This window comes from Electrona antarctica, assembly GCF_951216825.1.
Source record: "Electrona antarctica genome assembly, chromosome: 11".
Classification (NCBI taxonomy): Eukaryota; Metazoa; Chordata; class Actinopteri; order Myctophiformes; family Myctophidae; genus Electrona; species Electrona antarctica.
The window spans coordinates 9,659,600-9,947,957 of NC_136792.1; the positions used below are offsets into that span (position 1 = coordinate 9,659,600).

General features: G+C 41.9%; 14 protein-coding genes and 1 long non-coding RNA gene across 21 annotated transcripts in view; 11 read left to right on the forward strand and 4 right to left on the reverse strand.

Annotated features, from left to right (window-relative positions):
* Positions 1-2,191: 2,191 nt before the first annotated feature.
* LOC306931971 (caspase a-like) lies at positions 2,192-7,336 on the reverse strand (the record flags this gene model as incomplete). Its single annotated transcript, XM_079513676.1, has 7 exons — positions 7,224-7,336; positions 5,197-5,484; positions 4,375-4,526; positions 4,052-4,228; positions 3,096-3,330; positions 2,525-2,659; positions 2,192-2,373 (listed from the first exon to the last, which is right to left on the reverse strand). Exons 1-7 carry the CDS (start codon positions 7,228-7,230, stop codon positions 2,192-2,194), a joined length of 1,176 nt encoding a protein of 391 aa, XP_079369802.1. The 5' UTR covers positions 7,231-7,336.
* Positions 7,337-15,908: 8,572 nt separating this feature from the next.
* Positions 15,909-73,729, forward strand: dgkd (diacylglycerol kinase delta). 2 transcript variants are annotated; one of them, XM_079514511.1, is made up of 31 exons: positions 15,909-16,055; positions 23,870-23,980; positions 24,797-24,877; positions 36,531-36,635; positions 40,190-40,322; positions 40,529-40,635; positions 42,803-42,928; positions 43,485-43,587; positions 44,259-44,421; positions 44,846-44,954; positions 46,979-47,118; positions 48,485-48,569; positions 49,793-49,887; positions 50,182-50,281; positions 51,257-51,632; positions 52,537-52,707; positions 54,588-54,716; positions 59,284-59,380; positions 59,485-59,595; positions 59,995-60,091; positions 60,502-60,609; positions 64,576-64,689; positions 65,427-65,561; positions 67,012-67,166; positions 67,398-67,509; positions 68,021-68,113; positions 68,847-68,966; positions 69,437-69,548; positions 70,990-71,120; positions 72,357-72,444; positions 73,196-73,338. In XM_079514511.1, the coding sequence occupies exons 1-30, from the start codon at positions 15,921-15,923 to the stop codon at positions 72,438-72,440; spliced, it is 3,738 nt and encodes a 1,245-aa protein (XP_079370637.1). In that variant the 5' UTR covers positions 15,909-15,920; the 3' UTR covers positions 72,441-72,444; positions 73,196-73,338. The 2 variants fall into 2 exon arrangements, with proteins under 2 accessions (XP_079370637.1, XP_079370636.1); XM_079514510.1 differs by lacking the exon at positions 70,990-71,120 and having other exon boundaries at positions 73,196-73,729.
* Positions 73,730-76,779: 3,050 nt separating this feature from the next.
* Positions 76,780-89,179, forward strand: LOC306931972 (coagulation factor IX; the record flags this gene model as incomplete). The annotated part of the gene is made up of 13 exons (XM_079513677.1): positions 76,780-76,789; positions 80,283-80,360; positions 81,414-81,583; positions 81,856-81,880; positions 82,582-82,695; positions 82,810-82,947; positions 84,239-84,319; positions 84,901-85,160; positions 85,287-85,370; positions 85,697-85,811; positions 87,414-87,610; positions 88,339-88,464; positions 88,886-89,179. The coding sequence occupies 13 exons, from the start codon at positions 76,780-76,782 to the stop codon at positions 89,177-89,179; spliced, it is 1,692 nt and encodes a 563-aa protein (XP_079369803.1).
* Positions 89,180-90,687: 1,508 nt separating this feature from the next.
* On the reverse strand, positions 90,688-112,643 carry masp1 (MBL associated serine protease 1). The gene is made up of 13 exons (XM_079513678.1): positions 112,593-112,643; positions 108,704-108,932; positions 105,850-105,924; positions 105,368-105,473; positions 104,120-104,251; positions 101,892-102,088; positions 101,072-101,219; positions 100,537-100,655; positions 100,231-100,309; positions 95,739-95,873; positions 94,949-95,202; positions 93,793-93,981; positions 90,688-91,207 (listed from the first exon to the last, which is right to left on the reverse strand). The coding sequence occupies exons 1-13, from the start codon at positions 112,595-112,597 to the stop codon at positions 90,737-90,739; spliced, it is 2,139 nt and encodes a 712-aa protein (XP_079369804.1). The 5' UTR covers positions 112,598-112,643; the 3' UTR covers positions 90,688-90,736.
* A 547-nt stretch (positions 112,644-113,190) lies between these two features.
* rnf168 (ring finger protein 168) lies at positions 113,191-125,533 on the forward strand. The gene is made up of 9 exons (XM_079514534.1): positions 113,191-113,471; positions 114,985-115,187; positions 115,563-115,758; positions 116,715-116,788; positions 117,608-117,784; positions 118,370-118,467; positions 120,297-120,369; positions 121,056-121,224; positions 122,844-125,533. The coding sequence occupies exons 2-9, from the start codon at positions 115,026-115,028 to the stop codon at positions 123,374-123,376; spliced, it is 1,482 nt and encodes a 493-aa protein (XP_079370660.1). The 5' UTR covers positions 113,191-113,471; positions 114,985-115,025; the 3' UTR covers positions 123,377-125,533.
* A 3,566-nt stretch (positions 125,534-129,099) lies between these two features.
* LOC306932663 (transmembrane 4 L6 family member 1) lies at positions 129,100-139,775 on the forward strand. 4 transcript variants are annotated; one of them, XM_079514557.1, is made up of 8 exons: positions 129,100-129,266; positions 130,855-130,880; positions 131,931-131,975; positions 134,844-135,037; positions 135,249-135,317; positions 135,967-136,121; positions 137,593-137,785; positions 138,214-139,775. In XM_079514557.1, the coding sequence occupies exons 1-8, from the start codon at positions 129,115-129,117 to the stop codon at positions 138,226-138,228; spliced, it is 849 nt and encodes a 282-aa protein (XP_079370683.1). In that variant the 5' UTR covers positions 129,100-129,114; the 3' UTR covers positions 138,229-139,775. The 4 variants fall into 4 exon arrangements, with proteins under 4 accessions (XP_079370683.1, XP_079370684.1, XP_079370685.1 ...); XM_079514558.1 differs by having other exon boundaries at positions 134,847-135,037; XM_079514559.1 differs by lacking the exon at positions 131,931-131,975 and having other exon boundaries at positions 134,847-135,037.
* Positions 139,776-141,383: 1,608 nt separating this feature from the next.
* LOC306932657 (P2Y purinoceptor 14) lies at positions 141,384-145,953 on the forward strand. Its single transcript, XM_079514549.1, is given in 3 exon segments — positions 141,384-141,518; positions 144,328-145,346; positions 145,349-145,953. Coding segments are annotated over 2 exon segments (1,095 nt in total). The 5' UTR covers positions 141,384-141,518; positions 144,328-144,329; the 3' UTR covers positions 145,427-145,953.
* Positions 145,954-150,601: 4,648 nt separating this feature from the next.
* On the forward strand, positions 150,602-155,322 carry LOC306931974 (P2Y purinoceptor 14-like; the record flags this gene model as incomplete). Its single annotated transcript, XM_079513679.1, has 4 exons — positions 150,602-150,751; positions 152,847-153,112; positions 153,414-153,638; positions 154,170-155,322. The coding sequence occupies 4 exons, from the start codon at positions 150,602-150,604 to the stop codon at positions 154,687-154,689; spliced, it is 1,161 nt and encodes a 386-aa protein (XP_079369805.1). The 3' UTR covers positions 154,690-155,322.
* A 1,010-nt stretch (positions 155,323-156,332) lies between these two features.
* gpr171 (G protein-coupled receptor 171) lies at positions 156,333-162,927 on the forward strand. Of its 2 annotated transcripts, XM_079514551.1 has the most exons (6): positions 156,333-156,489; positions 158,599-158,735; positions 159,581-159,714; positions 160,412-160,618; positions 162,009-162,134; positions 162,328-162,927. In XM_079514551.1, the coding sequence occupies exons 3-6, from the start codon at positions 159,613-159,615 to the stop codon at positions 162,823-162,825; spliced, it is 933 nt and encodes a 310-aa protein (XP_079370677.1). In that variant the 5' UTR covers positions 156,333-156,489; positions 158,599-158,735; positions 159,581-159,612; the 3' UTR covers positions 162,826-162,927. The 2 variants fall into 2 exon arrangements, with proteins under 2 accessions (XP_079370677.1, XP_079370676.1); XM_079514550.1 differs by lacking the exons at positions 156,333-156,489; positions 158,599-158,735 and having other exon boundaries at positions 159,525-159,714.
* A 25,981-nt stretch (positions 162,928-188,908) lies between these two features.
* LOC306932674 lies at positions 188,909-191,257 on the forward strand. Its single transcript, XR_013791141.1, has 2 exons — positions 188,909-189,662; positions 190,080-191,257. It is a non-coding gene; the product is annotated as an uncharacterized lncRNA (long non-coding RNA).
* Positions 191,258-191,837: 580 nt separating this feature from the next.
* Positions 191,838-211,413, reverse strand: shkbp1 (SH3KBP1 binding protein 1). The gene is made up of 17 exons (XM_079514518.1): positions 211,236-211,413; positions 209,599-209,652; positions 209,452-209,497; positions 209,223-209,355; positions 208,323-208,403; positions 207,378-207,542; positions 206,738-206,828; positions 205,041-205,231; positions 201,852-201,967; positions 201,288-201,375; positions 200,733-200,849; positions 200,194-200,364; positions 197,681-197,836; positions 196,138-196,234; positions 195,681-195,865; positions 194,217-194,319; positions 191,838-193,861 (listed from the first exon to the last, which is right to left on the reverse strand). The coding sequence occupies exons 1-17, from the start codon at positions 211,292-211,294 to the stop codon at positions 193,087-193,089; spliced, it is 2,628 nt and encodes an 875-aa protein (XP_079370644.1). The 5' UTR covers positions 211,295-211,413; the 3' UTR covers positions 191,838-193,086.
* Positions 211,414-230,345: 18,932 nt separating this feature from the next.
* LOC306931975 (stonustoxin subunit alpha-like) lies at positions 230,346-236,104 on the forward strand (the record flags this gene model as incomplete). The annotated part of the gene is made up of 3 exons (XM_079513680.1): positions 230,346-230,445; positions 234,748-235,990; positions 236,092-236,104. 3 exons carry the CDS (start codon positions 230,346-230,348, stop codon positions 236,102-236,104), a joined length of 1,356 nt encoding a protein of 451 aa, XP_079369806.1.
* Positions 236,105-236,312: 208 nt separating this feature from the next.
* Positions 236,313-241,424, forward strand: LOC306931977 (up-regulator of cell proliferation-like; the record flags this gene model as incomplete). The annotated part of the gene is made up of 1 exon (XM_079513682.1): positions 236,313-241,424. The coding sequence occupies exon 1, from the start codon at positions 236,439-236,441 to the stop codon at positions 241,422-241,424; it is 4,986 nt and encodes a 1,661-aa protein (XP_079369808.1). The 5' UTR covers positions 236,313-236,438.
* Positions 241,425-243,530: 2,106 nt separating this feature from the next.
* On the reverse strand, positions 243,531-276,010 carry LOC306932653 (SH3KBP1-binding protein 1-like). Of its 2 annotated transcripts, XM_079514543.1 has the most exons (14): positions 275,844-276,010; positions 259,827-259,880; positions 259,662-259,707; positions 259,429-259,561; positions 258,458-258,538; positions 257,365-257,529; positions 256,793-256,883; positions 255,617-255,807; positions 253,898-254,013; positions 253,331-253,418; positions 252,707-252,823; positions 252,164-252,334; positions 250,403-250,463; positions 249,684-249,757 (listed from the first exon to the last, which is right to left on the reverse strand). In XM_079514543.1, the coding sequence occupies exons 1-13, from the start codon at positions 275,900-275,902 to the stop codon at positions 250,459-250,461; spliced, it is 1,317 nt and encodes a 438-aa protein (XP_079370669.1). In that variant the 5' UTR covers positions 275,903-276,010; the 3' UTR covers positions 249,684-249,757; positions 250,403-250,458. The 2 variants fall into 2 exon arrangements, with proteins under 2 accessions (XP_079370670.1, XP_079370669.1); XM_079514544.1 differs by lacking the exons at positions 252,707-252,823; positions 253,331-253,418; positions 253,898-254,013; ... (6 more) ...; positions 259,827-259,880; positions 275,844-276,010 and adding exons at positions 243,531-245,898; positions 246,476-246,527; positions 246,728-246,828; ... (1 more) ...; positions 247,960-248,116; positions 248,705-248,839 and having other exon boundaries at positions 249,611-249,757; positions 252,164-252,303.
* Positions 276,011-286,559: 10,549 nt separating this feature from the next.
* Positions 286,560-288,358, forward strand: part of LOC306931978 (stonustoxin subunit alpha-like) — a gene marked incomplete at its 3' end in the record, with an annotated part of 15,977 nt that continues 14,178 nt past the window's right edge. The window contains exon 1 of the mRNA XM_079513683.1: positions 286,560-286,603. The remainder of the gene's footprint in view (positions 286,604-288,358) is intronic.

The window sequence follows — 288,358 nt, forward strand, 5'->3', positions numbered from 1 at the left end:
TTGAAATATCATGCTCATCATGTAACAGTATAGTAATTCTTTGTATGAGTGGTATAGATATTTAATGGAAGATCTGGCTTTGAATCCAAGTGCACTCAGATAAAATCTTAATTTGTTCAGTTTAGAACCCAAATTTGAGAAACTTACTACAGTATCACGTACTATTCACTACCAAATACTAATTGTCTTATAGACTGACTGCTCAATCCCTTACTATGAAGGTTACAAAATACAAGACGTTGTAGATTTGATGTGAGCACTTGTAGAATACAACTTGAAATTTTCATGTGTAGAACATTTTCATATTTTTGAGGGGCGAGGTTTAATGTTGGTTTTTAGTTCAATGTTTGTTTTAAAAACACCATTGACAATGAAGGGAAAATTTACATCATCTTGTCCCTAACACAAACATTAAATGCCATTAACAATAACGAGAATGTAATGTTTGTTTTGACACCGTTTGTTTTACATCATCATTACATCACCTAATCAACATGAGTTAGACTTTAATATTAGCAGCCCTCACTTCACACGGGTGTGATTTTTTTTAAATTAAATGTATTCTAATTACAAACGATTCAACTGTACAAATACAGAGGAACATTAATTCTTTATTAGTATTCAAGTTCAAAAGATTAGTTTTATTTACATAGAACACCATCACATATTCAAAATAAAAAACTTTTGAAGATAACCCGAACCAAAGCAAATCGAAACCAACTCTTTCACCCTTAGGATTACTCAACAGGCAACAGGGTGCCCGCTAGCCAAGTGGTCCAGGCGCATGCCACATATAGGCTCTGGCCTGACAGTGCATTGCGTGTTCGAGTCCCGTTCAAGGTGACCTTTGCTGCATAAATGTCTCTCCCCTTCTCTCTTTCCTGTCAGTCTTCACTTGAAACTACCAATAAAGGCAGAAAAGCCACAAAATTAATCTTAGGGCTGACTCGAAATTTTAAAAATGTCTTCAAAATCCTGACAGTTTTCTGAAAAACCTTGTTTCTGTATCAGTGGTGCTCAATATTTCATGTAAAGGACCCCAAAAACTATATGTAATTGGCCTCCACCCCCATCTGAAAATATGTTGTTCCAGGGACCCCCCAGAAGGAATGATTTGAGTTAAAAATGTTCACTCTGTTATAATATATATTCAAAGATTTGAGGCACATTTTCACGATTTCTCAAAAATAGCAGACCACAAGTTCATATGAGCTTGTAGATCTGCTATTTGTCAATAGCTAAAGTATAACATAATGCTTTAAAACAAGAAAAGGGGTTCCCGTCCAAAATGGGTTAAAGAAAAAAAAAAGGATTACTCAACAAGGGAGTAATTATACAGAAGCAAACTGCATATATTTATACATTCTGGTATATAGGTTCTAATAAATGCTAAACTCTCTGAACTAAAAGCTCTCTGGCCTAAAAGCAGTATAATTCAAAATGCTGCCTTTACTTTTATATAATATAAATATAATGCATAAATACATGATTTTCCTGTTTTTCCATCATAATCATACTTCCCGAAATCCCCATACATTTGTTGGAATTCAATTTCTTAGAATATTTTGTACAGTTTTCAAAAATCTAAAACTAAATCTAAAACTATACTTTCTAAAACTAAAACTAAATCTAAAACTATACTTTCTCCCCCTCACTATAAACTGGGAAAAAGTACAGTGTGGGTTATATAATGTATAGCTACTGTAGCCTCTTCAATCGTTGAACACGTATTTTACAAATCTATATCTAAATCAGTGTGATATTCCACTTCAAAGCTTTCTGTTTAAACAGTGGTGTCTCAGTAGCCTGGGAAGAGGTAGAAGTGTTTTGTCAAAGTGCATCTGTCTTTGGTGGGCATCTGTCTTATGCTTTCATACGGCATGGATTCAAAGCTTCTCATGACCTGTGGTGGGGTTAAAATAGTATTATTACAGTACGGTACAGTAGACCTAGTTAGGCAATAGAGCAGATCATACAGTACATGCATTTGCATGTGCATTTATTTGTCTGGTGAATTGAAAATGGAGGACCCTTATGTAAACAAGTCTTAGTGCTTTTTCTGGGTTTATCCTCTTAGCAGATTTTGTATTGACCTGTACTTTCATTGAACTGTACCCAATACCCATTCTACAAACTGTTAATACAATTTTCAATCAATCAATCAATCAATCAATCAATCAATACACTCAAATTATTGTTCATCCTTGCTGTTAGGTAGATCACAATGCAACGCAGTGAAATTGTAGTCAATTGCAACACTTGCCTGCATGAACATTTCCTCAATGTGTTCCTCATGGGCTGACTTGTGGAATATCTCATAAATGTACTTGATTAGAAAGGATCCTGTCACTTGATGTCTGTATGAAACAGTATCTACAGGATAGAAATAATAGAATGGATGTGACATACAGTACATGTTTTTAAAGTAGTTGAGTACCATCTAGGATTTAATTTACAGAGCTCTTTTAATTAAAACATATTTCCCCCCTCCCATATTAACTATTAAATGTTGAGGCACACTCACGTGGGGTGCTTGAAAGGAGGGAGATGAAGTCCTTTTCTTTGTGTGCCAGAAAGGCATCAGCCTCTATGCCTTCTGTGTCAAGGTATGCATCAGTGCCAATGTCACCATCATGCACAATTGCGGATCCACCCACCACTGAAACAAGAACGTCTTATTTTTAATTTCACTCACTGAAAGCGAACAAGCCTGAATTAAGTTACACAGAAAATAACACCAGGACAATAGGCAGGAAAACATTGAAGGCAGCGCAACTTCACGGACATTCCTATTGTAAGCGGCAGTGTTGATTTCGTCGACTAAAACTAAGACGCTGCGACGCGTCTTGTAAAAACAGTCATCACGACGGCATCAAGGCCCGACTAAATACATTTTAGTCGACTAAATCAACTGTAGATTTAGTCGACTAAAATCTTATGACATTTAGTCGACTAAAACTAGACTAAACACTAAAGCATTCCAGGTGACTAAAATATGACAATATGAAACAAAATGAAAACTATTGAAGAGTCTTATGACTAACACTGAAATCTAAATTTGCTGCCGGAAACAACACTGGTAAGCAGAACATCACCTCCTCTGCAGGCCTGGATGATGATAACTTTGGGTTTGTCCAGCAGAGCCGGGCAGTTCTGGTTGTTCAAGTGCGTGTAGAGATTATCAATTGGGAAAAAGTCATTATTGTCCGGTGTCCAGTGGACGCCCTTGATGACTCCCAAATTCCCATGAGACATGATGACGACAAAAACGCTGTCTGTGTCAGGGAGACGCGGATCTTGCGAAAACCTCTTAACAGCCCCGTCCATCTCCTGTGACAAAACATCGAATCAATCAATTAATCACTAAATTGCAATACTAGTCAGGACTCCGCTCACTTCATCACTCAGTTAAAGGACAACTTTAGTTTTTTTCAACCAAGGTTCATGTTTTAGGTTGTTATTAGAGAAAGTAAAAGGTGATTTTAGCAGTTTTTGGCAGCATTCGAGCATGGGGCTAAATATGTATTTTTTTACAAAATGTTATGGCGATTTATTTTTTTATTATTTACTATAGTCCTACTAGACCCCAAGAAATTACATCTGGTCACAAAAGATCACGAGATCTACTGAATGTGACAAACTGAGATATTGAGCCTATGACACACAGTGTGGCTTCCCCCCAGTAGGCCTCCTTCACATTCAGTAGATCCTGTGATCTTCTGTGGCCAGATGTAATTTCCTGGGGTTTATTAGGACTATAGTAAATAATAAAAAAAATAAATCACCATAACATTTTGTAAAGCAATACATATTTAGCCCCATGCTCGAATGCCCCCGCCCCCCTGTCAAAAAGAGCTAAAATCCCTAAAACGAAAGAAAGCAGCAAATGAAAAAAAATTAACACTCACCTTTTACTTTCTCTAATAACAACCTAAAACATGAACCTTGGTTGAAAATAACTAAAGTTGTCCTTTAAGTATGAGAATCCTTCAACTGGAGAAATGACTTGTTAAGCATACAGTAACAATGACTTGTTAAGCCTATACAGTACCATGCCACTGAGATTTCTGTGTTTCTCCACATTGTATCCCAAATCATTGAGCAACATCAACATGTTCTCCTCATCTTTCTCAGCACCATTCCTCTTCATCTGAGCTAAATCAAAGTCCATATTGGTGATTAATAAGGCCAGGCGCTTCCTAGAGGACTTCTCACGCACAGGGTAAATCTGTGAAGAAAACATTATTATTATTATTATTATTGTACAACAGAGTAGAATATTTAGAATTAATACAGCTTATACATCTCTTAATTGTGTTATTTCAAAAACATGTGACCTTCAATTTTGTATTGTTAGAATGACATAATAATTACGTTTGGATTGTTTAGTTTCTCCTTCTTGAACACATCAGTGCTAGGGAGGAGTTTGAGGGGCATCTCACAGGCAGCCACCACATCCGTGGACGGCTCAGAGATCGCCGGGGCCGTTTCACTACCCAATCCATCCTGGGACACTTGTTGCACAGCTGGAAATCACACACGTTTAGCATCAGTGGCTATACCAGTGGTGGAAAAAAGTACTCCATTGTTTTACTTAAGTAAAAGTACCAATACGGCAATTTACAACTACTTCGTTACAAGTAAAAGTACGGAATTGAAAATGTACTTGAGTAAAAGTACAAAAGTATCGGCATCAAAATGTACTTAAAGTACTAAAAGTAAAAGTACTCTTATTGCAGAATGTCCCATTTAACAAGTTCAAAATGTGTACAAAATCTATTGAAAATAGCAGATCTACAAGCTCACAATGCGTCGCAACGTGACGCATTGTGCATCTGCTATTTTCAAATGGCCGAAATGTATATGGTTGAAGTGGTTAATGTATGTTTTCTAATCAAAATTAAAATCGCCAAAGTAACTATAGTAAAGTTTTCAAATGATTGTAGTGAAGTAAAAGTACACATTTTGGCTCTGAGACGTAGTGGAGTAGAAGTAAAAGTACTGGAAATTGGAAATACTCAAGTAAAGTACAAATACCTCAAAATTGTACTTAAGTACAGTACTTATATAGTAAGTAAAAGTACTTAGTTAATTTCCACCACTGGTGGCTGAAAGATATACAATGCTATAGTATAACACACATAACCTGAAAAGCATACATCTTTTATTGGTTAAAAAACAGAGACCTGAACTGACCTTTCTGAGCTGGTTGCTCTGCTGCTGAGGACAGACCCAGTTCTGAGAACAGTTCAGGGTCTCTCTCCTCAAGATGAGTGATGAGTGAGTTAGAAGCCCTGTTTCCTTTCTTCTTAAGAACGTCAACGAGACAACGTGCCCTGTCCGTTCTGGAAGAGTTTTCCTCAAGTATTGAGTCTTTCTCGCTATCGGTCAAGCACTTATCTTCCAAGAGGTCATCCAGGAGCTGCTTGAGGTTTGCAAGTGATATTTTATCTACAAATTTACTCCGGATCTTCATTAGCTTATCTAGGAGAGAGAGAGAGAGAGAGAGAGAGAGAGAGAAATACAACAGGTAAATAAGACATAAATCAATCCATAAAACATTTACACCCTGTTGAGTCTAATTAATAAACTTCAGCTTAAAATGTGAAAAATAGCTAAGCATTTTGTGTATTTTTTCTGTCAAGCTTATAATGTAAGCATTTACATCATGGAGAATGAAATGCTCTGAGCTACCTGTAGCCTGTAGGCTGTGACCAGTCATGTGAAACTTTGCACGCACACTCAGTAAGCCTAGGAAGTACTGCCACTGTGCCACACCCCAGATATTTCAAATCAGTTGTTGGCAGCCTATTATAACAGCTCGCTTCAGGTTTTGAACTGATAGCTTGTAGGCCTATACAATCACTTAGTTTTGCTATACTTGTATACTTGTACAAAACATTTAAATTAGTAGCCTATATTTCTGTGGTCAAGATGTAGGCTACCTTTTTCAGATTCCATTCCCATCGCGCTTTCATTATAAAACTGTGCTACTATTGAACACCCCCCCCCCACACACACACACACACACCGGCACACGCCACACATGCACGTCCTGAGTCACAACATAGGGGATGATAGAGGGTATATATATATATATATATATATATATATACCTACCTTAAAAGGTAGTGTAAGTGATTTTTATTCATAAAATAAGTGTTAAAAAGCTACATATTGTGATAGTACTCATTGCTGTATAGTGTTTGTTGCAGAAACATGAGTCTGTGTCTCTCCATTAAACAAAATGCATTTTCAGAAACTGAAACCAATTTTTATCTAATCAGGACCAGGATACAGATCAAAGTTTGTTTGCTCATTTCTTTATGGCATCTCTTACAATTCCACTTTGTTTAATGATTAAACAAGTGGAATTGTAAGAGATCATAGAGCCATAAAGAAATGACAAACAGATACAAAAATAAGCTCATAAATATAGCTAATCTCTCCTGATTGGCTGACATTTTGTCACCTATACCTGAAACTGTATTTTCTGTTTATTACATTTACTTTCAGAATGTAGTGATTTAACCTTTTAGCAAAAATCTTTTTGTTTTAACCAAAAATATATCACTTTAGGCTACACTACCTTTAAGGTGACCTGATTGATTGACATAAAAAAAGCAAACCCAAAATGCAACACTTTGTTTTCAAGAGTGGCATTACAAAGTTTACCTACAAAATATATAATCCCCCCCCCCCCTCTTTTTCCTATTTGCCAACACTGCTATTTTCAGCAATCAATCAATTTCAATTATTATGTATTAATTGACAAATAATGTACACATAATAACAAATAAACTACATTTATTTAAATGTGGTATAGGCTACATAACTATCCTTCTTTCTTGTTCCTTTATTTTACTCAGACATGACAAGACATCAGTGAGTTCTTCTTTCTTGTTCCTTTATTTTTACTCAGGCATTACTCAGACATGACAAGACATCAGTGAGTTGGACATATTATTAAAGTGAAAGTAAAACCAAACCAGATTAAACATACATTTGTTTCGATTATTTGGCAATAACGATAGCTGTGCAAAACATATATAGCTATAGTAAGTTTCTAGCACGAATTTGATGTAAGTAAGTAGCCTTGCCGAGCCATGAGGCCCATAGGCCTTGATGAATTTGATGTAGCCTAATGTTAACATAATAGGCATGAACCTGTGGTCTTTACCTAATTGCCAAAATTGAATCTAATAATAAAACGATCGTCTTACCTGCCATTTTCCTGGGTCAAGTGAAGGATATTATTCAAATCTAAGGTAAAACTTCTCAGACGTTTAGGCAAAAAGGTCACGACACAAACGTTGAAACAACTTTTTGTGCCCACTGCCTAGCAAAGGGGTTGTATTTAACTATCTAGAAAGTTGCCTCCAGCTCTGCTGAAACCCTATTGGCTGTCTGGCTAACAACCTGTACAACTTGAGCGCTGGTATTCCTGACTTGCAGTTGCAGGTCTGCATTCTGAGACAGTTTTTGGATTAGGCCTATATTTCTGTGTACTATCACTGTAATGTCTACAAGAACTGGTTTTCAATCTTTTTTTTTTCTAATAACGTTTAATGAAAGTTTCAATGCATTATGGCATTCGAATCCTCCGCTATACGTTTCTTAAAACCACATTTGTGTGAAGCCTGACATCTAAAGGTGGGAAATAGGTACTGCAGTCTGATTCGCATTGGGGGACCAATACAAGTCATTACAGCCCTGTTTACACAAACAATGATGTAGGCCTACTCTAGTCTAAAGTAGAGTGATTTCACTGTTACAAGTCAACAATGTACTGTTTTGTTATTTCTTTACTCATTTGGCCTACACTTCTTAGATCAAGTTTGTAACTTTTATTTAAACTTTATTTAACCAGTAAAAAACACATTGAGACTGTCTCTTACAAGTGGGAACTGGCCAAGACTCAGAGGTAGGATTAAAATGACACTTCAAAGCTACATCGTAGGCCTACATGTCAAATTACACAACAGCCAATAATACATCCATGACATATACCTCAAGAAACCTATACAATTAACTAACTAAGGTAAGGCTGGTTCTGTTCTGGATGTAAAATAAACCTCAGAAAATATTTGTCTCTCCAAGGACCACCACCATAATAACGGATGTTAAAATACAGGAGCGTAGTACACCTGCCCTTTTTGTTCCATTCCTAAGGCAATAATGCTGCTGCTCTGACAGAACTCTGTCTAATCACTATAATCAGCACAACGGATGATATTTCTAATGTGATTAATCCGTTCTCAAATCTTCTATTAACAGCTAGGTGTGATGTCATGCTCTTTTCAGCATGGCTGGATAGCCTATTTCAACCAATTGCTTTGTCAGAAGAACTACGTATAGTAGGCTAATATAAATATTTCATTCCACTTTTGTCTTGTTTCTCCTTTTTTAGGGCGACTCCTCTGTGTACACAGTACACAGTACCTACACTGGTAAACACAATACGCCTACTTGTGCATGGCTGAAATTTAAATTGAATTTCCTTGTGATAAGCCTATCTCACAGAATTTCCCCACCCCCTTAATACGCCCCCTTTCGGGGTTAGTGGTGATAGCGTGACGTCACTCCATAGACGCTACATGTTAACAGAGGTAATTTAAGAAGTCTACAACTTTTGTTTTCTCAAGGTAAGGTTTGTTCTATCTGTTCGAGCTGATTTAACATCTTGTTTGCTTCATAATAATATTGGTCTGTCACATTTTTACATTAGAAAATGTACTTAGATTCTCCAGAGAAAAGAACGTGTAAATGCTAATGTTAAATGACACCACTATTTACCGGAAGTGGGCGTGGAAAGCGGGCTGTGAGATAGGCCTATTATGGTATGATTTTTTTTTTAATCAGGGAAGACCACAGCTCTCTTTTGCCAGGACGCCCTGAGTGAGTACAATATGATGACAACGTACAAAAAAACCAACAACACAATTTTACATAAGGTGAAATATAGTGAGCAATATAAAACAAATCACCATAATGCTAATACACAGGGGTTACAAAACAAACAAGGTACAGGAACAGTCAGGTACATGCAGTCGCTATGTGCGGCATCCTCAAGTAGTGTCTTAAATGACTCTATAGAGACCAGTTTGTCCAGTTTCTGTCCTGGATGATGAATAGCACTTGTCACTAATGTTAATGTCAAGTTATGTACCTCCTCACCCATCAATATTTGAATCACTCAACACAATACTGTAGTGTAGTAGTGGTTTGAAATTTGAATAGAAGTAATTTGATTGCAAACAGAATGCAGATATAGACTATAGGCCTAGAGTACACAGATGTATGCAACTTCCATATGCCTTTGCGGCTGCCGCCTAGCTCCAGGCTCTGGAACGACCTGCCTATGCCCATGCAGTCCATTGAGGTTTTCAAATCCTTTTTAAGAACCCACCTATTCTCCTTGGCTTTCAATTACACTTGATCCTATATCTAATGTGTTTTTAAGTAACTCTGTATATATTTGTCTGCCGTTGGGTGCCCGTTGATGCTTTTTTGTTTCAACCCCGTGAAACAACATCGTGGAAATGGGTTAAATGTGCTCTATACAGTAAATAAAGATTAGATTTTTACATTTTTTGCAAAGATCCACATCAAGGTGGTGGTCTGCAGACGTGAGCATGCATGACCCATGACCCATGACCCATGCATGACCCATGCATGACCCAAGTCATGCAGTCCTATAGCCACTCCTTCCTGCAATGTCTGGGGTGATACCTCGCAGGTCTGACCTGATCTTTGACGGGTTGGACATGCTCAAAACGTTTGAGCTTGTAGATCGGCTATTTTTGCTATATTTGAATTGAAATCCTGAAATAAAATTAGCAATTTTCTTTTTATCGGAATCCTGAAAAATAACCTTTTTATTTAATTTCAAATGAATTTAGTTATAGTTATGTTAACTTTATGAACTAAATCCAAACACATTGGATATAGAAAAGCGGGTCATATTTGCATGTTTGGAATTGTAGCAGCTGAAATCAATAATATGTCAGTATTCTGATATTAACCTTAGGGCTGCATTAATGGAGCCTATTAAAGTCTAGTACAGCCTAGTACACCCTATTCTAGCCTATTCCAGCCTGTTCCAGCCTAGTACAGCCATCTAAATACCCCCCCCCCCCATCCCTCCTAGTCTATTCTCCCACTAGGCTAGACTGGGCTGGATGTGGGTGTACATGGCTGTACTAGACTCTACTGGGCTCTAATAGGTGGTTTTTGGCTCTAGTAGACTGTGCTAGGCTGTACTAGGGTCTATTAGGCTTTACAAGGCAGTAAAGCCTAGAAATGTTCCATGTACAACTATTGGCCGTGCACACAAACTCATATATAAATATTGCCTGTGTACGCAGTGCTTAACCTCAAGTGTGTGGAACTACAGGGCTGACAAGAGCCTGTTACAGCCTAATAGGGCCTATTAGAGTCCAGTACAGCCCACTGCATTCTAGCCTATTCCAGCCTGATCCAGCCTAGTATAGCCTAGTACAGCCACCACAATACCCCCCGGGCCCCCTCTCCATGTCTATTCTCCCCCTAGGCTGGACTAGGCTAGACGTGGGTGTACATGGCTGTCCTAGACTCTACTGGGCTATAATAGGCTGTTTTCGGCTCTAGTAGACTGTGCTAGGCTGTACTAGGGTCTATTAGGCTGTACGAGGCAGTGGAGTACTATATCCTAGAAATGTTCATGTAAAACTATTTATCATTCACACACACTCCTGTAAAAACTATTGCCCGTGTACGCAGTGGTTATTCCCAAGTGCGAGGAACTTCAGGGCTGACAAGAGCCGTACAGCCTAGTACACCCTATTCTAGCCTATTCCAGCCCAATCCAGCCTAGTATAGCCTAGTACAGCCACAAATCCCCCCCTAGAGGGCTGACAAGAGCCTAGTACAGCCTATTAGATTCCAGTACAGCGTAGTACACCCTATTCTAGCCTTCCCCAGCCAGATCCAGCCTAGTATAGCCTAGTGCGTGCGTGCGTGCGTGCGTGCGTGCGTGCGTGCGTGCGAAGGCTAGAATAGGGTCTGTCTGTCTGTGTGTCTGTCTGTGTCACACACAAAACACACACACACACACACACACACACACACACACTAAAAACTTAACTTAAAAAAAACTTAACTTAAATAAACCTTTAAAAAGTACGTAATTTATTCTAATTGTTGTTATTGCAATTTACAAGCTGTGTTCGCTTCCCGCGTTTGCGTGTCTTACTTGTGTAAAAACTATCTATCTATCTATCTATCTATCTATCTATCTATCTATCACTTCCTGCTTCTCAAGACAGATAGCCTACCAATAAAATAAAATAAAATAAAGTGGTCAATGTTGGATTTAACTTTGACTACCAAATACAGTTCTGACTCTTCAAATGAACATACTTTTTCAATTAATTTAAGTTCTATGACACGGTTTTTCTCCCTGATCCACAGACCTCCTCCTCAGCTCTGATCAAAGTTGGGCACCCTAATCAAACTACTATTGTGACACTAAAGTAAAGTAGCCTTGCCGAGCCATCGAGGCACATAGCGCAGGAGCCTATCTCCTGTTTCTGTAGCGTGAGGCAGCTTGATGTACAAGTACACCCCCTGGACATGACGCTAGTATGTCGCAGGGACTTACCCCCAATCCAACCCTTGATGCTGAGTGCCAAGCAGGGAGGCACTGGGTCCCGTTTTTTAGAGTCTTTGGTATGACCAGACTGGGGATTGAACCCCAGCCTCCCAGTCCCAGGGCGGACACTCAACCACAAGGCCACTGATCTGGTGGCACTGCATTCCTTTAAATCCTGACATGGCCTTCATGAATCACTCATCATGCACTTAATTATCTATTTGAATCTCAGGTATGTATCCATTGCATTGTTTTTCATCAACACCAACTATTTAAGCTATGTTGACAAACACAAAACTAGTTTAGCTTGTAGAACTTCCTGTCTCCTCATGTCCCCAAGTAACACTGTCCTCTGAAATGCCATCTGCAATAACCTAATATGAAGTATACTGCACACCCATTCACCTTTGCAGCTAAGTGTCCCTTTCTCGGACTGCAACTGTACTTACTGTATAAGACCAATTTATTGAAATCCCAAACATGGAATATACTTGGACCATGCATTAGCCTATGCCACATATAATGCCTGTCTCAGGACGGCCACCTGCCAGTATACAGTGGATAACTTCCCAGTCTTGCTGGGTAAGTTAATTGGGTAACTATATAGCTAACTACTTTAACCCTGACATCCTGATTATGGGCATGTCAATATAGGCTAAGAAGAAAGGACAATTGCTGATCTACAAGGTCACAACATGCCGTAATGTGTTGTGAGCTTGTAGATCGGCTTTTCCCCAAAAATAAGTTTTGATAAGTGACTTATTTTAAAATGTGTAGCGCAGTGGAATAGAGTAGACAATATATGACACGTCAAGAGTCTATTAGTACTGTAGGCTATACATTTGTGTTCTGGTAATATCATTGATCACTTGTTTTGCATGTCCGTGGCAAAAATAAAACATTAATGGTGATGGTGGGGGCCGCATGTGGCCCCCGGGCTGCAGTTGCCCATGTATGGTGTAGAATCTATTTCTGATGTTATATTTTCAATTGGCTCTTCACTGACAGGTGAGTCAGTGAGATACAACACAGAAATGTGAATTAATTGGCATAACGACTAAATTGGGGAGAAAAAGGGTGAAAATATAAATGGCTACTCTAATCTAACTTTATAGGAACAGAATTAAACACATGATGAAGTACTTCTTCCTTGCTAGCCATGTAAAATACGCTTGGGGCTATATCTTGCGCCACCCCTTAACCCTTATATCCCTAAACTAATTTGCCATTTTTTACTATTTAAAAAAACCTTTTAAAATAGTTCAAATAGCCGATCTACAAGCTCACAATATCTCAATGTAGATCAGCTATAGTTGAACTATGTTGGAGTATCTGGAGCAGAATGCTACAGATATCAAGCGTATTTTAGAGGCTAAAGGCCTAATCATAGTCCAGTTTTTGGTGAAGAGGTGACCACCAAAACAGAGACATATGTTGTGTGAGCGGTGACCACCGCAGTGTGACGTCATGTTGTTGTAGTTTCACCGAAAACTGGACTATGAATAGGCCTTAAGCCAGACCTTGTCTGTTGACACAATGGTGGAGTGAAGTGCCTATGCTCACCAGTTTGGAGAACAGACATAAAGATCAGAAATGATGCTATCATGTTCATAATACTGTGTGCTGAGCTTGTGTGTGAGTGGACTGAGTGACACCTTCCCCAAAATGTGCAGAAACAGTAGAGGGGGAGTTGAAGCACTGGTGTGTCTTGGTCGTAAGATTTGGGTGTATCCTCACACACTTGACTCAACAATCCCATCATTGGCTAAACTCTGTTGTGAATAGTAATGTACGTCCTTTACCCAACTGAGATGTCATCCTGAAGAGCAAGAACATTAAGCTGAAGCTGGTGAGCATGTTGTACATGTACACCTTTAGTGTTGAACTTGATGGTGGATACTACATTTGGTCATGACGAGGCAGACATCATCATGATTTCCTATGTCCCCTGTGGCAACCATCTCTGGAAAGGGTGTGATAAACATGCTCAGTGATTGAACAGATGGTCATGTGCTTTTTACATGGTGTCTATTCTTCCCTTGTTGAGATGGCCAGGAGGTTATTGTTTTATTTAATTATTATTCTTGCTAAGTCTTTGTATAACTTTCTTTTTTATTCCCCCCCCCCCCCCCCCAATAATGTTGTATGAGCTGTTTTCTTTACTCGTATGTTTTTATGTTTTTGTTGTGTGCGTATGTGTGTAATGTGTTGATTATCTTTGTTAAAATCAATAAATATACTTAGTAAAAAAATATATTTTTTATTTATTTATATATATGATGTGCTTGTTCTGTTGACGTATTGGGGTGTATCGGGTGGACCTACAGTGTAAAGTACAGATGGAGCATTGTGATGGGACAGTCCTTATGTGCAATCTCCTATGTCCGATTGCAGTGCAAGGTGCACGGCTAAGCCAGGACTTCAAAAAGTGGCGGAAGACAAATAAGTAGAGAAAAAAGGGACTGGGCCCTTTGGGCTTGGTCCCTTAAAGAAATGTCAATATTTTAAAATATACTTGAAGATATATCCTGGAACAATGTGTATACACAAAATAAATGCAGTGCATACCAAGCCTTTATTCGTTCTTTTAATGGTGGTTGTGTTTTCCACTAACTACTGTAAAATATTCCAAAAGGCAGGATTCTTGCAAGACATGGTTTACCCCTGGATTGCAAAAGTCCTCCAGAAAGAAAAACAGATTCTATAGCATGTTTATAACAAGTAAGACACGCGAACGCGGGAAGCGAACGCAGCTCGTAAAGTGCAATAACAACAATTAGAATAAATCACTTTTTTCTTCTTCTTTATTTTTAAAATGTCTTTCTTTTTTTTTAAGTTTTCTACTGTGTGTGTGTGTGCGTGTGTTTTTTTGTGTGTGTGATACAGCTGCGCCCTCTGGTGGCAGGTGGGTGGTGTCTGGGTTACATAGTAATGGCTCACTAAAATCGCAATCACTACATTCTTAACAAATGCCACCCCAGAGAACCAAACCGAATACAAACAATACAGAAACAAATGTAATCACCTACTCAGAGCGGTAAAAAATGACAGTGACAAATTTCAAGGCATTGTCCAATAATAAAGTAAACCTGGACAATTATAAACCAGTTACTCCACCGAAAGATACCTAGATCCCAATTCTCATCTCATTTCTATGATGGAGGGACAACCATCACGGATTCTCATGAAATATCCAGCAAATTTAACAATGTTTTGGTAAATGTTGGTGCCTCTCTTAGTAGGAAAATCTTAAAGGACAACTTCAGCCATTTTCTACCTATGTCCATTTTATCATGCTCATGATAAAATGGTAAAAAAAAAATCAACTCAGTCTGTCTCATAGAGAGCTGTGGACACTTTAGAAACAGCTATTTAAGTTAAAAGGTCGACAATGCCAGAATTATTAGCTGAATCAGATTGTGAAAATATTCTAAGCATATATGAAGCTGGCCAGCAACTCTACATCTGACCTCAAACCCTTAGATCTCTATATATGGAGCTGACCTGTTCTGACATTCCTGTTGATCCTTCCCCATCCGTCCGGTCCTTCCTCTTCGATGTCTCTTTTGACTGATACCTATGTCCATTCAAACTCTAGACGGGCCCGCCCCAATTATTAGTGCAGTTGCGCCAGGCCGATAACAGGCCCCAAAAATAAAGGCCCGGCACTACCTGGGCCCTCATCAAACCCTGTACACTCAAGACACTGCCCCCGCTGCCACCCTTAGATTTCCATATATGGAGCTGACCTGCTGTGACATTCCATATGTTGATCTGACCTCATCAAACTCTGTACTCAAGACACGCTCCAGTCCATATATGGCCACTTGGCCAGACCTCATTAAACCCTGTACACTAAAGATATTTCCCCCGCTGCCACCCTTAGATCTCCATATATGGAGCTGACCTGTTCTGACATTCCATATGTTGATCTGACCTCATCTCGCCCCCTAGTGGCGAAAAATAAAACTTCTGGGAACTGGGATTAGACCTCATCAATTAATTAATTCCATATGGTGATCTGACCCCTAATGCCAAAGCGCCAGCGCTCGCCCAGCAGTCTGCTGTCACCCAGGTGGATGCGTGCATATTTTCAAAATATTTGGAATTTTGGATAGGCCTTGCTCCGTTTGGAACAGATTCCTTTTGACCTGAACTGTCTGACTGACTGAGCTTCTTCTCACTTGTTGCCCCCCGCTCCACCGCTAGGGGGCGTTGCCGTGCCTGCCGTTCTGTCCCCTTCCACCGGCTGAAACTCTACAAATATTGCCCGGGTCTGAGTGTCAGGATGGCGGATTCAGGAGGAGCAGAAATCCCGGTCAGATGTCTGGAGGAGTCGTCAGATAGCGAACCCGACCAGGAGCACGGCTCCCCGCAGAAACTCATCCGAAAGGTCTCCACATCCGGACAGATAAGGAGCAAGGTAACAGTTTAATGATTAATGTGGCTTTTTAATCAGATTAAAAATAGTACACACGGGTGCTGGTTTGACTGTGTGTGTGTGTGTGTGTGTGTTCCTCTAGTTTCATTCAAGCAGCAGCCAACCATATATGGACGAAAAATTGACAAAAGTTGAAAAAATATTAAGCAAAAACACGAAAGAACACCAGGCTGTGTTTATATGCATAGTCTGACTCCTGTTGTTTTCTTGCCTTGCTTCTTTGAACACTTTGTATTATGTTCAATCGTTAAACCGTTATTGCAGGCTGGCGAAATGCAAACATAACATTCCGAATTCGTAGTTGAGCTCGATTTTGGCGTGCAGTTTACTTTTAATCTTGTAGGCTACTAAAATAAAGGTTGTCTTTGTCCGAAGCTGTTGCATATGTAACCAAAGCTGATTTTTAAAAACAGAACTGACCGGAAACGGCGGTCAAATCGAATTGGACCGCAAATTATAATTACTGTTGTTGCAAACATGAGCGTCCAGTGTTGCTGTGCTTATTTACAGTGATCTAACATGAAACCCCCCATTTGTCTCATATCCGCTAGCCGACTGGGCTAATATGCTAACGACCACTAATGTAATGTGATGGAGGTGTTACAGCGAAATAGGTGCCATGTCGAATTGTGACTCCCCTTTCCTCTATCTATACCGTTATCTGACGCTGCATACATTTTATATTTGGAACACTTTTACGATTACAAACAAAAGTATGATAACAGTTTAACATGACATGTTAATAAACATGCTTAGTTAATGAATTAATGAATTAATTAAAGCTTAAACTTCCCAAGGTTTTTTTGATTGATTGAAATATGTATTAACAGTTTGCAGAATTACAGTACATTTCAAGCACAAACTCATGAGATCAATCTTACCCTATTTGGAATGGCCACTGTTTGGTAGATGAGTGTGACGAGATTTTGTTTTCATGGAAGAATGTCATAATAATGATGAATAAAGATATTTGCCAAAGTATTATTTGAACAGCCCTTGGCATGATCTGTATTTTAATTAGCTAGTTATTACAGTGAGATAATTAAGCCACATGCAGTGATGCTAATAACCTGCATCGGTGCAGCCTTAGACGCACTAAATTGAGAAAGGACACAATCGTGCCACTAGAGATGCCCCGATGCCATTTTTTCAGACCGAGTACGAGTACAAGTACTCGCCGATACCGACTACCGATGCGAGTACTTTTTATTTTTGTTGAGTAACCACTTATTTTACCCCCATTTTCTCCTATTTAATTTCATTGTCATGCCTTGTACTTCTAATGATACTGTAATGTTGAATTACCACAATAATGAAAAAAATATCAAATTCCAAAATGTTATTTATTTTTCTTAATAAAACATTAAACATTTTGTTCTATTCAAACACACTAGTATTATCATCGTTTTGAAAGAAAAATGTTGACCTTGTATAGGTGCCTTTCTTTCATTATGCTCGAGGCAAAAAAAATGTGTTCTCTCTGCAGTAAATAAATAATAATCTGTCCGTATGCGATCTGACCATTTTGATTACACTGTCATGCTCGTTTGAGGACAGGGTGAGAGCAGACCATACATGTGTTTGGGAATGTTGCTGAAGGTTATGATATTTTGTCAGCTGACACCCAAATCAAAGAAACCATACAGCGTGTATCTCCGACAGTCAACGCACTGCAAGGCGTATATAAAGCATATTTCTGACGGCCCGCGGTGGAATGGACAAGTTAGGGTATAAACTAACTGTTGTGGATCAAGGTTATGTTATTTTGTCATCTGACACCCAAACCATACAGTGTTTATTTAATTATTTCATATCTATAATGGTATATGTCTCCACAGTGAGGCAGGGAAATGTCAACCAGAATAACCCGTTCTGAGTGAAACTCCTCCCTATGCACTGGCACTATACGGATTTTAAGGATGTTGTGCTTATAACTACAAGAAGATTCCCTATCTGTAGCCTATACAGTCATGGATTACTTTGTTGGAACTCGTCTGATGGAAATAACTTTGAATGACCTGTGGCTGTGTCGAGACGAGTGGAGAGAACGTCACAACGTAGGTTAATTAAGGCTCATTTATTAATCTAATAATAAGTCCTTTTTTTGGACCTGGTGGTCTGATATAAATGAAATAAATACTTTTAATGTGCTCCTGCTACGAGTAGAAATGATAACTATCAAAATGTTCATTTATTCATCTGATAGTGTTGCTCGCCGAATATATAAATAATATATACCGATCTACACTTGTCAATTGTCATTTATGCTTGTAGATCAGCTGTTTTGGGCACTTTGCTCATTTTGCTGCCGTGTTGGGTCAGACTTGCTGCCGTTGCATTGATCGTTCAGCCTAGTGTCAATTCAATGTTTTAGTACTCGTATCGGGCCCATTTCCGATACCGAGTACGAGTACTTTAGGGTGGTATCGGCCCGAGTACCCGATATCGGTGTCAGCACAACTCTACATGCCACCCTCCAGGGGTCCTGGGATGCAATACTGTACTGTACTCTAACGTCTTGAAGTGGTACTCATAAAATGTCCCATCTAAATTCTAAAAGACCACCCCTGGGTCGCGGGACCCATTAAATTGAAAACCTATTTACATCACTGGCACTGCACATTTTTATTTGCCCTTCCTTTGTTTAAGTATCGCCTGTAAAGGTGGTTGCACACTGGACACGTTTTTTCGGAAAACCGATGGAGAAACGCCGCTAAAAATCTGAAAAACGTGTCCAGTGTGCAGGGTCCTTTATTCCTGTTCTATTTGTGCATCATGTAGCCAATGTGTCATGCTTCATCGTTTTAGTGAACATACTGTAACACACTATATGTTCTGTTTGTACTCCATACCTTGTGATCATGGTTTTCAGTCACATAAAAATGTAAGAAAGGTTGACGTACACCTAAAAGTGGGTGACAGGTGCATATTGCATATAGGACAAAATGGGAGTCCAAATCCAAAATGAGAAAGATCCTGACCTGATTCCTGCACCTTTTTTAGAACTTGCAAAATGTTTTATTTTAAAACGGTGTTTGGGTCCTTTTTGGTCCATTTTTGGGATTTTGGCCTGATGCTGAGAAGGTCTCCTAAAGATTATATGGTCTTATCTCCTATTCAGTTGGCTCATCATGACATTAGCTTCTGTTGCCACTCGCTCAGTCCGTCCACGTCAGCAGTGGTGAAAAAAAGTACTCAATTGTTTTACTTAAGTAAACAGTACCAATATTGCAATTTAGAACTACTTCGTTACAAGTAAAAGTACAAAATTGTACTTAAAGTATTAAAAGTAAAATTACTCATTGTGCAGAATGTGCCATTTCACAAGTTCAAAATGTGTACAAAATCTATTGAAAATAGCAGATCTACAAGCTCACAATGCGTCGCGTTGCGAAGCATTGTGAGCTTATAGATCGGCTATTTTCAAATGGCCGAAATGAGTAGGGTTGAAGTGGTTAATGTATGTTTTCTAATCAAAATTAAAATCTCCAAAGTAACTAAAGTTTTCAAATAATTGTAGTGGAGTAAAAGTAAAAATGTTGGCTCTGAAATGTAGTGGAGTAGAAGTAAAAGTATTGGAAATGTACAAATACCTCAATTGTACTTAAGTACAGTACTTAGTAAAAATACTTTCCACCACTGCACGTCACTGCTGTTAACCCCTTACAGTACACAACAGCAGCCAATATACGTTGCAGCGTTCAGAGTATGGGTATGAGTGCCCCCCATTACTGTTGATTCTAAGACCATATCGGACCAGAGGGGTCAGTCAAATAAAGTTTATTTATTTGAAGGTCTAAGGACTGAAACATTGTTTTTGCAGGATCAAAAACTTAAATCATATAGCTACAATTTTATTTACATGGAAAAAAAGGTTTTAATTTCTGCACAGAAGTTGGTGCTGACCAGCCCACCTGCCAGAGCGCTAGCTCTGGTCCATAGCTCTAATGCCATTGCATTTAGAGCTATGTTACTGTCGACTTCCGGGGCTCGCATAAAATGCAGACCAGCCTCTCTTCTGTATAGCGAAAATAAAAAATGTTTTACCTACTCACCAATACAAAGACGGGTTGTGTAATTAGAAAGTTTAATTTACTTAGTGGACGCACTTTGATCCCCCCCACCACACGTATAAACGCACTTTTTGGCCAGATTTTTTTCACCCACAAATCTTCTCCATGAGGGTTTTCTCTTGGCAATATCGGTAGAGGCGCAGTGGAGTAACTAAAACTATATATTTTTTCCGGCGAAAACAAAATCCCTTTCTGGCCAAAAAGTGCATTTATACGTGTGGTGGGGGGCTCAAAGTGCGTCCACTAAGGAAAGTACTGGATTTCTAATTACACAACCCGTCTTTGTATATGGTCAGTTCCATAGTAGCCTATTAATGCAATGGCAGCAAGAGCAGTAAGGCTATGGACCAGAAATAGCAGAGCCAGAGCGCATACTATAAAGACTAAGGGCTCAGTCCTTGAGCTGGTCTGGGTTCGAATCCGACCAGGCACTTTGGTGCATGTAATTCCCATGTAATTCCTGCCTTCCTTCTTCCCTTTTCTGTCACTGTCACTGCATTCTCTCTCAAAATGTGCAAATCGGCGACCTCTGGGGTAACGTAATTCGTTAGGCTACTAGTTTCGTTGTAACACAGGGTCTCAATCCCCGGTCTTTCCCGCTGTCCAGCGGGGATCGAGTCATCGAGAGGTGGCGTAGAACCGGGGTTGGGGTCCGGCGTGTTTATCCCGATGGCTGTCAGAATAATCCGATTTCTGTGCTTTAAGTTTCTGCAGTAGATATCATCCTGTTGTCATCACTTCACATAACGGTTCTCTCTCTCGTTCTTGCGTCAATCCCGAGTAGGTTTATTATTTTAGCCTACATGCCTGACAAGTATTACCATAATATGTAATTGTGCTGAAGTGAATTATTATGGTCACTAAATGTTCTGTAATCCATGCAACATTGCCGCCTGTTCATGGAATATTGATTGATTGTTTCAGGGTTGGTTCTTTTCGTGCGTGTTTTTTTTTTTTTTTTACAACTTAACTGGCTCTTCTACGTTCTAATAATAGTACGTGGATGTTAAGGCAGGGACACAGGAAGTGGTACAGTAGGCCTACTTGGATGAACGCCACATGCATGTCTATAAAAACTGCAATTTGATAAAAGTTGTTTGTGGTGAGGTTCAAACAACATGGAATGGAAGACTATCGCACAGCAGAAACAAAGTTTCTTTGTGTTTGTATATTGAGAAAATAAGCTGAAGTAATAGTCTTTTTAAAGGACAACTTTAGTTTTTTTCAACCACGGTTCATGTTTTAGATTGTTATTAGAGAAGTAAAAGACGAGTGTTCATTTTTTTTCCATTTGCTTCTTTCTTTTGTTTTAGGGATTTTAGCTGTTTTTGACAGGGGGGGCGGGGGTATTCGAGCATGGGGCTAAATATGTATTTTTTTTACCAAATTTTATAGCGATTTCTTTTTTTATTATTTACTATAGTCTAGCCTATATGTGAAGGTACGCTCAAGGTAGCCTACTGGGGAGAAGCCACAATAAGTCAGTTTGACAGATCCCGTGATCTTTTGTGGCCAGATGTAAATTCTTGGGGTCTAGAAGTACTATAGTAAATAATACAAAAATAAATCGCTATAAAATTTGGTAAAAAAATACATATTTAGCCCCATGCTCGAATGCCCCCGCCCCCCCTGTCAACACTCATCTTTTACTTTCTCTAATAACAACCTAAAACATGAACCTTGGTTGAAAAAAAACTAAAGTTGTCCTTTAAAGCAGTGGAGTTTTCTTTTCTTCTGTTGACTCAATTTCAGTTTAAAATTTGAAAATATAAAAATGAGTTCAAGCTGACCTTTACTGTTACACCAATTACATACATAGGGCCTTTTGGCCTACCTGCCTTTATACCTGAAGGTCTTGGTTTGCATTTTTCATTTTCTGCACTATGCAGCAGCCGAGGTGGACGGGTGGGACATTTGGTATATAGTCTTTTTTTATTGGCCTAAAATATTGTCTATATACATATATTCATGAATCCACTTGCTGACCTGCTGTCGGTATTGGGCAATTTTTTTTATAGGGGTTTCTTGTGACCCTACCATTAACATCCTATGGCAGGCAAAAATAGCCACTTGCCCAAATGTGCTGACCTCATCACATTTGTCATGACGTCTATGACCGGTTTTAGCCCAAGGAGTGTATTTTGTGCAAAACTAATGCTTGGAATGGATTCAGAGTCATGAAGTAGTAGTTTGACATGTCACATGCTACTTAAAGCATAAGGAACGTTTGAAATTTTTGACAATTTTGCCTGCCATAGGATGTTAATGGTAGGGTCACAAGAAAATAAAAAAAGATTGCCCAATAGTGACGGCCGGTCAGCAAGTGGATTCATGAATATATGTATATAGATAATATTTTAGGCCAATACAAAAGACTATATACCAAACCGTTGGCTGCCGGTCTAAGAGTAAAAGCTCAGATTCAAAGGGAGCTAGGTCATCCAATGAATTTGGTTGCCTGTGCATGTGTTAAAATATTGATTGATTGATTCAGTACATACAGGACTCATAGACTCCAATGGAATGTTAACCATGGCTGTTCCAGCTGATCTTTATTGGGGTTGCTGTGGGGAGGTTGACTATTAATTGGGGGTCCTACATTCATGAATATAAGTCAGTATTTATTGCTTAATCTTAGAAAAGCCTACACGTGTCAATCACGGCCAAGAGCTTGAGCTGGATTTGAACTTGTGACTCCAGAGTTTCATACTTATGACGGGCTTCAGTCCAGGCGAGAGATGACAACTATGTCCTACACAAAGATAAACAGTCTAATTATTTCCTGTACGTTTTCTAAAGGTCACAGGTCACAAGACGGGTCACAAGGTTTAGAGAGGACCCATTTAGGGACAGAATGACAGCGTCATCATCACAATAGTTTCACAATTTATGGCGATTTGCGGCGTTGTGTTGAAACGGAGATAGAGACTCTAGTCAGAGACTCTTACTCGAGTTGCATTTGTGTTGACGCCAGACATACTCGACTCGGACTCGCCCCTCAAAGACTCGAGACTTGACTCGCACTCAAGCTCAAAGACTCATGAACAACCTTTATTTTATGTTTTATTTGATGCATTTAATGAATGACAACTTGACAAGCCCAACAAATGTTGTCCTTTCCTCGTCTTTCCTTTTCTCTGGTGCACGCTGCACGCGACCTCGGTCTCGGCAATGTAACGAGGCGAGCACAACAGCTGCTGCGCGATGGAGCCTTTCATCATAACGTTTAAATATTAAAATGGCGAAGGAAAAACAAATATGTTTGTCTCAGCATCGGCTATATATCGTCCGTTAACTTGGCATGTTGGTGTTTTCTGTGCGGTGCTGTCAACTTGTGTTTGTGGCAGCTGGTTCGCGTCTGTTGTGTCTCACACAGAATGAGTCCTGGTACTAGTGATTCATCATGAGGAGATGACGTGCATGGAATCATGGCCATGGACTGCAGCATTTCCTCCTGCAATGTGATATATTGAATGCGCTGCACTGACTGCAGTGAAACACGCACGCACACACACACATTATACGTATATTCAATTTCTTCAAAGTCACCTACCACCACCACTCTTGAGTCTGAACCCAGGGGACTTGTTTAGTTTAGCATTTGACCCAAAGAGTATTGACTGTTTTGCCAAGATGAGGGAACAACTAACTCACAACTTATTGTCTGATGACCAGCTGCTGATTTCCTAAACCTATACCCGTGTGTTTCTGTGTGTTTTACAGACCATTCTGAAGGAGGGGAAGTTGCTGAAACAAACCAGTTCATTTCAGCGCTGGAAGAGACGTTATTTTAAACTGAGAGGGAGAACACTGTACTATGCACAGACTGCCAAGGTACTAACCTACAACAGTATCAGTGTGTGTCTGTGTCTGTCACACAGTATGTCTGCGTGTTGTTATGGTTATGGGGTATAGGGGGGATTGTTCCACTATGTACCTGTGCAGGGCACAGGTGGCACACTGGAGAGTACTGTTGCCTCACAGCAAGGTTGGAACCCTGGAAAGAGGCCTTCCTGTGTGACATTTGCGTGTGTCTCTCCGTGTTTGCGTGGGTTTCCTCGCATGCATGTTAACCCATTCTGGACGGGAACCCCTTAAGCATTATGTTATACTTTAGCTATTGAAAAATAGCAGATCTACAAGCTTGTAGGTCTGCTATTTTTGAAAAATCGTGATGTGGCACAAATCTTTGAATATATTCTTTCAGAGCGAACGTTTTTAACTCAAATCTTTGCTTCTGGAAGATCCCTGGAACAACATATTTCCAGATGGGGGTCGGCGACCAAATACATTCTTTTTTGGGGGGTCCTTGACACAGAAACATTGTTTTCTTCAGAAAACTGTCATGATTTAGATTAGAAGACATTTGTAGAATCGTTCCCAGGTCAAAATGGGTTTTAACACTGCATTGACTGCTCACTGCTCCTTTTAGGATGGGTAAAATGAAGAGGACGCATGTCTAAAATATACCTTACTTTGGCTCACAGTATGTCTATTGTCTGTATATATCCACGTGCATACCGGTATGTATGTATGTATGTATAATGGGCTGGGTAGCAAGTCTTGTCGGTCTACTCTACACAATTACCCCCGATCATTTTCTAACCTGCTAATGGTTCCCTCTCTCTCGTTTTGTCTCTCTCTCTCCAGTCTATCATATTTGATGAGGTTGATCTAACTGATGCCAGTGTTGCTGAGTCCAGCACAAAGAACGTCAATAACAGCTTCACCGTGAGTACTTGCCTCTCCTTTTGTGAAATAAGTTGATTTTTTTTAAAAAGTTTGGTTCCATAGCTGTTAGTTGGAGTGAAATGTTGAATTGGATAACTGAAAATGTAATGTTTACTGTTGGTATAGTGGCGTATGTTTCATGTAAAAAATGTCTACTTTGTGAATGCTTTTCTTGTTCTATATTATACCTGTTTTTTTCCCGACTTTGTATTGTGATTGGCTAACGGGTATTCTTTTTGTAACTCATTATTTATTAATCCATTTTCCAAATTTAAGAACAAAACAATATAAATACCTAATGACTATAGAGAGGCAGTGCTTACTTCCAGCTGTGAAATGCTCCTTTGGCACTGGTAGCCTATGGTGCTTGCATATTATTGCTTCATTATAATAATATGATGAAAAGTTGTGTTGTCCTATTCTCTGTCTCTTCCTATTTTCTATCTTCACTAATAATAATATTATATAATATAAAAAAAATATTATTTATTTGTAACCAAATCTAAAAGTGCTACAGTACATTGTATACATACAAGAACTGTCTCCTTCTCAGCTGTCCTACTGTCTGTCTCTTCTACACTGTCTCCTTCTCAGCCGTCCTTCTTTATGTCTCCTATGTCCCCTACACTGTCTTCCTCTCAGCTGTCCTACTGTCTGTCTCTTCTACACTGTCTCCCTCTCAGCTGTCCTACTGTCTGTCTCTTCTACACTGTCTCCCTCTCAGCTGTCCTACTGTCTGTCTCTTCTACACTGTCTGTCTCTCAGCTGTCCTGTCTGTCTCTTCTACACTGTCTCCTTCTCAGCTGTCCTTCTTTATGTCTCCTACAGTATGTCTCTTACACTGCCTCCCTCTCAGCTGTCCTACTGTCTGTCTCTTCTACACTGTCTCCCTCTCAGCTGTCCTACTGTCTGTCTCTTCTACACTGTCTCCCTCTCAGCTGTCCTACTGTCTGTCTCTTCTACACTGTCTCCCTCTCAGCTGTCCTACTGTCTGTCTCTTCTACACTGTCTCCCTCGCAGCTGTCCTACTGTCTGTCTCTTCTACACTGTCTCCCTCTCAGCTGTCCTACTGTCTGTCTCTTCTACACTGTCTCCCTCTCAGCTGTCCTACTGTCTGTCTCTTCTACACTGCCTCCCTCTCAGCTGTCCTGTCTGTCTAGCATGCAATGACCGTCTCTCAGGTTCCTTTTCAGTAAATGTGTAACTGTCTTTTTTTTAAAAATATAACCATACATGGTGATGGGCTGTCTTGGCTTTGATGTTTAATTAGAGACCCAGTTATAGTGTGTGCGTGTGCACATCTGGGAGGTACCGCCTGTGGGTATTTATGTTCTGGGTTCAGTTTAGGGGTGTGTGCGTGTGTGTGCGTGTGCAACTGTGCGTGCGTGCATGCACGTGCACGCACATTTTTAGAAGGCCTCAAGGTTTGCCTTCCATCTATCTGCTTGTCCTGCTATCAAAACGGTTGAACACACACTCGTTTGGATGTAAAGAATTTCTTTGGGCCCTGTGTAGACACATCCCCTGGTGGGGTCGGCCTGACAACAGACAGGACGTAGGTTTGAGTCATAAGGGAGGATGTGGGCGGGGCCAAACATTCAGCCGGCGAATGGCAGACGGACAGAGATGACAGAAAGGGAGATTAGAACAAAGCTGTAGCAGTGTTCTGTAAATGAGGGAGAGAGAGACGAGAGACACAAGAGAAATGGGAGAGATAAAATACAGAAAACAGGAGGGGAAATCAACCACTCGGCACCAACAGTAAGACTTACTGACTGTTTAAATAACTGACTGACAGTTAAATTGGCTGATTGACTAGCTGAATGACTGATTAATTGACTGACTGACTTTAATTGACTGACTGACTGTTTCATTAATTGACTGATTGTTTAATTGACTGACTTTAATTGACTGACTGACTGTTTCGTTAATTGACTGACTGTTTAATTGACTGACTGACTGTTTAATTAATTGACTGACTGTTTAATTAATTGACTGACTGTTTAATTGACTGACTGTTTAATTAATTGACTGACTGTTTAATCGACTGACTGTTTCATTCATTGACTGACTGTTTCATTCATTGACTGACTGACTGATGGTTAAATTAACTGATTGACTAGCTGAATGACTGTTGATTAACTGATTGACTTACGTTTTTAGTTAACTGAGTATAGTAGCTGACTTACTCAATCTGGCGTGCGTGTGTGTGTGTGTGCGTGCGTGCGTGCGCGCGGTTTAGCAGTCCAACTGCTGACTGGTGTGTCGTCATACTGATGCTGTTTATGCTTGGCTCTAGTCACTGGTGACGTGTGTGTGTGTGTGTGTGTGTGTGTGTGTGTGTGTGTGTGTGTGTGTGTGTGTGTGTGTGTGTGTGTGTGTGTGTGTGTGTGTGTGTGTGTGTGTGTGTGTGTGTGTGTGTGTGTGTGTGTGTGTGTGTGTGTGTGTGTGTGTGTGTGTGTGTGTGTGTGTGTGTGTGTGTGTGTGTGTGTGTGTGTGTGTGTGTGTGTGTGTGTGTGTGTGTGTGTGTGTGTGTGTGTGTGTGTGTGTGTGTGTGTGTGTGTGTGTGTGTGTGTGTGTGTGTGTGCGTGCAACTGTGCATGCATAAAAGTCGGCTGTGTTTGCAGCAAAGTTGAAATATCTTTCACCTCAAAAGGGTTTACTGTACTGTATATATTCAACAGTTTTTCTACCATATTGATGAACTATCCACTTCTGTACAACCATACTTTTGTCGGAACAGCAGACCATGTTGCTTGGCTCTGGGCTGACTGATGATATTTGTCTCTGTGGGAGTCTAGAGACAGTGACTTTGTTGGACATTTATAGCTCTTTTCAACTGCAAGAAGGGGAACCGTGCCGTGCCATTTAAGCCATTCCACAGGCTCTGCGTGTGTGCTACGGCTTTGGTTTCAGATAAGATCTTCAGAACTTAATTTGGGCCCTGATCGGGACTCGGAGGTACTACTAACTCTTGAGTCCAGAATGCAGAATGTAACTTTCACAAAAGAATAGCTGATACACAAGCTCACAGTGTGACCTGTTGTGAGATTGTACATGGGGTCATTCCTATGTTCCCCGGGTTCTATGTTCTCCACTTACCTTAGGGGTTAGGGTTAGAGTTTAGGATTAGGGTTTGGAGTTGGGTTTAGGTTCATTGTTGTAAGCGGGGAACAAAATAACCTTTTTTTGCTGGGTGGGGAACATAGGTACAGTCCCTTGGACATCACGCACCTCTCCCGCTTCAGGGATGGTTCTGGTTTTAATAGAAATGTAAACCAAGAAAACTCTTCACTGCAATTCACCCTTTGTCAAGTCCCGCCCGTGGTTGTGCCCCTCTTCACACCCATTGGTTGCCGTTCGTGGTTGGACAAAAATCCTCTCTCTCCATCCACTACCATTGAAATAACATGTTTTTCAGTTGCTTCGTATTGATATTCTGTGCATTCAATTCTTATTTTAAACGTGGTGTCCGTAAAAAGGAACATCACGTGCAGCACGGTGACTGCAGCCTGCAGTCAGCAGGGCATATCATGTTTGTTCTTTTTCCAAAAATGATGTTTTATCAAATTCAACATAAACAAGGCGGAACAAGGGCGGGACAAGGCAGAAAGAGCCTGCTGGTTGGTCAGTCAGGGACCAATCAGAAGGCTGACAAAGGGTGAATTCACGGGTTCTGGAAGGTTTCATAGTCTGGCAGCCGTTGGGTGGGAAATTTCAGCGGCTTCGACTGTTATCTCTGCATTGGAACGGCGAAATCATCCGTTATCAGCACGTTTGAATGGTGCCAAAATGTCCATACTGGCATCCTCACCACATAGCCTGGTCAAGGTTTCCCCCTGGTGGATTCCCCCTGGTGGACGTGTCATTTCCAACTATTGTCGGTGCATGGCACTAGGAGCTACTAATATATACTATTCTCTGCCTATCAGGACGTAACTCGGACGGCGCTGAGTCGGGTCTGGTGACATACTGAACAGTGAGGATGCCAGTATGGACATTTTGGCACCATTCAAACGTGCTGCTGATAACGGATGATTTCGCCGATTCAATACATGATACCAGTCGAATGGGGTGGAAATTTGGTATATACTGTAGTTTATTTTTATTGGCCTAATATATTGTCTATATACATACATTCATGAATCCACTTGCTGACCGGCTGTCGGTATTGAGCAATGTCTTTTTATATGTGACCATACCATTGACGTCCTATATAAGGAAAAAAATGTCAATTTATATTATGCTTTAAGTATGTGACATGTCAAACTAGGGGGTTTTCATGATTCTGAATACATTCCAAGCATTAGTTTTGAACAAAAAACACTCCTTGGGCTAAAAACGGCCATTGCAACCATCACAAATGTGATGAGGTCAGCACATCTTGGGGAATTTGGGCAAGTGGCTATGGCTGTTTTTAGCCACAAGGAGTGTTTTTTTGTGTGCGAAACTAATGCTTGGAATGGATTCAGAATCATGAAAACCCCCTAGTTTGACATGTCACATGCTACATAAAGCATAATGAAAATCTTGCCTTGTAGGCTATAGGATGTTATAATGGTATGGTCACATATAATATAAACATATAATATAAACCCCTATTAAAATTGCTGATCTACAAGCTCAAAGCGTGCCACTCGGTGGCGCGCTTTGAGCTTGTAGATCAGCTATTTTTGAAAAATAGTTAAAATGTGCCTTTTCTTTCCGAAAATTGTCATGATTTAGAAAACTTTTTTTTTTTAATTTCGACGTCAGGTCTGAATGGGTTAAACAAAAGAAGCCTGTCGGCTGCCGGACTATGAGGTTATGGACAGGTCTTGAGTTACCCTTTTGTAGTGGAAAACAGACATTAGTTGGCTCTGTGGGACAGTTACAGTAGTTGTCTATGGCAGGGGTTCTCAACCCGTGGGTCGCGACCCCTCGGGGGGTCGCCAAATTATTTTGGGGGGTCCCCAAAATATTTAAAACATAAATAAAAAATAAAATATTTTCACGATTTTTCAAAAATAGCAGATCTACAAGTTCATAGCGCGCCACTCGGTGGCGCGCTATGAGGTTGTAGATCTGCTATTTTTCAATAGCTAAATTATAACAATGCTTAAAACACCAAAAGGGGTTCCCGCCCAAAATGGTTTAAGGTTATTGTAGCAGTCAATTTATATTGGGGGTCGGGAGGGGGCGGGGCGGGGGTCCCGAGACATTGCCAAAGCATTTCCGGGGGTCCCCGGCCAAAAACGTTGAGAACCCCTGGTCTATGGGACAAACAATACCGTCTTTAGTGTCGTTTGTCTATGTGGGGCTAGTCTCGCGTTACCAGACTGTTGCCTCCGCGATTTCCAAACGCTTCATCATACAGTCTGGGCCAACGGATGAGTATGCGATAAAGCGGAAGTGGAGCCTCCTCGCCACTTCCGTTTCGCCTTTACAGTCGCGCACATTTATACTAATATAAATGGAAATGATCTAAGCATATATAGCTCGTTGCTTAGCAGAAAAGGAAATACAAAATATATTTTCGTGAACGGAAATGGCAGCTTCCGTTACTCAGCTCATGGGGGCTATAGTCCCAGACTCTATATAGCATTTGGAGATTGTGGAATAGTTGTCTGGCTACGTGAGACACAGCTAGTTGTCTGTGTAGGATGGACACTTTGGTCTCAAACATCCTGTTTTGTTGGTTTGTCCCTGACCACGGCACTGGTCTTTAACCTTGAAGCCAAACACACACACGGGGCTTGCGTGTGACGTTGTCACTGACGTGCTGCTCACATACCCAGCGATGGAATAGGAACAGGTGATAGCTTCTGTACTGATTGATTAGCTGCCTGATCTTCCCAAAATTGCTATACGGTAGCTGACCAATCATTGCAGCTAAAAGGTCCACCACACTGAAATTGACCTATAGCTAAGCCCCTCCCCAAACTGCTATGGTCCAATCACAGCTAAGCATGACATGGGTTAGACAAACGCCTCCACCAATAGTTTTCCTATATGATAAAACATTGTTTTAAAAAATAAATGTCACACACATATTTTTCCAGTGCAAATGGCAGGCCTTGTTGATGGATTCGGAAGAGATTGGAAGAGATTTTTAAGGTCTGGTTCCAAAAAAATAACCAGTATTTTAATGTGTAAAATCCATGATATTTACATTGGAATGAACGAGCCCGGCTGGAAAGTGGGAGTGTCTAAGTGGTAGAGGGCGGGGCTTTGCTAAAGGTGAATTACGCTGTGACCGATCTCACAGCTTAACCACTTAAACCCCATTGACCCCCCCGGGGGGACCCTAAAATGTTCACATTCCCAGAAAAGGGACGCTAGGAGTCTAGGACACATGTAGTTAAGGAAGTGCCCATGGACGAAAGTCGGCTGCTAGACACGGTCGCTTTGTTTAGGTTCCAGATAAACCTCCTCACTCAGCCGTGAATTTGACCCAACTATCCAGAGTGGAAAATGGTTGACCTTCAACGGTTCACAGAATGGCTGCGTACAAACAAAAGTGACACCTTTCATGTTCTGTTCTGCCAGATCTCTCTCCCCACGCCGTTGGGGAATCACAGCGGGACTTAATATGCCAACGTTTTTCATTTCATGGTCCCCCAGTTTGGTATGCAGTAGGCCAGTGGTTCCCAAACCTTTTCATGTGAAGGACCCCTGAAATTGACACTAATTAGCCTCGCGGAGCCCCATTTGGATTTGGTTCCATTTGTACACTTTCAGAGTTACAGACCCATAAGGGTCCATTTTGGTTCCAAACTATCATTTAGCTGGGGACCCCCTGGAACTCCCTCAAGGACCCCTGGGGGTCCCCGGATCCCACTTTGGGAACCACTGCATTAGGCCATGTAATGTATCTCCATAACACTGAGTGTACAAATGGAACCAAATGGACCCATAATAACGTTCCATTGGTTCATTCTAGGGATGTGTAAATGTGTCAAAAATGAAAGCCCCCCCCCCCCCCCCCCCCCCCCCCCCAAAAAAAAATATATATATTTTCTTTTTAAAGAAAAAAAAAAAGATCACCATAGCAACCCCAGCCTAGGCCTGATTAGGTAAATTCCCAACACCTGCTAAATCCTCCAAACATGTATCTTGATTGGAATCAATCTCCACTCACACTCAATGACTCACACTCCTCATGCAGCTACAGAGACACATCCCAGGCACACTTTGGTAGGCCTATAGCCCTGTCCTGTTTGGATGACAGTATTGCATTTCCAACAGATTTTCATTAAAAAAAAAAAAAAAAAACATTATCGATTATTAATTTTCATAATCGATTTCGGGTCCCGTTAACGATAATCGATTTGTCGACAAATCGGACCCATCCCTAGTTCATTCGCAGAGTTAACTACCCGTAAGGGTCCATTTGACTATTATTAATTTGCCGGGACCCCATGGAATGCCCTTGAGGGCCCCTGGGGGCTCCCGGACCACACTTTGAAAACCCCTGGACTACAGTATATCATGAGTTTCTCATTAATGTAATGCTAGTAATGCTAATCTATTAACTTAAAGTGATCTATTAACTTATCAGATGATGGTAGTTTATCTCATTGTCTATGTGAATATAAATGGCTGTGGGTGTGCTAGTATGAACTGGTTGTCTTGCATTGGCATTTGTTGTTGCCCGATCTTGTCCCACTGAGGGAAGACGTGTAAGCAGTATGTATGTATTTTTTTGGGGGGGGGGGGGGGGGATTCAAGAAAGAATCTAAAATGATACAGATGCTTTCCCGGTTTAAGCAGGAGAGACAGACTGGCTATCCATCCATCCATCCATCCATCCATCTATCTGCTGCTCCTATAAGTCAGAACGTGGCGCCAGTGCCAAATAAATCCGCACTATGACCTTACAAGACGGGTCACTGAATAGACCAATTATTTGTTTACAAACATTGAGACTGCATGGTCACACGGGTGACTGTTTCATGTAATCAATTCCCAACAGATCTCCAAACCTGTTGTTTTTGGGGAGCGCTGGTTTCAGTTCAGTTGTGTGTTGGCTAGTTATACTTCATTGTGAGAGAACGGCTGATATACAAGCTCACATCGCGTCGCGAATGCCACTGTTGTGAGCGTAGAGGTCTGCGTGCGCGACACCATCGCGGGACGAAGCATAAATTACACTTGATGGGCTGCAGGTGCACGGGCTCTGCTGCCGTGATCATGAGCGCACCTCCCGTTCTTATGACAGCGACTGGAGGTGTGGTTTTGAGGACAACTGCTTTGAATTGCTGCTATTGTTCACACACAACAGAAACCAATGGATTATATATTTCAAGAGTGAGAGAATACAATAAAAATCCTAATCATTCTTCCTCCACACTGGGATAAAAACAGCATCTGAAAGTTTGATGGGGCATTTTTTACACGAGTGCAGTTAGAACTTTTCCATTGCATCTTATGAGAGGTGGTGTTCTTGTGCTGCCGGCCTGTGCGTGCATGCTGTTGCTTATCAGTGTGACGTTGTCTGTTAAGGCGTCTATGGTTTCACTTTCTTAGCGCGGTTAAGGTCTCAAAGATCAGTTTGTCTCATTTTGAGGAGAAAAAGGACTATTAAGCGTACACGTCGGATCCGTGTGGAGGCTGTCTAACATGTGAGTAAAAATAATATGTATTTTTAATTTCTCGATTAAATGAAATTAACCCATTTCAGGCCGAAAAAAAAGACTTATAAATTAACAGTTTTCTGAAAAACCCATGTTTCTATGTCAGTGGTTCTCAAACTTTTCCATGTCAAGGACCCCCAGAATTATCTGTATTTGGCCGCAGACCCCCATCTGAAAATATGTTGTTCCAGGTACCCCCCAGAAGCAAAGATTTGAGTTAAAAACGCTCTGAAAGAATATATATTCAAAGATTTCCGCCACATTTTCACGATTTCTCAAAAATAGCAGACCTATAAGCTCGTAACGTTTTTTAGAGATGTGAATTTAAATGCACAATACAGAACCAATTTGTTCAAGCTCAAAACACGTCGCAGCAGCTATTTTTGCTATATTTGAATTGAAATCCTAAATTATTATTTTCTATATTTTGGAATTGGAATCCTGAAAAACTTAATTTCAAATGCCTTTCCAATGCCTTTAATTCTTAGTTATAGTTATGTTAACTTCATGAACTAAATACAAATTCATTGGACAAGACCATAACATTTTAATACTACTCATTAAGCCACTATTTTAGACTGAAGTAATTAAAGCGGGTCATGTTTGTGTGATTTGGAATTGTAACGGCTGAAATCAATAATGTATCGGTATTCAAATATTAACCTGAGGGCCACAGTAAGTGAAGGTGGGAGCTGCGTGTGGCCCCGGGGCCGCCTGCAGTTTCCCATGTATGCACTAGCTGAACTGAGAACATATCTGTTGCTATACTATGCCTGGCTACCCATAATCTTTGTGAAAGAGCAGGTTAGCCAGGCATAGCAGAGCAAATGATATGTTCTCAGTTTACGTTGTAAAGGCACATACTACGGTACGTTGCATTTACAGGGCATGTGAGCTGCCCTCACTGCAAGCGAAGGGTCACAGTTTGGGCTTCTGTTGCCGAGCAACTGTCTTAAAAAGCAAAAGGTGTGGATTATTCACTTTGATGACTGCTCTTTCTCACTGCTTCTAGACTCCTGTTTAATGCCAAGTCGTGTATAACAAGTTACATGACATCACACACACACACACACACACACACACACACACACACACACACACACACACACACACACACACACTGTATTTATACACCATAAGCATAGTCATAATAATTACAGAAATGTATGAAGCACAGACACACACGTACATGGTAACCTTTAAGTGTTTGTTTAGAGAGTGTAGATGCGTTAATCATATGACTGAGTCTAGTGCCAACTCCGGTTCAAAGATGTGTGTTCGCTAATTCCTCTGTATTCAAATAACGTTAACAGGGTTTTAACTACGTTGTTTTGTTAACTTGTATAAACTTATGTACGGCTACATTTGTGTGTGTGACTGACCGACTGCGTGTGGCTGCGTGTGCGCGCGTGTGGCTGCATGCATGAGTGTGTGTGTGGCTGCGTGCGTGCGTGCCTGCGTGTGTGAGTGTGTCTATTTATATCATCATGGGAACAGGGGTCTCTTTGTAAAACAGCTGGAGAGGAAATGGGAGTTCTACGGCTGTTTGACTGGAAACGACACACACACACACACACACACACACACACACACACACACACACACACACACACACACACACACACACACACACACACACACACAGAGAGAGAGAGAGCAGAAACTTCACCTCCGTGTTAAAGCTCTCTCGATCCATCCAACACATGTTTCAGACTCGGAATGTATTTTGTACAGTTTTATATAGACTGTTAAAGCTGCATTGTGCGATATATATATATATACAGACACACTGTACATGCCTACAGATAACAAGGATAACTGTTTACTCTTGGGGCCTAGTTGGATGCTTTACCGATTGATCAACACTATCTACGAGTCTCAAAAGTATGCAAGACAGAGTAAAAAAAAGTTCCAGGCCCACAGGAACGCACCCAGGGTGCCGGCCCGATTCCGGCGAGCCGCCCCACGTCCGAAGCGGTTGAAAAATGACAGTTACCATGTGGGTGTCCCTCTACTGTACCCTCTACTGTACTGTACTGTCACTGTACTGTACTGGTACACCTGAAATCATCACATATACAGTTAATGTGTGTGTGTGTGTGTGTGTGTGTGTGTGTGTGTGTGTGTGTGTTTTAGGTTGCGCACAGGTGGTGAAAAACAGCCATGCTGTTTTCGTGCTCATACGCAGCCAGCCACCCAGCCAGCCACCCACACACACAGCTCCGTAAGGGAGTGGTTGCACCACTCAAAAAAAACAATGGCCGGGCCTTCCCTGTATGGATGGTACTTTCACTAGGTGTGCAGTTCGACGAATCGGACCCTTCCTCACCTAGGAGTCAGCCCAGCTCCTTATCCAGACATCAGTCATGTCAAAACTTGACTATTGTAACTCCCTCCTTACTGGTCTACCGGCATGCACACTTAACATCTTTTGTGCCCAAGACCTCTGTGGACGTCTTTGGTATTACCGCACGGGCAGAGCCCAAGACGTCTGTGGACGTCTTGGAAAAAGAATAAATAATAATATATATATATATATATATATATATATATATATTATTATTTTTTTAATCAAAAAAATCAAAACAAAGATGTTTTTTATTTTTTTTAATACATGGTGTCAAAGTTTGTTTTCGCCATTGAGAATGCATTTGGTGTTTAAATTAAATAACTCAAACTATAAAACATTTCAAAGTAAAAAGTTCCAGCATGTGTCTCCACAGTCAGCTGAATTATAAAAAAATGTGAATGGATTTTCTAGGTGAAAGTGATTTTTGGGCAGTTTTGCGTGGGCTCTCAAAGTGTTAAGCCTCTCCAATTGATCCAAAATGCCGCAGCTCGCTTGGTCTTCAACCAGCCAAAAGTCGGTCTACCTTAAATAGCTACCAAAGATATAAACAACACTGGTGTGGTATATAAATACATATAAACGGCAGACTATAATTAGACACATGCACTCCGAGATTATACGTCGTCTGTCTGTCTGTCTCTTCCCCCTGCAGATAATCACTCTGTCTGTCTGTCTCTTCCCCCTGCAGATAATCACTCCCTGCCGACGTTTGATCCTGTGCGCAGATAACAGGAAGGACATGGAGGAATGGATGGCAGCGCTACGCAGTGTTCAGAACAGGCAACACTTTGAGGTCTGTCTGTCTGTGTGTGTCTACAAGTCTCTGCCTGTCTGTGTCTACAAGTCTCTGTCTGTCTGTGTCTACAAGTCTCTGTCTGTCTGTGTGTGTCTACAAGTCTCTGTCTGTCTGTCTGTGTCTACAAGTCTCTGTCTGTGTCTACAAGTCTCTGTCTGTCTGTGTCTACAAGTCTCTGTCTGTGTGTGTCTACAAGTCTCTGTCTGTGTCTACAAGTCTCTGTCTGTGTGTGTCTACAAGTCTCTGTCTGTCTGTGTCTACAAGTCTCTGTCTGTGTGTGTCTACAAGTCTCTGTCTGTGTCTACAAGTCTCTGTCTGTCTGTGTCTACAAGTCTCTGTCTGTCTGTGTCTACAAGTATCTGTCTGTCTGTGTCTACAAGTCTCTGTCTGTGTCTACAAGTCTCTGTCTGTCTGTGTCTACAAGTCTCTGTCTGTCTGTGTCTACAAGTCTCTGTCTGTCTGTGTCTACAAGTCTATGTCTGTCTGTGTCTACAAGTCTCTGTCTGTCTGTGTCTACAAGTCTCTGTCTGTCTGTGTCTACAAGTCTCTGTCTGTCTGTGTGTGTCTACAAGTCTCTGTCTGTGTCTACAAGTCTCTGTCTGTCTGTGTCTACAAGTCTCTGTCTGTGTGTCTACAAGTCTGTCTGTCTGTGTCTACAAGTCTATATCTGTGTGTGTCTACAAGTCTCTGTCTGTCTGTGTCTACAAGTCTCTGTCTGTCTGTGTCTACAAGTCTCTGTCTGTCTGTGTCTACAAGTCTCTGTCTGTCTGTGTCTACAAGTCTCTGTCTGTGTCTACAAGGCTCTGTCTGTCTGTGTCTACAAGTCTCTGTCTGTCTGTGTCTACAAGTCTCTGTCTGTCTGTGTCTACAAGTCTCTGTCTGTCTGTGTCTACAAGTCTCTGTCTGTCTGTGTCTACAAGTCTCTGTCTGTCTGTGTCTACAAGTCTCTGTCTGTGTGTCTACAAGTCTGTCTGTCTGTGTCTACAAGTCTCTGTCTGTGTCTACAAGTCTCTGTCTGTCTGTGTCTACAAGTCTCTGTCTGTCTGTGTCTACAAGTCTCTGTCTGTGTGTGTCTACAAGTCTCTGTCTGTGTGTGTCTACAAGTCTCTGTCTGTCTGTGTCTACAAGTCTCTGTCTGTCTGTGTCTACAAGTCTCTGTCTGTCTGTGTCTACAAGTATCTGTCTAGACACACATTAACCACTTCAACCCTATACATTTCGGCCATTTGAAAATAGCCGATCTACAAGCTCACAATGCGTCGCGACGCATTGTGAGCTTGTAGATCTGCTATTTTCAATAGATTTTGAACTTGTGAAATGGCACATTCTGCACAATGAGTACTTTTAGCACTTTTAAGTACATTTTGATGCCGATACTTTTGTACTTTTACTCAAGTACATTTTCAATTCCGTACTTTTACTTGTAACAAAGTAGTTCTACATTGCAGTATTGGTACTTTTACTTAAGTAAAACAATTGAGTACTTTTCCCCCCACTGGTAGTTGGGTGCTCAGTCACAGTGTTGTTAGGCTGAGCTCACACCTTTCATGCAATTCTCTGTGCTCGTTGGGTGTTGTGTGAGGGGGAGGGGCGCATTCAACTGCGCCTCTCCCCCTCATACAACACAATGTTGTGTCAAACCATGTGACCTCCATTGGAAATACATTGGGCGGCCATGACACAACACAACATGCATCCAACAAGCACGAGAATTGCATTAAAGGTGTGAGCTCAGCCTTAGTCACATAGTTAGAAAGTTTAAGTTAGTAACAGCTAGTTCTAGTCACATATAGTTGGTTGGGTAGGTACTTAAATCGCTGTGAGGCAGTGTGTCACATACTGTATTTTTAGTAACATACTAACTTACTTATATAGTCAGTTAGTCGCATAATTAGTTAGTGACGGTGATTCGCATCATCAGTTAGTCACATACTGTAAGTAAGGCACATAGTTCCAGAGATAGAAGTCCACCAACCGAGAATAGTGTTTATAGCTATCTAGCTATATATCTCGTGTTGTGTTTATAGCAGACTCCTCACTCAAATGTGCACTTGCAGTTTGGGCAACTCCAAAGCAAACTCCACATGCCCCCAACATTTCATTTACCTGCCATAGTGTCAACCCCTTACCCCTGTGTCGGCTCTGTGCTTAGACTGGCATATTCACAGATACCGATATGACCAAATAAGGGCCGATCCGATACTTTTCCGATACCGATACAGTATCGGGACATCTCTAATTTCTGTTCCAATCACTTTAATCATAGAGCACATTTTAAAACAACTGTGTTGTGAACCCTAGTGCTGTCCACTGTGGTTCAACCCTAGTGCTGTCCACTGTGGTTCAACCCTAGTGCTGTCCACTGTGGTTCAACCCTAGTGCTGTCCACTGTGGTTCAACCCTGGCTGTCCACTGTGGTTCAACCCTAGTGCTGTCCACTGTGGTTCAACCCTGGCTGTCCACTGTGGTTCAACCCTAGTGCTGTCCACTGTGGTTCAACCCTGGCTGTCCACTGTGGTTCAACCCTAGTGCTGTCCACTGTGGTTCAACCCTAGTGCTGTCCACTGTGGTTCAACCCTAGTGCTGTCCACTGTGGTTCAACCCTAGTGCTGTCCACTGTGGTTCAACCCTGGCTGTCCACTGTGGTTCAACCCTAGTGCTGTCCACTGTGGTTCAACCCTAGTGCTGTCCACTGTGGTTCAACCCTAGTGCTGTCCACTGTGGTTCAACCCTAGTGCTGTCCACTGTGGTTCAACCCTAGTGCTGTCCACTGTGGTTCAACCCTAGTGCTGTCCACTGTGGTTCAACCCTAGTGCTGTCCACTGTGGTTCAACCCTAGTGCTGTCCACTGTGGTTCAAACCTAGTGCTGTCCACTGTGGTTCAACCCTAGTGCTGTCCACTGTGGTTCAACCCTAGTGCTGTCCACTGTGGTTCAACCCTAGTGCTGTCCACTGTGGTTCAACCCTAGTGCTGTCCACTGTGGTTCAACCCTAGTGCTGTCCACTGTGGTTCAACCCTGGCTGTCCACTGTGGTTCAACCCTAGTGCTGTCCACTGTGGTTCAACCCTAGTGCTGTCCACTGTGGTTCAACCCTGGCTGTCCACTGTGGTTCAACCCTAGTGCTGTCCACTGTGGTTCAACCCTAGTGCTGTCCACTGTGGTTCAACCCTAGTGCTGTCCACTGTGGTTCAACCCTGGCTGTCCACTGTGGTTCAACCCTAGTGCTGTCCACTGTGGTTCAACCCTAGTGCTGTCCACTGTGGTTCAACCCTAGTGCTGTCCACTGTGGTTCAACCCTGGCTGTCCACTGTGGTTCAACCCTAGTGCTGTCCACTGTGGTTCAACCCTAGTGCTGTCCACTGTGGTTCAACCCTAGTGCTGTCCACTGTGGTTCAACCCTAGTGCTGTCCACTGTGGTTCAACCCTAGTGCTGTCCACTGTGGTTCAACCCTAGTGCTGTCCACTGTGGTTCAACCCTGGCTGTCCACTGTGGTTCAACCCTAGTGCTGTCCACTGTGGTTCAACCCTGGCTGTCCCTCTTGCCTTCCAGTCTACCCAGTACAGCATGGACCATTTCAGTGGGATGCATAACTGGTATGCATGTTCTCACGCCAGACCGACATACTGTAACGTCTGTAGAGAGGCTCTGTCTGGAGTCACATCACATGGATTGTCCTGTGAAGGTAGGCACACGCACGCACGCACGCACGCACGCACGCACGCACGCACGCACGCACGCACGCACGCACGCGCGCACGCACACGCGCACACGCGCCACACACACACACACACACACACACACACACAGCCAACAAGATGCTACCACTTAAATTGTGTGTGTGTGTGCATTTGTGTGCGTGCGTGCGTGCGTGTGCGCGTGTGTTTCTAGTGTGCAAGTTCAAGGCTCATAAGCGCTGTGCTGTTCGTGCGACCAACAACTGTAAATGGACCACACTGGCTTCCATAGGCAAAGACATAATTGAAGATGAGGAGGGGGTGAGTGAAGACACACACACACACACGCACACATTTTACAATGTAGGCATTTAGCAGATGATCTTATCCAGAGGACTTAATGCATGATCAGAGCAAATTACATGAACGTATGAGTCAAACAATCGGCACTGTAAATACGAGTTCCAAGAAAAATAATATAGTGCCACAAAGTACCTATAGGATATAGATGAACCTAGTATACAAAGTACCTATAGGATATAGATGAACCTAGTATACAAAGTACCTATAGGATATAGATGAACCTAGTATACAAAGTACCTATAGGATACAGATTAACCTAGTATACAAAGTACCTATAGGATATAGATGAACCTAGTATACAAAGTACCTATAGGATATAGATGAACCTAGTATACAAAGTACCTATAGGATATAGATGAACCTAGTATACAAAGTACCTATAGGATATAGATGAACCTAGTATACAAAGTACCTATAGGATATAGATAAACCTAGTATACAAAGTACCTATAGGATATAGATGAACCTAGTATACAAAGTACTAAATAACGTCCTTAGCATTTGTGGTCTAGCGCAGTTTGTCTACAAACTGCCAACCTTCATCTGCATAGTATAACATCGCTGTCGGGCAGCAGAAACCTTGTATCTCCATATTATATTTCAACGTTTCATCTTTTCTTTTTTTTTTTAAGGTTTTTCGTTAAACAAATGCCCTTAAACCCTTCTTTATGGTACAAGTATGCCATGCAAACGTAGCCAAAATAGCAGATCAGCAAGATAGTGTTGTTTTTGGCAGCAAATTTTGATTTTAGTCTCTTGAATAGTTATCATTCAGTTTGGGGTGCATACTTAGTTTAGACTAGTCATTGGTTAGACATGGGTTAAGGTTAGGTTTAGGTGTGCTGCCCCGTGGGAGGTTTTAATCACCTGGAATGTCTTAGTGTGACCAAATATCATAGGATTTTAGTCGACTAAATCTACAGTTGATTTAGTCGATTTTAAAATGTATTTTGGCGGGCCTTGATGGCGTCTTAACAGTTTGACGGCCGCTAATTGTTTGATCCAGTGTTGCGCCGCTGCGTAATACGACATCCCCGCTATTTGTTTTATGTGTCTAAATCGCATCGCATTAATAATAACAAAAAAAGTCCGCCTCTGCCGCGCAGCAGGGAGAGAGCTTCATGTTATGACGACGAAACCGTAAATCGATACTTATGCTGGGCTGCTAGGGCTTCTGGGAAATTGAGTCCAATGCAAGCGGACGGTGGTTTTGTCTCACTACAACAGCCTCCCAGCCCCCTCCTTTCTGCTTGGCAAGATGGCGGGTGGTGCGATCGTTCAAAAACAAACTGAGGAACGGATCTGGACCGGATTTTCACGGATCAAACGCCAAAATACTTCAGCGTATGATCTAAAGGTAATAAAACAATCCAGGCAGCGTAGGATATTTAATTAAAAGGCAGGTTCCGCGTGATGTGGCGTCAAACTGTTAATGACACTTGCTGAAAATATTTTAATATATATTTAGTCTCAGTTTTAGTCATCATAGCTTAGTTTTCATTTAGTTTCCATTTAGTTTTCGTCAGTGGAAAAAGGAAGTCGGCGAACATTTTTCGTTTTAGTCGACGGTAATGTTGTAATCTAAGTACTGGACCCTCGTCTGGTTCTGACAGACAGGTAGTGTGTGCAGGCTGAGTGGTGTGTGACAATCCAGGTGAAGTATTCCTTTGGTACGGCGAATGCGGCGGCGGGTACCCGGGAGAACAAATTAACGAGACACGAGACAGTATCACGCTAAGGTTCACAAAGTTTATTACACAAACAGGAAACGTATATAGTGCTGGATCATAATGACGTGACAATAAGATATGAGACAGAAGAACGTGCCTACTGCAGCAAGGCTGACCTTGCTGCCGCCGAGATGGCTCTCGTAGCATATCTATAAAGTATGCTACAGTACCGGCAGTACACAATACATATCAAGTACACTGTATCTCAAGTTCAAGTACATAGACTAAGATGTACTGTGCATGGGCTTGTATCATAACAGGTAACAACACTGCAGCAAGATCAACTAGCGCACAACGCATCGCTATGCTGTTGATTATTGAATCAACCAGGGACAAGCGGAGACACACCTGATAAGGACATGAATTGTAACCTCCTCTCCTCTCCTCTCCTCCAGATCTCCATGCCTCACCAGTGGCTAGAAGGGAACCTGCCTGTCAGTGCTAAATGCACCATCTGTGATAAAACATGTGGGAGCGTCCTCAGACTGCAGGACTGGAGATGTCTGTGGTGTAAAGCTATGGTGAGGATGGAGACAGACATGGAGAGAGTGAGAAGGATGGGTGGATGAATGGCTGCGGATTGATGGATGGATGGATAAAAGATGGATATCGATTGATTGACGGATGGATATTGATGGTAGATGGATGTATATAGCTACAGCGATAGATATAGTTAAAGACTTTCTTACCTTTATGTGTAGTTGTTACGTCCCCACCAAAGAGGTACAGGTGTTATTTTGTGCAAAAGCCCATTCTTGGCTATTTCCTCTACCATGAGCCGTCAATGGGGGTTGGGTTTTAGTGCTAATTTGCTTATTTCCATCGAAATAAGTAGCAAAGTGTGCCGCTTGGGATACTATTTACATTATGAAGAGAGGATATATATATACAAAAATGTATTATTTTCAATTGATTTTTGAGCGATGGAAATAAGCAAATTAGCAGTACAATTCAATTGAATTCAATGAGGGCTTATGGTAGGGGGACACAGTAGATGGAATTTATATATTGTTGGCTTGATTATACCTAGACATGAATTGATCGATGTAGAAATGACGTGTCCCTCTTGTCCTGCAGGTACACAGTGGCTGTAAGGAGCAGCTGTCGTCCAAGTGTCCTCTGGGACAGTGTAAAGTCTCGGTCATCCCCCCGACTGCACTCAACAGCATTGACTCCGACGGTCAGCAGACGTCTTACTTACTTCAGCACTACTACTACTAATTTCTAGCCCGACCAGTGAGAGTGTTAACCCATTTTAGACCTGAGAAAAGATTCTACAAATGCCTTCTAAATCACCACGGTTTTCTGAAATACCCATGTTTCTATGTCGTTCTCAAACATTTTCATGTCGGGGATCCCCAAAAATATATGTAATTGGCCGCAGACCCCCATCTGAAAATACGTTGTTCCAGGGACCCTCCCAGAAGCACAGATTTGAGTTAAAAACGTTCGCTCTGAAAGAATATATATTTAAAGATTTGCGCCACATTTTTGCGATTTTTCAAAAATAGCAGACCTACAAGCTCGTAGCGCGGCACTCGGTGCCGCGCTATGAGCTTGTATATCTGCTATTTTTCAATAGCTAAAGTATAACACAATGCTTAAAACACCAAAAAGAGGTTCCCGCCCCAAAATGGGTTTATCGTATAAACTAGATTGATGATACCGTTTTCTGGATATCAACACACATGGAATGCCTCTTGGCTCCCCTGTCCAATCAAATTACTGACTAACCAAATGCTTATAATAATGTAGTGTCTATAACCTTAAGGTTTTCCTCTCTATCCTGTATGGGTTTTGCTGTCACAGGGTTGAACTGTATTTAGTTAATATTTCATTTGTATTTCCCAGGTTTCTGGAAGGCGTCCTGTCCTCCATCGTGTACCAGTCCTCTGCTGGTGTTTGTCAACTCTAAGAGTGGAGACAACCAGGGGGTGAAGTTCCTCAGGCGTTTCAAACAGCTGCTGAACCCCGCTCAGGTGTTCGACCTGATGAACGGAGGACCACACCTAGGGTGTGTGTGTGTGTGTGTGTGTGTGTGTGTGTGTGTGTGCTAGGGCATTCACTTCTAGTCATTTTTACTAGTTGCCTAGTTTACTAGTACTAGTCGACTAGTAATTTTTTTTTTGGGAAATAAATATTTGTACATTTAAAAACTGTGTACATTGGTGACTATAACTATAATCTACCTGATCTTGAGGCCTACAAAATCGGAGATTTTATTTTTTATTTTTTATTTTTTATCAACTAGTACCAACAAGGTCGACTAGTGGATGAGTAGTTGCTTAATGCCCTAGTGTGTGCGCGTGTCCGTGTGTCACAAATTATAAATGTGTTAATAGATGGACAATCATGGTGTCAACTTGACGGAACTTATTTCTCTCTCTCTCTCTCTCTCTCTCTGTGTTCTCTCCCTCTCTCTCTCTCTCTCTCCATAGTCTGCGTTTGTTTCAGAAGTTTGATACATTTCGTATCTTGGTGTGTGGTGGTGACGGCAGTGTGGGTTGGGTGCTCTCCGAGATAGACACACTAACACTGCACAAACAGGTGCGCACACACACACGCACTCACACACAGAGGTACACAGGACATTTTAAAATCTAATTCCAGTAACCTGACACCCAGCAATCCACTGCACCCTATTGCAGAGGAATGGAACTACAGTTCATTATTGCAACTATTGTGGACTGTACAAACTCACTCGTTTTTTGGGCGGTTTATTTTCCCCGCTCGATTCTGTTGTTCTATTGGCACAGTCTCTAAAGTGTAACGTCAACTTGATCTGTTGTTCTATTGGCACTGTCTAAACAAGTGTAACGTCAACTATCCTGTTTCTGGGATGGGCGTTGCCATTTGCCAAAGTTGCAGTCTTCGGCGATTCATTCACACACCAACCAATCGAAATAGTAACAAAGCAGATGATGTCGTTGTCAATGTGGCTAATCCGATTTACTAACCAAACAAACACGGTCAACGAGCACTACTGGCATGTAAACAAACCCGGTCAAATATACAGTATGTCGGATGATGCTGTTTCTGTAAAGAAACTATTTATCATAGGGCGATTTTAATAGCCAGATTGATACAGTTGCAAGTTACCGCAGTCAGTGGGGGCAGACATGTTGTTGACGTTTGGTCCGACGCTGCTGTTTGGCGTCATGGAGTTGAAACGGAGCTGATTGGTCGTAACCACGGTATCAGATCTTCAACCGAGTCTTACCCTGCCATAGGCCGAGTTACCAGATCCTCAGTCTTACCCTGCCATTGGCCGAGTCACCAGATCCTCAGTCTTACCCTGCCATAGGCCCAGTTACCAGATCCTCAGTCTTACCCTGCCATAGGCCCAGTTACCAGATCCTCAGTCTTACCCTGCCATAGGCCGAGTCACCAGATCCTCAGTCTTACCCTGCCATAGGCCGAGTCACCAGATCCTCAGTCTTACCCTGCCATCGGCCGAGTCACCAGATCCTCAGTCTTACCCTGCCATAGGCCGAGTCACCAGATCCTCAGTCTTACCCTGCCATAGGCCGAGTCACCAGATCCTCAGTCTTACCCTGCCATAGGCCGAGTTACCAGATCCTCAGTCTTACCCTGCCATAGGCCGAGTCACCAGATCCTCAGTCTTACCCTGCCATAGGCCGAGTTACCAGATCCTCAGTCTTACCCTGCCATAGGCCGAGTCACCAGATCCTCAGTCTTACCCTGCCATAGGCCGAGTCACCAGATCCTCAGTCTTACCCTGCCATAGGCCGAGTTACCAGATCCTCAGTCTTACCCTGCCATAGGCCGAGTCACCAGATCCTCAGTCTTACCCTGCCATAGGCCGAGTCACCAGATCCTCAGTCTTACCCTGCCATAGGCCGAGTCACCAGATCCTCAGTCTTACCCTGCCATAGGCCGAGTCACCAGATCCTCAGTCGCAAGGAACACATTTTTAGCCCCTCCTCCTATGCACAGCTTTCTGTGTTTGTACCACGGAATGTGATGATTTGATTGGCTGATGTATGAAGAGTGCCCCTCACTTCACATGAGTGTGATTTTTTTTTAACACCCCGAACGCCCGTGGTTATTTAATGTTTGTGTTGGCACCGTTTTCCTTTACATCACCATTACATCACCTAATCAACATGAGTTAGACTTTAATATATTAGCGCCCCTCACTTTACACAGGTGTGATTTTTGTATTAATTAATCACATCTCATTGTCTATTATAGCATTTCTGATTTGTTTTTTTCAAAATGTGCGCGGTATCGTTAAGCAGCATGTTTAGAGGTCAGAGTACTGACCTATAAACATGTCGACATCATGTTCATCAACTTCTTTCGAATCTTTCTTAGCAAGTTCAAATTGCTAGGAATAAGCTTCCGTTTATTTTTTATTTATTTTTATTTAGTATTATACTTTGCAAGTGTGTGTTTCACACAGTTTATTTTTTATTAAGCGTTTATTAAAAGTGAAACATTCAGCATAATGGTTGGTCTTCTAATGATGTTTATTGGTGTTCTCCAGTGCCAGCTGGGTGTGTTGCCACTGGGAACGGGGACTAACAGTGTTTATTGGTGTTCTCCAGTGCCAGCTGGGTGTGTTGCCACTGGGAACGGGGAATGACCTGGCCAGGGTTCTGGGATGGGGTTCGGCCTGCGATGACGACACACAGCTACCTCAGATACTGGAGAAACTCGAGAGAGCCAGCACCAAGATGTTAGACAGGTGAGAGCAGGGACGTGCACACATGGACATCTTTTACCCGTCTGTTAAACAACTGCCCTTTCCAGACCAAACGAATGCAGATTTTACTGTGGTTAAAGAAATGCAAATGCCACTCCTTTCCATGCCATGCCGGAAAGGCCGCATTCAGGAGAATTGCTTTGTTTTCCTCCAAAGTTTCCTGAATTTGGAACGCAGCATTTTGTGTTGAACAAATTTGTTTGGTAATCCATGTCGTTACACATCGCATCTCCACTAGCTAAAGACTGCTGGGTTGCGCCCCGAAAATAGCTGATCTACAAGCTCTCAACGCGTTGCAGCGTGACGCGTTGTGAGCTTGTAGATCTGCTATTTGTTGTCCAAAAGTGCCCTCTTAATGGATTTCAGCCCCTGCCTCTCTAACACTCTCTGCACGTGCCTGGGTGAGAGCTTGGCGAGAGCCAGCACCAAGATGTTAGACAGGTGAATGACTAGACAGTATGAGAGTTCATATGAGACGGGTGAGGTGTTAAAGGGGAGATTCGCACAAGCTGTTTTCTTACCGTATATGAAGACGCGTATCCATTCGTAATTGAAAAAAAAAACAAAAAAAACATGCCGAGCGTTTCATAAGGAATTAGCGGATTTACCGTCCATGTGGGTCAAACGCTAGAACTCCTATTCAATCGCGCAATTGGTTTTAGTTTTTTGTTTACATCTGATCTAGATGATGTGACAGGTTAGTCCATGAAGTGTTGTTGCTGCACTCTTCCTGGTCTACGCCTAGGGTCTATGTGTGCTGACGTTAGACCCCTCCTACGCTTTTCTTAAAGGACCAGCGCCCTATATCTTTATTTGTATTTATTTATTTATTTTGGGTCAATATACATATTATCCACTTACTTTTGTAAAAAAAGGGTTAGTAAGAAATTCCCCTTTAAGGGGTCGTCCACACCACTTTGTTGGAATAGTTAATCAATGTATAGTTAATTACTATAGTAACTAACTTACTATTAGTAATCGGTATTTAGACATAAATTATACTATAGATTATATAGGCGTGGCACTCATTCACACTACTAGAGTTTGTGAGTTTGTGTTTGTCCGAAATGTCCGAAAGTGGGTTATTTCTTTATATATTTCTTTGTTTGTTTATTTATTTATTTATTCGTTTGTTTGTTTATTTATTTAGTGGTTTTAGATTGTTCGCAATTCACACAACATGAGATATTTGGGACAAGCTTTAGCACAAGCGTCCATTACCGTCACCGGTTGGTTCGTACTACATTGTGGTCACCTTTTTAGACGAGATGAGATGCTATAGACAGACGAGTTACTCGCTGACATGTCTTCAATAACTTGTTTCCTGTTTCCTTTCTTTCTGCTGTAGGTGGAGTGTTATGGTCTACGAGACCAAGTTTCCACGGCAACACTCATCCTCTACGGCTACCGAGGACTGCAGCGACGACTCAGAGGTATACAGCAGGAAGTGACATCACTTCCCCCCCCCCCATTCCCATAGCTACCGTGTGATTAGTTTGTTTGTGAATCTGTAGTGTAGATAGATAAATGGTAAATGGTGCATTTATATACCCACGCTTTACAGAGATTGTGCATTACATTCACACATTCACACACACATTCATACACCGATTGCGGCGGAAGCCATGCAAGGTACCAACCAGCACATCGGGAGCAATTTGGGGTTCAGTGTCTGCCCAAGGACACTTCGACATTCGAACCGCCGACCCATGGATCATTGGACGACCTGCTCTACCTCTTGAGCCACAGCCGCCCGAACAAAGGGAGATGAACAAAGGGAGCTATTTTGAATAGAGCATTTATTTTAGGCATGTACAGCAGTGGTTCCCAAACTTTTTCATGCCAAGGACCCCCGAATTGACACTCATTAGCCTGTGGACCCCTATTAGAAAATATACACTACGGACCCCCATAAGAGAAGATTTGTACGTCTCTAGCAGTGATTCTCAACCATTTTAATTTCAAGGACCCCTAGTTTGATATGCATATTAGTCTACCTACCCCCATTTAATGGCATTTCTATCTCTGGGACCGCAATTTAACTCTGAGAGTTAAATGGACCCTAACGGGTCCATTTGGTTCCATTTGTACACTCTCTGAGTTACAGACCCATAAGGATCCATTTGGTTCCAAACTATCATTTAGTTTGGAACCAAACTAAATGACCCCATATAAATTACCCCATATAAATGACCCCAGGGGTCCCCGGACCCCACTTTGGGAACCACTGTTCTACAGTATGCTCCTGTTCATATTGACAACATACGCGTCTCCAGTACATAATAGTAGGCTACACAGTCACCACCAGTACATCGATGTGTTTCCTCCAACTGCGCCTTGGTCTGCCCCGGGGTCTCCTCCCAGTGGGACGTGTGTCGAGGACCTCCCTATAGGGAGACGCCCGAGAGGCGCCCGAACCGCCTAAGCTGGCTCCTTTCCAGGCGAAGGAGCAGTGGTTCTACTCTGAGTCTCTCTCGTGTTACTGAACTTCTCACCCTATCTCTAAGGGAGATGTCAGCCACCCGTCGAAGAAAACTAATTTCGGGCCGCTTGTATTCGCGACCTTATTCAGTACATGTTCCAGTTCAAATTGACAACATGACATAACATAATAGTGCCCCAGTACATTATTCCCGGTCTGATTGTTTTGCTCCAGGTTCAACACATTCTGACCTATGAGGATTCAGTAGCAGCTCATCTGTCCAAAATCCTGACCTCAGATCAGCACTCTGTGGTGATCTCCTCTGCCAAGTGCGTATTTCTCTCTGTCTCAATTCCTGTCTCACTGTAATGAATTGATCGATTGTTGACTATTCTATACTGTTGTGTGTGTGTGTGTGTGTGTGTGTGTGTGTGTGTGTGTGTGTGTGTGTGTGTGTGTGTGTGTGTGTGTGTGTGTGTGTGTGTGTGTGTGTGTGTGTGTGTGTGTGTGTGTGTGTGTGTGTGTGTGTGTGTGTGTGTGTGTGTGTGTGTGTGTGTGTGTGTGTGTGTGTGTGTGTGTGTGTGTGTGTGTGTGTGTGTGTGTGTGTGTGTGTGTGTTCTCAGGGTGCTGTGTGAGACAGTGAAGGATTTTGTAGCACGCGTTGGGAAGGCGTACGAGAAGAACACGGAGAGCTCGGATGAATGTGACCTCATGGCCAAAAAGGTAACGAAACATCTCCATACAACACGATAAAAACACAGTTAACACATTAAAACGCAGTTAAAATAAACACAATATTAAAGCACAGTTAAAACCGAAGTACACAGGTGGTGGTGGTGGTGGTGGCAAGATTATGAAAATGTTCAAAACATCAAAACAATAAATGTTATTTGCATATTTTTTCAGGATGTTAACAGTGATGATAGTCTCTTGGCTTGTTAACTGTTGTACCATTGGGTCAGGGGATGCAGTGGCTTAGCTGTAGAGAGGCTCACCATGCACCCCAATATCATGGTGCTGTGAAAAGGTACTGTAGCGTGTTATGAGGTCGGCTGAGGAGAAACTAAATAAATCAATAATAAATAAATACAACCAACCATATTACACATAAATACATGTTGGTCTATCTATAGAGCGTCGCAGTCCCGCCCCCTTTCATGACGACGCCAGGCCCAGGAAATGATTCCCAATGCATTTTCCCCATCGACATTTCAAAAAGTATTTATTTAAAGACCTTTTTAAGCGTCGTACAAAGCCAACTCGAGTTGTGACAAATCATGACAACAAACACAATATTTTGGACCAAGCAAATAATCACAAAGTGATCTAATTATTTATTCGGCCCAAAACATTGTGTGTATTGCCATGATTTGTCACAACTCCAGTTGGCTTTGTCCACGGCGTAAACGTCTTTAAATATATAATTTTTTTAAAGTCTGAGGAAAATGAACGGCTCCGGGTCTCTCGAGGGGGGGGGGGGAGGACTGCGACGCTCTATACAGTAACACCTCTAATCAGTAGAAGGAGATGCTTGCCAAAAAACAGGAAGAAAAATGGCACAACAATAATAATAAAATACATAATGGCTAATATGTGAGATTAGTAAATCATTCACGTCAACGCGACATGCCTCTGTATCTGTTCAGGCGTATAAACGCGAGGAGGTATACATGTCTCTGCGTCTCCTCCTCTCTGCAGTGTGTCGTCCTGAAGGAGAAACTGGACTCCCTCCTGAAGACACTGAGCGAGGAGGCGCAGGCCTCCTCCGCTGTCCTCCTCCCTGCACCACCACCTCCTCCTCCTCCTCCTCCGCCCCCACCGCTGCCCATGGCCCCTGCACCTCCTCCCCCCACCATTGTGGAGGAGCCAGAGGTGGAGAGTAGTGTCCCTCTTCTGTCTTGTCCTCCTCCGCACTGCCCCACGCCGCCCCCTCGCGCACCTCCCTGCACTACTTCTTCTTCTTCTGCGGCGGCAGCGGCGGCGGCGGCCATGTTTAAACCCAGAGAACAGCTGATGTTGAGAGCAAACAGCCTGAAGAAGGCCATCAGGCAAATTATTGAGCACACAGAGAAAGGTGAGTCGGACAGACATGATTTTTTTTATGTTAAGTTAACACAATTTGCTAGGGCATTGGTTCCCAAAGTGGGGTCTGGGGACCCATAGGGGTACTTGAGGGAGTTCCAGGGGGTACCTAGCTCAATTAGAGATAGTTAGGAACCAAATGGACCCTTATGGATCTGTAACTCGGAGTTAAATTTACAGCGGTTTTAAAATATAAATTGGGGGTCCCAGAGATAGAAATGCTATTAAATCGGGGGTCCGTCGCATAATGCGTGTGAAACTGGTGGGTCCTTGAAATTAATATGTTTCGGAATCACTGCTAGAGCTGTACAAATCCTCCCTTATCGGGGTCACTGCATATGTTTTCAAATGGGGGGTCCGTGGCCTAATAAATGTTGATTTGGGGGTCCTTGACACGAACAAGTTTGGGAACCACTGTGCTAGGGCAGGGGTTCTCAACCCGTGGGTCGCGACCCCTCGGGGGGTCGCCAAATTATTTTGGGGGGTCCCCAAATTATTTTCAAAAAAATAAATAAAAAGGGTTTTTTTTGTTTGTTTTTGCAACTGAATGTCTGGAAAGTGGAAATGAAGAGTTTACATATAGTACACATAGTACATGCATACACCTTCCCTAATGATTATATCTGGTTTCAGTATTTATTTATGGTGTATTGTCTCTATTATTAAGGTTATTGTAGCAGTCAATTTATATTGGGGGTCGGGAGGGGGCGGGCGGGGGTCCCGAGACATTGCCAAAGTATTTCTGGGGGTCCCCGGCCAAAAACGTTGAGAACCCCTGTGCTAGGGGACCCCGATGGAGCCTTCTGAAGGCTCTGCCACTTTGAGAACCAGCATTGCTTCTCAAAGTGTATACAGTCTACTACTGTCTGATTGTTCCCTGTCTCTCTCTCTCTCAGCGGTGGACGAGCAGAATGCTCAGACCCAGGATGTGTTCTCGTTGGCCGTGGGAGGTCCGCTGCAGCAGGACGAGGTGGTGGAGGACGAGGACGAGGAGGAGGAAGTGGACAAAGTGTCTGTTCGCTCGTCCTACAGTGGCTCCACACGGGGCCACGCCACGGCACGCAGAGGTCAGTCAAACCGAAACCAGCGAGGCACTCACTCTCACACTCTGCCCATGGGTGTTTTTTTAGTCACTTGAATAGTTTACATTTAGTTTTAGTCACATGTATGTATGTATGTATTAGTGTTAGTCTAGTTTTAGTCGACTAAATGTCATAAGATTTTAGTCGACAAAATCTACAGGTGATTTAGTCGACTAAAATGTGTTTTGGCGGGCCTTGATGCCGTCGTAATGGCTGATTTTATACTTGCTGAAAATATCCGCGCTGCGACGCGTTGTGAGCTTGTAGATCAGACCATCTTCAGCATGCAACCGAATGTAAAATGACGTATACTGGATCTCTTGTCCACTAGTCCCTTCCTAACATTTTACTCTAGTTTTTATCTGTTGATGAAATTGTCAACATATCTAGTCTTAGTTTTAGTCATCATAGCTTCGTTTTAATTTAGTTTCCATGTAGTTTTCGTCAGTGGAAAAAGGTAGTCGACGAACATTTTTCGTCTTGGTTTTAGTTGACGAAAACAACACTGGTTGGTGGTTCTGGTGAAAGTGCCAGCATTGAACAATGACGCAAGATATAGGACAACAGCAATTTACAGGGCCAAATGCCAATATCAACATTCAAAATATTTCAGTATGCGTAATTAAAAATTGGCATGAATCAGTATTCTGCCTTGGACTCTTCAACTCATTTACCGCCAACACCCCCCATCTGGTGTCTGAATTGTGTACTCCAGGACCACCAGCCAGTCATTTTATATGCAGTATTTTAGCCGTGACGTAAGCGCCCCCCTCCGGATATACTTCCGGGTCCTACTGTTTGTGTCGCTGTTGTGTCCCCATAGAGTTATACTGTGTCCCCATAGAGTTATACTGTGTCCCCATAGAGTTATACTGTGTCCCCATAGCGTTATACTGTGTCCCCAAAGCGTAAAACAGATTCACGCGTTCAGATATTGCTATTGACAATGACAAGCGGACGGGCGCCGGTGCCTCTCAAGGCCCCCAGTGAGGCTCTCCCAACGTCGAAGCACTACTCGGCCCTGCTGGTCAGAGAGGGGACTGCAGGCGGACCCGTGGAGTTATGACGAAGGAAACCCCGTGCAGCTGGGGCTTTAACATTGAGCGCTCGGAAGTAGACCGTTCTTCCGGGTGCTTGTTTTTTATTCTAGTTTATTTTGCTAGCTTTAGTTATAATAATCATTTCTTCTTCTGTTTTCTACATGAATACAACCACATTATAACCATATAAAATGAAATGGGAGTTAAATGCCCATTAAGTCTCACACCAGTAGGGCCGAGTGCTTCAAGTTAAATGCTGCAATTTGTAAAAATGGCAAAATATGACTCCTAACGTTGTTGAAGTGGGACTCATAAAATGTCCCTGGGACTCATCTAAAAGACTTGCAAGACCCTGCATCCCGGGACTCATTACATTGAAAACCTATTTGGGGGGTGGGAGAACACAACGGAGACAGCGCAGACAGCGCACGCAAACGGCCGCGAAGCGCAAGGTTGTGACACACAAACATACACGTTACTACAATAATCATTCTAATATGGAGGGGAGAACAGAACACAACGGAGACATCGATTCTTTCACCTGACCATTATATCACTATGTGATTAATTCTTGTTTATTCCATCGCAACCGAACCGCAGTGTTATGAGCACGTGGAGAACACAAGTTGTGAACTGTAAATAAATTGATATTAAAATAGGCGTCAAAAGGCGAGGAGGGTGTTTGGACCAGCAGGCGATCTCGGCGGTAAAAGAGTTGGAGTTTGCTAGAATTATCTGCCTAGATACTGTCTCCACAAAGGAAACCAACCTAAAATCTGTTGTCTGTCTGTCTGTCTGTCTGTCTGTCTGTCTGTCTGTCTGTAGTCAATAAGTCACCCTGTGAGAAGCTCATCAGCAAGGGAAGCCTGTCCCTGGGCAGCTCTGCATCCCTTCCTGCCCAGACAGGAAGTAGGGAAAATATGCCGATGCTCAACACCAAGATCCTCTATCCCAGTAAGACCTCCTTCCCCTTCTCTATCCCAGTAAGACCTCCTTCCCCTTCTCTATCCCAGTAAGACCTCCTTCTCCTTCTCTATCCCAGTAAGACCTCCTTCTCCTTCTCTATCCCATTAAGACCTCCTTCTCCTTCTCTATCCCAGTAAGACCTCCTTCCCCTTCTCTATCCCAGTAAGACCTCCTTCTCCTTCTCTATCCCAGTAAGACCTCCTTCTCCTTCTCTATCCCAGTAAGACCTCCTTCTCCTTCTCTATCCCATTAAGACCTCCTTCTCCTTCTCTGTCCCAGTAAGACCTCCTTCTCTATCCCAGTAAGACCTCCTTCTCCTTCTCTATCCCAGTAAGACCTCCTTCTCTATCCCAGTAAGACCTCCTTCTCTATCCCAGTAAGACCTCCTTCTCCTTCTCTATCCCAGTAAGACCTCCTTCTCTATCCCAGTAAGACCTCCTTCTCTATCCCAGTAAGACCTCCTTCTCTATCCCAGTAAGACCTCCTTCTCTATCCCAGTAAGACCTCCTTCTCTATCCCAGTAAGACCTCCTTCTCCTTCTCTATCCCAGTAAGACCTCCTTCTCTATCCCAGTAAGACCTCCTTCTCTATCCCAGTAAGACCTCCTTCTCCTTCTCTATCCCATTAAGAAATAATTTTATTCTCCTTTTGTATTTTTGTTTTATTTAGACCAGTGTTCAGACTTGCTCTATTGGATTCTGACAGTGGGTACGTTTACATGAGGTCTTTCAACCCCTCTTAATTCCGAATAGAAGTTAAATCCTATTAAACGTTGTCATGTAAACACCTACAAAAACTTAAATCCGAATGAAAATGCTCGATGCGATTTAAAAACCATTCCGATGTCACTGGCCGGATTATTCCGATGTTCAATGCGATTGAAAGAAAATTGGACTCATGTATACACTGCTTCGGATGTAAATTCATTCTGGTCTTTCTGAGCATGCTCATTTCCAAGGCGCTCCAACTCCAAGGCGCTCATATCCAAGGCGCGCCGAGGAGTTTGCACATAGAGCGCGTTATTTCGTGCATTTTGCAGATCCGAAATCCACACAAAAAAAACGTGGAGCAGCAGCAGCAGTGGTGATGATCCCCCTGATCTGTGAGTGTTCAAAGATCCAACCGTCCCGAGTTGGGTATCACTCTGATAATTTTCAAACATGTTTGAAAGGCCTATAGGTTATATAGCCAGCCTATATGTATCTGGATGCTTCATGCTACTGTAGGCTAAGTGCATCGGGGGACTCACAGAAAGACGGAGGAGAGAGAGGACGAAATCCCGTCAGTCCGCTGTTCAGTAATCTCTCTCTCACACACACACGCACACACACAGTCCCAAGAATACGCTATTATCGCGCTATCCTATGTCCATCCTATCCCTTTAAACTTTTATAACTTGCCTATTCCAAGTTGCAACCAAAACGTCATGAAACATAACGGCTTTGCAGTTTAATTGTATTGATGACCAGCTGCCTGCAATCAATCTAGTATTAAACACCCAATTGGTAGCCTACTTTATGCCATAATGATGCGGCGATGGTGTATCGTGCAGATAAGCTATGCATTATATGCTTTATGCGATGTACAGATGGGACACGTTGTCAGCCTGTAGATCAGCGCTTACAACGCTTGGCGTGTGTTGTAGGGAGAGGGCACATATGGGGCTAGGCGTGTGTGTGTGTGTGTGTGTTCAACAGTCTCTCTCTCTCTCTCTCTCTCTCTCTCTCTCTCTCTCTCTCTCTCTTCACGTGAATTAACATGTATCATGTCTTATATCACATCTCCTTGTAAACGCTCATTCAGAATGACCATTTCCCATGTAAACACGCAGCAAAAAACATTACTTCGGATGCATTTTATTCGGAAGTATTTATTCGGAATGATCAGCCTGCATGTAACCGCGGCCATTGTTCAGAGTTTCATTCTAATTCAACAGTACTCCAGCTGTAGTTTCACTGATTAACACCAGCTGTAGTTTCACTGATTATCACCAGCTGATTTCACTGATTATCACCAGCTGATTTCACTGATTATCACCAGCTCGTTTCACTGATATCACGCAGCTCATTTCATCGATTAAGATCAGCTGAATTACATTGATTACACCATTTGATTTCAGTGATTAAAACCAGCTGATTCCACTGATTAAAACCAGCCGATTTCACTTATTAAAACCAGCTGATTTCACTGATTTAAAACAAGCTGATTTCACTGATTAAAACAAGCGGATTTCACTGATTAAAACAAGCGGATTTCACAGAATAAAACAAGCGGATTTCACAGAATAAAACCAGCCGATTTAACTGAATTACACCAGCTGACTCCAGTGATTAACACCAGATTGTTTGTACTTCTCTATCCCAGTAAGACCTCCTTCTCCTTCTCTATCCCAGTAAGACCTCCTTCTCCTTCTCTATCCCAGTAAGACCTCCTTCTCTATCCCAGTAAGACCTCCTTCTCTATCCCAGTAAGACCTCCTTCTCTATCCCAGTAAGACCTCCTTCTCCTTCTCTATCCCAGTAAGACCTCCTTCTCTATCCCAGTAAGACCTCCTTCTCTATCCCAGTAAGACCTCCTTCTCTATCCCAGTAAGACCTCCTTCTCCTTCTCTATCCCAGTAAGACCTCCTTCTCTATCCCAGTAAGACCTCCTTCTCTATCCCAGTAAGACCTCCTTCTCCTTCTCTATCCCAGTAAGACCTCCTTCTCCTTCTCTATCCCAATAAGACCTCCTTCTCTATCCCAGTAAGACCTCCTTCTCTATCCCAGTAAGACCTCCTTCTCTATCCCAGTAAGACCTCCTTCTCTATCCCAGTAAGACCTCCTTCTCCTTCTCTATCCCAGTAAGACCTCCTTCTCCTTCTCTATCCCAGTAAGACCTCCTTCTCCTTCTCTATCCCAGTAAGACCTCCTTCTCTATCCCAGTAAGACCTCCATCTCCTTCTCTATCCCAGTAAGACCTCCTTCTCTATCCCAGTAAGACCTCCTTCTCTATCCCAGTAAGACCTCCTTCTCTATCCCAGTAAGACCTCCTTCTCTATCCCAGGAAGACCTCCTTCTCTATCCCAGGAAGACCTCCTTATCCTTCTCTATCCCAGTAAGACCTCCTTCTCCTTCTCTATCCCAGTAAGACCTCCTTCTCTATCCCAGTAAGACCTCCTCTATCCCAGTAAGACCTCCTTCTCCTTCTCTATCCCAGTAAGACCTCCTTCTCTATCCCAGTAAGACCTCCTTCTCTATCCCAGTAAGACCTCCTTCTCCTTCTCTATCCCAGTAAGACCTCCTTCTCTATCCCAGTAAGACCTCCTTCTCTATCCCAGTAAGACCTCCTTCTCCTTCTCTATCCCAGTAAGACCTCATTCTCCTTCTATATCCCAGTAAGACCTCCTTCTCCTTCTCTATCCCAGTAAGACCTCCATCTCCTTCTCTATCCCAGTAAGACCTCCTTCTCCTTCTCTATCCCAGTAAGACCTCCTTCTCTATCCCAGTAAGACCTCCTTCTCTATCCCAGTAAGACCTCCTTCTCTATCCCAGTAAGACCTCCTTCTCCTTCTCTATCCCATTAAGAACTAATTTTATTCTCCTTTTGTATTTTTGTTTTATTTAGACCAGTGTTCAGACTTGCTCTATTGGATTATGACAGTGTTCAGAGTTTCATTCTAATTCAACAGTACTCCAGCTGTAGTTTCACTGATTAACACCAGCTGTAGTTTCACTGATTATCACCAGCTGATTTCACTGATTATCACCAGCTGATTTCACTGATTATCACCAGCTCGTTTCACTGATATCACGCAGCTCATTTAATCGATTAAGATCAGCTGAATTACATTGATTACACCATTTGATTTCAGTGATTAAAACCAGCTGATTTCACTGATTAAAACCAGCCGATTTCACTGATTTAAACGAGCTGATTTCACTGATTTAAACGAGCCGATTTCACTGATTAAAACTAGCCGATTTCACTGATTTAAACGAGCTGATTTCACTGATTTTAAACGAGCTGATTTCACTGATTTAAACGAGCTGATTTCACTGATTTAAACGAGCTGATTTCACTGCTTTAAACCAGCTGATTTCACTGATTTAAACCAGCTGATTTCACTGATTAAAACCAGCCGATTTCACTGATTTAAACTAGCTGATTTCACTGATTTAAACGAGCGGATTTCACTGATTAAAACCAGCCGATTTCACTGATTTAAACGAGCTGATTTCACTGATTTAAACGAGCTGATTTCACTGATTAAAACCAGACGATTTCACTGATTTAAACGAGCTGATTTCACTGATTTAAACGAGCTGATTTCACTGATTTAAACGAGCTGATTTCACTGATTAAAACGAGCTGATTTCACTGATTAAAACCAGCTGATTTCACTGATTAAAACCAGCTGATTTCACTGATGAAAACAAGCTTATTTCACTGATTAAAACAAGCTGATTTCACTGATTAAAATAATCGGATTTCACAGAATAAAACCAGCCGATTTAACTGAATTACACCAGCTGACTCCAGTGCTTAACACCAGATTGTTTGTACATGTGCGCAGGTCTCAGGGCAGGTATATCAGGTTCTCTGTCCAGTAGTTCCTTCATCAGCCGACTGTTGGTCAACGCAGACCCTTTCAACTATGACCCTGACAACATGTAAGTCCATCACGCTTTTATCACAGGCCTTTACATCATTTGCACATTCTATTTCTGTTGTGCTGTTCATGTATTCTACTGTAATTTACTCTGTTCCATTGCAGAGACTGCTATACAGAAAAGTGCGTGATGAATAACTACTTTGGCATTGGTCTGGATGCAAAAATCTCTCTGGATTTCAACAACAAGAGAGATGAACACCCAGAGAAATGCAGGTAATGATAATGTTGTATATTTATATTTTTAGGGATTATTACATAGGACCACAATGTAACCAAGTTCCCAGGAGGTTTTTTTTGTGTTATGCTTTAGCTTTAATGTCTTACTGTACCTTGTGCTGTTCACATTTCTGACTAATAAAGTAGTCAATCAATCATGTCTTGGATAAATGCAGTGTATGAATCAGCCTTATGGGTGTAATGTCCCTTTCTCTTTGGGTGCCAAGTACGAGATATTCTGGAGTGCCAGATCAACATACAGTGTATGGAATGAATTCTGTATTGGCCATATATGGAGCAAGTGTCTTGAGTGTACAGGGTTCGATCATATGGCACTTGTGTGTGTGTGTGTGTGTGTGTGTGTGTGTGTGTGTGTGTGTGTGTGTGTGCGTTCAGGAGTCGCACTAAGAACATGATGTGGTATGGTGTTCTGGGTACCAGGGAGCTGCTACACAGAACCTACAAGAACCTGGAACAGAGGGTTCTACTCGAGGTAAGGAGACAACGGGTGTTTAACACATTTAGGCCTGACGTCGAAATTAAAAAAATGTCTTCAAAATCCTGACAGTTTTCTGAAAAAACCTTATGTTTCTGTATCAGTGGTCAATATGGTCAGTATCAGTGGTCAGTATCAGTGCTCAATATTTCATGTCAAGGACCCCAGAAATTATATGTAATATGCCTCCTCCCCCCCATCTGAAAATATGTTGTTCCAGGGACCTCCCCAGAAGCAAAGATTCAAGTTAAAATGTTCACTCTGTAATAATATATATTCAAAGACATGAGGCACATTTTCACGATTTTTCAAAAATAGCAGATCTACAAGTTAAAGAAAACAGCTTGTGCGAAACTCCCCTTTAACATGTACAATAACTGTGTGTGTGTGTGCGTGTGTGCATGCAGTGTGATGGTCGTCCCATTCCGTTGCCCAGTCTACAGGGCATTGCTGTGTTGAACATTCCCAGCTATGCAGGAGGGACCAACTTCTGGGGAGGAACGAAGGAGGATGATGTAAGTTACTGTCTACACTAGGGATGTGCCGATGAGACAATTTGGCCGATATCGATATCCGATATAATTAATTGCAATTATGGCCGATAACCGATATAACCGATGTCGATATGATCTCATTCTGTATTTAAAAATATATATAAAAAAAAAAAGGCTGAATTTGAAAAAAGCAATGCCTCTGTTCCAAAACTAGGGATGCACCGTTATTGAAATGTTTGCTCACATCCCAACATCAACAGCTTGAATGTAGTATTATTTTTATTTTTATGTTCCAACTATTGACTCTTTCGAAAGCTTCCCCAGAAAACACTGGTATAATGTGCAGCCTTCATCATCGCAAAAGGCTATTTTCAGGCTTTTTTTAATTTACTTTTCAACAGAATTATAATAAAATTAAATATCTGCTAAATCCGATATTATTTTACCGATTAATTGGTTCAAGGCCAATATCTGCCGATACCGATGTGTTTGCCCATTAATCTCCCATCAATAACTACAGTATGTACTAGGGCATTAAGCAACTAGTCGACTAGTTTACTAGTCTAGTGTCGACTAGTTTACTAGTCGACTAGTAAATCCACTAGTCGACCTTGTTGGTACTAGTTGATAAGAAAAAAAATATTTATAAAAAAAATAATAATAATAGGTAGTTAAACAACTAGTCGATTAGTAAACTAGGCAACTAGTCAACTAGTAAAAATGACTAGAAGTGAATGCCCTAGTATGTACTGTACCTCTCTGGGTCAAAGGAGAAGAGAAGTATATTCTCTGCCAGTGTTGTTTTTGGCAGCAAATTTCCATTTTAGTTTTTAGTTAGTTTTAGTCATAGTCTCTTGAATAGTTTTCATTTAGTTTTAGTCACATTTTAGTCACCTGGAATGTTTTAGTGTTATTCTAGTTTTAGTCGACTAAATATCATACTATTTTAGTCGACTAAATCTACAGTTGATTTAGTCGACTAAAATGTATTTTGGCGGGCCTTGATGCCATTGTAATGAGTGTTTTTAGACTTGCTGAAAATAGCCGATCTACAAGCTCACAGCGCGTCGCAGTGCGACGTGCTGTGAGCTTGTAGATCAGCTATTTGCAGCATGCAGACCAAGTGTAAAATGACTTTTACTGGATCTCTTGTCCTCTAGTCCCTTTCTAACATTTTAGTCTAGTTTTTGTTTGTCGACAAAATTGTCAGTATATTTAGTCTTGGTTTTAGTCATCGTAGCTTAGTTTTTATTTAGTTTCCATTTAGTTTTTGTCAGTGAAAAAAGGTAGTCGACGAGCATTTTTCTTAGTTTTAGTCGACAAAAACAACACTGACTCTCTTATTGTGCATAATGCACCAACAAAACCCTCATATCAAATGATGTGGGGACAGCTGACATAAGCTACAAAAAAACAAGAGAACTAAATCTTTACGGGTCACCTTGTATGTGTCTGTTTATTTCTCTCTCTATGATTGGCATACATGGAACTAATGTTCTACATTGTAGAACATTAGTTCCATGTATGCCAATCAGAAGCATGTAAACACCTGTGTTGGTCAACCGACATGGCAGGTGTAGAGACTACATCTGAGACTCATGGCAGGTGTAGAGACTACATCTGAGACTCATGGCAGGTGTGGTGACTACATCTGAGACTCATGGCAGGTGTGGTGACTACATCTGAGACTCATGGCAGGTGTGGTGACTACATCTGAGACTCATGGCAGGTGTAGAGACTACATCTGAGACTCATGGCAGGTGTAGAGACTACATCTGAGACTCATGGCAGGTGTAGAGACTATATCTGAGACTCATGGCAGGTGTGGTGACTACATCTGAGACTCATGGCAGGTGTGGTGACTACATCTGAGACTCATGGCAGGTGTAGAGACTACATCTGAGACTCATGGCAGGTGTAGAGACTACATCTGAGACATGGCAGGTGTAGTGACTACATCTGAGACTCATGGCAGGTGTAGAGACTACATCTGAGACTCATGGCAGGTGTGGTGACTACATCTGAGACTCATGCACAGACTTGGCTGGCAATGGATTCACGTCATGAGTTGCTCTAAACCAATAACGTATAATAGACTTGGTTCAAAAGCACCTCAAATGTCTCTCAATCTTCCTCTTTATACTATCTCCCCACTCGCTCTCTCTCTCGTCCCTCTAGTCTACGGGGAAATGGGGGTGGGGTGGTGTGCGTGCGTGCGTAAAGGGGGGGATGGTAGCCGTACGTGAACATAGAATAGCCGCTGCCATTCATTGGAGCGACCTCATTGGCCACTGCAGTTAACAGCGCGCTCAAATACGGAGCATGTCAAACAAAGCACTGTGCACACACACAGTGGCCTCTCCAATATGGCACAGTGTATGTATCATCTATATGGCAAAGCGCTGATTATCAAAACATAAAACTATAATAGTAAATACTAAACGGTGTGTGCGTCGCACACTGGTACACAGACCAGAATAGAGAACACAACAGGAGAGGGGGCATCATTGGCACACAGCGCCAGCAGCAGCGCGCAGCACAGCGGCCCGGGAACACAATACAAAATATAACATTAACACTGGCAGTCTATATATTATCATCACAGCAGCCAGCAGCAGTTTGGCACATCATCAGAATACAATCTGCATTACCTTCCACGTGAACCTTCTCCTCCTCCTCCAACTCGATAACGTTCTCATGTTAGTTTGTTACTTATTTTCTGAGCCATGCAAATAAACAACAACCCGCACTGACCGGAGACGGAGAGGTTCATATGATGTGCCCCGCGCGTAAAGCTAAACCAGAAATTCATGCGTCACCACGGATGTAGCCTCGGAAAGCCAGACGTTTTATTTCCAGCACGGAGGTGAGGGGGATATCGTTTGGGGATAAAGTTTCCGCGCTTCTATCTGTTACTTCTCTGACACAGCACAGTTCAAAAATTCAAATTCAGCCAGTCAATAGTGGGACACCGCGCGCTGAGAGCCACAGCTGCAGTTGTTTTTTAATTAAGGGCGCGTTCTGAATGCAATGCAAACTAATAGGCGAGTGCGCTCCGGTGCATATGCAAAGGGAAATAATGACTCATGTCCGTGACAATAATCAATGCTACAGTTTGAATTCTGTACACACGCACACATAGAGCAAACAATATGATATGGGGAAAACTTTTTTTTTTTTCAACTTTCGACTTCTCCTAATCTGAATCGACTTGTGTTAATGAAATCGATAAATCGATTTTTTTTTAGTGAATGCCCTAGTAGGTACTAGGTAGGTAGCTTTTGCATACTTTGAGCTGCAGTTGATAAGATTAATAATACTAGTCCTTACCTGTTTAGAAGATGGATCATAGCCTATTATTGATGCATGCATTTTGAGGCAGGCGGTCTGTTCAAACACCCAAAAACATGAGGTTTGTTTAATGCCGGGATAGCTGAGGGGACAACACACTACTAAAACTGAATGGCAAGCTTTGTCCTGATGGCATGAGGTTGAAAAAGCGATACAGGGTATGATCAGTGTCACGTGACGTGCTATATAATATTGAAAGTGCTAGCCGTGTGATGGCCCGACGGAGCATGTGTCAGATCGATTGCCCCCCCCCCCCCCCCCCCCCCACCCTCCCCAGAATAAGAATGCTGGGGTTCAAGTGGTTAATATCAACCCCTGTTCTGTCTGTCTCTCTCTGTCTCTCTGTCTCTCTCTCTCACTCTCTCTCTCTCTCTCTCTCTCTCTCTCTCTCTACGTCTGTCTCTGTCTCTCTCTCTGTCTCTCTCTCTCTCTCTGTCTCTGTCTCTCTCTCTCTGTCTGTCTCTGTCTCTCTCTGTCTCTCTCTGTCTCTCTCTGTCTCTCTCTCTCTCTCTCTCTGTCTGTCTCTGTCTCTCTCTCTCTCTCTCTGTCTCTCTCTGTCTCTCTCTGTCTCTCTCTGTCTCTCTCTCTCTCTCTCTCTCTCTCTCTCTCTCTCTCTCTCTCTCTCCATCTGTCCAGATGTTCACTGCTCCATCGTTTGATGATAAAGTGTTGGAGGTGGTTGCTGTGTTTGGCAGCATGCAGATGGCCGTGTCGAGAGTTATCAACCTACAACATCATCGCATCGCGCAGGTCTGTCTGTCTGTCTGTCTGTCTGTCTGTCTGTGTCTGTCTGTCTGTCTAGGTATGTACAGTATACTATAGGTATGTATCTGGTAGGGCATTAAGCAACTAGTCGACTATTACACTAGTCAACTAGTAAATCAACTAGTCGACCTTGTTGGTACTAGTTGACTAAGTTTTTTTTTCATTTCTTTTTTGTAGGCCTCAAGATCAGGTAGATTATAGTTATAGTCACCAATGTACACAGTTTTTAAATGTACAAATATTTATTTCCCAAAAAAAAATGACCAGAAGTGTCTCTCTACTAAACGGTCCTCTCTACCTGTCTGTTCCTGTGTGTAGTGTCTCTCTACCTGTCTGTTCCTGTGTGTAGTGTCTCTCTACTAAACGGTCCTCTACCTGTCTGTTCCTGTGTGTAGTGTCTCTACTAAACGGTCCTCTACCTGTCTGTTCCTGTGTGTAGTGTCTCTACTAAACGGTCCTCTCTACCTGTCTGTTCTGTGTGTAGTGTCTCTACTAAACGGTCCTCTCTACCTGTCTGTTCCTGTGTGTAGTGTCTCTACTAAACTGTCTCTCTACCTGTCTGTTCCTGTGTGTAGTGTCTCTACTAAACGGTCCTCTCTACCTGTCTCTTCCTGTGTGTCTCTCTACTAAACGGTCCTTTCTACCTGTCTGTTCCTGTGTGTAGTGTCTAGAAGTGTCTCTCTACTAAACGGTCCTCTCTACCTGTCTGTTCCTGTGTGCAGTGTCGTACGGTCAAGATCACTATCCTGGGCGATGAAGGCGTTCCTGTGCAGGTGGACGGGGAGGCATGGCTTCAACCTCCAGGATTCATTAAGATCGTCCACAAGAACCGCACTCAGACCCTCACCAGAGACCGAGTCAGTACCCGCCAGACCACTGTTGTTCGTTTTAATTTGAGTTTTAGTTAGTTTTATCATGAGTGCATAACTAGTTTTAGGAATTGACTAGTTATAGTTTTCTTTTTATTTAGATTTTGTCTTAGTTTGTCAGGTATTAGGAGGAAAGCCTTGATTTATAGGAGTTAAAAGGGTAGGATATAATAATGCATGACATCAGAACTGATTTACAAAACATGTTATTTAATTAAAGGTCCCATTTTGAGAAAAGCCAGTCAGAAAATGTAGAAAATCTAGTTTTTTGTTGTTTTTCTAACTAATAATTTTAATCCCACCATTTTGCAACCCATTTTTTCACCCAGTGTCAAATTATGTAATGAAATCCTGGGCGCTCCTGAGGTGGACTGACCTCATGCTTCCTTCTATGCATGAGGAGTCCAAGCTGCTTCTTTTCACCTGACAGGGGGGGGGGGGGGGGGATTTCCCCGGCCAGACGTAGCGCATGGAAGGAACATTTTATTCTGAACAGTTCCTTTCCCCTCCATCAGGCGCCCCGGCTGGCCATGGGGAGGCAGTTTAGAGATCAGGATTACTGCATGTTTTTTTTGTGAGGGTACCTACCCTAGGGCAGGGGTTCTCAACCCCTCGGGGGGTCGCCGAATTATTTTGGGGGGGTCCCCAAATTATTTAAAAATGTTCTTTTTTGCAACTGAATGGCTGGAAAAATGGAAATGAAGAGTTTACATATAGTACACATAGTACATGCATACACCTTCCCTAATGATTATATCTGGTTTCAGTATTTATTTATGGTGTATTGTCTCTATTATTAAGGTTATTGTAGCAGTCAATTTATATTGGGGGTCTGGAGGGGGCGGGGCGGGGGTCCCGAGACATTGCCAAAGTATTTCCGGGGGTCCCCGGCCAAAAACGTTGAGAACCCCTGCTCTAGGCGACACGGGGAGAACATAGTGGTAACTAGTTTTTGATCGCAAATGAGTTGAGCTTGCCCTCTAGTGGCCTGTTTGCATAGCTCCCGGCAGCCATCGTGGACGCCATCTTGTAAATGATGCCTTTCCAGTACCAGTACTAGTACACATCTTTGTATGTTATTTAGCATACCAAACATACAACAGAATCCTGACCTATACTATACTGACCTATCTAATAATGCATTCATTGCAAACGGACGGACCACTAGGGGGCAAGCCCAACTCGTTTGCGATGTTTTTTTTAAAACCTTATGCCCATACCTAACCATCATGCCAAAACATCTAAAAGTAGTCAACAAGTGCAGGATTTTTATGTTTTATTTTTTATTTTTTTACATAATATACCTTCCCAGCTATTGAGGTTGTGATATATTGTATTATACCAATGCCATGGCTCTGTGGCATATTGAGGTTGTGATATATTGTATTATACCAATGCGTGGCGTTTGAGTTACTCTGCTTCATGTGGGTGTTTACAGGCGTTTGAGAGCACTCTTAAGTCCTGGGAAGACAAACAGAGATGTGAGTTCCCCCGCCCACAAGCATCCCTCCAATCCCAGCCTGAGATTGTGTCAGAGGAAGAAGCCAATCAGATTGCTCTGTTCGGACAGGCTGCTGGAGCACTTATACACAGGTAAAAGTGTGTGTGTGTGTGTGTGTGTGCGTGTGCGCGCGGTGTTATTGATTTTTATATTTTTTCCATTATAATTTCCCAGCCCTAACAGTTGGCTTTAAATGTCATGATCGACCATTAGTTAGGAAGAAAATATGAAGCCTGTGGTTATGATGTGTGAGATGACATTGTATTAAAACAACTTTATATTGTGTGTGTGTGACTGTGTGTGTGTGTGTGTGTGTGTGTTAGTATCCGTGAGGTGGCCCAGTCTCATCCCGCTCTGGAACAGGAGTTGGCCCACGCTGTCAACGCTAGCTCTAAAGCTATGGACGTGGTTTATGCTAGCTCCAAGAACTCTGGGGTACGAAGCGTCTCATCACAGCTGCATGGAACATACAAACAAATGTCTTTAATAGCAACAAAATGATTTCTAGTCGTCAAAAACTATAATTGGCAATTTGTCATTAGTCGAACTCGAAATGTGTTATATTGTCCATATGTTTGAGTTAAAGCTGCTATAAGCAATAATACAGTGTCAACATTTTAATGACCTTTTATTTATTTTATTTTTTTGGTATTCAGACACTCAGCAATTGGCCGATTTGCCTTCCTTCCTTTGCTTCCTGATTGGTTAGTCATTGCGACTGGTTTTTTTTTCGACCAATGTTTAGAAATCCATGTCGTAAAACCCGTATCTCCTCTAGCTAAAGAGTGCTGGGTTACGCCTCAAAAATAGCTGATCTACAAGCTCTCAACGCGTCGCAGTGCGACGTGTTGTGAGCTTGTAGATCTGCTATTTTTGTCCAAAAGTGCCCTCCTTAGGGGATTTCACCCCCTGCCTCTCTAACCCTCCCTGCTGTCTGTGTCTCCAGGTGCTCAGCTGCAGTGTGGTGGTCCAGATGGTCAGTAATGTCAAAGCTCTCCACAGTGAAACAGGACTGCTGCTGTCAGGGAAAATGTCTATGGTACGTCGTTTGTCTTCGCTTGTTTTTACGGATGACTTAAGTTTACATTCCTCTCATATTATTGCACATTATATAAAATGGTTGCTCCTTGGATGTTGATTGGACTCTGTTCTACAGTGACATTTTGACATATTCCTGCCTTATTTTAATAATATAAAGACAATTAAAAAAATCACACCCATGTGAACTGAGTGGTGCAACTCTGTGTGGGGTCCCCGGGGGGGTCCCCGGAACTTCCAGATCAACAGGAACGCGCCCAGGGTGCCGGCCAGTGCAACACTATCTCTCTCTCTGTTTCTAGCACAACAGTGCCACTTTTGCCCCTACTGGTACCCTAGACATAGGGACGGACATAGGGATGGACATAGGGACATAGGGAGGGACAGACATTGCTGTTCCTTGGAGTGGTTGCACCACTCAAAAATTTAACCTTGATATTCGTGTTCTATACCACAGATTCTCATGACATTGATTTAACCTCTTTAAAATCATGTCAAATTAAATGTGCAAGCTCACAACACACCACATTGTGGAGCGAGATGTGAGCTTGTAGATCTGCCTTTTCTTTTTTTTTTACTTTTTGGAAAATGTTTGACAATAATGTTCAATTGCACAATCCCAAAAATGGAGACGCCACTCTGAGAACGTGTCTCTCCAAGTAAAAACTTCAAATGTAGTACTTTTTTTCCCCTCTCTCTTGTTCATTCTCTTATTTGTGCGTCTGCCTGTATAGCAGCTGGACGCCCCCCAACAGGACCAGTTGAGTTCAGCTCTGTCCCCAGTGGGACAGCACCTCCGCAGACTGGCTGACGTTCCCTGGTTATACCATCTGATAGAACCAGGAGACAATGAGGTAAAACGCTAGAACTCTGTGCCACATGGCGGAAAGCCTTGTTGTTCTCATTCTGAACGGACTAGTGTGATCGAGCCTTGGTCTAGGCTGCATACGCATGGGGAATTCGTCCCCCCAGATGAATGCTGAAACGAACACCAAGGCTGCGTTCGAATTCATAGGGTTGTTCCCTACTCCCTACTCCCCATACGGGGATCCAGACTCGGTGGACTCTAATAGTGATGATTTCGGACAATACTCCCTGTATGGGGAGCACCGAGTCTGACTCTGACGTCAATATCGGTAGAGGACGCTATAGGTACTATTAGTACAACTAGCAAAAGAAGTACTAGTAGTATTACTATGAGTAAAGAAGTAGACAATAGTAACTGCCGCATGCTACAAGTAGTACTAGTATTGCTAGTAGAAGTAGTTTGTATTCATACTGTGTCTGTTCATCTCTCTTTCTACTCCCTTGTCCCGTCCTACAGTGCCCTCTGGCAGATAAAAGTCGCCGTAGTGGAAAGTTCCGTCTCGTTCCGAAATTCAAGAAAGACAAAAACAACAAAAACAAAGAGACATGCTCCTCTCTCACTCTTCCAGGTAACATTATGCTTGCACAGCCTTTGTCTCTTGTCTCTTTCTCTGTCTCTCTCTCTCCATCACCTTTCTTGAATGTCCTGCACTGTGATCAGATTTCTTCTAGTGATATAGCTGGGTATCACATTCATCACTGATGGGGGGGGACATTGTGGTGATTCTTTTTCTGTCTGAGTCAAAAACCTGTAAGACATTAATCTAGGATAGTCGTGTACACTAGTAATGATCACCAACGGGCAGTGATGAATGCCCTGATGGTGATCTTTTGTTTATCACATACCCATAATTATCCACAGGGATAGGTGATGAGAAAAGAGCATTTTAACAGGGCTTATTGCTTAAAGACATGGGGGAAATGAAAAATACGTTTTTCACACTTTTAGAGCAGATCATCATAATCTATGCCAAAACAATGGGACATTTTTTATGTTTCTTTCTATCAAAAGTCCATAAAATTCCGTTGAGCAAAAACGTGCTGCGTGATGACGTGTCGAGTCCCGCATGAATACAAATGAATCTTGATTTCATTCACCTGGGTTATTCTAATTGCTGCGCGTTCCTCCATACACAGCTGATACGTTTTTAAATCTCATTCAAGATGACATCCAGACGGGAGTATTACTCGTTTTCAACATAATCAGCACCGCTAACATATGTATCTGAAAACATTATAGGTCGGAAATCAGCCACGGTGCTTTGCTGCCCGTCTCTCTGTGACAAACAAAGGCGTCGCACATGTAATGGAGCTACGTCCCATAGCCTGAAGGGAAAAACATGTAATGGAGCTACGTCCCATAGCCTGAAGGGAAGCGACGCTCTTGATCGGTTAAAAAAACACAGCTTTCCGTTTTAAATGTGAACATTTTTGAAAAGCCTTGAAAGAAGTGATTTGTAGAATCGTCCTCGCGTCTTGAATGGGTTAAATAACTTAAGTAACGTTAATGTAAGCATGCATTTCCTACTTACTAAATAGTATAATTAGAACATGAATTAACATAGTTTTTTTAACGTTAGTCCTCATCACTGCAATGAAATATCATACTGTTACAATGTAACAGTTGCATAATAAACTGTACTGTACATACTGTACTTCTGTGGCTTCCTCTCGTTGCTGGACCCTCTTCTGCCATGCTCCATTGATCTGCTGCTGTGATTGGTCAGCAGCCATATCCTCCCTAGGGGTCATAAGGCAGCTGGAAAATCAATCAACACAGTCTTATTACCTTTTAAAGGCTGGGTGTGTGATAAATATAAATTTATATTTATATATATATATTTTGAAACGTATAACCCAATTATTGGTGTTATTTAAGTTAAATAAAAATGTTTTTATGTCCAAGATGAGGTTTTTGTCTCGGGCTTGTGGTGGTTGTTATTTTCTTTCTCTTTTGGTTCTGGGGTGCACCTTTCTGTCTATTGTCTGAATCACTTCCTGTGGTCACAGTTACCCAATGGGGAACGGAGGAGGTGGGGGCGTGGCTAGAGCTCATCTGTCTCCAGGAGTATAAAGACATCTTCATTGGTCACGACGTCCGGGGGGCGGAGCTAATTCAGCTGGAGAGGCGGGACCTGAAGGTATAGACGGACATCTTTGACCTGAAGCGATTTCTGCATGTCCTCCGTGCTGCTAATACAGTGGCTGCTTAGACCCGACGGGTCCTACAGAGACAAATAATCAGTGGTGGAAAAAGTACTCGATTGTTTTACTTAAGTAAAAGTACCAATACTACTTCGTTACAAGTATTGATTGATTGATTGAAGAATGTATTAACAGTTTGCAGAATTACAGTACATTTCAAGCACAAACTCAATACAAAGGCTGTTAACTGTGAGTGGACGACCCAATTAAGCATTACACTTGTTTCCAATAGGGTCCACCATGTTCAAATCATCAAAACATTTAGAGACGTACAAATAGACACTTCTATAGACAGAACAGGAATTCATCATAAAGGAGGTAAAAAGGGAAAAGAAATATATACAGTGAGGAGAAAAAAGGGGGGGGCGGGGGGGGGGGATTCAGATTTTACGGGGGCCAGTTTCGAATTGCAGCCATCCGTAGGTGCCCTTTGAGAGCGGTTTTGAAGGAGTCAAGGGATTCGCATGTCTTAATGACAGTTGGTAGGGCGTTCCACATTTTGGTGGCAAGTATGGAATTGAAAAAGTACAAAAGTATCGGCATCAAAATGTACTTAAAGTACTGAAAGTAAAAGTTCAAAATGTGTACAAAATCTATTGAAAATAGCAGATCTACAAGCTCACAATGCGTCGCAGCGTTGTGAGCTTGTAGATCTGCTATTTTCAGAGCACAATACCCGAGCAGAACCAATCGGTTAAGTTTTTTTAGTTCTACTGAATCTCTCCAACCTAGTCTCTCGAGACTATTTTTTCCTTTGTGTTGCCATCGGGTACCCGGATTGCTCATGCCCTAACATTTCTGTCTAGTTTATATTTGTTGACGAAATTGTCAATATATATTTAGTCTTAGTCTTAGTAATCATAGCTTGCTTGCTTATTAATTTATTTAATTTAAAAAAAAATGTGTAAGTGTAAGTTGACAAACATTTGTTTCGGCATAGTCACCTAAATCAACACTGGCTGTTAAATAGTGGTGTAAGGTGTTTGTCTTGTTTCCATGTGTATACTCTGAGTTACAGAACCAGCAAGGGTCCATTTGGAACCCCCTCAAGGTACCCAGAGACTTGGTTCTGGACTTGGTTTCCATTTTGAGAACCGCTGGTGTAGATAATATTATGTATTGGCTGTCGTCACAATGTTTCCTAACTGCTCTAACTTGTATTGTGTTTGTAGGACCTGGGGGTGACCAAGGTCGGTCATATGAAGAGAATCCTTCAGGGAATCCGAGAATTGAACAGGAACAGCAGCGACGCCTAATAAGGTAACTGAACTAATGTAGAATCTACTCTCTGAAATAGACGTTTTCTAATGCAGTGGTTCCCCAAGGTGGGGTCCGGGGACCCCCAGGGGTCCTTGAGGGAGTTCCAGGGGGTCCCCAGCTAAATGATAGTTTGGAACCAAATGGACCCTTATCGGTCTGTAACTCTGAGAGTGTACAAATGGAACGATTTGTACACTCTCAGAGTTAAATTAACAGTGATTTTACAAAATAAATTGGGGTCCCAGAGATTAGAAATGCCATTAAATGGGGGTCCGTAGACTAATGCATGTCAAACTGGGGGTCCTTGAAATTCAAATGGTGGACAAAAATACTTTGGCCATATTGAGAACTGTCACGCTCTGAAAGGATATATATTCGAAATTTGCGACACATTTTCACGATTTTTCAAAAATGGCAGAACTACAAGCTCGTAGCGCGGCACTCGGTGCAGCGCTATGAGCTTGTAGATCTGCTGTTTTTCAATAGCTAAAGTATAACATAATTCTTAAAACACCAAAAAGGGGTTCCCGCCCAGAATTCACGGCAGAGTTCACGGCATGAACATATTTCTCAACGTTGTCGCTGCAACTTGGCACCCTCTTGTGCCAGGCCGGCAGGATATGGGACCTCACTGTACGAGTAGTACTGTGAAATCCTAAAAAGAAAATCATAAACCCTAAAATGATATTTTAATATTTCAGACATCTTTTTTTATTTTGGATTTAAAATGATGATACTATTCTGATTACAGCTCTCTGCAGTCTGCCTTCCTCTGCTGCTGCTGCTGCCGCCACAGGCCACCGTGGTCACCATCTGACCAGTCTGACCTCCTCACATGTGAGCTCTTGACCTCCCAGAGTCCACAGGAGCGTCATCATCACAGCTCCCCCGCCCCCAGCCTGTGACTGTATTATTGGCATCAAGGTCAAGAAATGAACAGTCACAAAAAAAACAATGGGTTTTATTCACACTAGTACTGTGGATGTTTTGGTGACATCAGAGTGTTGCTAAACTGTTTTTCAGACCCACAACAACAACAACAACACAGTGAGGAGAAGCAAACGCTTCTTGAGTGCAGGAATCAAACTCTTTATCATGTGCTTTGTCCCACATCTGCTGAGATTGATAGTCAAACAAGAACCACATTGACAGATCAGGGAATGGTCCAATCAGATCCACTATAGTGCCTTTGAAATCCCGCCTACTACTACCTAATCAGCATCTGGGGAGAGAGAGAGAGAGGGAGATAACCAGTAACCTGACTCCGCCAGATGGGGCAGCAGAGAGTACATTGGGTTCCCCCCTCCTGCTCCCATCTGGGAACTCTCAGGCAGACTTGATGCCCGGCCACAAAACGGCCTGGCCAATCAGCAGCAGCTTCTAGCAACTTCTAGCAGCAGCTTCTAGCTGCTGCTGATTGGCCAGGCCGTTTTGTGGCCGGGCATCAAGTCTGCCTGAGAGTTCCCAGATGGGAGCAGGAGGGGGGAACACAGTGTACTCTCTGCTGCCCCATCTGGCGGAGTCAGGTTAGATAACCAGAACCAAAGCATTTTTATCTCCAGTACCTGTCAGAGAGAACAGAGACGCATGCAGAGTCCTGTAGGTTATTGAGCTGTAAATGTGTAACAGTGTCCCGCCATAATAGCATCACCATAGTGATCACCATGGTGACATGGGCTACTTTGTAAACATCAGCTTGCATAGAATCACTTGGTTACTCAGCAACGGCCATGGAGCAAGACCGCGTGCCTAACATGGCTGCTAGTAACAACTGTGATGGCCAAATTTATGCTGTCTGTAGATATTTGTGCTATTGTTGGAGACTATAGCGTCGAGTGTCGTTTTTTTTGTACTTGGGTCAACAACGTTTTCTTCAGTTGAAAATGCTTAATTCAAACACCCATCGGTCTCTCACAATACACCAGTCACTTTTCGTGGCAGGACACCACTTTAACCCATTTTGGGCGGGAATCCTTTTTGGTGTTTATAGCATTATGTTATACTTTAGCTATTGAACAATAGCAGATCTACAAGCTCCCGCGCTACGAGCTTGTAGGTCTGCTATTTTTGACAAAATTGTTTGAGCACCACTGACATAGAAACATAGGGTTTTGCAGAAAACGGTCATGATTTAGAATACATTTTTAGAATCGTTTTTCAGGTCTAAAATGGATTAGAGCGCTGCTGTTCCACTCATGGACCATAGAGGGCGCAGTGACTATGTACTGTAAGCCTTCACTCCAACCAACCCAAACCATTCCAAGTTATTCCACTAAATTGGGTCCCTTCTATCTGGTTAATGTTGTGGTCATTTTGTGAAATGAGCTGGCATCGTGTCTAATTAGAACGGTCACTTTGGGATATTCTGTATGTATAGAGGATAGACCCCATGTTATTTCAGGAGGATTGTTGTCTTTATGGTCCAGATTCTTGCTGGTAGGTTTGGCTACCAGCCAAAATGGCTTCCTTAGAGAGGGGAGTGAAACGGATGCTTTACTCGCTTATGCTTCTTCCTCTCCTTTCCTATACTGACTGGATCAGGGAAATGGAGCCCAGATGACTCAAGGACTCGAAAGAGTTTTGTACTGAAATGCATATTTATTTCTATTATTAGCATTGTAGTTTATGTGTTCGGTGTGTGGATGCAGGAAGTGATTAAATGGACATGCGACACCAGGACAGATATACTGCTGACACATGGGCTCCATTTTCGTCACTGCTAAACCCCTTATCCCTAAACTTCTTTGCCTTTTTTCTTCTTTTTTTTTTAAAACATTTTTGAATAGTTCAACTAACTTGTGTCAATGTAGACTGGCCATTTTAACTATTCAAAAATGTTTTGCAAAATAGGAAAAAAAAGGCAAATAAGTTTAGGGATAAGGGGTTTAGCGGTGACAAATGGAGCCCTAGGTCTGAGGAAGGTTTGCACGACAATCGCATCACTTCTATCAAACCAAACTGTCAGCCTCCTCTGTGTGTTTTGGTTGAATTCTCTGTACGTCTACTTTGTAGCTAGTAGTTTCCTCCTTCCTCCTGTTTAATGAAGATGGAAACCGCAGCATTTTGCTAGCTATAGCTGGATCCCAGCCTTTAACTGTGAGCATCGTGCCGAAATTCTGTTTTCTCTGTTACCTTTTGAAAACGGGTGTGGTAACGCAACTCTGCACAGATGTCTTTATCGTGGGAAGGGTGTGTGTGTGGGCTGCAGTCTGGGCTCTTTAATAACGTTCATATTCAAGAACTGGCCCCTTGTTCATACTTTGACTGTCCCAGTACGTTACATGTCGTCAGTGTGGCTTTTGTTGTACTGTAGCATTGTGTGTGTGTGTGTGTTTTTGTCTTAGCGGTATGTAGCAGTGTAGAACCTGCCAAGCTAAAGGACAACGATGCCTTAAATCTCCTATACAGTTCAATGTATCAGCCAGTCAGACCTCATGGTTGCAGAGCTGGAGACCTTCAGAGATGCACCCTCTTTTTGATACCTAGTATCTACCAAGTATATTCTGTCTACTTGTCTTTTGTCTACCTGTCAATTTCCCCCCATTTTTCTCCCAATACCAGCTACCTGATTTTGTGTGTGCGTGTGTGCGTGCGTGCGTGCGTGTGTGTGTGTGTTCCTAAGGATGGTATTGAAAACGACATGCCTCCTCTGATACACATGGACTTAATACCTGCTGTTTCTTTTCACCTGCCAGTGAAGGAGCCAGTAAGGGTGAAATCCATTTGACCCGACCGCCCGGTCGGTAAGTCCGACGGTCGGTCGTTAGTTACCGACCGCCGCGTCGGACTACCGACGCGGCGGTCCCTCGAAGGAGCTTCACCAGTCTGGGAGGAGCTTCACCAGTCTGGGAGGAGCTTCACCAGTCTGGGAGGAGCTTCACCAGTCTGGGAGGAGCTTCACCAGTCTGGGAGGATGTAATACGAGGAGAGGAACAGCATATTCCTCCTAGTTAAACATCCCGTGTCGACGGGTGCCATTGACCAATCGGTAGGAAGGAACCAGTGTCTGGCTTCCCACCCACCGCTAGGGCTGCACAATATGGACCAAATTGAATATCTCGGTATTTATGCCAAATGTTGTGATATCGCCACGATATTACCGTTAAAATGTCATATTCTATCATTTTAAGTGTTGCAACATTGAAAACTAAACATTATTCAAAAAAAGTGCGTTGGCGAGTTCGCTAATGCACTGGACCAGGGCTAACGACAATGCAACGGAGTGGTGGTTTATTTTTCTGAGGAGCACAGGCTAAAACAGTGGGGCTTTAGCAGTGGACGACATATTGTGCAAACGTAACCCGTTGTGTTCGTTAGAACACCTGGCCAAGCCGGATGCACCACGGTGAGTTAGAAACCTCTAGTCATTGTGGTGGGAAGGAATTTTACCTCTGCATTACCTCTGAGTCAGTTCAGTGTTGATAAAGTTCTTAACCCTTTTCAGGACGGGAACTCCTTTTGGTGTTTTAAGCATAATGTTATACTTTAGCTATTGTTTTGGGGGGGGGGAGGGTGGGGGCTCACCTGGAACAACATATTTTTGACAGTTGAGAAACACTGACATAGAAACAGGGGTTTTTCAGAAAACTCATGATTTAGAAGACATTTTGTAGAATCGTCCTTGGGTCTAAATGTGATGTCCTGGCAAGCAACCCGGTGGACAACCCCCAGCACAAGTAAGAGACTGTGACCCCATTTTGTTTTCCAATGCATTCTCTTCACTTAGCTGCTTCTCCGGTTCCACCCTGCCTGTGTTCCACCCTATCTGGTGGTGTGTTTGTCACTTGAAGGGCTGTGTAAAGTTTTGGTAAAAAGGTCCAAACATTTCATTATAAATCCCCTTTTATGTAGGATTAGCTGATTGTTTCGCAAGAAGGAATGTCTACACTGCCATCTACGGGTGCATTTGAGCACTTTCTATGAACACATGAGGGATTTATTTATAGACATGGCTTGAGGGGGAGAGAGAGATCGAGCTCAACCTGCTGGGGCAGTTGGAGTATCAAGTGCCTTGCTCAAAGGCACTTCGAGGGAACAACATCTGTCTCTCACCTAGATTTCCACAGATCAGGAAAAAGAAAAAAAAAACCTTTTTGTTCCTTTTTTCAGAAGTCATCAGTGAGGCGTTATCCAAAAGGTTTAGCTGCCAGGCCTCACTGTGTATTTATTAGATAATTTATACATTAGAAGTGATATTGTATTCGTTATACCTCTCTTATATGTACAGAAGCCCACTGTGGGGCTGTAAATACATAGTCCTGTACATGCAGACAGCAACACACTGTAATAAAGTTTATGTCTGGACTGTTAACGACATCTGTTCACTGTCTTTCATGTGTTAAAGCGTCATTTTGTGAAACGTATTGTTTGTTTTTGCCTTTTTATTGATATAGTGAACAGTATACAGACCGGAAAGGGGGAGAGAGATGGGGAATGACACGCGGCAAAGGGCTCGGGAGTCAAACCTGCGGCATGCCGTCAGGCTGGCTTGGCAGCCTATAGGGCCTCATTCACAAGACACACTTGTGTCTTATGTGTGGCATGGCCGCCTCAATGCATTCCCAATGGGAGTCACATGGTTTGATGACAACCTTGTTGCATGTGGGTGGGGGGGGGCATGCAACAAGGTTGTGTCATGAAACCATGTGACTCCCATTGGAAATGCATTGAGGCGGCCATGACAAGTGTGTCTTAGGTCTGACTCACACCTTCGCATCTAGCATACAACATTGATGCATGCTAGATGTAAACAAAGGGTAAGTGTCATGGCTGCCCCAATGCATTTCCAATGGAAGTCACATGGGTTGACAACATTTTTTTTGGTACGGCTTTCGGCTGTGTTTCGACTGCCCCCCTCCCCCTCATACAACAAAAATGTTGTGTCAAACCATGTGACTCCCATTGGAAATGAATTGTGAGCTTGCATCAGTAAACAAGTCTCATGCATCAGCTGTACATCAATCTGTTGTGAAGGTGTGAGTCAGGCCTTAGGTGTGAATGAGGCCTAGGTGCCCAGACGGTTGAGCTAACCGTCCAGGTGAAGGTGAAACATCATATTGTTTCGTAAACCGCAGAAAAGCATTATGGAAAAGACAGTCCAACTTACAACATGTTAACATGATACCTGGCTACTATACGGTTATCACACATCATTTGACTGGTGTCTTACACCTAAAACACAAGTATTTCAGATGGGCGGTGTTTACTGACTGTATCAAGACGATTCAGATTTGACACGTATGTTTTTGTAAACTATATATATATGCACGCTTTGTCCTTGCACTCTAAATTGATCCCTAACATCTGAAGCTTGCTTTGTGTTTGTGCTGTCAGATAAATTACGAGACATAATGTACACCTGTGATCTGTCATCTAAAATGTTTTGACAATTCTGTTTAGGCGGTTGTAAAGTCTGTTGAATTCAAGGACAGATTATTTTGTTATATTAAATTGAGACTCTGTTGTTTTGAATGGAGATGTTACTCTTTTTATTTATTTTTTTACCCTTTCCAACCCTCTGCCACAGCTATTCTGTCAATATTTAATTAACGATCAATAGTGAAGTCCAACTTTATTTGTACAGCACATTGCCTTCAGCTCACATCAACAGGAATACGCAGAACACGACACATCTTACCTATATGTTTCTGTTCAAACGTCATACTGTATAACGATTCAAATCTAGGAGGTCAGTACGTGGGACTGCAATAATAGGGACCCAGGAGAGGTCCGGGGTTTGGAGTTAAGATCACAGCTAGACGTCGGACCTCCGTTTAAACATCGAGACAGTCGGCGAACAGAGGCTGACTGAACAGGTATACATTATCTGTTTTTAAGCGTATTTGTAATTGTTATGAATGTGATACAGGTCTATATTTAACCCATTTTGGGCCGGGAACCCCTTTTGGTGTTCGCATTATGTTATGCTTTAGCTATTGAAAAATAGCAGATCTACAAGCTCATAGCGTGCCACCGAGTGGCGCGCTATGAACTTGTAGGTCTGCTATTTTTGAAAAATCAAAGAACGACTGACAGAAACATAGCTTTTTCAGAACACTCAGGATGTAGAAGACATTTTTTGAATCTGATCTCAGGTCAAAATGGGTTAAACTGTTACTATACACACGTCTTAACACCTGTTAATAGCTCTTTCACCATGTCAATTACCAGGCAGTCCAGGCGCTGAGGGACAAGCGAGATCTGTAGTATACATCTCCTGGTTTCTGGTACTCTGGTACAAAGGAAAAGACAAGGGGGAAAAAAACAGACAATACAAAAAGGAAAAAACAAGAGACAAAAAAGAAAAGAAAAAAGGCTGTATTGTTTCATATTACAGGATACATTCATGAATTCCTCATACATTATCGATAGGCTGGAAGAAGAGATCCCACTTTTTTATAGAATTTATCCTCTTGTAGTCGAAGTATGAATGTTTTTCCATGACATACAATTCCTCAGTAATGTCCATCCAATGTTCTTTCGTTGGTGGGTCCTGTTGGTATCAGCGTTGTGTGATTGCTTTCTTATACTTGTTGATAAATATTTAATCAAGGTCCTCTTAGCATGTATTAGAAACTCTTCAGGGATATTTCCCAACAATAAAAAACTAAAAATGATACAGAAATAAGGGCATGCCTGGTCTTCTCCAATCATTTATGCTGCAGGGTCAAAAGTGCTCCTATATAGACACTCAATATGCTACACTGCCACCCATGCCAACTGAATTATTTCCCCCGCGGGATCTCTTAACGATCTATCAATCGGATCGATCATTCGATTCTGTCTTATCATGAATTGTTCCATGTGGGACGCTGGTGTTGAATGTGTTTTGTGTGTAGGGATGATGAGGATCCGAGCGGTTGTCCTGCTGCTTTCTGGCCTGCTGCTGTTCACCTCCACCGTGCTGGAATGTACAGGTGAGACATGTTCACTCACTGCAAAGATGTAGGTCGGGAGTGGCTTATTTAGTTGGGTCGTATCTGATACTTCCGTCACCGTGGAGAGCAAAGGTCAGTTTCTTCTGGATTTATCATCTATGAAGGTTAAAAAACATATTGAACCCCCATGTACCTCGCAAAAATGCGGGGAAAATTCATGAGAGCCCCAAATCCATATGGCCACCATCAACAACCTGTTCTAGCACAATAAGGCAACATTACCTAAAATGTATTCTGCTTTAAGTAGCATGTGACATGTCAAACTAGGGGGTTTTCATGATTCTGAATCCATTCCAAGTTTTGCACAAAAAACACTCCTTGGGCTAAAAACGGCTATAGCCACCCCAAATGTGCCCAATTGTGCTCAAATGTGCTGACCTCATCACATTTGAGATGATGGCTTTGGCCGTTTCTAGCCCAAGGAGTGTTTTTTGTGCAAAACGTTGTGCAAAACTTCCTGATGTTGGAGCCATGACTCAACTTTAGCCCAGCTCTTTGCTGTTTTGATGACTTGCAGGAACCCCTTTTTGGTGTTTTAAGCACTATGTTATACTTTAGCTATTGAAAAATAGCAGATCTACAAGCTCATAGCGCGGCACTTGTGCCGTGCTACGAGCTTGGATATTAAACCTACTTCTACCATTTATACTACTACTACTACTGATTGATATAGAGTTTTTTTAGATTTAGATTTTTGTGACATGCACCAAAGGTGCTCAGCCCTCATGGACTTATAGGACACAACATATAAATCATTGCATACATTTGTTGTACAATATAGAAACACTCTACTCTACAATACTACTACTACTACTACTACTACCACTACTACTACTACTACTTACTACTAATATACAATTAGTACCACAAGTACTGCTACTGCTTCACTACCACTACCTACGAGCTTGGATATTAAACCCAGTCTCTTGAGATGGATTGGGGAACACTGGTATTATTAATCCTATAATTGCAGCACATATAGTTTTGTTTTGAGTTCATATTATCCTACAAAGTATACTTTCTCCTCCTCAGTTTTCCTTGCCGGAACGTCGGCGGCGCAGCTCCTCTCCTCCTCCCAGAGGAAGCGCAGGGCTAACTACTTCCTGGAGGAGATGTTGCCAGGCAATCTGGAGAGGGAGTGTTATGAGGAGGCGTGTTCCCAGGAGGAGGCAGCGGAGATCTTCCAGAGCCGGGAGAAAACGGTACAGTTTGAGGACTGCAACTAGTTGATCCAACTAATGGATTTAATCGATTATATAAAAGAATAATCGATAATTTAATAATTATCTAATTGTCTAATTAATTACTATTTTGGGCATGTTATCATAGGTGAACATTAAAAAAAATAGACTATCTACAAGCTGAAAACGCATCATGATGCATCTATTTTCAATATGTTTGCATGACACTGTAGTGCAATGGAGCATAAAATAACGCTTTCGTTTTTTTGATGTTTTATTGTCTTCCTGTCTAGCTGGAGTTTTGGTACAGATATACAAGTACGTATAGCTGACTGTCACCGCAAGAACAATACAAGTTAATGATCCCAACTACAGTAAAATAATCCAACTATAGTTTTTTTTAAATTATTTGTAGTATTAGCTGTAGTAGTAATAATTGTAGTCCATGGGCAAGGGCTCTCTCAGGCTCCCTCCACAGGGCTCCCTTGGAAAAAAAGAGTCTTAATACTCCTGGTTAAATATAGGTAAAAAAAGGAAAATAAATGAAGTTACCTCTACTGTTATTACTCCTAACATTACTCCTACTTCTACCATTTATACTACTACTACTACTACTACTACTACTACTACTGATTGATATAGAGGTTTTTTTAGATTTAGATTTTTGTGACATGCACCAAAGGTGCTCAGCCCTCATGGACTTATAGGACACAACATATAAATCATTGCATACATTTGTTGTACAATATAGAAACACTCTACTCTACAATACTACTACTACTACTACTACTACTACTTACTACTAATATACAATTAGTACCACAAGTACTGCTACTGCTTCACTACCACTGTTCCTTACATTAATACTACTATGACTACTATACAGCTGCTGCTATATCTGTGAGTGTTAATGTGGGATGTAGAGTATGTCAGTGGTGGTAATGTACAGTATTGGTGATGTATGTCAGTTGTAATGACGTGTGCATGGGTTTTAACTTGTCTTTGTGTCTGTGGTGTAGATTTGAACCCCTGCCTGTACAACCCATGTCTAAATGGAGGTTTATGCACTGTAGAACGAGACGCTTTCCTCTGTCTGTGTCCTCCGCAGTATGACGGCAAGACCTGTGAAATAGGTAGGAACCTGTCTTGTCTGTCTGCCTCTCTACCTGTCTGTCTGTCTCTCTACCTGTTTGTCTGTCTCTCTATAATATTGTCTTTACCGTGCGTGTGTGCGTGTGTGTGCGCAGAGGTAGCAGAGTGTCACTACAGGAATGGAGGCTGTCTGCAGTACTGTACAGAGCAGACAGGGGGCAGCAGAGGAGTTCAGTGTAGCTGTGCAGATGGATACCGGCTGGACCCTGATGGATACGGCTGTACTAAAACAAGTACCATTATATTATTGTCCTACAAACAACAGTACCACCATGTATATAACACTACTACATAACTACAACTTCACTACTACTGCATATACTGTACTAGGCCTACTACCACTACTGCTATTATAAGTACTGTAGGCCTATACTGCTGCTATTTTAATAATGCAAGCTATAATATCACTATGTGGTTTTCAACCAGTGGTCCTTGGACCACCAGTAGTCCTTGAGAGCGTTCCAGGTGGTCCCCAGTTAAATTATGGAAAGTTGATAAACAAATATTTTAGATTTTTAACTCTTGAGAGTGTAAAATGAAACCAAATGGACTCGTAAAAATTGACTCTTATGGGGTCCATTTGGTTTCATTTTACACTCTCAAGAGTTACATTATTGTTGTTATTAAACATCTGCATTACTCTTAATTTACAAGAAGTCTACAGAATGTAGAAGAATTGTTATTTTGATCAACGTTTGCCTATGCTGTCTCTCCTAATGGCACCAACATCAATACAGCATGGAATTGTGGACAGAATTTTATACAACAATAACAAAATATTGAGGCTAAATTGAGGCAACATTTCATACAATGGAGGTCCGTGGCTCAAGTGCCAAATAAATTATAATGAGCCTTGATATGAAAAGGGTTGAAAACCACTGCACTATATATAGTATTACAACAACAACTGCTGCTGCTAGTAGAGATGCTCCGATAACCGGCCAGCGATCGGTGATCGGCCATATCGGCCGATATTCACTCTGATCGGTAATCGGCATTTACCCTATCTGTGATCGGCAATTTACCCTATCTGGAGAAACTGATCTTTTACACCATTTAAGTGGTATGAATGTCAATCAGATAATATATAGTATAACATCATTTTGAATTTTTGTGACAGGCCTAAACATTCTCCACTTCCTCCCCACACACAGGAACAGTTTTGACGTGGGTTTTGAAATATTAAAATTTGCAACATTTCACAAGATCAGTATCGGTATCGGCCGATCATGAGAAAAAAAAATTGGTGATCGGTATCGGTCCCAAAAAACCTGATCGGAGCATCCCTAGCTGCTAGTGCTACTACTGCAGTGTACTATTTCTACAGCACTACTACTTTTATTTTCCACATAATAAAAGTCACTTCCATCTTCTTATCTTACTACTGCTGCCAACAACTACTACAGTACTACGACTTCTAGTACTACTATAATACTAATATAATACTACTAGTACTATGCTATTATTGATGCTAACAACAGTATTAGTGGAAAGGAAAACCTTCTCCTCTCTGCTTGGTTCTAGTGGAGTTTCCCTGTGGGAGGAAGCTGAACGAGGCCTTCTACCGCATAGACCTATCCCTGCTGGACTATTCTGAAACAGAAGGTTATTATTATACTTTTCAATTTCAGTTTCATTAGCTTTTATAGCGGGTTTGGTTTTGTGGAAAAGCTTGGTTTCAGTAACTTAATTTGTATTCGTTTTTTGTAGTTTTTTTTTTGTGCTATGGATCAGTCTCGGGGGCAAGATTCAACAAGGTTAGGAAAATATAAAAAAATTACTCATTTTCAAGGTCACATCGCAACACATTGTGTGCTTGTTATTTTTCCAATCTTTGAAGATTTTTGGCAAAGACTAAAACTAAGTACATTTTTTCTCTGTGATTTTTTTTTTTACTGTAGTTTTTAGTTAGTTTTAGTCAGAGCCATCAGATTAAGACAGAGTTACGACATGGAGGGGGCAGAAAACAGCCCGGTCACGTGGTTCATGTAACTCGTTACTGTCACTGTAAAAGCCTACAGGCTCCAATGCATTCCGTAAACTTCCGGTTCAGGCCTTTCTTTGTCCCTATTCCGAGCCGCCATTGGACTGGCCCCCATGAAGTGAATGGAGTTGTCGTAACTGTGTCTTACTCTATGGCTCTGGTCTTAGTTAACTATAATAGCCCTGTGATCTGGACCAATCAGAGTCTGCCAACGTCAGCGTGTCACTGATGGTGGACAACGCCACCATGGTGGACCCTAGTTCCAACATGGTGGACAACACCACCATGTTGGACCCTAGTTCCAACATGGTGGACAACACCACCATGTTGGACCCTAGTTCCGACATGGTGGACCCTAGTTCCAACATGGTGGACCCTAGTTCCAACAACACCAGCTGGTCCAACGCCACAGGAGAAGAGATGAACAGCAGCTCTTCCTTCCCTGGTTGGAGAGGAGAGGAGGTGGGAGGAGGAGGAGGAGGAGGAGGAGGTGGAGGAGGAGGAGGAGGAGGAGGAGGAGGAGGAGGAGGAGGAGGAGCAGGAGCAGGAGGAGGAGGAGGAGGAGGAGAAGGAGGAGGTGGAGGAGGAGGAGGAGGAGGAGGAGGTGATGATGACTTAACTCCTCGTATCATTGGAGGCTCACTGGAGAAACTAGGAGGGAGTCCCTGGCAGGTATAAGGGGAATTTTAAAGTTAGTTTTATGAAGTGTGTGTGTGTGTGTGTGTGTGTGTGTGTGTGTGTGTGTGTGTGTGTGTGTGTGTGTGTGTGTGTGTGTGTGTGTGTGTGTGTGTGTGTGTGTGTGTGTGTGTGTGTGTGTGTGTGTGTGTGTGTGTGTGTGTGTGTGTGTGTGTGTGTGTGTGTGTGTGTGTGTCTGCAGCTAATCTCTCAAACTTTAGCATATTATAAACTTATGATATGAATGATATATCTCTTGTGTATTGTTGTATACATGCTAGTCTCATGTCACGAACCGTATGTGCGCGTGTGTGTGTGTGCAGGTTCTACTCCACAGGTCAGATGGTCATGGGTTCTGTGGAGGGACGTTGGTTTCTGACCGTTGGATCGTTTCGGCCGCTCACTGCTTTGAGGAGACGCCGGACCATGTGACCATTGGTCAGAATGCTGTGTGTGTGTGTGTGTGTGTGTGTGTGTGTGTGTGTGTGTGTGTGTGGATTTCGTCGACTAAAACTAAGACAAAAGATGTTCGTCGACTACCTTTTTTCACTGAGGAAAACTAAATGGAAACTACATAGCTATGATGACTAAAACTAAGACTAAATATACTGACAATTTCGTCAACAAATAAAAACTAAAATGTTAGGAAGGGACTAGTGGACAAGAGATCCAGTGTCATTTTACAATGAGTTGCATGCTGAAAATAGCTCACAACGCGTCGCAGCACGACGCGTTGTGTAGATCGGCTATTTTCAGCAAGTGAAAAAAAACAGTCATTACGACGGCATCAAGGCCCACCAAAACACATTTTGTTCGACTAAATCAACTGTAGATTTAGTCGATTAAAATCTTATGATATTTAGTCGACTAAAACTAGACACTAAAACACAAACAGTCCAGGTGACTAAAATGTAACTAAAACTAAATGAAAACTATTCAAGAGAAACTAAAACTAAAATCTAAATTTGCTGCCAAAAACAACACTGGTGTGTGTGTGTTGTTCAGTAGATGGATGGATGGATGGATGGATGGATCCTTCCTTCATTGATCCTGATGGAAATTCATGTGCTGCATGTCGCTCAGTCTGTCTAACCCAGTGGTTCCCAAAGTGGGGTCCGGGACCCCCAGGGGTCCTTGAGGGAGTTCCAGGGGGTCCCCCCAGCTAAATGATAGTTTGTACACTCTCAGAGTTAAATTAACATTGATTTTTCAATATAAATTTGGGTCCCAGAGATAGAAATGCCATTCAAATGGGGGGGGGGGGGGGGGGGAGGGGGACACCTGTCTTGTGTCTGTCTGTGTAAATTTGGCGGTCCTTGACAGACATGGAAAAAGTTTGAGAACCACTGTGGCCTTAGCCTGGCTAATAAGCAAGACCGAATCAGCCGTTGGCAAAAAAAAATTACGGTCTGGAGAGGCTCAATTGTACGCCCATTTCCTACACCAGAGAACTGGTGTGGCCAATCGGGACACGGTATGCAATATGGGCGGGCTTTGGTACAGTGACGTTCAATGCTTGAGACCTTTGACTGACAGTAGCTCTGACCAATTGCGTCAAAGAGAAAATGACAGTGTGATTTGAGTCTGGCTTATTAGCCAGGCTACTGTGGCCTGACCTCTCGGTCTCCTTGCAGGGGACTATGACAAGCGTGGTCCTGACCCCGGGGAGCAGGTCTAACCTCTTCGTCTCCTTGCAGGGGACTATGACAAGCGTGGTCCTGACCCCGGGGAGCAGGTCTAACCTCTCCGTCTCCTTGCAGGGGAATATGACAAGCGTGGTCCTGACCCCGGGGAGCAGCAAGCGTGGTCCTGACCCCGGGGAGCAGGTCTAACCTCTCGGTCTCCTTGCAGGGGACTATGACAAGCGTGGTCCCGACCCCGGGGAGCAGGTCTAACCTCTCGGTCTCCTTGCAGGGGACTATGACAAGCGTGGTCCTGACCCCGGGGAGCAGGTCTAACCTCTCGGTCTCCTTGCAGGGGACTATGACAAGCGTGGTCCCGACCCCGGGGAGCAGGTCTAACCTCTCGGTCTCCTTGCAGGGGACTATGACAAGCGCCGTGCTGACCCCGGGGAGCAGAAGATAAAGGTGAAGAGCGTGGTCGTTCATCCTCACTTCCACCGCTTCACCTTCGACAGCGACGTCGCTCTGGTGTTCCTGAGTCACGCTGTCGTCCGCAGCCCCACGGCGCTGCCCGCCTGTCTACCAAACACACAGCTGGCCAAATACCTCATCAAGGTAATATAATAGTTATTATAATTAGGGACGTCCCGAGCGTTTTCTTTTCTTTCTTCTTTTGCTCCCGATCCGATTCTGACTTAGGGGTGCAAGATTATGAAATTATGACCGATATCCGATCTCCAATTATTTGCACTTTGCAGGGTCATATCTGCCGGCCCCACCTCTCTCCCATTGTTTACATTGTGTTTTAGTTTCCAAGATGGCCGCAGCACCAGGAGGGGGTGGCCTTACTTGGCTGCGTTCACATATAAAAGACACCTGTCTGTGTATAATGGCCGCTCCAATGCATTTCCAATGGAAGCCCATATGGTTTGACCAAACATTTTATTTGATTGGGGGGAGGGGGGCAGAACACATCTATCAGAGCTGTGTTCAGACACAAGTCAGGTGTCAGACACAAGGCAAGTGTCTTGAATGCAGCCCAGTAAGGGTATATGTCGACCTCGCCCGCTCCCCTCCGCACCTCCCCCTCCTGGTGCTGCGGCCATCATGGAAACTAAACACAATATAAACAATGTGAGAGGGGTGGAGCCGAGAAAGGCCCTCATTAAAAAGTTTGGGAACCACTGGTCTATGACATGTCTACACACTCCCTTCTCTGTCTGTCTGTCCCGTCTGTCTGTCTGTCTGTCTGTCTCTCTCCCACCTGTCTGTCTGTCTGTCTGTCTGTCTGTCTGTCTGTCTGTCTGTCTGTCTGTCTGTCTGTCTGTCTGTCTACTGTCTAGGACGACACCACTGGACTGGTGACCGGTTGGGGAGTGATGCAGTACCTCGGTCGCTCGTCTCGTTTCCTTAGGAGGGTGGCGCTCCCAGTGGTCAGTCAGAAGAGCTGCGTCCAGTCCACAGAACAGGTCAGTTGTTAAGCCCATCTAGACCTGACGTCGAAATTAAAAAAAATCTTCTAAATTCTGTCAGTTTTCTGAAAAACCTCATGTTTCTGTATCAGTGGTGCTCAATATTTCATGTCAAGGACCTCCAAAAATGATATGTAATTGGCCACCGACCCTCATCTGAAAATATTTTTGAGGTTTTTTGATATTTGCATACATCTTGACTATATGAAGTTACAACGCCAACTTTGATGAGGCTGTATTGCTTTGTTTTAAAAACATAAGGTTTTCTTAATTTCCTGAAAAGAATATTTTTCATTTCCCTGAAAAATGAACATCAGAGATATTTAACATTGTACCAACAATAATACTTTTCATACATTCTTTTCCTTCTTTCCGTCTTTTTTTTTTTTTTTTTTTTTTTTTTATCATGCGTGTATAGGTGATAACGGACAACATGTTCTGCGCCGGCTACCTGCAGACGGAAAGGGACGCGTGCAGCGGGGACAGTGGGGGCCCGTTCGTAGTTCACTACAGAGGGACGTGGTTCCTCACCGGGGTGGTGAGCTGGGGGGAGAGGTGTGCCGCCAAGGGCAAGTACGGCGTCTACACCCGGCTCGGAAACTTCCTGGGCTGGATCCGAGACACCATGGAGAGAGAGGAGGAGAAAGAGCGACTGGAGAAGGAGAAGGAGGAGGAAGCTAAGCGGACAGGACGGGCGACCGACAGCAGCTGAAGGAGACGAGGACAGGCTGTGGACAGACATATTAATATGGGGACATATTCATTCATTCTGGGCGGGAACCCCTTTTGGTGTTTTAAGCATTCTGTTCTGCTTTAGCTGTTGAAAAATAGCAGATCTACAAGCTCGTAGCGCGGCACCGAGTGCCGCGCTACAAGCTTGTAGATCTGCTATTTTTGAAAAATGTGGCGCAAATCTTTGAATATATATTCTTTCAACGTTTTGAACTCAAATCTTTGAGGGGGCTCCCTGGAACAAAATATTTTCAGATGGGGGTCGGCGGGCAAATACATATATTTTTGGGGGTCCTTGACATGAAGATGTTTGAGAACCACTGATACAGAAACATAGGCTTTTTCAGATAACTGTCAGGATTTAGAAGACATTTTTTAAATTTCGATGTCAGGCCTAAATGGGTTAATATGGGGACATATTAATTCATTGTATTCATCAAGTTTATTGTATAGAAGAGCATTCAGAACTATATCTACTGGGATCAGTTCCTGTGCCATTCGGGGCCTTCTCTCTCTCTCTCTCTTCTACGCTGTCTCCCTCTCAGCCGCCCCTACATTGTCTCCTTGTATCGACAGGGAGACACAGAAGAGAGGGCTGGTGGAATCTGAGGATCTGAGTGTGTTTTTTACTCTGTAGAACTGACTTCCATCTATCTATGTATGTGTGGACAAAAGACAAAAGACAGAAATTTCTTTCCAGAAAATGTTTATTTGATACATGTATATTATGTATAGAGTGAAAAAATATACAATTGTGATAAAAAATACTATTTTTTTTCCATTGAGGTCTGACTCTTTATAAAAATGCTACACAGAAAATGAATCCATTGTCATTAAACAAAGGCTAGTAGTGACTAAAGACGCAATACCATAAACATAATGTTTAAATAGTGTATAGGAAAGAAACCAGTGATATAAAATCCTTGTGTTTTCTGTGTGTGTGTGTGTGTGTGTGTGTGTGTGTGTGTGTGTGTGTGTGTGTGTGTGTGTGTGTGTGTGTGTGTGTGTGTGTGTGTGTGTGTGTGTGTGTGTGTGTGTGTGTGTGTGTGTGTGTGTGTGTGTGTGTGTGTGTGTGTGTGTGTGTGTGTGTGTGTGTGTGTGTGTGTGTGTGTGTGTGTGTGTGTGTGTGTGTGTGTGTGTGTGTGTGTGTGTGTGTGTGTGTGTGTGTGTGTGTGTGTGTGTGTGTGTGTGTGTGTGTGTGTGTGTGCGCCCCGTATGGGGGGTATGGCTGTCTGCTTCCTGATTGGTTAGTCATTTCGACCGGGTTTTTTTCGACCAATGACAAAGCTTCTAGGAACATCTTTGAATGCAGATTGCGGCCCCTAGATGTGTCACAGAGACTACATTTTTCTTGGGAGCGTTCTACCCATTGCTGGCTGTCTGAATACCAAAAAAATAAAAAGGTCATAAAAATGTTGACATATTATTGCTTATAGCAGCTTTAACCAAAGGGCCACATTAAGTGAAGGTGGGGGGCCGCATGTGGCCCATGTGTGACCTATAGCATTATCTGCTGCTGCACACCAGTCTCACACCACTAGGGGTCAGCGTTCAGGTGACTCTGTATCCACGCCACATAGTTGGCCACCCTGGTGTAAACCCCGTACACTCTTTGGCTGCCGCACTCCTCCGGCCCTCCCCACGACACCAGCCCGTGCACGGCCCACCGCCGGCTGGCCTCGTCCTGGACCACGAAGGCGCCGCCGCTGTCCCCGAGACACGTGTCCCGCCCGCCCTCGTAGAAGCCGGCGCAGAACATGTTGCCGGTGATGTTGTAGGACGCGGAGCGCGACCTGTAGCTGGCCTCGCACTCGGCCTGGGAGACCACGGGCAGCCGCACGTACTGCAGGAGGTCAGAGGTCAGACCCAGGTCGGAGGGCATGAAGGGGTCGGCGGGCGACGGTGAGGAGGCGGAAGCAGAGGAGTTGTTGTTGTTGGGGTGGGACTGGGAGATGCCCCAGCCTGCCACCAGGCCCAGGGAGTTGGGGAAGGGTGTCGGGGGACCCTCCTGTTGGTTGGGGAAGCAAAGAGGTGGAGGTTCAATTAAATTCCCCCAATCACAGTGGTTTTCAACCCTTTTCATATCCAAGGTCCATTTTATTTATTCTGCATTTGAGCCACGGACCACCGTTTGATGACATTTAGCCTCTCAGACGCAAAGCTATAGAAGAAGGTTTTGTCCACTATCCATGCTGATGTGGTAGCATTAGGACTTAGGAGAGATAACAGGAAAACGATCAAAATGACAATTATTCTACATTCTCTATTGTGTAGAGACTATCTTGTAAATTAAGTCATGCCGATGTTTAACAATAATGTAACTCTTCGGAGTGTAAAATGGAACCAAATGGGCCCGTAAGGGTCGATTTGGTTTCATTTTACGCTCTCAAGAGTTGTCCATTTGGTTACCAACTCTCCATCATTTAGCTGGGGACCACCTGGAAAACCCTCAAGGACCACTGGTGGTCCCCGGACACTGGTTGAAAACCACTGCCCTATGAAGTTGATCCTATGACGTTGGTGAGCTGAACACTTGTCAAAAGTGTGGGGCAGCGGTGGCTCTAAGGGTTAGACAGAGCGCTCTTGTTGCCGAAAGGTTGCCGCTTTGATTCCCCGGACGAAGTGCGGGAAAAATCTGGGTGATTGGTCATCACTCACCCAACACTGCTGAAGTGCCCTTGAGCAAGGCACTGAACCCCCAACTGCTCCAGTGGAGCTGCTTAGTGGCCAACAGTATAAGACTGTGGTTGTACTGGTCATCTCACAGGTTTTAATGCGTGTCTGTCTGTGTGTTTCTATGTGTGCAGGGTGTTGCTGGAAATGAGCACTTGTGCTCAGCTACTACCCTGGGTAAATAAAGGGGGAAAACAGAGCTACTGTGGCTCAGCATGTAGTGAACAGTGGTCCACTGATGAACAATCTGTAAGGGATAATGTATGGCCGAGTGGTCGTTGTTGATAGATAAATCACCGACAGGGTGATTTATCTATCAACAATGACCACTCGGCCATACATTATTTACATGGCTACTTAAAACACAAATTAATAAATTGACCCAAAAGTGACAACAACAAAACAAATACTTCCTTGCTTACGGTAATGAAAGTATTCCAAAGTTGGAGAGCACGAGTCGCCTTGGAAACATGGAAGTGAGTGGTGATCAAATGGAATAAGATTTTGCCTACTGTCAGCTGTCCAGCAGTCCAAATATTATTAAATTAAATTTCAAAATGGTAGACCTGAGGCCTGAGGCCTACCATACCAGGCCTCAGGCCTGAGGCCTACCATTGCGTGGCACATCTATGCACGAAATGTCTATGTTCACAGGCTTCTGTGTGTGGCCTAGAGGGCATCTGAGCATGTGCAGCACTACAAGTCTTACACCATATGCGTTTGGGAAACCCAGCCATTGTGTGTCAGTTTACAAGGCTGTCATGTTAATGGGGACAGCATTAAATCCAAGCAGTGCAAGCGGCTTCAGCCAGGTGCTCAGAGCATTTGATTAGAGTAAGACATTGGTCTGTTATAGAGCGGAGCGGTCATTTATATCAAGAAATAACACACCGCTGAATTCGGCGATTGACCAATCAGAACCAAGCATTCAACCAAGCCGTGTAATAAATGAGTGTAAGAGATGAGAGTAAATGGCATGAACCCTACTCAACAAATAACAGGGTAAATGGACATGTAGAAACACTTTTATTGTAGAGGGCACTAGCCCTCCTATGCCCAGCTTTGTGCTTTGTGTGTCCCCCTTAGCGATGAGTTGATTGGCTGAGAACAGAATAGCCGTTTTCCGCTGTCTGCCGGCAGACAGCGGAAAACGGCCGCGCCTGTCTGGTAAGGTCTGGAAACACTGAATGTGAGGATAAAAAGTCAGGACAGAAGTGCAGGATGCCAAAAGTGATTGGCCCAGAATGTGATGATAATGATGATAAGAGCGCCACCTCACTTCACACAAGTAGTGATTTCTTTTTTTTTTATTATAAGAAACTAGGACACCAAACCTGACATCTGTCTAAACGCCATCTAAATACTATTCATAGCATTTCAGTGGTTTGCAGAATTGGTCAGTGGTTGCAGGATAATTGTCTACTTCAGTCAGTCAGTCAGTCACTGTGTGGTACAGCTTCTGTCTTTAGCATTGCCCGGGATGGGCCGCCACGTGGAGGCTTTCTGCTTGCAGCCCAGCATTTGTGGTAAAAGTAAAATGAATAAATAATCTGCGAACCCGTATAGCCAACGCATTTTGCATAGTAGGCTATAACTAGCACATAATATCACAAAAGGTGAAAAGAAGGGTTGAGGAGCTCCTCAGCCCTATTCTAGCATAGGGTGAGGTCAGGTGTTTTTGGCTTTATTGATAGTTATTAGTGAATATAGACAGGAAAGTGGGAGAGATAGAAGGGGAGAGACATGCAGCAAAGGTCGTCATGAACAGGACTCGAACACGCGACGCGCTGTCAGGCCAGAGCCTATATGTGGCATGCGCCTTGACCATTAGGCCAGCAGGCGCCCCAGTGAGGTTGATGTTGCATTGCTCATCTGCAAAGTGCGTGCGTGCGTGTGCGTGTGCGTGCGACGTGCGTATACCTTGCTCTGAGGGGGCGGCAGGCAGACTGGCTGAATCGTCTCACTAAGTTCCACCGCCTCGCTCAGCTTCACCATGGCGATGTCATTGTCATAGTTGCTGGGTTGGAAGTGCGGGTGCAGCACGATGGTTTCCACGGTGCGGTTGGTGGCCAGACGCTTGTCTCTGGTGTCGTGCAGACCCAGGCTCACCTCAACACAACACAAAAACAACACAGATTATGGTCATCGGCATCGCTTGAGATTTATCCGACCCACGGCCAACATTAAATGCAGAATATAGCTGCAAGCAGCGATACGACGGGGCCAATTAAGCAATAAGAAAGATCACACCCGTGTGAACTGAGCGGTGCAGGCTGCTCAACAACACCGCTGGCTGGCTGCAGTTATAGCCTAAAAGGGCCATTCAGACTGAGCTACTATAAAGGTGTGATTTTTCTTATTGCTTGTTATAAAACAATAAATAAAAAAATAATGAACCACAATAACGCAATTTGAAAATTTTTGAAAAATTAGCTACTACAAACGTTATGCAAAGCTCGGCCAATCACAGCGGAGGTTAGGTAGGGTACTCCGGAAGAATAATAAAGTGTGACAATAACTCTAGTCTGGTGGTTGCCCTTTGGGCAACCACACTAATAAAATGTCTCCCTCGCTGCTTCCAGGTGTGCATTCTTCTGATACAGAGCAGTGTTGTTTTTGGCAGCAGATTTTAGTTTTAGTCATAGTCTCTTGAATAGTTTTCATTTAGTTTTAGTCACCTGGAATGATTTATTGTTAGTCTAGTTTTAGTCGACTAAATATCATAAGATTTTAGTCGACTACATCTACAGTTGATTTAGTCGAACAAAATTTGCCTTCAGCAAATTTCACAGCACGGCGCGTTGTGAGCTTGTAGATTGGCTATTTTCAGCATGCAACCAAGTGTAAAATGACTTATACTGGATCTCTTGTCCACTATAGTCCCTTCCTAACATTTTAGTATAGTTTTTATTTATTGACGAAATTGTCAGTATATTTAGTCTTAGTGTCATAGCTTAGTTTTCATGAAGTTTCCATGTAGTTTTCATATAGTGGAAAAAGGTAGTCGACGAACATTTGTTGTCTTAGTTTTAGTCGACGAAAAACAACACTGATACCAGCGGACATGGCTGTATACCTGGACATGCTGGGCGTCCAGGGGGACAACGCTGGTGTCCCTCCGCATGGACCTCAGGACGTGAGCGGCCGTGAGGACCCAGCGCTCCGACAGCAGGGCCCCGGAACCGAAGCCGCGGTACTGGGGCACGCGGGACGCGTCCTCCACGCTCAGCAGCACCTGCCAGGGGAACAGGCCGGCCGAGTCTGCGCTCAATCCACCCACTATACGCTTCCGCCGCACACTGGGCAGAGAGCGCCGCGGCTGACCACACCCTGAGGGAGACAGACCAATAGTGTGTCTGTTCAGTTTCACCTGTATCCAGCTGTATATCGGTGAGTGTATTATTTTATGTCATTACAGTATATCATATGTCTTTATATGTCTTGATGAATTGAATATACATGAGGGCCACAACTGTTAATAAAGTAATCAATCAATCAATCAATCAATCAAAAAGAGAGTCTCACCAGGTAGGCAGTTTGGAAGTTTTGTTCCCACATCTGAGTTGGTCCATTCTCCTCTCTCCCCACAGACATAGGTACCTGGAAAACACACACACACGCACACACACACGCACACACACACACACACACACACACACACACACACACACACACACACACACACACACACACACACACACACACACACACACACACACACACACACACACACACATTTTTCGGGGGGAAAAACGCTGCTAAAAATCAGAAAAACGCAGCAATGTGCATGCAGGGACCTTAACAATTGCATGAATGTGTAGCTGAAAGAAGCTGTTTGTGTGGTATAACAATGAAAGGAGTCCTACTGTTGACATGTGCCTGTAGAGGAGACGCCTCCTTACAGATGTAGCGCATCGTAGCGCCAAAATGTGTGCTGTTGTCATGACTACCAAACACCACTTCGGCCATGGCAACCTCCCTTGGGTTCCCACAGTCCACCACTGTAGAGAGAAAGAGACAGGAAGAACTTTTCTTGGGCCAAAGTCTTTTAACACGGGGACCATCTATCTATAAATGCACCAAGTCTGTACGTGTGTGTGTATGTGCGTATGTGTCTGTAATCCATGTAACTCGAGAACCGTTTGCCGCACCGACTTAACATTTGACACACACGTTCCAGACCCCCACAGGGAGTACAGTGCCCGGTGTGGAGTCCGTCGGATAGGAGTTTGTCCAGAACCAGCACAAAAGCCTCTGCAAAGGCTCTGGACAGGGCCCAAATGAGTCAATTGATCACACCTGATCACCACTAGATCTCCATATATGGAGCTGGCCAGTTCTGACATCTCGTACTCGTAATGCAGTTCACAAGTTCAAAATGTGTACAAAATCTATTGAAAATATATTTTCAAATGGCCGAAATGTATGGGGTTGAAGTAGTTAATGTATATGTTTTCTAATCAAAATTAAAGTCGCCAAAGTAACTAAAGTTTTCAAATAATTGTAGTGGAGTAAAATGTACAAATTTTGGCTCTGAGATGTAGTGTAGTAGAAGTAAAAGTACTGAAAATTGGAAATACTCAAGTAAAGTACAAATACCTCAAAATTGTACTTAAGTACAGTACTTAAGTAAAAGTACTTAGTTACTTTCCAACACTGTTAAATACTATGATGTACTGTGGGAAGCATGTTTGATGTGATACACACCCACAGGCATGTTTGTGCATAAGCACAGAAGCTGGGAAAAATATTCATATGCATGTTTCTATACTCATATGCTCCAAAAGGTTTATTTATTGAAGACGTTTCCTGTCTATCTGGTCAAACTGAAACTGAGTTTGACCAGATGAAGAGCCTTGGCTCGTTTTGGAGCATATAGAGTGTGCGGGTTCCCTTCTCTTTTCCTATGTCACCTTTTTGAACCCAGCACCTCCACGAAGTGATGTGCGTATTTTACTATAGTTTCTATACCAGCAAAAACATGTTTGACTTGAATGCACTGTATGTATGGTGATGATTGAGCATGGTCGGACATGTTCAAATATGGTCATTGTTGTTTGTTTTGTAGTGTCCTACAGAGCAGTCCTTTACCTTGTATTGATCCAGGAACAGTTGACAGGCTTCCCAGTGCAACCACATGTCTTCTACTGTTTGTTACTAGTGGGAACTGCCCAGTAGTGCAGTAAATGGAAACTAAATGAAAACTAAGCTATGCTGACTAAAACTAAGACTTAAATGTATTGACAATTTCGTCAACAGATAAAAACTAGACTAACATGTTAGTAAGGGACTAGTTAACAAGAGATCCAGTATAAGTCATTTTACACTTGGTTGCATGCTGAAAATAGCAGATCTACAAGCACAACTACAAGCTTGTAGATCGGCTATTTACAGCAAGTGTAAAAACAGTCATTACGACGGCATCAATGGCCGCCAAAATACATTTTAGTCGACTAAAAACAACTGTAGATTTAGTGGACTAAAATCTTATGAAATTGAGTCTACTAAAACTAGACTAAAACACTAAAACATTCCAGGTGACTACAAAGAGACTATGACTAAAACTAAAATCAAAATTTGCTGCCAAAAACAACACTAATCACTGTCTTCAACTTAGCTCTTCCTTGAACCTACCAGTGGATTATACCAGGGACATGCAGGGACTTGAACCTATACCAGTGGATTATACCAGGGACATGCAGGGACTTGACCCTTCCATTGCTCTACCTCTTCGGACCTTTGAGGATTATATGTCAGACTTTTTTTTTATGTTGATTCCGTGGTTGACACGCACTGACATTTTTAACATTGATTCCGTGGTTGACACGCACTGACATTTTTAACATTAATCGCATGTACAGCGCACTGACTTTTGTCTTTTGTGTGTTCACTCTTTTTTTTCCAGCACCTTGACTAACGTCCTTAAAGGGGCATTCCACTAATTTTCAACATTTTACTATGTCATTAATATACCTTAGAGCTGTTGTGTGGAAATAATAAAAAAGTCCCCCTATTCTGTGTTTCCTAGAACTAGAGGTCTGAAAAAAAATCATTAACATGGTGAAACACATCTTGATGATGTCATCAAGATGTGTTTCACCATGTTAATGATTTTTTTTCATAATTACAGTTCTAGGAAACACAGAATGGGGGGACTTTTTTATTATTTCCACACAACTGCTCTAAGGTATATTAATGACATAGTAAAATGTTGAAAATGGGTGGTTTTCCCCTTTAAGTAACCTATATTAGTGCACAGTATATGTCTGCTGCCATGCGTTATGCCTTATCTCAGGTTTAGGTGTAAAATGTAAATATGTAGATTTTTGACATTTACCCCCCCCCCCCCCCCCCCCCACAAAAGCTACATGAAGGGAACTATGCACAAGAAAACTAATCTGAATTTCACCCATGTGACACAAAGCTGCATTCTGATTCTGCTGTTGGCCATTAGGGGGTGGCCCAACACAACACAACCACACAGTCTGCTACTGTTGACTGCTACTGAGCAGGTCCAATAACATCCGGATGTCCTTTTGCTCAAAGGAACTTCGATGGGAGGGTCCGAGGGAGGGAGAATGCTTCTTATTCAACCAGATTTTCCCTGCCTGTGACCTGAATGTCACTAGCTGGATTCTATAAAACTGTGTCCCCAAGATTTATATAATCCCAAAAAAGCAGACCTTAGAAATAACATCTATGTATAACAGGTCACTGGGGATCAGAATAGAGACACAAAATGAACATTCAGATTTGTGTAAAAAAGGATTTAGATTTTATTGCTAATGATGCAAGTTCTGGTCATATTGTTTAAAAAAAACTGATATGAAAAATCTGGGTTTGGAAAATAAATATTTAGAGTTTTATAAAAAACAATACACTGTATCAACAACAGGGGAATATCTTTTTGTATACATAATGACTATATAGTCCAATTATGGTACATTGTGAAGAATTAATAAAAAAAATATGATTTTGAAACGCACGTTTTGCAGGTCATTGGTTCATAATGCAACATTTAATTAAGAGATAACGACTCTTGTTTCATTTGCTGGTAATAAGCTTCGTAGGTAGGTCGGATATTTAGAGAAGATGGCTGCTTAGGGCTGTCTCATTACAGTAGGATGCATAGGATACATCCTAGTTCCTTGATTTAGTAAACAAAACTAGTTAGTAGACAAAACTAAATCAATACAAAATAAAATAAAACATTGGCAAGCCTATTGGCATACAATATTTCCAATTATTGGCAAATGCAAACCTTGTATGTTTGGTAGAAAACATGTGCCTAAGAAATGTTCCTTCAGTGTCTATAGACTTTACCAAGGTGTTGGAAAGTATTATCCTTCTCATTGAGACAGAGCCTACATGTATTGGACAACTACCATCAACGACAACCATGTTTCACCCTCGGTCTTCATCCAGTGACTGTACATACTGTACATACAGTCACTGGATGTACAATGTGGATTTGTTGCTTTGTGGGTTCTGCTCGTGGCGCGCAGTTCAGTGAGGAGAGCCTTATTGGTCCTAAGCTGCTGTCAATCAGTCTTATCTAGGACACGATTCGTTAACATGCTGTGCAGAGACCGCTGGCTCCTCCCCGATTCTGTTTCTGGAGGGGCAGGAAAAAGAGGAGAGGAGAGGAAAGGATGGCCGGGTAGAGAGAAATAGATGAGAAATAGATGAGAAATAGATGAGGAAGGGAGAGGCAAAAATAGTGACACATGGGGATGGAAGGAGGAAAGAAAATGGATGAATAGAGGAGGCGACAGCCGACAGGGAGGGTTACAATTTAGGAATGAAGACAGGAGAGGAAAAGAGGAAAGGGAAGTACAGGAGAGAAGAAAGAGAAGAGAAGTAGAGTTGTAAAAGTCAAACATGCAACTTCCCCCCCACCCCAAAGCAAACATCCTGAAACCAGACTGTCATCTACTACTGTACAGTATGTCAACAGGCTCTGCATCGTATGACTCTGAACTCTGAACTCATCTAAATTACATTTATTTACGAACAACGATGCAATACAATCTTAAATCAAAATGATTGGATGAAAACTTCATAATAATAATAATAATAATAATAATAATACATTAATAATAATAATAATATACCTGAGGTAAGGAAAGTCCTCTACTATGATGCTAAGACAAGTACAGTGAGAGATACCGTAGACGAAAGTAGAGACACAATAGATACAGTATGGAGACCATAATAAACTGGGTAGAGACAGTACAGAGACAGTAGAGACAGTACAGAGACAGACCATAATAAACTGGGTAGAGACAGTACAGAGACAGTAGACAGTGTAGAGACGGTATAGCGATACAGTAGAGAGAGGGGATAAGTTGTCCTTACTTTGACACACGGGGACGGCATCGCTCCACAAACCGTCTCTCTGACAATCTAACTGATAGTGATCCATGTACTCCTCATCCTGAGCCACAGACAAACAGGAGAGCGAGAGCAATACACACAGCTTCCATTATTTGTTTTAATTATGTTTTGAATCTCTTAAAAGGGTCACTTTTTACCAAATTTAACAGATCTCATTAGATAAAACGCATGAGTTCAATAGAGGGATTGACGAAAAATGTACTGGACGACTCTGCTAAATTGTAGAACTTGCGTGCGTGCGTGCGTGCGTGCGTGCGTGTGCGTCACCTTCATTAGTCTGTATCCAGGTAGACAGGTGACCAGGATGTGGTCTCTAAAGGTGTATTCTGATTGGACAGGGTTCAACACACCATTGGCTGGTGCTTCTGGAACGGGACACTGACTTCCTGTTATACAAGTTTAGTGTTATTAACCCATTTAGACCTGAAGACGATTCTACAAAATGTCTTCTAAATCATGACCGTTTTCTGAAAACCCCATGTTTCTATGTCAGTGGTTCTCAAACTGTTTCATGTCAAGGACCCCCAAAAAGTATATGTATTTGGCCTCCGACCCCCATCTGAAAATGTATATGTATGAGTTAAAAACTCATACATATAACGTTCATAGTGCCGCGCTACGAGTTTGTAGATGTGCTATTTTTCAACAGCTAAAGTACAACATAATTCTTAAAACACCAAAAGGGGTTCCCACCCCAAAATAGGTTAATAATATACATTTATCTTTTTATTCAGTCGTCATGTATAGTTGTACAGTAGTGTGCGTGTGCGCTTGTGGTGCGAGAGTGAGACTGTATACTGACCCTGGGCTGTGTATGTGAGCCTCCATCCCAGGTTCTCCCCAGAATTATCCGAATGGAACACGACCACCACCTGATGACTTCCAGTGTGGATCTGTCCCGGAGAGCTGCCGCCACAGAATGGGCCAAACTCTGAACTTCCGGTCTCGATCTGAAAACACAACGCTTAGTTTTATCATTGTTATTATTACTACTAGACCTGTACATGCCCGTCGGCCACCAGGCCTACTTTCTTTTCACTTCACTTTCAATGTTTTATTTTGGTCTTCAGTTCATGCACAGAATGAAACGGTATATAAATAAAGATACATTGTTTTGACCAAAAAAGGTGTAGGCTGAAGCTAATTAGCTTATTATGCCTACCCTTACCAACTACAAATAATATACATGACAAACATGTATATTATTTGTAGTTGCGGACAGCCTACACCTTTTTTGGTCAAAACAATGTATCTTTAATATATATACTTGAAAACGATGCAACTTGGGAACCTAATAATAACCATTGTCAACTTTCATAGCACCCGTTTTAACTATCCCTATGGTGGTTTGGAACGCGTGTGTCAAATTTGAAATTATTTATTTTTTTAATGATCCTCGTCAGTCATTTCTTTTTTTATTTCAGTCTGCCTTGTGTGACTTTTGTTTACACCCAAACAGATCTGTATTTTTTTTGTTACTTTACAAAGTTCAACCGAAATTATTTGCATGAAGTATCGTGTATCAAGTAAAATGTCATGATCATTGCCTGTGCGTGCGTGTGTGCGTGTGTGTGTCTACGTGCGTGCGTGTGTGTGTCTACGTGCGTGCGTGTGTGTGAGACCTTGACGTAGTCATAGGGACATGTGACATCAGGATGATCTTCCACGTCGAAGGTGTCATCGAAGGTCAGGCTGACGTTGAATCCCTCGTCCAGCTCGATGCGATAGACGCACTCTGAACTCTTGGGGTACGGCCTGGGAAAGTCTGCACTGCTGAAGGCCCCCACACGCTCCACATACACACCGTCACTGCACTCCACTGCACCACGCACGCACACACGCACACACAGGAATAGACAGAGGTATAGTGTTGGTAACCCAGAAGAATTCTGGGATGCGCTGGCAGACTACAGCTAAGTGTGCGTTCGTGCGTGCGTGCGTGCGTGCGTGCGTGCGTGCGTGCGTGCGTGCGTGCGTGCGTGCGTGCGTGCGTGCGTGCGTGCGTGCGTGCGTGCGTGCGTGTGCGTGTGTGTGTGTGCGTGGGTGCGGGCATATCAGTCTGTACATTCCTGCAGAGTCTGAAGCATTTTTATTGTAAATATTTACTATGATGAACATCCATTATCTCACACATACTCGAGTGCGCACACATGCACATGTCGCACACACACACACACACACACACACACACACACACACACACACACACACACACACACACACACACACACACACACACACACTAATCAGTCAGTTGTCAGAGATGTGACCACTGACATGAAACAGAATAAGATAACAGACACACACGCACATACACATTCACATACACATACACATACACACACACGTTGCATAGACTTACAGAATAACACCCACAGGCCTACATGTAACCCGTGTGGAGTGTACACATAGCACGCACGCACGGGACAGTATTGACGTAGGACACAGTACATATAGTCCCCTGACCCCATTCACAACAAAAGTATTGTCAGACCAGTGTCTGACAATACAGCCCCCCCATACAAATAAGCTACGTGTGTGGGCTATACACACACACACACACACACACACACACACACACACACACAGCATTACACATTCCAGTGGTCTTATCCTAATTAACTACACTAACTCTGCTTCTTCAAGTCAACAAAATAAGTAAAAAAGTGGAATGTCTGCACACGATATAATTCTGCTCCCCGTCCTTTTTATTTCAACCTATATACAACAACAACGGTCTCGCCCCTCTGGCCTTTCTCAAGTTATTTTCTCTCTTTCTTTAACCCATTTAGGCCTGACGTCGAAAAGTCCTCTGAAAGAATATATATTCAAAGATTTGTGCCGCATTTTCACGATTTTTCAAAAATAGCAGACCTACAAGCTTGTAGATCTGCTATTTTTCAATAGCTAAAGTATAACATAATGCTTAAAACACCAAAAGGGGTTCTTCTTCAAGTGAAAAAGGCATATTTCCTATACGCAATAATCGCACTTCTCCAAGAACAGCTGACCAGTCTCTGTAACCAGTGGTGGGATTTTTTTAGTATAAAAATGTTACAAGTAAAAGTCAGAAATTCAAAATTGTAAAAGTACAAAAGCATTGGTATCAAACTGTATTTAAAGTACCAAATTTGTCTGCATACTATAAGTTTTCAAATTCATAAAATGTATATATATAGGGCTGAAGTGGTTGTTAATGTTTGTTTTGTAATAATAATCTAAATCTACAAAGTACGTTTTCAAATAATTGTAGTGGAGTAAAAGTACAATAGCCTCTGGGTTTGTAGTGGAGTAGAAGTATCAAGCGGGTTTAGGATCAAATCCCACTGTCTTGTCTCATATATATAGGCCAATATAACGGCATAAAACCGCCCCAAAACGGCCCAAAACAGCAAAAAAGATTTACGTGTGCATGTGAAGGGGGGCCCTCAGAGGTGTTAATCCGGCCCTGTCTGTGAGCCTGTGACATTAAAGTTACACTTTAGTTTCAGAATGGTTTTAATCTCATTGTGACCATATGACCAAAACGGAGTTAAAGAAGAAAGGGAGTCTATACCACCGCGTCTCAAGCCTGGAACGGCTGCTCCGGTGCATCACAGGAACAAGGACACAAGGACGCAAAGTTAAGAAGCTTGGCGCTATTGATCCAAGAAAAGTCAACTGAGCTCAAACAGTCACTGAGAGTTTATACACACACACACACACACACACACACACACACCCGCCCCCATCAAGTCATTACACTGGCCCGGGGGCTCAGTCCGCACAAAGAGAAAAGAGAGAGACACGCCAGAGACATGTAGGCTACTGTACATGCACACATGCACACGCACACACACGCATGTGGTACCTCGGCAGGTGCGGTTGTCGGAGTGCAGCAGGTATCCAAAGCGACAGGAACAGTAGTAACCGCCGATGTAGTTGTGACAGAAGTGGTCACACACATCATCTTCATCAATCTTCTCGCCACACTCATCCTCATCTATAAGCCAATCAAACATATGATTAGTCCATCCATTTGTGACCAGATTTGACTGAGAGCCTGCCATCGCGCAAGCTCCAGCTTTTCACCAGAGGAGAAAAACTTAATAGCACAGGCAGACTAGAGCATGTCTGAAATAAGTGTAAATATGAAATAAATGCTTGAACATGTAGCTAGGTGTAATGTTAGAGACCACAGAAGTGAACCTTTCAAGCCCGTTTTCCCAACTCGCTGTTTTCTACAAGACATTACTCTATAAGCCATATCTCCAAAACTGGTGGGTCATTTCAAACTGAACAAAATAATGTAAATTTGAAGTTATTATTCCCTGCTTTCATATGCCATGAAAAAAACGAAAATTCAAAAAAGAAATCCAATGGCAGTCCCTCAGTCAAATTTGGTCACATTTGTCTGTCTGTCCATCCATCCATTGAGAAGGAATTTAGGCCTGATACAGTAGCTATTGTTTTTCTACACTACAGCCTGTCTTGTTATGTATGGTTCAGCGTCTCCTTGTAGCGGCTAGTATAGCTGTGCTTGGTAACCGTATACACCACCCACACTGTGTCAAAACTGTGTGTCTAACGTACTTCCCCCCCCCATGTACATTAAACCCATTTAGACCTGAGGACGATTCTACAAATGCCTTCTAAATCGTGACTGAAGTTTTCTGAAATACCCATGTTTCTATATAATATCGGTGGTGCTCAATATTTCATGTCAAGGACTCCCAAGAAATTCTATGTGATTGGCCGCCAACCCCCATCTGAAAATATGTTGTTCCAGGGACCCTCCCAGAAGCTAATATTTGAGTTCAAATCGTTCGCTCAGAAAGAATATACAGTATTTTTCAAAAACAGCAGACCTACAAGCTCGTAGCGCGGCACTCTGTGCCGCGCTACGAGCTTGTAGGTCTGCTATTTTTCAATAGCTAAAGTATAACATAATGCTTATAGTTAAAACACCAAAAGGGGTTCCCGCCCAGAATGAGTTAAGGCATAACCATCACTACCCAAGAATATTTGTCTCCGACTCCTCTTGCCTCATCAATTACTGATTGATCCAATATTCCACGACACCATGCATCCATCCATCCATCCATCCATCCATCCTTACCCACAGCCGAGTAGTGAGCCAGGAAGCCGGTGAATCTCTCCTCATTGGAGAAGTCAGAGGAGAAGAGGACCGACAGAGAGGTGCGCGGGGAGGTGATCACGTCTCCCTGCATGGACGTTGACATTTGATTTAATTTGTCACACAATACAAATACATTTGAGTAAAGGTGTCAATGTTTTTTTTGTATTGAACATTAGAATGTTACCATTTGTATTTCTGTGTTTGGCCTTTTAGGCATTCACAAATTGTGCATGCAGGGCAAATAACTTGAATATACAAAGAAATCACTGACACGTTTAATATATATATTTGTTTTAAATTTGTTTCTTTCCAAAAAAAAAGGGGAAAGAAAAACAGAAATAGTTTCTCTACATTACAAGCTTACAACATGCTATGAAGTGATGTGTTGTAAGCTTGTAGATCTGCTATTATGCAAAAATATGTAATAATTGTAATTAGTAATAACTGTGACAGGCCTATACCTGCACGGGAACCTGCTCTGTGTCCGTCTGCTCCCGGCCACAGAACACAGCTAACACCTCCCCGTCTGCCTCCACCTGAACCACCAGGGAAAGAAATCAAACGCACCTCAACATACAAAACACTGACACCGATATCCCTCCCTGTCTGTCTGTCTGTCTGTCTGACTCTCACACAAACACACTGTCTTATCAGCGTGTGTGGGGGTGTGCGTGCGTGCGTGCGTGCGTGCGTGCGTGCGTGCGTGCGTGCGTGCGTGCGTGCGTGCTCGCGTGTGTGTGCACGTAGGGTTGAGTAACTTACCATTCATTGACATTCACAATTTAAACAAACTGTCAGGGAACTTCAGATAAGAAACACACACACACACACACACACACACACACACACACACACACACACACACACACTACTCTAGTATAGTATGTGCTAAAACAGCGGTTTTCAAATATTTTCATGTGAGGGACCCCCAAATTGATACTTTTGTGCCACAGGCCCCCATAAGAAAAGATTTCTGATTTCTGAAAAGAATTCTACAATTGTGGGGGGGAAAAAAGTCACACTCATGTGAAGTGAGGGGCACTCTTATCATCATACACGTAATATCATATATCGTTATACATCATCATACATCACATTCCGTGCTCAGCCAATCAAATCATCGTTATTTGGTACAAACAAACACACAAATCTAGGCTTAGGAGTGGCTAGCGCCCCTCAAAAAAAGAGGACAGAATGATCTGTATAGTCATTCTTATAGTATATTTTCTCATTGGCCTCACTTCTAAAAAATAGCTACTTTTTTTCTCAGTTGCTATCAATAATCCATGACCTTTAATGGCCAAAGGCCATCACTAGGGTTTGTATTTCATATCAACAATCATTCAGATGTTACCAAATAAATAGATTCTAGTTTGGAAACAAACTACCGTAATTTCCGGACTATAAGCCTCTACTTTTTTCCCATGCTTTGAACCCTGCGGCCTATACAACGGTGCGGCTAATCTATGGATTTGTACAGCTAACGGCCACTAGGGGACCTTCTAAATCTATGGCCTCTATGCGGTTTATAGTCCAGTGCGGCTTGTATATGTACACCAGAGGCGTATCTACAATAAGGCGAGGGTAGGCGTCCGCCTGTCCAAATCCATTTCTGGCCTGGCCAAAATCCATACAATGAGAAAAAAAGACGACAAAAACAAGACCTGAGAACTATTAATGGACAGCTGATTGGCCGTTGCGGTAGAGGGCGACCCTCAATCACCCATTGGAATGTAAATGCATGCCTTTCAGCCTTTGTATCCTACTCGTCTGGCAGGTATATCTCTTTGAAAACCTTTAGTGCTACGATTGTGCGCGGGGAGACGACAATTAACACTTATCTTGCCTGCCCAAAACGTAATTCCTGGATACGCCACTGATGTACACATTCGTTTTTTTCCCTAAATTTAGCTGGTGCGGCTTATATTCAGGTGCGCTTTATAGTCCGGAAATTACGGTAGTTTTATGCCCCGAGGTGGGAGGGACATTCGCCCGATAGTTTTAGACCCTTCTCAAGCAATCTTGAGCCACGAAAGACTCCACCGAACGAGCTAAAGCGAACGAGTTGGCGTCTCAAACGTTGTGAACAGAATATAAATCCTTGTCCCCCTACAATGAACACAGCAGAGCTTTCCCTCCCTACCCCACTGACAGCCAGTCTCACCCAATCACAAGCCAGGAAGCTCCATCCAGCCCCTCCCATCCCAAGGGCAGAAAACAGGGTCGCGTTTTGGAAAGAACTTGGGCCCCTTCCCTTAGTTCCTTACTTCCTTCACAGGTGTTACAGATGATACTAATTAAGGCTCTGTTCCAACAGAGTCAGGGTGCTGCTATTGAGCATGTGGTCTCACTGGAAACACTCAGCTACACAGGGGTCTCAAAGTATGTCCTTGATTGGGTCCCAAATGGCTCTTACGTACGGGACCGGGTCCATTTGGTTCCATTTCTACACTCTCAGAGTTATGGGGGACCTTGAAATTTGAGTTCAATTGAGAATTAATTACGCACGCACGCACGCACGCACGCACGCACGCACGCACGCACGCACGCACGCACGCAGGGAGACGGGGCGAAAGCAGTGCATTGTAGGGAAACGGCTGGCCTGTTCCTCTTTAGTATCCGACAGCTGCTGTGGTCCTGTTGCCGGGGGTGCATTACAGTGTGACGTTGCCGTGGCGCCCAGCGAAAGTCATTTGCATTTAAATGTGAAGCATGAGGCGTGATGCTAACTGGAATACATCTCATTAAAGGACCAAAAAGATATCCGAAAAAAGAAGGGTGGCCTGATCCAGAACAGAAGACACACCCATTCTATCAATTCTATCTCTGTGCTACTAACTGCCAGTACTAACTTATACTGAGCAACCGGTCCTGTGGTTGCACCTTTGCAGTTCATAGTCAGGGACATCAATGTAAAAAAAAGGGTGGAAAATTAGTTATTTGAACTGTTCTGGACTGGTCATTAGCATTCATTATAATACGGTATTCACTAACTTACTCTTATCTGGAAAATATATTCTTTTTTTTGTATTGATTTATTGAATAATTTATTCACGTTAAAGTTGCAAAGATAACTCAAATTTCACAAAAAGAGGGCTTTCTTTCCATTGTAGTCGTATGTATTCAATTCATCAAGTGGTTTTACTAGTTTAGTGTCTTACATTTTGATTAAGTACACATGAGATGTGGATGAGGATTAAATCAGCGATTGTTGCACATGCACACGCACGCATGCAGGCACTGATGCACGCACGCACACGCACACACGCACGCACCCACGCACGCACGCACACACAGAGGCTTTAGTAGTCTTACCTTGACATAATCGTATTCACAGAGGTATGACGGTTCGAGGTCAAAGTGGCTGAAGTAGAGTCTTATATGATAACCTTCCGGTACGCTGATGTTCCAGCGCACCTCTGTCTCTCTGGGGTAAGGCTCTGGGAAGTTTGGCGACTGCAGGCTCCCGTATATGTCTGAGAGAGACACCACAGTCTGGGCACCGGAGGCCACCGCGCCGCACAACATCCCAAACAGAAACAGTCTGGAAGAAAACAGAAGCAAATGTACATGAATATTTCACTACTCTGAGATGATTTGTTGTGAATGTACAAATGTATCGTGTCTGACTGAGTGGGGGGTAAATGGTAAATGGTAAATGGTGCATTTATATAGCGCCTTTATCCAAGGCGCTTTACATAGATTGTGCATTACATTCACCCATTCACACACACATTCATACACCGATTGCAGCGGAAGACATGCAAGGCACCAACCAGCACATCGGGAGCAATTTGGGGTTCAGTGTCTTGCCCAAGGACACTTCGACATGTAGACAGGAGGAGCCGGGATTCGAACCGCCGACCCATGGATCATTGGACGACCTGCTCTACCTCTTGAGCCACAGTCGCCCCTGTTCAACAGACTGTGGTTGTGCTGAAACAATTCCTAGGACGGAGGAGTATACAGTAGCAGGGACATGATAGTCCATCCCTCCATGGGACAAGGGAAGACTTGATTGGATCAGTGTTGCCAAGTGACTTTGGGATTCTTTCTAAAAGTGTAGTGCTTATTTGGGCGTGCTTCCACATTTGTTTTATTTTTTTATTTAAACTAGTGGTTCTCAAATATTTGCCCACATTAATATGCATTATTAATTTGTCCCTAATCCCCATCTGAAAATGTATTATGCCATGGAGTACCGTATCAGATTTATGTTGTTAGAATGTTTCAAGAAATCTTTGTGAAGATTGAATTGGATGTGTGCTACAACCATTTACTTGGGATAAAGAAATATGAGAATTTCTCCTGTCATATGGTCATAAAAAAAACACTGAAATTCACTTATAGAATCATGAGGGGTAGGCAACTTTTAGGCACGTGTGCCAGCATTGGCACAGGGGAGGGTGATCACTGGCACACTGGCACAGGGGAGGGTGATCACTGGCACAGGGGAGGGTGATCACTGGCACATTGGCACAGGGGAGGGTGATCACTGGCACAGGGGAGGGTGATCACTGGCACATTGGCACAGGGGAGGGTGATCACTGGCACATTGGCACAGGGGAGGGTGATCACTGGCACAGGGGAGGGTGATCACTGGCACATTGGCACAGGGGAGGGTGATCACTGGCACAGGGGAGGGTGATCACTGGCACACTGGCATGTGTGAGAGAGAGATGTTTCTTTTCTCTCTTTTTTAAATTAAGTATTTAAAAAAGGTTTAGTCATTAAAATAAAGTCCCCACACATCTCCACACAAATTGCATCCTGCACATAATTCTACATGCATTCCAACTACTAACTCTGACTGAATTAAAATTAGTTGTACATATTTAATTTGGATTTGGTGTCATAGTTAAACTTAATGTTGATATGGCACACTGACTATCAATACAATTAAAATATGACACTTGATTTTTGAGTTTTTTATGTCATAAAACGCCAACAGCGATTACTGGATTGAAGCTTCATGACTTATTTTAACTTTATTATTGAATTTTAGAATGTGCAAGACAAGACATAAAAGACACACAAGGCATACAATAAAACAAAATCAACAGAAAGACACAGCCCAGGCTATTCACTCCATATCCGCCCCCCAGCTAAATACTCTATCCATTTCTCCCATCTTCTTTCACCCAGCTCTTTTTGCAGTCTTAAAGAAAAGGTCATCTGTTCTATAGGAGAGTTGTTTCACAATGTTGATAAATAGGTCCGCAGTAAAACAATTATTTTGTAACCAGTTTCTTGTAATAGCTTTTTTGCTTGCTTACAAGTAAAATCTTATAAGTAAGTAGGAGTCATCCTGATTTAGCCCATCTGGGAGTTGTCCTATAGGTACAAAGATGTGAATGTATCATCTATTCCAAAACCCATAATGTTTGACAATAATAGTCAAAAAATAGTGACAATAATAGTGTTGTCACTTCCTTCCAAAATGGTTGAATTACAGGACAAGACCAAAAGACATGTGCATGATCAACCACTGTATCTCCACATTCTCTCCAACAGTCCATATGGTTGCCAGTCTGTTTGGACTTCTGTTTTGGAGTAATAAAGAAGCGAATCTGTTTTTTCCAACAAAAAAGTCAAGAAGCTTCATGACTTTTGACATTGAAAACATAAACAAACTTCCTCAAACTTCTGGTGATATAGAATGTGGGGGGGGGGGGGGTCATGAGAAGAAACAAATCACTTGCATTTGAAGTGTTCATTTCTAATCATGACTCATGAGTCATGCGAGCACAATTCCGCCTATGTGGACTCCTATAGACCACCTGACCAGCATGGGTTCTATGATATACTGGAGGGGTGCTTAGCTGGGGAGGAATGTGTAGAGAAAATCCTGATTGGCGATTATAATACAGACATGCAACGTAAGGAAGCACCTGTGTTCAAGTCATTCAGTATAGGTTCTGTGATCTGCATAGATAGTGTCAGTGAAACTGTCATTGAACCCACCTCACCCCTGCCCACTTTGACAGGCTGGAATGGCTTAGGGTTGACGGCAGAGTACAGCATCTTGCAATGGGTCTGCTCCACAAGATTCGCTACACCACCAAGACACCCATATACCTGTCTAAATACTTCCTTAATGTCAATGAAGTCCACACCCACAACACCAGAGCGAGTTCAACAAACCATGTTCAACCCAGATTCGGCACAAACCAGGGACTAAATTATTTTCGCTCCTATGCCACCAAAATGTGGAACGCCCTACCAACAGCCATTAAGACATGCAAATCCCTTGACTCCTTCAAAACTGGCCCCCGTAAAATCTGAATCCCCCCTCCCCCTTTCCCCCTTATGTTTTCTTTCCATTTTTACCTCATTACATGATTTCCTGTTTTTGAGGGGCACTAGCCCCTCCTATATACAGGTTTGTTTTTAGTTCAATGTTTGTTTTAAAAACGCCATTGACAATGAAGGGAAAATGTACGTCCTCTTGTCCCTAACACAAACATGAAATCCCATTAACAACACAGATAATTTAATGTTTGTTTTTAGTTCAATGTTTGTTTTAAAAACGCCATTGACAATGAAGGGAACATTTACATCATCTTGTCCGTAACAAACATTATAAATGCCATTAACAATACAGAAAATGTAATGTTTGTTTTGTCACCGTTTGTTTTACATCACCTGATCAACATGATCAGACTTTAATGGCCGAACGGATTGCGGAGCGGTCTTGATACCGGAAGGTCGCCAGTTCGAATCAGCGGTCCGACACGTTAAAATGACCACCGCTGAAGTGCCCTTGAACAAGGCATTGAACCACTACGATGAAATGTTCTATTAGCAGGGCCTGGCTGGAAACAAGTTATTGAGCTTAGCCCAGATACCCTGGGTAAATATAGTAATCATTTAATTTAATTTCAGCGCCCCTCACTTCACACGGGTGTGATTTTTTATATAGAAGTGTAAATGTTCGTCTCTAAATGTTGTGATGAATGAAAATTCAAGTGTAACAACAGGGTCCACACCCTGTTGTTACACTTGTAAACAAGTGTAATGCTTTATCAGTGTGTCGTCCACAGTAACAGTCTTTGTATTGAGTTGTGCTTCCTTGTGAAATGACTACTGTACGCATTCTGCAAACTGTTAATAAATACTTCAATCAATCAGATCTTATTCACATTTTGCATCACATTCAAGCGCTTAATAGGAATCGTAATAAATAATAAACAGCTATACTCACCTCATACTGTAAAAAAAAAAGTAATATCCAGACAGTCAGCTGAGAGACCTCTCACGTTTCTATCCCACATCCCTCAATCTCAAGTCCGTTGAGAGAGCTCTCTCTCTCTCTCTCTCTCTCTCTCTCTCTCTCTCTTTCTCTCTCTCTCTCTCTCGCTCTCTCTATCCCCCCCGGGCCCCCCCTTTCATTTCATCAGTGTACATAAACAGAGCTCGGTCCAAAGTTTGGCTGCCCCCCCGCCCTCCCCAAACAAAAAACAATATTCTGCGCAAAATAATTCGTTGAAATTTGAAGGCATCATAATAACCATTATAATCATAAAAAAAGTTAAATACTATTTAAAAAACAAAACAAATAACAAAACAAATAATATTGCAATATATATTAATCTTGCGCGCGCGCGTGTGTGTGCGCGTGTGTGTGCGCGCGCGCGCGCGCGCGTGTGTGTGTGTGTGTGTGTGTGTGTGTGTGTGTGTGTGTGCGTGCGTGCTTGTTTTGTTGTTGTGTGCGTTGTGGGGCCTGGCAACTGCGCATGCGTTGTTCAGAGCAAGTTGAAAGGGCGCCAGCCGCCATTGGGGGTGGCCAATGTGATTTTGGTTCCGCCCTCAGTTTCTCTAATATGTCCCAACTTGTCCCACCATGCTCCATGTTTATAAGCAGCTATACATTGGTACAATATCGCTTTATATACAATTGGTTTGATTTAATTTTTCCCGACATTTGTGTGTTGTGTAATAGCAACACGATTTGTGTTCAATAATAATACGTCGTGGTTGTTTATAGTACTTTACTCACAGTGAGAGACAGAGCTTTAGCTCTGTTTCGTTAGCCTGTTGGCTAGCACGGATTTGTTTTTGTTTACATCTATCTAATGTCCGGGTGAGTATAGCCTCTATTTTTATTATCAGTACCCTCCCTGTTTGTTTTAAATGGACTCAAATAGATGAATAGTTTGAGCTGTCACACTAATTCATGCTTACGTTAACTGTTTAATTGTCGTCCAACTATAGCACAGCTTCGGCACAAACAAGGGACCACATTCTTTTCGCTCCCATGCCACCAAAATGTGGAACGCCCTACCAACAGTCATTAAGACATGTGAATCCCTTGACTCCTTCAAAACCGCCCTCAAAGGGCACCTACTACGGACGGCTGCAATTCGAAATTGGCCCCCGTAAAATCTGAATCCCTCACCCACCCCAGTTTCTTTTACCTCCTATGATGATTTCCTGTTTTTGGCTATATACTGTAGAAGTGTATATTTGTACGTCTCTAAATGTTATGATGAATTGAACATGGTGGACCCTATTGTAAACAAGTGTAAACACTGGTTTACTGTCGTTAACAGTTTTGTATTGAGTTGTGCTTGAATTGTACTCTAAGATCTACTTCAATCAATCAATCAAAGTTCAAACCCACCACATGATTGATTGATTGAAATATTTATTAACAGTTTGCAGAATTACAGTACATTTCGAGCACGACTCAATACAAAGACTCAATTAACTGTGAGTGGACGACCCAATAAAGCATTACACTTGTTTACAAGAGGGTCCACCTCGTTCAATTCATCAAAACATTTAGAGACATACAAATAGACACTTCCATATAGCCAAAGAACAGAACAGGAATTCATCAAAACATCAGTCAGTCGAACATGCAGTAACCAGTGTCAAGTTTTTTCATACGATATTTCACCATGCATGATATCTTTCTCTTGCATATTAATATTTGGCTTCATATTTCATAATAAACACGTGTGTGAAGAACTAAAGTACCAGTGGAGTCAAAAGTTTGTGTACAAAATCAAATATCGCAAAAAAACAAATTTAGATTATCATATTTAACCAGCCAGCCAGCCAGGCATACACGGGTATGCACTAAACAGGCATCCACTGGTTTAGTATTTGCACTTTATAGTATTTGTTATGATTGATTGAATACTTTATTAGCAGGTAGTACAGTCAAAGTATTGATAAAAGGGTTCACCGAAATTACGAAATAATAATTCTTGTATTTATTCCATATTATGAATTTGTTTTATTGCTGGTTACGGACACATTATATTAAGATCCAGATAATCTAATCACACAGAATTTAATATTTCTTTGGGAACAAATAATAGATTGATTGAATATGCATCCCATTCTGGACGGGAACCCCTTTTGGTGTTTTAACTAAGCATTATGTTATACTTTAGCTATTGGAAAATAGCAGATCTACAAGCTCATAGCGCGCCACCGAGTGGCGCGCTACGAGCTTGTAGGTCTGCTATTTTTGAAAAATCGTAAAAATGCGGCACAAATATTTGAATATATATTCTTTCAGAGCGAACGTTTTTTTTTATTTCGACGTCAGGCCTAAATGGGTTAACTTGTGACTTTTCCTTCAGCTCTCGCAGGACTGCAGTGAAGTGTGTTGAGAGGTGGAGCGATGCCACCGGTGTCCCAGGTTGAGGTGTCTACCTTGTCCACGGAGGGGGGAGCAGGGGACGGTGGAGGAAGGGGTTTGTCCCGGGAAGACTGTCTCTGTCCCATCTGTCTGGACATCTTTCTGGAACCAGTGACTCTTCCTTGTGAACACACCTTTTGCAAGGTTCACTTTTAACGTTTTCTCCCTGTATACTATATGTCTGTCTGTCTGTCTGTCTGTCTGTCTGTCACTCACTCACTCACTCACTCACTCACTCACTCACTCACTCACTCACTCACTCACTCACTCACTCACTAACATCACTGTTGGGTGTTTGTATCATAAATCATTTTGCATTTCTTGGCTCCAGTGCTGTTGAGGTATATTAGCTCTGTATCACAAAGATATACACACCCTCCCATGTTATCATTTGAGATGATTTTGTATCTCGGTTTAAACGACTAAAACATTTCCTAAAGGGTTCTATTTTATGTTGTTTAGCGTTTAAATGTTTAGAAGTCACGCCCCTACATTGCTGTTTTCCTGTCTTTTTGTCAGGCGTGTTTCCTGGAGTCAGCGGACAAGGCGTCAATGTGCTGTCCTCTGTGCAGGAAGAGAGTGGCTACATGGTCTCGTCTACACAGCCGGAAAAACACTCTGGTGAACACGGCGTTGTGGACACGGATCCAGGCCGCCTTCCCTCTGCAATGTCAGAGACGCATCAGAGGACAGGAAGGAGGAGACGAAAGCCAAGGTAGGGAGGGACAGACCAGTGTTGTTTTCGTCGACTAAAACTATGACGAAAAATGTTCGTCGACTACCTTTTTTCACTGACGAAAATTTCGTCAAGAAATAAAAACTAGACTAAAATGTTATAGGAAGGGACTAGTGGACAAGAGATCTACTATAAGTCATTTTACACTTGGTTGCATGCTGTGAGCTTGTAGAACGGCTATTTTCAGCAAGTGTAAAATCATCCATTACGACGGCGTCACGGCCCACCAAAATACATTTTAGTCGACTAAATCACCTGTAGATTTAGTCGACTAAAATCTTACGATATTTAGTCGACTAAAACTAAACTAACACTAAAACATTCCAGGTGACTAAAATGTGACTAAAACTAAATGAAAACTATTCAAGAGACTATGACTAAAACTAAAATCAAAATTTGCTGCCAAAAACAACACTGGGACAGACAGACGAGTATGGTGATATGTTATGATAAAATGGGACCAGTTCTTAACTTCTAAAACAGTCGGAAGAATCCGAATTTATTGACACATCAAAGGTTTACAGAAGTGGGTTAAATGTTTTGTTTGTACAGGCTGTATCATTTTGTGGTTTTCTTTTCAGGACTTCTCTTGTTACTACAGTCAATTCGTATCTGTGATACTTACATTTCCTTGTTTTTGTACTACTATTGTAATAATAAGTCTTCAGACATAGAGGTGGTCAGAATACTTGTGGACTGCTAAAGCAACATGATACATTTACATTTTCTTAACTAGTTATCTTCCTATACTTCTTTTACATAAACTAAAATTACAGTTCCTTTAAAATATCAGTCTTTTCGTTCAGTCATGATTCTGTCTTAATTGTTGAGATAGTGTTTCACGGCGTGTTTACTGAGGGTGTTGACGTGCGTGTGCGTGTGCGTGTGCGTGTGCGTGTGCGTGTGTGTGTGTGTGTGTGTGTGTGTGTGTGCAGTATGTCTCTCCAGACCCCCCAGGGTCAGTGAGCCAGGAGAGGTGAGGAGGGAGTATGAAGATCAGATCAGTAAGGTAACTTTGATCACCAGCCAGTATCTTCAGTATAAAACCATACAATGGATATGTATTGTTATATGAACACACTTCATATAATGGATATAACAGTGTTTATCAATCAACTGCATAAATACACCTCATATAATTGATATTGAACTCCATGAACAATGTAATACATATATTTCGTGAACAATGTGAAAACACTTTCCATAATGGATTCATTTGAAAGTTGACTTTACTTTCTTCCACTCTCTCTCTCATCCCCCACTTTCATCTCCTCCTCTCCCTTCTCACCTCCTTTGCTCCAGTGTTGTTTTTGGCAGCAAATTAGTTTAATTATTTAATTATTATTTATTATTTAATTGTTTAGTTTTAGTCATAGTCTCTTGGAATAGTTTTCATTTAGTTTTAGTCACATTTTAGTCACCTGGAATGTTTTAGTGTTAGTCTAGTTTTAGTCGACTAAATATCATAAGATTTTAGTCGACTAAATCTACAGTTGATTTAGTCGACTAAAATGTATTTTGGTGGGCCTTGATGCTGTCGTAATGACTGTTTTTACATTTGCTGAAAAATTTCAACATGCAACCAAGTATAAAATGACTTATACTGGATCTCTTGTCCACTAGTCCCTTCCTAACATTTTAGTCTAGTTTTTATTTGTTGACGAAATTGTCAATATATTTAGTCTTAGTTTTAGTCATCATAGCTTAGTTTTCATTTAGTTTCCATTTAGTTTCCGTCAGTGGAAAAAGGTAGTCGACGAACATTTTTCGTCTTAGTTTTAGTCGACGAAATCAACACTGCTTTGCTCATCTCTTCCTCTCCTCTTAGCTGGCCGAGGAGAAACGTGCCGTGGAGGACGCCGAGCGGTCAGCCAGTGAGGAGTACATCAAATCGCTCCTGGCTGAAGAGGAGCAGAGGCTGGCAGAGGAGAGGAGGAGACAGGAGGGGAGAGAGAGACAACTTGAGGACGATGAGAGACTGGCCAAGCTGCTCAGCCTCGAACTGGTGTGTGTGTGTGTGTGTGTGTGTGTGTGTGTGTGTGTGTGTGTGTGTGTGTGTGTGTGTGTGTGTGTGTGTGTGTGTGTGTGTGTGTGTGTGTGTGTGTGTGTGTGTGTGTGTGTGTGTGTGTGTGTGTGTGTGTGTGTGTGTGTGTGTGTGTGTGTGTGTGTGTGTGTGTGTGTGTGTGTGTGTGTGTGTGTGTGTGTGTGTGTGTGTGTGTGTGTGTGTGTGTGTGTGTGTGTGTGTGTAAGAGAGAGCGAGACGGAAAGACACAAATACATTTGAATGACCAACCAAGCAGAATAGAGTTCAGCCATTGTCGATTTGATCATCATTACTTTACTGGCTGTTTTAAATGGAATGTTAAAGGAGAATTCCATGCTAGAAGGCCTTTATTTGTAGTTGTTACGTCCCCACCAAAGAGGTCCAGGTGTTATTTTGTGTACGGTATATCATTTATATACACTTATACTGTAGTTAGTGTAGTATGTGTGTGTAAAATGTAATATCTCTCTCTCCTGTAGAACACCAGTCCCATCTCAGAGTCTCAGATCAACGTTGTGTAAAATGTAATATCTCTCTCTCCTGTAGAACACCAGTCCCATCTCAGAGTCTCAGATCAACGCTCGAACCAACATCGGATCAGCGGCCAAGAAGAAACACAAAACCTCTGTTGGAGACATACAGAAGTACCTTAACTAATACTATTAGCACATTTAGCGAACACTACAAGCATCTTAAAGGGATAGTTCAGATTTTTTGAACTTAAGTTGTATGAAATACTTGCCATTAATATAGTGGTTGCAACTGTATTAATTGATTGCCCGAGTCCTGTGGTGGGAGTTCTGCTCTGGTTTTGGTGAAATATCAAGTAGTTCCGGTCATTTTGTGGGGGGCACTGGGGGCCACGCAGTAAAAGTAAATTAATCCACAAAACTAACGTAATTTGTATTGTTGACCTATTTCTAAAATATTAGTGCAATTCCGTTCTTTTTTTTACCCCTCTATCACACAGAACTATGTTTTTTCTGTCCATATCACTACGCCCAAAAAATAGTTCCATGTGATAGAGGGGTCAAAATGACAAAATGACCGGAACTACTTAATATTGAACAAAACCAGAGCAGAACTCCCACCATGGGACTCGGGCAATCAATTAATACAGTTGCAACCACTATATTAATGGCAAGTATTTCATACAACTTAAGTTAAAAAAATCTGAACTATCCCTTTAAATATTACTCAGGAAGAGATATCTTGTTGCACATGCTGTACAGTATGTGTCGTCATTTGATGTAGATCCTAAATAGTTCATATGTTATAGTGTTGTTGTATTGAATAGGCTTGCGTAGCCAGATGATCAGGGACCTCTCCATCGGATACATCTGCTGACAATAGAGCACCGTATCCACTAGAGGGCACTATCGCCCTGCGTCACAGGCACTTTATTTTTGGTCTAGGAATCCCCAAAGGCAAATCTTAGATTTTAAGAACTGTGTTCCAGAATTAAGTAAACAAACCACCCCGTCGATTTGTGGAATCCCTAAAGGCAAATCTTAGATTTTATAAGAACTGTGTTCAGAAATAAACAAACCACTCCAGCGATTTGGACATGAAGCATCAACTGACAGTGTAAAAGCACTAATTTATCCAAAGATATATATATAAATCATCAAATGTAACTCAATATCAAAACGACACAGAGTCATATAGCTGGCAAAATCCCTGGGGTGATTTGTTTTATTTATTTTTTTATTTGGGGACGACACACACCGTTCCAACACAAACGATAACGCGGTGACCCAGGGGTAGTGGGAGTGAGGTCAGCACTTCACTCAGGACTACTCTATTTGGTTCTATAATATAATGTCTTTGTATTTGAACCATTTCCAAATCATTTCGACCCACTATTAGCCCATACATTGTATTTACTAGATGTACAGTACCCAGACAAATCAGTCGGCGGAGATTTCTAACCACAATATTATTACAACTGATGTTCAAGTCAGGTATTCTGCTTGTAATTGAATACAAGGTAAATTACAAGCAGGTTTTCTGAACAACTTGCACATCATGGGTTGTTTTTTTGTACATTGCAGCTTAACGCTCCTGTTAACCCATTCAGGCCTGAAATAAAAATAAAAAGTCTTCTGAAAGGATATATATTCAAAGATTTGTGCCGCATTTTCACGATTTTTCAATAGCTAAATAATGCTTAGTTAAAACACCAAATTGGTTCCCGTCCAGAATGGGTTAAATTCAACCCTAGCGTTCCTATTCTAGGCTTGTCATAAAATGGGTGAACATTTAGCAAAAATAGTAGATCTAGTGGCGACATGTTGCAACACGAGAGATGCACAGTAGATCGGCTATCACTGTTGGTGTGTAAAGCCCATACCTCTGGTTTTCTTTATTTTTTTACCTTTAATGTGTGTGTGTGTGTGTGTGTGTGTGTGTGTGTGGGTGATGTGCGCGTGTGTGTGTGTGATGTGCGCGTGTGTGTGTGCTATGTGTGCAGGTTCTTTTCTCCAGTTAGGGTCTCCACCAGTTCATCGGACTCCAGTCCAACATCCTCCTTCATGGCTAACAAGGTGAGCTGACCAAGAGATTTTGCAAATTGAACAATGCCTTGTTCAAAAGGCATGGGGCTGTATGTATAGGAGGGATTGTCTCAGACCTCTAACCCCCCCTCGCATCTTGGCTGTCCTATTTACGGTCTCCCTTTTCGAGGGAGAAAGGGTAGGAGAGACACAGACGGTAGGAAAGCTGAGATGAAGTTATCTGTCCTACTGTCTGTTGTCTCTCCATCACTGTCTCCCTCTCAGTTGTCCTATGTCTCTCCTGCACTGTGTCTCTCCTAGAGTCTAGTTGGATCTCCGGTTTTAACCCATTTTGGGGCAGGAACCCCTTTTGGTGTTTTAAGCATTGTGTTATACTTTAGCTATTGGAAAATAGCAGATCTACAAGCTCATAGCGCGGCACCGAGTGCTGCGCTACGAGCTTGTAGGTCTGCTATTTTTGAAAAATCGTGAAAATGTGGCGCAAATCTTTGAATATATTCTTTCTAATCTCTGCTTCTGGGGGGTCCCTGGAACAAAATATTTTCAGATGGGGGGGTCGACGGCCAAATACAGATAATTGTGGGGGTCCTTGACATGAAATAGGTTGAGAACCACTGACATAGAAACACGAGGGTTTTCAGAAAACTGTCATGATTTAGAAGACTTCTGTCTGTTCTCAGGTCTAAAATGGGTTAAAATGTTGTTTTCACCTCCAGGAGAACATCATCCACTCCCAGAGCTCGACTTCGCTGTCCAGGGACCCGTCTGAGTGTCCCACCATGCCCCGGTTGGACTACTATGGTCAGGAGACGGATCATTCAAGCACTCCACCTGGGCCTACAGCAGCCTCGTTGGAACCAGCACTACCATATAAACACCAATCGGGTATGGAAACACTTCAAACCTCCCATCAGTAATATAACAAGATTAGACGGGCCTAGTTCAGCACAAGTAAGACGCGCGAACGCGGGAAGCGAACGCAGCTCGTAAATTGCAACAACAATTAGAACAAATTTAAATTTAAATTTAAATTTAAATTTAAAAAAAGTTTTCTAGTGTGTGTGTGTGTGTGTGTGTGTGTGCATGTTTTTTTGTGTGTGTGATACAGCTGCACCCTCTGGTGGCGGGTGGGTGGTGTCACAGACAGGTGACACACAGACAGACAGACAGACAGTTTTGCCTAGCTTCCATAGTAAGCTGCTCATTGCATTCGCAATGAGCACGGATTCAGATTCTCTTCTATTTGTGTTCTGTTCTGTTCTGGTGGCAGGATGACTGTGCAACAAGGCACAGTAAAGCAGTACAAAAATACAATAAACTAGAACTATACATTATGTTATTTTATCGCAAAATGTGTTCTAAACAAAGCCCTGTTTTCACTAACCTTTGAAAAATGATAGAATATTGTTTGAAAGACGCAGTAGAGTACAATTTACAATTTAGGCATTTAGCAGACGCTCTTAATCCAGAGTGATTTACAGTATGCAAGAAAAACAACAACATGTATATACTAGTCATCATGAATCATACGTGAGCTAAGAACCAGTGGAATGTCTATATAATGAAACTATGCGTATATATAGTACTATAGAGTGCTATGTCTACATAAAATGCTATCTAAGTTACATAATTATTAGATTTACTAAAAGTAATCCAACTGAAATTAAGTCAGTAATTAGATTAGTAAACCGTATAACGTCAATGTGTACACAGCAGGTCAGTGTACATGTCAGATGTTGCTCAGTAGTTGCTGAAGTACCGCTCAGAGGGTTGGAGTGTTTGCTCAGACTGATGAAAAATTAGAGGGAGCATTGACTGCTGTCCAGTGTTGTTTTTGGCAGCAAATTTAGATCAGTCATAGTCTCTTGAATAGTTTTCACTTCGTTTTTTAGTCACATTTTAGTCACCTGGAATGTTTTAGTGTTAGTCTAGTTTTAGTCGACTAAATATCGTAGGATTTTAGTCGACTAAATCTACAGTTGATTTAGTCGAACAAAATGTACCTTGGCGGGCCTTGATGACGTCGTTTTTTCACTTGCTGAAAATAGCTGATCCTGGACTCATCTATTGGATCTCTACTGGATCTCTTGTCCACTAGTCCCTTCCTAACATTTTAGTCTAGTTTTTATTTGTTGACGAAATTGTCAGTATATTTAGTCTTTAGTTTAGTCATCATAGCTTAGTTTTTATTTCGTTTCCATTTAGTTTTCCTCAGTGAAAAAAGGTAGTCGACGAAAATTTTTCGTCTTAGTTTTAGTCGACAACAACAACACTGCTGCTGTCAGTCTTCAGCAGGGAGAGGGAGTGATTGCTACACATGTGATCTTTAACAATGAAGCCAGTCAGTCACTGACATTGACTATAATGGGTACAGTGTTGTTCAAACAACAACCATTTATGCTGTTTTCCTTGAAAACAGGACACGATGGTCTGAAGCATGATTTTAACAGCGTATGGCAAAACGACCCTCACTTTTTCTCCTCTCCTCTCTCGCCATCCACCAGCTGATGTGGGGTCTGTCCAGAATCACTCAGACAGAGATGGAGCGATGGCCTCTTCTGGAAAGAGAAAGGGTTCTGAAATGGATCTGGAGAGGTGTACCAAGCGACCATGCTCATCCCCTTCCTCCTCCTCTTCATCTCTCTCCTCCTCGCTGCACCTCCACGAGTTGCTCCAGCAGCAGCTCGAGGAGGAGTTGGCACAGCGCAGGCATCAGGAGGAAGAGGACAGGAGGATGGCGCTTCTCCTTCAGAAGACCTTGGACAGAGAAGAGAAGCGCAGAGCCACAGACCGCAGCAAGGGTTCCAAAAATGCCTACGGCCTTCGAGAAAGCCCCAACGAAGACCGTCCCAAAAGGCGCATTGAGATCAGTCCCGATGCCAGCGTGACCTCTGGATCCTCGGATACGGTTGAACCAAACGTGTCCAGAACGAAGACCGGGGTCACAGCTGGCACCAATAGAAGTAACAATCAATCAGAGAAGCCCAAGAAATTGACGACGCTCAAGGAGATGTTCGACAGGCGGGGAAAACACTGAGAATAGAATATGTTTATGAGGCAGTGTGAGGTGTTCTGTATTTGAAATGCTGCAGGAGGTTCAAACCCTGAACAGCTCCAGAGTTATTAAAACATATTTAGCAGTTAAAGACATTTTTACTTTTTGGTTATTGGAAACTTGTTTATGAACTTTAACCTTTTAGAAAGTCAAAGAACAATGTTTCTGCGGTTTGGTGTCCAGCATGGGCGCCTCCCACCGGTCCTGTCACTTGGGACTGGAATCACAATAATTCCCTTAGAACAATTTAAACGGGACTAAAAAAACAACAACCTGTAAGCCATGGTATTGGACTCTTCTTTGGACATGTGCTCCTTCCACAAGTAGCACAGTGAGAGGACACAGTGAGTCTGCCTTATTCCATGAAAGTTCTAACATTTGATTCCCCGGTGCTTGCAGCCCTGTAGCCGCGGCCGCGTTCTGCCGCTGGACATTTCTGAAGTAGATGCTGCATCTGTAGCAATGCTGCTTGCTGTGATTTGCTTCCTATACATTTATAGCTTTATTTAAGCATTTATTTTCTTTGGTAATTTGGTCCCCACTGATAAATATCATCTGAACTTACCCTTCCTGACTATTAGGAGCCATTTATACAGAGCCCGGCGAGCAACTGGGAGATAAGTGTCTTACTCGGGGGACACCGTGGGGCGAACTTGGAACCTCCTATTTCCCAGATGGCCTCTACCCATTCAGCTATGGCAGCTGAGTCTGCAAATCTTGTATAATAATCTTATTGTCTCCACCAGGCTGAAGGCATGGGGAGAGAGTATGTTTTGCACTCCGTCCGTCCGTCCGTGTGTCCGTCCGTCCTTCCGTCTGTGAACAGCTAATCTCCGGCACCGTTAACCCGGTCGATGCCAAATTTTGCACACACACACCCTGGATGCCAACGATGAACCTCTGCCCCAAAATTTCCAGAACGGCCTGTTATAGCGCCACCAGGAGGCCGCTTTGTGCAAAACAAGTTTTTGGACAGTACACCTACAGATTTTGTCCAAACATCACACAAATTAGTACACAGTCTCTCTAGAGCCATTCAACGAAACGGGTCTTTCAGATTTCTCAGACCTGATTGGCTAAGATTGGCTTCCAAAGTTCGCAGGAGTGCTCAGTTTCAAACAAAATGCTGCAAATCATGAACACATCGTGTGATTTCCGTGAAATTGTGCACGCACATTCCCACTAGGCCAAGAAATGCCACGTGAACATTTTCAACTCAGCCTCATGGTGGCGCTATAACTGGCCGAAAAGTGTTTTTACCTCTAACTGCACGGATCTGTGGATAACTTTGTATGCCAAATCCCTAGAGGCCAAGGAAAAACCTTTGCCTGGAATTTTTCACATCTGCTCTTTATAGCGCCACCAGGAGGCCGACATATGTAAAACACATTTTCTAATATTACTCCTTCAGATTCAATCCAAATTTCACGCAAATCGGTACACACGCTCTCCATAGTCATGTGATCAAGACGGGTTTGTTTGATTTCTCATGATCCACCCTCATTGGCTACAATTGGCTTCTAAACTTTTCAGGAGTAGCCCGCTTTGTACCCGTTTTGTACAAATCGCCACAACTACTCAACGCAGCGTCCGATTGTGGTGAAACTGTGCATGCATATTCCCACTAGGCTTTGGAAGAAATGCCTCTTGACAGTTTTCAAATCATTCTCATGGTGGCGCTACAACAGGCCAAGCCGCGTCTCTCTCACACACACACACACACACACACACACACACACACACACACACACACACTGGTGGAGACCTGTGCCCAGAAGGGAACTTTTTCTAGTTTAGCACTGTTTTTATAACTTTTTAAAGTTATGTACAAAGTGCTTGTAAGTTGTAATTGTATACTACAGTTACTGTAAGTGATATCAGACAACAGAGCAACGGGCAATGAAACTAATAACACAATGAACATACATAAGTTGGTATTGGATGCACTTGTGCTGCCTTGGGGGATAAAAGGCTTTTTTGTAAAAAAAAATGTGAGTTTTAAAACTGGTTGGTGAGACCAACCTGAGGCCTCTGACACAACAAACCTTTTTAAGGTAGATTGAACTTAATGCAAAGAGATGTAAAACTCTTAAAGGGGCATTCCACTCATTTTCAACATTTTACTATGTCATTAATATACCTTAGAGCTGTTGTGTGGAAATAATAAAAAGTCCCCCCATTCTGTGTTTCCTAGAACTAGAGGTCTGAAAAAAATCATTAACATGGTGATGACATCTTGATGATGTCATCAAGATGTGTTTCACCATGTTAATGCTTTTTTCATAATTACAGTTCTAAGAAACACAGAATGGGGGAGACTTTTTTATTATTTCCACACAACAGCTCTAAGGTATATTAATGACATAGTAAAATGTTGAAAATGCGTGGTTTTCCCCTTTAATGATAAATCTAAAGTTGGGGGCGGTAAGTTGTTTGTGTGCATGCTCAGCGGAATTTAAGGCAAGAGGGGAAGACACTGAAATATGTCTTATCACACATTGCACTCTCCCTGGCAGTGATATTGTTTTATTAGAGGGGCAAAGCTAGCTTCATAAAGGGAGTATAGTAGTATAAGTAATCTTGATACCTAATACAGGAGGTTACTGAAAGACAAGTGAAGGGCGTGTGGTTGTTGGATTTGCAGAGCTATTGATAGGAAAACATGTATTTCTTTTGGAACCAGAAATAACTAAAATCTTCAGTGATGGGGATTTAGGTCTTTGGATTGTGTTGAGTAGGAGGTTTTCTGTGTTTAAACAAATTCTATTTATACCAGTGGTTCCCAAACCTTTTTAGCCCGTGACCCAAAAGAGAAATGTGATGTCTCCCTGGGACCCACACTAGTGAAAATAGCAGATCTACAAGCTCAACAACGCGTCACTTCACGCCACGTTGTGAACTTGTAGATTGGCTATTTATTTTCACTACTTCTTAAACATTTTGTTTTCTAATTTATGGACTTTCTTTGATTTTTTCGTTTTCTTCATGATATTACTGAACTCATTGAATTTGGTTTTAAGTCATGAAAAATTATGCCTTTTTTGGGGGGGAACGTTTTTTTGAAAATGTTTTGAAATTATAATTAAAAACAAAACACAAAGGGACCCACAAAGCAGATCTACAAGCTCATATCGCGGCACCAAGTGCCGCGCTACGAGCTTGTAGGTCTGCTATTTTTGAGAAATCGTGAAAATGTGTCGCAAATATATAATATATTCTTTCAGAGCGAACGTTTTTAACTCAAATCTTTGCTTCTGGGGAGGTCCCTGGAACGACATATTTTCAGATGGGGGGGTCGGCGGCCAATTACATATATTTTTGGGGGTCCTTGACATGAAAATGTTTGAGAAACAGGTTTTTCAGAAAACTGTCAGGACATTTGTAGAATCGTCCTCAAAACCAATCCATGAATAGAGGTTTATGATCTAGACTAGGTTGGCGTAAAAAAAATATATATATATAAAAAATAAAAATATATAAATATATATTTTTATTTTTATCCTCTATTCATGGATGTGTGTGTGTATATATATATATATATATATATATATATATATATATATATATATATAGTACCTTATTGGAAGGATACACCCCTTGAGATGCCTCAGCTCATTTTCATTTATTCCCCTGCCAATGTTTTTCTTTCTTTTCTTTCACATTCGATTATTCGTGTCCTTATTTGGTCATATAACGTGATTTCACAGAGTCATCTTTTAAAGGGCCATTGATTCCCACGGACGGGGCCGTGTGTGGACGTGAGTAATCCAACAACCAGCCTACATCAGCGTTAATCAGCTGACTTTCATTGGAAGTGAGTTTTCTCTTTAGATTTGACTAATGTCTGGATGACTAACCAAAACCATTAGCTGCCGTCTAATCATTGGTTGGTCTAATTATTAGATTATTAGACTCTAATAATCTATAATATATAAATTAACCCATTCTGGGCGGGAACCCCTTTTGGTGTTTTAACTAAGCATTTTGTTATACTTTAGCTATTGAAAAATAGCAGCTCTACAAGCTCATAGCGCGCCACCGAGTGGCGCGCTACGAGCTTGTAGGGCTGCTATTTTTGAAAAATAAATGGGTTAATTGAAATGTACACAAGTTTGTTCATGTGATGCTGAGGACGTGAGAAGTCTTGTTGATTTGACAGTCAGCATAGAAGCTCCTACTGTCCACCAGGGACGTGCACACATATAGACATCAAAGGGGGCTTCAGGCCCTTTAAAAAAAAAATAGAACAAATCTATTTTAGCCTGTGCTGAACTATTGCTGCTGCCATTTAGCTATGTATGAGTTAATGGCATTTATATCTCTGGGACCCCAATTTATATCGCCAAATCAATGTGTACAAATGGACCCGTTAGGTTACAGATCCATAAGGGTCCATTTGGTTCCTAACTATCATTTAGGTGAGGATCTCCCCGGAACCCCCTCAAGGACGACTGGGGACTGTTAAGGGGCCTTTGGGCAAGGCAGCTAACTCTTCAGTTTCTATTGGCCCAGAAGAATAGATTCACTTTGGATGAAGTTATGAATGTTATTCCCCAAATGTACTGCTCTGGTGAGAATAAGGTCGCAAATACAAGCGCAGACCAAGGCACAGATGGAGGGATTACATCGACTCACTGGCCTTGGAACCTCTCGGGATCCCCCAGGAGGAAGTCACTAATGTTGCTCTGGAGAGGGAAGTCTGGAGCTCTCTGGTGGAGCTGTTGCCCCCACGACCCGACTACAGATAAGCGGTTGAAGATGGATGGATGGATGGATGGTGAGAATGACGTGATGTCTGTCTGACCATCTAACCATGGTACTTCCTTGTAGTGGAGAAGTGAGGTAGGTGTTATTGTGCTCGAGATGTTGTGGTTTGAGTACAACTTGTGACTTTTCTGCATGTCACCCCCCCAACACCACCACACTCATCCTTGTTTCTTTTGATTGATGACCAGTTTCTGCTAACTTCAAATACTATGGGACAAAAGTCCTTAAAGCGTGTTCCATTGTCAGTGGATTAAGTAACGGAAACTTGCAGTCTCTCAGTCAGCAGGTAACTGTTCTTAATTTCATAATGACCTTGTGAGTGCAGACTGTTTCTTAAGACAGTTTCTAATACGCCGTATAATAACACATGGATGTGTTTCACACTGCAGGGCTACTCTGCTCTACAGTAGAGCCCCACTATATACTGGATACTGGAACTAGCATTACATTGGGGAAACTACATAATACTAAATACTAGACTGAAAGTAGGTTTCCTATACAAAGGCAGTTCAAAGTGTCTCTCTCTCTCTGTGTTTGGTTGAGTGGCCGGTAGATAGGCCAGCTGGCAACCGTGAGGTTCCCTGTTCGATCCCGGGCTCCTCCATTTTTAATGTTGAAGTGTCCTTGAGCAAGACAGACTGAACCCTTAATTGCTCCCAATGTGCAGGTTGGTGGTTGTAACTTGTAAGGAAACCTTACGTGGTTTCCTCTGCCATCGGTGTGGAATGGGTGAATGTAATGCACAATCTATGTCAAGTGCTTTGGTTAAAAGCGCTATATACATGCACCGTTTACCATTCGCTCAGTCTGAAGTCAATTGAGGAGATTCTGGCCTGTGACAGACCACAAGTAGTAGGCCTAAGGGAAAGTAACTCTTCACTCCTATCTACTGCTGAGGTGCCCTTTAGCAAGCAATCAGTGGGACACTGATTGACGCATGATCCAGAAGGATCATGCGTCCAGTAAACTCGCCCTGGATGAAGTTTAGGATGTTCCCTAACTGCACTGCACAGGAAGTTCCATGTCGGTCTGCTGTCCATCTAACCACAGTGCCCAGAGACACACTCATGGACAGAGAAGTAAGGAATGTGCCGTTGTGCTCGAGGTGAGTGTCTGGGTACAACTTGTGAGCTTATAGCTGCATGTCACACCAAACCACACAAGCATGCAGTTCTCATTGTGACTGCTTTCTCTCGTTTATGATGTGTTTGTTCTCTAATGCACTGGTTCTCAAACATTTTTGTCTCGGGTCACCCCTAAAATACGCTTTTTCATCAACGTGCAACTTTATGTCAAATATGTAATTCTTAACCCCCCTGAGATACAATGTCACGAGGAAGAATATCTGTTTCCATTAACCCATTTTGGGCGGGAACCCCTTTTGGTGTTTGTTATACTTTAGCTATTGAAAAATAGCAGATCTACAAGCTCATAGCGCGGCACCGAGTGCCTCGCTACGAGCTTGTAGGTCTGCTATTTTTGAAAAATCGTGAAAATGTGGCGCAAATCTTTGAATATATTCTTTCAGAGCGAACGTTTTTAACTCAAATCTTTGCTTCTGGGTGGTCCCTGGAACAACATATTTTCAGATGGGGGCCAATTACATATATTTTTGGGAGTCCTTGACATGAAATAGTTTGAGAACCACTGACATAGAAACAGGTTTTTCAAGAAAACTGTCGTTTAGAATCGCCGTCAGGTCTAAATGGTTAAGACATATTAAAAGTAACTTATTTTGGCGTAACCACTTAGCATCGCTACACTGAGGGGAACATTCACTAGAAATGGCAAGTTTATACACAGATGCAATTCAAGGTTTTTAAAAATAAATATGGCATTCAGTGACGTATCTGAAAACATATCTAAAATATAATATAATGAATTTTGGGGCAGAGCATTTTACATTTTTAGAGCACATTTCTAATCCCTCATGAACAATGACTACAAGAAATTACAAGAAAACCTAAATAGACAGACAGGATTTGCACAATTTCTTAGTTAAAAGTACATATAGAAAAGAAAATGTGCTTGATGTCATGTTATATGTTTATTTATATGCAAGTTTAGATATAGTGTGTATAATATTGTGTCCAGTGAAATGTTTAATGTATTTCTACTGCGTACTGCCCAATATACGTATAGTAAGTAGAATACTGAGTACAATATAATAGTTAAAAAAAAGTATCAGTTCTAGTAGTAATTTGTATATTAACTTATACGTTATAGGTTGACACAAAGAGGACAGGATTCTACAACTTCTTGTAATTTGTGACTGTTCCCAGTTGTATTGTTGAGGTATATCCATTTAGCTTGCTTAAGATTCCTATGATGATGATGAGAGTCAGCTGTGCGTGCGTGCGTGCGTGCGTGCGTGCGTGCGTGCGTGCGTGCGCGCGCACACACACACACACACACACACACACACACACACACACACACACACACACACATTATTCCTATGGGTAAAAGTCCCTATTCAAGTTGCTCAGATAGTTCTAATGAGGTCAGTGGGGAGCACGGTCTTGCTCATGGACACAGTGCAGGGCCGGGAATCAAACTTGGGACCTTCTCCCCCCCCCCTTGCCACTTCTTAACCCATTCGGTTATGGCCGCCCCACAGATGTGGTGGATTATTTTGCTGGTTCATTCTGTATAGGACAGTCAAATTAATTATGACCTGATTTTCCCTGCAGGCCTCGCGGGTCTGGGTTTTACCATGGTGAGTCAGAACACCCACTGCCTGCACTGCACTGTTTTTAGATCTGACTTGTCCCAAAATAGAACCAAAACATGGAAGTGGACATTCAACAACATGGTTCTCTTACAGCAGTGGTTCCCAAACTTTTTCATGACAAGGACCCCCAAATTGACACTAATTAGCCCCGCGGACCCCTCATTTGAAAAGGTATGCCAGGGACATCTCCATAAGAGAAGATTTTTACGGCTGTAGTAGTGATTCTCAACCCGTTTCATTTCAAGGGCCCCCAGTTTGACATGCATTAGTCTACCGACCCCCATTTGATGACATTTCTATCTCTGGGACCCCAAATTATATTGTAAAATCAATGTTAATTTAACTGAGAGTGTACAAATGGAACTGACGGGTCCATTTCGTTCCATTTGTACACTCAGAGTTACAGACACACAAGGGTACATTTGGTTCCATTTGTACACTCAGAGTTACAGACCCATAAGGGTCCATTTGGTTCCATTTGTACACTCTCAGAGTTACAGACCCATAAGGATCAATTTGGTTCCATTTGTACACTCTCAGAGTTACAGACCCATAAGGGTCCATTTGGTTCCATTTGTACACTCAGAGTTACAGACCCATAAGGATCAATTTGGTTCCATTTGTACACTCTCAGAGTTACAGACCCATAAGGGTCCATTTGGTTCCTAATCATCATTTAGCTGATGCCAGGCGGGTTCCCAGGTGGTCCCCATCTAAATTAGTTATAGCATAAACATCAGTTTAACCCTTTATTTTATAGGCTATACTTCAGCTATTTTTGAAAGACTTTTAATTAATTAAAAAAGGCTATTAGGGAGTTTTTTCATTATAACTTATTCTTATTTTTTTTTATGACATTGTCGGAAATGGACTTCCATAGAAAGGTTTAGAACATAAGTGTATTTCCTGTTTCCATACACACTAAGACTGTGTGTGTGCGTGTGCATGTGTGTGTGTGTGTGCGTGCGTGTGTGTGCGTAGGGGTTGGCATTCTGGACCAGATATATATCTCAACCTATTCTCTTCCCTTCTTAGTTCTGCTCCTTAACCAGACTGTCCACATCACTGCCGTCTATCAGCGTAAGTATCAAACCCACAACTAGACGCTGCACTTTCTGTTCACTTTTTCTGCTTCATGTCTGATTCTCCGCAATCGCAGGAATACCATCCACTTTGACTCTGGATACTCTTTTACTATATTGATTTATTGTAATGTTGCTGATTTTGGATCTGGTCCTTGTATACTCCTTATATGTTTGTGATCCTCTTCTTAACACTGGTTTGAAAAGGGTGGTTTGAAAAAGGTTCCATTAGTTATTCGGCACTTTATAGCCGCACGGACCACAATTTGATTACATTTAGCCTCTCGGACCCAAAAACGTATAATATTTTGTTATCGTTGGATAAGATTTTGTCCACAGTTGGTACCGTTAGGAGAGATAACAGGCAAACGATCAAAAACAACAATTATTCTATCTATACATTCTCTAAGTGTGTAGACTTCTTGAAATGTAATTTTACTCTTTCAAGAGTTAAAGATAAGGATCCATTTGGTTATTAACTCTCCATCATTTAGCTGAGGAGTTAATGGGGACCACCTGGAACCCCCTCATCAAGGACCACAGGATGAAAGCTCTTAGGCTTCATTCACACGTACCAAACACCAATCAAGCAATGTTTGGTCGTTTTTTTGGGCCACCACAATGCTTTTCCAATGGGAGTCACATGGTTTGATCAAACATTTGTGTTTGATGGCTGATTGCTGATTGCTCCCCCCTCATCAAACAAAAATGTTTGGTCAAACCATGTGACTCCCATTGAAAATGAATTGGAGCAGCAATCAAAAAGCAATCAGGCATCACACACGGACCGAACATTTGTTGTGTAGGTGTGAACTAGGCCTTACTCACTGGTGGTTGATTGCAGTGTTGCTGATGTAGGATCCATGATCCACTCCTTATGGTTGGTTGTGTTGTTGCTGATGTAGGATCCATGATCCACTCCTTATGGTTGATTGTGTTGTTGCTGATGTAGGATCCATGATCCACTCCTTATGGTTGATTGTGTTGTTGCTGATGTAGGATCCATGATCCACTCCTTATGGTTGATTGTGTTGTTGCTGATGTAGGATCCATGATCCACTCCTTATGGTTGATTGTGTTGTTGCTGATGTAGGATCCATGATCCACTCCTTATGGTTGATTGTGTTGTTGCTGGTCTAGGATCGGATCCTTTTTCAATAAGAACTTACTGGAATGTGTACTGTAGACTCAGGAACCCCTTTTGGTGTTTAAAGCATTATGTTATACTTTAGCTATTGAAAAATCTACAGATCTATAAGCTCGTAGCGCGCCACCGAGTGCCGCGCTACTAGCTTAAGTTGTAGATCTGCTATTTTTGAAAGATCGTGAAAATGTGGCGCAAATCTTTGAATATATATATATATTCTTTCAGAGCGAACATTTTTAACTCAAATCTTTGCTTCTGGAAGGTCCCTGGAACAACATATTTTCAGATAGGGGTCGGCAGCCAATTACATATGATATTGGGGGTCCTTGAAATGAAATAGTTTGAGCACTACTGACAGAAACATAGGTTTTTCAGAAAAACTGTCATGTTTTAGAAGACATTTGTAGAATCTAACTTAGGTCTAAATGGGTTATGAACTGGACTATGCACTGGGCAGCCAATACCAACTGGTATACGGTATACTATGTAGACTACTTTATTACTTTAACAAACACAATAATTGGTCAGCTACTAAATAGAAGGTTTAAGCTACAATAATACAATAATAATGCAACAAATGAATTGTGGAATGTGCAGTGGTGGAAAGTAACTAAGTACTTTTACTTAAGTACTGTACTTAAGTACAATTTTGAGGTATTTGTGCTTTATTTGAGTATTTCCAATTTCCAATACTTTTACTTCTACTCTACTACATCACAGAGCTAAAATTTGTACTTTTACTTCACTACAATTATTTGAAAACTTTAGTTACTAGTTACTTTAGAGATTTAAATTTTTATTAGAATACATACATTAACCACTTCAACCCTATACATTTCGGCCATTTGAAAAAAGCCGATCTACAAGCTCTCAATGCGACGCATTGAGAGCTTGTAGATCGGCTTTTTTCATATTTAATATAGATCAGCTATTTTCAATAGATTTTCTACACATTTTGAACTTGTGAAATGGGACATTCTGCAATATGAATACCAAATGGACCCTTATTGGTCTGTAACTCTGAGATTGTATAAATGGAATTTGGTTCCATTTGTACACTCTCAGAGTTAAATTAACATTGATTTTACAATATAAATTGGGGGTCCCAGAGATAGAAATGTCATTAAATGGGGGGGTCCATAGACTAACGGATGTCAAACTGGGGGTCCTTGAAATTAAACGGGTTGAGAATCACTGCTAGAGCCGTAAAAATCTTCTATTATGGGGGTCCCTGGTATATCATTTCAAATGGGGGTCCGCGGACTAATAAATGTCAATTTAGGGGTCCTTGACATGAAAAGGTTTGGGAACCCCTGCACTAACTATAACACATATCTACATTTCTTTTCTTTTTTCTTTATCATTTTTATCCCACGATTTTGTAACTCATTTTTCACCCCTGTGTCAATTATCTAATGTGATCCTGGGCTCTACACACCCTCCGCCAACCTGGGGAGAGCAACGGACTTGAACTCATGCTTCCTTCATGCATGAGTGTCCAAGTTGCTCCTTTGCACCTGACAGGGGGGAGTTTCCCTGGTTGGACGTAGCGCGTGGAAGGAACACGTTATTCCAACCAGTTCCTTTCCCCTCCATCAGGCGCCCCGGCTGGCCAGGGGGGGCAGTTTAGAGACCAGGATTACTGCATGTTTTTTGTGAGGGTATACTATACCGACCCTATCTTATCAAATCTACATTTCCATTGCATTGTGTTCTAAGCAGTCCTGTGGTGGAGGATGTGTGTGTCTGGCTGTGCTCGCTGCGTGGGTCTCACTCTGGTGCCGCTGTCGCTCATCTGCATGCTGGCCAACGTCCTCCTCCTACTTCCTGCTCTGGACAGCCACTTCCTGTTGGAGGGTCACGTGACCAGGGAGGCCACCTGGTCCACGGGGATCTGGGCATCTGGATTCCTGGTGTGTAATAATTGTGTGTGTGACTGTGTGTGTGTGTGTGTGTGTGTGTGTGCGCGCGTGTGCGTGTGAGAGAATGAGTCACTTAAAGAACACAATGCATATTTGGTGTGTGAATGCATCATCTCAGAATGTTGCAATGTGTGACATACGTGTGATGCATGCCGGCCACTCATGAAGTGTGTGTGTGTGCTTGCGTGTGTTTGTTAATCAGGTGCTGGTCGGGTCCAGAGCGATTGTCTCCAGCAGCACAACGAGAGGCTGCTGTGCTTTTAGAACTGAGGTCAGTAACGTCAATTCTAATTACACCTAATGACTAACAGCTGCTGCAACTACATGCAGTCACTATGACTAGACTAAGGCACACCTGCTGTACAATGGAGGGTATGCGAATGCATAAAGTGAATGGCAAAAATCGAGTGGCAAAGTGAGTTTAACGTCGTTTAATGCAATCATATTGGACTTCTCTGTGTGGATGTATGGGCTGTCAAGGCCAGAAAGTCGTTTTTTGGCACTCAGTAGGCGCATAACTTCCTGGTTTGATGATGATGTCACGTGCATACGCTCTATAACAGCATCAACTTCTCACACGTCACATCTTACGCTCACAAACGCTTGCATTGCAACATTCTGAGATGATGCATTCACACACCAAATGTGCTTTTTTAAAGTGACTCATTCTCTCTCTTTCGCACTCTCGCACGCACGCACGTACACAACTACACACACACGCACGCATACGCACGCACGCACGCACACACGCACACACACACAGGCAGACAGAATTGTCAGTAACGACAATTAATGACTACAGCTGCTGTCTAATGACTACTAATGCATGTCAAACTGGGGGTCCTTGAAATTAAACGGGTTGAGAATCACCGTATCTTTTCAAATGCGGGTTAATAAGTGTTGTGTTGTGTTGTGTGTAGATGTTGTGTGTGGTGTGTTACTCGTGCGTGTGTATGGCAGCGGCAGGGCTGTGTTGTGTAGTGAGCGGTACAGGTCTGGTCCAGGGACCGCTCTGTCTCTACAACTCCTCGTCCACCCTCACCTGGGGAACCCCACTCTCACCGACACCCGATGGGTAAGAACACACACACACACACACACAAATACGCAGTGGTGTAAAACAGTGGTTCCCAAAGTGGGGTCCGTGGGACCCCCAGGGGTCCTTGAGAGAGTTCCAGGGGGTCCCCCAGCAAAATGATAGTTAGGAACCAAATGGACCCTTATGGGTCTGTAACTCTCAGAGTGTACAAATGGAACCAAATGTACACTGGAATCAAAAAGTTTGGGAACCGCTGGTGTAAAAACATACTCAATTTATTTAGTCCAAGAATCAATACCGCAGTGGAAGAAATACTGTTGTTACAAATGTAAAGTCCTGTATTCAACATTAATTTTACTTGAGTAAAAGTACTCATTGCGTAGAATGTAAGCCGGAACCAGTTTCACAAAATGTATTTTTGTAAATTGCAGATCGTACAAGCTCAGGTCAGCCTGTGAGCTTGTACATCGGCTATTTCCAAACAGCCACTTAAGTGGTTTATTGCGACCGTAGGTCGCAGTTTACTGTGACAACCTGCATCTCCCGTCAGTCAGTCAGTCACGCCTCGTGACACGCTCCATATATGGCCAATTTAGAATTCATTACATATGTTGATCTGATCTCATCAAACCATTACATCTCCATATATGGAGCTGACCGGTCTGACATTCCATATGTTGATCTGACCTCATCAAACCCTGTACACTCAAGACACGCTTGTGGCCACCTCTCGGACACCAGATGAATAGTTTAACTCCTGCTTCTTAAATGTGCCGTATTAAGAAGCTCTGTTGTTTCAGTGTGACCTCGCAGGTCGCTTCCTGCCCTCAGGGCATCTTACTGGTAATCTAACTCTATACATTCTCTTGAGTGTACAGGGATTGATGAGGGCCCAGGTAGGGCCGGGGCCTTAATTTCCGGGCCTGTTGAGAACTCGCCGGCTGCCGGGTGCTTGGCTGCACTAATAACTTTGGGGCAGGCCCGTCTAGAGTTTGAATTTGACAGGTATAAGTCAAAAGGGAGACATCGAAGAGGAATGATGGATGGGGGAGGATCAACATATGGAATGAACAGGTTCTGACATATATCCATATATGGAGATCCCCATGTGGCCGCTGCCAGGGGCCAACCAGTGTTGACTTCGTCGACTAAAACTAAGACAAAAAATGTCAACTACCTTTTTTCACTGAGTAAAACTAAATGGAAACTAAATGAAAACTAAGCTATGGTGACTAAGACTAAATAGACTGACAATTTCGTCAACAAATAAAAACTAGACTAAAACGTTAGGGACTATAGTGGACACTGGACAAGAGATCCAGTATAAGTAATTTTACAATTAGTTGCATGCTGAAAATAGCTGATCAACAAGCCACAACACGTCGCAGCGCAAGGTTAGAAGTTAGAAGACTTTGGTAGAATCAGTTCTCATGTCTAAATGGGTTAAATCTCTCTGTGTCTCTCTCTCTCTGTCTCTCTCTCTCTCTCTCTGTGTGTGTGTGTGTAGAAACCCAGGTTATTTGTATAACCGTGCGCTGTGGTCCAGTGTGTGTGTGGAGCCCAGGGCGGTGGTTGAGTGGAACGTGCTGCTGTTCGGCGTGACACTGCTGTGCAGTGGCCTGCAGACGGCACTGTGTGCTGTCAGCCTCCTCAACAGCCTGCTGGGGGCACTGGTGGGACCGTGCTGCTGTAACAACAAGGTAGGAGCTTGTGTGTGTGTGTGTGTGTGTGTGTGTGTGTGTGTGTGTGTGTGTACACGTGTTTGGCCAAACATCCTCACAAGTATAGTAATAGTCCCCAAAGTAATGTGTCTGTGTGTTAGTGTGCGTGCATGCATGCGAGCATGCATGTGCACGTGTGCGACTGTGCGTGCAGGCGTTTTGGGGCGGTTGCGTTGGTTTTTTGGGGGTTTTATTAGATATTTATGGGACTTTTTCTTTTTAAGTGAACATCACCATCTAATGATGTGTGTGTGTGTGTGTGTGTGTGTGTGTGTGTGTGTGTGTGTGTGTGTGTGTGTGTGTGTGTGTGTGTGTGTGTGTGTGTGTGTGTGTGTGTGTGTGTGTGTGTGTGTGTGTGTGTGTGTGTGTGTGTGTGTGTGTGTGTGTGTGTGTGTTTTGTGATGCAGGTCAGTCCATCATGAGCCTGAACGACATTCCCGCCATGTACGGCTAACCAGCACTGGAAGATTATTTAACGTTGTTACTTGTTAATTTATCTATTTCCTTCAGAAAGCACGCAGGCACTTTAAACACACTGGTCTGTAGGCATATACAACTGTTCTCAGGTCTGCTTTTGTCTTCATGTAGGCCTATTTATGATTATATCCATTGTTTGAATTGCTGTTAGATCTTAATTCTGATCATGAATAATAATTTTTCACACACAGTGAAGTTTTTCCGTCCGTCCGTCCTCCTAACACCTCTGCTATCTCTCTCTTTCCAGAGGCTCTTTCTCACCCCCTTCTCTCTCTCTCCATCTGTCTCTGTCAGGCTTTGACATGTCTTGTTTACATCATCTCTCATCCTCTGCTTCCTGTCTCCCGTGGTCGTGTGAGACCAGAATAGTCCCGTCGGTATTTAGAATAGTTCTGTTTGAACAGGTGTTTGTTACGCCTGCATTGGTGATCCATCACATTCTGTTTGAGTGTTGTTGCTGTTGCAGAAATGTGATAGAAGCTATAGGCGAGAGAGATTTCAAGAGAGACGGAGACAGAGCCAATAAATGGAAAAGACATTGGTGTTCCAAGTGTGTGTGTGTGTGTGTGTGTGTGTGTGTGTGTGTGTGTGTGTGTGTGTGTGTGTGTGTGTGTGTGTGTGTGTGTGTGTGTGTGTGTGTGTGTGTGTGTGTGTGTGTGTGTGTGTGTGTGTGTGTGTGTGTGTGTGTGTGTGTGTGTGTGTGTGTGTGTGTGTGTGTGTGTCATTTGTCATCTTGTTGCCTCTCTCAGACCAACAGCTTCAAACAAGACATTTCCGTTGTTTACACAACAGCCACTTAGTTAATATAGAATAGAGTAGAGAGAGAGAGAGAGAGAGAGAGAGAGAGAGAAAGGGATTTCATATCAAATAACTTCTCCTTTCCTCTCATGCTGAGATCCACTTCCTGTCAGGCGCTGGAGGAAGACTCACGCAGAGAGACAGAGACGAGAGAGAGAGAGAGAGAGAGAGAGAGAGAGAGCGATAGATGGAGAGCGACAGATGAAGAGAGGGACAAAGAATAGACAATACAATAGACAAATAGACAGAAATACATTTTATTTTAATTTTCATTCTGTGTGTTTTTGTTCTAGATTTGTTTGGTGCTTAGACTAAAATTAGCTCAGACTAAAATTGGCCTTGAAAGTTCCTTCAGAGTTTCAAAAGGATCATCTTAAATGCACAGTCCAACACCTGCACATGTTGCATATAGGCCCAGATATTTATTTTTTCCTGCTTTAAAATGTACATTGTGTATTTGCTCTGTGCACAACTTCTTGCGCCCGGTCATTGTTAGTGTACCAATGGCCGGGTGTGTTGTATACTTTGTATAGGTTTCTTGAGGTATGTCATGGATGTATTATTTGGCTGTTGTGTAAATTTGACATGTACGGATGTAGCTTTGAAGTGTAATTTTGTTTCTGCCTCTTGGCCAGTTCACACTTGCAAAAGAGACTCAGTCTCAATGTATTTTTACTGGTTAAATAAAGGTTTAAAAAAAATGTCTTGACGTGCAACTTCCTTTCTTGCTTGTTATGTTGTTGTTGTTGTCTTTTGTGGCATGTCAGTGGACTGGGTGTGCTGCAAAATGAATTGCGAGAGAGAGAGACATCTATACTCCAATATCCATATCAGCCCTCCCCTAATGGCGTTTTAAATCATGATCAGAGAGAAGTGCTGATCCTGGAGATTATTTGCTCATTCAACCTGTAGTGTATATCTACTATATAATGCGCCACGTCTCTGTGTGCGTGTGTGCGTGTACGGTGTAAATTACGACTTAATTGAATGAATGACTCTTCCACTTCACCACTTTTCAACCTACCTTCATATAATTGGTCCTGCCTAATGTTCATGATAAAATGCCACAATTGTTTTCTACCTGGTCTGTCGTCTGTGTCTCATAGGAGGGCTGTGGGCTGTGGGCAGTTCAGAATCCCGTCCACCAGTGACAACATCGATTGGGAAATCCAAGCTAATAGTAACTGCAGGCTTTCTAGTCCTGAAAAGTTGCAATGCGATAATGGAAGCTATCGTTCTCACGATAATACAAATCTAATGTCACTGGTGGACGGGTTTCTGTCTGAACTGCCAACAGACCTATCAGAAACAGATGCCTTTATTTGCCATACATGTAAACATGTTAGGAATTTGTTTTCGGTAGAGACACAGGGCTCCATTTTCGTCACCGATAAACCCCTTATCCCTAAACTTCTTTGCCTTTTTTGCCTATTTTGAAAAACATTTTTGAATAGTTCAACTAGCCAATCTACATTGACACGTTGTGAGCTTGTAGACTGGCCATTTTATCTATTCAAAAATGTTTTGCAAAATAGTAAAAAAAAGGCAAAGAAGTTTAGGGGTAAAGGGTTTAGCGGTGACGAAAATGGAGCCCACAGACTGAGTAGAAAGAAATTGTGGAATTTTATCATGAACATTATAGTGAGGACCAATGCAATTTATATGAAGATAAATTGAAAAGTGGTGAAGTGGTCCCAATCCACCTTAGACTTGCACCCTCTCTTGACATTTTTAAAACACAGCTTAAGACCAACTTTTTTACTCCATTTTAATGCCTTTTCTTGCCTCTGTGTTTTGCTTTCCACTGACCTAAAAACATCAATGTTGTTTGATGTTTTTAGCACTTTGTGTAATTTGAATGTATTTTGACTGTCCCTTGATTTTTTTACGTGCCTTGATTTCTATGTTGTCTGATGTGCTTAGTTTTTTTTGTATTTTTTTCCTGTACAGCACGTTGTGCTGCACTCGTGTCATGAAAGGTGCTCTATAAATAAAGTTTATTATTATTATTATTGTTATTATTGTAGAGGGTATGTGCGTGACATCATCATACCTGGAAGTTATGCGGGAACGCCCACTGAGTGGCAAAAAACGACTTTCTAGCCTTGACAGCCCATTCATCCAAACAGAAACCTCCTCAGCGTTTCTCAGAAACTGCAATTGAATTGAGCTGAGAAAAAAGGAGAAGTCCCGGCCGAGAGTTATAGTCCCTAGAGTTAGATCCCCCTAGAGAGGGATGGAGAGGGATTGCATGACACTATGGTCACATTTAAAATCATCATCTCTTTACTGAGAGAGAGAGAAAAGGAGAGAGGAGGGACATGAAAAAAGAGAGTGAGAGAGAGAGAGACTCCTCCTCTTGTCTCCTTCAGTCTGTTTGTCCAGCAGCTCAACCCAGTATAGCCTTGAGCGATGACAACCTGACACACATCACATGGTGAGTACACTACACCATTATTATTTAAGTGTGTGTGTGTGTGTGTGTGTGTGTGTGTGTGTGTGTGTGTGTGTGTGTGTGTGTGTGTGTGTGTGTGTGTGGCTGCGCGCGCGCTGCGTTGATACATTTACAATGAAAGAAAAATCACTTACTTGATCGATTAGATGGAAGTTATACTATTAGTTCTTCAGAGAACCTCAGAGGACACATAATTGCTTCGGGCAGATCAACCTCATATCTCCATATTTCAACTTAAAAAAAACAAATATTCTACTTCTATACTTCTAAGTAGTGTTTGCGCAAAAGTAGTGACATTTGCAGATCTACAAGCTCACAACATGTCACAATGTGACACATTGTGAACTTGTTAGGTCTGCTATTTATTTTTCTTATAATATAAAACAACGGTTTTGGACATACAACGTTTCCACCCGACATTGACAATATAGACTGGAGTCATATACTGTGGAAACTAATATGTATTAACATGTAGAATTCAGATGAGTCATATGGAGTCAATACAGTAGTCATGCAGACACAGAGTCCAGAGAAATATTTATTTTTTGTTGCATTGTGATGAAACAACAACCAAAGCTAAAAGTCACATGCCAAGTATAAAAAGCTAAAGTGAAAACCAGTAAGATATTTAAATGGACTCCTAGATAGTTTGCTCACTTTGCTGTGCAGGACTCCCCTAAAAACACCTGTGTTTATGATCTCATGCTGCCTGTAAACAACAGTACATCACAGCCTGGAATGTCTGGGTTTATTCTACGCAGTCTGGTCTCCAACAGTTCCATTTGGAGCTCAGAAGAACAACATTTTATGAGAGAGAGAGAGAGAGAGAGAGAGAGAGAACCCTTTTATCAGCTTCAATTTGGAGGTATTTCAGTTCCAGCTCACTTATTTGTGTTCTCAAATAAAGTAGCCTGGCTAATAAGCCAGACTAATATCACACAACACTGTCGCGGTATATCAGTCTGGGCTGGCTCCACTTGGATTTCATTTCCCGGGGAACATTTTCTCTTTGACGCAATTGGTCAGAGCTACTGTCAGTCAAAAGTCTCAAGCATTGAACGTCACTGTACCAAAGCCCGCCCATATTGCATACCGTGTCCCGATTGGTCCGACCTGTTCTCGATTGTAGGAAAGAGGCGTGCTACTGAGCCTCGCCAGACCGAAATCCGCTGGTAGGCAACTTTTTTTTGCCAACGGCTGATTCGGTCTGGTTTATTAACCAGGCTACAAATAAAGAGCTAAAGAGCTGGAGAGACAGGCAGCCGCACATTATTCTGTAACAAATGAATGCTGTCAGATGTAAAAAAGGAAAAAAAAGCACTTAATGCACCTTTAAGACCCCAACCTTTACAGCATTTCTATCACATCCAGTTTTGTGTTACTTTATTTATATATTTTTATATAAAATATTTACGATAAGTAAATAAGTATATTAATATAATTATATTAGTTGCCTATTTTATTGTTATGTTAGCACAGTTGTGCAAACGGGTCCCACCAACATTTTGATGCTTGCACTTGTATGAGTAATTGACAATGTTTAAGTTCAAGTTTATGAGATGTTTTAGTGCAGCAGGAGATCTTGAGCAGAGATAGGACACCACACGGTTGATTCCAATCCTGTGCGTGCGTGCGTGCGTGCGTGCGTGCGTGCGTGCGTGCGTGCGTGCGTGCGTGCGCTTACATCCGTGTACATGCATGCTGGTGTAAAGATGGTGTGTGATAGATAGATAGATAGATAGATAGAAACATTTGATAATGTATAGAGCAGTGCTACTCAACCCACGGCCCGTGGGCTGCATGCGGCCCCTGCATAATCTATCTGCGGCCCGCCATGGTCATACCAATAAAAGTACAATTAGTTATTTTCATTGTTTTGAACATTGTAGGTCCAAGACAAAGTGATATGGCCTGATGTCAGCCGAGTATTGTTATTCACTTGAACCTATTTATTCACCTGTGATAATAATCTGTTCATTATATATCTCTTCACGTGTTGTGAATGAAGCCTCATTTTGTAACTTCATCATTGACATTAATCACAATGTTTTTGTTCATTGAGGTTCGGCCTTATGGATGGAAATGTGGCTTTTTACTCTGTTTCCTTAATTTGTAGTCTAGTTGTGTAGTCTGTTACAAAATAAAATTGTAAACGTTTCAAAATAATACTGACATTTTTAGCTTGCGGCCCTATGGAATTTTGCTGAGTGACCCCGAAGCCATCTTAAGTTGAGTAGTCAGAGCATCAACCCACTTTGCTGTCTCAAATGAATTTCTGCACAGAGGGGTATTAAACATAAACATATGGCTGGTGTTTTATGAATGTACCGGTATACGTTTATTTGGGAGGGACAGCGCATGTTAATGAACACCAATACAATGTCGGATTTAGCAAGATTGCTATAGTTTCCATCTGTAGTCTTTCACCAGACAGTGGCCTTGTGGTTAGAGTGTCCGCCCTGAAACTGGGAGGTCGGAGGTTCGATCCCTGGCCGAGTCATACCAAAGACTGTAAAAATGGGACCCAATGCCTCCCCGCTTGGCGCTCAGCATCAAGGGTTGGATTGGGGGTCAAATCAACTAATGATTCCCGAGCGTGGCGCACGCTGCGACTCACCACTCCAAGAGATGGATCAAATGCGGAGAACAAATTTCACTGCGGTAACGTGTGTGACTAATCGTACGACGTTGACTTTGACTTTCTCCGTACAGAAAACAAGCAACAAAAAGAGCACATATGTGTTCAACGTGAGCGTAAAACTGCTGTATTTTATGTTCTCTCTTCCCATAGGCATGGATCGGCTAAACAACACCCACTTCCCGACTCCAACTAACCAATCGGACTTCAGCAGCGTGTTCACTCGCCAGGTCCTGCCCGCTCTCTACGTGGTGATCTGCGTGCTGGGTGCGTCTCTGAATGGCGTGGCCGCGTGGATCTTCTTCCGCGTTCCCGGCGACTCTGGCCTGGTCGTGTACCTGAAGAACATGGTGGTGGCCGACCTCCTCATGCTCTCCACCTACCCCTTCCGGGTGGCCAGCGACTTGGACGCGGGCGCCGAGAGCTGGCGCCTCCGTGTGGTGGTGTGTCGCTACACGGCCGTGCTCTTCTACTCCTCCATGTACGTGGGCATCGTCTTCATGGGCCTCATTGGCCTGGAGCGCTACGTCAAGATCGTGCGACACTCGGCCTCCTCCTCGCTGCGCCTGCTGCAGAGCGTGGGCGCGGCCAAGGTCCTGTCGCTCCTCACCTGGTCCCTGCTGCTGCTGTGCGTTCTGCCCAACGTGGTGCTGACCAGCGAGCCGGCGGACCGCGAGACGTCCAGGCACTGCGTGAAGCTCAAGACCCCGCTGGGGGTGCAGTGGCACCGCGTGTCCACGCTGTTCAGCGTGGCCCTGTTCTGGGCCACCCTGCTGCTCCTGGGGTTCTGCTACGCCTCCATCGCGCGCCGCGTGTACCGCTCATGCCGCCGGCGCGTCGTCCGGAGGGACGGGGTCGTCGTCGTCGACGCCTGCCGCAAGTCCAGCCGCAGCATCTTCAGCCTCCTGGCCGTGTTCTTCGTCTGCTTCGTGCCGTACCACGCCTGCCGCGTGCCGTACACGCTCAGCCAGATGCCCGGCGCCGGCTTCAGCCCCACGAGCCGCTTCCTGTTGTTTCAGCTGAAGGAGGGCACGCTCTTCCTGTCGGCGCTCAACGTGTGCCTGGACCCCGTCGTCTACTTCCTGATGTGTCGCACCTTCAGGGAGTCTCTGCTCAGGAAGCTGTCTGGCAGAGTGAGGAGAGGACACTCGCTCACCACGGCACAGAGTCTCAGTCACATGTAGAAGAGAAGAGAAGAGAAGAGAAGAGAAGAGAAGAGAAGAGAAGAGAAGAGAGGAAAGGAAAGAACTAAGAAGAAAGGGATATGGGAAGGATGAAAGAGGAGATCAAATGAGTAGAGGAGGACATTGTTTCAGTTCTGTTCTGACAGATGGCAGGATTTTCACTTCTCTTTCGCTTATTCAGACATTTCTGCTTTATTATCAGAACAGGAAGGGGGGGGGGGGCGTTAGAGGTTACTGACATTGTAATTTCTGAAGAATACATGTGCACTCTGGAACCAGAACTGGAAAGTGTGAAAGGGATTGTATGGGGCAGTATCTCTCTCACAGGCAAGACAGAACATGTCATGATTGAAGGCACTGTCAATGCAGTGAGATATCGGGATGAAATTCTGGAGCAAGCGGCAATCCCATATCTTCAGAATCAATAGGACCTAACACCATCCTCCAGTCCAGACCTCAACCCAATTGAACACTTGTGGGATCAGCTTAGGCAAGCTGTAGCCTACATGCTAAAGTGACCAACAGAACCACTGACTTGCAACAAATCCTGGTTGAGGAATGGGATGCCATCCCAAAGAAAAATGTGGCTAGGTTGTGCCAAGCTGTTGTGGTTGTGTATGGATCTTCCACACGCTACTGAGTTCCCTAACACCTAGTGTAAAATGAATAAAGTGTAAAAATGGCCAATATGTGTTGTATTTTTTGATTATTACTGTGTGAGAGTCAGAGTTCAATCATCCAATCCGCTAAGCAACTCAAAACAAGGGTGAATACCAACCATTTACCATTTTGGCAACTTTTTTGGAGGTGCTACCCACACTGTTGCTCATTCAAGGAATGCCCAATCCTTTTAATACAATTAAGCTATAGTCTACCTCGTTGTAAAGGTGACTAATTGACGATAAACGATATAAAATACAATACCAATTGGTATTACTTAAGGGAGAGAAATAACTGATCAAAGTTAAGTTTCAGAACTTTTTGTGCTGAGTTATATAGGGCTGAAGTGAAGTGTTGGGCAGATTAAGCTACATGAAGCTGAGCTACATAGCATAATTAGCTTCTTTTTTGTTTTGCTGTAATTGCGGTAGCCAGAGCTACATTAATATTAGTGTACCTCGTCAAGTAGCAAAGCTACTTTTGGGCCTTCTTTTTTATTTTTAGCTTAGCTACTCAATAGGCCAAAACCCAAACCCTAAACCCAGAGTAATCTAGATTACTCTGCCTAAACCTAACCTCACAGGAAGCCACAGGTTAGTTTTAATGTGCCACGCATGTTGGGAGTCATGGGTTAGTTTTAACCTGCCAGTGTTGCCACGCACATCGGGAGCCACGGGTATTAGTTGTAACCGGCTACGGGTTAGTTGTAACCGGCCACTCAGGGGCGACTGTGGCTCAAGAGGTAGAGCAGGTCGTCCAATGATCCATGGGTCGGCGGTTCGAATCCCGGCTCCTCCTGTCTACATGTCGAAGTGTCCTTGGGCAAGACACTGAACCCCAAATTGCTCCCGATGTGCTGGTTGGTACCTTGCATGGCTTCCGCCGCAATCGGTGTATGAATGTGTGTGTGAATGGGTGAATGTAATGCACAATCTATGTAAAGCGCCTTGGATAAAGGCGCTATATAAATGCACCATTTACCATTTATCACTCATGGCGGAAGCGACGATGTTGTCTGACTAATTAATGCCTGTCGGACTGTTAGTATGTCTAACCAACGGCTTTACAAGCTATAGAGACTGAGCGTAGGGAGAAGTCACGCTCCGAACGAGTTATTCTGGTCGCCATTTTCCTGCCTACTGAACCTACCAGTAGGCTAGTAGGCTGCTAGGCTACATTTTCCAGCCTCACTGTGGAGACGTATATATACCATTGTAGATATAAAATAATGAAATAAACACTGTATGATTTGGATGTCAGATGACAAAATATTAATAACATAACCTTCAACAACATTCAATTTCACTTCACGCCCCCACACTAAATGGTGGTCAGTCACATCCAATTTCACAGTATAACACCCTTGATTTAAGCAGCTAGATAGGGGACGAGTGTTGCCTACAGTACCTGCTGCTGAAAAATAATAACATAAAATTGTGTGTGTGTGTGTGTGTGTGTGCGCGCGCGTGCGTGCGTGCGTGGGGCCAAGGGGAGGCAGTTTTAGAGACCAGCATTACTGCATGTTTTTTTTTGTGAGGGTACCCTGGGCTAGGGACACGGGGAGAACATGCAAACTCCACACAGAAAGGTCCTTTTGCCAACCCCACCCAGGGTATGGGCACTGACTATGCAGAGGAGAGAACAAACTTTCAACATAAACCTGATTATGAAATTGATATAGCTTTTGTAACATACTTCTCTCTTTTTTTATATCGTCTTATCTTTAAAGTCACAGTATGTGTTTACCTTCATAAAACACAGCCCTGTCATCAGTGATGCTATTATAGAGGGAACTGATGGGTAGAAAGTAGGGGTGTAACGATACATTTACCTTCATAAAACACAGCCCTGTCATCGGTGATGCTATTATAGAGGGAACTGATGGGTAGAAAGTAGGGGTGTAAGTTAACGATACATTTTAACAGCGATACGATATTTATCACGATACATGGTTGACGATACGATACATGGACGATATTGGTTCATTATGGCGATCCGATACGACTCAATGATTTGAAATCGATACAGTAACTATTTAAAATACATTGACATTATTTTAAACTGAGTAATTAAACCCCTCTTTTTCTTTTATCTTCTATAAATTGCTAAATGCCACGTACAAAAATGTAGTATTTATACAATAGCAAAACGATTCGATACCGATTATTTGAATTGTAAAACGACACGATACGGTACATAATCAATGTTGCTGTTTTCATTTTTCAATATACTTCGATTCATGAAATTAAAACCGATGTTTCGATGCAGTTAATATATCGTTAGACACCCCTATAGTAGAAAGTGTATTTATTGTTAGTTTTGTTAACACGGAAAAGTTACATACTATAATGCCTTTGAATTATATAACTAGTTTTTGGTTTGTGTAATGTGCCGTGTGTAGTTTCTGCAGTAATGAAAGTGCATACATACACGTCACGTATACAGTAGCCTGTATACGTGTATGTGGTTTGTTCTGTTGCTTTACCACAGTATAGCAGGGGGGAAGTTGTGGACAGACAGACATAGAGAACAGAAGGGTATTTGCATGCGTAGACACATAAACCTACTAAGGGACAGGGTTCACTTCACAAGGAAAACCTGCTTCATCTAGACGGGAGATACACACACACATCATTGACTGACTGACAGGTGAGTTGTTACTATCATATTGTCACATAATGCAACCAGTATACGTTTTAGAACACCATCATATTATCGTTTCCATATTAACTCAAATTGTTATTTATTTTCTGAATAGACACAGGATATTTTCAATGTGTTTATATGGAACCATCTGCCTTAACTGAAATTGAAAATAATTGATCAGGAGTGAGCTGGTTATATTTCTAACTGTGTAATTGCGATATTTCTATGTGTTCCATGGTGGAAGCTGGTACTGTACAACATTTCAGACATGAGTGTAAAAAAACCCTTTCTGCAATAGAGCCCATCAGTGTGCGAGCTAGTTTCTATTTATTTTTTTGTCTTTGTAGTATTTCTCCTCGGCCAGTACCTGCTCAATTCTGGGATGTGCATATCTTACATTTTAACCCATTTAGGCCTGACGTCAAAAGAATTCTGAAAAACCTTGTGGTGCTCAATATTTCATGTCATGGATCCCAAAAAATGTAATTGGCCTCCGCCCCCATCTGAAAATGTGTTGTTCCAGGGACATCCCCAGAAGCAAAGATTTGAGTTAAAATGTTCACTCTGTAATAATATAATTCAAAGATTTATTCACGATTTTTCAAAAATAGCAGACCTACAAGTTCATAGCGCGGCACTCGGTGCCGCGCTATGAGCTTGTAGATCTGCTATGAGCTTGTAGCTTGTAGAGCTCTACCGACTGAGCTACTCGAATAACTAAGGATTTCCTAAAAAGAAAAGAACAATGAATGGACTCGTACAAAAACGTACCCTCTCCATTAAAACCCATTTTGGGCGGGAACCCCTTTTGGTGTTAGCGTTTGTTGTAATATATCTCTAAGTACTGCAGGACCCTCGTCTGGTATTGACCGACAGGTAGTGTGTGCAGGCTGGGTGGTGTGTGACAATCCAGTTGAAGTATTCCTTTGGTACGGCGACTGCGGCGGCGAGTACTCGGGAGAACAAATTAACGAGACACGAGACAGTATCACGCTAAGGTTCACAAAGTTTATTACACAAACAGGAAACATATATAGTGCTGGATCATAATGACGTAACAATAAGATATGAGACAGAAGAACGTGCCTACTGCAGCAAGGCTGACCTTGCTGTCGCCTAGATGTCTCTCGTAGCCTATATGCTACAGTACCGGCAGTACACAATACATCAAGTACACTGTATCAAGTTCAAGTACATAGACTAAGATGTACTGTGCATGGGCTTGTATCATAACAGCGTTATGTTATGCTTTAGCTATAGAAAAATAGCAGATCTACAAGCTCATAGCGCGCCACCGAGTGGCGCGCTACGAGCTTGTAGGTCTGCTATTTTTGAAAAATCGAAGAACGACTGACATAGAAACATAGCTTTTTCAGAAAACTGTCAGGATGTAGAAGACATTTTTAGAATCTGATCTCAGGTCAAAATGGTTTAATCACTTATGACACCACTATAAGTGTGATGTATCTGCAGAGACCATGCCCTCTGCCTGCATTTTTTTATTTTAATTAGAACATTTCTGCGTGTCTATCTTTGGTCAGTTAGTTAGGTATTGGTATTGTTGAGTCAGGAGGAGGAACTGCAACCAACAAATTCTGCTCTGGCTACTCATTGTAACTAAAATTAATGTACTGTAGTTCTGTTAAATGTTTGGATGGCCATCCCTGCTACTAAATAAAACGTACACTGTCTACATTGTGTTTTGATTCTTGCGATATATCTAAAAAAATTCAGATTTTTGCTTATCCCACATTTTTTAGGGGGAAAACAATCTATATATAGGCCCTAGTCGAAAATGCAAGAAATAATTCTGGCATATAAAGTCAGAATTGTGAGATAAAATCTCATAGTTATGACAATGATATATTGAACACTTCAACACACATAAATATGCCTACTGTATATTGCTAGTTGCTACATTAGGTCAATCCAGAATCATGGCCCACCTTGTGGGAGTGGGAGGAGCCAACATGACCAACTTCCTGTCTTTTAACCAATCACTGGACACAAACCAGACAGCCTCCTGTGCTGTGATTGACACCTCAGCCCATCCATTCTTCATGTTGGTGTGTGGTCTGGTGTTCCTGGTGAGTAGTGTTGTTTTTGGCACCACATTTAGGTTTTAGTTATAGTCTCTTGAATAGTCTTCATTTTGTTTTAGTCACCTGGAATGTCTAGTTTTAGTCGACTAAATATACGATTTTAGTCGACTAAATATACAATTTTAGTCGACTAAATATACGATTTTAGTCGACTAAATCTACAGTTGATTTAGTCGACTGAAATGTATTTTGGTGGGCCTTGATGCTGTCGTAATGACTGTTTTTACACTTGCTGAAAAAGGCCGATCTACAGGCTCACAATGCGTCAACCAAGTGTAAAATCACTTGTTTCTTTTACTTATAAAGGATCTCTTGTCCACTAGTCCCTTCCTAACATTTTAGTCTAGTTTTTATTTGTTATTTGTTTATTTTGTTGTCAATATATTTAGTCTTAGTTTTAGTCATCATAGCTTAGTTTTCATTGTGTTGCCATTTAGTTTTCGTCAGTGGAAAAAGGTAGTCGAGGGTAGCTACTGGGACGTAAGTCGGGACTTGATCACCCTGGCTGGGTCACCCGAGTGAGGGGTATGATGTTCGCGAGACCCGAAACCCGGATGACCTTGGGATACATCACTGAGGATACATCCCAGTTGCATCCATGCAATTTATTTTTGTTCTGAAGTATTCTATTTATAGTGACTCATAGGAATAGACTATGTGACAACCATTTATAGTCTGGTGACCACCGGAGAGACGGGTGACAGCCGGAATGTAGACGGCACCCCGGGAGCAGTATGGGTAAGCGTCCCAGCCTGCATCCTCCGTGAGGCGGAAGCCCAAAAACCTTCGTGATGCCTTTAGGAGGGCCATTCGAGTCGCAAGTGGAGCCTGCAGTACTACCATTGCTCAGCGGTGGAGCCTGCAGAACCATTGCGGTTCAAGAATCCACCACTCCTGAATGAAGTGTCTGGTGCAACGCACATGTCCTATACTCCTGGTGAGAGCAGGAGTGGACCTGGTGAGACGTAGGAGGGGCCCGGACAGGAGTCAACCCACAGAGCCTAGTCCCTCCACATGCCAGAATAGTACCTCTCAGTCCCGGCATTCCGGAGTGGTTCCAACGGATTGTGTGGCCCTGGTCTTTCCCTGGTGGGTCTGATCGAGGGTAGCTACTGGGACGTAAGTCGGGACTTGATCACCCCGGCTGGGTCACCCGAGTGAGGGGTATGATGTTCGTGAGACCCGAAACTCCGATGATTGGGATACATCACTGAGGATACGTCCCAGTTGCATCCATGCGATGTATTTTCGTTCTCAGTCGACGAAATCAACACTGCTGGTGAGTTTATTCAGAATCACTTTTTTTTACCTCATTATTATGTTTGTTTTTTTCCTTTCGCCTTTATTTATATATTATATATATATATATATATATATATATATTATTTTTTTTTGTATGGAGGGATAGACAGTAGGCTGACAGGAAGGGGGAGAGAGAGATGGGGGGGGGGGGGGGTGACATGCAGTACAGGCCATCTGGATCGGGAGTCGAACCCGCGGCACACTGCCAGACTGGATTACCAGCCAAGGTGCCTGGACCGCTGAGCCACGGGCCCAGGCCTCATTATTATGTTTTTAAATAGTGTTTTCCACATCAAGGGATCTGTTCAGTCAGTACACGTGTTGGGAACCATTTAGAATGATTGTGAATCTATTGATCTCGTACCCTGAAGAAGGCATATTGTCTGCCGAAACGTTGGTCTTTCAATAGAAAAAAGGTTTTTTGCATCGCGACTATGAGCTGTGTCTATGAGGTGACAGTATACTTCATTAGACACCCTGGAGTCGTTTTTATATGCAATGGTGTATTAACTTTGTATTTAGGGTTTCTTCCTGGAGGCTGAACCTTTGACAGTCAAACGGGCCAATGAAATAAACAGTAATATAGTGACATCACACTATCAGCCCCTCCCCTAACCCCTCCCCCTTTATCATACAACTACAGCTGTGGGTGTGGCTTCAGTTCAGGTGGATCACCACCCATCACCACCCACCAGGCAAACCAGGCATACTTAATGAACTGGTGGGCCTCCTTATATTATAATAATACATTTTCTGTATCTGTCTATTGCCATTATAGGTTGGCTTGGCCCTGAATGGATTTATTCTGAAGGTATATTTCTGTCACGCTGAACGCCAGGCGTCCTCCAGCAGTGTGATGGTCTATCTGAAGAACCTTACGATCGCAGACTTCCTCCTCTGTCTGTGTCTGCCACTCCGCATCTCCAACTACGCCTACAGCCACAACGTCACCGTTAGAATGGTCTACTGCACCATCGGAGCCTCCACCTTCTACCTCAACATGTACATCAGCATCCTGTTCATGGGATACATCGCTGCCAACAGGTATATCTGTCTGTCTGGATGCTGTGTTGATGTCCGTCAACCAGGCATTAAAAGCTATAATATGACACAGATGCGTCCTCAGGTCTAAATGGGTTAATGAACTGGTGGGCGTGCCCACATAAAAACAACATTTTAACAATTTATATTGTACACTTTTTTGAAAATAACATAACAATAAGACCTGATGATCATGTTTTAGGGTGGAAAAAAATCACGGCACTCCATCTTTAAGCAAAGATTTAAACGTTATGATGGACTGTAATAACATGTGATAACCCACTGGGCTCATTCCGACCACCAGATATCTGAAGATTGTGCAGCCATCGGCATCTAATCCCCTGCAGAAGGTCCGCGTTGCACGTGTCATCTCCCTGGTCACCTGGTGTTCTCTCCTGGCCCCGATGGGAGCCTACGTCGCCATGTTCCTCCTGACATCCCTGCCCATGAGGACCCACTTACCGGGAGCTGTGAGCTGTGATGCTCTTCACGGCCCTCAGATGAGCCTGCTGTACAAAATCATCCACATGTAGGTACATTAGGTTAGAACTTGTCTTAGAACATACTGTATACAGTTCTCCACTCTGGTCCTGCATGGGAACCTAGAAACCTGCAGTCTTTTAAACCTATAAACTCAGCCTTGGTGTCCCAGGTCTGAATGATGTTTTCACAGGTGTTTTTTTTTTTTTTTAATTCACTAGAGGATACTCCCTTGAGTTGCAGCAACTTGTTTTCAAGGGGGTCCTCAGGGCACAACATACAACGTACAACAAAACAATACAGCAACAAACAATAATGACATACACAAAGGCTCTTCGACCATCACAAAACCCACCACAAACCCACTACATCAGTATACTCGTAAACCCAGAGTTTCATTTAAAAAATGAAATAAATAAAATATACAACAATAATGCTAGAAATTAGTCATTCAATGCAATAAACAAGTATGACGCCAATAGGATAGTCTCAGACAACACAAAAGAGCAATCAAAAACAAGAACAGCTAGATATAAGATGAACTAATCATCAATTCCATTCTGCTCCGTTCTGTTTACAGTTTCTCAGCGGTCATCTTCGTCTCTGTCCTGGTCTCTCTCATCTACTTCTACCATGGCACGGTGAAGAGACTGACGTTGGCCCAGAGAAGTCAGCCAGGGGGTGGAGGAGCAGAAGGTGTTGGCGGAGTGTTGTCCCCTGGAGCGTTAAGGCGCTGTAAAAAGTTGTCCCGGTGTCGGAGGAACATGCTGTTCCTGGTGGCCGTGTTCTGCGTGTGCTTTGTTCCGTACCACCTCGTGCGCCTCCCCTATGCCTTCCTGTCTCATAGGCGTAGCTTGTGTCAGAGTTTCTACTACCTGAAGGAGTTCAGCCTCATGTTGTCGATTCTGAACATCTGCCTGGATCCGCTCATCTATTTCATCTTCTGCAAGGCCTTCCGTGCCCGGCTGAACCTCAGCAAGAAGAAGAGGGCGTCCCAGGACTCGCAGCTGGACACAAGCCGAGTGCTCACTGGGGAGAGGACAAGCATGATGATGACCATGACAAAAGTGGAGAGGAAGTCTGACCATGAGGAAGGTTGAGAGTAAGATTTTTGGGGCCAGTCATTAGTCCTACAACTCAAACCCTCGCCTAAACCTAACCTGTCACGGGGCAGCACACCTAAACCTAACCTTAACCCATGTCTAACCAATGACTAGTCTAAACTAAGTATGCACCCCAGATTTTTGCCCTGAAACTAAGATAAGCCAGTGTCCACTCCTTATAGCCTCTGATAGAAGGACCACACATGTTAAACTATGTCAGTCAAACTGACATAGAGCAAAATGTCTTACCTGAGCATATTTGTTCATAGAACATATAAAGTGCTCCACATTTCCCTCATACTTATTTGTTCCGTTTATATGATGTGAGACTATCCATGTTAGTCTCAACTGATATCAGTAGAATATAATGCAGCTGTTAACATGCAGTGGTGGAAAGTACTTTTACTTAGGTACTGTACTTAAGTACAATTTTGAGGTATTTGTACTTTACTTGAGTATTTCCAATTTCCTTGGCTGATTAATTTTCAGATTAACAGTTAACGTTCTTAATGGCGATTCATCGATTTTAGATTAACATCCCTAAACTGGATGAATGTTTATTCTGTAAATAGTCCGAAGCTTTTAAAGTTGTATTACTTTATTAATCTTTTGTATGTATTTTTTCACAGACAATATTTTTTCATTGCAAAATAAAATGAAAAATATGCCTGTTTTGTACTGATGACATGACAACCAGAGAACAGAACTGAAGCCTCAAATAATGGACAAACAAAAAAGTACAGACAACCATAGGAGGAACTTAAGCTATCTTGATCTTCTCTCTAACTTCCACACATTGTAGTTGCAGCATTTCCATCCACAGCACAAAGTATATAACATTACTCTGAAAGAAGTAACTTAATTGTCAGTTGTCACACCAGTGTTCATTTAGTTGTCTATGGTTTTTCAGAAGACTAAGACAAAATGTTGACAAAATTAACATTGCATTAAGACTAAGACTAAAAGACTAGACTAAGGCTTTTCAGAAGATTACATATAGGACTAAGAGTCTAAGACTAAATGCTGTGTTATTTAAAAGACTAAGACTAAATCAAAATATTCTGAAAATATTAATACTGTGTCACACTGAGTAGGCTACACTGCCCAGTGATTTGGAAATACACAAATTGCAAACGGCTCAAAACAAACAAATCTACAAGATTAGCTCTTCAGTGCTCCAAGCGCACGTTATAGAAATGCACAGAAATCTGTCAGGTTCACCTCCTGGCTGGTACGTAATTCCTTTTCGCACCTCTGCCCTCAGCTTCCTGTATCTACCTAAAATGTTGTTTTCAGGAAATTAAAAATATACATTTTTCAGGAAATTAAGAAAACCTTATATATCGTGGTGGAGTTAGCTGCTCTATCAGAAAATGTGAGGGTCCAATGGAGTTAAGACTTTTTTTCCAACACGCTTTTTACAACTTTTCATTGGTTCAATATTTTTTTTAAACCTTTAAACCTAAAAAAAAAAATCTAGTTTTAGGTGGTTTCCTCCAGACAGCAATGTAAATATAGAAAGAAGAGCACCTGTCTATCGGCAGGGAGGAGGAGGCAGGGCTTTTGGTGGGTTTGACTCATTGCATGGCAGCAGAAGGTTGAGGTTTGATTGACGACAGCAACACACTGTGAACCAGGAAGTGAACCAGGAAGTTGGTGGAAGGTAATTGTTAGTGTGATTACAATAAGTCTCACCACCATGAACCCCAAGCACCAGCAATGAAATGAACGGTTCGAGTGGACTCATGTGGGTTCATGAAATACTTCCACAGAGGGACAACAACCACATATTATGAGGTAGGACGATGTCTTTGTCTAAGATCACAAACTGTTTCTCCTTTATTTAATATAACGTCTCGGTATAGGGTGGAAACCTCATACATGTATGTCCAAAACTGTTGCTTTTTTGATACACGTTTTGAGCTTGCAGATCTGTTTTGATACGTTTTTGTGACGCTGTAGTATAATCAAGTAGGGCTTTAATTTAGGTTTAAGTCATATGGAGATACTGTAAGACAATGGTTCCCAAACGTTTTCATGTCAAGGAGCCCCAAATTGACACTAATTAGCCCGTGGACCCCCATTTGAAGAGATAATGCCAGGGACCCCCATAGGAGAAGATTTTTACGGCTCTAGCGGTGATTCTCAACCAGTTTAATTTCAAGGACCCCCAGTTTGATATGCATTAGTCTACGGACCCCCCATTTAGTGACATTTCTATCTCTGGGACCCCCAATTTATATTGTAAAATCAATGTCAATTTAACTCTGAGGGTGTACAAATGGAACCAAACGGACCCGTTCGGGTCAATTGCGTTCCATTCGTACACTCTGAGTTACGGTCCAATAATGGTCCATTTGGTTCCAAACTATCATTTAGCTGGGGACCCCCTGGAACTTCCTCAAGGACCCCTAGGGGTCCCCGGACCCCACTTTGGGAACCACTGCTGTAAGAGGTTTCTGCCTGACAGCAACGATACGTTCAATGTACAGTAATGTACAGTAATGTCCACTGCCATGCTCAAGGGCACCTGCATGTCTGTGAGCTGTGCTGCTGAACCATAGACTGTACAGTTGGGTGCCACCGATATTGTCCCTTATCATTTGACCCATTTAGGCCTGACCTCAAAATTAAAAAAAATCCTTCTAAATCCTCCAGTTTTCTGAAATAAATATTTTCACGATTTTTCAAAAATAGCAGACCTACAAGCTCGTAGCGCGCCACTCGGTGGCGCGCTATGAGCTTGTAGATCTGCTATTTTTCAATAGCTAAATTATAACATAATGTTTAAAACACCAAAAGGGGTTCCCGCCCAAAATGGGTTAACTGTCCTTTTGCGCAGATCACGCAAACCTCAGCAAAAATAAAAGGACAATATCGATGGCCTCCAACTGTATATAGAATTACGGTATGTACCAGAGTCCCCTATGACCACATCCTGTTAAACTGAGCTCAGCCTGCAGACATTGTATGTACAGTATATGTGGTAAAAATCTTGTTATTTCTTTCACTATAGGAGAGTCTGTGTCATGAGCATATTATTAGGCTATCAGAATACATTTCATGCATCATAAGCATCACTGTGTGAGTTAACGGGCAATTATGGGCACTGTATTTTGCCCTCAAGTTTAGCGGGCATATACAGTTAATATACGGTAATATACAGGTGTGATGGTACAATTCGGGAGTTTACTGGAGTTTGTTGGAAAGTTTAACGGGAGTTTCCTGTAATATACACATCCGTATTCCATGCTGAATAAAGTTCATATGAGGAATTTACACAAATATACAGTATACATACAACACAATATTGCACAGCAACAGTAGACTATTAGACACAACATCCATTTAGACATTAGATTATAAATTATTAGTCTATACATTAGACTGGAATGCAGGTATTATTTGTTATTAATCCTGTTTCAGTATAATCAAAGAGAGTTTCCTTTATACGTCTAAATAGGAAGGCGAAACAGGAAGGTACAGAAGGATCTGAAACATTCTTATCTTGGTATAAAGTTGTGTTTCCTCCACATGTTTCCCTGCTGAGAGCAGCCTGATCTATAAAGACAACGAAGAGCCAATCTACCAGATCACAACGAGCTCTGTGAGCTTGTAGATCGGCAATTTTCACTACCTTTGTGTCGTTTATGGTGAAGCAGAGCGTTATTTTAAGAAAAGATATACGAGTTAAAATATGCATGTACAACATTTTTGGTCGACGACATGTTTTCTGATTTACATCTTACATCATTTTAGTACATCTTCCAACAGAGTTCATCAGTTAATGATACATGAAATAATTGACCTATACCCAACAACCTAGACCAATTGATCAATCAACCAACTACACAATGAGTGAGTGAAACATGAAGTGAGGGTTTGTTGTGTTGTCGTCTGTTCCAGAATGGTCAACACCAGAATACACACCATGCAACTGCAACTAAACTGACCATCCAACCATTCACCTTCATCTGATAATCCAACCATCTACGACTGACCATCCAACCATTCACCCCCAACTGACCATCACATCCACACAGGTGGTTTCAGTTCTATATAATGTTTTTAAGTGAAACAATCCTTTTAACCTTGTGAAAACAGTGTGCATGTTATTTCACAGTATAAGGCCTATATACCTTCTTGTTCTTCATTATTCATTTAATACTTTAATTATATTCATATTGTTGTTGTTTTCTGTACTTTGTACCTCTCTTTTATGTCAGTTGTTAGTTGGCTGCTAACACTTTGAATGCAAATGTAGTAATTCATCAACTATATTATATTGAACTAACAAGTGACTAGTAGACTCTATGCATTTAGACTGGTAGACTCGCTGGCTAGTAGACATTCTGTCAAGTAGACTGTGTGGCTAGTAGCCTAGAGTCCATCTGCTGGTAATCTGGTCGCTGGTATTAAAAGCCATTCTGGTGTTTTAAGCAAATTTATGTTATACTTTGGCTATTGAAAAATAGCAGATCTACAAGCTCATAGCGCTACGAGCACTACGAGCTAGTAGGTCTGCTATTTTTGAAAAATCATGAAAATGTGGAGGAAATATTTGAATATATTTTTTCAGAGCGAACGTTTTTAACTCAAATCTTTGCGGGTGGGGGGTGGAGGTCCCTGGAACAACATATTTTCAGATGGGGGTCCGCGGCCAATTTCAGATAATTCTGGGGCTCCTTGACCTGAAATAGTTTGAGAACCACTGACATAGGTTAGAAAACATACTGTAGGTTTTTCAGAAAACTGTCAGGATTTAGAGGACGTTTTGTAGAATCGACCTCAGGCCTAAATAAAGGCAACGCCATTTTCATTTCCAGGCGGAGGATCGGGTTTTTGATGATAATGTCTTCTCTCTTCAACTCCACTGGGGGACGAGGAGGTGAGAAGGATGAGTGCATTGTTAATGACCAGATGGGGCCCTTCATCGTTCTCTACATTCTCATCTTCATCAGCAGTCTGGCTGGTAACCTGCTGTCTCTATGGGCCCTCCTCGTCCACAGCAGTGGCAGCAAGGTACCGAATGTCATGGTTTAAATTTTACGTCCTATTTTACACATATATCAACAGTGTTCAGTGGTGGAAAAAGTATGTAAAAATATTTAGATTCTTTTTTTAGTGGGGCCATCTATATTCAGCTATTAGTATAGATTTTCGTCTTACACAAACATTAAATTCCCATTGACAATGAATGGAGAATTTTACGTCATAGTGTCTGAGCAAATAGAAGTGAGCACCCCTCACTTCTGCATAATGCAGAAGAAGAAAAATAAAACAAGATCATAGCGCAGCACCGAGTGCCGCGCTACGAGCTTGTAGATCTGCTATTTTTTTTAAATCGTGAAAATGTGGCCCAAATGTTTGAATATATTCTTTCAGAGCGTTTTTAACTCAAATCTTTGCTTCATGGGGAGGTCCCTGGAACAACATATTTTCAGATGGGGGTCGGTGGCCAAATACATATTTTTGGGCGTCCTTGACATGAAAATGTTTGAGAACAACGGGAAACATTTTTCAGAAAACTGTCAGGATTTAGAAGGCATTTGTAGAATCGTCCTCAGGGATAAGTAAAATGGGTTAAGTTAAGTTACTTTGCAATACCGAACATGTTTTTCAACTCTACTGTATACTGTACAATACAGTATTGTTTCACATGCTATTCCTTTTGCTGATGAATCCCTCTGGTTTGGATCCTTTTTTTCCCTTTTTTTAGAAGAGCATCCATGTGTTTCTGGTGAACCTGCTTGTCTCAGACCTGCTGTTGACTATGGCCCTGCCCTTTAAGATCCTTAAGGATGTGGGCGTGGCTCCCTGGGCTCTCATGGTGTTCCACTGTCAGGCCAGTGCTGTGCTCATCTACATCAGTCTCTATGCGTCCATCGTGTTCCTCACCTTCATCACCATCGACCACTACGTGCAGGTATACAGAGGGGCTGAGATATGCTTATTCATTTGGGCTTACAATTTACAATTTAGGCATTTTTGCAGACGCTCTTAATCCAGAGCGATTTACAGTAAGCATGAACAGAAACATGGTAATACAACATCCTATATACATCAAAATAGTCATCATGAATCATACGTACGCTAAGAACCTAACAGTGGAATATCTATATAATGAAACTATGCGTATATATACTATAGAGTGCATATGTCTACATAAAATGCTATCTAAGTTACATACGTTGTGCCTTTGCATACGCCTGTAATGTCATCAAGGCTAGGGCAAGTGCTATGGCCTAAGATGGAGTCTGAAGAGGTGGGTTGTCAGACTACAGCAGAAGATTGGGAGTGAGTCTGCGGTTCTGATTGTAATGGAAAGTACATTCCATAGTTTTGGAGCCAGAAGGGAGAAGAGTTTGGGACGTGTGGAGCGTTGTCCCACGGTGTTTTAGCGAAGGTACTTCCAGCTTCAGGTTCTATGACAGCATCAGAATCATTTCGGGAATTAAGTCCCATTTGTGACTCAGAGAGTTGTAACCAATTTATCCTTATGGCTGTGAATATTGTAATCTGCACCAGGACATGTATTCTAGACAGTGGTGCAAAAAGTACTCAAATGTTTTACTTAAGTAAAAGTATCAATACTGCAATGTTCGATGTACTCCGTTAGTAGTAGGCTAGTAGAAGTCCCATGTTCAAAATGTACTCGAGTAAAAATCCAAAAGTATCGGCATCAAAATGTACTTAAAGTAGTACTCATATTGCAGAATGTCCCATTTCAGAAGTTCAAAATGTGTACAAAATCCTTTGGAAAATGCGACGCATTGTGAGCTTGTAGAATGGCTATTTTCAAATGGCTGAAATGTATAGGTTCACTAGTCGGAAGAAACACACCATTGGGAAGGTTTAAGGGATTTATTGACAGTAAAGAAATGAAAGAATGAATGAATGAATGAATGACATGAAAACGGGTGTGTAGGTTCCGGGGGGGTGTGTAGGTTCCACCGACCCTGCGAGAAGCCTGTAGGAAAGTGTAAGCTAGTGTGCGACGCAGCAAGGCAGGCGAAACGTGGAGGATTCTGGGTGGTATTGGGCAGGTATAAATAGGGACAGGTAGATTGACGTGGAGGGCAGAGAGTGGCGTGAAGGGCATGGGTCAATGTGTGTTTCTCCACCTCCTGAACATCTGTTGTTCCAACTCCATTTAAAGTGGTTATTAAAGTACAATATTTGGCTCTGAGATGTAGTGGAAGCAGATGTAAAAGTATTGGAAATTTGGAAAATAGTACAAATACCTCACAAACTTTCCACCACTGATCAGAACAGAACAGACCAGCCAACGTATTGACGGTACTGTTGGTCTGCAGGTGTCTCCGAAGGCTCTATCCTGCCAGGTCCAGGTGGGATCCTCCAAACTGCTGTCTGTTATGGTCTGGATCATGCTGCTGCTCATTATGGTGCCTAACATGGCTCTGCCCATACGACATGTACAGGTAAATCTAGAATCACCAGTACTAACTATTACAACTATACAGCAACTCACAATAATATGAAAGCATGAAATCAGACTTCAAGACAAGTGTGTGTGCGTGCCTGAGAGAGAGAGAGACAGAGAGAAGTGCAAAGTCAAATTACTAGCATTGTATTCCCTTTGAAGTGGCTGTGATTGTCCTTCCTGCTTTGCAGCCTCAGCGGTACCTGAGCTGCTCGTCGCTGAAGCACGGCGTCGGACTCCGCTGGCACGCGTTGGCCGTCTTCCTCTGCATGGCTCTCTTCTTCAACTCCTCTGCCGTCGTGCTTCTCTCCGCTGGCCTGGCTCTGAAGCGGCTCCTAGGATGCAAGAATAACAGACCGAGAGACCGGAGAGCTACCAGGCGCACGGCGGCCCACATTGCAACCCTGTCGGTGGCCTTTGTGGTGGGCTTTTTGCCGTACCACGTGGTCCGCACGCCCTACACCATGGCCCAGACCAGCACGGTCATCATCAGAGACTGTCCCACCAAGAGGCGCCTGTTCTTGGCCAAGGAGTGGACACTTCTGCTGGCCGTGCTGCATCTATGCCTGGACCCCCTGCTGTGCTTCTGCCTCTGGACGCCCTCCAGACAGACACTCAGAGGACTGTTCAGCTGCAGAGAGCAGCCCGAGGCTGACACGGGGACAGCTGGGGGGGATGATGGACGATGATGGAGTATTATTATAGGTGCAAGGCTCAAAGGTACAAATGGAAATAAAGGAATAGCCAGCACGCAATACTTTTCCCATGGTTTATTACCTCTGACGAACAGAGAACGGACACGTTTCGGCCAGATGGGCTTTCCTCCGACTTGCTATTTTGAGTATTATTCAGTATTTTTCCTGTCTTGGGCTATTTTGCAACCTGTGCCTTCCGGCCTAGCACTATCCACAGTTCCACACTAGGCAGAGTGTGACACATAACCTGCCATTGAGCCCCATTGTACATTTCTCAAATTTGAAAGCACTATATTTCTAAAACTATGAAACATTTCAAAGACTCCTTTTCAGGCAAACATGTCCACCGTAAGATGAACCTAAATAGGTTTGAATGGGGTTTCTAGGTGTAAGTATGTAGGACTAGTAGCATGCCAAAGTTTGTGCTATTGCCATTGAGAATGCATTGGGCGTTTAAGTTAAATAACTTAGAAACTACAAAACATTTCAAAGTAAAAAGTTCCAGCATGTGTCTCCACAGTAAGCTGAATTATAAAACGTGTGAATGGAGTTTCTAGGTGAAAGTGATTTTGACGTGGCACTATCTGCCATTGTAAATTTCTCAAATTAAAGCACTATATTTCTAAAACTATGAAACATTTCAAAGATTCCTTTTCAGGCAAACATGTCCACCGTAAGATGAACCTAAATAGGCGTGAATGGGGATTCTAGGTGTAAGTATGTAGGACTAGTAGCATGCCAAAGTTATCATTTTTTTCGGACGGCATACTATAGCATGTCGTTTTTCGTGATTTTGGACTATTTGAAAAAAAGATGAAAATCATGAAAAAACGACATACTACGGTCATGGTTTCGGACGGCATACTATAGCATGTCGTTTTTCATGATTTTGGAGGATTTGAAAAATAGATGAAAATCATGAAAAAACGACATACTATAGTCCATGGTTTGGGACGGCATAATATATTTTGTCATATTTTCATGATTTTGGGACACTATGTCAGAGCCAGGACTTGAACCTGCGGCCTCCTGATTCCCAGGCAGGCTCTGTACCCAGTGAGCCACTGTGCATGCTGTTCTTAAAAGGCCGAATAGATAATGACAGAAGAGCCAGAGACTTGTTTCCATTGTGGTTCATAAACATTCAAACGTCTAGAGATAAACAACAGCAAAAGAAACAATAGACAAATCTCCTGTTATTTTATTTTTTGTATTTTATTTTTGTATCAATGTTGTACTCAAAGGGAACAGCAGACTGTGTTGTGGCAGGTAGCTAGTAGATCAGTGACTTAGCACACTGTCTGCATGATCTGGCCATTGTGGGTTCAAACCCCACTCAAACCTTTACTTGCCAAAATCTGCCATTGACCCCCATTCTGAATTTCTCAAATTTAAAAGCACTATATTTCTAAAACGATGAAACATTTCAAAGATTCCTTTTCAGGCAAACATGTCCACCGTAAGATGAACCTAAATAGGTTTGAATGGGGTTTCTAGGTGTAAGTATGTAGGACTAGTAGCATGCCAAAGTTTGTGCTATTGCCATTGGGAATGCATTGGGCGTTTAAGTTAAATAACTCAGAAACTACAAAACATTTCAAAGTAAAAAGTTCCAGCATGTGTCTCCACAGAAAGCTGAATTATAAAAAGTGTGAATGGAGTTTCTAGGTGAAAGTGTTTTTTTGACGTGCCAATATCTGCCATTGAGCCCCATTGTAAATGATTCAAATTTGAAACCACTATATTTCTAAAACGATGAAACATTTCAAAGATTCCTTTTCAGGCAAACATGTCCACCGTAAGATGAACCTAAATAGGTTTGAATGGGGTTTCTAGGTGTAAGTATGTAGGACTAGTAGCATGCCAAAGTTTGTGCTATTGCCATCGGGAATGCATTGGGCGTTTAACTTAAATAACTCAGAAACTACAAAATATTTCAAAGTAAAAAGTTCCAGCATGTGTCTCCACAGAAAGCTGAATTATACAAAGTGTGAATGGAGTTTCTAGGTGAAAGTGCTTTTTTGACGTGCCAATATCTGCCATTGAGCCCCATTGTAATTGTCTCAAATTTAAAAGCACTATATTTCTAAAACGATGAAACATTTCAAAGATTCCTTTTCAGGCAAACATGTCCACCGTAAGATGAACCTAAATAGGTTTGAATGGGGTTTCTAGGTGTAAGTATGTAGGACTAGTAGCATGCCAAAGTTTGTGCTATTGCCATTGGGAATGCATTGGGCGTTTAAGTTAAATAACTCAGAAACTACAAAACATTTCAAAGTAAAAAGTTCCAGCATGTGTCTCCACAGTAAGCTGAATTATAAAACGTGTCAATGGAGTTACTAGGTGAAAGTGATTTTGACGTGGCACTATCTGCCATTGTACATTTCTCAAATTTAAAGCACTATATTTCTAAAACTATGAAACATTTCAAAGATTCCTTTTCAGGCAAACATGTCCACCGTAAGATGAACCTAAATAGGTGTGAATGGGGATTCTAGGTGTAAGTATGTAGGACTAGTAGCATGCCAAAGTTATAATTTTTTTTCGGACGGCATACTATAGCATGTCGCTTTTCATGATTTTGGAGGATTTGAAAAATAGATGAAAATCATGAAAAAACTACATACTATAGTCCATGGTTTGGGACGGCATAATATATTTTGTCATATTTTCGGGACACTATGTCAGAGCCAGGACTTGAACCTGCGGCCTCCTGATTCCCAGGCAGGCTCTGTACCCAGTGAGCCACTGTGCATGCTGTTCTTAAAAGGCCGAATAGATAATGACAGAAGAGCCAGAGACTTGTTTCCATTGTGGTTCATAAACATTCAAACGTCTAGAGATAAACAACAGCAAAAGAAACAATAGACAAATCTCCTGTTATTTTATTTTTTGTATTTTTTTTTTGTATCAATGTTGTACTCAAAGGGAACAGAAGACTGTGTTGTGGCAGGTAGCTAGTAGATCAGTGACTTAGCACACTGTCTGCATGATCTGGAGATTGTGGGTTCAAACCCCACTCAAACCTTTACTTGCCAAAATCTGCCATTGACCCCCATTCTGAATTTCTCAAATTTAAAAGCACTATATTTCTAAAACGATGAAACATTACAAAGATTCCTTTTCAAGCCAACATGTCCACCGTAAGATGAACCTAAATTGGTTTGAATGGGGTTTCTAGGTGTAAGTATGTAGGACTAGTAGCATGCCAAAGTTTGTGCTATTGCCATCGGGAATGCATTGGGCGTTTAACTTAAATAACTCAGAAACTACAAAACATTTCAAAGTAAAAGGTTCCAGCATGTGTCTCCACAGAAAGCTGAATTATAAAAAGTGTGAATGGAGTTTCTAGGTGAAAGTGCTTTTTTGACGTGCCAATATCTGCCATTGAGCCCCATTGTAAATGTCTCAAATTTAAAAGCACTATATTTCTAAAACGATGAAACATTTCAAAGATTCCTTTTCAGGCAAACATGTCCACCGTAAGATGAACCTAAATAGGTTTGAATGGGGTTTCTAGGTGTAAGTATGTAGGACTAGTAGCATGCCAAAGTTATAATTTTTTTCGGACGGCATACTATAGCATGTCGTTTTTCATGATTTTGGAGGATTTGAAAAAAAGATGAAAATCATGAAAAAACTACATACTATAGTCCATGGTTTGGGACGGCATAATATGTTTTGTCATATTTTCATGATTTTTGGACACTATGTCAGAGACAGGACTCGAACCTGGAGCCTCCTGATTCCCAGGCAGGCTCTGTACCCAGTGACCCACTGTGCATGCTGTTCTTAAAAGCCTGAATAGATAATGACAGAAGAGCCAGAGACTTGTTTCCATTGTGGTTCATAAACATTCAAACGTCTAGAGATAAACAACATCAAAAGAAACAATAGACAAATCTCCTGTTATTTTATTTTTTGTATTTTATTTTTGTATCAATGTTGTACTCAAAGGGAACAGCAGACTGTGTTGTGACAGGTAGCTAGTAGATCAGTGACTTAGCACACTGGCTGCATGATCTGGAAATTGTGGGTTCAAACCCCACTCAAACCTTTACTTGCCAAAATCTGCCATCGACCCCCATTCTGAATTTCTCAAATTTAAAAGCACTATATTTCTAAAACGATGAAACATTTCAAAGATTCCTTTTCAGGCAAACATGTCCACCGTAAGATGAACCTAAATAGGTTTGAATAGGGTTTCTAGGTGTAAGTATGTAGGACTAGTAGCATGCCAAAGTTTGTGCTATTGCCATTGGGAATGCATTGGGCGTTTAAGTTAAAAAACTAAGAAACTACAAAACATTTCAAAGTAAAAAGTTCCAGCATGTGTCTCCACAGAAAGCTGAATTATAAAAAGTGTGAATGGAGTTTCTAGGTGAAAGTGCTTTTTTGACATGCCAATATCTGCCATTGAGCCCCATTGTAAATGTCTCAAATTTGAAAGCACTATATTTCTAAAACGATGAAACATTTCAAAGATTCCTTTTCAGGCAAACATGTCCACCGTAAGATGAAACTAAATAGGTTTGAATTGGGTTTCTAGGTGTAAGTTTGTAGGACTAGTAGCATGCCAAAGTTTGTGCTATCGCCATTGGGAATGCATTGGGCGTTTAAGTTAAATAACTCAGAAACTACAAAATATTCCAAAGTAAAAAGTTCCAGCATGTGTCTCCACAGTAAGCTGAATTATAAAACGTGTGAATGGAGTTTCTAGGTGAAAGTGATTTTGACATGCCACTATCTGCCATTGTACATTTCTCAAATTTAAAGCACTATATTTCTAAAACTATGAAACATTTCAAAGATTCCTTTTCAGGCAAACATGTCCACCGTAAGATGAACCTAAATAGGTTTGAATGGGGATTCTAGGTGTAAGTATGTAGGACTAGTAGCATGCCAAAGTTATAATTTTTTTCGGACGGCATACTATAGCATGTCGTTTTTCGTGATTTTGGACTATTTGAAAAAAAGATGAAAATCATGAAAAAACGACATACTATGGTCATGGTTTCGGACGGCATACTATAGCATGTCGTTTTTCATGATTTTGGAGGATTTGAAAAAAAGATGAAAATCATGAAAAAACGACATACTATAGTCCATGGTTTGGGACGGCATAATATATTTTGTCATATTTTCATGATTTTGGGACACTATGTCAGAGCAAGGACTTGAACCTGCAGACTCCTGATTCCCAGGCAGGCTCTGTACCCAGTGAGCCACTGTGCATGCTGTTCTTAAAAGGCAGAATAGATAATGACAGAAGAGCCAGAGACTTGTTTCCATTGTGGTTCATAAACATTCAAACGTCTAGAGATAAACAACAGCAAAAGAAACAATAGACAAATCTCCTGTTATTTTATTTTTTGTATTTTATTTTTGTATCAATGTTGTACTCAAAGGGAACAGCAGACTGTGTTGTGACAGGTAGCTAGTAGATCAGTTACTTAGCACACTGGCTGCATGATCTGGAGATTGTGGGTTCAAACCCCACTCAAACCTTTACTTGCCAAAATCTGCCATTGAGCCCCATTGTAAATGTCTCAAATTTGAAAGCACTATATTTCTAAAACGATGAAACATTTCAAAGATTCCTTTTCAGGCAAACATGTCCACCGTAAGATGAACCTAAATAGGTTTGAATGGGGTTTCTAGGTGTAAGTATGTAGGACTAGTAGCATGCCAAAGTTTGTGCTATTGCCATCGGGAATGCATTGGGCGTTTAAGTTAAATAACTCAGAAACTACAAAACATTTCAAAGTAAAAAGTTCCAGCATGTGTCTCCACAGAAAGCTGAATTATAAAAAGTGTGAATGGAGTTTCTAGGTGAAAGTGCTTTTTTGATGTGCCAATATCTGCCATTGAGCCCCATTGTAAATGTCTCAAATTTGAAAGCACTATATTTCTAAAACGATGAAACATTTCAAAGCTTCCTTTTCAGGCAAACATGTCCACCGTAAGATGAACCTAAATAGGTTTGAATGGGGTTTCTAGGTGTAAGTATGTAGGACTAGTAGCATGCCAAAGTTTGTGCTATTGCCATCGGGAATGCATTGGGCGTTTAAGTTAAATAACTCAGAAACTACAAAACATTTCAAAGTAAAAGGTTCCAGCATGTGTCTCCACAGAAAGCTGAATTATAAAAAGTGTGAATGGAGTTTCTAGGTGAAAGTGCTTTTTTGACGTGCCAATATCTGCCATTGAGCCCCATTGTAAATGTCTCAAATTTAAAAGCACTATATTTCTAAAACGATGAAACATTTCAAAGCTTCCTTTTCAGGCAAACATGTCCACCGTAAGATGAACCTAAATAAGTTTGAATGGGGTTTCTAGGTGTAAGTATGTAGGACTAGTAGCATGCCAAAGTTTGTGCTATTGCCATTGGGAATGCATTGGGCGTTTAAGTTAAATAACTCAGAAACTACACAACATTTCAAAGTAAAAAGTTCCAGCATGTGTCTCCACAGTAAGCTGAATTATAAAACGTGTGAATGGAGTTTCTAGGTGAAAGTGATTTTGACGTTCCACTATCTGCCATTGTAAATTTCTCAAATTTAAAGCACTATATTTCTAAAACTATGAAACATTTCAAAGATTCCTTTTCAGGCAAACATGTCCACCGTAAGATGAACCTAAATAGGTTTGAATGGGGATTCTAGGTGTAAGTATGTAGGACTAGTAGCATGCCAAAGTTATAAATGTTTTCGGACGGCATACTATAGCATGTCGTTTTTCATGATTTTGGGACACTATGTCAGAGCCAGGACTTGAACCTGCAGCCTCCTGATTCCCAGGCAGGCTCTGTACCCAGTGAGCCACTGTGCATGCTGTTTTTAAAAGGCAGAATAGATAATGACAGAAGAGCCAGAGACTTGTTTCCATTGTGGTTCATAAACATTCAAACGTCTAGAGATAAACAACAGCAAAAGAAACAATAGACAAATCTCCTGTTATTTTATTTTTTGTATTTTATTTTTGTATCAATGTTGTACTCAAAGGGAACAGCAGACTGTGTTGTGACAGGTAGCTAGTAGATCAGTGACTTAGCACACTGGCTGCATGATCTGGAGATTGTGGGTTCAAACCCCACTCAAACCTTTACTTGCCAAAATCTGCCATCGACCCCCATTCTGAATTTCTCAAATTTAAAAGCACTATATTTCTAAAACGATGAAACATTTAAAAGATTCCTTTTCAGGCAAACATGTCCACCGTAAGATGAACCTAAATAGGTTCGAATGGAGTTTCTAGGTGTAAGTATGTAGGACTGGTAGCATGCCAAAGTTTGTGCTATTGCCATTGGGAATGCATTGGGCGTTTAAGTTAAATAACTCAGAAACTACAAAACATTTCAAAGTAAAAAGTTCCAGCATGTGTCTCCACAGAAAGCTGAATTATAAAAAGTGTGAATGGAGTTTCTAGGTGAAAGTGCTTTTTTGACGTGCCAATATCTGCCATTGAGCCCCATTGTAAATGTCTCAAATTTGAAAGCACTATATTTCTAAAACGATGAAACATTTCAAAGATTCCTTTTCAGGCAAACATGTTCACCGTAAGATGAACCTAAATAGGTTTGAATTGGGTTTCTAGGTGTAAGTATGTAGGACTAGTAGCATGCCAAAGTGTGTGCTATCGCCATTGGGAATGCATTGGGCGTTTAAGTTAAATAACTCAGAAACTACAAAACATTTCAAAGTAAAAAGTTCCAGCATGTGTCTCCACAGAAAGCTGAATTATAAAAAGTGTGAATGGAGTTTCTAGGTGAAAGTGCTTTTTTGACGTGCCAATATCTGCCATTGAGCCCCATTGTAAATGTCTCAAATTTGAAAGCACTATATTTCTAAAACGATGAAACATTTCAAAGCTTCCTTTTCAGGCAAACATGTCCACCGTAAGATGAACCTAAATAGGTTTGAATGGGGTTTCTAGGTGTAAGTATGTAGGACTAGTAGCATGCCAAAGTTTGTGCTATTGCCATCGGGAATGCATTGGGCGTTTACGTTAAATAACTCAGAAACTACAAAACATTTCAAAGTAAAAGGTTCCAGCATGTGTCTCCACAGAAAGCTGAATTATAAAAAGTGTGAATGGAGTTTCTAGGTGAAAGTGCTTTTTTGACGTGCCACTATCTGCCATTGTAAATTTCTCAAATTTAAAGCACTATATTTCTAAAACTATGAAACATTTCAAAGATTCCTTTTCAGGCAAACATGTCCACCGTAAGATGAACCTAAATAGGTTTGAATGGGGATTCTAGGTGTAAGTATGTAGGACTAGTAGCATGCCAAAGTTATAAATGTTTTCGGACGGCATACTATAGCATGTCGTTTTTCATGATTTTGGGACACTATGTCAGAGCCAGGACTTGAACCTGCAGCCTCCTGATTCCCAGGCAGGCTCTGTACCCAGTGAGCCACTGTGCATGCTGTTTTTAAAAGGCAGAATAGATAATGACAGAAGAGCCAGAGACTTGTTTCCATTGTGGTTCATAAACATTCAAACGTCTAGAGATAAACAACAGCAAAAGAAACAATAGACAAATCTCCTGTTATTTTATTTTTTGTATTTTATTTTTGTATCAATGTTGTACTCAAAGGGAACAGCAGACTGTGTTGTGACAGGTAGCTAGTAGATCAGTGACTTAGCACACTGGCTGCATGATCTGGAGATTGTGGGTTCAAACCCCACTCAAACCTTTACTTGCCAAAATCTGCCATCGACCCCCATTCTGAATTTCTCAAATTTAAAAGCACTATATTTCTAAAACGATGAAACATTTCAAAGATTCCTTTTCAGGCAAACATGTCCACCGTAAGATGAACCTAAATAGGTTTGAATGGAGTTTCTAGGTGTAAGTATGTAGGACTGGTAGCATGCCAAAGTTTGTGCTATTGCCATTGGGAATGCATTGGGCGTTTAAGTTAAATAACTCAGAAACTACAAAACATTTCAAAGTAAAAAGTTCCAGCATGTGTCTCCACAGAAAGCTGAATTATAAAAAGTGTGAATGGAGTTTCTAGGTGAAAGTGCTTTTTTGACGTGCCAATATCTGCCATTGAGCCCCATTGTAAATGTCTCAAATTTGAAAGCACTATATTTCTAAAACGATGAAACATTTCAAAGATTCCTTTTCAGGCAAACATGTCCACCGTAAGATGAACCTAAATAGGTTTGAATTGGGTTTCTAGGTGTAAGTATGTAGGACTAGTAGCATGCCAAAGTGTGTGCTATCGCCATTGGGAATGCATTGGGCATTTAAGTTAAATAACTCAGAAACTACAAAACATTTCAAAGTAAAAAGTTCCAGCATGTGTCTCCACAGTAAGCTGAATTATAAAACGTGTGAATGGAGTTTCTAGGTGAAAGTGATTTTGACGTGGCACTATCTGCCATTGTAAATTTCTCAAATTTAAAGCACTATATTTCTAAAACTATGAAACATTTCAAAGATTCCTTTTCAGGCAAACATTTCCACCGTAAGATGAACCTAAATAGGTTTGAATGGGGATTCTAGGTGTAAGTATGTAGGACTAGTAGCATGCCAAAGTTATAATTTTTTTCGGACGGCATACTATAGCATGTCGTTTTTCGTGATTTTGGACTATTTGAAAAAAAGATGAAAATCATGAAAAAACGACATACTATGGTCATGGTTTCGGACGGCATACTATAGCATGTCGTTTTTCATGATTTTGGAGGATTTGAAAAAAATATGAAAATCATGAAAAAACGACATACTATAGTCCATGGTTTAGGACGGCATATTATATTTTGTCATATCTTCATGATTTTGACACCCATTCTGAATTTCTCAAATTTAAAAGCACTATATTTCTAAAACGATGAAACATTTCAAAGATTCCTTTTCAGGCAAACATGTCCACCGTAAGATGAACCTAAATAGGTTTGAATTGGGTTTCTAGGTGTAAGTATGTAGGACTAGTAGCATGCCAAAGTGTGTGCTATCGCCATTGGGAATGCATTGGGCATTTAAGTTAAATAACTCAGAAACTACAAAACATTTCAAAGTAAAAAGTTCCAGCATGTGTCTCCACAGTAAGCTGAATTATAAAACGTGTGAATGGAGTTTCTAGGTGAAAGTGATTTTGACGTGGCACTATCTGCCATTGTAAATTTCTCAAATTTAAAGCACTATATTTCTAAAACTATGAAACATTTCAAAGATTCCTTTTCAGGCAAACATTTCCACCGTAAGATGAACCTAAATAGGTTTGAATGGGGATTCTAGGTGTAAGTATGTAGGACTAGTAGCATGCCAAAGTTATATTTTTTTTCGGACGGCATACTATAGCATGTCGTTTTTCGTGATTTTGGACTATTTGAAAAAAAGATGAAAATCATGAAAAAACGACATACTATGGTCATGGTTTCGGACGGCATACTATAGCATGTCGTTTTTCATGATTTTGGAGGATTTGAAAAAAATATGAAAATCATGAAAAAACGACATACTATAGTCCATGGTTTAGGACGGCATATTATATTTTGTCATATCTTCATGATTTTGACCCCCATTCTGAATTTCTCAAATTTAAAAGCACTATATTTCTAAAACGATGAAACATTTCAAAGATTCCTTTTCAGGCAAACATGTCCACCGTAAGATGAACCTAAATAGGTTTGAATGGGGTTTCTAGGTGTAAGTATGTAGGACTAGTAGCATGCCAAAGTGTGTGCTATCGCCATTGGGAATGCATTGGGCGTTTAAGTTAAATAACTCAGAAACTACAAAACATTTCAAAGTAAAAAGTTCCAGCATGTGTCTCCACAGAAAGCTGAATTATAAAAAGTGTGAATGGAGTTTCTAGGTGAAAGTGCTTTTTTGACGTGCCAATATCTGCCATTGAGCCCCATTGTAAATGTCTCAAATTTGAAAGCACTATATTTCTAAAACGATGAAACATTTCAAAGCTTCCTTTTCAGGCAAACATGTCCACCGTAAGATGAACCTAAATAGGTTTGAATGGGGTTTCTAGGTGTAAGTATGTAGGACTAGTAGCATGCCAAAGTTTGTGCTATTGCCATCGGGAATGCATTGGGCGTTTAAGTTAAATAACTCAGAAACTACAAAACATTTCAAAGTAAAAGGTTCCAGCATGTGTCTCCACAGAAAGCTGAATTATAAAAAGTGTGAATGGAGTTTCTAGGTGAAAGTGCTTTTTTGACGTGCCACTATCTGCCATTGTAAATTTCTCAAATTTAAAGCACTATATTTCTAAAACTATGAAACATTTCAAAGATTCCTTTTCAGGCAAACATGTCCACCGTAAGATGAACCTAAATAGGTTTGAATGGGGATTCTAGGTGTAAGTATGTAGGACTAGTAGCATGCCAAAGTTATAAATGTTTTCGGACGGCATACTATAGCATGTCGTTTTTCATGATTTTGGGACACTATGTCAGAGCCAGGACTTGAACCTGCAGCCTCCTGATTCCCAGGCAGGCTCTGTACCCAGTGAGCCACTGTGCATGCTGTTTTTAAAAGGCAGAATAGATAATGACAGAAGAGCCAGAGACTTGTTTCCATTGTGGTTCATAAACATTCAAACGTCTAGAGATAAACAACAGCAAAAGAAACAATAGACAAATCTCCTGTTATTTTATTTTTTGTATTTTATTTTTGTATCAATGTTGTACTCAAAGGGAACAGCAGACTGTGTTGTGACAGGTAGCTAGTAGATCAGTGACTTAGCACACTGGCTGCATGATCTGGAGATTGTGGGTTCAAACCCCACTCAAACCTTTACTTGCCAAAATCTGCCATCGACCCCCATTCTGAATTTCTCAAATTTAAAAGCACTATATTTCTAAAACGATGAAACATTTCAAAGATTCCTTTTCAGGCAAACATGTCCACCGTAAGATGAACCTAAATAGGTTTGAATGGAGTTTCTAGGTGTAAGTATGTAGGACTGGTAGCATGCCAAAGTTTGTGCTATTGCCATTGGGAATGCATTGGGCGTTTAAGTTAAATAACTCAGAAACTACAAAACATTTCAAAGTAAAAAGTTCCAGCATGTGTCTCCACAGAAAGCTGAATTATAAAAAGTGTGAATGGAGTTTCTAGGTGAAAGTGCTTTTTTGACGTGCCAATATCTGCCATTGAGCCCCATTGTAAATGTCTCAAATTTGAAAGCACTATATTTCTAAAACGATGAAACATTTCAAAGATTCCTTTTCAGGCAAACATGTCCACCGTAAGATGAACCTAAATAGGTTTGAATTGGGTTTCTAGGTGTAAGTATGTAGGACTAGTAGCATGCCAAAGTGTGTGCTATCGCCATTGGGAATGCATTGGGCATTTAAGTTAAATAACTCAGAAACTACAAAACATTTCAAAGTAAAAAGTTCCAGCATGTGTCTCCACAGTAAGCTGAATTATAAAACGTGTGAATGGAGTTTCTAGGTGAAAGTGATTTTGACGTGGCACTATCTGCCATTGTAAATTTCTAAAATTTAAAGCACTATATTTCTAAAACTATGAAACATTTCAAAGATTCCTTTTCAGGCAAACATTTCCACCGTAAGATGAACCTAAATAGGTTTGAATGGGGATTATAGGTGTAAGTATGTAGGACTAGTAGCATGCCAAAGTTATAATTTTTTTCGGACGGCATACTATAGCATGTCGTTTTTCGTGATTTTGGACTATTTGAAAAAAAGATGAAAATCATGAAAAAACGACATACTATGGTCATGGTTTCGGACGGCATACTATAGCATGTCGTTTTTCATGATTTTGGAGGATTTGAAAAAAATATGAAAATCATGAAAAAACGACATACTATAGTCCATGGTTTAGGACGGCATATTATATTTTGTCATATCTTCATGATTTTGACCCCCATTCTGAATTTCTCAAATTTAAAAGCACTATATTTCTAAAACGATGAAACATTTCAAAGATTCCTTTTCAGGCAAACATGTCCACCGTAAGATGAACCTAAATAGGTTTGAATTGGGTTTCTAGGTGTAAGTATGTAGGACTAGTAGCATGCCAAAGTGTGTGCTATCGCCATTGGGAATGCATTGGGCATTTAAGTTAAATAACTCAGAAACTACAAAACATTTCAAAGTAAAAAGTTCCAGCATGTGTCTCCACAGTAAGCTGAATTATAAAACGTGTGAATGGAGTTTCTAGGTGAAAGTGATTTTGACGTGGCACTATCTGCCATTGTAAATTTCTCAAATTTAAAGCACTATATTTCTAAAACTATGAAACATTTCAAAGATTCCTTTTCAGGCAAACATTTCCACCGTAAGATGAACCTAAATAGGTTTGAATGGGGATTCTAGGTGTAAGTATGTAGGACTAGTAGCATGCCAAAGTTATATTTTTTTTCGGACGGCATACTATAGCATGTCGTTTTTCATGATTTTGGAGGATTTGAAAAAAATATGAAAATCATGAAAAAACGACATACTATAGTCCATGGTTTAGGACGGCATATTATATTTTGTCATATCTTCATGATTTTGACCCCCATTCTGAATTTCTCAAATTTAAAAGCACTATATTTCTAAAACGATGAAACATTTCAAAGATTCCTTTTCAGGCAAACATGTCCACCGTAAGATGAACCTAAATAGGTTTGAATGGGGTTTCTAGGTGTAAGTATGTAGGACTAGTAGCATGCCAAAGTTTGTGCTATTGCCATCGGGAATGCATTGGGCGTTTAACTTAAATAACTCAGAAACTACAAAACATTTCAAAGTAAAAAGTTCCAGCATGTGTCTCCACAGAAAGCTGAATTATAAAAAGTGTGAATGGAGTTTCTAGGTGAAAGTGCTTTTTTGACGTGCCAATATCTGCCATTGAGCCCCATTGTAAATGTCTCAAATTTAAAAGCACTATATTTCTAAAACGATGAAACATTTCAAAGATTCCTTTTCAGGCAAACATGTCCACCGTAAGATGAACCTAAATAGGTTTGAATGGGGTTTCTAGGTGTAAGTATGTAGGACTAGTAGCATGCCAAAGTTTGTGCTATTGCCATTGGGAATGCATTGGGCGTTTAAGTTAAATAACTCGGAAACTACAAAACATTTCAAAGTAAAAAGTTCCAGCATGTGTCTCCACAGTAAGCTGAATTATAAAACGTGTGAATGGAGTTTCTAGGTGAAAGTGATTTTGATGTGGCACTATCTGCCATTGTAAATTTCTCAAATTTAAAGCACTATATTTCTAAAACTATGAAACATTTCAAAGATTCCTTTTCAGGCAAACATGTCCACCGTAAGATGAACCTAAATAGGTGTGAATCGGGATTCTAGGTGTAAGTATGTAGGACTAGTAGCATGCCAAAGTTATAATTTTTTTCGGACGGCATACTATAGCATGTCGCTTTTCGTGATTTTGGACTATTTGAAAAAAAGATGAAAATCATGAAAAAACGACATACTATAGTCCATGGTTTGGGACGGCATATTATATTTTGTCATATTTTCATGATTTTGGGACACTATGTCAGAGCCAGGACTTGAACCTGCAGCCTCCTGATTCCCAGGCAGGCTCTGTACCTAGTGGACCACTGTGCATGCTGTTCTTAAAAGGCCGAATAGATAATGACAGAAGAGCCAGAGACTTGTTTCCATTGTGGTTCATAAACATTCAAACGTCTAGAGATAAACAACAGCAAAAGAAACAATAGACAAATCTCCTGTTATTTTATTTTTTGTATTTTATTTTTGTATCAATGTTGTACTCAAAGGGAACAGCAGACTGTGTTGTGGCAGGTACTAGCTAGTAGATCAGTGACTTAGCACACTGTCTGCACGCGCCGGCCGGTCGTGTATAGTCGGCACAGCCAGACAGCCAATGAAACGAAGGCTTGCCTTTGTTGCCAGGCAGTTTTGCCATCTTTTTCACCCAATCAGAATTTTTCACTTTTCTGTGTAGGGGATTTGGAGACTGGAGTTCGATTCCCCCTCATGGAAGATGTATCCATAGTTAAAGTTAGTTATTGATCAGTTAAATGCCTGGTAATGACATACCTGGATGTAAAATAATAAAATATGTTGAGTTATAATTGTACCACTGTGTCTGACTTATTTCTCTGATTTTCTACTCTATACTGCGCTTATATTTAGTTATGATTGAATTCATGAATTTGGATAAATTCTTTCCATCTAGATGACCAAGTGGGGTCCGGGGACCCTCAGGGGTTCTTGAGGGAGTTCCAGGGGGTCCCCATGCAGCTAAATGATAGTTAGTAACCAAATGGACCCTTATGGGTCTGTAACTCAGAGTGTACAAATGGAACCAAATGGTTCCATTTGTACACTCTCATAGTTAAATTAACATTGATTTGAAAATATAAATTGGGGGACCCAGAGATAGAAATGCCAGAAATGGGGGTCCGTAGACTAATGCATGTAAAAATGGGGGTCCTTGAAATTAAACGGATTGAGCCATAAAAAAAATCTTCCCTTATGGGGCGGGGCGTCCCTGGCATATGTATTCAAATGGGGGGGCCGCGGGCTAATTAGTGTCAATTTGGGGGTCCTTGACATGAAAAAGTTTGGGAACCATTGGTCTAGAATAGATATAGCAATAGTATATAGTCATCATCATTGCCATCTAGTGGCTGTTATAAATCATCACACCAAAATACTTTTAAACATTTCTGCTGAACTCTGTGAAATTAAACAACTCTTATATACACATACAAAGATAAAGATACAATATATAGTGCAAATGTATCGGCTAGCAGCAGTTGAAATCCTATCCTAAAAATAAAACGAATGGAGAATGTATTGCTCTGTTTATATAACATAATTTCTTTATACAGATGTAATTTGCAGTAAGCAGTGTAGGGGTATAAACAGTGTACACACAATGATTTGTATTCCTTAAGGTGCTTCCATTCCATTCCTTTCAGAGTCCATTCTCTCTCTATGAAAAAAGTTGTAGTAATTTGTTTTTATCAACACTTGTATGTGTGTGTGTGCGTGTGTGCGTTCCTCAGGCACAGTAGAGGCTTACAGACAGTTGGACTGTGAGGTGATGTGGCAGCCCTCCTCCTCCTCGCCTCCAGAAGGAGACTTTGACCTGTGCGTCCATGAAGGCAGCCCCCAACGCCTGCACTGCGTCGCCAAGGTCTGCCGCTCACTCACTCATTAACTAAAACACAAAAGTTGCCTGCTAGTGACTGTAACCATGTTTTGCAATTATATAGTCTGTTCATCTCTCTCTCTCTCTCTCTCTTTCTCCTGCCTACACATCTGTCAGACCCCACTTCTGCATTGCTGTACTGAAACGTCCCACACCTGTCCTCAGACGATTGAGGGTTGTCTACTCCATGCGGGGCAGGTGCTGGCTGGCCAGGAACATCTGTGGGATCCTTGATGTAGTGGTGAAGCCTGGATGTTCTGCTGCCTTCCACTGATCCCTCCATCTCGCCATCACCCAGGAAGCCTTGGAGGTGTCAGCTGGTGTTGTGTGAAGCAGGGACTTGTATGGTTAACCCATTCTGGGCGGGAACCCCTTTTGGTGTTAAGGATTATGTTATACTTTAGCTATTGGAAATTAGCAGATCTACAAGCTCATAGCGCGGCACCGAGTGCCGCACTATGAGCTTGTAGATCTGCTATGTTTGGAAAATCATCCAGTCCCTGGAACTACATATTTTTAGATGGGGGTCGGCGGTGAAATACAGATAATTCTGGGGTCCATGACATGAAAAAGGTTGAGCACCACTGACATGAAAGCATAGGTCCTCAGGTCTACAACTGTTGAAAATACTAAATAAAGTATCAGCTTGCAGCAAGCTATACACCTTGAAAAGTACAGTCATGACTCTTACTAAACACCAAAACTCAAGTGTACAGTGTACACTTAAACTGTATGTTGGCTTGTTTACTGTTGAGTGAGAGACCCACAGTTTGGAAAACACTGCATTAGCTGTCTGGGTGTTATAAATATTGATATGACAATTAAAATTGCATTGCTATATCACACAAATTATGTTGTTGTATTACTGTTGTATGGTAGACAATATATTTGGGTTTCAAGTGTGGTAATCTGAACACAGCTTATTTACACTCTAGTGAAATAGTGCATTTCATATTTAATGTAAACATACAAAGAGGACTAAGGTGAGGCAGTCAGCAGGTCACAGCACTGTAGGGATTCGAACCCTATACCCAGGCAGAAGCTCGGATAGTACTCTACCAGTGCTTTTTTTGCTTTGCAACACCATGCCTTTACTTGCATGTGAATTATGTTGTTTTGACTGTACTTATACTGTTCTACATTTGTCTAATAAAATCATTTAACCAACCAAGCCCATTAATTATAACACAGAGATGCTATTAACTAAGCTGTCCTGTCCATGTCAACATGCTCTAGGAATAGCAATAACAGTTAATGTAGCAGATGAGACAGTTTTTGATGAGACATTGAGACACATTGAGACATTGAGACATTGAGACAGATGAGACATTGAACACATTGACACATTGAGACATTGAGACAGATGAGACATTGAACACAGTTTTGCTAACATGTTAACATCCCAGATCGATTACATTGAACACATTGACACATTGAGACATTGAGACATTGAGACAGATGAGACATTGAACACAGTTTTGCTAACATGTTAACATCCCAGATCGATTACAATATGAATCAACTGTGCTTGACTACACCATGATATGAGTACAATAACTTTGCATTGTGAATAAAACATTCCAGTGTGGTTGCAGTGTAATGCTAAAGATTTAATCACAGGGCTGTCTGCTTCATGTATTATAATTAAAAGTGCATTCTGGTATTGTGAATCAATGTACTTAAATGAAAGCACCAACTTCAGTGTTTATTGACTGACCTATAATAACAATATAGCTTCCAATAGCACAGTGAGGGGTCCGGGGACCCCCAGATTTTTAAATAGCATCAACATCAGCTAAAGCCACTACACATCGGCTATTTGAAACTAGGCGATCTACGAGCTTGTTGATCAGCTATTTTCAACAAATCAGACCATTAAACTCAGTCAAATAAATGTTACATCATGAAATATAACATCGGGTCTTTTGTAGGGTCTAAGCAGGAGTAAACACTGATACAGTGCGTTATTATTTTGTCTGCTGGTTGCTATAGGGTTCAGCTCCATGTACAGTAACAGCTCAGCACAGTACATAATTAACAGATCCCTGATCGATCTAAAAACGAATCCACTACATTCACCAAATCACCAAGACATATAAGCATTAAAACGTTTCCTTTGACAAGTCAGAAAGTGATCTGTTCGTGCCCCATTGAGCCATACAACGTGTTTACGATGATGCTAACACGCTAATTCAATTAGCATCCGTTCCTTTGTCAAAGACGTGCAAAATAAAAAATCTGTCAATGTATACACATTATGTTACACGTCTTTATCGGCGTTTCTGTGGTCGAGACAATGCATTGTACCGACCTGTCAGTTTCTGCTGCTGCTCGGGACTTCATTAAACAGGCAGAGAGACATATATGAATCCAGGCATTAATCTCGTCCAAAAATATATAAAACGTAAACGCCAAAATCGCGAGAGAGTCAGCTATTCATTACAAAATATTTCACAGACCTTGATGTGATTGTTCGCTGTGATAAAGTAACACAAAGGTGATGATGATGATGAGCAGGACAAAATGCAGTGACATTCAGAACAGCGCCACAGCCAGCCCATCCACACCCACTCTGTGGCCAGACGTATATTACATCGGCAGTGAGATTAGGACAGCGCCACAGCCAGCCCATCCACAGGCCGGTCGTGTATAGTCGGCACCATAGACATATATACATAGACGCCTCATTTGCCGCTGCAGTTCATTGGAGCGACGTGTATCCCAATGAAGGCGGAAGTGCAGTGCTGAAGGCTTTTTTTTTTTTTTTAACAAATCTTTATAACAGTCATGACAATATACATTACAAAACAAGACAAACAAACAAACACAAACAACAAAGTTATTAACAATACAACATCAGAGCCAGGGGGGATTAGATTACTAACAGAAAACATTAAAGAGTGAACACAAAGCAACAGTTCTCCGCAGCTTTCTTATTTAGAAGTGCTGAAGGCATTTGCTGAAGGCGACTGCGTCGCTGCCCGAGTGACGTCACTCACGTGACTCCTCCATGTCTCTCGCTGTCACTCAAGTGACTACTGGCCAATCACAGCGCGTCTTTTCCGGGACTTATGTTACGCACGCGGAAGCTTGACAAGCTTCCGCTTTGCTTCCGCTATTCTTCGCAAGGAATGTCGGGAAAATAGTGCCTTCAATTTTGACACACGCCTCAGAGCCGGAAGGGGCGTCTATGTATATATGTCTATGGTCGGCACAGCCAGACAGCCAATGAAACGAAGGCTTGCCTTTGTTGCCAGGCAGTTTTGCCATCTTTTTCACCCAATCAGAATTTTTCACTTTTCTGTGTAGGGGATTTGGAGACTGGAGTTCGATTCCCCCTCATGGAAGATGTATCCATAGTTAAAGTTAGTTATTGATCAGTTAAATGCCTGGTAATGACATACCTGGATGTAAAATAATAAAATATGTTGAGTTATAATTGTACCACTGTGTCTGACTTATTTCTCTGATTTTCTACTCTATACTGCGCTTATATTTAGTTATGATTGAATTCATGAATTTGGATAAATTCTTTCCATCTAGATGACCAAGTGGGGTCCGGGGACCCTCAGGGGTTCTTGAGGGAGTTCCAGGGGGTCCCCATGCAGCTAAATGATAGTTAGTAACCAAATGGACCCTTATGGGTCTGTAACTCAGAGTGTACAAATGGAACCAAATGGTTCCATTTGTACACTCTCATAGTTAAATTAACATTGATTTGAAAATATAAATTGGGGGACCCAGAGATAGAAATGCCAGAAATGGGGGTCCGTAGACTAATGCATGTAAAAATGGGGGTCCTTGAAATTAAACGGATTGAGCCATAAAAAAAATCTTCCCTTATGGGGCGGGGCGTCCCTGGCATATGTATTCAAATGGGGGGGCCGCGGGCTAATTAGTGTCAATTTGGGGGTCCTTGACATGAAAAAGTTTGGGAACCATTGGTCTAGAATAGATATAGCAATAGTATATAGTCATCATCATTGCCATCTAGTGGCTGTTATAAATCATCACACCAAAATACTTTTAAACATTTCTGCTGAACTCTGTGAAATTAAACAACTCTTATATACACATACAAAGATAAAGATACAATATATAGTGCAAATGTATCGGCTAGCAGCAGTTGAAATCCTATCCTAAAAATAAAACGAATGGAGAATGTATTGCTCTGTTTATATAACATAATTTCTTTATACAGATGTAATTTGCAGTAAGCAGTGTAGGGGTATAAACAGTGTACACACAATGATTTGTATTCCTTAAGGTGCTTCCATTCCATTCCTTTCAGAGTCCATTCTCTCTCTATGAAAAAAGTTGTAGTAATTTGTTTTTATCAACACTTGTATGTGTGTGTGTGCGTGTGTGCGTTCCTCAGGCACAGTAGAGGCTTACAGACAGTTGGACTGTGAGGTGATGTGGCAGCCCTCCTCCTCCTCGCCTCCAGAAGGAGACTTTGACCTGTGCGTCCATGAAGGCAGCCCCCAACGCCTGCACTGCGTCGCCAAGGTCTGCCGCTCACTCACTCATTAACTAAAACACAAAAGTTGCCTGCTAGTGACTGTAACCATGTTTTGCAATTATATAGTCTGTTCATCTCTCTCTCTCTCTCTCTCTTTCTCCTGCCTACACATCTGTCAGACCCCACTTCTGCATTGCTGTACTGAAACGTCCCACACCTGTCCTCAGACGATTGAGGGTTGTCTACTCCATGCGGGGCAGGTGCTGGCTGGCCAGGAACATCTGTGGGATCCTTGATGTAGTGGTGAAGCCTGGATGTTCTGCTGCCTTCCACTGATCCCTCCATCTCGCCATCACCCAGGAAGCCTTGGAGGTGTCAGCTGGTGTTGTGTGAAGCAGGGACTTGTATGGTTAACCCATTCTGGGCGGGAACCCCTTTTGGTGTTAAGGATTATGTTATACTTTAGCTATTGGAAATTAGCAGATCTACAAGCTCATAGCGCGGCACCGAGTGCCGCACTATGAGCTTGTAGATCTGCTATGTTTGGAAAATCATCCAGTCCCTGGAACTACATATTTTTAGATGGGGGTCGGCGGTGAAATACAGATAATTCTGGGGTCCATGACATGAAAAAGGTTGAGCACCACTGACATGAAAGCATAGGTCCTCAGGTCTACAACTGTTGAAAATACTAAATAAAGTATCAGCTTGCAGCAAGCTATACACCTTGAAAAGTACAGTCATGACTCTTACTAAACACCAAAACTCAAGTGTACAGTGTACACTTAAACTGTATGTTGGCTTGTTTACTGTTGAGTGAGAGACCCACAGTTTGGAAAACACTGCATTAGCTGTCTGGGTGTTATAAATATTGATATGACAATTAAAATTGCATTGCTATATCACACAAATTATGTTGTTGTATTACTGTTGTATGGTAGACAATATATTTGGGTTTCAAGTGTGGTAATCTGAACACAGCTTATTTACACTCTAGTGAAATAGTGCATTTCATATTTAATGTAAACATACAAAGAGGACTAAGGTGAGGCAGTCAGCAGGTCACAGCACTGTAGGGATTCGAACCCTATACCCAGGCAGAAGCTCGGATAGTACTCTACCAGTGCTTTTTTTGCTTTGCAACACCATGCCTTTACTTGCATGTGAATTATGTTGTTTTGACTGTACTTATACTGTTCTACATTTGTCTAATAAAATCATTTAACCAACCAAGCCCATTAATTATAACACAGAGATGCTATTAACTAAGCTGTCCTGTCCATGTCAACATGCTCTAGGAATAGCAATAACAGTTAATGTAGCAGATGAGACAGTTTTTGATGAGACATTGAGACACATTGAGACATTGAGACATTGAGACAGATGAGACATTGAACACATTGACACATTGAGACATTGAGACAGATGAGACATTGAACACAGTTTTGCTAACATGTTAACATCCCAGATCGATTACATTGAACACATTGACACATTGAGACATTGAGACATTGAGACAGATGAGACATTGAACACAGTTTTGCTAACATGTTAACATCCCAGATCGATTACAATATGAATCAACTGTGCTTGACTACACCATGATATGAGTACAATAACTTTGCATTGTGAATAAAACATTCCAGTGTGGTTGCAGTGTAATGCTAAAGATTTAATCACAGGGCTGTCTGCTTCATGTATTATAATTAAAAGTGCATTCTGGTATTGTGAATCAATGTACTTAAATGAAAGCACCAACTTCAGTGTTTATTGACTGACCTATAATAACAATATAGCTTCCAATAGCACAGTGAGGGGTCCGGGGACCCCCAGATTTTTAAATAGCATCAACATCAGCTAAAGCCACTACACATCGGCTATTTGAAACTAGGCGATCTACGAGCTTGTTGATCAGCTATTTTCAACAAATCAGACCATTAAACTCAGTCAAATAAATGTTACATCATGAAATATAACATCGGGTCTTTTGTAGGGTCTAAGCAGGAGTAAACACTGATACAGTGCGTTATTATTTTGTCTGCTGGTTGCTATAGGGTTCAGCTCCATGTACAGTAACAGCTCAGCACAGTACATAATTAACAGATCCCTGATCGATCTAAAAACGAATCCACTACATTCACCAAATCACCAAGACATATAAGCATTAAAACGTTTCCTTTGACAAGTCAGAAAGTGATCTGTTCGTGCCCCATTGAGCCATACAACGTGTTTACGATGATGCTAACACGCTAATTCAATTAGCATCCGTTCCTTTGTCAAAGACGTGCAAAATAAAAAATCTGTCAATGTATACACATTATGTTACACGTCTTTATCGGCGTTTCTGTGGTCGAGACAATGCATTGTACCGACCTGTCAGTTTCTGCTGCTGCTCGGGACTTCATTAAACAGGCAGAGAGACATATATGAATCCAGGCATTAATCTCGTCCAAAAATATATAAAACGTAAACGCCAAAATCGCGAGAGAGTCAGCTATTCATTACAAAATATTTCACAGACCTTGATGTGATTGTTCGCTGTGATAAAGTAACACAAAGGTGATGATGATGATGAGCAGGACAAAATGCAGTGACATTCAGAACAGCGCCACAGCCAGCCCATCCACACCCACTCTGTGGCCAGACGTATATTACATCGGCAGTGAGATTAGGACAGCGCCACAGCCAGCCCATCCACACCCACTCTGTGGCCAGACATATATTACATCGGTACCGAAGTTTAGGACAGCGCCGCGGCCGCCGTCCGCACCCACGTTGCGGCCGGAAGCGGTACTGCGCCCGTAGTGAAAATTCACTACCGTAGAGAATGAACGGGACCTCGTTTAGGGCCGTTTAGCTAAACAACGCGCCTGGAGATTGTGGGTTCAAACCCCACTCAAACCTTTACTTGCCAAAATCTGCCATTGACCCCCATTCTGAATTTCTCAAATTTAAAAGCACTATATTTCTAAAACGATGAAACATTTCAAAGATTCCTTTTCAGGCAAACATGTCCACCGTAAGATGAACCTAAATAGGTTTGAATGGGGTTTCTAGGTGTAAGTATGTAGGACTAGTAGCATGCCAAAGTTTGTGCTATTGCCATTGGGAATGCATTGGGAGTTTAAGTTAAATAACTCAGAAACTACAAAACATTTCAAAGTAAAAAGTTCCAGCATGTGTCTCCACAGAAAGCTGAATTATAAAAAGTGTGAATGGAGTTTCTAGATGAAAGTGCTTTTTTGACGTGCCAATATCTGCCATTGAGCCGCATTGTAAATGTCTCAAATTTGAAAGCACTATATTTCTAAAACGATGAAACATTTCAAAGATTCCTTTTCAGGCAAACATGTCCACCGTAAGATGAACCTAAATAGGTTTGAATGGGGTTTCTAGGTGTAAGTATGTAGGACTAGTAGCATGCCAAAGTTTGTGCTATTGCCATCGGGAATGCATTGGGCGTTTAACTTAAATAACTCAGAAACTACAAAACATTTCAAATTAAAAAGTTCCAGCATGTGTCTCCACAGAAAGCTGAATTATAAAAAGTGTGAATGGAGTTTCTAGGTGAAAGTGCTTTTTTGACGTGCCAATATCTGCCATTGAGCCCCATTGTAAATGTCTCAAATTTAAAAGCACTATATTTCTAAAACGATGAAACATTTCAAAGATTCCTTTTCAGGCAAACATGTCCACCGTAAGATGAACCTAAATAGGTTTGAATGGGGTTTCTAGGTGTAAGTATGTAGGACTAGTAGCATGCCAAAGTTTGTGCTATTGCCATTGGGAATGCATTGGGCGTTTAAGTTAAATAACTCAGAAACTACAAAACATTTCAAAGTAAAAAGTTCCAGCATGTGTCTCCACAGTAAGCTGAATTATAAAACGTGTGAATGGAGTTTCTAGGTGAAAGTGATTTTGACGTGGCACTATCTGCCATTGTAAATGTCTCAAATTTGAAAGCACTATATTTCTAAAACGATGAAACATTTCAAAGATTCCTTTTCAGGCAAACATGTCCACCGTAGGATGAACCTAAATAGGTTTGAATGGGGTTTCTAGGTGTAAGTATGTAGGACTAGTAGCATGCCAAAGTTTGTGCTATTGCCATTGGGAATGCATTGGGCGTTTAAGTTAAATAACTCAGAAACTACAAAACATTTCAAAGTAAAAAGTTCCAGCATGTGTCTCCACAGAAAGCTGAATTATAAAAAGTGTGAATGGAGTTTCTAGGTGAAAGTGCTTTTTTGACGTGCCAATATCTGCCATTGAGCCCCATTGTAAATGTCTCAAATTTGAAAGCACCATGGTTTGGGACGGCATAATATATTTTGTCATATTTTCATGATTTTGGGACACTATGTCAGAGCCAGGACTTGAACCTGCGGCCTCCTGATTCCCAGGCAGGCTCTGTACCCAGTGAGCCACTGTGCATGCTGTTCTTAAAAGGCCGAATAGATAATGACAGAAGAGCCAGAGACTTGTTTCCATTGTGGTTCATAAACATTCAAACGTCTAGAGATAAACAACAGCAAAAGAAACAATAGACAAATCTCCTGTTATTTTATTTTTTGTATTTTATTTTTGTATCAATGTTGTACGCAAAGGGAACAGCAGACTGTGTTGTGGCAGGTAGCTAGTAGATCAGTGACTTAGCACACTGTCTGCATGATCTGGAGATTGTGGGTTCAAACCCCACTCAAACCATTACTTGCCTAAATCTGCCATTGACCCCCATTCTGAATTTCTCAAATTTAAAAGCACTATATTTCTAAAACAATGAAACATTTCAAAGATTCCTTTTCAGGCAAACATGTCCACCGTAAGATGAACTTAAATATGTTTGAATGGGGTTTCTAGGTGTAAGTATGTAATAATAATAATAATAATAAAACTTTATTTGTATAGCACCTTTCATGACATGAAATGCAGCTCAAAGTGCTTTACACAAAAAAATAAAAGAAAGGCAGGGCATAAACAATACAGTGAGGACATGAATAACATTGTAGGACTAGTAGCATGCCAAAGTTTGTGCTATTGCCATTGGGAATGCATTGGGCGTTTAAGTTAAATAACTCAGAAACTACAAAACATTTCAAAGTAAAAGGTTCCAGCATGTGTCTCCACAGTAAGCTGAATTATAAAAAGTGTGAATGGGGTTTCTAGGTGTAAGTATGTAGGACTAGTAGCATGCCACAGTTTGTGCTATTGAGAATGCATTGGGCGTTTAAGTTAAATAACTCAGAAACTACAAAACATTTCAAAGTAAAAAGTTCCAGCATGTTTGCCCTCAGTAAGCTGAATTATAAAACGTGTGAAGTTTCTAGGTGAAAGTTATTTTTTGACGTGCCACTATCTGCCATTATAGATTTCTCAAATTTAAAGCACTATATTTCTAAAACTATGAAACATTTCAATTATAATATATATATATATTTTTTAATCAGACAGAAAAACTAAAAATTATGATTAGCATATTTTGTTTATTTATTCATAAAAATGCAGTTAGAACAACAGTTTTATAAAAGAAAGTTCAGTGCCCATGTGCACAAAGCTCAAAACAGTCAATATACAGACAGTATATCAAGGCATTCTCAACCATTCAGCTCAATCAGTAGCCTATAACATTTCAACACATTTAACCGATTAAAAACAGGAAAGCATCTGTCATCTTAGATTTTAGTGTGCGTTAAACCAATGTGAATGCTATACCTATATATATATATATATATATATAGCATTCACATTGGTTGGCTATTCAAAAATAGCAGATCTACAAGCTCATAGCGTATCACTTTGTGCCACGCTATGAACCATGAGCTCTCTTTTGGAATTGAGGTGTCGTAGGAAGTGGTCACCGACCCATCATGTTGGAGTGACAACAGAAGTAAAGCATGATGCTTCACAGACAAGACTAAACGAAGACAATGTCTCCTGTTCTGTCAAGCAGCAGGTCTTAAAAGTAAAATAGATGTAGCCTAATTGTAATGAATCAGTTATGAAGTAACATAACCATCATTGTTATCAGTCTCATTTCCAACCAGCTGTATCAAGACTACTGATAGACGCAATATTAATGAATACATCTATTTTACAGTTATTCTTTTCTCTTCCAACATGGCGGTGTGTAACCACTACCCTAACAATCTAACATGTGACTGTATTGAATACATACATAGATTGTACTGTAGGCCTACACCACAGCCCAGAAGCCTTACAGCAGGGGTGCCCAGACTTTTTTGACTTGAGCTACTTTCAAAATGACCAGCGCAACAAGATCTACCCACCAAAAAATAGGATCTCATTGCTGAAAATAGTTTAAAGAACATGACAAACAAACTTGGAATGGGAAATATAGGGGGGGGAATGGAAATAGTTTTTGTATGTAACTTTCTAATGCTACTGATCTTTGTGCCCAACACTCTTGAAAACAAAGTATTCTGTTGTGGGTTAACAGGCCATTTTTAATGTCAATCAATCAAGTCACCTTAATTCAAAGTGTCAGATGCCAAATTATATATTTTTTTATTTAAATGATATATGTTTTAGGGACATGTCATGTGGTCTACCTGCACAGCCTTTGTGATCTACTGGTAGATCGCGATCTACCTTTTGGGCACACCTGCCTTACAGGCTCCACAGTCCTGTTGCATATGTTGTCCATGTCATTGCTGTTGCCCTTGTTCCACATTTACTGGACATGAATGTGGACTTGTGCCTGCAGGCTATATGTATGGCTGGCTCTGAAAGCACACCAGTAAAACCAGTAGACTTGTGCCTGGCTATATGTATGGTTGGCTCTGAAAGCACACCAGTAAAACCAGTAGACTTGTGCCTGGCTATATGTATGGCTGGCTCTGAAAGCACACCAGTAAAACCAGTAGACTTGTGCCTGGCTATATGTATGGCTGGCTCTGAAAGCACACCAGTAAAACCAGCAGAGTGAGTACAACTTCATTCTGGATCAACCGTTTTCTTACCTTAAACCATTCTGGGCGGGAACCCCTTGGTGTTAGCATTATGTTATGCTTTAGTTATTTTTGAAAAATCGAAGAACCACTGACATGGAAACATAGCTTTTTCAGAAAACTGTCAGGATGTACAAGACATTTTTAGAACCTGATCTCAGGTCAAAATGGGTTAATCTGATGTTATATCAAATAACGAGTGGTGCAGGTGAAAAGGTACGTATCAACAATGCACGACTCTGACCGTGCGGCATGTGCTCTGGGTTTTAGGCTTAATCGCTTATTTTGATCGCTTGGGGGGGGTGATCTACACATCCGTCTTTCATAATGAACAAAGACGTTGCACATGCAGTTTTGTTTTTGTCCCAAAAGGGCTTCTGTAAAAAAAAAAAGGCGGACGAGACTAAGACCCAGCGTGCTTGCTCTGAGCTGCGGTCCATTCTCAATGTTTTTATTAGATTTTTTCACCTCTACCGGTTGTTGAATATAATAAGATCAGATTAGGGTAACAAAACTGCTGGCCCAGAATTCTCCTTTAACCACTTAAACCCTATATGACATACTTTATTTCAACAGGGTTTCCCAGGTGTCAAGACCGATTCCTTTTTTCCTTAGCCTGGCTAATAAGCCAGACTCAAATCACACAGTCGTGTGGCAGGCAATTTTAGCTTTTTGCCAACGGCTAATTCGCGTCTGGCTTTAGCCAGGCTACTTTTTCCTGGCCTCTACACAAAATCACTTCGCTGAAAATGGCTGACCTACTGTATCAACTCACAATGTGTCTCAATGTAAATTTATAACAAAATAATTCATGACTGAAAAAGATTATAAGACGAATATAGAAAAGAAAAATAGAGCCAAGGGGGAAAAAAATAATGGTTGAGAGAACATTGCCTATACAATAATCAGGCTTTCACACATGATACTAACTTCAACTGCCACGCTCTGAACCCCAACCCTGGTACTGTTGCATACTGCAGGACCACCAGTTCAAACATTAAACGGTGTGGTTTGTTTCTCCTCATGTAGCAAGACATTAGACTAGAACACATCCATCAGTTCACCTGATGACTTAAGGATTAACGCACTCTGAATAAGCCGAGACACACACACACACACACACACACACACACACACACACACACACACACACACACACACACACACACACACACACACACACACACACACACACACACACACACACACACACACACACACACACACACACACACACACACACACACACACACACAGTATATAAAGGCACTTCTACAGAACTCACTGGGCTACATGTGGGAGATGTTCTCATCTCATAATGCGAGCTTTCTCGTCCTGTAAATAACACTCTTAAGTTAAACACGAGGACACCCTGTCCTACAGTATAAATTAAACCTATCTGTGAATGCATTCAAACCACGAGGACACCCTGTCCTATAAATTAAGCGTTATATTTGCTGGTAGTGAGCTGTAGCATAATTATACTGAAACACTACACATAACACAAATATCCCCTTCAACTAATCATGAGACATGACATCGTTTGGCCAATAACAAGACAAAAAATGTCTTTCGGCCAATCACACAGTACTCTTCCTTCAGACAATGAACACAAGTAATTTTAGCCTTGGCATTAATAGCATATTTCACTCCACATTCAGTGTATGCATATTGTACAAATAATGCAGCACATTGTAACATTTATAAAAGCCAAATGGTAAAACTGTAGAACCCTGTACAAACCATAGAATGAGACTGGGTAGACGGGATACTTGTGTTGTACCACAGTAATTGCCTTTGGTACAGCTAAAGATGTCTATGCTTCCTGTGTAGCCAGTGCACCGTGGCTTCCATGTTCATTGATCCCAGGACCACTTTGTGGAATTTGGAAGCAAGACTAGAGCTAGAGGCCAAATCTCGTATTGCAAATGGAGGAGACCAGGCGGGACATGCATGTTTGACCATCGAGAGCTGTGACTGTGAGCTAGATTTTAGGGACATCGTTGGAAAGGTCTCATAAATTAATGTCTCCCAGCTTTGCTTGGTTTGGTCAGGATACAGAGCATTCTGTGTTGCCCAATCAGTTAGCTGATGTCGCAGCACAACATGTTGTGAGCTTGTAGATTGGCTAAGTACAACACTAGGTCTCGGAAACAAACAGCAGGAATGACATTCTGTGTGGTGATAACTAAGGTTTAGAAATTAGAACAAACCATTAACTGCTATAAGACAATACTTTATCTACACCTGTACCAAACAGGAGCGGTTAATAGGTTAGGCAGGGGAAGACTGCTGAGGTGCCAGTGTTAATACTATAAGCACACCATTCTACCAGGTAACTAGGCCTTTTCAATAATGTGGCCTCCAAACAATGTCAAATTATCTGGTAGAGTAGACAGGTCACATCTATTGCCGTAGGTGCTAAGTTACAAAGATATTGTTCCCAGTTCATACATGTTAAATATTGTATTATCAGCACTCTTGAGACATTCGGATTTCTGGAGTAAGGCCGAGGACTATGTATTCACCTCCCAATACCCAAGATGGTTTATAAACTAGGTGAATGTGGAGGGGATGCCAGAGGCCTCTGGTGTGAGTTGTGTCATCGAGTTGGCATTCATTGGCTTCTCCTAATATTCAGCCTGACCTTTACCGTCCAATCAGACTAACCCAGCAGCCAATCAGAAACTAGTCTCGTTCATGGGAGGTTTAGGACTGGTTGGAGGCCCAGACGATGGGCTGTCGGGATTGGGTGGAACTTCGGGGGAAGGCAGGACATCGGTGGGCGAGGAACCGACCCCACGTCTCGGCGACACGGGGGTCTGCTGCTGTGGTCGGCTGGGGCTGACTGTCGCCACAGGGGCGGGACTTAATGGCGAAGTGGGCGTCGGCCTCCTATGCGAGGACTGTGAGGACAGTGACGACGTCGACAACGACGGTGCTCCACCTCCGCCGAGCTGTCCGCAGGGAGAAACGGAGAACATTCCGGCCGTTCTCAGGCCCAACCTGGCCTCCAACTCGCTGCACACCGCCAGGCTCCGCCTTGTGCCCTCCGAGCCCACCGCGACGCCAAACCCCTGCCCGCCTGCGGCCGCCTCGGAGCCTTTGGCGAGCTCCTGACAGCGCTCCACGAAGCTGCCCCGACGGAGAGACTCCCTCTCCCTGTCCGGGTGTCGGAGAGCCGAGGACAGACTAGGACTGGGACCATGACTGGGACTAGAGTTAAGATTAGCGCCTCCTCCTCCGGCTGAGGAAAGGGACGGCGGTGGCGGCGCGGAGGCGGAGAACCCGGCGGATGGGCCGAGTTCCCGGGGAGGTTTGGCCAGCGGAATGGGAGGGGGCGGAGCCTGACGAGGGAGGCTACCGGTGAATGGAGCAGACGCGAAGCCGCCTCCTCCTCTTCCTCCTCCGTGCAGACGATCACTCCTGGAGGACTCGCTCATCTGGGACAGGAGGCTGTGAGAGAAGCACGGTACACGTTGGCTTTGTCCTTTACAATCAGTGGTTTGGGGACAAATTAGAACTTTGTAGCATGTGTGTGTGTGTGTGTTAGGGTACTTCTAGTCATTTTTACTAGTTGACTAGTTTACTAGTCGACTAGTTGTTTAACTACCTAATATGTAACCCCCCCCCCCACTGTGTATAACTATAATCTACCTGATCTTGAGGCCTACAAAAACTTGCTTAAAGCCCTAGTGTGTGTGTGTGTGTGTGTGTGTGTGTGTGTGTGTGTGTGTGACTGTGTGTGTGTGTGTGTCTGTCTGTGTGTGACTGTGAGTGAGTGAGTGTGTGTGTGTGTGTGTGTGTGCACCTGCAGGTGGAGGTTCTTGGGGTGCTGTCAGGTGTTCGGGTCATGGCGAGGTCACACTGCTCCAACAGCTCCAACAGCTCTTCCTCTGTCGGCCCACCCAGAGCTACCCAGACAACCAATCAAAGAGCTCCGATCAGTCAAGATTTCTAAAATGTGTTTTATAATTTATTATTACAAATAATAAATGTTGTGCATTTTTATTTTGCAGATTCATTCAAGCCTCAAAATAAACACATTTGTTTATATAACTGAACTTAACTTAACCCATTCTAGACGGGAACCCCTTTTGGTGTTTTAGGCATTATGTTATACTTTAGCTATATTGAAAAATAGCAGATCTACAAGCTCACAGCGTGGCACCGAGTGCCACACTACGAGCTTGTAGGTCTGCTATTTTTGAAAAACCATGAAAATGTGGCGCAAATCTTTAAATATATATGTTTTTAACGTTTTTAACTCAAATCTTTGCGTCTGGGGGGTCCCTGGAATAACATATTTTCAGATGGGGGTCAGTGGCCAATTACATATATTTTTGGAGGTCCTTGACCATGAAATATTTTGAGAACCACCGACATAGAAACAGGTTTTTTCAGAAAACTGTCAGGATTTAGAAGACATTTGTAGGCCTATTCATAGTCCAAGTTTTAGGTGATAAGGTGACCACCGTTCACCCTGTCCCTTTGTAACCCATTACATTTTCTATGAACAATATCTGAACGTTTCACTGTTATCAAGAAATCAACAATCCTGATGTGGGACTTCATCGTTGTAATTTCAACACTGCTGAGGACACAGCAACTAATGATTATTTATATAATAAGAGGGTATGCGCGTGACATCATAATCAAACCCGGAAGTTATGCAGGAATGCCTACTGACTGAGTGGCAAAAAGAAACGACTTTCTGGCCTTGACAGCCCATACATCCAAACAGAAAAGTCCTATCTGATTGCATTAAAAGACATTGAACAATGGTTAAACTGAGTTTGCCTGTCGCTTTGCCACTCGATTTGCCATTCACCTTATGCATGCGCATACCCTCTATAGATACATTTTTGTGAATGTCTTAAAGTTGCTATAAGCAAGAATATGTCACATTTTTAATGACTTCTTTTTTTGACCGCAATCTGCATTCAAAGATGTTCCTAGAAGCGTGGTCATTGGTCAAAAAAAACCTGGTTGCAATGGAAGCAGACAGGCAAATCGACCAATGACAAAGCTTCTAGGAAAATCTTTGAATGCAGATTGCAGCCCCTAGATGTGTCACAGAGACCCTTTTATGGGAGCGTTTTGGGAGCATTAAAATGTTGACATATTATTGCTTATAGCAGCTTTAAGAACACATACATTGATAAAATAAGGCAGTACAATGCAAACATGATTCACTTCACAAAACCATAGCCGGTCCATCGTTCAAGTTAAGTTGTCTATTGGACATGAATGATATAGTTCTAAAGTGTCTGACCTCTGATGTCGACCTTGCCAGCGATGTCCATGGCGGTCGTCAGGTCCCACATCTGGATGCTGCCGTTGTTATGGCCACTGAACAGATACCGCCGGGGCCGCGAGCCGATGCGGCTGGACCCTTCACACTCATGGACCACGAAGGCTGTGATGGACGTACCGTCAACTGAACGCACCTCACACACCCTAACACACACACACAAGATATAAAACACACTCATGGACGCTGTGATGGACATACCATCTATTTACGACAGGCACACACACACACACACACACACACACACACACACACACACACACACACACACACACACACACACACACACACACACACACACACACACACACACACACACACACACACACACACACACACGCTGTGATGGACATACCATCTATTTACGACAGACGCGCTCGCGCACACGCACACACACACACACACACACACACATTACCTCTTCCCATTAGAAGACAGTCTAACGTAGAGTATTCCAGTGTCGGGTACCACTCTCTGTATGAACACCTGCTGGTCATCTCTTTCTCCATATGGACCTGTCATAACAAAGATACATTTATAGTACAGGACAAACTCCTTGGGCTAACTAGAAAAAGTGCCCCTCGGGGCACAGGTCTCCACCAGGCCAGGTCAGGTTGTGGCCTCCTGGTGGTGCTATAATAGGCCAATGTGAAAAGGGTGCCATTTCTTCATACGCCTTTGATGGCAATTGAATGATTTGAGGCATTTTGTTCCAAAAATGTGTTTTGCAAAAATCAACCTGTTGGTGGCGCTATAACAGGCCAATGTGAAAAGGGTGGGATATATTCCTCAGCCTAGTAAGAAAATGTGTGAAAGATTTCACGTAAATTGCATGCTGCGTTCATGATTTGAGGCTTTTGTTCAAAACGGGGCAATCTTGCAAACTGTGAAAGCCAATTATAGCCAATTAGGATGGAATATGAAATATCGGACAGATCCGACTTGAGCACATAACCATAGAGATACTGTGTAACGATTTGTGAGATCTTTGGACAGAATCTGGAGGAGTGATATAAAAAAACGTGCATGGAACATATCACGCAGATCGGTGCAGTTTTAGGTAAAAATGTGAAAAGCTGCCTCATGGTGGCGCTATAACAGGCCGTTCTGGAAAATGTGGGGCAGAGATTCATCGTTGGCATCCAGGGAGTGTGTGTGCAAAGTTTGGCATCGACCGGGTTAACGGTGCCGGAGATTAGCTGGTAACGGACGGACGGAAGGACGGACAAACACACACACACACGGACGGAGTGCAAAACATACTCTCTCCCCATGCCTCTCCCCATGCCTTCGGCCTGGTGGAGACAATAACGGCCAAGTGGCTATGGCCAAATTTAGCCCAACGAGTGTTTTTTTTGTTTGCAAAACTAATGCTTGGAATGGATTCAGCATCATGAAAACACCCTAGTTTGACACGTCACATGCTACTTAAAGGAAAGCAAAAGGAAATCTAGAAAATAGTTGCCTTATATAGGATGTCTATGGTGGTCATACTGTACACTTTTAGCCCCGACCCATTCTAGGGGAATTCCCGCTAAATGAGATCTAGACTAAAACATGTTTTTAATAATGTGACTTTGGGATTTGAGTAAAAAACGTTCGCTGGGAAAGAATATATATTCAAAGATTTGCGCCACGTTTTCACGATTTTTGAGTGGTGTAAACCACTCCTACAACTGGCTTTGTTAGTCTGTCTGTCTGTGCTCAAAAAATGAGCACGGTTGCTATGGTCACCCAGTTCACACGGGTGTGATTTCATTACGTCAGACATTACATCAGACCACAGCTGATCAGTCTATATAAGACCTTACACCACTCAGTTCACACGGGTGTGATTTTTCAAAAATAGCAGACTTACAAGCCCCAAAATGGGTTAATATAAGACTGACATGACTTGGGAGTTTTTTTTAAGCTGGTGTTTATTAGCCAATAGAAACTTTATTGTGCATAATTTGTGTTACCTATCTCTGTTCCAGCGCTGCATCCTCCATGTGTGTCGATGTCATCCAATGAAAGGATCTTGAAGGAGGTGAGAGGGGTGGAGCCAGGCTGGGTGGAAATCATTCCTCTGAACCGAGTCACCGTCCATGTGCGCACGTGGTTATTATCTGCACACACTGACAAACCAAACACACACACAGGACACGTGGTTATTATCTGCACACACTGACAAACCAAACACACACACAGGACACACATTCAGGGTTCCTCGTTTCAAGAAACAATCCCCGATTATCCGTCTGCCTTCATGTTGTGCCCAAGACGTCCACAGACGTCCTGGGAAATCCCGCTATGTAGTGCCCAATATATATGCAATTGGCCGCCGACCCCCATCTGAAAATATGTAGTTCCAGAGACCCCCCCAGAAGCAAAGATTTGAGTTAAAAAAACAGCAGTTTTAAAACGTTGCTTCAACCTGTCTTTTAGGGTTGGGGTTAGGGTTAGGCTTGTAGGTCTGCTATTTTTGAGAAATCGTGAAAATGTGCCGCAAATCGTTGAATATACTCTTTCAGAGCGAACGTTTTTAACTCAAATCTTTGCTTCTGAGGGGTTCCTGGAATAACATATTTTCAAATGGGGGTTGTCGGCCTATTACATATAATTTCTGGGGTCCTTGACATGAAATATTGAGCACCACTGATATAGACACGTAGGTATTTCTGAAAACTGATTTTAGAAGATTTTTTTTTTAATTTCGACGTCAGGACTAAATGGGATAAAGTACCTTGATTTTTATCCACCCTTTCCTCATTTTTGAGTGGTGTAAAACACTCCTACAACTGGCTTTGTTAGTTTACGTGTCTGTCTGTTTGTCTGTCTGTCTGTTCGTACCAAAAAATGAGCATGGTTGCTATGGTCACCCAGTTCACACGGGTGTGATTTCATTACGTCAGACATTACGTCAGACCACAGCTGATCAGTCTATATAAGACCTCACACCACTCAGTTCACACGGGTGTGATTTTTTTAATCTTTTGAGTGCTCGGATCGCCGCTTTTTTTGTTAGTACTCCAGTGAGTACTGATCTTTGAAGCACCAGCCCTACTTTACATTTAAACTTTTATTGCATCTCCATCGAGCACCTGGTTGATTTTCTTTTTAACCCATTTAGACCTGAGCTCGATTCTACAAATGTCTTCTAAATCCTGACAGTTTTCTGGAAAACCCTATGTTTCCATGTCAGTCATTCTCAAAACATTTATGTCAAGGACTCCCAAAAAAATATATAATTGGCCGCCGACCCCCATCTGCAAATATGTTGTTCCAGGGACAACTCGGAAGCAAAGATTTGAGTTAAAAATGTTCGCTCTGAAAGAATATATACCGGTATTCAAAGATTTGCAACAAATTTTCACGATTTTTCAAAAATAGCAGACCTATAAGCTCATAGCGCGGCACCAAGTGCCGCGCTATGAGCTTGTAGATCTGCTATTTTTAAATAGGCAAAGCATAACATAATGCTTAAAACACCAAAAAGGGTTGCCGCCCAGAATGGGTAAAACTGCTTGCAAACTGAAGTTTTTCAGGTTTACTAATATTGCAAAAATTATACCAAAGTTTATTCCATAGCACTGCCTCCATTATAATTATTGATATGCCAACTATGAGATATCTCATAGTTTCCCTCTACACCAGTTGTATGCCAACTACGAGATATTTCGTAGACAAAGCCATATATCAAATATGAAACGGTTTTGCTGAAAATCAACTTTTAACAAGCAAATTAAGCAAAATGCCTTGGCAGCCTGTACCTACCCTTTGCTGCCACCGTGTGGCAGACAAAGACTTTAAAAAAAAAAGCTTAGCTACTTTCTGTTCAGATAAATATTAGAAGCCAAAGAATGCCAACTCGATGACACAACTCCAGTAAAATGTCTGCACATGGTTGTGGGATATAAAGGAAGATGCCTGTTTCCATGTGGCCTTTGTCTGGAAATCAGTGCGAGAAAATGGGATCGCTGGGTTGCTTGCAGCGTGTTTCAACAATAGGGAGTCATTGTGCAAGTACAGTATTCAATTTGTTTTTTTTTGTGAGTTCATCATCAGTATTGAATCCCAAGTATCAGCATTTTTCAAACAATACCCTGTCCTAACGGACATACAAAAACAAACACGCATGGTTATTAACCCATTTAGACCCGAGGACGATTCTACAAATGTCTTCTAAATCCTGACAGTTTTCTGAAAAACCCTATGTTTCTATATCAGTGGTTCTCAAACATTTTCATGTCAAGGACCCCCAAATATATATATAATTGGCCGCCGACCCCCATCTGAGACCCCCCCAGAAGCAAAGATTTGAGTTAAAAACGTTCGCTCTGAAAGAATACATTCCAAATGTGTGCCACATTTTTACGATTAAAAAAAAATAGCAGACCTAGATCTGCTATTTTCCAATAGCTAAAGTATAACATAATGCTTGGAACACTGGGTTCCCGCCCCCCAAAATGGGTTAAAAATTGGATTTTCGTACCTGATATGAGGTGTTTTTCAGACAGCATGATCTTGGTGACGGGGCTCCTGTGAACGGAGAAGGTCTGGAACAGCTGAGGTCCTGAACCCACCGTCTCTGGGTGTTGCACTATGACCCTCACTGCCCCTGAACTGGTTCCATATGCTATCTCTATCCAGTTCCCACTGTCACCTGGGAACACAACACAGGAGGGAAACAATTCATCTCTATCCAGTTCCCACTGTCACCTGGGAACACAACACAGGAGGGAAACAATTCATCCAATGATTATTTGATCGACAGAATATTATATATATATAATATAATATATATATTATTATTTTTTTATAGTCAAACTGTAATTAACTTAATGCAAAAAAACAATAATCAACAGATTCATTCATTATGGAAAATGTGTTAGTTGAAGCCCTAGAAACGCACAAACTCAGGTTAAGATTAACAGTATTGGTAGTACAGAGTTTTGGTAACGTAACGGTATTGTCCATAAGGGGAGGCAATAGGTATGTTTTTAAGTAATAATAATTTAGTCAAAATATTACTTGTTTTTGGTGTGAGGTAAACACTCAGGGCAGTGATGGCGTCTTCAGTTGGGTCTCTGTACAGCTCTGTCACCAACAAGTCGTTATCTTTCATTCTCAGAGGAAACTTCTGAACATCTGAAATCATCACAACAACAGATCAGATAAAAGACTTAGCTGCTGTACATAAGACCAGTGGTTCCCAAACTTTTTCATGCCAAGGAACCCTCAAATTGACACAAATTAGCCTGCAGACCCGCATTAGAAAAGATATGCCAAAGACCCCCATAAGAGAAGATTGGTACGACTCTAGCAGTGATTCTCAACCATTTTAATTTCAAGGACCCCCAGTTTGACATGCATTAGTCTACAGACCCCCATTTAATGGTATTTCTATCTCTGGGACCCTAATTTATACTCATAAATATACTTAAATCTAAGGCAATTTAACTCTGAGTGTGTACAAATGGAACCAAATGGACCCGTTAGGTTCCATTTGTACACTCTCAGAGTTACAGACCCATAAGGGTCCATTTGGGAGCCACTGCAGACAACAAAGGGATAGTCCACACTCACCTATGTAGTAAATGGACCCATTGTTGCAGCCCAGGATGAGGAAGGAGCCAGCGGTGTCGTAACTGTTGATAGGAACTACATCCTGGTTCTGCATTCACAAAATACAATTCTAAAGTCACACGTTCAATTCATGACTACCTGAACGTTCATTCAGTCATTTAGTATTATTATTATTATTATTATTATGTGGAAACACAAGAACAAATCCAACGGAAATAGAGACAGAGACACCAAGAGAGAGCAATACAACAATTTTAACGGTCCAATCATTTACAGCTAATTGTGAATAACATACATGTCATCATGTTTAGCCATGATACACAAACTATAAATGGCTGGAACTAGTCTTGGCCGACAGCAGCAACCAGTGGCCACATCTTGGTGCCAACTGGCAGCAGGTTGGTAGCATACAGACAGCATAGGAGTCTGAGAAAGTGGCTATGAACTGGAGCGACAACTTGAAGGTGGAACCTGCACACTAATAAATCCAATACAGGTACTTTGTGTGTGTACTGTGTGTGAGCCTGTGCGTGTGCGTGTGTGTGTGTGTGCATCCTAGAGTACCTGCCAGTGCTTGGTGACAGCGTTCCACACCCCCACCTTCCCTGTGTGACTGGTAGCAATGAGCTGATTGCCAACGAAGAAGAGAGCCTCCACAGGGACGTTCAGACTGAACACACCTGCAGGCAATAGGAAGTGGTCGTTCACAATCAGGGGCAATAACTTTAATTGCGTACCTACTACACAATCAAGTTTACTGTTAAACAAAGAAACATGTATGTTCTAACAGCATCTCATTGTAAATTAATAGTTCAATAAAGGCTGATGATTAGTGAATGATATGATGCATGAATGATACAAATTTAAATTATTAACTTTATTCATAACACCTGGGAACACTTGGGAAGAACATGGTGCTGTCTAGCAGCCTGGGCAGCCCAGAAGGTTAGCGTTTTGTTTTTTTTCCTTATAATTTTTATCCCACGATTTTGCAACCCATTATTTCACCCAGGGTCAATTATCTAATGTAATCCTATAGCTATTCTGTGAAATGTTTATTGTCATTCCGTGTATCTACAAGCGTCCACAGCGCATGAGATTGCAGATCTTGTAATTTTCGGTGCGCGCACTCCATGTGAATCCAAGCAGGTCCTCACAAGTATAGGTAAAACACCGCCAGGCCACCACAAGGTCCTCAGCACAATGGCACGTCGATAAAAGTTGAGATTTCACTAGTGGCATATTCAGGCAATCCTCAACAGATTGTTATAATTCCAAGTGATCTATAATCTGTGAAGTTTATATTTTCATTTGGGTGTAAGTAATGTTTTTATATGCCTTTTATCAAACATGGTAGCCTATATTTAATGTCCACTGAGCTGTGGTGCGCTTGCCTACACTCTCTCAAGGAGATCCTGCCACATCACCCCCATCCTGTTTTCCTTGCACTGGCTCCCAGTAAAGTATAGAATTAATTTTAAAATCCTTGTCATCACACACAGAACCCTCCATGGCCAGGCACCCCCATATATCTCTGACTTACTCCACCCATATGTTCCCAGAAGGTCTCTGAGATCCTCATCCCAAGCCCTGCTGGTCGTTCCACCCACAAAATTAATAACTAAAGGTGATCGAGCCTTTGCCAGTTTCGCCCCCAGGTTATGGAACAACCTCCCGGATCACCTGAAATCGGTGGCCTCTGTGGACCTTTTTAAAAAGCTTTTAAAGACCCACCTTTTTAGACAGGCCTTTGCAACGTAGTACTGTACTGATTTCTTGATTTTTACCAGTGCCATTTGCTCTGTCTTCTTTTTCTTTGCTTTATTCTTATTATTTTTATTCTTAATATTTACTTTTACTACCATTGACATGTTTTGTTTTTATTGTTGTGAAGCACTTTGTGACTATGAAATGTGCTCTATAAATAAAATTTACTTACTTACTTACTCAATTAGCTCTTCGCTAAGTCCCACCCAAGCCCGTTCTTGGCCAATGCCACGTTAGCGACGGTTACTATGTTAGGATCCTGGTCACGCTTTCAATGCTGGTCAAAATGTTTAAGCAGTGTCAATAAATATATTTGCTGTACAGCATGTGTGGACCTCAGAAAGAGGGTTTGTTTTCTTACCTTGTTGTGAGCAAACTAGTCCATTCCATGAATTATTTCGCTTCGTTGTGCAGTTTAATAGTACATATTAGAAATAAAAATAGGCTCTCATTGACTTCCATTGTAACGGGGAAACAGCTCTCAAAGTCACTCTTTTAGCACACTAAGCTGATTCTGACCGTTTATGACATCAGGAAAACTCCTGCGGTTATATTTTTAATAAAAAATGTCAAGGTTGTCTTGTTTTTGTTTTGACTTCAGTGTTGCCACATTGTGTGAGAGAAATAAGCCAACCCACCTCCAAAAACAAGCCAACTCTTAAAGCCAAATCAAGAAAAACAAGCCAAAACAAACACAATAATATGACCATATATAATCATAATAAAAAGATTGTATGCATTTATCATTATAAATACTATGTAGGCATATGTCTATGATAATTCATGTTTTGGTAATACACTAATTATTAGCCTTAAGCCAAAAGTAGCGGGAAATAAGCAGACCTGGCAACCCTGACAAGTTTGTGTGGTAAGAAGTTCCGGTTTGCCTACAAAACGATCTGATTGGTCTAAATCTGTACACCCACTTCTGAAGTAGCCTCGGTCTCAGGCCGTTGGATGTAAACATTAAACAAATGTATTTGATCTCGTCCACTTGTCGCAAACACCATACACAATTTTGGACGTGTTTGAGGGAGACACTTTAGGAGAAATGTCTGGGACTGCAGCTGGGTGCATCTCAAACAGCATGGCGACTTGTTTACAAACGAGAGTTGGGAACACCAGAACCGCTTCACACCAAAATAGTTACTTTATAAATCTATCAAAAGACGAAAATAAAACGAGTTTTCCTGATGTCATAAACTGATTCATGGAATGGACTAGTTTGCTCATAACAAGGTAAGAAAACAAACCATCTTTCTGAGGTCCACACATGCTGTACAGCAAATATATTTATTGACACTGCTGAAACATTTTGACCAACATTGAAAGCGTGACCAGGATCCTAACATAGTAACCGTCGCTAACGTGGTATTGGCCAAGAACGGGCTTGGGTGGGACTTAGCGAAGAGTGAATTAGGGATTTTCCCAGCGGTTATTTTCACTCTCGTGTACAACCTTTATTCAAATACGGTATTTTAAAATGCAACCACACTTTTGATTTATTCTTCCTGGGACTGCAGCTGATGTTAACACGAGTGGGGAAAGAGGACGCGTTGCGAGGCGCGGCGGACCAAAATGGGCCGCTTTTTTAAAATTATAGTATAGTCGATTTTTTATTTCAAGATCGATTCCCGTGCTTATCGAACGAACGTCGATTAAATCGACTTTTTTTGGGTCAGCCCTAGTGCTCAACCTTTTTCATGTCAAGGACCCCCAAAAATATATGAAATTGACCGCCGACCCCCATTGGACAATACCGGTATGTTGTTCCAGGGACCCCCCAGAAGCAAAGATTTGAGTTAAAAACGTTCACTCTGAAAGATATATTGAAAGATTTGCACTACATTTGCACGATTTTTCAAAAATAGCAGACCTGCTATTTTTCAATAGCTAGAGTATAACATAATGCTTAAAACACCAAAAGGGGTTCCCGTACAGAATGGGTTAAAATATAAAGAGACAAAAGGACAGACAGGGTCTCACCAATCTCGCTTCCGTTGCCATCTGGACAAATGGACCACAGGATGATATCTGTCCCTGAGGCGACTGCCACCATCTTGTCATTGTCGCCTAGTGACCCGCCCATCACCTTGGCATTGAGTGCCACCCGGTCAATCAGCCAATCTAGACGAGGCGAAGTGAAGACCTGCTGCCAGCCAGTAGACTCCTTTACCCTGGAGAGAAAGATGGCGAGAGAGAGTTAAAACAGAAAGTCCCTGATATAATAATAAACTTAATAATAAACTTTATTTGTATAGCACCTTTCAGACATAAATGCAACTCAAAGTGCTTCACAGGGCAGTACATAAAAATAGCAATAAAACACAGGCAAGCAGTTAGACGGATAAAACAATGGTAAAGAGCAAACAACAAAAAAAGCATAAAAACATAGATGGACGAGAAACAAAGCACACCGCAAAAGGTCAGAATAGAGAACTCAACTAAAACTAAAACTAAAACTCAATTAAAAGCAAGAGTAAAAAGGTGAGTCTTGAGTTGAGCTTTAAAAATGTCTACAGAGGGTGCGTGTCTAAGTTGAAATGGAAGTCGATTCCAGGCTGTAGGCCCATAGAAGCAGAAGGCTGCCTCACCATATTTTTTTGTAGACATTTTTTTAGGCACTTCAAGCAGGCCAGCAGATATAAATGTCTGGTCCGTAATCAGTGTTACTGATAGGCGTTATTAATCAGGAGTAAAGATGGGATCAATAATTGGAATTGGGAGGAAAACAATTCCGAAGTTAGTCAATCTAAAATCACTACGGTTTTGGCTTATCAGTTCTCTTATTGATTCTACCGGGACCTGACCGTCCCGGCCGTCTTGTCTCGAGAGGCGAGAGTCATGTCATTGACATCAAATTACTAGTACAAACATCTATGGCGCTTTTGACTTCCGTTGAATTTCTACTACCGGTAAAAAAAACAAGGAACTGCGGTTAATGTCTTGCATGCGCTATAGCTTCAATGTTGCACATCAGTTGAAGACAACACAACACAACCGTGGGACAAAAATGAAGTTAAAAGGGATAGTTCAGATTTTTTTAACTTAAGCTGTATGAAATACTTGCCATTAATATAGTGGTTGCAACTGTATTAATTGATTGCCCGAGTCCCGTGGTGGGAGTTCTGCTCTGGTTTTGGTGAAATATTAAGTAGTTCCGGTCATTTTGTGGGGTGCACAGGGGGCCGTAGATTCTCGGGTTTGAATTGTTTAATCCATTTTTTTATCAGTTTCGATCGCTAGCTGATGTTGCTACCGCAACAACACTCTGGGACACAAACACATAATGGCCGCGGCCATTTTGAAGATGCGCGCGCATCCACTTGCATTGTCCACCCTGTCTTCAGAGGCCTGTATCTCGGAAGGGACATTGAGGGGGCAGATTTGGCCCAGACAAGCGTTTTCAACAGCCTGTAGCAGGCGCTGTGATACTCGCGGTCCACTTTTTCCACCGCCGAACGAGAATTTTTTCATAGTAACATGCGATTACGGATATTTGGTTATTCAAAGTAAGTGTTACGCGCGATAAAACCTTGGCACTACCTTATCGAGGGATTAATTAATGCTGGCGGGTAAAGTATTAAGTTAAAAGAAATCTGAACTATCGCTTTAACAATCCCCATCCCTAATCAGGAGTAAACCTGTAACCTGACTACAAACTGAACAGTGTTATAGCTCACCTGTAACAGACGACAAACTGTGCATATGCCACAGCAATCCAGTTGTGATGACCACAGATAATACGAACCATTCCTGAGTCAGAGGAATGACCTACACACACACACACACACACACACACACACACACACACACACACACACACACACACACACACACACACACACACACACACACACACACACACACACACACACACACACACACACACACACACACACACACACACACACACACACACACACACACAGAACATGTCAAGATGACCTTCTTATAACCAGAACCCACCTCGCTTTTAACACATTTAGACTAGAGGATGATTCTACAAATGTCTTCAAATCCTGACAGTTTTCATGTCAAGGACCCCCAAAAAATATATATGTAATTGGCCGCCATCTGAAAATATGTTGTTCCAGGGACCCCGCAGAAGCACATATTTGAGTTAAAAATGTTCGCTCTGAAAGAATATATATTCAAAGATTTGCGCCACATTTTCACGATTTTCGATTAGCAGACCTACAAGCTCGTAGCGCGGCACTCGGTGCAGCGCTATGAGCTTGTAGATCTGCTATTTCTCAATAGCTAAAGTGTAACATAATGTTTTAACACCAAATAAAATAAAGAACACGTGTGCGTTCTTACCTCCAGACGTCCTCTCCTCGGCCCCAGCTCGCCCCAGTATCCCACAGTTCCCCAGGTGAGGAGGCATGGTGTTACTGCGTCTGACAGGAGCCCTCTCTATAGGATTGGCTCGACTGAACTGGGGCCCTGCCACACTGTGGCGGTTGCGGCGCTTGGCCGGGTACACTGAGAACAAAGATAGGAAGACACTTGCTCTGACAAAACACTTCAACATATGTCTCAGTGTGAACCACTTAACCCATTTTGACCTGAGATCAGATTCAAAAAAATTCTTCTACATCCTGACAGTTTTCTGAAAAAGCTATGTTTCTATGTCAGTCGATTTTTCAAAAATAGCAGACCTACAAGCTCGTAGCGCGCCACTCGGTGGCGCGCTATGAGCTTGTAGATCTGCTATTTTTCAATAGCTAAAGCATAACATAATGCTAACACCAAAAGGGTTTCCTGCCCAAAATGGGTTAAACAACTTCTATTTAGGGATGCTAGGGTTCAAGTGGTTCCAAGTCTTACATCATTTTAATGTATTTTTGGTTGAGTTTTATTTTCCCATAAATCAATGCTATTGAACAGCCTTTACGTCTGTGTGTTGGGGGGAAAAATTAATCAATGAAAAGTATTAAATAGCGCTTCGGACAAAACCTCTTAACTCCATTGGACCCTCAAACTGTCTCCTAAAGCAGCTTACTCCATCACCTGTCACCCTCTCATGCAAGTAATTGACAATATATAGTCACAATACCAACTGTGATTAGGCAGTATTTTGTTTAAAAAAAATATATGGTTTTCTTAATTTCCTGAAAATTCCATATGGAGTTGGTTTCTTACCCATAACAAGTCAAGTCAAGTCCATTTTATTCATGAAGCACATTTGAAAACAGCCAACGGCTGACTAAAGTGCAGAGATATGAAATGTGTTGTACTTTTAAAGATGGTATTGATTTATACCTGGAGGAGGGAGGTATCCATTAAACAGCACATTACCACAGGACGACCGATCCAGTTCATCACACAACTGCAGCTTACGCACTAAACACACACACACACCACACACACACACAAAACAGAATGCATGCTGTAAATATACAGCTGAACATATACGTTATTACTGGTAGAATAATGGTAAAGACAGAAAATAACTTAATACATGCCCGAAAAACAAAAGAAGTGTGACTAAAACTTTAGTGACTAATGTAACTAATAATCAGACCGGTGAGTGGTGCAACAGTGCCCCCTGTTGGTACTCTAAACATAGGGACATTACTGTTCCTTGGAGTGGTTGCACCACTCAAAGAAAATCAATGGAAAAATTAACAAAACAAACCAGTTAGTATCATCCTGAGATTCAACAGAATTAAAAGTAAATGTAACTTCAGCATGAGATTCAAAGATACTGTTTTTCAGCAGGTCTCTCAAACCACACTTTGCTTTTAAGAAACTATCACAATCTTGTTATAATGAATATGGTCAGTGAGAGAGGAATGTGTTTTTTTATCAGCTGTATGTATTGAAGTCTGAACTGGAGAGAGGACTTTAGTCTGGTGGTAGCCGTTTTTATTTCCAGGGAGAAAAAAGAAAGTCTGGGGTCGAGTCCACTTCAATTCGGCATAGAGTAGCGCAAACGTCGATCAGTCTCTGCTGATTTCTGATAGTCTGCACCTTTGTTAAATTGACACACACGCACACTCGTGATGTGCATATCGATATAATATCGGTATCGGATTATCGTATCGTACTCTTATATAATATCGATATTTATTTAATAATTAATATTTTTCAAAACAGCGTTTTATTTTTCTTAGAAAGAGAGAGAGAGGAGTGTGTGTGTGTTGACTGATGCTGTCTCACCCAGTGGCGTGATGCCGTAGAACTCAGACTCGTGCATCAGCATGTGCACATTGATGGAGCGGGGATGGAGCTCTTTGGTTCGGAGGAAGTTGAGGATGGGAGCAAACAGAGACGGATCTCTGTCGATGAAGATCTACAGAGAGAGGGCGTGTCAATGTACTATACAGTGTGTGCCCGCACGCACGCACGCACACACAGTACAAATACATTCACAAAGAGAGGTACTTACAGCTCCAGTTTCATCTTTCAACGTAGAGATCCGGCCACTCAGGAGACTATACAACGAAAATAAACATAAACTGATTGTGTGGAAAAATGTAATTACACTACAGTAATGTGAAGCGAGAGAGAGAGACATTCTCTATGCTGCACTCACCTGGAGAAAAAGGAGTCAGGAACCCATGTCAGTGTCTGTCGGGAGGTGCTGAACCTAAAAACAAACCACAGACAAGTTAACTAGTAACTACAACAAATCAGCATTAGTAAAACAGCTAATGCATTTATTTCAGATGCAGTGTTACACTCTTCTACGAGTTGGTCAAAAAAAAGAACTAAAATATTATTTATAACTGGTCAGGTTACTACTTGGCCTCACTCCTCGAACCCACCTCACCCCTGCCCATTTTGACAGACTGGAATGGCTTAGGGTTGACGACAGAGTACAGCATCTTGCAATGGGTCTGGTCCATCCAGTCCTTTTTTACCGCCTCTATGATGATTTCGTTTTTTTTTGCTATATAGAGTATATTTGTACGTCTCTAATTGTTATGATGAATTGAACATGGTGAACCCTATTGTAAACAAGTGTACTACTTTATGGTGTCGTCTAGCCCCTCTCGGAACCCTCTGTAAAGTTTGTTTACACTACACTTTACATAGGGTCTCTTCCCATCTGTCCCACTCCCAAGCTAAATGGTATACAGACGGACTTACCTTTGGTAAGGGCCGTGCTGCGCTGCGCTGTTTGAGTGGGTTTTGAGTTTTCAGACCAGCCAAAACGGTCAAACAAAAAATACTTAACGGCTTCTGCGCCAAAGGAACATTTGTTGAGGTTTCCGTTGTCTCCTATAGCAGACGTATGCTTCTTTTGAAACATATCACCACCACTCAAACAGCGCAGCACGGCCGTTACCGAAGGTAAGTCCGTCTGTATACCATTTAGCTTGGGACAGATGGGAAGGGACCCTATGTAAAGTCAGTGTAAACAAACTTTACAGAGGGTTCCGAGAGGGGCCAGGTGTCGTCCACAGTTAACAGTTTTGTTTTGAGTTGTGCTTGAAATGTACTGTAATTCTTCAATCTGTTAATAAAATGCATCAATCAATCAAACGTATGTCATATTACATTTTAAAAAAAAAGAAGATGGCAAATGGCAAGATCACAATTTCTTTCAAAAAAAGTCAAACTTTTTCAAGTCAAACTTCCAAATCTCAGTGAGGACCATTGATGGATTGATTGAAATATGTATTAACAGTTTGGAGAATTACAGTACATTTCAAGCACAACTCAATACAAAGACTGTTAACTGTGAGTGGACGACCCAATAAAGCATTACACTTGTTTACAAGTGGGTCCACCTCGTTCAATTCATCAAAACATTTAGACGTACAAATAGACACTTCTATATAGCCAAAAGAGAAGAGGAATTCATCATAAAGGAGGTAAACATTAAACATTGAAGTCAAAGTTATAACCCAGCCGGAGTCAACATAAACGATGTTACGCATATATGTGACCTATCGAATCCACAGCTCGTTTTACGAGTGGTGGGACAAAGCTTGTTAGGCTGGAAAACACGAGAATCATTTATATATTTATTATCTTACAAAGCACACTGGGAAATGACTTCCAGCACGTGTAATAACCTCCTTTATAACTCCATGGTAACAACGCATCGATATACGTCACCAATTCCGGTGTAACATCCTTCTGAAACATTTAGCAATAATAGCTAAAAGCTAACTTGTTAGCATCGGTAGCAAAACACTGTCTGGCTGCGGCTTTCATTCTCACCTCTTTCCACCAACATTCAGATGAATGATGTCCCCGATCCTGGCATTGCTGCTAGTCATCTTCTCTGAGTTGCTTTAACACCCAAACAATGCCTGGGGGTTCAGTTTAATCCACATTTAGAGAACAACACGCCGGCCGGGGCTGCTTGCACTGCATTGCATTTCAACCATTGACTCACTTCCTGGAGGGGGGGGGGGGGGGGGGGTCCTGGGTCCTCACCTCAGACTGACTCCTAGGCTCACAGAGAGAAGGAAAACCCGGCGTGGGCTTCTTGCACGGCGCTCATCAAAACCTGGAATGGAAGATTAACCGGAATGTGCAATCAGGCAGGCTGTGTGTGTGTGTGTGTGTGTGTGTGTGTGTGTGTGTGTGTGTGTGTGTGTGTGTGTGTGTGTGTGTGTGTGTGTGAGAGAGAGAAAGAGAAACCAACCATACTGAACTATATATCAAGCGCAAATAAATATACATTACCTTTTAATAACTCACTTTACGCATGGATGAATGATTTCAAACATTAGTCTCCACGTGGTCAGGCCATCATGGGCTTTTTACTTTTACAAACACGTTTTCCACACAGAAAGGTGTGGGTGGCAGCGGTGGCCAAACGGATTGCGGAGCGGTCTTGATACCGGAAGGTCGCCAGTTCGAATCAGTGGTCCGACACGTTAAAATTACCACCGCTTAAGTGCCCTTGAGCAAGGCATTGAACCACTACCATGAAATGTTCTATGAGCAGGGCCTGGCTGGAAACAAGTTCTTGAGCTTAGCCCAGATACCCTGGGTAAATATAGTAATCATTTCATTTCATTTCTGTGTATAGAGACCAGGATATTTTTAAAGAAAGTGTGGGTGGAATTCTAACTCTCTAAATATTGACTGTTGGAGGTGTATGTGGGAGATGTAGCTGTTCAGCTGTTTGACACATTTACACTCTCCAGTACAGTGAGTGAACAGTTTAATTATTTTCTACTATTTTAAATGATTATTATAACATAAAACCTATACCACACTAAAACAATTAATACCTGTTGTCAATTCCATTATTATCCAGTTAAGATGGCTCCCCCCTGTTCTACAAAACAATTAAAAAGCAGGACTCCAAGCTGAAACCTTTGTTTAGCATTCTACTAATGAATGTGTTTTTCAACACACATGTTTAGTATCTTCTACACCAGTGGTTTTCAACCCTTTTCATATCAAGGCCCATATTATTTATTCAGCATTTGAGCCACGGAACACCATCTTATGAGATTTGGACCCTCAGACCAGAGACTTGTTGATGGATAAGACTTTGTCCACAATTCCATGCTGAATTGATGTTGGTATATCATTAGGATAACATAACAGGCAAACGCTGATCGAAATATCAGTTCTTATCTACATTCCCTAATTGTGTGTAGACCTTTTGTAAGTAATGCAGATGTTTAACAATAATTGAACTCTTGAGAGTGTAAAATGAAATTACTCTCAAGACTTAAAGATAAGGGTCCATTTGGTTCCCAACTGTCCATTGTTTAGCTGGGGACCACCTGGAACCCCTTCAAGGACCACTGGTTGAGAACCACATACTGTTCTACATACTGATAGTGTATATTGTTCCATTACAGTGTGTTGCACAGTGTATACATATATTGACTGGAGTTCCCCCTGGCATCTATACTAGCCTATAGGCCACCTCCTTTTTTCCCTCTACACAAAATATCTTTGCCAAAAACAGTGAGCTTGTAGATCCACTATTTTTGGTGAATGGTCTAGGGACGCTATGCTGGGGTTCATGTGATTAAAGCTAAAACTAATGGAAGCATCCCACTCTACTCTTTCAATTAAGTTTTATTTATTTAGCATATGTTTGAAATACTGATGATAGTTTATGGGAATTTAATATATTTTTTAACAATATATACTTTTTCCATAGATAAAAAGAGAGAGAACTAGAAAAAGTGCCCCTCAGGGCACAGGTCAGGTTGTGGCCTCCTGGTGGCGCTATAATAGGCCAATGTGAAAAGGGTGCCATTTCTTCATACGTCTTTGATGGCAATTGGATGATTTGAGGCATTTTGTTCCAAAAATGTGTTTTGCAAAAATCAACCTGTTGGTGGCGCTATAACAGGCCAATGTGAAAAGGGTGGGATATATTCCTCAGCCTAGTAAGAAAATGTGTGAAAGATTTCATGTAAATTGCACGCTGCGTTCATGATTTGAGGCTTTTGTTCAAAACGGGGCAATCTTGCAAACTGTGAAAGCCAATTATAGCCAATTAGGATGGAATATGAAATATCGGACAGATCCGACTTGCGCACATGACCATAGAGATACTGTGTAACGATTTGTGAGATTTTTGGACAGAATCTGGAGGAGTAATATCAAAAAATGTGTTTTACAAAAGTCGGCCTCCTGGTGGCGCTATAAAAGGCAGATGCGGAAAATGCAGGTCAAAGGTTTGTCCTTGGCCTCTAGGGAGTGTGCATGCAACGTTTCACGCAGATTGGTGCAGTTTTAGGTATGTGAAAAGCTGCCTCATGGTGCTATAACAGGCCGTTCTGGAAAATGTGGGGCAGAGGTTCATCGTTGGCATCCAGGGAGTGTGTGTGCAAAGTTTGGCATCGACCGGGTTAACGGTGCCGGAGATTAGCTGTTAACGGACGGACGGAAGGACGGACACACACACACACTGTAAGGGTTGAGGATATTCCGCGATCACAAGTGCAGAAGTGCTGACTAGATGTAACGTCTTGTCTAGAGGCTACCGAATAGATGGGATTCCGGGTTTAGAGATGGAAGCTTTAACTTAGGTTTAAAGTTAGATTTATCTTCTTGAAGTAACTCTACAGAAATCTTAAATCCGTCAGAGAATATTTGCTGGCACGAGGCCTTATAAAAGGAGGGAGTGACGTAACGACTAGGTAGTTGTGACGTCAACCCTGACAGTACCCTCCCCTCGAGGAACGCGTCCACGCGGGTTGGGGGGGATGGCTGAGGTAGCCTGGGATGGCTGAGGTAGCCTGGGATGGCTGAGGTAGCCTGGGATGGCTGAGGTAGCCTGGGATTGGGAGGGGGGGATGGCTGAAGTAGCCGGGGATGGGGGTATAATCTCCTTGGGGGTATAATCTCCTTGGGGGTATAATCTCCATCTTGGGGATATTTTAGGATATTTTAGTCTCCATCTTGGGGTTCAACTTTGACCGTGCAACCTGGGCAGGGGAATTCAACGTTGCCCCCAGCCGGAGGCGGGTTGTCGCCGGTAGGGGGAAATTCATTGGGTGAAACGGAGCCTGAAGACATGCTCAACCGCTGCGACCAAAATCTTGGACGGATTTAACTGTAAGGGTTGAGGATATTCCGCGGTCACAAGTGCGGAAGTGCTGACTAGATGTAACGTCTTGTCTAGAGGCTACCGAATAGATGGGATTCCGGGTTTAGAGATGGAAGCTTTAACTTAGGTTTAAAGTTAGATTTATCTTATTGAAGTAACTCTACAGAAATCTTAAATCCGTCAGAGAATATTTGCTGGCACGAGGCCTTATAAAAGGAGGGAGTGACGTAACGACTAGGTAGTCGTGACGTCAACCCTGACACACACACACACACGGACGGAGTGCAAAACATACTCTCTCCCCATGCCTTCGGCCTGGTGGAGACAAAAAGAGAGAAAACTAGAAAAAGTGCCCTTCTGGGCACAGGTCTCCACCAGGAGGATAGGACTGTGTGAGATGTTTGGTAATATAAAGTAATATAAACATGTTTTTTTGTTTGTTAGTTTTTGCAACAATTTTCTTCATTTTGTTGAGGAAATGCAGAGTGCCTGGTGGCACTATAATAGGCCAATGTGAAAAGGGTGCCATTTCTTCATACGCCTTTAATGGCAATTGGATGATTTGAGGCATTTTGTTCCAAAAATGTGTTTTGCAAAAATCAACCTGTTGGTGGCGCTATAACAGGCCAATGTGAAAAGGGTTCCTCAGCCTAGTAAGAAAATGTGTGAAAGATTTCACGTAAATTGCATGCTGCGTTCATGATTTGAGGCTTTTGTTCAAAACAGGGCAATCTTGCAAACTGTGAAAGCCAATTATAGCCAATTAGGATGGAATATGAAATATCGGACAGATCCGACTTGAGCACATGACCATAGAGATACTGTGTAACGATTTGTGAGATTTTTGGACAGAATCTGGAGGAGTAATATCAAAAAATTTGTTTTACAAAAGTCGGCCTCCTGGTGGCGCTATAAAAGGCAGATGTGGAAAATGCAGGTCAAAGGTTTGTCCTTGGCCTCTAGGGAGTGTGCATGCAACGTTTCACGCAGATCGGTGCAGTTTTAGGTAAAACATGTGAAAAGCTGCCTCATGGTGCTATAACAGGCCGTTCTGGAAAATGTGGGGCAGAGGTTCATCGTTGGCATCCAGGGAGTGTGTGTGCAAAGTTTGGCATCGACCGGGTTAACGGTGCCGGAGATTAGCTGGTAACAGACGGACGGAAGGAAGGACGGACGGACACACACACACTCGGACGGACACACACACACACGGACGGAGTGCAAAACATACTCTCTCCCCATGCCTTCGGCCTGGTGGAGACAAAGAGAAGGATCCGGGCACACAAGGTTAAAAAATGAGGAACGCCTTTATTAAATTAAAAGGCAACTGCCAGTGCCAACATGTTTCGACCTAACAGGTCTTCATCAGGGCAAGAATGCTATATATAATATATACTTTTTCCAACAAGTTGATAAGGAGACACAGAGAACGTGCAGTGGTAAAGACCACCCTCTGTGCCCTGCTTCCCTCCCCAAACACGGGCATGGCACCGCGCTGGATTCAAACCTCTGCACAGATACTTTAGCCCTGTGCCACCCGAGTGCCCGACACTTGTTTTCTTTCAATTCAATAACAGTACTGCGTCATTTCAACAGTGAGTTGGTGCATGTCATTCAATGACATAAATCCTTAGCATAAATCACACTGAGGGACATTGACAGGCCAGACCTAATGAAGAAAGTCAGATATGGCCATGGAGGGAGAGAGTGGAAGATGGAGGAGACGATAGAACATATCTAGAATGCGAGACATGGCCATATAGCATTTCCGGGGGTTCCCAGCCAAAACATGTTGAGAACCCCTAAAACAATAAGAAGGAAATAAATGTCTCTATATAGCTTATGCAATTTATATTTCCATGTGGGGGGGACTCATGGAGGGGCGCCTAACTTCGTTTCCAGGTGGGGGAGCACAGATTTGGACTGATGCACGCGCGTAGCGCGCGCGCAAAATGCGCGTGCATGTGCCTCGTGCACGCGCGTTTTCGCGCATTTTCACACGGAAAAGTGGCTTTTACTTTCCCTCTCCACACGCAAGTTATATGAACAAACTGACAAAATGCATCATAAAAAGGCATAGGCCTATTTAGGCTACACATGACATTGGCAAGGCGCCGATATCAAAACAAAACATATAAATTATAGCCCTATTATACAACAGACGAGCTGACAGCGCAGTTGGGCTCGGCGACCCCGGTGTTGTATCGTCATCATTCATCATAGATCCCTCCCCGTCAGAATCTAATATCTAACATTAAATTGCAGCAGCATTCGGCAGTTCAGTTGGCACGGCGGCCATAGTAATTAGTAAATACTATATTATTTCTCACTGCAATAGTGACTATTAGAGAAATAATATAGTTAAATTGTAAATGCTTTACCTTAAAGGGATAGTTCAGATTTTTTGAATTTAAGTTGTATGAAATACTTGTCATTAATATAGTGGTTGCAACTGTATTAATTGATTGCCCGAGTCCCATGGTGGGAGTTCTGCTCTGGTTTTGGTGAAATATCAAGTAGTTCCGGTCATTTTGTGGGAGGCACTGGGGCCACGCAGTAAAAGAAAATTAATCCACAAAACTAACGTAATTTGTATTGTTGACCTATTTCTAAAATATTAGTGCAACTTTCGTTTCTTTTACCCCTCTATCACACAGAACTATGTTTTTTGTGTCCATATCACTACGCCCAAATTTTTTTTTCATGTGATAGTGGGGTCAAAGTTGAACGAAAGTCGCGCTAATATTTTAGAAATAGGTCAACAATACAAATAGGCCTATCTCACAGCCCGTTTTTCACGCCCACTTCCGGTAAATAGTGGTGACTTTAACATGGGCATTTACACGTTTTTTTCTCTGGAGAATCTAAGTACATTTTCTAATGTAAAAATGTGACAGACCAATATTATTATGAAGCAAACAAGATGGTAAATCAGGTCGAGCAGATAGAACAAACCTTACCTTGAGAAAACAAAAGTTGTAGACTTCTTAAATAACCTCTTTTAACATGTAGCGTCTATGGAGTGACGTCACGCTATCACCACTAACCCCGAAAGGGGGCGTATTTAGGGGGGCGGGGAAATTCTGTGAGATAGGCTTATTACGTTCGTTTTGTGGATTAATTTACTTTTACTGCGTGGCCCCAGTGCCCCCCACAAAATGACCGGAACTACTTAATATTGACCAAAACAAGAGCAGAACTCCCACCATGGGACTCGGGCAATCAATTAATACAGTTGCAACCACTATATTAATGGCAAGTATTTCATACAACTTAAGTTCAAAAAATCTGAACTATCCCTTTAAACCCCAAATGTGCTCTTGCGCTCCGGGGTGGTTAATTCCCTCATCATGGCATTTACTGTATATCCAACGTGAGTTACGTGTCCAGAATGTCATTATGTAGGCTGAGATGGACACTGCTGCTGCTGCTGTTGTTGTTTTTATTATTGTCCTCCTTCTCCGACGACAACGGACTCAACTCAACGTTAGCACTCGTTCCCTGCTGAACACTGCTGCACATGGTGCTCATGAAGGCCAAGGGTTCATGAACTAGACTTGATTTGGGCTTGGACCCACCAAATAAATCACTCATTCTCTTCTGAGCCATGTTGACAACAACAACACACACATTCAGGCTGACCGAAGAAATTCAAATCCGTGCGCCCCGTGCGTATAGGTAACCGGAAATAGCGTCAGCAGCAGAGCAGTAGCCTCGGAAACCCAGACGTTTTTATTTCCAGGGAGAAAAAGCAGAGCAGAGACGATGATAAAAAAAAAAAAAAAAAAAAAGTCACACAAATGTAGTCTAAGAATACTATTTATTTTATCCTCCAACCAGTCCACTTTTTATTTATATAAATAATAACGTGACATTATATATTTTTTTAAATTTCCTTTTTTTTTGGTAGACTACTGCACAGTTAAAAAAAAAAGGATCTCAATTCCACAGCTTATTCTGGTATTTCACACAGGTGTTGCCAAATAACTAATTATCAGATGCGGATGCGCATATGACATATCTAGGTCATATCAATTCAATCAGCAGTAGTAAGAGAAATCTATGAAAATCTGGGAACTAAATCGTTACCAAGAAATTTCTTCACCAATGTGTTTCTAAAGGTGTCTAATAACATGTACTAAAAGTTTGAAATTCAACTCCCATGGGAAAATTGAGTTATTAGCATAATATGTGACCATACCCATAACATCCTATATAAGGCAAAAAAGTCCAAATTTCATCATTCTTTAAGTAGCATGTGACATGAAACTATAGGGTTTTCATGATTCTGAATCCATTCCAAGCATTAGTTTAGCACAAAAAACACTCCTTGGGAGGAAAACGGCCACACAAACGTGATGAGGTCAGCACATTTGGTCAACTGGATATGGCCTAATTTAGCCCAAGGAGTGTTTTTTGTGCAAAACTAATGCTTGGAATGGATTCAGAATCATGAAATCACCCTAGTTTCATATGTCACATGCTACTTAAAGAATGATGAAATTTGGACTTTTTTGCCTTATATAGGATGTTATGGGTATGGTCACATATTATGCTAATAACTCAATTTTCCCACGGGAGTTGAATTTCAAACTTTTAGTACATGTTATTAGACACCTTTAGAAACACATTGGTGAAGAAATGTCTTGGTAACGATTTAGTTCCCAGATTGGTCAAATACCTGATAAAATGCCCTTACTACAGAGCAGTGCTGCTTCTCTCTCTGAGGTGGCTTTTAGACGAGGATGGTGTTCATAAGAAACGACAAAATAAAGTATCGTTTGCTGGGGTCCTTTTAGACGAGAAGGGTGTTCTCAGGAGGTGAAAACGCATCAAAGTGAAACCACCTCCCAGAGTGGAAATCTTTGAGAACGCCGTTTTATCCCTTCTCCGTGTAAACAGGCAAAACTGTGAATCCGCAAAACTTATGACATCATGGCTCACGTTGGCTCGCAGCGCATATATTATTACATTGATGCATAATTATGATATAATGGAGTTCCTGACCAAGCCTCCCTCCTCGCCTACAAAGCGCTGCTCATCAGCGATGGTGAATGTAAAACCATGATGTAAATAAAATGCCTTAATTGTGATAGGTGGCAGCCGCGGCAGCAGCGTTTATGTAGCCTAATGTATTATAAAATAGATAACCATCCCGTGGCGCGCTCTGCCTGCATGCTCTGGGCGGTCACCAGAGATTTCGACCCAGGACTATTCGACCAACCGCAAATTCGAGTCCGTTCGACCCGTTTTTACCGGGTCGAATTATCTTTACTTTACTTTACTTTATTTGTTTATTTAGACAGGACAGAGCATATTAATGAACGTCACATGAACGTAAATACACCGGGATTAGCAAAGATGCTAATTTTCATCCGCAGTCCTCACACAAAACAGAAAAACAGAAAACAGACAAACGGTGTAACCCCTAGAGGGTTCACCTTGTAAACAAAATGTAAGTAAGATGAAATATGCAATATAAATGAAATCCCAATTATAATATTCGCATCTCATATATGATGCCTAATTCTCCATATTCAGGATTTAAGATGGGGAACATATACAGTTGGAGGGGGGTACAGCATTGTGTAAACAGAGCTATGTTACATTGTGTCGTTCTATATGGGAGAATAAAATGAGTGCAAGAATAATTGTCAGACAACACAGAGCTGCTGCTAATGTGTAGACTGAACGTCACTTTATGACTGAATGACAAAATATAGTGTATTCAAATCACAGCATACAATCAATAAAGGCATTACCATTATAGCTATAACTTTTCTTATATATCATACTTTTATACTTCATGTGATTATTCACAAAACCCCACTAGCAAAAAACGTCATACTCTGCTATGGGGATGAGGATGGTGGCTGCTAGCCTTAGGAATGTGATCGTTGATGGCCTGTGTCTCTGTGTCTCTGTGGGTGGCTCCCTTTAGCCTCCATTAGCCTCCATTAGCTTTGTAATTGTTTGGTAAATAAAAACACCAACACAATAATTGTTTGGTAAATCAATGTACATATTATTATTATTATGTCTCTGTCTCTCTCTCTCTCTCTATGTCTCTCTCTGTCTCTCTCTCTCGCGGTCCGGGTCGAAAAGTCAGGTCCAAGCGGGTCGAGAGCGGGTCGAATGGTCCGGGTCGAATAGTCCTGGGTCGAAATCTCTGGTGACCCTCTGGGCTGTCTGTCACCACCATCATCCTCCCTGTGAATGAAAATAAAAATCCAGTCCCCTCCCCAGGGGATTAAACAAAAAGGAATCACTCTCCCCTATTAACCTATTAATTAACATCACATTTACCTCAGTATTATTTATTCCTAACTGGTAGCGTTTTTAATATGTGAGAAAATAAAGTGACCGCAAAAATCGCGAAAAACTTTCTGCTGTGAGTCTTGAACTCACGGCCAATGCGCAAAATGGTCTCGTAGTCTAACACCTAACACAGCAAGCTATGTAAATCATTGAAAAGTGGGGGTTGAAGTGTGTACTTGTAGTGTGATTGACACGGGGAACATTGAAACTGTTGCGTGAAGGCGGAGCTGGCTCTTCTTCTTGTACATAACATGGGTGACTGGTCTATTTGGCAGCCCGTTACCGCCACCTAGCGATATTATAGCGTTTTCATAAAGTGTGCGTTCTCGTGTAAAGGGTCAATAAAAAATGAGAACGCAACGGGACTTTGCCGTTTTATCTGGAGATGGTCGCCGTGTAAAAGGAGTCTGAGTCTGCACACACTGACTGACCAGCTAAAATGTATGCCTACTTTAAAACATAATATGACAAACCTTGGATTAATTCTTCTTAAAACTAGCAGCAAGCACAAAGTAAGTGATTCACACAGGTGGGCAAGCCGGACATTATTGGATGCAATGCGCGAATTAGTAGCCTATTTATTTTTTAACATGCAGCATCCCTCTCTCCTCTCCCTCTCTCTCTCCGCGCGTGCCGCGCTCACACACACATAGTGTGTCGCGTTGCGACACCACTATTTAATCTGGTGTCGCAGCTGCGACGTTTGCTCCATGGCTCAGGCGCGCCTGTGACACAGACTATTTGTGGTGTTCACCCAGAGACGACGACGCCACTATGTCTTTTTTTATTAGTTTTTCTTTTTGTCCAGCCCTTCTGGCATCTGCTAGAATTGCCAGACTGTCCAATCCGGGCCTGCTATAAAGCTTCACAGTCAGTCAGCCCATTTCCCAGAAACGTATCCCTGCCAAACAAAACAATATATGTTGAAAGTAAAGGTGTGTCTAGCATGTATCTGCAATTAGACAGTAGATAACATGGTTTTATATGATAAGGAGCTCAAACAGGTCTATGTACAGTACAGTATGGAGTTTAACCCATTTAGGGCGTGAACCCCTTTTAGTGTTTTAAGCATTGTGTTACACTTTCTACTACAAATCTTTCGATATATATTCTTTCAGAGTTTTTAACTAAAAATATTTGCTTCTGGGGGGGTCCCTGGAAAGTAATATTTTCAGATGGGGCATCAGCGGCTAAATACAGATAATTCTGGGGGTCCTTGAGATGAAAAAGGTTGAGTACCACTGGAAACTATTTTCAGAAAAGAAAAGTTTCAGTGATTCTCAACCCGTTTAATTTCAAGGACCGCCAGTGTGACATGCATTACTACAGACCCCCATTTAATGGCATTTCTATCTCTGGGACCCCCAATGTATATTGTAAAGTCAATGTTATTAATTTAACTCTGAGAGTGTACAAATGGAACCAAATGGACCTGTCAGGGCCCGTTTGGTTCCATTTGTACACTCAGAGTTACAGACCCATAAGGGTCCATTTGGTTCCTAACTATCATTTAGCTGGGGACCCCCTGGAACTCCCTCAAGGACCCCTGGGGGTCCCCGGACCCTACATTGGGAACCACTGTTATTGTGGATGATTTACTTTTCGGGCAAGTGGGCATGACCTTTGGGCATGACCTTTGGGCAAATAGGCACTTCTTGAAGATGCAACACATATAGCGACTGTACTTGTTTTTTGTAGCCCCAGTGAATTAGCAATACATCGTTGCTGTCGGGAGGAAACCTCCTAACTGTTTTTTTGTTTTTTTCATAAATCAGTGCTTTTGAACACCCTTTAAGTCTGTGTATTGAACCAATGTAAAAGTAGTAAACATGTTTGGGACAAAACCTCTTAACTCCATTGGACCCTCAAACTGTCTGCTAAAGCAGCTAACTCCACCACCTCTCCCCCTCTCAAACTGTCTGCTCTAACTCCACGACCTCTCCCCCTCTCAAACTGTCTGCTAAAGCAGCTAACTCCACCACCTCTCCCCCTCTCAAACTGTCTGCTCTAACTCCACGACCTCTCCCCCTCTCAAACTGTCTGCTAAAGCAGCTAACTCCACCACCTCTCCCCCTCTCAAACTGTCTGCTGTGTGTGTGTGTGTGTGTGTGTGTGTGTGTGTGTGTGTGTGTGTGAGTGTGTGAGTGCATGCGTGTGCGTGTGCGTGTGTGCGTGCGTGCGTGTGTGCGTGCGTGCGTGCGTGCGTGCGTGCGTGCGAGAGCAAGAGAAAGAGAGCGGTGCACCCACTTCTACCATTTTCTGTAAATGCAGCGAGGCATTTATAAGAAAGAGGGAAACATGTTTTTAAAAAAAGAAAAAAAAAGAATACACAGCCCTCGGCAGATTAAGGGTCTGGCCCTGCTCGGTTGTGATTGGGTTTCCCTGCCCTTCAAAGTTGTGCAAGCACCTATCAGGGCCCAGTATACACTGACACCACGGCGCGTAAACAGCGCCTCAAACTGTGACTCCGCCCACAACCGGGGGAAGTTGTGATTTGCGCTCGTTCACTGCAATACAATTTGCGGCATTTTCAAAACAATATTGAGCAGAGTAGCGATTATCAAACGTATTTGCAATGCCATACGTTGAAAGATCTATTGCCCGTGGACCGGCACGCTACCTCCGCAAGTTAGATAGCATCGGCATAGATGTTTGTCCGTATGTGATTAAGGATTGGACCAAGTTGCATTGGCAGCCATAGAAAATTCTTACCCCAGGCTAAAACCGGACGTTTTTGGGCGTTCCTGTCTAGCGTGGTGTCAGTGTATCATGTAAACATGAGGCGGGTTTATCACCAGAGGCAAGGCTCAGGCTCCCCCCATTGGAGGAATGACTAAGCTATAAAAGAAGTGGAGACCCCAGAGCTGTGTCAGTGTCTTCATATTCATTCACTGCAAGTGTTTATCAGCAGAATCTAGTGTATAACACTGTGTTTCTCCAGACCTACATCTACATTGAAGGTAAGACACTGAGACCTGTTGTCTTTAAGCCACATTTAGATGTGTGGGAATTAATTAAGCTCTATAATCATTTGATTAAAAAAAACTATGAAAATTGAAATGTTGATTGAATTGTGATGTATTTGTTGCCTATAATTCGACCAATATTATATTCACTTAAAAGATTATTGCTGATGAAGTTTCTGTAACACCTGTGTCTCAATGAAACAACTTCATTTCTGCATGCACACACGCACGCACACGCGCAGCTACTCTTTGCACACTGTTGATTCTGCAATTAAACAGTAATGGATTTATATGATAGTACTGATCTCAAACAGGTCTATGTACAGTACAGTATGGAGTTTAACCCATTTAGGGCGGGAACCCCTTTTAGTGTTTTAAGCATTGTGTTACACTTTAGCACCGAGTGCCGCGCTGCGAGCTTGTAGATCCGATATTTTTGAAAAATCATGAAAATGTGCAAATCTTGCACCACATTTTTAACTAAAAGTCTTTGCTTCTGGGGGGTCCCTGGAAAGTCATATTTTCAGATGGGGCGTCAGCGGCTAAATACAGTGTGTGTGTGTGTGTGTGTGTGTGTGTGTGTGTGTGTGTGTGTATATATATATATATATATATATATATATATATATATATATGGTCAAACTACTGTAATGAAGTAATTGTTAATTTTATTAACTGTCCTACGTCAAACTGTGAATATCAGTGCATGGTCAAAGGACGGCAGTGAAGCACGGTGATATTCACCGTTTGACGTGGACAGTCAATAAAAATGAACAATTACTTGATTACAGAGCGTCGCCCCCACCATGGCCCAGGAAATGAACCCCAATGCATTTTTCCCATAGACATTTCAAAAAGTATTTATTTAAAGACGGTTACGCCGCGGACAAAGCCAACTCGAGTCGTGACAACTCATGACAACACAAACAATATTTTGGACCAAACAAATAATTACAAAGAAGAAAAACAACAAAAAAAGTGTTGTAACCTGCCGTTCTTTTCTTCTTTCTATGATTGAAATGTTGATTGAATTGTGATGTATTTGTTGCCTATAATTCGACCAATATTATATTCACTTTTATATACAATTTTATTAAGATTATTGCTGATGAAGTTTCTGTAACACCTGTGTCTCAATCATAGACTCAATGAAACAACTTCATTTCTGCATGCACACACGCACGCACACACGCAGCTACTCTTTGCACACTGTTGATTCTGCAATTAGACAGTAGATAATGGTTTTATATGATAGTACTGAACTCAAACAGGTCTATGTACAGTACAGTATGGAGTTTAACCCATTTAGGGCGGGAACCCCTTTTAGTGTTTTAAGCATTGTGTTACACTTTAGCACCGAGTGCCGCGCTGCGAGCTTGTAGATCCGATATTTTTGAAAAATCATGAAAATGTGCAAATCTTGCACCACATTTTTAACTAAAAATCTTTGCTTCTGGGGGGTCCCTGGAAAGTCATATTTTCAGATGGGGCGTGTAGTGGCAAAAATGCATATAAACACTATGATATTGATTAATTTAATGTAGCCTACTAGTAGATGATACTTAACACTCTAATTACCACCTGTTCTTCACTGACCAACTCATTAGAGACTGCTGACTCATGTAAACCTATTTCAAACTGTGTGAGTTAACTATAGAATAGAGTCCATTTAAGGCATGACCATCTCTTGTTACTCCTGAAACTCTGTACACTGCTGAAAGTATAAAATATGTGTGGGACATGTGTGTGAGGAGTGCTGGGGGAAGCTCTGGAGGGAGACACTAGTCTCTCTCTGGTGTGATGACATATACAATAAAAGAATGGAGTTCGAATCCTGATGGTTGAGTCCTGCTTCTTCCTGATGATGTTTACTTACTAATAGTAATATCAAAAGTGTGTGTGTGTATGTGTATGTGTATATATATATATATATATATATATATATATATATATATATATATATATATGTATATATGATATATATGTATATATGAAGATAGATAGATAATATATATATATATATATATATATATATATGGCCAAACTACTGTAATGAAGTAATTGTTAATTTTATTAACTGTCCTACGTCAAACTGTGAATATCAGTGCATGGTCAAAGGACGGCAGTGAAGCACGGTGATATTCACCGTTTGACGTGGACAGTCAATAAAAATGAACAATTACTTGATTACAGAGCGTCGCCCCTACCATGGCCCATGGTATGGATGCATTTTTCCCATAGACATTTCAAAAAGTATTTATTTAAAGACGGTTACGCCACGGACAAAGCCAACTCGAGTCGTGGCAACTCATGACAACACAAACAATATTTTGGACCAAACAAATAATTACAAAGAAGAAAAACAACAAAAAAAGTGTTGTAACCTGCCGTTTTTTTCTTCTTTCTAATTATTTGTTCGGCCCAAAAAATTGTGTTTGTTGTCATGATTTGTCACGACTCGAGTTGGCTTTGTCCGCGGCGTAAACGTCTTTAAATAAATACTTTCTGAAATGTCTATGAGGAAAATGAACGGAGAATCATTTCCTGGGCCATGGTAGGGGGCGGGACTGCGACGCTCTCCTCGCATGAACTTAATGCACCTCACTGAGGCGCTGGACAGACTCACAATTCAATTCATACACAGTATATTCTTTCCTTTTTCTTCTTTTTTCTCCATTCATTTATGATTTCTTACTTTTAATCAATGCTAAATAATATCTCTGTATTCCAATATTCCGGTAATCATTGCAACGACGTAGAGTCTGTGGGGGCCGGGGGGCCAGGGCCCCCATGAGGAATTGGACCAGGGATCTCGGCCCCCATGAGGAATTGGACCTGAATATATATTCGCCTCGGTTCGTCCCGTTTGTGCCGCATCAGGTCGCGCCCGTTCGCGCAATTCTCGTCTTGCATTGACTGTGTATACAATCGCGCCGCTGAATGTGCGTGAGGGTGTGTCCTGCCCAGTGCCCACCCAATCAAAAGTTATGGAGAATATTTATTTGTAGCCAATATAAAACATACCACAAAATATCAGTAGGCCTACCCTTTATCAATTCTGATTGGGTGGGCAGCATTTTTAGAGAAATTGAACCCATCTGAACACTGTTTGCCATAAGTGCTGTTAACCGACAGGAAGTGGCGTGCACATAAGACACTAGGTGGTGCTAGAGCACCTGCCCTTTTGCCCTCTGGACAGCAATGTGCCCTTTTGAATGTTCGTTTTTTGTTAATTTTATTTTTGTTTTGTAGTGTACAGTATGTGGCCCATGGTGACATTGATCAATTCTGGATTAAAAGCTTCCAATATATTATTTAAAATCTATAAATCTCACACACTATTAAGGCAACCGGTGGTTTCTTCACCTCTAAATCTCACCACTGCCAACAGGGTGCGGATGGAAATTGGGTTACTGTTGGTCAAACAAGGAGAAGATAGATAGATAATCTGAGATGATAGCATAGTTTTTTATGCATTTCGGGGGATTATTACGCTATGCGGTGCGTGCGGGATGCCGCCCCATATAGTCGTGCTGCCCACCCTAGTGGGCCAGGCTACTAGCCTGGTTAATAAACCAGACCGAATCAGCCGTTGGCAAAAAAAAGTTGCCTACCAGCGGATTACGGTCTGGCGAGGCTCAGTAGCACGCCTCTTTCCTACAGCAGAGAACAGGTCGGACCAATCGGGACACGGTATGCAATATAGGCGGGCTTTGGTACAGTGACGTTCAATGCTTGAGACCTTTGACTGACAGTAGCTCTGACCAATTGCGTCGAAGAGAAAATGTTCCCCGGGAAATGAAATCCAAGTGGAGCCAGCCCAGACTGATATACCGCGACAGTGTTGTGTGATATTAGTCTGGCTTATTAGCCAGGCTACCAGGCTACAGCCGGCCCTGATTTACCATTTATTTTCCTCATGACCACATTCACCACGTTTCATGCAAATGTGGTCATAATGTTTTAGAGGAATGCTACTCACATAAAAACAAACAAAAATGAGCAAATGGCAATGAAGTAATAACACGTGGAGTGAACTAATTAACCAACTCTGTTAACGATGTTGAATTATTGGCTTTATTTTTTCCATCTGAAGGTCTCCAAGCAGCTGCTGAAAACCACAACAACACAACATCCTATATGCCCAGCTTTCCAGGTTAGTGTGAACACAAACATTGGCTTGTGATTGGATGATCACCCCATAGCGATGATTTGATTGGCTGAGCAAAGTACATATTGAAGATTAAAAGTGAAGACGCCAAAAGTGATTGACCGGAATGACATTTGTGATGATTTGATTGGCTGAGCATGGAATGTGATGTGTGATGATGTATGCTGATAACAGCGCCACTCACTTCACATGGGTGTGATTTTTTTGGAAGGGGAGCTATAGCCCTTTATATAAACCGCTTTTGTCTCCGCACACGTCTCAAGATTTGCCATTGACCACAGGAAGAGAATTCCGGTCAAATGTCTGCAAAATGTCTCCCTGCCCGTCTCAAGTTTTGCCATTGACGATGATCAATCACAGGCAACAGGCATTCTGATTGGCCAGTATGAGATGATGCATGATGATGTATGATGATAAGAGCTGATACTTCCGCTAAATATGACGTAAATTAAACATCAATTCAAAACATTAAACGCCATTGACATTGAAGGGAAAACTTATGTCATATGTAAACGAGCAAATCGGCTAACAAATAGGGACCACCTTATACTCATGTAGCAATGTCAGATGTCCACCTTTCAGTACATTGTTTGGAGCTGTGGTCATTTGTGTCTCAACCTTTCAGTATATTGTTTGGAGCTGTGGTCATTTGTGTCTCAACCTTTCTCCTCTGTATTCTTACTTTGCAGTGTTGCTGTCATTCTGGGGCTCATCCTAACTCTCCACAATCCAGACGTTCTAAGATGTAAGCTCCAGTCCGAGCGTTAAACTCATAAAGGTAAACCATTAACAGGGTTAGTCTGGTGTACTAGTGCCCTCTCTTGGCCAGGCCCTGTAACTACAGTCTTTTAAATGTACAACATCTGCCATAACTTTTCAACGGTTTGTCCTACAGACTGGACTTGGTTTAAAGTCCTCGTCCTTCATTAGTTACTTAGCTCTGCTCCAAGTTCTGATTGGTTAATATTTGCCCCTAACGTCACGACACGAACCTCATCAAACCCTGGATAGCCATACATGGAGAAGACTGGATCTCAAACCCTTAGATCTCCATAATGTGGAGCTGACCTGTTTCTGACATTCCATATGTTGATCTGACCTCATCAAACTCTGTACACTCAAGACACGCTCCATACATGGCCAGTACAGAATTCATTCTATATGTTGATCTGCCAAAGCGCCAGTGCTCGCCCAGCAGTCTGCTGTCATCCAGGCGGATGCGTGCACGCCCGAAAGGGGCGAGGTCGCTTCTCACCCTCAGGGCGTCTTACTGGTTATTACTTGTTACTTGCGCAAGCAGAGCGTGCAAGTAATATTTTTCGTCAGGTGCTACGATGCGTAGGTTGTCGATGGTGTCGTGATGATATGTTTCAGTGTCGGGTGGATTAAAGGTAATGCCCCTATGTATACATGTAATCTGACACCACTGCCATATCAAGCACAAGTAATCATTACGTCATACACTGCCATGGGACATACACATCAAACGACCCAAGTAACCACAGTATACCACTAATCGACTCACAAATTACATATACATATATACATAGAGGCATGTCCTTTAATCACTTCATATCTTCATCATGCCATATGCTGCTACGGGACATACGCATCAAACGACCCAAGTAACCACAGTATACCGCTAATCAACTTACAAATTACATATACACCGACACTGAAACATATCTTTATTACGTCATCATTTGGAGCCGGTCATACCAGTTATACCCTGGCATTGGTAGTATTTGGTACATATCTTCATCACGTCATATGCTGCTACGGGACATACGCATCAAATGACCGAAGTAACCACAGTATACCGCTAATCAATTTACAAATTACATATACATATATACATAGAGGCATTTCCTTTAATCCACCCGACACTGAAACATATCTTTATTACGTCACCATTGAGAGCCAGTTATACCCTGGCATTGGTACATATCTTCATCACGTCATATGCTGCTACGGGACATACGCATCAAACAACCCAAGTAACCACAGTATACCGCTAATCAACTTACAAATTACATATACATATATACATAGAGGCATTTCCTTTAATCCACCCGGCACTGAAACATATCTTTATTACGTCACCATTGAGAGCCAGTTATACCAGAACTTGCACGCTCTGCTTGCGCACTAGTAGGCCATTAATGGCCTACTTGGGTGCAACAAGCGGCACTCGACAGAGTGCAGTTCTAGTTATTACTGTTGTTCATGCTACTGCTACTGCTATTGCTGCTGCTGCTGCTACTACTACTACTGTTAAATTAGAAAAGCCAATAGAATGAATGAACAAACAGATATGCATTTTCTTCATTTCAGTGTGAGCCATGGACCCAGACTGCGGTCCAACGATGGAGCTGGCTGCTCTTGGTCGACCCTTCAGTCTGGGCATGCTGTACGACTGTCGACGAGACTTACTGGTACCAGGTAAATGTACATGATGCTCTATGACTGTTCATAAGACTCACTAGTACCAGGTAAATGTACATGATGCTCTATGACTGTTCATAAGAATCACTAGACTATGACATTTCCGTAAAAATGTGTAAAAAAAAAGAGAGACATATTTCACCACTTGTTCGAATGCTCCCCTGTCAAAAATAGCAAAAAAAAAACTCATCTTTTACTTTTTCTAATAACAAACATGAACCTTGGTTGAAAAACAAAGTTGTCCAATTTGTAGCCTAATATTGTTTTACGATTTTCAGAAAACAGAAAAAAACTGAACCAACAAACTTCAAATTTCATTAACATTTCACCCAAAAGTTTTACAACAATATATGACTAATGACTATTGACATTCACATAACATGGTCTGTCAGCTATGGGTGCATCTAAAAAATATATTGTGGAAAAGTTAATTTTCTTCCATAATATAATTCAAAAAGTAAAATATTCATATATTCTAGATTCATTGTGCATAAAGTGAAATATTTAAAACATTGATTTATTTTAATCTTGAGGATTATGGCATACAGCTCATGAAAATCTAAAAATCCTATCTCAAAATATTAGAATATTTTATGAAACCACTAAAAAACATATTAATAATGCAGAAATGTCGACCATCTGGAAAATATGTCAGTGGGGCGTGGCATGGCCAGTTGGCTGGTCAGTTAAGCACAGTAACACCATGGTCAGTAGGCCTACACCAGTTACTAAAGCAATAAGCCACAAGAGGTCTCAGGTTACCGGGTATTTTATAATGGCTGAGAGGCGTAGCGAGACCCGACGCTTAGCGGAGGGTCTCAGATAAGACGGTAAACTGGGACCTCGCATGGGTTATTGCTTTTCTAAAACGGTTACCAACAATAATAACCAGCAATATTAACCTCATAAAACTATTAAATTCACAAATGTAGCTACGCTTTGCGCCCACCAGAGCGAGCCACATGTCCTTGTTTTTACTCGGCCAGTCTCTGTGACGGGGGAATAGGAGGCGATTGCTGTCGTTACGAGGCCAGTCATGTCGGCCAGGGTGTGTAAGGCAATCAAATGCTTCCCTTCCCCAGTTCAGATACAGAGCTGCGGGATCAGCTGGGAATGATATAAAGTGATTGAAGGTGTGGATTATCGTGATATTTACAACGGAAACCAGCCAATCAGAATCAGGTATTGGGACTAACCGTTTTAGGAATAGTAGTTTTGGCACTGTGGGCAGGTGCCAAATCGAGCTGGAAAGGAAAATCAGCATCTCCATAAAGCTTGTCAACATACCGAAGCACAAGGTCCTCTAAAATATCCTGGTAGATGGCTCTGTTGACTCCAGTGTGAAGTTTTCACTGTCACTGGACCAACACCATGCAGACAACATGGACCCAAATCATGACTGTGTTTTATCCATTGTAGATACAACACAACCATCTATTAGGATATTTTACAGCACTGTGTGCTTCCGTATGTTGACAAGCTTTATGGGTATACTGATTTCCTTTTCCAGCAGCACTTGGCACCTGCCCACAGAGCTAAAACTACCAGTAATTTGTGTACTGACTGTCATGGTATTACTGTGCTTAACTGACCAGCCAACTGGCATGACCTGACACATAGAATCTAGGTTGAATTGTCAAGGTGTGAGACACTAGATTCAACAATACAAATGAGTTTAAAGCTGCTATCAAAGCAAACCTGGGCTTCCATAACACCTCAACAGTGCCACAGGCTTATCACCTCCATGCACCATTGATGAAATAATTTGATTAAAAGTAGCCCAGACCACGTATTGAGTGCATGAATTAACAATGAATGAATCTAGAATAGGCTATATGAAGGTTTTACTTTTTGAATGATATTACTGAAGAAAATGTACTTTTTCCACGATATTCTACAGTTTTGAGATGCACCTGACATAAGAGGATTGAATTACTGTTTTGCGTTTGTTACTAATTTGTGTTTTCTGTGGAGTACTGACTTACTCCAGACGTCACATTGTCTTTTGACAATGGGGTTCCCAAACTGTGGCGTGTGCACCCCCAGGGGTGCGTGTGCACCCCCAGGTGTGCGTGTGCACCCCCAGGTGTGCGTCAGCTCAGCTGCCTAGATAGGGGGTGCATGACATTAATAGTGTAATGGTGCTGCTGGTGTTACAATTAAACTACTTTATTTCCTGCCCGCCTATAACTAACTGGCGAGTTCTGCCATATTTGAAACTCTACAGGACTGGTTAAAATCAGGGAAACTAGGTTGTCCAGTTTTTAGTATAGTAAGATTAATTGTATTTATTTCAAATGAATGCAATTGAAAGTGATTCAGTCACAAATAAAGGACGACTTCACCACTTTTCAACCTATCTTCATATAATTGGTGCTCACTAATGTTCATGATGAAATACCACTTTCTCCCCCTATTCAGTCTGTGTCTCATAGGAGGGCTGTGGGCAGTTCAGAAACCAGTCTGTGTCTCATAGGAGGGCTGTGGGCAGTTCAGAAACCAGTCTGTGTCTCATAGGAGGGCTGTGGGCAGTTCAGAAACCAGTCTGTGTCATAGGAGGGCTGTGGGCAGTTCAGAAACCAGTCTGTGTCTCATAGGAGGGCTGTGGGCAGTTCAGAAACCAGTCTGTGTCATAGGAGGGCTGTGGGCAGTTCAGAAACCAGTCTGTGTCTCATAGGAGGGCTGTGGGCAGTTCAGAAACCAGTCTGTGTCTCATAGGAGGGCTGTGGGCAGTTCAGAAACCCATCTGTGTCTCATAGGAGCGCTGTGGGCAGTTCAGAAACCAGTCTGTCTCATAGGAGGGCTGTGGGCAGTTCAGAAACCAGTCTGTGTATCATAGGAGGGCTGTGGGCAGTTCAGAAACCCGTCTGTCTCATATGAGGGCTGTGGGCAGTTCAGAAACCCGTCTGTGTCTCATAGGAGGGCTGTGGGCAGTTCAGAAACCTGTTAGTGTCTCATAGGAGGGCTGTGGGCAGTTCAGAAACCCGTCTGTGTCTCATAGGAGGGCTGTGGGCAGTTCAGAAACCAGTCTGTGTCTCATAGGAGGGCTGTGGGCAGTTCAGAAACCCGTCCACCAGTGATATCATCATCGATGGGGAATCCAAGCTAATAGAAACTGCAGGCTTTCTATTCCTGAAAAGTTTCCATGCTATAATAAAAAATAAAAATAAAATCTAAATATCTTTTTAAAAATCTTGTTTAACAGGATAAGTGCAATAGCCATAAAGACGAGCTTACCTTTACTCTGTCCAGCGTGGCAGAACCATAAAGGCGAGTTTTGTTTAATCCACGTTAATCGGCACTTGATTAGCATGAAATTAGCATTTGATTAGCATCACATTTAGCATGTTGTAGCATTTTTAGCTAGCGCTAGGCCGCGATCACGTAAAAACGGCCAAAATTCCCCCATGCACGCATGGCTGAGGGAAGTAGGGGTGCTGGGGGGGCTGTAGCACCCCCTCCCCCCAGGCACAGCCCCCCCTCGAACAGGAGGGGAAGAAAAAAAAAAGAGATAGGCCAGGCCTAATAAATATGCTGTATCACAGTATTGGCACCTTATCCTGGTTAATTGCCTGTGTCAGTTCGTTCATATAACTTGCGTGTGGAGAGGGAAAGTAAAGGCCACGTTTGCGCGTGAAAATGCGCAAAAATGCGCGTGCACGCGCATTTTTGCGGCGCGCTATGCGCGCGCACCCCCTACTAGACGCTCAGCCCCTGCGAGTGTAAAGTACTTCCCGCGGGCCTGCATGCACGCCCGTGCACGCACACAAGCCGTCTTTATATGCATTATGGATCATAATCTGCAAGAAATGCGATATTCGGCGCTTGATTTGAGCTTAGATTGACTTAGTTATGATATAAAAAGCAATCGCGGGGCCGAGCTGATCCCAGGTCGGTATCATAAATCTGATATGTCCGACTTTCACTTCCGGTTCAAATCCATGTACACATCCGGTAGCTTTTGGGAGACTTTTTTAAAGAACGTCTGGCACGGGCAACGACTCCATCTTGTGGATTCTTTGCATAACGATGATGTCACTGGTGGACGGGTTTCTGAACTGCCCACAGCCCTCCTATGAGACACAGGCTGAGTAGAAACATATGCCATTTCATCATGAACATTAGTGAGGATAGGTTGAAAAGTGGACAAGTCATCCTTTAAGTGTTTAAAATTAAATAAGAATACATTACACAGCAAGGACAATGTTAAATGTAGTAAAATAAGGAAAGACATACACAGTACTGTATAGAAAAGGGTAAAGAAATATTTCACCAATTGAGCTGTTCATTCCATTGCAGGGCTTACGTTGTGGGATAATGAAGCTCTGGAGAAGAATGCAAAAATCACACCCAAGCCCAGCACTGAATTTGAGATAGTAGCATCTGAATCAATCGAGGACAAAACTTCAGCACTGGATATTGAAGCTTCCTTGAAAGCAAGTTTCTTGTGTGGACTGGTAAAAGTTGATGGCTCTGCCAAATATCTCAATGATTCTAAGACTTCAAAACATCAGGCCAGAGTAACATTAAAATATAAAGCTACCACAAAGTTCCAACAACTGTCCATGAATCATCTTGGAAAAGGCAATGTGAAACATCCAGATGTCTTTGATTCAGGCAAAGCAACGCATGTGGTGACAGGTATCCTTTATGGGGCGCAAGCATTCTTTGTATTTGACCGTGATGTTTCTGAAACAACAACAAATACTCATCAAGGCGTTGAAGGGGGCGTGAAGGCAGTAATCAAACAGATTCCCACAATCTCAATAGATGGTCAAGGGTCTCTACAAATGAAAAAAACAGACAAAACAAAAGTAGAGAAATTCACATGCAAATTCCATGGGGACTTTTCTCTACAGAAAAATCCGGTGTCTTTTAAAGACGCAATACAAGTCTACCAAAGCCTGCCAGAGTTGCTGGGTCCAAACGGAGAGAATGCCGTACCACTGAAGGTCTGGCTGATGCCCCTGAAGGATATAGACTCATCTGCTGCTCAACTGGTCCGTCAGATAAGCATTGATTTAGTGATGGAAGCTCAAAGTGTCCTGGAGTACTTCAGTGAACTGGAACTGAAGTGCAACGATGAACTAAAACGCCCAGTCGCACAACAGTTCCCCCAGATTGGCGAAAAGCTGAAAACCTTTAAAGATCGTTGCAACCAGTACAAGCTCGAGTTTCAGAAAAACTTGGCAAACAAACTTCCTTTAATCAGAGGAGGTGGGGAAGAGGAGAGTGTGCTCGCAGAGTTCCTAAAAACAAGACACTCGTCTCCTTTCAACAGCAAAGACCTGACCAAGTGGATGGACTGCAAAGAGAGAGAAATAAACAACATAAGCTCCCTCACTATGATGATGAAAAACACAAAAATTGTCTCTTCCAATGAACTTGAAACAATAATCCTCAATTCAGAAACCCACCATGCTGTATGCTTTGCTTTCACATCACTGCAAACCTCTGAACCATATCTGTCAGATTTATCAAGCTACCTAAGAGATACACCCAAACTAGTGAGCACTACAACGCATGTAGAAGAGAAACAATGGTACATCTCAGAACAGTCAGAAGTGAGAAATAGAGCAAAGCTGTTCATTGATTATTCAGAGGCGAACAAAGACAACAAGGATATCCAGTTCCTCATCACAGCTACAACAAATGATAGTCAAAGGGGAGCAAGCATCTACCTTTATGAAGATGGGAAGTTGACCAATGATAATTTTCAACCACCTTCAAAGCCTGAGAAATTATCAGCAAGTGACACAATGCATAACAGTGTGACACTGAAGATGCACCTGCCGCGATTTGGAGCAGAACATGTCAGCCACTACTCTATTGAGTATCGTGTCACTGGACAAGATGAATGGCACCAACATACAGCATCCAATGCTGATGAAGTTACTGTTCCCAAATTGTCTCCTAACACGGACTACGTGTTCAGATACCGAGCAGTGTGTCCAGTTGGCAGAGGGCCAGCCAGTGAAGTCAGTGATTCCATGAAAACTTTACCCACAAGTCCACCTGGGAAACCTCAAGCTTCACCAAACTCACATGGGCTCTCAGTTACATGGGAGAAACCCACTGAGATTGGAGATGGGGTGACTGTGGAGAGCTACAGTGTAGAGTACGCTAAAGTATCCACTGAACAACAGCAATGGAACAAAGTGACATCACAAACTGAAATGACCATCATTTCTGGCCTTGAGCCAATGGCAGAGTATGAAGTTCGAGTCATATGTGAATGCGGTGCAGCTGGCAGAAGCAAGGAAAGCCATACAGTCACTGTTCAGACAACCAGTGACTTGAAGTCCTTTCTGAGAGACCTGGGGTTGGAGGATCACTACACAGAGAAGCTATCCTTGAGCACAATACTCCAGATTGATAAGAAGACCATTACAGATGTACCTGCCACTTGCCATTCAGATCTTGCATGGCATTTTCTGAAGAAGTTAATGATGGTCAATGTAACAGCGAGGAATGTGAAATGTTCGCCAGTATCTGAACCAAACAGTGATGCTTCCTCTGACACAGATTTTGATCTTGATAGTCTGCTAGACAGTCAGGGCTCAGATATGATTCATCCCTTAGACATTGTCACTGCTATTTTTCTGTGCTCCAATGGTTTGCTACAGCAGGAGATGGCATTGAAAATGTCCATGTGTCAGTTTTCATTGCCGCTGCTACTTCCTAACTGTGAAACAGGTCAGTGTCAGTTCATGCTTTGGGCAATGAGAGACATTATCAAGAGGTTCAGATCTCATTCACTTCTAGATCCGAAAAGCTTTATTGAAGACAGAATTGTTCTCTCTAAACTTCCAATGGTGTCTTTTGTAAGACTGGGTGAGTGCTCCTTGTCCAAGTCAAAGGTTCTCAATAATCTTCTGAGTAATCCCCAACAGTATCATGACACATTTGTTCACCGAGACATGGAAGGTGGTGATCGTCCAAGGAAAATATCTGATGGATTGGTTGAAATGAGTTGGTATCTTCCGTGTGGAAACACTAACATTGACATTTTCGGAGAGCCAGTAGCTATAGCTAACCTCCGGGGGGACATCAAATCCTTTGAAAAACAATATGAATTTCTTTGCCAGACATCGGCAGCAGTTTTTGTGTTCTTTGACAACTTGGACTCTCAGTACAAACTACTGAGCAGCCAAAACAACAAAGCACAGCTGTTCTTGGTCGGTAACACCCAGGGCAAAGGTTTCAGTCGTGATTCCCTTAAACAAGTGGCAGGGAAGTTTAAGTTGAACACGAACAACTTCATTATAAAGACTGAAAAGATGAATGATGCAGACTTCATCAAAAAGCTGAGAGAAAAAGTCACCAATGTGGTCAACAGCTCAGAAATGAGGATGAAGATGGAGAACATGGCTGCTGTTGCCAAACAACTTGGAATTGCCGTTGATGAGGACTCCCCAGAGTGTCAGAACGCCAAGAGAAATGCAGACGCCATCACCTCAAAGATAACAGACAATGAAGACATTCTTAAGTACAAGGAAAATCAGCTTCCCCTGCAAGGAAGAATATTGAAAGAATTATCTTGTTTAGAGAAGGAGGGATTTAGGCTTAAGAATGCTGGCGAGAAAAACATTGACAATTACAAAGATGAACTCCTGCAGAAGAAAATGCAACTTAGAAAAGAACAAAACGAACGCGGCATATCAGAGGCCATGGCCTGCTTCATAAGTGCATTATCAAGCCCAGGGATAGAGCGGGCATATTTTTTGAAGTGGATGCGAATGCACCTTGATAACTTGTCCCGAGCAACACTCTCTTCTCTCCGTGAACGGTATAAAGAGAAATGTCAGAGTTCTGAGAACAAAGATGAAATTAAAAAGCTTGATAGACAACTTTCCAACAGCTCACTGGGGATAGAACACTTCTTGCGTGAAATGGGTCAGCTCTATGCGTCTGCAAAGTTCCTTCCAGAAACTTGTAAATCACGTCAACAGCTATTGCAACTTCCCAAATTGTGTGCAGAATTGCTCCTTGAAGGATTTCCCATGGAGTTGGTGGACGGTGATGCATCTACCATTCCTCTTACATGGGTGGAGGATGTTCTCACTCAGCTAAGTGTCTTGGTAGGGAAGAAGAACAAACTCCTGGTCCTAACAGTTCTTGGAGTTCAGAGCACAGGAAAGTCCACACTCCTTAACACCATGTTTGGAGTGCAGTTTGCAGTCAGCAGCGGTCGATGCACTCGAGGTGCCTTCATGTTGCTTGTCAGAGTGGAAGAAGACTACAAACGTGTTCTGAACTGTGACTTTGTGCTAATCATTGACACTGAAGGTCTGAAGTCGCCAGAACTTGCACAATTGGATGATAGCTATGAGCATGACAATGAGCTTGCAACACTTGTTGTAGGGCTTAGTGATGTCACTATAATCAACATTGCGATGGAGAATATAGCAGACATGAAAGACATCCTGCAAATCGTTGTCCACGCTTTCCTCAGGATGAAAGAAGTGGGGAAGATGCCCAACTGTCAGTTTGTTCATCAGAATGTGTCAGATGTAGCAGCCCCAGACAGTAACCTACGGGACAGGAATCTACTGTTGCAACAGTTGAATGAGATGACTCAAGCTGCTGCCAAAATGGAGAAAAAGGAGCAGAACAAGAACTTCACAGATGTGATGAAATACAATCCAGACACTGGGAACTGGTACATCCCTGGACTCTGGCATGGGAGCCCACCGATGGCACCAGTAAATGCAGGGTACAGTGAGGCTGTTTATGAGTTCAAGAAGAACATCATCCAAATTCTTGCCATGGGAAGCAGCAAGGCATCTGCTAATGAAGTACCGGCCTTTCTGGGATGGATTAAAAGCCTGTGGACTGCTGTACAACAAGAGAACTTTATCTTCAGTTTCCGAAACAGCCTTGTGGCCGATGCCTACATGAAGCTTTGCAAAGAATCCAGCAAATTAGAATGGAACATCAAAAAACACATGTACACATGGGTTAAAGATGCTGAAACAAAGATCTCAAACTTTGGAACTGTGAAGTCTAACGTACCAAACCTGGAAGATTTACTGACTCATTTGATGAGTGAAGCCTTGAAAGAGCTCTCTATTTGGGAGACAAAACTCCTTCAACATCTGACTGACTATTTTAAGCAAAAAGAAGGACACGTCCAACTTGTTGAGAGATACAGAGAGGACTTCTCAAACAGTGCAAAAAACCTACGAAAAGAAATTGAGAACTCTGTACGCAATCAACTGTACGCTGCTGTTGAAATCAGACGAGGGATGATAAGTCTTGACGGAATGAAGAAGACCTTTGCAAAGAAATTAGAGGACAAGGTGCTGAAGTTAATTGAGGAATGCCGTAAGAGTGACCTTAAGAGAAAAACGATTTCATCGTCACTAGACAGACAATTTGATGAGCTGTGGAAACAAACTGAGAGTGAATTAAACTTCAAAGGGTTACAAGACATTGATGTCTACAATAAAGTTGAATATCAGCTGAGGTTGAACCTATCGCCAAAGGGGGGTCATGCTTCTGAATTACTGGCAGAAAGACCCCTGCGAGAAGGTGGAAACGGGCACTTCGAAGTGGAACGTGAGGGATTCGTCGAATTAGTCAAATGCACATTTAATCAATTGCTTGGCAAAGAAAATCCTGCACAAAGGCTAGCTGACTTGATTATTAAGGATTGCACACGGTATGTGTCTGAGAAAGTGGAAAAGAAAACCAATTACCATGACACTTACATCTCAGAGATCCTGAATAAGATTGATAACATGTTGAGTGCCAATGGAGATGTTAAGGGGGATATTAAGTTTGAAGTGCACTTAAAACAACACGTGTGTGGTCTATCAGCTCGAGCGTTTCAGAAAATGCACAAAGACTTCAGAGAGAAAAATGACCCACAGGTTTGTCTAAACAAACTGAAAAACGAGCACTGTTCTGCCTTTAAAGATTTGTTCAATGAACGAGACCAGTGTCAGAAAAAAGCTGAGCAATTCACAAACCTCTGCCTGAGACCTGCAGTGGAACACAATATCACCAGTTCCTTGGGTCCAGAAATTGTTGATGCAATGCTGGCAGGCAAAAATGCTGATCAATTTAGCACGCGGTCATTCTTCCAGCACTCCCTTTTGGACTATTTGCTGTCAAAGAACATTTTTGAGACCTATCTGAGCTACATTCAGTCATATGAAGATTTTGTCCAACACTGGATATCTGTCAAAATTGTGGAACAATTCTCAAGTGGGAATGAGCTGTTTGAATTGGAAAAAAAACAAATTGAAGCAAACATCAAGTACATAACTAGCGCTATCACAAATGCCCACAAGGAAAACATCACTGTGGAGACCTTTGTCCAAAATATTTGCAATGGAATTGGTGATAAACTGGTCATTCCAAAGGATGCTCTGGCAACTGTCTTGACCCTGAACAAATCAACCCTGGAGGATTTTGTCCAGTGGCTTAAAGTGTCTGTGAAAGAAATGGAACAGACACTCACGGAGACATTCGAAGCAAAGGACCTGCCAGAAAAACTAAGGTCACTTGATGTCAAACCCCAGAATGTGCTGTTCAACAGAATCTTTGGATGTGGGAAACGGTGTCCATTCTGCAAAGTGCCTTGTGACGCAGGAGGCAAAGGACACACGGAACACTTTGCTTCAGTCCACAGACCAGAAGGTCTTGGTAATATCAAATGGAGAAATTCAAGGGAACTCGTTACTGATGTGTGTTCTTCTTCAGTGATAAGTGAGTCTAAGTTCTGTTGTTCTGAGACAAAGGATAACCCTCACCCTTATAAAGAGTACAGGGACATTTTCCCCAGCTGGAAAATTCAACCAGACAAAAGCATCAAGGCATCAGACTACTGGAAATATGTGATGAGGAAATTCAACAATGAATTTGCCAAAAAGTACGATGCAAAACCTGCTGAAATTCCTTCAGCTTGGATGAAGATTGACAAAAAACAGGCAAAGAAAAGCCTCGATGAGTCCTTCAACATCAAATGAGTCTCAACTGTGTTTAACCTATGAGTTATTTGACGGCCTCACTCATGAGTAGGATTTCCTGCAATGTATCAATCTACTTTGGTATGTTTACCTGAATTCAAAACAAATTAATTGCAATTGAGACCTGACTTTGTTGTATCATTATGTTAATGCCATTGGTGTTCGAGCCAGCTGGTTTAATGGCCGCAACATGGTTTGGGCGCTCGTCACAAACAGTTGTGTTCGTCCAGTTTGTGTAGACTCCAATCAACGTCCATACCTGTACTTATGTTTCCTTGCATGGATTGAATTCATGCTTTACTATATTATTCATTAATGTCTTCATCTTGATAGACTCATTTCTTACTATATTATTCATGAATGTATTAGATGTATGAAACAGTATGTTATCATGTTGTTGCGTGTGGCCATGACATCACTCGCACACACACACTCAAGTCATTCAATCATTGTCTGTGCCTAATCTTTGTCTCTCAACCCCACTCAGACTGACACACCCAGGCTGGCACACCTGCAGCAGATTCCCCAATCATCCTCTGCTGCAGCCCTCTGCTATAAAAGCCATGCCAGCTCAGTGTCAAGGCAGACACAGACCCAGCAACAGCTCAGTGCCAATCCATGTCAATACTTTTCAGTTAAACTTAATTTAGGTTAGTTTGTCCTGGGGATGGCCGGCAGTTAGAGTTTTCGTTATTAGTTAATTGGTTTAAGTTAGGGGAGGGGGGAAACGGCTTCGACGTCCCTATAGGGGGTGGCCTGGGCCCCCCCTCATTCTCCTGTTTTGGCCGGCATCTCCAGGTCTCCTTTGTTCTCCTGATTTGGTAAAGTACCTGACAGTAATATGTGTTTTGTTTGATATTTTGTTTGTTGGTTCAATGCTTCTGTGGGGAAGTGGTTAATAAAAACCGTTAAAACTTGTCCACTTGTCCATCTGTCCTTATGTTGGGGTCTCCAGTTTGAGCAACAATGTTGCACATTATTCTTTTAATAGTTTAATCAAAGCAGTAAAATGTTAAATGCCCTGAAATTGTACAATGGACATGTTTTATTGATTCTTTAAGCTGTATGAAAAACAAAACATCTAAACAAAACAAATCATTGTTCTATTACTTGTGAATAAAGAGACCAAATCAGCATTCTGCCTATGAATGTCTTTATGTTTCAGCATAACGTGTATTAAGGGACAAAGTAAACATAAATACCATCACATGGTTTTGTTATTGTCTAAGACTCGAAAAATGGTCATTATGTTATTTACACTTTGGGTTTTATTCCCCAAGTAACATAAACAAAATCTCACACACACACACACACACACACACACACACACACACACACACACACACACACACACACACACACACACACACACACACACACACACACACACACACACACACACACACACACACACACACACACACACACACACACACACACACACACACTGGGAATTTTGTCCAGAATTGACATATGGTTTTATTATCTTAGCAAACCTTTTCATGAAGACTTATGTCTTCATAAAGTCGTCGTCGTCCTCCAATGCATTGTGGGTTCTGTAGTCTATGCAATACTGCTACAGTATAGACTACGTTAAGATCCTATGTACTGTATTGGTGTTGAGGATTTAAAATTGCTATTTTAAATCCTCAAATAGCAACAAACCGCTCTGCTCCCGTTGAAAAGCATTGGCAGAATCCGCCCATACAGGCAGAATTAAAGTTCGGTGTGACCACACCCTTAGAATATATTTCAAAACATTTTGCATAGTTTAAATGTTTGGTTATTTTGAAACACAGAAGGAAATTGATAATGAATTTGACATATTCTGCAGTAGGCTGCGCTAGCACAAAACTACTTTCTGACCTTGACAGCCCATACATTCAAACATCCTATCTGATTGCATTAAACAACGTTAAGCTTTGCCACTCACTTTATGCATGCACATACCCTACTTAATTTTCGGACTAATTGCAAGAAATATACTTTAGAAAAGGGACTGCCAACTTTCTGCTCTTTTCTATGGAACTGAATATAATATTCTACATTGATACAGACATGGACGCACACACTGCTCATACTGTACACACAAACCATACACCCCGGTCATCTTAAAATATTCTGTTTATTATATTCTGTATTGAAACACAGGGTCAGTCAGAGAGCACTCGGTCAGGTGTAAATCAGTGACCTCTATTTTTCACTGTAGAATTCTGAGCGGCATACCAGCAAATGCACACGTCAGCTTCTTACGCAAACCAACACTGTCACTCTGTCACACAATGAGTGACCATAACGATAGCAACTCAATATGGGGAGAGAGTGCACATTTGCATTTAGGCAGTCTATTTGGAAGGTCGCATAGTTTTACAAAACTGTTAACGCATCCCGCACAACGTCCTTGATTGAGAAAAATAATCAATATGCACTTTTTTCCTCCTTAAAAAAATTGCTATAGAAAAAAAAATTAACTAGCAAAAAAAAACACAAAAGCTCCCCTGCTCCTCTGACTGCAAACTGGGCACATTCTTCAAATGACTGTTTTCTTCACCAATGTGGATTTCCAAAAAACAGTACACATTTACTTTTTACTTTCAACAATGTAGCATGGATCGTTTTACATCTTCAAAGCCCTAAAGAAAAAATATATATGTATCTATCATTTATGTAAAATATGTATTTTGCCAGAAGGCCTCTTAAGCAGCCTTAGTCATTATGCCGTTATTACAGATGACACTTTGGCCACAATGTATACGTTAAATACATTCCTTAAGCAATTCAATGCACGACAAAAAACAATGACGTTATTTTGTGCATAAAAGTGTCGCCTGTCAGTGGAACAGGGCTAAGAGTCATATTTCAGAAGTTTACAGTAGACCTGTGTAGTAGTAAGTAATAAATAAATATAACCCTGGCATCCTCCTACTGTATGTATGTGTGCAAGGTCGTCACTGATCCCCATCGATCAATGACGTGCCATCATCGATCACGGATGGCACAGAGACACTGCCTGAGGAGGGGGGCACACAGCCAGGGAACGCCCTCATAAGACTTATGAGTGCAAAGTGATTTTTTTGATAATGCAAAATGTGTTATATATATATAAGTATACATCACATAGACATGACTACACTATCTATCATCATGTCCGTCACAAGATGATTCATCTTAGTAATTTCGAAGATGCTCCGTTTGACAGAGAAAGGGGGTCTTTGTACCATTGCAGGGTAGAGGAACACTGTGCAGTGCTCCCCCTTTCCAACCACCATTTGTATTGTGCATAAAAAAGGAAGGGGGGACGGGACTATGATCTGGTGAGTGACAGACTAGTTGCTGTCATTACAAGAGGAATAGTCCGTGTGATGCTGACTATTTTTTTAAATCAGTAAATAAAAGCAAATAAGTTAAGAGCAAAAACAAAAAGAACAAAAAAACAATGCAGCAAGCATGGGGGGACCTTCTAGATTGGCCCCTAAATGAACCATGGTTGGCCCTGGTGGCGGAAGACCCCCTGACACCCCCCCACAACTCCTCTGCTACAGTCTTGAGAGAGAGAGAGAGAGGGGAGGGAGAGACCAGAGCCTTAGTGGACAATGTGACTGCTTGGGTTCGTGACGTTCGTCGAAGGCACTGCTGGGAGTTGCTCTCATCACAAATCAAAATGCTTTCAAATGCTCCCTACCGACTCCAAACAAGATGCGCCGTTAAGTCCCAATGAAAAGAAAATGCCACATATACGGTGTGCTGGGAAAAAAAAGCATGACAACGTTGTCATAACTTGCAGAACGGCACCCATACAAACGCATTCAACCTTGTGATCGCAAATAAAACGTCCCATGGTTACAAAACTGAAACTACTACACAAATTAAAGCGCTTAAAATGAACTCTAGGCACTGGACATGTGTGCAGCAACAGCTTCTGAATGAGGCAGCTGGATTTGTGTGCAGAGACGCAACTTTAATATTTTACACCCAAAAAAAAGGCTGTGTAGTGTATTTACAGAAGGATCCAAAAACACCCCAAACTCCTCCAGTCATCATATATTAGATGTTAGATCTCTCTCTCTCTCTCTCTCTCTCTAAAATCACTCAAAATTCCCCACGGCGATACAAAAGTGCAGTTGGAAGAGTTCATAGCATTGAGGACAGAGAGAGAGAGAGAGAGAGAGAGACAACAGATCAAGAATCCTGTCCCGAGTTGTGTCTCTCCGTTTTGAACTCTAAGACAAAGCGAAGTCTGAAAAATCTGAAAAGCAATTATTTCCTTTCTCTAATTTCCGTTTGGTTTCTTTCTTCACTTCTTCCTCCTCCTCCTCCTCTCCCCCTCTGTCGTCCTTCTTCCGACACACAGACCGCGATGTGTCCGCGTTTATTTTATTTATCCCAGCTGGTCCTCATACTGCTTCCTGAAGCAGTCACCAGCCGGGAAGAAGTCCCAGGATCGTTCCGAGTACATCTTCCACACGTACGACTCCTGGAAGCAGCAGAGATTTTCATTTTAATTTGAACTCATTTATTCATAAGAAGTGTCCGCTTTACATTAGTTCTTTCAAACAATCAATCACAAACTACAATACAATGTCACACAAAATTAATCAATAATTTAGAGCAAAAACATCAACAAAAGTGACCCCCGTATTTTTGACCCTATCTAGACAGGCTAAACTAATTTATCAGTTAGGTATCTTGGCTAACTGGGCTTGAATACCCCTACATACAATAGCCTACAATCTTAAAATATCAGTTGTAGATCTGCTACAGATGCATATAGGTTAATGCATATAGGTTTAAAGTGCTCATGTGACCTAGTCACTTCTTGTGGGCTTGCTTTCATAGACCTGATTGCTAAATGCTCTCGCAAAATCTGGCAATGCTGCATGCAGATAAAGGCTGGCTTCTTCTGAGCCACAACAAGCTCAACACAAAAGAAGCTTCTACATACAGTACGTTCTGACGTACGTATGAATGGTATCCACCTGGGCTTGCTTGGTATACATGCTAAGGTTTAGTGAATGCTGTAGAACAGCCAGGGATAAGGACTTTGAACTGACCTGTCCCGTATGCTCCGTTTCATCCTTGTTGATGAGATACATCAAGAAGAACCTGCAGGGAAAGAGAAGGAAAACGACTTAAAACTGCACCTCGCTCGCACGCATGCGCGCGCACGCACGCACGCACGCACGCACGCACGCACGCACGCACACGCACAGTAAAGCCACATCTCGGAATGTGGCTTTACAATAAACAGTAATGCCATATTCTGACATTTCATGCTGCTATAGTGCCAACTGTAGATAACTCACATGTAGTTGGCTAAATTATGCTCTTCTAAGGTGTGCGTCTCGAAGCCGTGCGGAGTCGTGTCAAAGTAGTCGCTGCCGATCCCACAGATGAAGCATTTTGTCTGGACAGAGGACACAGATGGACCAGTGTTGTAAATTCAGGGATAACATTGAAGCTGGCAAAACATTTGTGTAAAAATGGTGTAAAACAGTGGTTCCCAAAGTGGGGTCCGGGGACCCCTAGGGGTCCTTGAGGGAGTTCCAGGGGGTCCCCAGCAAAATGATAGTTTGGAACCAAATGGACCCTTATGGGTCTGTAACTCCGAGAGTTACAGACCATTTGTACACTCTCAGAGTTGATTTTACAATATAAATTGGGGGTCCCAGAGATAGAAATGCCATTAAATGGGGGTCCGTAGACTAATATGCATGTCAAACTGGGGGTCCCTGAAATTAAACGGGCTGAGAATCACTGCTGGAGCCGTAAAAATCTTCTCTTATGGGGGTCCCTGGCTTATCTCTTCAAATGGAGCGTCCGCAGGGCTAATTAGTGTCAATTTGGGGGTCCTTGACATGAAAAGGTTTGTGTAAAAAGTGGTCTTACCTCCATGTCCTCTCTGACCTGCTCCTGTTGATCTCTCAGCTCACCGAAGGCATCAATGATCAGACCTGAGAGACAGACAGAGTATCACATGATGTTGTATAACTACTTGGACGCAGTGTTGTTTTTGGCAGCACAATTTTGATTTCAGTTTTAGTCATAGTCTCTTGAATAGTTTTCATTTAGTTTTAGTTGCATTTTAGTCACCTGGAATGTTTTACTGTTAGTCTAGTTTCAGTCGACTGAATATCATACGATTTTTAGTCGACTAAATCTACAGTTGATTTAGTCGGCTAAAATGTGTTTTGGCCTTGATGCCGTCGTAATGACTGATTTTACACTTGCTGCAAATAGCCGATCTACAAGCTCACAATGCGTCACAGCGCCACGCGTTGTGAGCTTGTGGATCGGCTATTTTCAGCATGCAACTGTAAAATGACTTATACTGGATCTCTTGTGCACTAGTCCCTCCCTAACATTTTTGTCTAGTTTTTATTTGTTGACGAAATTGTCAGTACATTTATTCTTAGTTTTAGTCGTCACAGCTTCGTTTTCATTTAGTTTCCATTTAGTTCTCGTCGGTGGGAAAAAGGGTAGTCTCAAGGTATAGTTTCAAGTCGACGAGAACAACACCGGTGCGCAGCGTATATACCCTGGATGATGGCCAGCAGGATGACGATGACGAAGAAGAAGAAGGTGATGTCAAAGACCACGCGGTAGAGCTCGTACTCGTCTCCCGCCGGGTCCTCGATCTCGTCTCCTATGCCGCCGCCGGCTCGCACGCCCACGTACATGTGGAACAGGTAACACTGCACAGGATGAAGGGGAGAGAGGACAGGGATAGGTGGAGGAGGTCACTATGGGAGCATCGTTCACATCACACTCTAATGACACAATACAATGATGTGTCTTAACCACTTCAAAAGCCAAAAAAAAGAAGAAAGAAACTGTGTTCACTCTGAACCCATTTTGGACGGGAACCCCCTTTTGGTGATTTATAAGCATTACCGGTATGATATGTTTCGGCTATTGAAAAATAGCAGATCTACAAGCTCATAGCGCGGCACCGAGTGCCGCGCTACGAGCTTGTAGCTATTTTTGAAAAATCGTGAAAATGTGGCCCAAATGTTTGAATATATTCTTTGACAGCGAACGTTTTTAACTCAAATCTTTGCTTCTGAGGGGTCCCTGAAACAACATATTTTCAGATGGGGCTCCGCAGCCAATTACATATATTTTTTGGGGGTTCTTGACATGAAATTGTTTGAGAACGACTGACATAGATGAAACATAGGGTTTTTCAGAAAACTGTCAGGATTTAGAAGGCATTTATAGAATCGAACTTAGGTCTAAAATGGGTTAAATGTTGAATTCTAATGGTGGAGTGCATCACTCACAGTCATCATGTCATCACACTTCATGTCGGGCTCGTCCTCGTCCTCGCTCATGTTGTAGAACTTGCGGAAGAAGTTGAAGGCCACCACAGTGTAGAGATACACCACCACCGCCAGCAAGCCCACTGTCATCATCAACTGGAATTATCACAAAACCACATTAAAGTTGCACAAAAACACAATTTACAATTTAGGCATTTAGCAGACGCTCTTAATCCAGAGCGATTTACATTAAGCAAGAACAAAAGCACATATCACATACATAAAAAGTAGTTATCATGAAACATGCGTAAGCTAAGAACGTAACCGTGGAATATCTATATAATGAAACTATACATACTATAATATACTAATACATATATACTAGTAATGCACCGAATATTCGGCCGCAGAAAATATTCAGCAGAAAATGGCTAAAAATGCATTTTCGGCCTATTCTGTTACGGCCCGAATAGGCAGAAAATATATCACCGAATAGTGTATGCAATTAATACATTCAAAAGAGCTGAATAAATGTTTTATGGACCCATAATAGTGATTATTATTTAAGTTAAGTTTTGCCATAACCATTTATTTTGCCATAAATCAGGTAGCTTTAAGGTACGGCCATGACAGCAATGGTAGGAAAAAAGATGTAATATTAATCATATTCGGGTATTCGGTTTTCGGCCAACTGTTTCCTATATTCGGTATTCGGTTTCGGCCAAGAATTTCGCTTTCAGTGCATCCCTAATATATACTATAAAGTGCTATGACTACATAAAATGCAATTCTAGTGCTGTCTACGTAACATGCTATAAGTCTGTATAAAATGCTATCTAAGTCTACATAAAGTGATTATCTTAAGGGGCCACCACAGGATGTGGCTGATAAAGTAGAAGCAGTTACACTTAAGTTAAAGTAACACACCTGTTTGCCGTTGTGGGTGACGGAGGACAGGATGGTGCGGAGGGTTTTCACACCCATGGCGATATCCAGGAGATGTGTGGCGTAGAAGAAGTTGTTGTAATGTCCCAGAATGGACATCAGCCAGTACCAGACCAAGTAGAGGAAGGTCTGAGACAGGGAGACGAGCGGTCACCGTCAAATAAAATCTCACATTTAAACCAATTAAACCCCACCCTTTTTCCATCTGAACACCATCATAATGTGACCAGATTTGACTGAGAGTGAGAGCCTGCCATCACGGAAATTCCATGCTTTTCACCAGAGGAGAAAAACGTATTATTTCTTTCTTTTTTCAAAATGAGGCAGACTCTTCACATACATGTCTGAAATAAGTGTCAGAGCTGAAATCGACATGTAAATATGAAATACAGTCCACAGAAGTGAACCTTTCAAGCCTGTTTTCTCAAACCGCTGTTTTCTGCAAGACATTAATTACTCTATAAGCCATATCTCCAAAAACTGAACAACCAATGTGTCAATTTGAAGCTATGATTCCCTGCTTTCATATAGCATGAAAAGAAACGGAAATTCAAAAGAATCCAATGGCAGTCCCCCCCGATCTGCAAATACATTGCAATGCGACACATTGCAAGCATGTAGATTGGCTATTTGTGTTAGCCTATAGGATAATGTACCTATTCTGACCATGTCATAATAGGCAAACATTCTGCAAAAAATAGGCAATTAAATATTACTACCAAAGAAAGCCAGGTCAATTCCCACAATATCCTCTACAGTGATGATTGTACTTACATTGTCAGTTAACACAACTCCGTTCTTCCACATCTGATACTTGATGTCAATAGATGTTATCCTGTAGAGACACAATCAGAGATAATGTTCCTTTCAGCTCTGATCAGTGTTGTTCTCGTCGACTAAAACTATGACGAAAACATGTTCATCGACTACCTTTTCTTCACTGACGAAAACTAAATGGAAACTAAATGAAAACTAAGCTGTGATGACTAAAACTAACTAAATATATCGACAATTTCAGTCAATACGTTTGGCTATGTAGTGCCCAAGACGTCTGTGGACGTCTTTTATTTAAAAAAAAAAAATGAATGTAAAAAGTGGGCAACCTGGGTTACTATTTTGAAAGTGTTGTGTGGGCACACAATGTGTTAAATTCAGCATAATCCGTAAAAAAAAAACAGCAGTTTTAAAACGTCCAAATCCAAATCCAAATGTTTCTGTATCAGTGGTTCTCAAACATTTTCATGTCAAGGACCCCCAAATATATATGCAATTGGCCGCCGACCCCCATCTGAAAATATGTAGTTCCAGAGACCCCCCCAGAAGCAAAGATTTGAGTTAAAAAAACAGCAGTTTTAAAACGTTGCTTCAACCTGTCTTTTAGGGTTGGGGTTAGGGTTAGGCTTGTAGGTCTGCTATTTTTGAGAAATCGTGAAAATGTGCAGCAAATCGTTGAATATACTCTTTCAGAGCGAACGTTTTTAACTCAAATCTTTGCTTCCGAGGGGTTCCTGGAATAACATATTTTCAAATGGGGGTTGGCGGCCTATTACATATAATTTCTGGGGTCCTTGACATGAAATATTGAGCACCACTGATATAGACACGTAGGTATTTCTGAAAACTGATTTTAGAAGATTTTTTTTTAAATTTCGACGTCAGGACTAAATGGGATAAAGTACCTTGATTTTTATCCACCCTCTCCTCATTTTTGAGTGGTGTAAAACACTCCTACAACTGGCTTTGTTAGTTTACGTGTCTGTCTGTTTGTCTGTCTGTCTGTTCGTACCAAAAAATGAGCATGGTTGCTATGGTCACCCAGTTCACACGGGTGTGATTTCATTACGTCAGACATTATGTCAGACCACAGCTGATCAGTCTATATAAGACCTCACACCACTCAGTTCACACGGGTGTGATTTTTTTAATCTTTTGAGTGCTCGGATCGCCACTTTTTTTTTTAGTACTCCAGTGAGTACTGATCTTTGAAGCACCAGCCCTACTTTACATTTAAACTTTTATTGCATCTCCATCGAGCACCTGGTTGATTTTCTTTTTAACCCATTTAGACCTGAGCTCGATTCTACAAATGCCTTCTAAATCCTGACAGTTTTCTGGAAAACCCTATGTTTCTATGTCAGTCATTCTCAAAACATTTATGTCAAGGACCCCCAAAAAATATATAATTGGCCGCCGACCCCCATCTGCAAATATGTTGTTCCAGGGACAACTCAGAAGCAAAGATTTGAGTTAAAAATGTTCGCTCTGAAAGAATATATACCGGTATTCAAAGATTTGCAACAAATTTTCACGATTTTTCAAAAATAGCAGACCTATAAGCTTGTAGCGCGGCACTTGGTGCCGCGCTATGAGCTTGTAGATCTGCTATTTTTAAATAGGCAAAGCATAACATAATGCTTAAAACACCAAAAAGGGTTGCCGCCCAGAATGGGTAAAACTGCTTGCAAACTGAAGTTTTTCAGGTTTACTAATATCATTGCAAAAATGATACCAAGTAAAAATGGTGGATTTTCGTACCTGATATGAGGTGTTTTTCAGACAGCATGATCTTGGTGACGGGGCTCCTGTGAACGGAGAAGGTCTGGAACAGCTGAGGTCCTGAACCCACCGTCTCTGGGTGTTGCACTATGACCCTCACTGCCCCTGAACTGGTTCCATATGCTATCTCTATCCAGTTCCCACTGTCACCTGGGAACACAACACAGGAGGGAAACAATTCATCTCTATCCAGTTCCCACTGTCACCTGTGAACACAACACAGGAGTGAAACAATTCATCCAATGATTATTTGATCGACAGAATATTATATATATATATAATATAATATATATATATTTTTTTTTTTTATAGTCAAACTGTAATTAACTTAACAAAAAAACAATAATCAACAGATTCATTCATTATGGAAAATGTGTTAGTTGAAGCCCTAGAAACGCACAAACTCAGGTTAAGATTAACAGTATTGGTAGTACAGAGTTTTGGTAGCGTAACGTAACGGTATTGTCCATAAGGGGAGGCAAGGTATGTTTTTAAGTAATAATAATTTAGTCAAAATATTACTTGTTTTTGGTGTGAGGTAAACACTCAGGGCAGTGATGGCGTCTTCAGTTGGGTCTCTGTACAGCTCTGTCACCAACAAGTCGTTATCTTTCATTCTCAGAGGAAACTTCTGAACATCTGAAATCATCACAACAACAGATCAGATAAAAGACTTAGCTGCTGTACATAAGACCAGTGGTTCCCAAACTTTTTCATGCCAAGGAACCCTCAAATTGACACAAATTAGCCTGCAGACCCGCATTAGAAAAGATATGCCAAAGACCCCCATAAGAGAAGATTGGTACGACTCTAGCAGTGATTCTCAACCATTTTAATTTCAAGGACCACCAGTTTGACATGCATTAGTCTACAGACCACCATTTAATGGTATTTCTATCTCTGGGACCCTAATTTATACTGTAAAATCAAAGGCAATTTAACTCCGAGTGTGTACAAATGGAACCAAATGGACCCGTTAGGTTCCATTTGTACACTCTCAGAGTTACAGACCCATAAGGGTCCATTTGGTTTTTAACTATGCTTTAGCTGGGGACCCCCTGGAACTCCCTCAAGGACCCCTGGGGGTCCCCGGACCCCACTTTGGGAGCCACTGCATAAGACAACAAAGGGATAGTCCACACTCACCTATGTAGTAAATGGACCCATTGTTGCAGCCCAGGATGAGGAAGGAGCCAGCAGTGTCGTAACTGTTGATAGGAACTACATCCTGGTTCTGCATTCACAAAATACAATTCTAAAGTCACACGTTCAATTCATGACTACCTGAACGTTCATTCAGTCATTTAGAAACTGTATTATTATTATTATTATTATTATGTGGAAACACGAGAACAAATCCAACGGAAATAGAGACAGAGACACCAAGAGAGAGCAATACAACAATTTAACGGTCCAATCATTTACAGCTAATTGTGAATAACATATATGTCATCATGTTTAGCCATGATACACAAACTATAAATTAATGGAACTAGTCTTGGCCGACAGCAGCAACCAGTGGCCACATCTTGGTGCCAACTGGCAGCAGGTTGGTAGCATACAGACAGCATAGGAGTCTGAGAAAGTGGCTATGAACTGGAGCGACAACTTGAAGGTGGAACCTGCACACTAATAAATCCAATACAGGTACTTTGTGTGTGTACTGTGTGTGAGCCTGTGCGTGTGCGTGTGTGTGTGTGCATCCTAGAGTACCTGCCAGTGCTTGGTGACAGCGTTCCACACCCCCACCTTCCCTGTGTGACTGGTAGCAATGAGCTGATTGCCAACGAAGAAGAGAGCCTCCACAGGGACGTTCAGACTGAACACACCTGCAGGCAATAGGAAGTGGTCGTTCACAATCAGGGGCAATAACTTTAATTGCGTACCTACTACACAATCAAGTTTACTGTTAAACAAAGAAACATGTATGTTCTAACAGCATCTCATTGTAAATTAATAGTTCAATAAAGGCTGATGATTAGTGAATGATATGATGCATGAATGATACAAATCTAAATTATTAACTTTATTCATAACACCTGGGAACACTTGGGAAGAACATGGTGCTGTCTAGCAGCCTGGGCAGCCCAGAAGGTTAGCGTTTTGTTTTTTTTCCTTATAATTTTTATCCCACGATTTTGCAACCCATTATTTCACCCAGGGTCAATTATCTAATGTAATCCTATAGCTATTCTGTGAAATGTTTATTGTCATTCCGTGTATCTACAAGCGTCCACAGCGCATGAGATTGCAGATCTTGTAATTTTCGGTGCGCGCACTCCATGTGAATCCAAGCAGGTCCTCACAAGTATAGGTAAAACACCGCCAGGCCACCACAAGGTCCTCAGCACAATGGCACGTCGATAAAAGTTGAGATTTCACTAGTGGCATATTCAGGCAATCCTCAACAGATTGTTATAATTCCAAGTGATCTATAATCTGTGAAGTTTATATTTTCATTTGGGTGTAAGTAATGTTTTTATATGCCTTTTATCAAACATGGTAGCCTATATTTAATGTCCACTGAGCTGTGGTGCGCTTGCCTACACTCTCTCAAGGAGATCCTGCCACATCACCCCCATCCTGTTTTCCTTGCACTGGCTCCCAGTAAAGTATAGAATTAATTTTAAAATCCTTGTCATCACACACAGAACCCTCCATGGCCAGGCACCCCCATATATCTCTGACTTACTCCACCCATATGTTCCCAGAAGGTCTCTGAGATCCTCATCCCAAGCCCTGCTGGTCGTTCCACCCACAAAATTAATAACTAAAGGTGATCGAGCCTTTGCCAGTTTCGCCCCCAGGTTATGGAACAACCTCCCGGATCACCTGAAATCGGTGGCCTCTGTGGACCTTTTTAAAAAGCTTTTAAAGACCCACCTTTTTAGACAGGCCTTTGCAACGTAGTACTGTACTGATTTCTTGATTTTTACCAGTGCCATTTGCTCTGTCTTCTTTTTCTTTGCTTTATTCTTATTATTTTTATTCTTAATATTTACTTTTACTACCATTGACATGTTTTGTTTTTATTGTTGTGAAGCACTTTGTGACTATGAAATGTGCTCTATAAATAAAATTTACTTACTTACTTACTCAATTAGGGATTTTCCCAGCGGTTATTTTCACTCTCGTGTTCAACCTTTTTCATGTCAAGGACCCCCAAAAATATATGAAATTGACCGCCGACCCCCATTGGACAATACCGGTATGTTGTTCCAGGGACCCCCCAGAAGCAAAGATTTGAGTTAAAAACGTTCACTCTGAAAGATATATTGAAAGATTTGCACTACATTTGCACGATTTTTCAAAAATAGCAGACCTGCTATTTTTCAATAGCTAGAGTATAACATAATGCTTAAAACACCAAAAGGGGTTCCCGTACAGAATGGGTTAAAATATAAAGAGACAAAAGGACAGACAGGGTCTCACCAATCTCGCTTCCGTTGCCATCTGGACAAATGGACCACAGGATGATATCTGTCCCTGAGGCGACTGCCACCATCTTGTCATTGTCGCCTAGTGACCCGCCCATCACCTTGGCATTGAGTGCCACCCGGTCAATCAGCCAATCTAGACGAGGCGAAGTGAAGACCTGCTGCCAGCCAGTAGACTCCTTTACCCTGGAGAGAAAGATGGAGAGAGAGAGTTAAAACAGAAAGTCCCTGATATAAAGGTCCGTAATCAGTGTTACTGATAGGCGTTACTGATAGGCGTTATTAATCAGGCGTAAAGATGGGATCAATAATTGAAATTGGGAGGAAAACAATTCCGAAGTTAGTCAATCTAAAATCACTAAGGTTTTGGCTTATCAGTTCTCTTATTGATTCTACCGGGACCTGACCGTCCCGGCCGTCTTGTCTCGAGAGGCGAGAGTCATGTCATTGACATCAAATTACTAGTACAAACATCTATGGCGCTTTTGACTTCCGTTGAATTTCTTGCCAACTACCGGTAAAAAACAAGGAACTGCGGTTAATGGCTTGCATGCGCTATAGCTTCAAAGTTGCACATCAGTTGAAGACCAACACAACCGTGGGACAAAAATGAAGTTAAAAGGGATAGTTCAGATTTTTTTTAACTTAAGCTGTATGAAATACTTGCCATTAATATAGTGGTTGCAACTGTATTAATTGATTGCCCGAGTTTTTTATCAGTTTCGATCGCTAGCTGATGTTGCTACCGCAACAACACTCTGGGACACAAACACATAATGGCCGCGGCCATTTTGAAGATGCGCGCGCATCCACTTGCATTGTCCACCCTGTCTTCAGAGGCCTGTATCTCGGAAGGAACATTGAGGGGGCAGATTTGGCCCAGACAAGCGTTTTCAACGGCCTGTAGCAGGCGCTGTGATACTCGCGGTCCACTTTTTCCACCGCCGAACGAGAATTTTTTCATAGTAACATGCGATTACGGATATTTGGTTATTCAAAGTAAGTGTTACGCGCGATAAAACCTTGGCACTACCTTATCGAGGGATTAATTAATGCTGGCGGGTAAAGTATTACGTTAAAATAAATCTGAACTATCGCTTTAACAATCCCCATCCCTAATCAGGAGTAAACCTGTAACCTGACTACAAACTGAACAGTGTTTATAGCTCACCTGTAACAGACGACAAACTGTGCATATGCCACAGCAATCCAGTTGTGATGACCACAGATAATACGAACCATTCCTGAGTCAGAGGAATGACCTACACACACACACACACACACACACACACACACACACACACACACACACACACACACACACACACACACACACACACACACACACACACACACACACAGATAAAGAACATGTCAAGATGACCTTCTTATAACCAGAACCCGCTTTTAACTCATTTAGACCTGAGGACGATTCTACAAATGTCTTCAAATCCTGACAGTTTTCATGTCAAGGACCCCCAAAAAAGATATATGTAATTGGCCGCCATCTGAAAATATGTTGTTCCAGGGACCCCGCAGAAGCACATACGAGTTAAAAATGTTCGCTCTGAAAGAATATATATTCAAAGATTTGCGCCACATTTTCACGATTTTCGATTAGCAGACCTACAAGCTCGTAGCGCGGCACTCGGTGCCACGCTATGAGCTTGTAGATCTGCTATTTTGCAATAGCTAAAGTGTAACAATGTTAAAACACCAAATAAAATAAAGAACACGTCTTACCTCCAGACGTCCTCTCCTCGGCCCCAGCTCGCCCCAGTATCCCACAGTTCCCCAGGTGAGGAGGCATGGTGTTACTGCGTCTGACAGGAGCCCTCTCTATAGGATTGGCTCGACTGAACTGGGGCCCTGCCACACTGTGGCGGTTACGGCGCTTGGCCGGGTACACTGAGAACAAAGATAGGAAGACACTTGCTCTGACAAAACACTCCAACATATGTCTCAGTGTGAACCACTTAACCCATTTAGACCAGAGTTAAAAACATTCACACTTTGAAAGAATATATATTCAAAGATTTGCGCCACATTTTTACGATTTTTCAAAAATAGCAGACCTACAAGCTCATAGCACACCACCGAGTGGCACGCTATGAGCTTGTAGATCTGCTATTTTTCAATAGCTAAATTATAACATCATATCATACTATATCATCATCATCATCATACTATAATTAACCAAATGTCTGAATGTGTGTCTGAATGTGTCAGAAACACTGCCGTAGCTCCTCACTGCCTGCACCAATCACTCCCACTTACCAATATCTCACAACAGGTAAGGGCTAGTAATGTTTAAAACACCAAAAGGGGTTTCCGCCCAAAATGCGTTAAACAACTTCTATTTAGGGATGCTAGGGTTCAAGTGGTTCCAAGTCTTACATCATTTTAATGTATTTTTGGTTAAGTTTTATTTTTCCATAAATCAATGCTATTGAACAGCCTTTACGTCTGTGTGTTGGGGAAAACAATGAATCAATGAAAAGTATTAAATAGCGCTTTGGACAAAACCTCTTAACTCCATTGGACCCTCAAACTGTCTCCTAAAGCAGCTTACTCCATCACCTGTCACCCTCTCATGCAAGTAATTGACAATATATAAAGTCACAATACCAACTGTGATTAGGCAGTATTTATTTGTTTTAAAAAAATATGGTTTTCTTCATTTCCTGAAAATTCCATATGGAGTTGGTTTCTTACCCATAGCAAGTCAAGTCCAATCCATTTTATTTATGAAGCACATTTGAAAACAGCCAACGGCTGACAGACAGTGCAGAGATATGAAATGTGTTGTACTTTTAAAGATGGTATTGATTTATACCTGGAGGAGGGAGGTATCCATTAAACAGCACATTACCACAGGACGACCGATCCAGTTCATCACACAACTGCAGCTTACGCACTACACACACACACACACACACACACACACACACACACACACACACACACACACACACACACACACACACACACACACACACACACACACACACACACACACACACACACACAAAACAGAATGCATGCTGTAAATATACAGCTGAACATATACGTTATTACTGGTAGAATAACTTAATACAGGCCCGAAAAACAAAGAAAGTGTGACTAAAACTTTAGTGACTAATGTAACTAATAATCAGACCGGTGAGTGGTGCAACAGTGCCCCCTGTTGGTACTCTAAACATAGGGACATTACTGTTCCTTGGAGTGGTTGCACCACTCAAAGAAAATCAATGGAAAAATTAACAAAACAAACCAGTTAGTATCATCCTGAGATTCAACAGAATTAAAAGTAAATGTAACTTCAGCATGAGATTCAAAGATACTGTTTTTCAGCAGGTCTCTCAAACCACACTTTGCTTTTAAGAAACTATCACAATCTTGTTATAATGAATATGGTCAGTGAGAGAGGAATGTGTTTTTAGGTTTTTTTTCATCAGCTGTATGTATTGAAGTCTGAACTGGAGAGAGGACTTTAGTCTGGTGGTAGCCGTTTTTATTTCCAGGGAGAAAAAAGAAAGTCTGGGGTCGAGTCCACTTCAATTCGACATACGACATACAGTAGCGCAAACGTCGATCAGTCTCTGCTGATTTCTGATAGTCTGCACCTTTGTTAAATTGACACACACGCACACTCGTGATGTGCATATCGATATAATATCGGTATCGGATTATCATATCGTACTCTTATATAATATCGATATTTATTTAAATATTTTTCAAAACAGCGTTTTATTTTTCTTAGAAAGAGAGAGAGGAGTGTGTGTGTGTTGACTGATGCTGTCTCACCCAGTGGCGTGATGCCGTAGAACTCAGACTCGTGCATCAGCATGTGCACATTGATGGAGCGGGGATGGAGCTCTTTGGTTCGCAGGAAGTTGAGGATGGGAGCAAACAGAGACGGATCTCTGTCGATGAAGATCTACAGAGAGAGGGCGTGTCAATGTACTATACAGTGTGTGCCCGCACGCACGCACGCACACACACACAGTACGAATACATTCACAAAGAGAGGTACTTACAGCTCCAGTTTCATCTTTCAACGTAGAGATCCGGCCACTCAGGAGACTATACAACGAAAATAAACATAAACTGATTGTGTGGAAAAATGTAATTACACTACAGTAATGTGAAGCGAGAGAGAGAGAGAGAGAGAGAGAGAGAGACATTCTCTATGCTGCACTCACCTGGAGAAAAAGGAGTCAGGAACCCATGTCAGTGTCTGTCGGGAGGTGCTGAACCTAAAAACAAACCACAGACAAGTTAACTAGTAACTACAACAAATCAGCATTAGTAAAACAGCTAATTCCTTTATTTCAGATGCAGTGTTACACTCTTCCACGAGTTGGTCGAAAAAAAGAACTAAAATATTATTTATATTTATCAGGTTACTACTTGGCCTCACTCCTCGAACCCACCTCACCCCTTCCCATTTTGACAGACTGGAATGGCTTAGGGTTGACGACAGAGTACAGCATCTTGCAATGGGTCTGGTCCATCCAGTCCTTTATTACCGCCTCTATGATGATTTCGGTTTTTTTTAGTATATTTGTACGTCTCTAATTGTTATGATGAATTGAACATGGTGAACCCTATTGTAAACAAGTGTACTACTTTATGGTGTCGTCTAGCCCCTCTCGGGACCCTCTGTAAAGTTTGTTTACACTACACTTTACATAGGGTCTCTTCCCATCTGTCCCAAGCTAAATGGTATACAGACGGACTTACCTTCGGTAAGGGCCGTGCTGCGCTGCGCTGTTTGAGTGGGTTTTGAGTTTTCAGACCAGCCAAAACGGTCAAACAAAAAATACTTAACGGCTTCTGCGCCAAAGGAAAATTCGTTGAGGTTTCCGTTGTCTCCTATAGCAGACGTATGCTTCTTTTGAAACATATCACCACCACTCAAACAGCGCAGCACGGCCGTTACCGAAGGTAAGTCCGTCTGTATACCATTTAGCTTGGGACAGATGGGAAGGGACCCTATGTAAAGTCAGTGTAAACAAACTTTACAGAGGGTTCCGAGAGGGGCCAGGTGTAGTCCACAGTTAACAGTTTTGTTTTGAGTTGTGCTTGAAATGTACTGTAATTCTTCAATCTGTTAATAAAATGCATCAATCAATCAAACGTATGTCATATTACATTTAAAAAAAAAAAGAAGATGGCAAATGGCAAGATCACAATTTCTTTCAAAAAAGTCAAACTTTTTCAAGTCAAACTTCCAAATCTCAGTGAGGACCATTGATGGATTGATTGAAATATGTATTAACAGTTTGGAGAATTACAGTACATTTCAAGCACAACTCAATACAAAGACTGTTAACTGTGAGTGGACGACCCAATAAAGCATTACACTTGTTTACAAGTGGGTCCACCTCGTTCAATTCATCAAAACATTTAGACGTACAAATAGACACTTCTATATTGCCAAAAGAGAAGAGGAATTCATCATAAAGGAGGTAAACATTAAACATTGAAGTCAAAGTTATAACCCAGCCGGAGTCAACATAAACGATGTTACGCATATATGTGACCTATCGAATCCACAGCTCGTTTTACGAGTGGTGGGACAAAGCTTGAAATGAAATGAAATGAAATCTATATTTACCCAGGGTATCTGGGCTAAGCTCAAGAACTTGTTTCCAGCCAGGCCCTGCTCATAGAACACATTTCATCGTAGTGGTTGATGCCTTGTTCAAGGGCATTTCAGCGGTGGTAATTTTAACGTGTCGGACGGCTGATTCGAACTGGGAACCTTCCGGTATCTAGACCGCGCCGCTATCCGTTCGGCCACCGCTGCCACTTGCTTGTTAGGCTGGAAAACACGAGAATCATTTATATATTTATTATCTTACAAAGCACACTGGGAAATGACTTCCAGCACGTGTAATCATAGATATATATAAACTCTATGTAACCCCTAGAGGGTAGTAGAGTCCTAAGTGAGACGTATATTTAAGAGTGTTCTGAACAGGCAGCTGACAGGACATCAGTTGTGGGTCCTCACAAACGCCGTAACGTTCATGCGTTGTGTGGTGGATTATTAATACTCATAACAGAGACTTTAAGAAACAATCGAGGTAGAGAGTGAACTGAACCAATGTCACGTTTATTACAAGGAACATGATCTGTACCAGTCCAGGGAGGTGCACGGATGCCAGCCTCCCTAGCTGTAGACATGAGTCTCTCTTATACACAGTGAAGGAACACAAATACATTTGAGGTGTGGTCAGTGGACATGGTCAAACATGGGTCTTGGGTAAGAATAGGTCATCTTGACAGGCAATCAACAGGTGGAAGCCTTGCTCCAGGCAGTGTAGTATTTTCTCCCACTACAGTCCGCCATTTCAAATATGTAAATTAAATTCCTAATATTAATTTATACCACGGAACATGAGATACTATACTGTCTGCAAATTTACTACAAAAAGATGACTTATATATGGACTATCTCCTAGAGTAAGAAAGGTTTACATTTAAGTGTATTCAATGTTCACCCACATGATAATTTTCTTTTTATTACACACAACTTCTGATGGCTGGTAGGGGCGAAAACCCTTTTCCTTCTTATTGGGAAATTCCAACCTACGACCCTCGATTTGTCTTGAGCGATCACTCATAAGCCAGCATCAGGTGTAGTCTTTTTCCGTGGTTCTTTCCTCCATGCAAATGTTCTCCTCTCCTTATGTTTCTGTCACAAGTTGTGGCATGGCATTTTAGTCTTTTTTCCCCATGGTGGGCCCAGTATTTCGTCTTTATCCGGCTCCCATCGCTGTCACTGGGGGGTGACTGCGGGGATTGAATGCGTGTGGGCCTTGTAGGGACGTCTGGAGTCTCTGGACGGACATGATGATGTGGCTTGGCTCTCATTGGTGTCACTGGCCCATGTGACATATTTATATGTCTGTCAGGTTTTCTTAGAGGGAGAACAACTTGCAGGTAATTTTGTTCACTTGAATTATTTCCACCGTGGTTAAAAAGGTGGTTATACAAAATTCATTTCAATATTATTATTATTATTATTAGTATTTTACATTAATTGTCTTCAGCTTCAGCTTGTTATGTAGACAGCTCTAGAATTGCACTTTATGTAGTCATAGCACTTTATAGTACACATGTATAATATATTATATAGTATAGTATGTATAGTTTACATAGATACTTCAATGTTACGTTCTTAGTTTACGCATGATTCATGATAACTACTTTTTATACATGTGATGTATGCCATGCTTTTTGTTATTGCTTAATGTAAGTCGCTCTGGATTAAGAGCGTCTGCTAAATGCCTAAATTGTAATTCATATAACACTAGACTGACGTCAATGTATGTGTGTATATTTACCCATCATACAAACCCAAATCCTTTCAGTGCTTTCTCTGGTTGTCTTCATTTGTTTGTTTGTTTTTTCCTTGTTTAAACACATCTCCTGATATGTTTCTCTTAATTTATTGGATTTCAGAGCTGGAAAAAAACAAAACAACACACTACCCCTATTCTAAAACATTTGTTCTATACTTTTCCCCAGATGATAATACATAATTAGGAATTTATTAAGATCTATCTTGATCACAGTTGATCACAATCTTTCACAGTCTGATTTATGGTTAACTCCCTCTCTTATGGTTATTAGCTATATTGACAGGTTACACATTATTGCATCTTTACACTGAATTTCATCACTACTAGTATCCTCCTGTCAATACAAATATTTCAATAATGTATGAGATCGTGTGGGAGTGAGTGGGTTCTTACCTTGTCGATGTAATGTCTATAGATACTCATTTTTCCCTTTGTCCTTCCTCCTGTAATTGCATTGTATCACAACACTCTTCCTAGACGAGTTATTCTAAGTTTTTAGTGAGTTAGTCAATATCGCCATATTAACCATGCCATGCACACTGGGAAAGGAAGATATTCATTAAATTGTCAACACATTTAGACCATCTCATTGATTCACCATCCAGTCCTGGAAAGTAGGAAAGAACAATTTTCATTAGAATGACTTCACCTAAAAAATAACACTGTTGTACACAGTGATACCTTAAAACATTTTACTTACTTATAGGCCTACTCGATAAACATCACATTCCACACATACCCGGGCCATTCATTCTCCACACTTGCCACTGCGTAGGTCTTCATTCTACTTCGCTCCATATCACACCAAATCTGTGTAGTGGCCTAACCCATAGGTCGCCACTTGACCCCCGGCTGGGCCCCACCTGTCTGCTTAACTTGGTTGGTAGGGTGCTTCCATTTACATGTGTCACAGACACTCTTGTTGTCACAATTTCTTTTAGACTGGTGACCTGATTTCATGCCCCCCATGAAGTTAATGTTACCTAGTTAGGTTGACATGACAACCCTAGGACCCGTAATTGCTAGGACCCTTAATTGGCTCAAACTTCCCCTGTCAGCCCATATGAGACCTTCTTGCACCAAGATGCTCCCCCTAAATGGAACTAATAATGCACACAGCTATATACTAAGAAAAAACTGACTCACACTCATGTGCAAAGCTATACCATCCTATGCCTAAACTCTTTATAGATCATACATGATGAATTATTTTTCAATAACCTTAGTTACTTAAATACAGTATATGCTATCCTTTTCTCGCTAATCACTCAACTAACACTTACAAATACTTAAAATACTTACAAATACTTAAAATACTTACAAATCCCTAAAATGAATTAAATTAAAATGTTCCAATTCTTAAAATGAATTAAATTATGTTCCAATGCTTAAAATGAATTTGAATTAAATTATGTAATGAATTAAATTATGTTCCAATGCTTAAAATGAATTTGAATTAAATTATGTTCAACTTAAACTATACTTCTTTAAACTATATGTTCCAATGCTTAAAATGAATTTGAATTAAATTATGTTCAACTTAAACTATACTTCTTAAACTATACACTTCTTAAACTATACATGTCCCCCCTCTGAGCACTTCTTTCGGATATACTGTAGATAGAATTTATCCATAGAATTGCTCATAATTGCTAGAACCATTGCTTTACTTTAAACTTTTTTAATATTACCTAAGCTATTTAACAGCATCAACATCCTATTAACACTAAGCTATTTTACCCTATTTGTCACTTCCTCCTGCCAGTCTATCTATAATTGAAACAACGTGCTAGGTATGTTTTGTGCACGCAGATCTGCTATTTTTAAAAATCCTTTTCTATCTTTCGGTACATTTTTTTCCCTAACTTCAAATAAAATGATCTCACATCTATAAAGCAACAAACTAAGGATAACCTAGAAATGGTTTTTAACTGTTAAATCTTGTTCATTGAAAATAGCTGATCCGCGGGTTCACTACTGATTTCTTAAAATAAAATGCTAGTATTTACATGACTCGTAACTCAAAATAGTATTTACATAATGTTCTCTTTGTTAAAATAGTATTTACATGACTCTGCTGTAGGTTCTCATTGTTAAAATAGTATGTACATGACTCTGCTGTAAGTTCTCATTGCTGTAGATGGTTTACACTATTATTGATATATTTATTGATATATAAATAAACACCATGATCAACTAGACATTCAAATTGAACCTCATAGCTTATCATACAAATGTGTATGCGTCTTAATTAATTGACCAGTATGCTTGCTGCTTGATTGTTTGATGGAAAGTCCAGACAATAAAAATCCTTCCTTCTAAAGTCCTCCTCCGGCACATAATTGCATGGACAAGTCCCTGTCTGAAACAAGGATGCCGGCTGGAAGCGACAACTGTTTACGCCCCTTTTTGGGATATTACAAGCCATATTCTATGTACAAAGATGAAGCTCGCACTTTCAACACTGGTAGTGTTGCTAACAGTAATGAAAACACAATCGGATTCAGAAATCCGGTTGCACAGGTATCTGACCATTGTTTATACAAATAGGAAAAAGACTGACTACAATGCAACAGCAGCTGTAACCATGCACCGTCAGTGACAGTGCATGTGTGTATTACGCTATGTTACTGAACTGTGGAGTATGCTGCACTTTGTAAAAATGGCAAAATATAACTCCTAACGTTGTTGACATGGGACTGATAGATCCCCCTGACTTATTTACAAAATCATTCCTGCATCCCAGGACTCATTTACTTTTAAAAATTACTCTTCTAAGAAATTAAAAAATTACTGGACACATCTAGAATCAATTAAACACATCTATAGTTAAATTAGAAGATAGTAAACACATCTAGTTAAATTCAGGAAGAAATTTTAGGAAGATAGTAGAGCATTGAGAATCTATTTACATCACTGCTTGGAATCAAAAAGTGAAATGCCTGACCCCGTTCTCTAGCTGATTAAAGCAGATAGGAGTACAGGCCTATTAGTTAAATGTTGACAACAAAAATGAGTCAACAGGGCATTTGCCATGAGTGCGAATTATCCAGAATAATAATCATCACCAGTCCTCGTGGAGGACAGTAACGGTTCACATTGGTTTAAATTCTAATTTTGCTCACAACACATCTTGCTGACCAGAGACAATGTTTTATGACAGAGACACCTATTAGGGGACCTTCTCTTGCCCCCCCTTAAACACTGATGCCTGTCAATCACACTGCTACTCTGAAATGAGGGGTGCAAATGGACACTGAGCCCCCACTGTTATTTTAACAGCTGTGATCAGGCTATTTCTGCGGACAAGTTTACATTTTGCGTCTGAAAATGCCTATGCTATCTTGCCTTAGGCGTTGGGGGGGCTGGTGAACTAGTCAAGCCCAATGATTTAGGTACCCCTTGATATGTGAGTCTTACTTACAATATGAGATACTCAGTAGTATACGGTATCTATCTGCCTGTGTTATATATATTCTTCAGTGCTCCTGGGCACGCATGGGAGGGAGACATGACGTCATGCCATCCACCGTTTCCGTAACAACAACTTATTTCTTACTTTACTGTTCCATATCTATGTCGTATATTACCTATTTTGTTTAAGGGTGCTACAGTAGTATTTACGCATTTTAAATCTACATAATTAGTCAATGTATAAAGTCGAACCTTGTGTGCTCATGCCAATTTTGTATCCCTATTTGCATGATGTATCTGAGTGGCCATTGACCACTCTGCATTAAACATTACATAGGGAATCATCCCCTATTTGGCTGTGGGGTCGTCTGATTTGACCTATTTGTTCATTAATATTACGTTTGAATCAAGACCAATTTACTACAAAATGAGTGAGTCCTTAACCTCCCCTCATTCAATTGTCTGATATATTATTGATAGGGCCGGGACTTTAACGCGTTAATTGAGATTAATTAACTACAGAAAAATTAACGCGTTAAAAAAATTAACGCATTTTAATCGCACTATTTTTTTCACCGCGGAACGTTGTCACTGGACAGTTTTCAGATGGACCGGCGCACCACCCAGTTCACCGAGTGAAGTGTCCGTTGTTACAGGGAGTGGAAACCACCCCCCTTTAGAATGGTATGCCCCAGCAGCATTGGGGGAACAATAACACCACCAGACAGTTCACCAGACCGGGGGAAGCCGCTGAGATCACTTTGCTTGTCCCCGTGGATTGGAAATAGGATTTAAAAGGCTATCCGATGATAGCGTGGATTATAGCACAGTTGTGTGCAATTATTTAATAAAGAATTCGCATATCACCGAAGACCGCACCTCGTCAAGCCTCCAGTATCGGCTCGATGCGAAACATGTTGCACCGAGCCTAGCCTGGAAGCTAACGTCAACAACAGTAGCTCTGGTCCTTAGCGTAGTTAGGACTCAGGAGGACTTCTATGGTACTTCATTTGATCCTTTCCCCTCACACCCACGGAAGTGCAGGCTGTGCAGCCCCTCGTTTTTAGCACAAAAAAATATGTGAAAGCCTACTTTCCTCCTTCTAACACTATGGATCAGAGCTAACGTTATTCCAACTACCAGTAGCAATTCAAGGACCCGACCAGATGACATGGTTTCTAACTAAACGGTTATGGCCAAATAAAATGTAAAATCTGTTAATGGCTGTTACTGTATGCCCACGGAAGAAACACAGAGGTGCTTTCTTATGGTCATGTCACATATTTGCTGCACCAAGCCCCCCCCCAACCCTGTGGAATGCATTCCCCAAACTCTCAGAAACATGCCCCCACCATCCAAACCTTCAATATTGCTTTCCCCAGCTATTTCATCTATTTAATTCCTTAGTGTTTTTCCTCTAATAAAGTTGTTTTTGATTTATCATGTCCCCCTTGTAAAGCATTTTTGGGTACTCAGAAAAGCTCTATATAAATTATTAAATTTGAGATATTATTATAATTTATTACCCCTATTATTACTACAAAAACAATGTTTTATTGCTTAAACTTATGTATTCACTATTCATTGATTCACTAGTATACCAAAATCCATTTGAAAAAATAGCTTTCTCACTGTTCTCGGGTCAAATAATGATATGCGATTAAAATGCGATTAATCGAGATTAATTAACTACAAAGCCTCTGATTAATTAGATTAAAAATGTTAATCGAGTCCCAGCTCTAATTATTGACTATAGGACAGTTGTATGATCATATCGACATGCCATTCCTTATCCAAATCAAATCACCAGTATCTCATCTAAAACAAATATGACATGTCAGCTAGCAATAGGCATAGTGCTGGTTCACGTAAATACTATACTGCATGTCATCTCAACTCACAAGCCAAAGGACAGTATCCTGTTACCCACGTCGCAAAACTGCTTCTTTTAGGCACCAACAATGTCAACGCCGTCACCATGCACCAACAGAGGTGACGAAATCAACACCATGAATGACGCCAAGAGACCGTGGCCCAGGAGCACTGGGTTGCTGCTCACCACAATAAAGTTGAATTGAAGCTATCCATAATGCTGACAAGAAATAGCACTTAGGCTCATATGCCACTTTACTCACCCAGTCACTGCGAGACCACCAACGCAAACCACCGTCACTATCGCACACCGCCCCAAGAGATGCCCAATGTTCAATCACATGAAAGGAAAAAGAACAATCATTAGTTCATCAAGCCTGGAATGTTTCCTTTTTCACAAAATCCTCCATTGTCCCTCTGTCCGAGTGCCTCCTGTCACTCACGTGTCCATGTTCACAAAATGTCACTTTTCGGAAAACAGTCCTTTCCCGTGTGTTGGGCCCCAAACCAACACATGCATATATCGTTCAAACATCAAAGTGCGGAAGCAGTCTACTGACTGTACATGTGACTTATTGACCTCTCTTTTAGCAATCGTGCGATGTGATAAGTGGTGCACTCAATGGTCCAGCAGTACCCAGGTTACGCAAAACACAGTACTACTCATTTATATGTCTGGTGAATCAACTTGGCCAATAATACCCTTTATCATATCTAATTGCACGTCACTCACACTAACGTATGAGTTCTGTGTCTCACTTCAAGTTTTCTCATGAGGGAATTGCGCTTGTCCATATGATCAACTCAACACAACTTCAAACCATGTCTTCCCTAATGGATGACCTGTCCGTATATGGGACCGTAATACGCATGTAGTTGAATACTGTAATTACTGGTTACTGTGTAGATTATGGTTATTACAAATCATACATTAACCACTCCAGCCCTATATACATTTTTTCCATGTTGCAAATAACTAATTTACAAGAACAACACATTGTGAGCTCGTAGATCTGCTTATTTTACAGTTATTTTATAATTAAAAATGAGACATTCTGCTAAATTGTTTTAGTTTTATAGTTTCTTAAATACAGCCACAGCCAACACTAATTTACTATTAAGCCTACATTTGAATTCTGGACATTTACTTGCTACAGAGTATTCCTATATCGTGTATGTATAAGTAACACATTTCAGAACCTTTCTCCACCACTCATATTACTGTAATAATAGACTTATTTACACTCACCAGACTTCATGTGTGGCCACTCAGGGCAGCTGCTGTCAATGGTGGGGGAGAAAAACGGGGCTACTTAACACAAACAGGGGTTCCTGTCTTGACTGGGTAAAACTACGATGACAGTTACAAACATTACCTATTGTAAGGAGTTACTAATTACCTATACATTTCATGCTTTGAGTATAATTTTGCCTATCTATTTAGTCCAAATATAGAAAGTGACAAAGCACAATTACACTCAACTTGCCGTGACTCTGGGAAATTGTTATATTGTCATTACATTTAAAATAAGACGTAATAAGACAATATATATATGACCATGATGATCAGCTAACCACGTTACTGTTTGTTAATTACTTTGAATACTCGGACCTTAAAACAACCCTACTATTAACCATTACTACTATCTAGCCTGCTATACTGCCAACAAGACAGCACTTACTGGGATGTGCGTACCCGTTAGACCTGCTATTTTGAGTCTGCCGCTGACAACTGCTAACTGCTGTCCTACTAACCATGGGTGGTGACACTTAACTAAAATACCAGGACTACATTCTTCATACTTACTTGTTCACAACGCCACATTTATACTAGGAAATCACCATTTGACTTTTTACAAAAATAGTATTTTCCGTTCATCCACACGTACGTGTCCACCCACTTCCATACTTCATACTCAACATTCCACATTCCACATTCATACCTGCTGCTCGAGTCTTACGCGTTACCAGAACCTATGAATCAATCTCATATACAATTTGCTGTTTCACCATTCTCTTTTAATCTTCCCTGTGGGCTGTTTGGTCCCAACAGGAGAGAAAAGAAAGAAAATAACGGTGGACGCTGTCTGTATGATTTCCTATGCTATTCCCTATCCTACTGATATAGGCTATAGTTTCTCTATATAAATGTCTATGAAAGACTGTTACCACTCGGCAACGATGAAATACGATGAGGAGGGACTGTCACCAGCTCCTTCAAATACGATGAATACGATGAGGGACTGTCACCAGCTCTTTTAAATACGATGAATACGATGAGGGACTGTTACCAGCTCTTTTAAATACGATGAATACGATTGATTGATTGATTGATTGAAGAATTTATTAACAGTTTGCAGAATTACAGTACATTTCAAGCACAAACTCAATACAAAGGCTGTTAACTGTGAGTGGACGACCCAATTAAGCATTACACTTGTTTCCAACAGGGTCCACCATGTTCAAATCATCAAAACATTTAGAGACGTACAAATAGACACTTCTATAGACAGAACAGGAATTCATCAAAAAAGAATTCATCAAAAAGGAGGTAAAAAGGGAAAAGAAATATATACAGTGAGGGGAAAAAAGGGGGGGGCGGGGGGGGGGGATTCAGATTTTACGGGGGCCAGTTTCGAATTGCAGCCATCCGTAGGTGCCCTTTGAGAGCGGTTTTGAAGGAGTCAAGGGATTCGCATGTCTTAATGACAGTTGGTAGGGCGTTCCACATTTTGGTGGCATAGGAGCGAAAAGAATTTAGTCCCTTGTTTGTGCCGAATCTGGGTTGTACATGGTTCGTTGCACTCCCTCTGGTGTTGTGGGTGTGGACTTCGTTAACATTAAGGAAGTATCTAGACAGGTACATGGGTATCTTGGTGGTGTATCGAATCTTGTGGACCAGACCCATTGCAAGATGCTGTACTCTGTCGTCGACCCTAAGCCATTCCAGCCTGTCGAAGTGGGCAGGGGTGAGGTGGGTTCGGGGGGCTAGATCAAGTAGGAGCCTGACCAGTTTGTTTTGGGAAGTCTGGAGCCTGGTTTTAAGGGCCTTTGAGGTGCTGTGGTACCAGGAGGTGCATGCATAGTAAAACGATGAACTAGTACTTTGTACGGCTGTATCTAACAACACAGCCTCAAAATACAAAATGTTGTACATTGAGTCAAAACACTCTTACCCCAAAGTTCGTTTAGGTGTTGTCCCTGTCGGACCAGCATCTCAGATCCATATGCACAGCGCTCTCATCTGAAAAAGAGAATGCTGACGGACAGTAGAAACACGCCGCTCACATGCGCCATAATTGTGGTGGATTATTAATACTCATAACAGAGACTTTAAGAAACAATCGAGGTAGAGAGTGAACTGAACCAATGTCACGTTTATTACAAGGAACATGATCTGTACCAGTCCAGGGAGGTGCACGGATGCCAGCCTCCCTAGCTGTAGACATGAGTCTCTCTTATACACAGTGAAGGAACACAAATACATTTGAGGTGTGGTCAGTGAACATGGTCAAACATGGGTCTTGGGTAAGAATAGGTCATCTTGACAGACAATCAACAGGTGGAAGCCTTGCTCCAGGCAGTGTAGTATTTTCTCCCACTACAGTTGTGAGAGAGGTATACTCGGCTGCAGACTGGTCATTTGGTAAGCCTATATGCTCGTTTTATATGTAACTATTGATTTTGGGTTTTTTGGTATGATCTAAAATGAGAGTATTTTCATGTTGTCAGGTCTACACCACACTTGTTGCAGTGCGCTGTAGTGTAGCCTTGGATGTTCCAATGTTTGGGGTGTGGCTTCCCCAGTACTGTGTAGGCAATTAACGTGGAGGAATGTGAGTACTACCATATATATACGATTATGCAGAGCGGAACAATGAAATGGCATGTTGGATGTTTCTTACGTTGAGGGAATCATATGCAACGTTCTGTCACATGGTCTCTAACCTGCATGTACTATGTAATTGTAACAGCTACAGGTGGAGATGCTTGCTTGTATGACACCATTGAGAGACAGTTCAGGTGTTTAGACATAAGAGCTATACCTGGTAAGGTGATACTTGTGTTGGCTATACAATTTGCTGTTTCACCATTCTCTTTTAATCTTCCCTGTGGGCTGTTTGGTCCCAACAGGAGAGAAAAGAAAGAAAATAACGGTGGACGCTGTCTGTATGATTTCCTATGCTATTCCCTATCCTACTGATATAGGCTATAGTTTCTCTATATAAATGTCTATGAAAGACTGTTACCACTCGGCAACGATGAAATACGATGAGGAGGGACTGTCACCAGCTCCTTCAAATACGATGAATACGATGAGGGACTGTCACCAGCTCTTTTAAATACGATGAATACGATGAGGGACTGTTACCAGCTCTTTTAAATACGATGAATACGATGAACTAGTACTTTGTACGGCTGTATCTAACAACACAGCCTCAAAATACAAAATGTTGTACATTGAGTCAAAACACTCTTACCCCAAAGTTCGTTTAGGTGTTGTCCCTGTCGGACCAGCATCTCAGATCCATATGCACAGCGCTCTCATCTGAAAAAGAGAATGCTGACGGACAGTAGAAACACGCCGCTCACATGCGCCATAATTGTGGTGGATTATTAATACTCATAACAGAGACTTTAAGAAACAATCGAGGTAGAGAGTGAACTGAACCAATGTCACGTTTATTACAAGGAACATGATCTGTACCAGTCCAGGGAGGTGCACGGATGCCAGCCTCCCTAGCTGTAGACATGAGTCTCTCTTATACACAGTGAAGGAACACAAATACATTTGAGGTGTGGTCAGTGAACATGGTCACACATGGGTCTTGGGTAAGAATAGGTCATCTTGACAGACAATCAACAGGTGGAAGCCTTGCTCCAGGCAGTGTAGTATTTTCTCCCACTACAGTTGTGAGAGAGGTATACTCGGCTGCAGACTGGTCATTTGGTAAGCCTATATGCTCGTTTTATATGTAACTATTGATTTTGGGGTTTTTGGTATGATCTAAAATGAGAGTATTTTCATGTTGTCAGGTCTACACCACACTTGTTGCAGTGCGCTGTAGTGTAGCCTTGGATGTTCCAATGTTTGGGGTGTGGCTTCCCCAGTACTGTGTAGGCAATTAACGTGGAGGAATGTGAGTACTACCATATATATACGATTATGCAGAGCGGAACAATGAAATGGCATGTTGGATGTTTCTTACGTTGAGGGAATCATATGCAACGTTCTGTCACATGGTCTCTAACCTGCATGTACTATGTAATTGTAACAGCTACAGGTGGAGATGCTTGCTTGTATGACACCATTGAGAGACAGTTCAGGTGTTTAGACATAAGAGCTATACCTGGTAAGGTGATACTTGTGTTGGCTTGCCTAGTATTATTATATTACTGATGTTTGTGCTTTGTATTGTGTTCATATATTATGCTACATTAAATGGTGACTGTTGGGCATTACATGGTATATAGATGTTGCCTAATTGCTATTTTAATCTGTATATTTCAACTGGCCATTGCATATGGATGTAGGCTATTATTCTCTGTGCACATCACTGACTCTGTTTGTCCTTCATAGGTTCAAGTTGAACAAACGGCCCTGTAAAGGACTGTTGTCCCTTTTCCCTTGATTTTAGTTTTGATGTTTTTGTGAACCACTTCTCCCCATTTTTACTCTCTCAAACACTGCTTCTTACAATTTTTGATATACAAACAATTAAAGTATTTTGTACCTTGTTATAAATAAAACTATTGTTATGCTTGTACCATACTCCAGTATCCTGTCCAATCAATTTATTTAGCGGGGTCACATTTTGGCGTAGTCGGCAGGATACCCAGACTGCATGGTAGAGTATGGTGGCTGCGGCTTCCCTAGCAACTTGTACTATCCCTATGTTTATGGTGAATCGTCGGGGCGACGATTCAATTATGGGGGGGTAGAATGTAACCCCTAGAGGGTAGTAGAGTCCTAAGTGAGACGTATATTTAAGAGTGTTCTGAACAGGCAGCTGACAGGACATCAGTTGTGGGTCCTCACAAACGCCGTAACGTTCATGCGTTGTGAGAGAGGTATACTCGGCTGCAGACTGGTCATTTGGTAAGCCTATATGCTCGTTTTATATGTAACTATTGATTTTGGGGTTTTTGGTATGATCTAAAATGAGAGTATTTTCATGTTGTCAGGTCTACACCACACTTGTTGCAGTGCGCTGTAGTGTAGCCTTGGATGTTCCAATGTTTGGGGTGTGGCTTCCCCAGTACTGTGTAGGCAATTAACGTGGAGGAATGTGAGTACTACCATATATATAAGATTATGCAGAGCGGAACAATGAAATGGCATGTTGGATGTTTCTTACGTTGAGGGAATCATATGCAACGTTCTGTCACATGGTCTCTAACCTGCATGTACTATGTAATTGTAACAGCTACAGGTGGAGATGCTTGCTTGTATGACACCATTGAGAGACAGTTCAGGTGTTTAGACATAAGAGCTATACCTGGTAAGGTGATACTTGTGTTGGCTTGCCTAGTATTATTATATTACTGATGTTTGTGCTTTGTATTGTGTTCATATATTATGCTACATTAAATGGTGACTGTTGGGCATTACATGGTATATAGATGTTGCCTAATTGCTATTTTAATCTGTATATTTCAACTGGCCATTGCATATGGATGTAGGCTATTATTCTCTGTGCACATCACTGACTCTGTTTGTCCTTCATAGGTTCAAGTTGAACAAACGGCCCTGTAAAGGACTGTTGTCCCTTTTCCCTTGATTTTAGTTTTGATGTTTTTGTGAACCACTTCTCCCCATTTTTACTCTCTCAAACACTGCTTCTTACAATTTTTGATATACAAACAATTAAAGTCTTTTGTACCTTGTTATAAATAAAACTATTGTTATGCTTGTACCATACTCCAGTATCCTGTCCAATCAATTTATTTAGCGGGGTCACATCTAGATAGCTCACCCGCGCTGTTGGCCAATGGAGAGCGACGTCGTTACGTGGCGGCCATCTTACCTCGGGACACATAACATTGTGTCTATGGGGCATGTACTCTTAAATGACCATAACTTGCTCAATTTTCACCCGATTTTCAAACGGTTTGGTTTGTTATAAACGTCAGAGACGTCCGCATACTTATATGCTTTTATACGACGTTCATATAAAAAACATAAATTAAGCAGATAAGCGTCCTGAATCATAGCCACGTTGACAACGTTTGTAATAAACCAACCCGTTTGTAAATCCGTCAAGATTTGAGCGAGTTATGACTGTTTCTGTTTGAGCTGCCATTGAACATACTGTACTGTAGCCCCGAAGTAAGATGGCTGCCGGATGAACGACGTCAGAAACTCCGCCTTGAGCCATCTAGTGTTTATATATATCTATGCGTGTAATAACCTCCTTTATAACTCCATGGTAACAACGCATCGATATACGTCACCAATTCCGGTGTAACATCCTTCTGAAACATTTAGCAATAATAGCTAAAAGCTAACTTGTTAGCATCGGTAGCAAAACACTGTCTGGCTGCGGCTTTCATTCTCACCTCTTTCCACCAACATTCAGATGAATGATGTCCCCGATCCTGGCATTGCTGCTAGTCATCTTCTCTGTGTTGCTTTAACACCCAAACAATGCCTGGGGGTTCAGTTTAAATCCACATTTAGAGAACAACACGCCGGCCGGGGCTGCTTGCACTGCATTGCATTTCAACCATTGACTCACTTCCTGGAGGAGGGGGGGGGGGGGGGGGGGGGGGGGGGGTTGTGTAGTTGGGTTGTGTAGTTGACAAAGGGTTGTGTAGTTGTCTGTTGGTTTCAGGGCCGGTTCTAGGCATAAGCAGTATAAGCGGTCGCTTAGGGCCACAACCACTGAGGGAGAAGATTTTATTTAATTTTTTTAATGTATCCCCTATCCCATACATGGGCTACTGGCGGCCTGAGGGCCACATGTGGCCCCCACCTTCACTTAATGCAGCCCGCAGGTTAATATCAACTGTAGGCTGGGGGCCACATGTGGCCCCCAGCCTACAGTTGAGGGATGTGTATACCATCCCTCTACACTGGGGGCGCTGTTTATACCATCCCTCTACACTGGGGGCGCTGTTTATACCATCCCTCTACACTGGGGGTGCTGTTTATACCATCCCTCCCCACTGGGGATGCTTTTTATACCAGTCAGTCTGTCATACCATCCCTCCACACTGGGGGCGCTGTTTATACCAGTCAGTCTGTCATACCATCCCTCCCCACTGGGGGCACTGTTTATACCAGTCTGTCATACCATCCCTCTACACCGGGGGCGCTGTACAGAAAGAAGTAAAAACTATTTTAATAGAGAACTAGTTAAAAGGTTAAAAGGTTCAAACTAGAAAAAGAAAAGGCCCGCAGGTTAATATCAACTGTAGGCTGGGGGCCACATGTGGCCCACACCTTCACCTAATGCGGCCCTCAGGTTAGTATCAACTGGCGGCCTGAGGGCCACATGTAGCTCCCACCTTCACCTAATGCGGCCCGCAGGTTAATATCAACTGGCGGCATGAGGGCCACATGTGGCCCCCACCTTCACCTAATGCGGCCCGCAGGTTAATATAATAATAATAATAATAATAACTTTATTTATATAGCACCTTTCCAAAAACAAGTTTAAGTGCTTTACAGATAATAATAGCAGTAAAAAATACAATAAGAATAAAACAAAATAAACACAATTAAAACATTTCATAAAAAGGATGTGCAATAAAGGTGAGTTTTTAACCGTTATTTAAAAGAGGATACTGAGTTTGCCAGCCTGAGATCCTCAGGCAGTGAGTTCCACAGCCGAGGGGCCCGTACAGCAAAGGCCCGGTCGCCTTTTGTGATAAGGCGAGATTTTGGAACCTTTAATAGGGTTAAACTGGATGATCTCAGGCAGCGGCCAGGTTTGTAGGGAGTTAAAAGATTACGAATGTAAGCAGGTGCCAGACCATTTAGAGCTTTAAAAACAAGTAATAAAATCTTAAAATCTATTCTAAAACTTACAGGTAACCAATGGAGTGCCGCAAGGACAGGTGTAATGTGCTCACTTATCTTTGTGCGCGTCAGTAGTCTAGCAGCTGCATTTTGTATCAGTTGTAGACTGTGTAAATGTTCTGTTTACTGATACCTGAATAAAGTGCATTGCAGTAATCTAATCTGGAAGAGATAAAAGCATGAATGACTTTTTCTAGGTCAGAAAAAATAAGAAATGGCCTGACCTTAGCTAATTGTCTCAACTGGACAAAACAAGACTGGACTACCTTAGTCACCTGGAAATCAAAGGACAGCTCAGGGTCAAACATTACACCTAGGTTTCGGACCTTCGTTTTTTGATTACTGGAGAGGGAACCAAGAATGGAGGTAAGATTATTAGAGATTTGTGTGTTTGGGCAGTGAGGGGGTAAATATAATTAATTCCGATTTGGACTCATTTAGTTGCAGGAAGTTTCTGGACATCCAATTTTTTAGGTCACTTAAGCAGGCCTCGATACAGGTGATGTCAGAGTGACCAGGCTTTATGGGGACGTATAATTGCGTGTCATCCGCATAACAATGGAACTGGCGGCCTGGCGAACTGGCGGCCTGAGGGCTACATGTGGCCCCCACCTTCACCTAATGCGGCCCGCAGGTTAATATCAACTGGCGGCCTGAGGGCCACATGTGGCCCCCACCTTCACCTAATGCGGCCCGCAGGTTAATATCAACTGGCGGCCTGATCTAGCCTCTTAATTTTGATCTCAAAGTGCACCAGATTGAAGCATTTCCATGGCAAATTTACAGATTTTTCTGGACCACCCCCGGCGTTGCAGTGCAGGGGGGGGGGGGCACATAATATTATGTTGCTTAGGGCCACTAAACGCCTAGAACCGGCACTGGTTGGTTTGTATCGTTTATGTTGTTCTGTAAAAGTGGTGGTATTAGGGCTTGTTTGTTTGTGTGTGCCTCGACGGAGTGGGTGGTAGAGTTTCTGCTATCTGCGCGCTGGTTGTGGTGGGCCGGTCTGGGCCAAATTCACGCGAAAATGACCGGGCCGAATTTTTGTCCCAGTCCAGCCCTGCCCAGATACCCTGGGTAAATATAGTAACTTTGCTTTGCTTTGGTGGGGGCATGGTGGCACAGTCGCCTCACAGCTAGAAGGTCCTGGTTCGATTCCCGCTGGGGACGCCGTGGGCGCTGGGGGCGTGTTCTCTCCTTCGCGTCATCAGTGTCCATACCCGAGGTGGCGTTGGCGAAAGAAAGGGCCTTTCTGTGTGGAGTTTGCATGTTCTCCCCGTGTCCCCTATGGTAGGTACCCTCACAAAAAACATGCAGTAATCCTTGTCTCTAAACTGCCTCCCCCTGGCCAGCCGGGGCGCCTGATGGAGGGGAAAGGAACTGCTTGGAATAATGTGTTCCTGCCACATGCCTTCCACGCGCTACGTCCAACCAGGGAAACTCCCCCCTGTCAGGTGTAAACTTGGACACTCATGCATGAAGTGATGGTACAGGATGTGTGGGTGCTCTGTTTATCCTGAGGTCCGGGGGCATAATACACACACAGAGATTACCCACTACCCAAAGCTTTGATCTTCTAAATCATTCCACCGTACAATGAAAGGCAGAACTCAGTGTTACCGATTAGCCCTAGACTGGCGTATATTTATTGATTACACGGGGGCATTCCCCTGAAATGAATAAGAACAGCATTTGAATATGAGTAACATATATACGACCTGTTATATCGCGAATCAGATTCGCTCCATATCAGCTCGTCAGTCGGGGCCCCTGGAAGCAGGACAGAAGGCTTGTTCTGTCATGGAGAATTCTGACGTCTTCACTTTCTCAGACACTATATAGAAATCTCTCTGTCCCTCTGTGACCTTGCTTGAGCACAGCTAGGGTGCCCACTCTTATAAGTAACGGTACTTACTTATAAAGGTCACTTTTATCCCACCAGAAGGAAGCATGAGTTCAAGTCCGTTATTCTCCCCAGGTTGGAGGAGGGTGTGTAACTGTGTATAGAGACCAGGATATTTATAAAGAAAGGTGTGGGTGGAATTCTAACTCTCTAAATATTGACTGTTGGAGGTGTATGTGGCAGATGTAGCTGTTCAGCTGTTTGACACATTTACACTCTCCAGTACAGTGAGTGAACAGTTTAAATGATTATTATAACATAAAACCTATACCACACTAAAACAATTAATACCTGTTGTCAATACACTATTATCCAGTTAAGATGGCTCCCCCCTGTTCTACAAAACAATTAAAAAGCAGGACTCCAAGAGCACTGAAACCTTTGTTTAGCATTCTACTAAACAAGTCACATTCAGGTTAAACACTGCAGGGTTTTTCAACACACATGTTTAGTATCTTCTACACCAGTGGTTTTCAACCCTTTTCATATCAAGGCCCATTATTTATTCAGCATTTGAGCCACGGAACACCATCTTATGAGATTTGGACCCTCAGACCAGAGACTTGTTGATGGATAAGACTTTGTCCACAATTCCATGCTGAATTGATGTTGGTATCATTAGGATAACATAACAGGCAAACGCTGATCGAAATATCAGTTCTCTTAAGTAATGCAGATGTTTAACAATAATTGAACTCTTGAGAGTGTAAAATGAAATTACTCTCAAGACTTAAAGATAAGGGTCCATTTGGTTCCCAACTGTCCATTGTTTAGCTGGGGACCACCTGGAACCCCTTCAAGGACCACTGGTTGAGAACCACATACTGTTCTACATACTGATAGTGTATATTGTTCCATTACAGTGTGTTGCACAGTGTATAGGCCTACATATATTGACTGGAGTTCCCCCTGGCATCTATACTAGCCTATAGGCCACCTCCTTTTTTCCCTCTACACAAAATATCTTTGCCAAAAACAGTGAGCTTGTAGATCCACTATTTTTGGTGAATGGTCTAGGGACGCTATGCTGGGGTTCATGTGATTAAAGCTAAAACTAACGGAAGCATCCCACTCTGCTCTTTCAATTAAGTTTTATTTATTTAGCATATGTTTGAAATACTGATGATAGTTTATGGGAATTTTATATATTTTTTAACAATATATACTTTTTCCATAGTTAAAAAGAGAGAGAACTAGAAAAAGTGCCCCTCAGGGCACAGGTCAGGTTGTGGCCTCCTGGTGGCGCTATAATAGGCCAATGTGAAAAGGGTGCCATTTCTTCATACGTCTTTGATGGCAATTGGATGATTTGAGGCATTTTGTTCCAAAAATGTGTTTTGCAAAAATCAACCTGTTGGTGGCGCTATAACAGGCCAATGTGAAAAGGGTGGGATATATTCCTCAGCCTAGTAAGAAAATGTGTGAAAGATTTCATGTAAATTGCACGCTGCGTTCATGATTTGAGGCTTTTGTTCAAAACGGGGCAATCTTGCAAACTGTGAAAGCCAATTATAGCCAATTAGGATGGAATATGAAATATCGGACAGATCCGACTTGCGCACATGACCATAGAGATACTGTGTAACGATTTGTGAGATTTTTGGACAGAATCTGGAGGAGTAATATCAAAAAATGTGTTTTACAAAAGTCGGCCTCCTGGTGGCGCTATAAAAGGCAGATGCGGAAAATGCAGGTCAAAGGTTTGTCCTTGGCCTCTAGGGGGTGTGCATGCAACGTTTCACGCAGATTGGTGCAGTTTTAGGTATGTGAAAAGCTGCCTCATGGTGGCGCTATAACAGGCCGTTCTGGAAAATGTGGGGCAGAGGTTCATCGTTGGCATCCAGGGAGTGTGTGTGCAAAGTTTGGCATCGACCGGGTTAACGGTGCCGGAGATTAGCTGTTAACGGACGGACGGAAGGACGGACACACACACACACTGTAAGGGTTGAGGATATTCCGCGGTCACAAGTGCAGAAGTGCTGACTAGATGTAACGTCTTGTCTAGAGGCTACCGAATAGATGGGATTCCGGGTTTAGAGATGGAAGCTTTAACTTAGGTTTAAAGTTAGATTTATCTTCTTGAAGTAACTCTACAGAAATCTTAAATCCGTCAGAGAATATTTGCTGGCACGAGGCCTTATAAAAGGAGGGAGTGACGTAACGACTAGGTAGTCGTGACGTCAACCCTGACAGTACCCTCCCCTCGAGGAACGTGTCCACGCGGGTTGGGGGGGATGGCTGAGGTAGCCTGGGATGGCTGAGGTAGCCTGGGATGGCTGAGGTAGCCTGGGATTGGGAGGGGGGGATGGCTGAAGTAGCCGGGGATGGGGGTATAATCTCCTTGGGGGTATAATCTCCTTGGGGGTATAATCTCCATTTTGGGGATATTTTAGGATATTTTAGTCTCCATCTTGGGGTTCAACTTTGACTGTGCAACCTGGGCAGGGGAATTCAACGTTGCCCCCAGCCGGAGGCGGGTTGTCGCCGGTAGGGGGAAATTCATTGGGTGAAACGGAGCCTGAAGACATGCTCAACCGCTGCGACCAAAATATTGGACGGATTTAACTGTAAGGGTTGAGGATATTCCGCGGTCACAAGTGCGGAAGTGCTGACTAGATGTAACATCTTGTCTAGAGGCTACCGAATAGATGGGATTCCGGGTTTAGAGATGGAAGCTTTAACTTAGGTTTAAAGTTAGATTTATCTTCTTGAAGTAACTCTACAGAAATCTTAAATCCGTCAGAGAATATTTGCTGGCACGAGGCCTTATAAAAGGAGGGAGTGACGTAACGACTAGGTAGTCGTGACGTCAACCCTGACACACACACACACACGGACGGAGTGCAAAACATACTCTCTCCCCATGCCTTCGGCCTGGTGGAGACAAAAAGAGAGAAAACTAGAAAAAGTGCCCTTCTGGGCACAGGTCTCCACCAGGAGGATAGGACTGTGTGAGATGTTTGGTAATATAAAGTAATATAAACATGTTTTTTTGTTTGTTAGTTTTTGCAACAATTTTCTTCATTTTGTTGAGGAAATGCAGAGTGCCTGGTGGCACTATAATAGGCCAATGTGAAAAGGGTGCCATTTCTTCATACGCCTTTAATGGCAATTGGATGATTTGAGGCATTTTGTTCCAAAAATGTGTTTTGCAAAAATCAACCTGTTGGTGGCGCTATAACAGGCCAATGTGAAAAGGGTTCCTCAGCCTAGTAAGAAAATGTGTGAAAGATTTCACGTAAATTGCATGCTGCGTTCATGATTTGAGGCTTTTGTTCAAAACAGGGCAATCTTGCAAACTGTGAAAGCCAATTATAGCCAATTAGGATGGAATATGAAATATCGGACAGATCCGTCTTGAGCACATGACGATAGAGATACTGTGTAACGATTTGTGAGATTTTTGGACAGAATCTGGAGGAGTAATATCAAAAAATGTGTTTTACAAAAGTCGGCCTCCTGGTGGCGCTATAAAAGGCAGATGCGGAAAATGCAGGTCAAAGGTTTGTCCTTGGCCTCTAGGGAGTGTGCATGCAACGTTTCACGCAGATCGGTGCAGTTTTAGGTAAAACATGTGAAAAGCTGCCTCATGGTGCTATAACAGGCCGTTCTGGAAAATGTGGGGCAGAGGTTCATCGTTGGCATCCAGGGAGTGTGTGTGCAAAGTTTGGCATCGACCGGGTTAACGGTGCCGGAGATTAGCTGGTAACAGACGGACGGAAGGAAGGACGGACGGACACACACACACTCGGACGGACACACACACACACGGACGGAGTGCAAAACATACTCTCTCCCCATGCCTTCGGCCTGGTGGAGACAAAGAGAAGGATCCGGGCACACAAGGTTAAAAAATGAGGAACGCCTTTATTAAATTAAAAGGCAACTGCCAGTGCCAACATGTTTCGACCTAACAGGTCTTCATCAGGGCAAGAATGCTATATATAATATATACTTTTTCCAACAAGTTGATAAGGAGACACAGAGAACGTGCAGTGGTAAAGACCACCCTCTGTGCCCTGCTTCCCTCCCCAAACACGGGCATGGCACCGCGCTGGATTCAAACCTCTGCACAGATACTTTAGCCCTGTGCCACCCGAGTGCCCGACACTTGTTTTCTTTCAATTCAATAACAGTACTGCGTCATTTCAACAGTGAGTTGGTGCATGTCATTCAATGACATAAATCACACTGAGGGACATTGACAGGCCAGACCTAATGAAGAAAGTCAGATATGGCCATGGAGGGAGAGAGCGGAAGATGGAGGAGACGATAGAACATATCTAGAATGCGAGACATGGCCATATAGCATTTCCGGGGGTTCCCAGCCAAAACATGTTGAGAACCCCTAAAACATATATAAGAAGGAAATAAATGTCTCTATATAGCTTATGCAATTTATATTTCCATGTGGGGGGGACTCATGGACTCACAGACTATTTGTGGTGTTCACCCAGAGACGACGACGCCACTATGTCTTTTTTTATTCATTTTTCTTTTTGTCCAGCCCTTCTGGCATCTGCCAGAATTGCCAGACTGTCCAATCCGGGCCTGCTATAAAGCTTCACAATCAGTCAGCCCATTTCCCAGAAACGTATCCCTGCCAAACAAAACAATATATGTTGAAAGTAAAGGTGTGTCTAGCATGTGTCGAGCTACACTGTTGATTCTGCAATTAGACAGTAGATACAAGTAAGACGCGCAAACGCGGGAAGCGAACGCAGCTCGTAAATTGCAATAACAACAATTAGAATAAATTACGTACTTTTTAAGGTTTTTTTTAAGTTAAGTTTTTTTAAATTAAATGTTTTTTCAAGTTATTTTTTTAGTGTGTGTATGTGTGCGTGCGTGCGTGTTTCTTTTTTAGGTTTTTTTTTAAAAAGTTTTTTCTTTAAGTTTTTTTTTAAGTGAATTTTTTTTAAGTTAAGTTTTTTGTGTGTGTGCGTTTTTCCTTTTTAAGTTTTTTTTTAAGTTAAGTTTTTTTTTAAGTTAAGTTTTTTGTGTGTGTGCGTTTTTCCTTTGTAAGTTTTTTTTTTAAGTTAAGTTTTTTTTTAAGTTAAGTTTTTTTTAAGTTAAGTTTTTTGTGTGTGTGCGTTTTTCCTTTTTAATTTTTTTTTTTAAGTTAAGTTTTTTTTTAAGTTAAGTTTTTTGTGTGTGTGTGCGTGCGTGCGTGCGTGCGTGCGTGCGTGCGTGCGTGTGTGTGTGTGTGTGTGTGCGTGCGTGCATGTGTGTGTGTGTTTTTGTGTGTGATACAGCTGCGCCCTCTGGTGGTGGGCGGGTGGTGTTACAGCGTGACACACACACAGACACACACACAGACACACACACACACAGACGTGATCTGCTGGGTCTCATAGTAAATGCTCACTGCGTTCGCAATCACTGCGTTCGCAAACATGGTTTTATATGATAAGGAGCTCAAACAGGTCTATGTACAGTACAGTATGGAGTTTAACCCATTTAGGGCGTGAACCCCTTTTAGTGTTTTAAGCATTGTGTTACACTTTAGCACTTTAGAGTGCCGCGCTGCGAGCTTGTAGATCTGATATTATTGAAAAATCAAGAAAATGTGGCGCAAATCTTTCGATATATATTCTTTCAGAGTTTTTAACTAAAAATCTTTGCTTCTGGGGGGGTCCCTGGAAAGTAATATTTTCAGATGGGGCATCAGCGGCTAAATACAGATAATTCTGGGGGTCCTTGAGATGAAAAAGGTTGAGTACCACTGGAAACTATTTTCAGAAAAGAAAAGTTTCAGTGATTCTCAACCCGTTTAATTTCAAGGACCGCCAGTGTGACATGCATTACTACAGACCCCCATTTAATGGCATTTCTATCTCTGGGACCCCCAATGTATATTGTAAAGTCAATGTTATTAATTTAACTCTGAGAGTGTACAAATGGAACCAAATGGACCTGTCAGGGCCCGTTTGGTTCCATTTGTACACTCTCAGAGTTACAGACCCATAAGGGTCCATTTGGTTCCTAACTATCATTTAGCTGGGGACCCCCTGGAACTCCCTCAAGGACCCCGGGGGTCCCCGGACCCCACTTTGGGAACCACTGTTATTGTGGATGATTTACTTTTCGGGCAAGTGGGCATGACCTTTGGGCATGACCTTTGGGCAAATAGGCACTTCTTGAAGATGCAACACATATAGCGACTGTACTTGTTTTTTGTAGCCCCAGTGAATTAGCAATACATTGTTGCTGTCGGGAGGAAACCTCCTAACTGTTTTTTTTGTTTTTTCATAAATCAGTGCTTTTGAACACCCTTTAAGTCTGTGTATTGAACCAATGTAAAAGTAGTAAAAATGTTTGGGACAAAACCTCTTAACTCCATTGGACCCTCAAACTGTCTGCTAAAGCAGCTAACTCCACCACCTCTCCCCCTCTCAAACTGTCTGCTCTAACTCCACGACCTCTCCCCCTCTCAAACTGTCTGCTAAAGCAGCTAACTCCACCACCTCTCCCCCTCTCAAACTGTCTGTGTGTGTGTGTGTGTGTGTGTGTGTGTGTGTGTGTGTGTGTGTGTGTGTGTGTGTGTGTGTGTGTGAGTGCATGCGTGTGCGTGTGCGTGTGCGTGTGTGCTTGGGTGCGTGCGTGCGTGCGAGAGCAAGAGAAAGAGAGCGGTGCACCCACTGCTACCATTTTCTGTAAATGCAGCGAGGCATTTATAAGAAATGGTCCCTCTTCTTGTAACAGGGAAACATGTTTTAAAAAAAAGAAAAAGAAAAGAAAAGAAAAAAAGAATACACAGCCCTCGGCAGATTAAGGGTCTGGCCCTGCTCGGTTGTGATTGGGTTTCCCTGCCCTTCAAAGTTGTGCAAGCACCTATCAGGGCTCAGTATACACTGACACCACGGCGCGTAAACAGCGCCTCAAACTGTGACTCCGCCCACAACCGGGGGAAGTTGTGATTTGCGCTCGTTCACTGCAATGCAATTTGCGGCATTTTCAAAACAATATTGAGCAGAGTAGTGATTATCAAACGTATTTGCAATGCCATACGTTGAAAGATCTATTGCCCGTGGACAGGCACGCTACCTCCGCAAGTTAGATAGCATCGGCATAGATGTTTGTCCGTATGTGATTAAGGATTGGACCAAGTTGCATTGGCAGCCATAGAAAATTCTTACCCCAGGCTAAAACCGGATGTGACGTTTTTGGGCGTTCCTGTCTAGCGTGGTGTCAGTGTATCATGTAAACATGAGGCGGGTTTATCACCAGAGGCAAGGCTCAGGCTCCCCCCATTGGAGGAATGACTAAGCTATAAAAGAAGTGGAGACCCCAGAGCTGTGTCAGTGTCTTCATATTCATTCACTGCAAGTGTTTATCAGCAGAATCTAGTGTATAACACTGTGTTTCTCCAGACCTACATCTACATTGAAGGTAAGACACTGAGACCTGTTGTCTTTAAGCCACATTTAGATGGTGAAGTGGGAATTAATTAAGCTCTATAATCATTTGATTAAAAAAAACTATGAAAATTGAAATGTTGATTGAATTGTGATGTATTTGTTGCCTATAATTCGACCAATATTATATTCACTTAAAAGATTATTGCTGATGAAGTTTCTGTAACACCTGTGAAACAACTTCATTTCTGCATGCACACACGCACGCACACGCGCAGCTACTCTTTGCACACTGTTGATTCTGCAATTAAACAGTAATGGATTTATATGATAGTACTGATCTCAAACAGGTCTATGTACAGTACAGTATGGAGTTTAACCCATTTAGGGCGGGAACCCCTTTTAGTGTTTTAAGCATTGTGTTACACTTTAGCACCGAGTGCCGCGCTGCGAGCTTGTAGATCCGATATTTTTGAAAAATCATGAAAATGTGCAAATCTTGCACCACATTTTTAACTAAAAATCTTTGCTTCTGGGGGGTCCCTGGAAAGTCATATTTTCAGATGGGGCGTCAGCGGCTAAATACAGTGTGTGTGTGTGTGTGTGTGTGTGTGTGTGTGTGTGTGTGTATATATATATATATATATATATATATATATATATATATATATGGCCAAACTACTGTAATGAAGTAATTGTTAATTTTATTAACTGTCCTACGTCAAACTGTGAATATCAGTGCATGGTCAAAGGACGGCAGTGAAGCACGGTGATATTCACCGCTTGACGTGGACAGTCAATAAAAATGAACAATTACTTGATTACAGAGCGTCGCCCCTACCATGGCCCAGGAAATGAACCCCAATGCATTTTTCCCATAGACATTTCAAAAAGTATTTATTTAAAGACGGTTACGCCGCGGACAAAGCCAACTCGAGTCGTGACAACAGGTGAGTACCACAGACGAATAACAGTCTAAGTCCACACTATTGATCCATAATATATAAATGATAGATAAGGGTTCAGGAAAACGAGGCCTTTTCGTGGAGGGGTCAGTCTGAAATTTGGACTTAGACTGTTTTTCGTCTGTGGTACTATGACAACACAAACAATATTTTGGACCAAACAAATAATTACAAAGAAGAAAAACAACAAAAAAAGTGTTGTAACCTGCCGTTTTTTTCTTCTTTCTATGATTGAAATGTTGATTGAATTGTGATGTATTTGTTGCCTATAATTCGACCAATATTATATTCACTTTTATATACAATTTTATTAAGATTATTGCTGATGAAGTTTCTGTAACACCTGTGTCTCAATCATAGACTCAATGAAACAACTTCATTTCTGCATGCACACACGCACGCACACACGCAGCTACTCTTTGCACACTGTTGATTCTGCAATTAGACAGTAGATAATGGTTTTATATGATAGTACTGAACTCAAACAGGTCTATGTACAGTACAGTATGGAGTTTAACCCATTTAGGGCGGGAACCCCTTTTAGTGTTTTAAGCATTGTGTTACACTTTAGCACCGAGTGCCGCGCTGCGAGCTTGTAGATCCGATATTTTTGAAAAATCATGAAAATGTGCAAATCTTGCACCACATTTTTAACTAAAAATCTTTGCTTCTGGGGGGTCCCTGGAAAGTCATATTTTCAGATGGGGCGTCAGCGGCTAAATACAGTGTGTGTGTGTGTGTGTGTGTGTGTGTGTGTGTGTGTGTGTGTGTGTGTGTGTGTGTGTGTGTGTGTGTGTGTGTGTGAACCCCAATGCATTTTTCCC

Coding starts and splice junctions, on each gene's coding strand:
- dgkd (XM_079514510.1), top strand. CDS start 15,921: ATGGCGGATTCAGGAGGAGCAGAAATCCCGGTCAGATGTCTGGAGGAG. Junction 60,092..60,501: donor AACAGAGGGTTCTACTCGAG/GTAAGGAGACAA, acceptor GTGTGCATGCAG/TGTGATGGTCGTCCCATTCC. Junction 60,610..64,575: donor GAGGAACGAAGGAGGATGAT/GTAAGTTACTGT, acceptor CCATCTGTCCAG/ATGTTCACTGCTCCATCGTT.
- masp1 (XM_079513678.1), bottom strand. Junction 102,089..104,119: donor CGACAACCGCACCTGCCGAG/GTACCACATGCG, acceptor TGCGTGGTGCAG/TGGAGTGCAGTGACGGTGTG. Junction 100,310..100,536: donor CTGGATACAGACTAATGAAG/GTGACGCACACG, acceptor TCTGTGGCTCAG/GATGAGGAGTACATGGATCA.
- rnf168 (XM_079514534.1), top strand. CDS start 115,026: ATGCCACCGGTGTCCCAGGTTGAGGTGTCTACCTTGTCCACGGAGGGG. Junction 118,468..120,296: donor TCTGTTGGAGACATACAGAA/GTACCTTAACTA, acceptor CTATGTGTGCAG/GTTCTTTTCTCCAGTTAGGG. Junction 121,225..122,843: donor ACCATATAAACACCAATCGG/GTATGGAAACAC, acceptor GCCATCCACCAG/CTGATGTGGGGTCTGTCCAG.
- LOC306932663 (XM_079514557.1), top strand. CDS start 129,115: ATGCGTCCAGTAAACTCGCCCTGGATGAAGTTTAGGATGTTCCCTAAC. Junction 129,267..130,854: donor AATGTGCCGTTGTGCTCGAG/GTGAGTGTCTGG, acceptor TTTTCCCTGCAG/GCCTCGCGGGTCTGGGTTTT. Junction 130,881..131,930: donor CGGGTCTGGGTTTTACCATG/GTGAGTCAGAAC, acceptor TTCCCTTCTTAG/TTCTGCTCCTTAACCAGACT.
- gpr171 (XM_079514550.1), top strand. CDS start 159,538: ATGATAATGTCTTCTCTCTTCAACTCCACTGGGGGACGAGGAGGTGAG. Junction 159,715..160,411: donor TCCACAGCAGTGGCAGCAAG/GTACCGAATGTC, acceptor CCCTTTTTTTAG/AAGAGCATCCATGTGTTTCT. Junction 162,135..162,327: donor TGCCCATACGACATGTACAG/GTAAATCTAGAA, acceptor CCTGCTTTGCAG/CCTCAGCGGTACCTGAGCTG.
- shkbp1 (XM_079514518.1), bottom strand. CDS start 211,294: ATGACTAGCAGCAATGCCAGGATCGGGGACATCATTCATCTGAATGTT. Junction 209,653..211,235: donor CTGAATGTTGGTGGAAAGAG/GTGAGAATGAAA, acceptor GTTTGTTTTTAG/GTTCAGCACCTCCCGACAGA. Junction 200,365..200,732: donor TTACCTCACACCAAAAACAA/GTAATATTTTGA, acceptor TTGTGTTCCCAG/GTGACAGTGGGAACTGGATA.
- LOC306932653 (XM_079514543.1), bottom strand. CDS start 275,902: ATGACTAGCAGCAATGCCAGGATCGGGGACATCATTCATCTGAATGTT. Junction 256,884..257,364: donor CGAGGAGAGGACGTCTGGAG/GTAAGACGTGTT, acceptor GTGTGTGTGTAG/GTCATTCCTCTGACTCAGGA. Junction 253,419..253,897: donor CTGTCACCAAGCACTGGCAG/GTACTCTAGGAT, acceptor TTGTGAATGCAG/AACCAGGATGTAGTTCCTAT.